Source organism: Argopecten irradians, chromosome 2 (genome assembly GCF_041381155.1).
Source record: "Argopecten irradians isolate NY chromosome 2, Ai_NY, whole genome shotgun sequence".
Taxonomy (NCBI): Eukaryota; Metazoa; Mollusca; class Bivalvia; order Pectinida; family Pectinidae; genus Argopecten; species Argopecten irradians.
The window spans coordinates 36,009,543-36,237,908 of record NC_091135.1 but is presented as its reverse complement, the minus strand read 5'-3'; the positions used below and the strand labels follow the sequence as shown (position 1 = coordinate 36,237,908).

At 36.3% G+C, this 228,366-nt stretch overlaps 7 protein-coding genes and 1 non-coding gene across 34 annotated transcripts; 3 read left to right on the top strand and 5 right to left on the bottom strand.

The window, feature by feature from the left end:
- The first annotated feature begins 12,194 nt into the window (after positions 1-12,194).
- On the top strand, positions 12,195-22,682 carry LOC138315326 (GEL complex subunit OPTI-like). The gene is made up of 4 exons (XM_069256260.1): positions 12,195-12,468; positions 17,473-17,576; positions 19,228-19,357; positions 21,336-22,682. The coding sequence occupies exons 1-4, from the start codon at positions 12,346-12,348 to the stop codon at positions 21,378-21,380; spliced, it is 402 nt and encodes a 133-aa protein (XP_069112361.1). The 5' UTR covers positions 12,195-12,345; the 3' UTR covers positions 21,381-22,682.
- An 8,845-nt stretch (positions 22,683-31,527) lies between these two features.
- Positions 31,528-54,509, top strand: LOC138315325 (AKT-interacting protein-like). Of its 6 annotated transcripts, XM_069256257.1 has the most exons (11): positions 31,528-31,654; positions 41,158-41,244; positions 42,959-43,152; positions 45,649-45,713; positions 46,242-46,342; positions 46,624-46,712; positions 47,213-47,311; positions 48,001-48,108; positions 48,632-48,705; positions 50,437-50,486; positions 51,621-54,509. In XM_069256257.1, the coding sequence occupies exons 2-11, from the start codon at positions 41,227-41,229 to the stop codon at positions 51,735-51,737; spliced, it is 915 nt and encodes a 304-aa protein (XP_069112358.1). In that variant the 5' UTR covers positions 31,528-31,654; positions 41,158-41,226; the 3' UTR covers positions 51,738-54,509. The 6 variants fall into 6 exon arrangements, with proteins under 6 accessions (XP_069112358.1, XP_069112359.1, XP_069112360.1 ...); XM_069256258.1 differs by lacking the exon at positions 50,437-50,486 and having other exon boundaries at positions 48,632-48,692; XM_069256259.1 differs by lacking the exon at positions 50,437-50,486.
- Positions 33,397-33,469, bottom strand: Trnai-aau (transfer RNA isoleucine (anticodon AAU)). Its single transcript has one exon. It is a non-coding gene; the product is annotated as a tRNA-Ile (tRNA).
- A 12,494-nt stretch (positions 54,510-67,003) lies between the features above and the next one.
- Positions 67,004-70,957, bottom strand: LOC138315342 (uncharacterized Nudix hydrolase NudL-like). The gene is made up of 2 exons (XM_069256299.1): positions 70,821-70,957; positions 67,004-67,870 (listed from the first exon to the last, which is right to left on the bottom strand). The coding sequence occupies exon 2, from the start codon at positions 67,864-67,866 to the stop codon at positions 67,156-67,158; it is 711 nt and encodes a 236-aa protein (XP_069112400.1). The 5' UTR covers positions 67,867-67,870; positions 70,821-70,957; the 3' UTR covers positions 67,004-67,155.
- On the bottom strand, positions 69,156-102,897 carry LOC138315337 (peroxisomal coenzyme A diphosphatase NUDT7-like). Of its 17 annotated transcripts, none has more exons than XM_069256281.1 (4): positions 102,740-102,897; positions 90,775-90,916; positions 87,075-87,163; positions 69,156-71,130 (listed from the first exon to the last, which is right to left on the bottom strand). In XM_069256281.1, the coding sequence occupies exons 3-4, from the start codon at positions 87,101-87,103 to the stop codon at positions 70,410-70,412; spliced, it is 750 nt and encodes a 249-aa protein (XP_069112382.1). In that variant the 5' UTR covers positions 87,104-87,163; positions 90,775-90,916; positions 102,740-102,897; the 3' UTR covers positions 69,156-70,409. The 17 variants fall into 17 exon arrangements, with proteins under 17 accessions (XP_069112382.1, XP_069112381.1, XP_069112380.1 ...); XM_069256280.1 differs by having other exon boundaries at positions 90,818-90,916; XM_069256291.1 differs by lacking the exon at positions 69,156-71,130 and adding an exon at positions 78,916-79,623 and having other exon boundaries at positions 90,818-90,916.
- Positions 95,290-144,310, top strand: LOC138315333 (nuclear factor of activated T-cells 5-like). 6 transcript variants are annotated; one of them, XM_069256270.1, is made up of 14 exons: positions 95,290-95,372; positions 105,475-105,582; positions 108,538-108,591; positions 114,609-115,731; positions 116,210-116,444; positions 116,701-116,894; positions 117,885-118,057; positions 121,652-121,842; positions 122,520-122,643; positions 131,592-131,681; positions 131,993-133,099; positions 133,487-133,597; positions 134,041-134,349; positions 134,802-144,310. In XM_069256270.1, exons 1-14 carry the CDS (start codon positions 95,297-95,299, stop codon positions 134,873-134,875), a joined length of 3,969 nt encoding a protein of 1,322 aa, XP_069112371.1. In that variant the 5' UTR covers positions 95,290-95,296; the 3' UTR covers positions 134,876-144,310. The 6 variants fall into 6 exon arrangements, with proteins under 6 accessions (XP_069112371.1, XP_069112373.1, XP_069112375.1 ...); XM_069256271.1 differs by lacking the exon at positions 95,290-95,372 and adding an exon at positions 102,431-102,642; XM_069256272.1 differs by lacking the exon at positions 108,538-108,591.
- A 277-nt stretch (positions 144,311-144,587) lies between these two features.
- LOC138315336 (DENN domain-containing protein 11-like) lies at positions 144,588-166,483 on the bottom strand. Its single transcript, XM_069256277.1, has 9 exons — positions 166,254-166,483; positions 162,896-162,995; positions 162,385-162,543; positions 160,958-161,108; positions 160,143-160,281; positions 151,623-151,745; positions 149,654-149,804; positions 148,912-148,980; positions 144,588-148,394 (listed from the first exon to the last, which is right to left on the bottom strand). Exons 1-9 carry the CDS (start codon positions 166,459-166,461, stop codon positions 148,196-148,198), a joined length of 1,299 nt encoding a protein of 432 aa, XP_069112378.1. The 5' UTR covers positions 166,462-166,483; the 3' UTR covers positions 144,588-148,195.
- A 47,227-nt stretch (positions 166,484-213,710) lies between these two features.
- LOC138315324 (zinc finger protein SNAI2-like) lies at positions 213,711-220,809 on the bottom strand. Its single transcript, XM_069256252.1, has 2 exons — positions 220,534-220,809; positions 213,711-218,009 (listed from the first exon to the last, which is right to left on the bottom strand). Exons 1-2 carry the CDS (start codon positions 220,655-220,657, stop codon positions 217,129-217,131), a joined length of 1,005 nt encoding a protein of 334 aa, XP_069112353.1. The 5' UTR covers positions 220,658-220,809; the 3' UTR covers positions 213,711-217,128.
- Between the last annotated feature and the right edge of the window lie 7,557 nt (positions 220,810-228,366).

Genomic DNA, 228,366 nt, shown 5'->3' with positions numbered 1-228,366 from the left:
TCATTCTGTAAAAGACAAATTATTTCCTACAGTCATGGATGTATGCTTAATTACATTTGTATGACCAAACTAATCTATGGCAATGACAATATGAAGACATTGTTGTCAGTGGTGATTTACAGCTAAATCCTTCTTAGTGTTGTTGATATGTGTGTTTGAAAGATGGGTTTGTGTGCCTGAAGGGACAGAGTAAATGTCAATGAGCCATTTGATTCAAACATTTGTGTGACAGGGAAATGGTGATTTTAAAAATTAAATTGCAAAATTTGTCAAAGTTATAATTGCATTCTTTTGCATGAGATGAGTAGAAAGTGACAAAACAAACCAAGAGAAAAAGGAATTAAATTAAATTTATTTTTCAAATCATTTGGTGTGATTAAGCATGCAGTCACAACTACAACTTCTATTATCACACATATAATTAGATTCTTTGCAATCTATTTTTTGCAAATTTTGTTATAAATTGAATTGAAGTTTTATTTAGAATCAAGAAGTAAGCATGTACAACTGCAGACCATGCAAGATTATAATGCACCAAGATTCCTGCACACACTTCGACAAATTAAGTAGTTGACAGATATGGAATACAAGGGCAATTTTTAAAATGTTACACTGCACACGGCAAAAAGCTTTAACTCCTGTATCATGAATGTCACATTTGATTACCCCCAGCTAAGCAGCATTTTGGACCTTAGATAGCAACTAATTAAATTACATGTTGTTTTTGAAAAAAGAAACAAGTATGCTCACCAATGACCTATGCACAATATTTGTTTATGTTTATTTTGTTAACCATTGTATTTGTCATATAATAACGTTTTTTTGTTTTGTTTTTTTTTAAATCTAATAAAGAAATTTTCAGTTTAATTGATCAATATCTCAATTTCTACCAATTTGGACTAATATTGACTCCATTTTGTTTCCATAGTAACTGTTATACCTAATGTGTGAAATATTAGACATCTACATGTACAGTGGAACTTCCCTAAACCGATCATGGTCGGTACATATAATTTCGGCTGGTTTAGAGAGGGTTCGGTTTGGAGAAGTGAACCGAATATCGATGATTACGATCCAGATTTTATTGATCGGAAGTCGTTTTCTACACTACACTATACTGCCGAGTGTTCGTTATAACCAACCGATATTAATTGTCAATGTAAACGTTATCACAAACGAAAAAATCATGATCATATCGCTTATAAACGTAGTTAGTTGTGTGAATGTTCTTGGGGTGTTCTCGTTGGAACTAATCTACATACAGCCGATCGTTTCTGGTTACGTCTCGTCAAGAATCAAATTAAATATGTTCTAATTACACGAAGATCAGTCGATGCTGGGTATTATATGACAAAACAATACATGGCTTTGGTTTCTTCATACAAATAATTTACGTTATCCGACTACTACATAATTAAATAAATAACATGTGTGAGACTCTAAAAATTGAATACGAAACTTTCTGTTTATTTCTAGCTCTGCTTGTTTTCCTATAGTAAACAAACCGCCAGACCAGTGCACGTGGTAGACCTTCGTTGAGTATCTAAACACTAGATATGATTAAATATTTACACCACCATCTCTCGTATAATTACCATGTGCATATACCTATAGCCATCACACCTGTATACATGCCCCCGGACATGGCATGTGACAACTATGGATACAGGTACACTGTGGGTGTGTATTTCACGGTCGGTTGATCAGATCTCAATGCAAACTATCGGTGTCGCTCAGGTAAAGCTGGTTTTCAGAAGTGTATATAAGTTACATTTGATTATTCTAATCTCAAATCGGTCCGGTATTCGGAATTGGGAGGGATCAGTTTTGGGAAGTTTTATTTACTATTAATAAAGAGGAATTCATTCCGTACATGACATCCATGTTCGGTTTCTAGAGGTGATCGGTTTTGAGAAGGTTCGGTTTCGGGAAGTTACACTGTATATATATTACATCAGTTGACCAAAGTTTGAGCAAAATTGATTCAAGGGTTGATGAGATATTAAGCCATGCATTTCACCTGTGTATAGAGACCTTAAAGTTACCATGTCAACCATAATTTTCAAACAAAAGAGCCTTCTTACACATTCACACATTATTGTGAAGTTTCATTCAAATTGGTCCAGTAGCTTAGGAGGAGTTAATGTTAAATAAAAGATGGCTGGTGTCCTTAATTGACCAACAGCATGTAGCAATTGATAAAGAATCCAGAATTAGGCCAAAAAATACAAGCCATGGCACCACGAGAGGAGTGGGCGATAAATAATTATGTGTTTACAGTGAAGGTCTGTCAATATCAATTAATAGTAAATAAACAATTTGTTCATTGATAAGGAGGTGTGATTGAACGTATTACCATTGTAGCTTGTTATCTTTATCAGCCAGATTTGACTGATCGACCTTCAGACCAATCACTACGATACATAGATTTGGCCAGTAATAACAGGGGCGAAGCAGAGCACACAAAACGTTGTATCAATACAACATATGATGGCAATAACCCCAATGCAATCAATATAGCAGATTTGTCATTTACTATCGATACAGCGCAACGCTGGGATTTACAGAAAAAGAATGGTCACACGATCGGTCATTTTTTTTTTTTTTGTGAAATAATAAACCGTCCCTGGAGTAATTATGAATGGTAAACTCCTTGTGAGATTCAAGAGAACACCAGTTAGCCGAGACATAGAAGGTCTGTGTCACTCTGGGGGAGTACTGGCTAGGTATTAGGACCACCACAGCTGAGGCTGTAGAACACTTAACGTCTAGGTGATGAAGAGGGAGCAATGGTACTGGTACTATAACGCTGGTTCAATCTAAGCTTACAGAACTCTACTGATAGTGTCACTGCTATCAAACATTACACAAGTTCTTTCAAATAATCCCAATGACTCAAAGGACTAAAAGTTTTTAGATATATTTATGTGCTATATTTCCTGTAAAATCACTGCTTTGGAATCATTCAAAGTTCTGGCCACTTGTAAATATGTCTCTCTGGACACAAAGTCATTGAAAGGACAACTAGGTTTACACAAGAGTACAATGAAAGAGACTACTAACAAAGAAAATGATGTCTGGGTCTGGATTCAATTCATGTGTAATCTGGAATCACATTAACATGACTTAATTGTCAGGTAAGATTTTTGATTTACTTCTTCAATTATTTTTTGCATCAAAAATAATTTTACATGCATCATGAATAAAGAAAATAATGTTTTTGTCTGATAATTCCAAATTTATTTAGTTCCTGTCTAATTTGAAATGTTTTATTGTTTGTGACAATTTTTTTCTTTAATTTTGACCAATAATTTGAAGTGTTAACGAATTACATCAAACTTCAAATTTTAAATAAAGTTTGACTGTACATCATATATGTATACCATTAGGAGTTTACAATGGGTTTTTTATTATGTACAACTAATTAATATTGAAATAGTATATATGATATCAGCAAAATATCTAGTACACAAAAACACAAGGCTTCCTCAGTTTTAAAAACATATGTAGTTAATTAAAAATGACAAATTTCTTGACATGAAAGAAATGAATAATAATGCCCTGTTAATATATTTCATACTGGGATATATGGGGTATCAGTTTGCACATACCTCTACAGACTTACGCATGCATGTATGCCATATTTTTTTAACATTAAAAAACAAGGTGGTCTAGAAGCATTGATTGCTTAAAGAAGACCGAAGATCAAATATATAAGGTATTAAATTCAACAAATGTTTTCCTTATTAGATCATGACCAGAAAGCTTAAATCAACCTGATCATCTATAACAAAGGGTTATGGAATAAATGACAGATGTTTTCCTAGTAGCTATATAGCCCCCACTTGTGACGGTAAGTCTCCAATGACAAAACTGCATGTGCACAATTTGTTCTTGATACTGGTTTTCCTAGTGCCCAGCTAGCCAAGGCATGAAAAATACTTAGGCCTTAAACGATCCTCTGACAACCATGGCAACAGTTGTATAGGAAATTAATTGGATATGGTGTCATGGTGGCCATTTTCGATTTGGAATTAACCCAAAAATGAAACGATGTAATGTCATAGAGATCATTTCAGGCCAGTTTCAGCCAATCGCACCAGTATTAATTGAGAAGGTCAAAATGTGTTTTCAAGATGGCAGCTGTGGTGGCCATCTTTGATTTCGGATTAACACGAAAAATAACAACACTTTGTCGGGACCATGTCAGGATCAATGCAGGCAAGTTTCAGCTAAATATTGTACTAGTAAGTAGAACTGGAGGAGTTCAAAATGTGAAAAGTTCTAGACCTAAAGGTGATATCCACTGTTTGGAATGGGGCCTGTGGCTTTGTATTAGATTTTATGTGCAACAAAACCAAGATTTGGGAAAAATGATAAAATATGAAATAATGCATAATGAATAGGATTATTTATTTCCAGTGCAGTTTAAGTACTTTTTCTGAAGTAAAGTTCGTCCAATTTTTTAAAAAAGTTTTCAACTATATATATATTGTATAACTTTATTTTGGGGAATGGGGCCGAAATTCTTGCTGAAAGCACTTGAAAGCCTGAATGTTGCGTATCAGTCAATGATTCATACTGCATGTGTATAATATCCGATAAAAATACAAACGTGGAGAAACATCAAAACAACATGAATATTTGGTGATCCAGATGAGTGGATTTGGCTGTCCGACAAGTGAATGTTGACCGCACGCTTGTTGGTTGGACAAGTAAACAAGAGACCCAGAGGGCCTGTATCGCTCACCTGGTTTGTAATGCCAAATAATTTTCTGAATACAGGTTCATTGTTTCTTTTCTGAAGGAATTTTAATATTAACCTCTAAATCCCCTATTGGGTCCAACCCCTCCTGCCCCCTGGGGGTCAGAGCCAAAATTTATACAAGTTCTGTTCCCCTTATAAGCTTCCACAAAGGAAGTTTGTGGCCAAATTTGGTTACAATCCATGCAGAACTCTATGAGAAGTAGCGATTGATAGAATTTACCTCTATTTCCCCTATTGGGCCCCGCCCCTCCTGCCCCCTGAGGGTCAGAGCCAAAATTTATACAAGTTCTGTTCTCCTACCCCGAAGGATGTTTGTGGCCAAATTTAGTTACAATCCATACAAAACTCTAGGACAATTAAGTAGCAATTTATAGAATTTACCTATAATTCCCCTATTGGGCCCCGCCCCTCCTGCCCCGGGGACCAGAGCCAAAATTTATACAAACTCAGTTCTTATTCTCCCAAGGATATTTCTGGCCAAATTTGGTTACATTCCATGTAGAACTCTATGACTAGTAGCGAATTAAAGGATTTACCTCTATTTCCCCTATTGGGCCCCAACCCTCCAGCCCCCGGGGGGCCAGAGCCAAAATTTATACAGGTTCTGTTCCCCTTCCCCCAAGGATGTTTCTGGCCAAATTTGGTTACAATCCATGCAGAACTCTACGACTAGTAGCAATTTATAGGATTTACCTCTATTTCCCCTATTGGGCCCCACCTCTCCTACCCCCAGGGGATCAGAGCCAAAATTTATACAAGTTCTGTTCCTCTTCCCCCAAGGATGTTTGTGGCCAAATTTGGTTACAATCCATGCAGAACTCTAGGACAAGTAGCGATTGATAGAATTTACCTCTATTTCCCCTATTGGGCCCCGCCCCTCCTGCCCCCTGAGGGTCAGAGCCAAAATTTATACAAGTTCTGTTCTCCTACCCCGAAGGATGTTTGTGGCCAAATTTAGTTACAATCCATACAAAACTCTAGGACAATTAAGAAGCAATTTAATAGAATTTACCTATAATTCCCCTATTGGGCCCCGCCCCTCCTGCCCCGGGGACCAGAGCCAAAATTTATACAAACTCAGTTCTTATTCTCCCAAGGATATTTCTGGCCAAATTTGGTTACATTCCATGCAGAACTCTATGACTAGTAGCGAATTAAAGGATTTACCTCTATTTCCCCTATTGGGCCCCGCCCCTCCTGCCCCCGGGGGGTCAGAGCCAAAATTTATACAATTTGTTCCCCCCCCCCAAGATGGATTTTTGGCCAAATTAAATTTGGTTACAATCCATGTAGAACTCTATGACAAGTAGTGATTTAAAGGATTTACCTCTATTTCCCCTCTTGTGCCCCGCCCCTCCTGCCCCCGGGGGGTCAGAGCCAAAATTTTATACAAGTTTTGTTCCCCTTCCCCCAAGGATGTTTGTGGCAAAATTTGGTTACAATCCATGCAGAACTCTATGACTAGTAGCGATTTAAAGGATTTACCTCTATTTCCCCTATTGGGCCCCGCCCCTCCTGCCCCCGGGGGGTCAGAGCCAAAATTTATACAAGTTCTGTTCCCCTTCCCCCAAGGATGTTTGTGGCCAAATTTTGTTACATTCCATTCAGAACTCTATGACAAGTAGCGATTTAAAGGATTTACCTATATTTCCCCTATTGGGCCCCGCCCCTCCTGACCCCGGAGTGTCAGAGCCAAAATTTATACAAGTTCTGTTCCACTTCCCCCAAGGATGTTTGTGGCAAAATTTGGTTACAATCCATGCAGAACTCTATGACTAGTAGCGATTTAAAGGAAATGTTGACGGACAGACGGACGGACGGACGACAGACGGACGACGGACGCCGAGCCATGACATAAGCTCACCGGCCCTTCGGGCCAGGTGAGCTAAAAATTCTGACGCTGATTATGACCTAGACCTTGCATTATATCATACAATGTATGTCTCCTTTATCACTCAATATATAGGTGATAGTCAACTGAATACAGCTAAAACAACACATAATATATACAGTCACATATATGCTGATTTATCTGGAAAATATTGATCGCAAGTGAAAATGCCAATCGGACAAGTAAATTTTAGAGAAACACTTGTCCGGCAGACAAGTACATTTCAAAATTTTTCCACAGACCTGGAACTGCATGTTCGGGGGCAAACAGACTTTGGGGCGAAACGTCACTTGTAGAGTGGGGGTACGTAATTTCGCACACTTTTGGCATTGATTTTAATGAATTTCAAATACTTTCATTCCGAACCAAAAAGGCTGGACTTACATCGGCAGATGTACAAGTGCTTCACAACACACGAGTATGTAACCGGATATGCGCAGACGTATCACTGCGCACGGGAGCTGTTATTAACTTGAGGTTAATATGTAGTTGAACGGGTTTGGGGGACGTAATTTCGCACACCCCTCAAACTTTCTTGTTTTTGGAGAAAATAATCATTTTCAAACATTTCATGGACCAACAACATCATAAACAAAGATTAAGTACAGTTCCAATCTTGAAATGACATCAAAACACAATTATATTTCTAAATGAAAAAGTGACATTTCGCCGCCATTTTCGTTACGAAAAACGACCGCTCCCCATAGTAAACAATGTAAACGAGGTCAAGAAAGTCATAGCGTGTCCGCAGAAAATATCTGTTTTCCGCTTATATTTGATGGATTTTCATACAGGTTTCGATATATTCTAAAAAAGGATAGTTTCTCTACATATTTGTACGTGAATCAGTTATTTATCACCCAGAATTATTTTATGTCAAGTGGTTTATTTTCTATAAATTTCTTTACTGAGATAGGCTGTATTGTTTCGATTTCGTTTTTTCAAAACAAATTTATCCTGAAAAGTTTAACTAAATATGACAAAATCACAGTGAGAGGCCTCCTTTAGTCACAACATAAACAACAGAGCAAATCGTTCTGACTTTAAAGGAAGATCGCGAAAAATCGTCAGGTGTGCGAAATTACGTACTGTGCGAAATTACGTACCCTCACTCTACCAGTTGTGGAAAATATTTTATCCCATCAACTTGGTCAACTCAGCAAGAATCGTGTATATTTTGCCCTTTTCTTAACTGAGATTGCATCAGTGTAGATGAATAGACAAGTAGTTAAACTAACACCAAAACAACCAAAATAACACCATAGAGGCATTGAATGAGAGGTCATCTACCTTTGGATCTCTCTGTAAACAATCCAATATAGCAAAATTATTTTTCATTGATTTCCGGCTACAGTGAGAAAGGACGTCAGCACCGCATTCTTCAGTTTCTGCTAATTTAAATGCTCTCTTAAGAGGTTTAGGAATCTTTCCTTCCATAGCAGGTGATTTAAAAAGTGGTTTCTCATGTCGCTTCAAAGCATCTTGTTTTGGAAAAGCTTTCTGCGGCATAGGATTCCCTTGCCCCATCGGTGGTTGCACAGCCTGTGGATTACCGAATTTCCCGTCAGGTACGGCTTGATTAAAACCATCGTTAAGAACAGATTTGCGTTTGAACCTCTCCAAAACGACTTCACTCGCATCTTTCTTCACTACGACTTCTTCTCCATTTATGACATAGAAAGATATTAAAACACTCAAGAAAAGTACACGTCGGCTACAGGCAGCCATTTTGACCGAACAACATCTAATGTCACATATACGAGTCCGAATAAAATAATTCTCTTTGTTTTCAAACAGTATCATCAATTAAGGAGTTTATTTCTAATTTGAGTAGAAATTTGTGTGCATATTACAAAATAAAAACACATAAATTCGTAAATAAATTTATCTTTTTTTTCATTAAAAATAAATGAGGACTACTTTTCAAGTCTTCTTCCGCGTGGAGATTCTAAGTTTAAAATGGGATAAAAGTATATCCGAATTCACCAAATTTTCTTTGGCATTTTCTGGGCATTATTTTTAAACATAACAGAAACATAGATAATTTAATTATATACTATCTAAATCTTTGAATAGTATTACATATTGTAAGAACTAACTTGAATCGAGCACTGTACATACCCCCTCCCCACGCCACTGAGCCGTATCACCTCGCCTATAATTGTCACTATTGACGGATGGCGATAAACTAAAGAAGAAGAAGATATAAAGCTAAAACTGATTTTTCTTTTAGTGAATCCTAAACTGCAAATTATGATAAAAGTACACTCATGTGTATTAATGTGTCATATTTACAACACACAACATAAAAAATATATTCAAATTAACTGTAGCGAAAAACTGCGAGCTGATCCCACCTCTGCCACCAATTGTACCGAAAAACCGCGAGACGTTACGTTTATACGTTTTCCCAGCCCGCAGCCCTCGATAGATGCCTTCTAGCGTAGCGTCAGGCACCCGCCACAATACCCGAGTTTTGATTAAGTAGAGTGGGTCGTCGAGTAAAACACAATTCAACGCCGTAATAAAGTTCCAACAATAGCATTTTCAGGATACAGTTACAGTTCACAGGATAACCACTCCGCTCTCTCTAGCATAGAAACGTGCACTTAAACAATAGTCCAAACCAGCCAACTCCTGAACTCCCTTATTTAACCCAGCTAACACCTGAACTCCCCGAGCTTCAGTTTCATGCCCCCTTTTATACCAAACGCTGCAGGAAGGAGCGTAGTCCGCTAAACCTGCCTATATTATTAGGCTTTTTTATTTATTTATTTTTTTGCCTAATATATTAGGCAAAAAAAAAATAATTAAAAAAGCTTAATAATATAGGCAGGTTTAGCGGACTAGAAGGAGCGCTGCAGGAGCAGCCCTTTTTGCAGGATCGGTGGCCTCTGGTTACCAAAAATGACAATAATACTAATACATAACACTTAGAAAAACGATTAGCCACAAGTAAATGTTGACCGTGTGTGATATAGATGTGAACACTGGCAGATTTTCCAGACCGATGTAGCCATTTGTTATAGATAATGGGGATGGGATGCGATTAATACCTCTCAAATAGGGGGGGGGGGGGCAATAAATTTGAGGGAGCCCTGCAGACGATTAGTGCTACGGCCGTAGATAATTCATTACTTCGCGGATTAAGGGTCCAGCGTGTCTCCAATCTAATTACCAGCTGTCAACAGATAGATGCGCTTTAGAAAAGCACTATATAATGATGTATAGACAAATACTCCAGAATATAGAAAAACACAATAGAAAATATAGAAAAATAGTTCACTTCCCCCTCCTTTGAAACACTGAACTTTCACTGTTTAGCTAAACGCCTTCCTTATCCCTTTAAAGACGTTAATGTGATTATGAGCATGGATACAAAAATAAAACATTATTTACAACACATACCAAAACTAAACTAAATCTAAATAGCATCTAACAACATCTCACATCTATTCAGCATGATAATCACCGATGTCCAAAAACTACTGATACATTACCTCGTCCATACTAAACGAACATTACACTTGTTACGTATTCCAGTAAAATCAAATGTTAACTACAATCATTTGTTCAGTGTACACTACTGTAGCAATACCAATACTATACTGGAATTATCCGTCTACGTTAACAATATCTTACTCATGATCATCTAATTGAGAGGCCTGAGTAAACCGGTAGTTATCACCTTAACTTGTAACAACTCATGACAAGTAACAACTCATGAAACAAATAGTAACTCATGAAACAAATAGTAACTCATCGACCGGAAGTCCAATATTACATGATCAATCCAAATTTCAATATTTCAGAAATTCCTAGCACAAAACTCGAATGATGAGTCATACGTGTACTAGTCCGCTAAACCTGCCGATATTATTAGGCTATTTTTTTATTTATTTTTTTTTGCCTATATATTAGGCAAAAAAAAAATTTAAAAAAGCCTAATAATATAGGCAGGTTTAGCCGACTAACATGTACATAACGATACTCACACACTTTCAGTCACATAATTATATATCGTAAAGGTAACTTGTACTCATCATTAATCGATAGAAGGAAACTTAAAGATGCTCCATCGCCGACAGAATACAATGTGATTTCTTCCTCTTCTTTATGATTTCGCTTTCCGTCAATAGTGACGATTATTAGCGACAAGGCACAGTGGCGTAGGGAGGGGGTTTGAAATAAACAGTGCATTTTTTTCTGATGCTGGAATAGATGAAAGTAGATATGGTAAAAACATTATGAAAATTGAGTGTTTATTTGTGGGTGGGGGCTTCAATGGCTACGTTGTTTATGTTTGCCTTGAAGCCCTCCAGTGTAGTGTTTTGTACTGTTGCCACAGGGAGGAGATTCCAGTGTGTGATGGTGTATGGGAAGAAGGAATACTTGAATGTATCCTTTGTGGCTGCGATGTGTCTGTATGCATGGGGATGTGTGTGTCTAGTGCGGGTGTCGACATGTGTTAGGTATTGTTAAGGGTTGATGGAAACGAGGTGGTGTGTGATTTCATATAAGAGGATGAGTCGTGATTGTAGACGGCGTATTTGTAGTGTTGGCTATTGGAGTGTGTATAACATTTCTGGGACTGAGGAAGTGTTATGATATTTGTTGTGTACATATCGTGCTGCTCTGCGTTGAATGTTTTCTATTTGTTGAATTTGGCCAGCATTGTGTGGGTCCCAGATAGAGGAGCAGTACTCTAGTTTGGGTCTGATGAGTGCTTTATATTTGTGTTCTTTGATGTGTAGTGAATTAATTGTGATGTTACGTTTAAGGAAACCTAGTGTTCTGTTTGCATTTGCGGTGATGTTGTTAATGTGTTTGTCATTTTCACTGATTTATTTCGTAATCTTCATTGCCTCAAAATTTGTCATCGGTGCGTGAGATGCTTTCATATGTCGCGTATTAGTCATAAAAAATGAATCCTTTATCAGAAAAGCATTCAATATTCATATCAGTTATTTATTTTCAATCGCCTTTTTCGCAGCGCCCCCCCCCCTGCATGTGACTATGAGTTCCTATCTATTCCTCAATAAATGTATGACGCTGGGGGTTGACAGATTGCATACGGACGCGATATATAATAAGCTTGAACTGGACAATAGTTGATTTATTACATTAAAACTGTGAAAATATTGCAAAATTTACCCTTGTTGTGACAGGCCACGCCTCGTCGATACCAATATCCGGTGTACGAGTACCCACAGCACTGCAGCAGTGATGCTGTACTTATATATAATTATGTGCTTAATACAATGTTTACAGTACATTACGAGTGCTTACAATTAATTATAACTGTATACGAGTAGGATTAATTTTCCAGCATGTTTACAATTTTTACTTCTCTTAAATTACAACAAACTGTTTTGTATGCTTATAATTTACGAAAGCCGGATTTAGATAATTTCACCGTGATCGTTTTACTTTACCCTCTAGTCGGAGTCTGTCGAATGTATTCGAATCCTACTGCAGTCAATCGTTTTACTTTACCCTCTAGTCGGAGTCTGTCGAATGTATTCGAATATATCCTACTGCAGTCAAACATTTTCCAACCGCGTGCATCAAAGTTACGTAGATGCTTTGAAATTACATCAACGTGGAAATTCTATTCCAGCTGAAGTTTCTATTTGTATGATGTTTTAGACATTTATCGAACTATCTATTTCCAGCAAATTTCACCATGTCATCTTCTCCAAAAAAGCGAAATATGGATGGAAAAATTCCGAATGGATCGGCTGCAAACGGCAGTGTGATGGCGACGTTTTCTAAAGCGTTTGTCGCCGAAGCCGCCTGGACCGACAAGGTTGTTGCAAACTTAAATCATAAACTATAGATATTTCTCTACTTAAAAACAACATGTAGGTTCAATATAGTGGTACATATTGTATGCCATTGTCTTTAATTGAACCCAACATGTATCAGGTCGGGGAAAACAACCAATGCAACTTGCGTATTAAACTAGCCTAGCCTATCATAGCCCATTTGGAGTATGGATTTGTACCTTGAAATAGCCAAAATCGCTGACTTCTCAAGCTTTACCAGAACATATTATTTTATCAAATAGCATTAATATCTGCCAAGATAAAGTACAATTTACTTGAAATTATGCAGCAGAAATGTTTCTTCAAGGACGTAGATCCGAAAGATATAATTCGCACAGGGTTTTGGACGAATACGTCGCGAGTGCTTTTGTGTTTGTGCACTGACCGTGACCTTGGGCGATGACTGATTTTCCTTTGGTATCCACCGGCGCAATGTTTGATGTAGCTTGCGGATGAAAAGTTAATTTTAAAGCAATTTTATCTATTTTTAGTAACAAATCCATACTCCAGTGGGAATAATTCACATACCACATGATACCAGAAAACGTTTGTGTGGGAATAATGTCTCCAGTGCTGATTAAAAGTAACTATTTGTAAATTTACCACTGAAATAGCGTAAGCGGGATATCATCATTTGATGTCAATTCATCATAAATAGAAACAATAGTCCCGCACAAACGTTATCGGGTATCATGTGGTAGGTGGATTATTCTCATTGGAGTTAGTTTGCATATAATATGCAAGTCAATGGTTTTTCTTACCTGTGTACTGTGTATAGTCCTATGGATTAAGATGTGACCACAAGAGTTGACGTTCTGTCAATAATATAGCATAAATATATAATAAATACCCCCTATATAAAAACTTAATATACCCTGTAGTATATCATTAGTAAGTCATCATTTTAATGACTTTCTATCACTCGTTATATCCACCTCTAGAATATATCATGACATAGCAAAACTGAAGGCTTTGTGTGCGACAACAGGTTAGCAGATATAGTTTGGTTCTTTGATATTCATAATGTACGTTAAAAGTATGAATAACTGTGGTTGACTGTATGGCTTTGAATTTGACTCCAGCTGTCTGTGTAAATTGTAATCTTCAAAGGAAATCTCTGCATGCCTGTGATCATGATCTGTCAGGTTTTGTTCTCCTGATTGACTGCCTCCAGTTTTACTCTGGGATGGATATTACGACAGTGATAGTAACTCCTGGAATATTGAGGATGGTGGTAAAACAGTGAATTATAGAATTAGTATAATACTGATTATGATGTAAATTATAATTTACAATTTGAATATTAATACTGAAATAAAATAGTACAGATTCAAAGGATCAGTATTATCTAAAAAGATCAAGTTTTATCATCTGCCATCTACAGACAATATTAATGGAATATAATTAATATATATTTATAAATTGTTACTTTATTTGTGATTGATAAAGAACAAATTAAAATTTCATGACTGTTCGTTTGATTTGATTGAAAGTCCTATAGCTACATAACAGCCATGATCATTTAAGGACATGTCGGGGGTTAAAAATAGAGTATCCAAAGGAAAACCACTGAACAGTGTTTAGTACTAAAGTTCAATATTTGTGTTCAAGTACAAGTATGAAATTATGTGAGCATCTATAATTACATGTATCAGTGATTTTTCTCCTTATATAACTGGGGTCAGTAAACGACCCCATTCCCAATGCCAACCCCCCCTATCTTTTTCCCAACAACAATGAAAAATTCCCAAATCGAATTGCTGAGAAAATAAAAAGCTGTCCGTCAACATTTTCTTTAAATCAATACTAGTCATAGAGTTCTCGATGGATACTGACCAAATTTGCCCAGGAACATCCTTGGGGGAAGGAGAACAGAGTTTGTATAAGTTTTGGCTCTGGCCCCCTGGGGGCAGGAGGGGTGGTGTCCAAAAGAGGAAATAGAGGTTGGTCCTTTAAATCGCTACTAGTCATAGAATTCTGCATGGATTGTAACTGATTTTGGCTAGAAACATTGTTTGGGGAAGGGAACAGAGCTTGTATAAGTTTTGGCTCTTACCCCCTGGGGGCAGGAGGGGCGGGGCCCAATAAGGGAAATAGTGGTAAATCCTTTAAATCGCTACTTGTCCTAGATTTCTGCATGGATTGTAACCAAATTTGGCCAGAAGCATCCTTGACTGAAGGGGAACAGAGTTTGTATAAATTTTGGCTTTGACCCCCAGGGGCAGGAGGGGCAGGGCCCAATAGGGGAAACAGGTAAATCCTTTAAATTGCTACTAGTCATAGAGTTCTTCATGGATTGTAACCAAATTTGGCCAGAAATATCCTTTCGGGAAGGGGAAAAGAGCTTGTATAAGTTTTGGCTCTGACCCCTTTGGGAGCAGGAGGGGCAGGGCCCAATAGGGGAAATAGAGGTAAATCCTTTAAATTGTTACTAGTCCTAGAGTTTTGCATGGATTATAACCAAATTTGGCCAGAAGCATCATTGGGTAAAGGGGAACAGAGTGTGTATAAATTTTGGCTCTGTCCCCCAGGGGTAGGAGGGGCAGGGCCCAATAGGGGAAACAGCCTACAGGTAAATCCTTTAAATTGCTACTTGTCATAGAGTTCTACATGGAATGTAACCAAATTTGGCCAGAAAGATACTTGGAGGAAGGGGAAGAGAACTTGTATAAAATTTGGCTCTGACCCCCCCAGGGGCAGGAGGGGCAAGGCCCAATAGGGGAAATGGAGATAATCCTTTAAATTGCTACTAGTCATAGAGTTCTACATGGATTGTAACCGATTTTGGCCAGAAACATTGTTTGGAGAAGGGGAACAGAGCTTGTATAAGTTTTGGCTCTGACCCCTTGGGGGCAGGAGGGGCGGGGCCTAATAAGGGAAATAGAGGTAAATCCTTTAAATCGCTACTTGTCCTAGATTTCTGCATGGATTGTAACCAAATTTGGCCAGAAGCATCCTTGACTGAAGGGGAACAGAGTTTGTATAAATTTTGGCTCTGACCCCCCAGGGGCAGGAGGGGCAGGGCCCAATAGGGGAAACAGGTAAATCCTTTAAATTGCTACTAGTCATAGAGTTCTTCATGGATTGTAACCAAATTTGCCAGAAATATCCTTTGGGGAAGGGGAAAAGAGCTTGTATAAGTTTTGGCTCTGACCCCTTTGGGAGCAGGAGGGGCAGGGCCCAATAGGGGAAATAGAGGTAAATCCTTTAAATTGTTACTAGTCCTAGAGTTTTGCATGGATTATAACCAAATTTGGCCAGAAGCATCATTGGGTAAAGGGGAACAGAGTTTGTATAAATTTTGGCTCTGTCCCCCAGGGGTAGGAGGGGCAGGGCCCAATAGGGGAAACAGCCTACAGGTAAATCCTTTAAATTGCTACTAGTCATAGAGTTCTACATGGAATGTAACCAAATTTGGCCAGAAAGATACTTGGAGGAAGGGGAAGAGAACTTGTATAAAATTTGGCTCTGACCCCCCCAGGGGCAGGAGGGGCAAGGCCCAATAGGGGAAATGGAGATAATCCTTTAAATTGCTACTAGTCATAGAGTTCTACATGGATTGTAACCGATTTTGGCCAGAAACATTGTTTGGAGAAGGGGAACAGAGCTTGTATAAGTTTTGGCTCTGACCCCTTGGGGGCAGGAGGGGCGGGGCCTAATAAGGGAAATAGAGGTAAATCCTTTAAATCGCTACTTGTCCTAGATTTCTGCATGGATTGTAACCAAATTTGGCCAGAAGCATCCTTGAGTGAAGGGGAACAGAGCCTGTATAAAATTTGGCTCTGACCCCCCGGGGGCAGGAGGAGTGGTGTCCAAAAGAGGAAATAGAGGTTGATCCTTTAAATCGCTACTAGTCATAGAATTCTGCGTGAATTGTTACCAAATTTGACCAGAAACATCTTTTGGGGAAGAAGCAAAGAACTGTATAAGTTTTGGCTCTAACCCCCTGGGGGCAGGAGGGGCGGGGCCCAATAAGGGAAATAGAGGTAAATCCTTTAAATTGTTACTAGTCCTAGAGTTTTGCATGGATTGTAACCAAATTTGACCAGAAGCATCATTGGATGAAGGGGAACAGAGTTTGTATTAATTTTGGCTCTGACCCCCCCGGGGGCAGGAGGGGCGGGGTCCAATAGGGGAAATATAGGTAAGTCCTTTAAATTGCTACTAGTAATAGAGTTCTACATGGAATGTAACCAAATTTGGCCAGAAAGATACTTGGAGGAAGGGTAACCAAATTTGGCTAGAAAGATACTTGGAGGAAGGGGAACAGAGCTTGTATAAATTTTTTGCTCTGACCCCCCAGGGGCAGGAGGGGCAAGTCCCAATAGGGGAAATAGAGATAATCCTTTAAATTGCTACTAGTCATAGAGTTCTACATGGATTGTAACCGATTTCTGCCAGAAACATTGTTTGGGGAAGGGGAACAGAGCTTGTATAAATTTTGGCTCTGACCCCTTTGGGGGCAGGAGGGGTGGCGCCCGATAAGGGAAATAGAGGTAATCCTTTAGATTGCTACTTGTCCTAGAGTTCTGCAGGAGGGGTGGTGTAACCAAATTTGGCCAGAAGCATCCTTTGGGAAAGGGGATTAGAGCTTGTATAAATTTTGGCCCTGACCCCGAGGAAATAGAGGTTAATTTGTTACCAAATTTGACCAGAAACATCTTTGGGGGAAGGGAAAAAGAGTTTGTATAAATTTTTGCTCTGATCCCCTTGGGGGAAGGATGTGTGGGCCTTGATAGGGAAAACATTTAAACTCCTTTAGAAAAGAAACAATGAATCTGTATTCAGAACATAACTTGGCATTACATACCAGGTGAGCGATACAGGCCCTCTGGGCCTCTTGTTTAAAAATATTTGAAAAAAAAGAAACAAAAAACCTGATTTCGTTTTATGTAATGGATTCAGCTTATTAATCATAACACGATATAGAAACTTTATGAAAGTGATTTTACCGGGTACCGATAATATTTTTTCTGTTGTTTCAGGATGAGTTCCTTGATGTGATTTACTGGATGAGACAGATTATTGGAGTAATCTTAGGTCTAATATGGGGCCTTCTACCACTCAAAGGATTGATAGGTTTGGTTATGTAAGTAACTAGTCAAGTATGTTTATATTCTCTTCTAACATTTATTAATTATCTTTAGGGGTATTTCTCAAAAAAAGAAAAATGATTCCTAGATGCATGCTTTGAAAACTAAAAGAGCAAGAACAAAAAAGCCACCATAATAAATATTGAACCTGGGGGATGGATGCTTTAATTTATAAATTAGATTTTAAATGGATGTCAAAAGTTAGATCAATTATTTCCTGATGAAGCTATATACAAATGAACATATATATATTTTGTGTTGTTCTTTATTCAATCTCTGCCAGAGTTGCCAAAACAGCGGTTTTCTCTGGCTGATACCAGAATTATGCATTTTGACAATTGACTTATTTGACAGATTCAAGTATAGGTCTGGTGCTACATGCAGCCACATACGGAACGACTTGGGATTTGTGTACAATATTGAGGATTAAAATGGACGCAATTCAAGTGTGCTTTTCTTTGTGGCATTAAAATAGATACACAAGAGAAATGATACATTGATTCATTTGTACATTCTCTGGAATAATATATGGTCTCCTAATCTGAAAAGCAAAGACAACCCCATGGTTTTTGTATCAAACTAATAGTATAGTTACATGATTGAGGATTTTTAGCCCACCATCATCAGATGGTGGGCTATTCAAATCGCTTTTTGTCCGTCGTCCGTCCGTCCATCCGTCCATTCGTCCGTTAACAATTCTTGTTATCGCTATTTCTCAGAAAGTACTGAAGGGATCTTTCTCAAATTTCATATTTAGGTTCCCCTAGGGCCCTAGTTGTGCATATTGCATTTTGGGACCAATCGGTCAACAAGATGGCCGCCAGGCAGCCATCTTGGATTTGATAGTTAAAGTTTGTTATCGCTATTTCTCAGAAAGTACTTAAGGGATCTGTCTCAAATTTCATATGTAGGTTCCCCTAGGGCCCTAGTTGTGCATATTGCGTTTTGGGACCGATCGGTCAACAAGATGGCCGCCAGGCAGCCATCTTGGATTTTGATAGTTTAAGTTTGTTATCGCTATTTCTCAGAAAGTACTGAAGGGATCTTTCTCAAATTTCATATGTAGGTTCCCCTAGGGCCCTAGTTGTGCATATTGCGTTTTGGACCGATCGGTCAACAAGAATGGCCGCCAGTCTGCCATCTTGGATTTTGATTGTTAAAGATTGTTATCACTATTTCTCAGAAAGTATTAAATGAATCTGTCTCAAATTTCTTATATAGGTTCCCCTAGGGCCCTAGTTGTGCATATTTCGATTTTGGACCGATCGATCAACAAGATGGCCGCCAAGGAGCCATCTTGGATTTTGATAGTTGAAGTTTGTTACTGCTGTGTCTCAGAAAGTACTGAAGCGAACTGTCTCAAATTTTATATGTAGTATGTTTGCAAAAGTTTTAAAGCAGAGAAAAGATCCCTCTTTCCATTGTCAGACATAGATTATTCATTGGTGGGCGCCAAGATCCCTCTGGGATCTCTTGTTACATTTTACATTAAGAAAAATGATTATACAAAATCTACCAAACATAATTACATATAAGGTATCATTTATATATACACCCTTACAATTTATGGAATATCAATTTAATGCCATGAGGTTGTTGAAGTCTTTACATACCTCAACTATTAACAAACCTATTTTTTATTTGCAGATTTTTTGCAATAAACTGTGGAGTTATTTATCTATATTATGGAAGTTTCCAAAAAGTTGATGATGAAGAGTATGGTGGACCAACTGAAATACTAAAGGAAGGACTGATGACTTCTTTCTCCACATTTTTAGTAAGTTTGTCCATAGTGAAACAAGGTTTTTAGCCCACCATCATCAGATGGTGGGCTATTCAAATCGCCCTGCGTCCATGGTCCGTCGTCCGTCCATAAACAATGCTTGTTATCACTATTTCTTAAAAACTGCAGCAAAGATTTGGTTCAAACTTCACATGGAGGGTCCCCTTGGTCCATATTTGTGCCATACAGATTTTGTGGCTGATCGGAAAAACAAGATGGCCGCCAGGCAGCCATCTTTGATTTTGGCAGTTGAAGTTTGTTATCGATATTTCTTGAAAACTACTGAAGGGATTTTGTTCAAACTTCACATGGAGGTTACCCTTGGTCCCTTGTTGTGCCATACAGATTTTGAGGCTGATAGGAAAAACAAGATGGCCACCAGGCGGCCATCTTGGATTTTGATAGTTAAGGTTTGATATCCATATTTCTCAAAAAGTGCTGAAGGGATCTTTCTCAAATATAATATGTAGGTTCCCCTAGGGTCCTAGTTGTGCATATTGTGATTTGGGACCAATTGATCAACAAGATGGCCGCCAAGGAGTCATCTTGGATTTTGATAGTTGAAGTTTGTTACCGCTATTTCTCAAAAGGTACTGAAGCGATCTGTCTCAAATTTTATATGTAGTATGTTTGAAAAAGTTTAAAAAGTAGAGAAAAGATCCATCTTTCCATTGTCAGATATAGATCATTCTTTGGTGGGCGCCAAGATCCCTCTCTGATCTCTTGTTGCTAATGCAGGTTGTCAAATGATTGATTGGGTTCCCACGGACTTCAGTTAAAATGCATGGAAATTGGGAAAAAAACCATGCAAATCAAATGGGTTGAGCAAATATCTTGATAAAAATTACGGTATGACAAATGTTTCAAAGTGAAATAAAATCATTGCATTATAAAATAAACTTAGTCATACAAAATCTACAGAATATTTCGTTGAAGTGAAATCCAATTTTTAAAGTCAGATTTGAGTTAAACCTTATTTACCCTTTTAATAAGATCTTGTAAAGGTATACATTAGACTTCTAATTCAAAGACGAAAAAAATATATTGTAAAACTATAGGGGTGATACATGTAGCGCAAATCATGAATTTGATTTTACAAAAATGTAAATTTTGTATTTAATGTTATTAATATTGTCTAGGTATATTGTCTCTTGTCTCTTCATTTTATGTTAGGAGAAGGCTTTTATAAGTTGTAATAATTTTTGCATGATCCCTTTGTCTTTTGTTTTGACAATAAAATATGTTTAACAAAAAAAATCATGAATGGAACCTTCACAATACTCTCTGTGTAGGAAAGACTTTGTTAGCACAGTCATTATTCAGTTGAATGCTTTCAGCTCATAATTGGCAAAATAAATTACCTACTAAAATATATATAGACCTTTACTGTACTTCCTCTCTGAATACCTGTACAGACTACAGTACCACCATATAGTTTATCTACTCACATGTCCAGTTAATTATTGCATTCCATAATTCAATTAAAATCCAAATACATCCAGATTCTTTGAGAAGTATCTTTTTTGTCTTTTCAATAAAAATGTATGTTCTTGCCATTGTTACTGTTACCTGTAAAAGATTCATTATTTCTTTTCAACTTTTAAATTAACATTTTGTAGTGTTGATTATCAATTACAGAATTATTGAAAATTGATCAATTAATAACAATATTGATTGATTGGGTTTTGAAACTGGCACCTCAAGTGGTTGAGGGCTGGTGGTAGTTTTAGTGAAACACCATAATGGCTCTTGCAGTAAAAAAAATTTTTGCAGTGAAAAAACGAATTCATATAAATGTGTTTTTAAGGGTGCATATTTAACGTTCAAAAATGTTCTTCAATCTTTTTATGTGTACCCAGGTAACCATGAAAGAAATGAAAAGAAAACCTCAGTTGAAATTAAAAAGTTAATGAATAAATTAGGTAATAATGATAATCCTTAAAGCTAATTAATATTGCTCTATTTATTCCAGGTCACATGGATTATTCTGTATTCTTCACTACATTCAGACTTATAGCTGTAAACAATTTGGAGATCATCTATGTACCAGTAGATAATGTATTTGTCACCAGATGTGTCATTGATCTTAGCTGTAACTATTCAAGGATTTGGCTATCAATTCACGGATTATATGCAGCCCCTCTAATATGTATTTGTATATTACAGAGTTATTTGCCCTTGCAAATAGGTAACAAATTTTAAGTCATATTTTTGTGTGTAAAATGTCATATTTTTCAGTAAAAACAAGATATTTCTCGTCCACAAAATATTGTACCGTTATATACCATTATACACTGTTTATATATATAATAATATATAATTAATATACTGGTACCTTTCCACAAGGGAGATAACTCTGTAGTATCCAAAGACCAAATAGCTGAGAATGTTGTGGACCAAGGACTCAGCTATAGATATGTGCATTCAACATTGTACATGAAATAGTATTATAATGTATAGACTCAGCTATAGGTATAAGAATTGCATTCAACAAATGATGACATATAGTAAACGTTGATCAGTAAAGTGTCCATGGATCTCTGAATGGTATGACAATGTTATGAACGGATAATTATGTGGATTTTATTCAACATTTCTATGTCATTGTTGACCTGACACTCAAAAAGATATATAATGTATCTAGATTGTATAAAGTAGATATTGTATTCATTTTACTCAGATCTATATATATAAGGACGATTAGTGGCAGCCATGAATTTGTATACTGATTATGCTTTTGACAGAATTGGTATTGCACATATGTACACAACATATTTATTTCAACCCCTATAACGTTGTAAAGGGGAAGTAACGGTGTTTTGTTATCTTGTCTGTCTGTAAAGCCATATCATGCTGTCTATATGTGCAAAGCTTGTGTTTACAATCTTGTTGTACCAAAAAATCACACACCAAGCTACCGGTAGATTAGACTTTGTGATTTATATGATTTATATAGGCATTTCATATTGATGTTGAACTTCTGTGCCAGTTTCACATTGTATTATTTATATAATACACCCATATAATTAACTCAGTACTGTGCTTTGTAGTAGATTGAGTGCAATGGTTTGTATTTGCTCATTAATTATTGTATTTATGAGATCTAAAAATAGTCAAATTTTTCCAATCATGATGCATCATTACGAAGGAAATGGGTCTTTTCCTTTAAAATTTCATTATTGAACCCTATCCCGTTTTATTTTCGCCACTGGTTTTGTGTTACCACCGCGTTATCATTATAACTACTCCACTTCTTTATGAACTGTGTAAACCTTATTACCAGTATGTCTTTTTGTCAGAGTAAAACAGTTGTCAAATATGTCTTGAATTGGTTTTTCATGATTTCTCTGTACTGCCAAAAAGTTAAAATAATGAATGGGAGTTTTTGTAACAAAATGGGCTAGTTCAAATTACAAGCAGTATCGGCCAAATGTTGCACTAGCTAGGTTAAAATAGGTAGAATGACAGCAGATTGCTAACAGTATTGTTAGCTCATGTGGTCAGAAGAGGGAGGGGGGCAAAGTTTGTATAAATTTAGGCTCCGATTCCTCTGGTTCAGGATCTAGGCTCAATAGAAGAAAAGTAGAACTAATCCTTAAAAATTCTTGAGATAATAAACACTTAACCTGTACATTGTTTGGCTTCACAAGCTGGGTGAACAATACAGGCCCTCTGCAATTTATCAGACCATTTTGTTACAATATTGAATTTGATGTTTGCTTCAAATTGTGTATGGCAATGTTACACTGGATATTCATACCATCACCTTGCATCATTAATAACAATGTCCTGGTCAATATAATACCACATCAGCCATATCTGTCGTTGATATAATGCTTGTTTGTTTGTTTGATTACTTTAACGTCCTATTAACAGCCAGGGTCATGTAAGGACGGCCTCCCATGTTTGCGGTGTGTAGCGAGTGTGACGTGCGAGGTGCGTGTTTTGGGAGACTGCAGTATGTTCGTGTTGTGTCTTCTTGTATAGTGGAACTGTTGCCGTTTTTATAGTGCTATATCACTGCAGCATGCCGCGGAGGACACCAAGCAACACACCTCATCTGGTCACATCATACTGACAACAGGCGAACCAGGCGTCCCACTCCATGTTTGCTGAGCACTAAGCAGGAGCAAAAACTACCACTATTATAGACTTTAATGTATCTTGGCCAGGGGACAGAACCCAGAGCCTTCCTCACAGGGGCAAAAGTTCAACTCAAGGCCAATGGTGAGGCGGTGCCAAGGGAGGCATTAGGAAACATAAAGTCAATTAGGATGAAGAGAAAAGATAGGAACCTAAATGCAGTCACCTTTTACGATCATGCAATAGGGGCAGCAGGTACAATTCTAATGCCCTACCTGCAGGGTCAGTGATATAATGCCAATATTGGAGAAACCTGAGGAGGATATATTATACAATTATCGACCTGTATTCAGGTGGATACAGTGATGTATCAACCCTAGTAGTGTTTTATTATATGAAAAAAATGTTTTTACCCCTTTAAAATATTTTCCTTCTTCCGTTCATGCCTGTTATTTTGGATAGAAAACATGCTCGAGCATTGGTATTTTGTTCTATTTCCCTGTCTAGCTTCCACATAAAACTTTGACAGTACACGCTGTGTAACTCTGTCTTCGACAATTTCTCCAATTTGCAGTTTAAATTCTTCTGCAATAAATAATCTCGGAACATCTTCACCACAGATGCTGTTGCTCTTTTTGTACCTTTGGCCTCGTTCGCTGCTAGCAGGTCTAACAATTTGGTTTCATCTATTGTGGCAAAGCAACTGTGACTTGTTGTCGTCCACCATCTCATTGACTAGACGTTATCTAATGACGTCAAATTATATTAAATTTAAAATATAAACTTTATTTATTTTACATCGATTACGAAACAAGTTATACAACTTATGGAAATCACTGTCGATGGCCCGGATGTAAGCGCGCGAGGGATCTTAGTGTGGGAGGAAACCGGAGTGATGTGATCAGGCAGCTGAATCCTAACCTTTTCACGTCCGTGCCGGGGATCGAACCCTGACCGACTTGGTGAAAGGCGAGTGGCTTAACCACTACACCACCCGATCTCCCTATTATTATATTAAATTAACGTCATAAAGTAAGAAAACTCCCGTTATGATTATTGGGGTATGAATCCAAGTCAAACGTGATTATGACGCCACATCTAAAGGGAGTTTCCCTCAATCTATTTTTGACAGAGGTTACTGGATTTGTGAGAGGTATCTGAACTGAGTCCAGTAACCTATTGTGCTTTTCGCCGCTGTTTTCGGGGTTGATATACAGTTGATGAAAATACTTCTGAGAAACATATCGGCCAACTAGAATACAACGAAAAACCAGTCAAATTATCAGATAAAGGAAAAACATGAGTACAATGAATTAACTGGTTTAAGAAAAAAAAAATTCATCAAAGTTGATTCTCAAACAAGGATTCTTAAACTGGAACGAGGAACAGCAAAGCGTGGCATTATCCCCCGCCCCATGCAATTGGTATAAAAACCCAAATACGTCAAAGTAGCTGCTAAGCATTTATTCAGGTATAACTTTTAATGTATGCGAGTATTGGAAAACTGAAGAAAAAAATAACTGCAGGTAACAACAAGAAACTGTAAACTGCAAACACGTTTGCGTGTACAAAAAAATTGTCACACTTAAAGACTCGCACTCCTGTTGAGATTCTTTAAAAGATTTAATTAGAAATTCATTACCATAAATATATAGTCAAATAAAAACGTTCCCTATTTTTTTTTTTTTTTTTTTTTCATTCTATTTGCTGCTCTGGCCTTATGTTTTGCCCAATCAACACACCTGTCCTATCAGTTTGATGGCAAACATGCACACTGGCCAGCTGCTCCGACCACACATGCTGCACTGGCAAGCCAACATGATCTGCTAAACCTATTATATAATTAGGCTCAATGGAAGTGTTCCTGGACTAGCCATGGCCACGCTCTCTGACCAGTGTAACAGACTGGCAGTCCACCCAATGTGTCCAACATGCCAGACAGCCAGATTATTTTACTAACAACTAGATAAACTGGTAGTCTACCTGGCTTCACCAGAGTGGTTTGCCCATTCAGTATCTTGACTGGTTTAGGAATATCCTGGTAAGTTCCTTGGATGACTTCTCAAGTCCTGATCACCTATTGGCAGCCCAGCCCATTGTCTTCAAGGGAACTGGTGGGCTGCTCAGGCCAACCAGATCCACTTGCAACTCTTGAATGAATATTCTAATTAACCAAAATAAAAAAGATGCCAGACTTATCCGAGTGGTCCGATATCCCAGGCCATCTAACAGTCGGTATGGCTTGGCAATGTGCATTCCAGCTTGGCCATCCAGGTTTACTTTTAACCTTAGAAGTGTTTTTTTTCAGGGTGGGGCAAATTTTCCAACCGACACCTGTATCTCAGCATGCCTAGTTGTCAGACACCTGATCGCCTGATCTGCTCTGATAAGCTGAACGGTAACCATTTATGGCACCATCATCAGGTCAGTTTCTTGCACTTCTTCCTCACCAGACCAGACTCCGTGTAGTCAGATTTGACAGTAACACCTCTTTCAAAAGCCATTCTCACAGGGTTTTTTCGTTCACAATAAACAAATCTTTTTAGCAAAGACTCGAGCATTCCTTAGTTACGATCTTATCTTACGAGGGTTATATTCTTGATAATATGTGGTTAGTGTACAAATTATCAAACGTCTTTTTTTCAGGATTAACAGCATGGAAAATGTCATTTAAATAAAGAAATCCTTACACATGTACATAATAATTATGGAGAATTGTCTCCCAAATCAGCACAATCTGCAAAACCCGTGCACAATAATGGAGAATGAGATGTATTGTAGTAAGCGACAACGACGAGTTTATATACAATCTACACCACTACAATCACAGTCACCACAGAAATGTTAAAAGACGGTGAGTCTGTAGATACTTGGGGATATACTGCTACAGTAGCCATGAGGGTTGTCATGGTGGTTTTAGATACTTGGGGATATACTGCTACAGTAGCCATGAGGGTTGTCATGGTGGTTTTAGACTCTGACGCCAGATGCGAGTTGAAGGAAGGATTTTTCATCACATTTAGGACCGAAGTTAAGCTTTGATAAAAATCATATACGGTAGATAGAAATATTGGTTTCATAAACTTTATAACACTGAAATGCATCACAAAAATAAATGTCACTTTCTTGAAGTTATGAACGCCAACGTAATTTAAGATAATCTCTCTAATTCTTCATTGTTCATACAAATGCATCTTTATGGGTTTTTTGTGTGTGTGTTTTTAATACTTATTCACACTGCCAGATAGACTTGCACTAATATCTGTCAATGCGAAAATGTTTTCCGTCAAAAAGATTCACGAAATTTTGTTCTTGGCTCATTGCAAAGATATTTACAGTACAACGCGTTATAACGCAACCCTTACACTGGTTATAACGTATAGCATATATGTGCATAAAAAACTATTCATATTCAAAGTGATTTCGTAACATAACTAAGCAATAACAACTTGCCATATATTAGAAAATGTAATGGGGCGTGTGTTGCTTGCAACACTTACTGTAAGCTTGTTGTATTATAAACCATTCATTGTCGGGGAGAAATAATGTTTATGTTATGCTTCAAAATGTTGTTCAAGCGACATTTTGGAATCGGATAGAAAGAAAAATCTATAACTAATTTCCAGTGGTAATTATACTTTCATGCAGGTTCAGCAAACGAATATTGTCAGAGAAGAAAGGGTCGATAGAATTATTATTATCATCATTTTTTTTAATGTCGTGTATAAGAAAAAGTTGGGAAGGTTAACATAACAATGGTAGGCATCTTACAATACAAGGCTTTAATTATGATGATGGACATACAGGGGCGTAGGAAGCGGGGGGGGGGGGGGGGAATGGGGGGGGCAAACATGTCTTTTTTTCCAGTGGTAATTATACTTTCAAAAAATTTCCCGGGGGAGACCCCGGACCCCAAAACACCAAAATCTCGCGCCTTCGGCGCTCGAAAAAGCATCACCATTGAGGCGTTGCGTTGATATTGCTGTAAATCTGATGAAAATACATATGTTTACAGCGAGTTAACAAAAGAATATAAAACCACATTTAAGAACGAAAAAAGACTTTATTTTGACTAACAAAACAAAATCAAACGTGACAGTAAATTAACAAAATGAAGAATATCCGGATCTCAAACAGATCATCCGGAGCATCAAGCTCGGGGGAAATAAGTCAGTGTAAACCTGTGTCGTGTATGGATCACAGACATGGAAAACGAATAAGATGGAAGGAACTAAACATAGAATTTCATATTCATAAAAAGATCAGTTTAAATTGCAAAGTTATAATAGCATCGTGGAAGTACTAGAGAGAGCCAAATAAGACAGGCTGGCTGATGACAAAGGTCACAGAATGTGGCGGTGCATGATGGTGAGTCGGCATTGGTATGATTCCCAAATGGCAAGCCAAAGACGTGGAGACAAAGAATGACAGCAAGGTGGAAGTCACGGAGAGTGAAGCAAGGAAGGACATCAGAAAACAACAGGAAAGTATGAAGGATAGTTGAGGTCTTCCGTGCCACGAAGCGGATAGATAACTGATCATGGTTATGAGCCAACAGTCTGTTGCGTTCAAACACCCGAACTTTTCTCTATTTCTTAGCATCTGCCTTTGATTTCACAACTTTTGCAGAACCACTTTTGCGATTTTTGATGACCTTTGGTCTTGATCTGCTGTTGGTATTGGCATCCTGAACCTCCTTTTCAGCTTTTTGTATCTGAACCCTGCGCATTTCTTCAGAAGCAAGACAATACTGACTTGCTTGCTTCATCATGTTTTCTGCGGATTCTTTCAGCTGCTTGGCCTCTTCTCTCAGGAGCCTTGCTTCCTTGCCGACCAGTAAGTTGGACTCCCACATCATTGCTTGAGCTTCGTCCATCACCGCTTGTGCTCTACGGTGTATCTGATCAGCCCGTTTGGATTCTTCGCTGACTTTTGGGGCGGGAGGCAGACGGACTTTGTCTCTAGATGGGACTTCGTTCTGTGATTTTGTTCCATGTTTTGGCTTCTCAAGCATATTTTTCTTGGAAGTCTTTTCTCTCTGTGCGTCTGGTGTTGTTTTCTTTTCGGCTTTATTCCATAACTCGCCAATTATCTTTAGCATAGCCTTTGCATCTGCTTTGATTTGTCTTGCCTCAAGTCTGAGTTCCTCGGTTTCGCTCCGAGACATCCGTCTGGCTTCTCTTTCCATCTTCTCAGCCTGGTGTATCAGTTCAGTTGCTTTGATATTCGCCTCACAATATTTCTTTGCTTCCATGTTAGGTGGTTTGTAGTTAAGTAGGTGATGGGGGCACTTTGGTGGACGTCCCTGCCACAACATGAAATTCCGAATATACAATGGCGGGTGATAGCGCAGGAAAGCAGAACTGTTAATGCCCATCGTGTAAATCTTCACAGACAACGTCTTTACAGACAAGTTGCTATGAAGTACTGTATTACGTCATGGGCAATCTGTATTATGACGTAACAAAGAATCAAGACTAGTCGCAATGGGTTATTATGACGTCACGACGACATTGTTTTGCTACTAACATACATTTTGGTATAATTATTTTTTCTTTGTTTTCATACCAAATCTGGCTTTCTGATTGGCCAATTCACACAGTTTGCAAACTTTTTTTTTCATACCCCGATAAAATTTTAAAAAAATAGTGACATTAATGCTTAAAAGCACTTCTTTATTGGATTCCAAAACAGCTGTACTAATTCCTTATGGCATATTCTAATGAAACGCGTTTAGATTTTTTCGAATAATAAAACTAAATATTTCCCTTCTTAAATATAAAAACAACAACATCTAGGTAGTTTCGAAATACATAATCTCTATGATGTCATCGAATATGCCCCTGTCTTGTTTTCAACAACGAAAACAATGACAAATTAAAAAAAATCTCGGTTCCGTTCTCTTGAATCCAGATGTTACTCATGATGAACGCTTCAAAACATGAAATGGACCATTTGTGCTGGTTCGGCTGACCAGTACGGCGCGCTCCGTTTCACACGAACGTGTTCATTGAGCGAACATTCTCGATCAACCTCGCTAGTCAAGGGTATTTACGTAGAGTATCGTACTAAATACCCTTGGCTAGCGAAGTTGATCCTCGATTCTCCAGAGGTTACTTTCACTATCGCTATACATCCCTTGACAATCTCATAGTAAAACTAGAAGCAGTTCATGAGAACAAAATTGACCAATTACAGGCCTTGAGAGATTTTCTTCCAGAGACGTCCGTCTTCAAAGCAACACAGTCATGTACGGCTTTGAAAATTATTAAAGGCCCACTACCTTTCCGAAACGATTTTTGATTTTTGAAATAGGATATAAAACGAGATTGATAATTTTATGGAGTCGCAAAACGTATCAATTTATCGTAAATACTATACATATCATCAACTTCAATTCAAATAAATAAAATTTTGATTTTCACAACGCAGGTCGTCTTATGTTTCCCGCCGTCGTCCTAAATACAGCGCGGTTGTTGACTATCACTGAGTCATAAGGCAAAACAGCAAAATGAATCTTCACTGTTGTATATTACGCAGGAAATCTTTCATAATTATGTTTCGTTTTGTAACCTCATCTAAGGCCATCTACATAAATTTTCTTATGTTATAAATGTTTTTTTAGAAACTTTTAAATTTTGCTCCGGAAAGGTAGTGGCCCGGTCCTTTAGGTACGCGTAGCTTGCATTTTTTTTTATCATACATGTATTGGAGAGTTCCTACCAAATAACAGTACCAAATGCACACAATCTAAACACGAACAAAAACAATCCCAGAGCAATATATTTTCAATGCTTTGTATGAACAATCATACACAGCAAATATCGACATAAAATACAGAGAAATAGAATACTCCTCCAAGACAGGTGGCAAACAATAGTACTTAAAGAGCGATGTTTAACTTGCGATGTATTAAACCAAGGACGTATATGATATCTAATTTATAAATCCTTGATTAAAACAAGTATATACTTGTCTTGTTTTTTATGCTTTATGTGTGTTTATATGAAAACATTTCGAAGAAGTCACTTCATAGTAATTAATGTCACTGTAAACATGTGAAATGAATAACTCTTTGTTTGACTGTGTGTTCTCTCTTTACTGTGTTGTGACTGTAGATATAAATATTATTTTCGGCAATACTGCAAACATTAATTTAGAACTATTCATTGTAAGTATTGTAATTCTCAAAATGTCAATATAATAATAACTTTGTTGGTGAATAAGCTCTTCTTGATTCGTAAGTAAGAAAACTACGGCACATATAATATACATGTATAATATCATTTTTACTCACAATGGTAATATTGCTAAAGATGCTCCACCGCCGACAAATGGTATTTTTTTCACTATAAAAAACAGCAGCAGACGATTTAGTATTTTTCTTTAGTTACAGAAGTTACTAACTTTACACCATTACCATTGAAAAGTTTGAGCTTCTAATTTTATTTCAAGTTAAAAATATGAAAAATAATTAATTGCATCCCGAAAAAATTCCGTGGCACTATATTCTATATGGAATGAAGTACTGATTGCGCATGCACCAAAGGCAAAATGAATTATTTTACATTGTATATTATTTTTTTTTTGGGGTTAATTAGACATATATATATATATATATATATATATATATATATACACGATAAAACACCAATTATTGTTCAAATAATGAATATCATTTATGCTCTGTCCGCGGTGGAGCATCTTTAACCCATATGATGGGCTTTTCAAGTACATGTACATGTAGTCTGTCCGTGTTCCGTTCGGCCTTCCTCCCGTCCTAAAAATCATGTTTAAAAATACCACGAGACATGTACACTTTTTAGTGGGAAAATTGGAGAAAGGACAATCGTGCTGATATAGGACTTCCTATTTATTTATTTATTCATTCTGCCGCTAAAAGCAGAAACATATAATAATACTGTATATGTTTCTGCTAAAAGTCACGAAAAGACCACAAGTGGTTGGAATCATAATTCATTATAATATGATATAACATGAAAATCAATATATTAATTACTTCATTAATTTTGATTAAACTAACTTTCATAATAATATTTATGTGTATTGGCTCCGGGAGGTTTCGACTATTTTCCGGATATTCATCCTAAGCATGATTTGTATTTTACTTTTACATATACCGGAAGTAAAGAAGATCTGTGGAAATAAAAAATTGTAAGGTGTTGGAATGTGAAAAATCTAGCGAAGGTTGGTATTTAATGACGACAGAGCATATCTAACGGAGGTGGTAATGGCTTTGTACGTGTCCAATTATACAATATGTATGTCTGCAATGATAATTGAATTGTATTACTTTTGATACACCGGAAAGACACCCTCCTCTCCTTTCAGTTTCGCATCTAAAAGTTGCATGATACATGTATTTCTAGACTAGGCTAATATGCATTCATGCATATATACCGGCGCTACCTTTGATATAGTTTGCCGTCATTACACGGGTGTCTTAATTTTTAAAAATGAAAATTTACGACATCTAAATCTTTTGTCTTTAAAATAAGGATAGGACATTGTGAAATTTATATTGGTGTTTCATTTGACTCGATAAGACAAGTATTTGCGGAGAAAAAAGATTTTAGTCCCGGTTCCAAAGTGTCTTCTATCTCTACATCTATATTGTACTGACCACCTCCATCAAGCTGAAGTTTATGTCAATTGGAGTGAGTGTAAAAAAAAAATTAATTGGCAGAAAGGATTGCTGATTTGAATGCTGTAGTTGAAGGGTTTGAGAAAATTTGTGGTTGTAAGGAATTCCAATGTGTCATGGTTCTAGGAAAAAATGAATATTTACGTGTTTGTGTTCTGCATGAGGGAGTCTGATATGTGAACAGATGTGCATGTCTTGTGTTGCGTACTGGAGTACTCCCATAACATGAGAGTCGACTGGTCAGCCGTTTTTTATCCGACGTTATTTTGCTGACTGTCAACTCTCATTTCCGAAGGGTCATTTCTTTGATGCCGCTTCCGACGTCAGATGAAGGAGGAATGAAAAGTGCAATAATATCAATATTTATAGCTCAATCAGTGATAACATTGATGTGTACTTACAGTTTAGGTATTAATTATCCCATTTATATAGGAAAACCATAACTTGAGGCCTCATAAAATAGTATTTTAGCGGATTAGATATGATGAATCCTTTCCGTAACATTTTGACCTAGTTTTAAATATGGCGGCTGGTTACTACAAAAAAAACGAAATGTGAATTCAAGCGGACAGAATGCAAGTAAAAGTAAAGGCAGATCAAGCGTTTTGGGGACTTTGCAATTCGTTTTTTCTATTTACCGGGCGGATCACTTTCATCATGAAGTTTTGTCTGGGTCATGAAAGTTTACGTTAGGAGTTGTAAATATTTTTTTTAGATGGATATTACAGCTGATTTTGTCAAAAAACTTGTTGATTTTTGAAAAAGAGGTAGGTATTTGACCTTGATGACGATTTAAATATGATTTAAACGTGTTATATTGTCATAATCCAAACTTTGAAAATGTTACCCTCAGCATCGGGAAAATGGCCTATCGGAAGTTAGAGGTTAGACACGACGTAATGTTCCAAAAGTGTCTCATCGTGCTATACCTCTAACATTGTTGGAGTATGTACTGGAGGAATCGAACGAGTAAGTCTTTCTAATTTTTATTTTATTATGTGTTATTTTATGAAGCATGGTTAGTCGCATGTCTTTCCTACGGTGTTCTAGAGTGCGCCAGTTTAGATGTTGTATCATGTCACCAACACTGGAGGTGTTTCTGTGTTTGTTGGTGACAAATCTTGCTGCTCTTCTTTGTACCATTTCAATTTTGCGTGGTGTTTAGTAGTGTAAAGAGATAGTGACAAATCTTCCATGAGATGGGACCTTTTAGTCTCTTCCTCGCTCGAAGACTAGTCAAACAAGTTTTGGATATACATGTGTAACAGGAGAGGAGAAAATGTAGCGGCCAGACCGGGATTTGAACCCAGGACCCTCCGAACATTAGCCGAGTGCTCTACCGACTGAGCTACCTGGTCAACGATGATCGACCCAGTCCAATCCCGCTGCACTCCTCCCTCCTTTCTCGAAGTCTTCGCCCTCAAAGACATACGAGACCCTTTCCAAACACCACCACCGTGGGTTATTTAGTTGGGTGCCAATTCTGTAACAGGAAAGGAGAAAATGTAGCGGCCATACTAGGATTCGAACCCGGGTCCCTCCAAACAATATGCAGAGTGCTCTATACGGACTGAGCTACCAGCTGGTCACTGATGATCAACCTAGTCCAATCCCACTACACATGTGTAACAGGAGAGGAGAAAATGTAGCGGCCAGACCGGGATTCAAACCTGTGACCCTCAGAACACTAGCCGAGTGCGCCGCTCTACCGACTGAGCTACCTGGTCACCGATGATTGACCCAGTCCAATCCCGCTACACTTCTCCCTCCTTTCTTGAAGTCTTCGCCCTCGAAGACATACGAGCCTCTTCCAAACACCACTACCGTGGGTTATTTAGTTGGGCACCAATTTTGTAACAGGAGAGAAAAAAATGTAGCGGTCAGACCGGGATTCAAACCCGGACCCTCAGAATACTAGCCGAGTGCTCTACCGACTGAGCACTGAATATGAAGAAACTCAAGATACCAATTAAGCCTTATCAGTAATAGATCAGAGTTCTAATGCTAAACATAAAATCTAAAGCTGTGGAAAATTGTAGTAATAATTTTTATTTCCAGGATGCTTGACCATTCTAAATGTTAGGTTGATCACCATATGTGACATATAGTTCTGGAACTCCTGATCGAAAGTGTCATTTCTTTATATGTGTTAGCAATCTGATATAAACCAACCTATTTCAGAGCATTTAAAAATAAACCCATTGACATTGGTATATGTATAATTAAAGTAATGTATTATCTGTAAATTAAGATGCAAAAGCTTATTTATCTAATTACCAGTATACTGTACTTGCATATGCTGCAGATATGCATATTCTAATAGTAATCATATTTAAGCACTTTTCTGCTACATATTTTGTCCTAAAATTTGATTGCACTAATATATTTTCTACATTAACATCAGTATAGCAATTATTATGAATGCATGAAATCGTCTTGAATTCATCACTGTGCCAGTTATCTGTTTAAAATCAGTTTTGCGCTAAAATTTTAACTTCAGCACCAAAATTTTGAACATTTGTACTAGTTAATTGCTGTATGTTTAGTTTAATTTGCTGTTGATCTGAAATGTTCAGATAAAAGGCAGAGTACCCAGAGAAAACCTACCAACCTACAATCAGTACCAGTAACATTGCAACTAGCTATATACCATGTACAGTGTATATATGTATATATATGTAGCTACTGGGGTGTTACATATAATTATATAACTTCCAAACTCAAAACCAGAGATAAAAAACTAGTGGAAATGTGGGAACACATATATTTATAGCTTAAATTATGGGCTTACAAACTAACAAAGGGATCCTGTTTTATATACTGGGTACAAATTTAATTTTCTGGGGGAAAGTTTGGTTACAATAATTGGAAACAATCAAAATTAATTAAAAGTTTACCCATCTGCTGTTGAATCCCATTATATAATTGGAACTTGCAATTGTATAGTTTAATTGTGTGGTAGCTAAAAAAACCTTGTCACTAGTGGAAACTAATGAGTCACCACTCTTATCACTTGTAACCAACAATAGGGTGATGATCATGATGACTTGTAGGTTTCTGAAGATGTAATGTTTTTTGATACAATGTAATTAGTTGGTCCTGATCATGAGTAAACTGAAGCCAAGCATACTTGAGTTCTACAATTGGATCAAAAGACTTCAACATTTAATAATTATAAGGGCTATTGCAGCTGGCTGTATATACCATATGTGCAATTATAAGTTCAGTTTAAACATATTTTATTGAAAACAAATTTACAAAGGGATCGGGCACAAGTTATTACAACTTGTTAAAGGCTTTTTTTAAGCCCATTCCCAAATTAAAAATATAGCAAATCCAATAGTTTTGGTTAGTGAAAATTCCATTTGTAAATCTTTATATGGTAAGTGCAGATGTAGATGTTTTGTTTGGATGATGTGTACTTACTTTGTTTCATTTAGTGATACATAAGGGTAGGTGTGTTTATTAGGTTTGCTACTGTATCTGAGTGAAGGATGATGATGGTAGACCTGGGTATATACGCTATAAAGCCATGCCTGGTGACTTTGTGTCTTCCTGCTGAACCCTTAATATTGACCTGTCTATCACTTACAGTCGGGGGTATGTTATAAGGGTAGGTGTGTTTGTTAGGTTTACTACTGTATCTGAGTGAAGGATGATGATGGTAGACCTGGGTATATACGCTATAAAGCCATGCCTGGTGACTTTGTGTCTTCCTGCTGAACCCTTAATATTGACCTGTCTATCACTTACAGTCGGGGGTATGTTATAAGGGTAGGTGTGTTTGTTAGGTTTACTACTGTATTGGAGTGAAGGATGATGATGGTAGACCTACTGGCTAATTTATATATACACTATAAAGCCATGCCTAGTGACTTTGTCTCTTCCTGCTGAACCCTTTATACTGACCTGTTTACCCACAGATGTAGGAGGTAAACATGGGCTAGTCGTGATTGACCAATGATTTACCTGCCGATAAATTAAGTGGCCGTGATCAGGCACAGGTGTCCCGGGGCTGTATACAGACTGGACATCACACTGGACAATGGTGTTAGACTGATCAGAAGTTTTAAGTGTGCTGGTTGACAGCATTAATGTTCAATATCTATATACCTATGTGTAATATTGGGAACCTTGCTTGATGTAATAGTTACGTATATTATATACACATACATGATTACATGTGTGCAGGTATGAAAGCCAGACATAGCAAATTGTGCACAAGTATATTGTATTAGATATTCATAGCTGCACACTGAAGTATATACATTGTATGTGCATTAATATTATAGGTCATGTAATTGAATTTAAGATCAAAGTCAACTCAAATTAAGATGGATTTACAATGAAGGATGACTCATATTTCAGGTAATATGTGATTTTATATCTATATTCTATATAGTAGTTACTTATTTACTGATTATTCGATCACTTCTGTTTTTGATTTACAAAAATCTATAAATATGACATCGTTTTTTACCATGTCATTGTGAAAACTATAAGGATAGCTTAAGAGTATTTCTAAATATAGAAATCTAATCATGATTTTAAGGTCCCTGTGTTAGATCATAGCTTGCTCCATTTAGGGTCTCATGCTAGACTTTTTTTTTATGTACACATATAAAACTGTGTAAAAGTGGAATATATAAGTTACTTGTAAATGTTTAGAGTGAACACACAGGTACATATAGATACTTATAAATGAACTTAAATATGGCTTTATTGGATATATTGCGTATAGTGTAAGAAAAAAATACTTGGGAAACTTAACGTCTCATGATCAATGTAGGCCTAGGAATTGGTTTTTGTTTCTTTCTTTTCTATTACGGTACATTGGAATTGAATTATAAATCTTAAATAGGAGAGAAAAACAGACAATCACAGACAACATATCTCTCCTCCAGTGCTGTGATAGTTTTTGTTTGCTCTCATTTGTGTATATTCTGAGTGGAATTGAATCCATGTAGATCGTTTATTAATTTTCACAAGGAGAAAACTGTGTGAACAACCATTATCTAAGGTATGAAAATAGCAATGAATGACTTGAGAATTGCCTTAGTATAGGAGTAAATTGGTTAAGGTATTTACACACTGAATGCTATCTGTATTGCATGGTAGCTATATAAGTGGTCTTGTCGTATTTAAACCAATTCACTATATACCACTGTAAAGTGTAGACAAGAGATTATCTATACTCATTGTTGGGACTTCTCCAGGTGTATTATCCAATTCTTTCCATTTACCAGTTGCCACAGGTGAAAATTATAAGTACAATACCTTGCCACTTGTAGACCGATTTACTCAGATTTTCCTCTATATCGGGCAGAAAACAGATGTTCAGAACATAAAACTGAGTGATATGACATATATCGATGTCCTTCACATACACAGCATGATATGATACATATATAACCTTTTGATATATAGAATCCTGTGCTGTATTTTAATTGTGTTAATACCTGTTTGTGTTAGTATGTAAGGGAACTGAGCAATGGCTAAATGTTGGTGTCCAGCTGGTATATATACAATATGTCAGGTTGATAATGATCAAATGATCACATGTAGTGTCCGTTTAGATCGAGTTAAAACTCCCTGGTTTAATTTCTAAGTCATCGCAATTCCGTTACAGTGGCCAATCCAGAGAATAATCTAAATATAAAGGGGGTTTCAGAATTGTTGGTGAGGTTTCCATGATTGTAAAAATTGAGGAAAATGGTTAAAATACCAAAATTTCAATGAAAATTAATGAGGACAGATTTTCTGAAGCCCAAAAAACACTTTGTTATCGTATTAAAGTCTAACTCACCGAAATAATCACCGAAACACATTAAGGTCTTATATTTCATATCATGAAAACATGTTTTGTTTATGAACCTAAATAAACAGTTTTGTTATAAATATTAGTTGAGTGATATATATGCTCTGTGGGCCTTTTGTCATATGAAGGAGGGGCAAACATCAGGTTTGGACAGGTCTCACTAAAACTGTCATCAGTACATGACCAGGTACTGATTCTGTTATAGCATTTGTCTAAAGATTATAGGGCGGTTAACGTTCTGTTAATTTCCTCTTTTTTGTTTTACTGATACATACTTCTTCTCAAGTTCTACCGGTGCGATTTGGCTGAAACTTGCATGAAATGATCCTGACATGGTCCCGACAAAGTGTTGTTATTTTTCGGGTCGATCCGAAATCCAAGATGGCCGCCACAGCCGCCATCTTGAAAACACATTTTGAACTTCTTCTCAAGTTCTACCGGTGCGATTTGGCTGAAACTTGCATGAAATGATCCTGACATGGTCCCGACAAAGTGTTGTTATTTTTCGGGTCGATCCGAAATCCAAGATGGCCGCCACAGCCGCCATCTTGAAAACACATTTTAAAACTTCTTCTCAAGTTCTACCTGTGCGATTTGGCTGAAACTTTGCATGAAATGATCCTGACATGGTCCCGACAAAGTGTTGTTATTTTTCGGGTCGATCCGAAATCCAAGATGGCCGCCACAGCCGCCATCTTGAAAACACATTTTGAACTTCTTCTCAAGTTCTACCGGTGCGATTTGGCTGAAACTTGCATGAAATGATCCTGACATGGTCCCGGCAAAGTGTTGTTATTTTTCGGGTCGATCCGAAATCCAAGATGGCCGCCACAGCCACCATCTTGAAAACACATTTTAAACTTCTTCTCAATTTCTACTGGTGCGATTTGGCTGAAACTTGCATGAAATGATCCTGACATGGTCCCGACAAAGTGTTGTTATTATTCGGGTCGATCCGAAATCCAAGATGGCCGCCACAGCCGCCATCTTGAAAACACATTTTGAACTTTCTCAAGTTCTACTGGTGCGATTTGGCTGAAACTTGCATGAAATGATCCTGACATAGTCCCGACAAAGTGTTGTTATTTTTCGGGTCGATCCGAAATCCAAGATGGCCGCCACAGCCGCCATCTTGAAAACACATTTTGAACTTCTTCTCAAGTTCTACCGGTGCGATTTGGCTGAAACTTGCATGAAATGATCCTGACATGGTCCCGACAAAGTGTTGTTATTTTTCGGGTCGATCCGAAATCCAAGATGGCCGCCACAGCCGCCATCTTGAAAACACATTTTGAAATTATTCTCAAGTTCAACTCGTGCGATTTGGCTGAAACTTGCATGAAATGATCCTGACATGGTCCCGACAAAGTGTTGTTATTTTTCGGGTCAATCCGAAATCCAAGATGACCGGCACATCTGCCATATTGAAAACACATTTTGAACTTCTTCTCAAGTTTTACTGGTTCGATTTGGCTGAAACTTGCATGAAATGATCCTGACATGGTCCCGACAAAGTGTTGTTATTTTTCGGGTCGATCCGAAATCCAAGATGGCTGCCACAGCCGCCATCTTGAAAACACATTTTGAACTTCTTTTCAAGTTCTGCCTATGTGATTTGGCTGAAACTTGCCTGAGATGATCCTGACATGGATCGACAAAGTATTGTTACATCTCTGGTTGATCCCAAATTGAAGAAGGCTACTATGACACTATATCTAATTAATTTCCTACATGTTAAGGCCCTTGGGCCTCTTGTTTGAAATAAAATTTGTTGAAGGAAATGGAAAATGATCCTGACATGGTCCTGACAAAGTGACACCATATGAAATTAATTTTACTATTGCCAAGGTAGTCAGATGACCGTTAAGGCCCTTTGGGCCTCTTGTTTGTTTTACTGATACGTATTATTAATTTGTGATTTTGATGCCAGGAAACTCACCTGTAGATGTCTATACATGTATATATATATATATATATATATATATATGGAGATCTCTAGAGGCGACAGATTATATAAATATGCCAAATAAAAATGATTAATTAATCAGCAGTGACTTATCTGTCTCTACCTGCTTCAGATTGATGGACTAAAATTTGTCAGTGGTGTGGTCCTGTATAGAGTGTCTCCTTCCATGTCCTCATACCATCAGTATCTGGAGTATTAAAGTCATGTACATGTATCATTTTCAACTTGATGATTCAATTGAACCATGACATGTCATAACCAATTTGTTTGGAGTGGTATGCACAGCACTTGCTAGGACATAACCATGATATAACATTTGAATTGATTACCGAACATAAAAATAATTTTGCGATCTGACTTTCAATCATTTCTCAATATTTTGTTGATTAAGTTGCCCCGCAAAATTATGAAAATATCCCTCGAAAATAACCGCCTATAGTACAGTATATCTAGGTACCATATCCAGCTTTTAGCTTGTAACCCTGTTTTGATGAATTTTATTCAGAGTTCACAAGTCCTGGACCATATAACTTAACAGATTTTTTTGGAGTTGATCAGTCCATAACTTTGTAACCAGGCATGCAGGATAGCACTAAAAGTGACTGCGTATCATCACTTTGATGTGGCAGTATACATACTTATTAACCTACTATAAAAGGCACTTTAACCTATTTCCTGAGGATGCACCAATTTGGTTCTTAACCTCATCTACAAATCAGACTGGTTATGGGCAGGAAATGTGGGTAGCTTTTCAGTGCATACTTCACCAAACTATACCATTCTAATAAGTGTGCGCATCGATTGTTCCTTGCTTCGACAATTTTTTTGGTTCAGTCTGAACACTTTTTGTGATACAATACAACAAACTTGTAATTGTAGCTGTGTAAGTAACAATGTACTGCTACATTGTACATCAGATGCAGTAACACTTATCGGCGAACGGGAAAAGATTTCCGTGCAATAATTATGAATTTAGTATTTATTGTCTGATTTCATTCAAATTTGGGATACTGCTTTATATCAATGGATTTCGAAAGGAGATCGATAATGGTCAAAATCTGTAAATATTTGCAGGAGCTAGTTAATTACTGGACTTTAAAATCGACATAACAGATAAATACATGGTTTATGACCTGCTTTTTCACTTTCTAATTTCAGTTGATAGCTGTCTACTGTTTTTCACTTTTTTGTTACAGCCAGTAGCTATACGTTGTGTAGGTAATACTGATAGCCATGACATTGATGTTTGCTTTACTCTACAGGTAAGATGATGTAGTGGCGCCTGACAGCTGTGAATATGTAGTACTGATGAGGGACGCATCCAAGCTGTTATGTCACAAAGTCCCCAGGTGAGTCATCTCTCAGGACAGATACATGTAGTATAGGGTCAAAGGGGTCTGGTGCCAAAAACTTCTGTTATAAATAATATATGTAGTAAGAAGGGGTAGGGGTTGGGGAGGGAGGGGGATACTGATTGGTGACAAGATTAAGGCCAGGTATATATGTTATTGTCACACACATACATGGTGTGCGGGGAATGAAGTCATTTTTCAGGACAAATATGTGTAGGATCAGAGGAGCCTGGTGTCAAAAATTGCTGTTGTTATATGTATATATATGAAAATTGGGAGGGTGGGGGGAGGAGTGATGTAGGATACTGATTGGTGACAAGGCTAGGGTTAATGTTATTGTATTGTCTCTCTCACACACACACACACACACATGCGCACCCTCACACATACACACACACACCCTCACACACACACATACTGTATAGTTGCTAAATATTCGAGGGGGTTTTTAATTTCACTAAATTCACAGATCCATCCTAAATCGCGAAATTTAATGCCTCGCAAAAATTATCAAAGTCATGGCTTCTTTCACTATAGCCTGTTGTAAAAATGAGGCTTTAAAAGGCTAGAAAGATAATATGTGAAAATTGCTTTTATAATATGTGAAAGATTGAAAGATGGGGTAGGGGGTTAGGATATACTGATAGCAGACAAGGCTGTGGCTTATATGTTATTGCGATACACACGTTGGACGATCGATGGGAAATGGAGTCTTTTCTTGTGACAAACACATGGATTGTCATTGATCAGAGTGGTCTGGTGCCAAACTTCAACTTAAATATATTAATGTAGTTGGAGTTTTGTAGTGTCTTTCGGGGAAATACAATATAGGGCTGAGGGTTATAAATTATCAACAGACACCTACCATGGATGGGAGAATGGAGTGGGGGAATGACTGTTAGGTGATAGGTAGATGTATGTTAAGTAGATACCGATTAGATTGATGAGCCCAGCAGTCAATCTTATAATTACACCTGTAGCATTGAGAAGGCTATGGCTATATATATACAGGACAGATATATTTTTTTAACTAAAACACACAATCTATAATTTGTAGGGAGTAATTTCTCACTTCATATATAAATTACTATTAACAAACAATGTAAAAAGGTATCCTGTACACATTGTTTAGCTTCCCTCTATATATAATCATGCTGAGTTATTAATGTTTTAGAGTTACTATTGTCTGATTATGATAAATAGCATTACCTATAAAAGTACATTATGGTCTCCTCCTAAGACATATACAGGTATGCTTGTATTTAGTTTCTATGGGCCCTTCAAAGTAACTGTTTGCTATCAGTATAAATTAAGCAGCAAAGTTCTAAGACTGTATAAGATTCCAAAATCACATGTTGATGTAAAATTAATCTTACTGTGATTTTGGAATCTTATACAGTGTAAATCGATGTGCATAATCAAAATAAGAACAAGATATCTTCAACTAAATAAGAGTTATTCACCCATTTGTTACAAAACAATTTTAAAACAGCTACTCGGTCTTAAACTACTAGAGAGATTTAAATGAAACTTGATGGCAATACTTATACAGTGAAGCTGTGTGTAATTTGTATTGGAATAAGTGCCCCCTTAGAGTTATGCCCCTTTATTTCAAAAAGATCAATATAAGTTGGCCTCCTGGATGACAGTTCTAGGGTTACCAGTATATATTTGTATACATAAAGACCATTTATTATCATTATAATTCCAGGCGGCATCCAGTACTCCCACAGAACCAATGGTAAAGGAAACGAGCAAGGAATGCAGGAAACTCCCATCTATCCCTGATTCACAGACTCCGACAACTATGGCAGCCCGCCCTAAACAGACACATGGCTCTAATGTCAAGGCAAACACCAACAGTTATGGACCATTCATGTTGGAGTATTCCCTAATGGCTGAATAGTTAGTATATAGTGTTAAGACAGTTTGAACACTTCTGCAGAGTACTGAATAGCTGCTTATATTCACTGGGGTTTTAATTTTGCTAAAAAAGCGGATCAAATTTTTCAAAATTAGGGTTTTAAATGTGATCTAGCCTGTGACGTTTTCAAAGACTACAAAGATAATTTGTGAAAATAAACCCCGGCGAATAAGTTACAAACAATAAATTGTAAAATTTTACAACTATATGTATCATGTGAGTTTGAACATGCTGTAGTGCATGTGGCATTATTATTCCATTATCTAACTAGGTATAGTCAAGGTCAACCTGTATGTTTGTTCAAGAACTTAGAAAAAGGTCAAAACAACTAGTTCTAAATGAAAAAGAAAGTTCTAGAAAGTCAAACCTGATATTCGTTGTATAACCAATTGTGTGAAGAACTACCAATTCTTTAAAATGTTCTGTAGCCAGTTTTAATTTTGTGAAGAACTACTAATTCCTTAGGAATTAGATACCTTATATATTTGTTTACATTAATGTCCTAGCATGATATTCTATAAACTGTGTAATTTGGCGTATTTTGCGGGTCAAATAAAAATCACGAACGTTAATCACTGCAGTATCAAGCATAACTAGGTTCAGTAGAACAGTATAACTGTAAATCATGAAATTAAATCAACAGGATTAGATTGCAAAAAATTCAGTCACTGCAAAACATGTGATCATAACCAATAGGATTATAGATTGGCTAGCATGTTGGGATTGTTGGCTTTCAATGTATTTTAGAGTGAAAACCTCCAAGGTTACAGCAAAATAAATTACCGTATTCGATCCAATAAGCGCACAGGGCATTTGAAAAATCGACAAAAATGAAAAAGTGCTTAATAAGACAAAATTATTGCAAACCTATACAGTTTTGGTCTTGAGCAATTGAAATGGAGGCCTCAAGGGGGGGAAGGGGGCTTATAGGGACATGGGCATTTTTTTGGTTGAATATGGTAAAATATTACATATAAAATATTATGATTTATTATTTTTCTGGATTTTTTGTCACTCTTCATTGGTCAAAAACACGCCACGTGCTCACCGATAAAAAACTATATTGCACGATTTTTCCGGAAGTAGTTTATAGAAAAAGTATATTGCACGGTTATTTTTAGATAACGTTTGCATCTACGTTACCAAAACGCTTCGAGTTCCTTGCGCTTTGAAACAAACGCTTTGATGACCTGAGTTTGAAGCGTAACCACAAAATGTGACAGACGACGTTGATTGTTACGGTTTCTATCAAAGATGATAATGACTTCCAGCTGATGACTACAGTTTAAACTTTCAAATTTTCAACATAAACACGGTAGGAGAGTAGGAAATAATCGAGTAACATTCATTAAGCATCTGGAGCCATTGAATAGTGAATACGTTTGATATTTATTTGAAAATTTCCACCTAGACTAGTAACAACATTAGGCCGAATTAAGCTAATCGTACAGTATGTATACGATTTTTATTTTACGAAATGGAGTACTAAGCATAATAGAATGTATGTTCATGTCAATCTGAATCTTTTAATATATGTTTGGCGTCGAAGTGGATTATTTCAACGGAGAACAAACTACACATTTAATTGACTGTGTCCGACATGGAACTACAGGTATATTCGAGTACATGTACATGTATGCAATTGACAAGAACGCATGTACCGGGTGCATGTAATAAAAGCGTGAAGTGCATCAATTGATACTGTTTTCGTATGTTGTTCTTAAATTAAACATGTTACAAAATCATAAGATTGTAACTGTCATAGCAAAGCAGAATTTACAATGCGACGTTTATTTAGATTTGCACTCATTTCAAAATGTAAAAAAATCCAGAAAAATAATAAAACAAATATAGCATTTTGATTTCGGTCAATACATGGTTATATCGACTACAGAAAAAATATCGACCTCGGACTACGTCCTCGGTCAATATTTTTTCTTTGGTCGATATAACCATGTATCGACCTCATCAAAATGCTATATTTGTATAATACGGGTAATACTTAAATTAGGTATCTCATTAAATATCATATTGGAGTTATCTCCCTTCATTTGAATTTAGATGACTATTTTATTTTTTGCATTTTTCCATTAATGAATATTTGTACCATGGCCACTGTGTTGTTTAGTAGGGAGATGACTTATACCGGTACTTATCTTACATCAATGTCTGATGTCTAATTTCTTTGATAATTGTGTCTTTGTTGATATTTTTTTTACTAAAATCTTAAAATGACTTCTTTTAAATGATTCTATACATTGTAGAATGGCATGCTTAAAATGCTGGTCCCTTGCATCTAGCTTTGTGTTTAGATATCTGGTAGTTGTTGTATTTTGTGAAAATAGAGTTCAACATACATGTTTCAGAATTTGCTTTTGAAATGAAAGTTATCAATTTCAAAGAATATCAGAAAATTAGGGTTTTGAAATGTTGATTGACGTCAAATTAAATGGGAGTTTTTCGTTTTTATTTTCCAGTAATTTATTAATGCAGCAGAAAATTCCAGGATGTTATGCAATTCCCTCTGCGATGTCCTCTCTTGGTAATTTTTTTTTTTTTAAACCACTATACCGTGTACATTTACTCAAATATATAACTTTGAGGTCATTTGGCCTTGGGGACATTGTGTAATGAAGGTGGTTTATTAGTGAATCAATTTGTATGCTGTGGAAGTAAAATGTCAACCATATTTTAACTGTTTCCCCTACTCATGGCACATTAATCTGTTTACTACAGTAAACATGCATATGCCTTTTATCCATTGAGATGCATTATTATGTTTTGATTCACATGTAAAAGTTCATCCTATATGAGATAAAATGCTGATGCTAGAAACGTATGTTGTAAAACATTGTTCAACCCATGGGATGGGGTCATTTAAATACAACTTTAACTCCTTCTCCAGGAAAGGGAAGGCCGCTAATAGGGGGAGGGGCACTAGTTACGATGAATATGGTATGATGGTTTTGAGTGTTTTCTCAATATTTACAATAGGGCATGTACTGTTTATTTCTCTGTATTTACAGTGTGGTATATGGTATACTAGGTATGGTTTTCTCTGTATTTACAGTATGGTACGGTGTATTGTTCATCAGACAAGGCCTATACCAGGAAGGGGCATTCAAGTTTACCATTATCATTCCAGACAACTTTCCTAATGGCGAATGCCCTGTAAGTGCTCTTACTACAGAAAGCTTATTTAATCTGTATACTGATATATTTTCAAAGTTCACATCATTTTACTTTATGACATGTTTTCACATAATTTGATTTAAAAATCGATTTGTAATTGAAAATTAATCATTTTTGTACTTCGATCAATCTTTTTTGAAGATTACCACCAAATTCTGCAATAGTTAAGGTAAAAAATAATTAATGTATGTTTGATTAAATTGGATGTTTGATTAAATTGGATGATTAAATTGGATGTTTGATTAAATTGGATGTTTCAGAGTCTAGTCTTTGATTTACCAGTCTTTCATCCTCTGGTTGACCCATTAACAGGACAACTAGATGTCAAGCGTGCATTCCAGAAATGGAGGTGGGTAAAATAGATCAACAGAGCCTCATATGATAATTTCCAACACAAAAAAAGCTCCAAGGATTGTTAACAAAAATGTACTGCATGTGAATTCAAGTAATTTAACTTGATAAGCTTCAAAATAAGTGTAAGCTTTCAGACCGGCCATAAGCTTTGAGGATGAGATCATTTATCCATACTACTGTACATCATCATGTATTAAATTTTTAATGTAAAAACAGCAAAGATTGAATTCTCTTGGTTTTATATAATGTCTATAGTGCATGCAGTGTATGATATCCATCATTCTGGTATTCATGTATTGGTCTGTCATCTCAAATTACTTTTGGTCAGAGCCATCCTTTTGCTGAGGGAACGTACGTTGAATGTTGTCTCTGGACTAGCACATAGAACAAGATTCAATAAAAAACATTTGTTTTGTGTAACTTATGTTGTCAGGAAGCGCCGTCTGTATTTGTCGCCAGTGTTTATGATTGAAATGTTTGATGTGTTTGTTGCAGGAGGAATGTCAACCATGTGTGGCAGGTCCTCTTGTATGCACGACGAGTTTTCTACAAAATCGACAGCAAATCTCCGCTCAACAAGGAGGCTGCTGAACTGTAAGTAAGAAATAGTAAATTCAGAATTATTGAATTTGGACAATTATCAAAATGTTTCTGTTGACATATTCTAATGTATGATACAATACAGTGTATTAATTTAAAGTACAGAATTACAGGAATTGTGTTTTTCTATATGATTGTGTTTTGATTCCAATGTCTAGTTAATTTCTGGCAAAAGTTCTATTACATATTCTAAAATTTCATGAAATTTATTTCTAAAAGATACTCACCAAAAAACAATTTACATACTTATGAACTTAATGTATTACTTGTATAAATGCAAATGTAACACAACTTTTGGAGGACAAAAATAACACTAACACCAAATGTTTATTCTTACAAAATGAAAAAACAAGCTCTCACAAAAATGTCCACGTTTACGGTAACTATAATAGAGGCACCATAGAATTAACTTCTTCCTTCAAATGTTATTTATTATTCCATTTAAGCTATGCCATGCATTTAACAATAAACACTATAAATTGCTTTATCTTTGAGAGAAGAGACCTCTAAAGCGAATTCAAATCCTTCGCAAATAATTGTATCAAATGTATGGTATGTCCCTTGATCATGAATTTATGTAGCCAGTATTTGTGAATGTATTGAAAATAACGAAGACGAAAAATATTGCATACACGAAAAATGAATAGGTTTACAGTAACTGAGTCTGAATGTGATGATTTTAGATACGAAGCTGACCTGGATTGTTTCAAAACGCAAGTCAGTATATCGGTGCAGAAAAGTAAGGAACAACTAAATGATCCTGTGAAGTCAGATGATCCACATTGCCTTAGGTAAGTGTGTGTCCACCCCTGCTAAGGTACAAGGAGGTGACACATATCTTAGTGACCATCACATATTTCCTTAAGATTATTACAAGCAGAGATTCTGGCATATACCAAAGAAGGGTTCGGGCCATTTTGGAAGATATAAGCTAAGCCACTTCAACGATCCCAAATTAAGTCTCATATCATCTGGCTTGAAAATTTCTTTCTTTGATGAATGCATTATACTACAAAGGAAACTCATATAGCTGGAAGTAGAATCCTTATCTTTATCTGAATTTTGTCTTGACAAAAGGTACAAAAAGGTATATAAAAAAAATAAAAAATTGAAGAAAAATATAAAATGATTGGTAGTAAGTTACGAACTGGCATGGAATGCACGTGTTGTTCAATAAATGTAATGAATCATAGAAATTCTCTGTTAAAGATTTATCTGCATGTATGTATTCTTAAATCAAAGTCTATATGTGGAAATGGAAAATTGAAAATTAAATGTGATGTTAATATGCTTGTCTGCCGATATACTGATTAGGTTTAGTCCATTGGATCCCTCGGTCCATGATGACACCCGACAACAAATGCTGAAGATGAAGGTAATAGGGTCAGGTAAATGCTTGGTGTGGTGTAGGTTAACACCTTTCTTACAAATTTTCTATTGATCATGATTTTAACAATTTGCATGTTTGAAATTTGTCTTTAGTCATCTGCTTCAGGTCATTGAATTCCAGCTGTTTTCAAAAACCTGAATGTTGTCTTATACATGTGTCACAGATTGCTATCTCTGTGCATGCAAATTTAATTTAACTTCAATATAAGACGTTTTTTGTAATTTCAAAGACATGGATATTGGATGTCGGCAAACAATAACTTCAAATAACAGCATTGTCCAACATTTAACAGTAATCTGCCAAAACGTGTTGAAGAAAGAACTAATGTTGTGTATACATATAGTAAACCCATCGTCATTCAATTAAAATTTTTGTTCAGATGTCGCATGATAATCTATCTTGAGAAACTGATATAACTCAAATGGATCTTGGTTTTTTTTTCAAAATCTTGTCAATTTTTCTCAGCGTCCATTGTTGTGCATGTATAACTTTGAGTCTGATTGGTAAGCAAATATATAAACCAAATTCCACTCTAGCCCATTTTTAAGGTTCATGTAAAGGCTTTAACCAGTGATATTTTGCAAGCCTATAACTCACTACTGTGCTGCAATTGAACAAAATTAACTTCATTAATTGTTGGTATGTACCCTGGCTAACTGTCAGCTTACTGTTGATATGTAATTTGTGAAGCTGTTTGTAAAATTCAGTAAAATATGAGAAAAATGTATATTTCTGGAGAAGAAATTAGTTCTGTTCAATTGCAGCACAGTAATGAGTTTTAGGCTTGCAAAATATCACTGTTTAAAGCCTTTACATGAACCTTGAAGAATTTTTATAAGTGATCACTTACATAGATCCCAAATGAGTTATCGTATGCGTATTAATGGAAAAAACCATGTATGATTCTATCAGTTAAAAAAATGTGTTTTTCTCATAAGTATGTAGTATATGTGTAATATGGTGAAAGAAAACAGTTTTTGGTGGTAGATGGTGTAAATCAGGGAGATCATTGTTATCGTAGGGGAAGTGCATGTAATCCATGGTATTTTTGTCTTTTAAAATTTCTATTAAAAAACATCCTATTTAGTGGACATTAGTGTACAACCGTTATATTTATATACCGTAACACATATATCACATTAGCTAGTAATTTTACATTGTGTCAGTAACACAATTAGATCCACTTAGTATGTACCTGTTGTTGTACATATGTCCGTATATATTGTTTAAACTCTGTCTCACATAAATACTTCTTGTATTTTATATAATTCCTACAAAAAGTAGTATTGTAGACCATTAATATTTATTTAACATCTCAATCATCCATTTTACTGTAAATTTTACATTACATTGTATATAATACAGTGCAAACCTATCTAAATTGACCACCTAAGGGACAAGAGGAAAATGGTCTTTGTAGCCAGGTGGTCTTTATGCAAAGGTCAAATTTTGTTATAAGTGATCCATTTGGGACCCTAAAAAGTGGTCTTAATAAGTAGCTCTTGAAAAGCAGGTGGCTTTAATTCAGAAGTGGTCGCTAAGGCAGGTTTCACTGTATATATATATACCTAATACAAGTAACAAGTTATAATATGTATGTGTGTCCCTTATAGATTAACCTATTGTAAGCTGTATCTATAATAATATGATGTGTAGTTAGATGTAACCTGTATTAACATATTTAAGCTGTATTCACACAATGTATATAGTATGGTTTGTTGAATTGTAGATGTAATAAGTGAAGAAAACAATTCTTCTTTTGACGCTGTTAAGTTAAAAGTAGGTAACATATCCTTACAAATGGTTGCACTTTACCTCATCACATTGTTAATGTCCCAACACATCAACCTACTGCCTTTCAACAGTAAAACTAGGTACACATGTAAGGTGTTAATACCTCACCCTGCTGCATACCTAATGGAGTCCAGATGCATTACCACTAGGGTTTCACTTCTGTTTAGGGAGTTCCAAACCCCATGGGGCAGTCAATTGCCAGGTATTGACTGTAGGTCAGTGGTTTTTCTTCAGCTATGTACACTGCAATTATAATTCTCATCCTTAACCTGACACTTGCTTAAATGACCACAGCTGATTATAGTGGGTAAAATAAAATAAAAAAGCAACATACCAACAGTGTTGCCAATTATCTCTCTTTGCTGTGCCTCCAACCTTGATCTTTCCCAGTAATGTTATTGCCATTATTTGTGAAATATTGATACACTTAACATTTAATTAAGCAAACTGCAACCTTCAATGAAAATTGTACAAATTCTTTTGAAAGCAAGTTAGACTGTTATGTAAAAAAACTGTAGCATTCAGAATAACAGACAGTTAATATAAAAGAGTCGTATTGAGAAAAATAATATTGTCTTATACGTCTAAAGTTCAACATGACTTATCTTACACAAAGTGCATGTCTAACAGTTGAATCAAAGGGGTCTTACTGATAATAGGATAATATAGTTAGGGACACTGTATATAACTCCGAGGTTCACCATCCAACAGTCTTATTCGCTATGGCTGTACAGTCTAATACTACCATCTATCATATGTATGTTCAGATTAAAACTAGACACAATGATCTGAAAATGAACCAAATTTTATAAAAGTTGTATAAAGATTTTAAAATGAATCCAATTTTAATAATATCAAATGCTTTTATTTCTTCTTTGAAATAATTTTGTAATCTTTATAGAATTCTTACTCAGATTTATTAATATTAGATGTCGGAAAAAAAAGACATTTTACCCTAGTACAAATAGCTGAAATAAAGGAAATGTAAGCTTCTTTAACGATATTGAATGATGATCCTGGCTATACTTTAGTCTTTTTGCTGTATATCTACCTTGACATTATATTAGTTTCATTTTCTCATAAATGATGTCAACTTTTCTCTCCAATGTTTTATAATAGGAAAACGAAAGTGATATCACAACCAGAAATGGGGCCCCTCCTCCAGTCTCCACTAAAGGTCTCTCGTGGATGAAGCCAGGAAGTGTAAAGATTTTCTCCAGAGATTATCCAGCGTAATGTTGTCTGGCAGGAGAATCCAGTGTAATGACATCAGGGACATTCCAGCGTAAATATTCTTGTGTGACTATGCAGCGTAATGGCATCGTATGGTAACTGATTGTGTTAATCAAACTTTACTAGCCTACTTAAACAAGTTTAAGTCTATTGGAATAGACAGACTCCGATCCTGCTAGTTTGGGATACACTTTACCTGTATTTAGCAGGAAATGTTTACACTATATCTTAAATTCTACTATGATCTGTGGATGTGATGGTGATTGTTATGAAATTCTTCAATACTCAGCTTGGTTAGATAAATCATTACGGGTATATGCTAGCCAGCTACCCAGAGTCTATGGATAGGTGATGGAGGAAGAAACGCCCAGGTTAATTTCTGAGTTGTTTTACATTGACCTGTTACAGATCGGTGCCAATATAGTTGCTTGGTGTGTCTGTCAATATGACTCGCTGTTCATAAGGAATCTATTGGCATAACCTGGTATTAAAATGTGCCGCTGTGGAAATGAAGAATGTTTATTCACAGGAAACCTAAAGCTGCAATATTTCACAGGGAAACCATTGCTGGAAATATATGTGTAGCAGATTATATGAAAACAATATGTACTAGATTGTGATGTATTTCAGATGTTCTTGTTGGCATCACTGCATGAGTCCAGAATTTATTTTCTGTTTTTTTATTGCCTGAGAATCTAATGTCTGTGGCCCATTACAATTGCCTTTACCCGTGATACATTATATCATCAGCATCCCTTCATAAACATTTATGAGACTTACCCAAATCAATTTATTTTTTGTGGAATCCTGCATGCTGTTTTAATAACTACCATTGGCAAACATCAGCTGAAATTTACTTAAATGGCGAAAATAGCCATAAGTACAAAGTAACATAATAAAATCAAGTTACTATAGTAAAAACAATATTTGTTTTCAAAAGTTAAAAAAAGTTTATAATGGTTTTGTCTTTGTAATATGAAAACAAACTTCTTTTTGAGAATGAAGAAAAGCTGTCCTATTTTCATATTTTGTTGTAAAACTACCAGAATATGGAAAAGTCTGTAAGAAATTTTGTTGTTATAATTTAACAGAATGCACATTTTACATGCACTATTTACATTCTAATTTTGAGAAACAGTATTCATGGAATCATTTTTATACAGGATGAATTTTGTTTTCAACTTAGTATCTTTTTAATAACGGTATGTTAAATAATGAAATTGTATGAACAATGCCATGGCATTGAAAAATGTTTCAGAGGAAGTTTTGTAACTAATTACCATTATTGAATTAGAGTGTTATAAAAACAGAAATTGCTTTAAAACGGAATTCATAGTATTGTTATAAAAACGGAACTTGTATTTATAACCATTTTTTTTAACTGTATAAAAGTTACTGATCAGATGAAACAAAGGGAGGTAAATCTGAAAGATTAGAATGTGGTTGATGAATACTGTGACATATGATGAAGATCGTCAACAGAAACTTGTGAGACTCATCATGAGACACGAGTCTTTGATGTCACAACTAATTCTGTGTTGTTTGTTGTCTATCCCTGGCTGTGATGATCGGCACTTTTACAGTACCTTATTTTACTTATCTCTCAGGCAATCTGGTGATCGCATGGAGACACGTTCCTGTGCATTTTATAAGCCAATTGATATATAAATGTTATCAGCCAGTAGGAGTTGTGACAGTATTTATACCATTATATTGGATGTGTACACATGTGTTATAAATGTTATAGATATCTACATACATATGTGTGTAAGGGATAATAGTGCTGTTATTACACTACTGCAATATTTGTCTCATCAACTGCCTTGTTTACCTGTGTTTAGATCTGTCATTTAAAGTTCTGTATTTAAAATCATTCATCTGTCATTGAGAGTTAAACTGAGGTCTCAAAAAATGGGGAGGGGTGCATTTATTATGTTGAAAAAGGTAGGTCTATTATGGAAAAAATAGTAAAAAAAATCTATGCATTATTTGAGTTCTATAAAGTTTTATTTGGATTATTCTAATAATCCATATCAGTGATCGGTTTTGTTCTGGAATTAGTTTTACTTGTTCAGTATGTTTTTTACATTTTCTCAACCCAAATATCTTTGCTCTGCCATTTAAGGTTATTAACAGTGTTTTTTAGTAACGTTCTTTTTTTGTGGCTTTCCTGTATCTTGTATTATGATTATGAGTGTAATGTAGTTAATTCTTTTTAAAACTTTAAGTAAACCATACAAAGATACATTTTAATCTATACATCACAGTAATCAATACATTGCAGTACCAGTTAATAAATTGTATATCCATTTTTTTTTTACAGATACATCTTACTTCAATTCTATACAAATCTCTTTCCCTTAGAAACCCTTTGTCACAGACACTGAGTAGTTAAGTGTGATGCTGAAAGTTTTAAGGGTACACATGGATCAATCTGATCTACCAGAGTTACTTCCCTTCATTTCGAATCAAGGGAAGTAATTCTGGTAGATCAGAATGACATTGTCTAGTTTATGAGATGATGATGACTTTATGAAATGTAGATATTTATTTGAGATTTTGTCATTCTGAATGTGTTGTGATAAATGAATATTTAATACATACATATTGGCCATATCAATGGTTGTTGGGTTTCTAAACATATGCAATACACACTCTATATGGCTCCAATATATGTAATACATGTACCGCATATAGAATATCACTTATACATGTATGTACTACTTGGATACAAGTGTCAACAAGTTTGAATGTTATTAAAAATTCTTAAATCAATGAACTGTTATGTTATTTTCAATACAACATAAATCTTTGTACAAGATGTGAGGTTCTGATATGTACAATCCTCATCATCGAAAACACATGTGAAAGTTTAGTGCAGTGCAGTTTATATGTTTCTGTTTCATATGTCAAGTATATCGTCAGTCCCGAAGCTGGTCCTTGATGTGTATTTATACTGTTGAACTTCTTGGAACATTGTGTATAGCCTTGAAAAATATGGCCCGGATGAAAAGGTTATCATTTCAATTAACATGAACTCATTTTATATTTTAACATATTCACAATTGTAATCCAGTTTATTTAAAGTCACCTGTATTTGCTCTTTAAGTTTAGAAATAATTTGAATTGAGATGCGGTTTAACTAGTGAATTATCAGCAAAATGGACCAAGGGAGCTAACTACAGCTGTGTAATCTATTTCAATGAGGGGGAATAACTCTTACGACCTTGTTACTTGCACCTTCATCAGCACATCCCGACACATTAGTCCGCTAAAACCTAATAATTACCTGGTATATACGTAGGTTTAGTGGACTACTGCTTACTATGCATCTCTTTAGAACACTCATCGCCCTTCATGTTCTTGTTCCCTTCATGCCATCCATTGACTGCATATCCCATTTTGCGAAAACATCATGGAAAATAGGCACCTATCGTAAAATGTGGCAACTAAAGTTTTCTTGAATAGAATGAAACATGGCCATTGGGCGGCCATCTTGATTTTTTAACAAATAAGCTCTTACGGTTTTCATTCTACAGCTGATTGGAAAAGAATGTCAGACATAAAGCCTTTCAAAGAATAGAATGTGTTGCTGCGTGTTACAAAATGTTTATTGACACTAGGAAATAAGTGTAAAGTGTTCAAAGATAGAGTTTCCGTTTGACTTCTTGTTAGAATCCCTTCTGGAGATTCTTTACGTTTGCTCTGTCAAACTTTAATTCATTCGAATGCAAAAAATGTATTTCAATTTGTTCTGATGCTTCTGATCGGCAGAATTGTAGATTTCCTATGGGTTTTATTTTTCATGTTGGCACCTTGACGAAAGATATTTCTGTATACTGTATATAGATTATGTTTTAATGCTATAATGACCTTATTAAATGAAAAAGCAAGCTAAACGATGTTTGAGTAATATCTTGGATTTTAAATCTTCCAAAATGTTTTTGTCATTTGTACATGTAATTTATGCACGATGCTTACCTTGCGTTTTAATTGTCGTTGTTTTGTCCATGACAGAAATAGCAATTCCCGAGCCAAGTCGACTTTGTAAAACAATTCTGTGTATTCATGGCTACCCTAAATGTATGCAATGTAATTCGTGATGTGTTAAAACAGCCTTACAAATTCGGTTTAAATGTGAATGTATACTGAAATCGGATGTACACAAGGTAAAACTCATCTGTTTACTGTTGAAAGAACATAAATCACCGTTTTGTATTTGACAGAAAACCATTTCAGTGGCGTAATTGACCTTCGGGTCGGTGTTTTTGTCAGTCTTTTATATTTCGTGTAATAGGTATTCAAGATATGACCATGAAATGTTCGTATTTAAAAGACATAATATGTATTCGAGAATTTTTCGACGCTCCAACTTGTGTGTTCACTGTTGCTCGGAGACTTGTAAACCTGTACTGGCGTAGGTCCATACAAATCTGGCTTAACTACTGTATATAGAAATGTATTTTACATGTGGGCTGTACAAAACAGCCGCTTATACAGAAGGACCCATACATATTCTGACTTTGAACTTTGAAGTTTTAATGAAACCTGAGGTATTTCAGTCTCTCTAAATTAATTTAAATATCTATTTCTTTTCAATCTTAAAGCGTCCTGTTTTCGTCTATATCACAGGGACCTGACAAAAATTTCCAATATATACTATTAGTACTCGATAAAAAAATATATAATAGGTTGGAAATTCGTATCAGGCCCCTGGGGTTCATATAGACTCCGTTTCATATGTAAACTGTTTTTGATATCGTGATTTTATTGTTGTCTATACTGTATTGTTCTTGGTTATTCATATTTTGTGCTGTTTTTAGTGTTGCCCTGATGAGCTTTTTGTTCTTGACATCATCAATAGTGTTTGTTGTTGACATGTCACTCATATTCAATGTCGTTGTTAAAGTATTTTATATATATTTTGTAATGTTTTCACCATGTTGCTATGATAAGATGAAGCTCTGGACAACGTTTTTAAAGTATGGACAGTTATTTTTAACTTTGAATTGAGTATGTGGGCATCTATGAGTGTGACTCGACGATGTATGCGCAACAAGTGAAAATCAAGTGACTCAAGTCTAAATTGAGGAGGTCAAGAGGTATTGTTGCCTATATAGACCGAAGATCAGGTAATCAGGTAAACGGACAGGCACATTTTTTGACCGATGGTCGATTGCCAGAATCTGGAATGATATGTAAGCCCTCATAATGAAGAACATTTGCTTGCGACTAACAGATAATCGAGATTTTCTTTCAGATCGACCGAGTAAAATAATATAAACTCGTTAAAATTGGACAACCGTTTTTATATTGCATTCATATAAAATATACACTACAGAAAGCAAATACTATGAAAAAATATAAAAAGACTGTTATAGATAATGTGTATTGTATTTGTGTTATTGCTTAAATTATCATTTTTGTAGCGATATTTAATGTTAAATATAGAGTTTCTTTGTCTAATCAGCGATAAAACTACCGTTATTTACCGTGACACAATGCTATCTCCAGGATTTATATACGAGAAACCCTATAGTATAGACTGAATACCACCGTATCATATGTTCTTGTGTACCAGGGTGTTATGTACTGACACAGGTAAACGCACTAAGTACAGGTAAAATCGGTCGGATTTTAAAACATGAATGAGCGTAGTTTTTATAACTACCGTGACCTGAAGATTTGCCTAGCAGGCTCTTGACGGGGGAGGCGTGCGTCGTTATTTACACCAATTTTATGATATTTTTTCTCAACGCGTTGCTACTTCAAAAACACTTTAAACGAAGGAGAGGTCGAGCATAAATATGCAAAGACCTTAATTAAAACAAAGAGCAAACCAGACCTTTTTATCACCCCTATCCACTGGAGCCAGATACAGGGCCAGACAGGTCACAAAGGGACGGCGACCGCTTATACAAACACTTCGTATTGGAATTACAGAAGTCGGTTTTATTCTGCTATTCTGATAAACGGAGAGAAGTGCTTTTATCCCTGCCGTCTGTTCATGTATAGATTATATATATATGTTTATACAAAGAAACCAAACACACTTCGGTCAATTTGTCAATTGATGACATATATATATTGTATCTATAATCTAGGTAGATGGCATATGTATGTATATCTAATTATACACTAAACGATATATAAAGGCTGAGATAGACACACGTCTTCGGTATTTAGCATGCTAAATACCTATGTACATACCCTCAGAGTGACGCACTGTTTGGCCTGAAATTCATTAAAGGTACAGTAATAAAATGGTGGATAATTGGTAAGAAAAAAACCCACGTTAAATAAATAAACAATGTTTTTTTAGAAAGAATAAACAGAAGATCCAGGCCATAATGGTATATCGTCATATGCATTGATGCCAAAATTTGATTTGCTAATTGATCTATTTCTCGCTCTGAAGTGGCTACCCTGTACAAAACATTTTTCCCCCTCTTATACTATCCACATGCATTCTTCCCCCAGTTAATGCTTCGACATCTGATCTATTTTCATGTTTTTTGGCAAATGCTTTTTCTGTACTACAGATCACAGGCCTTTGGTTCTCTAGCTTAACAGATAACTCTCTCTCTATATGTAATATTTATCGCACCTCGGACAGAAATGACCCCAAATGATTGGCGGAGAGCCGTCACGTGGTGACCCCCTATCACTTTATAGGGGGTCAGTAAATTTTATTATGGTGCAATATGGCGGCTATCGCCCTCGCTTCAAAATTTAAACACATTATCTTCAACTAAATATACCACTTCATTACCGTAAAACTATATATTAATGATTAATTTTTGTGTAAAAATAACTTAAATCGTTTTAATACTTCAAATTACATGAAATACATTTTTTAAATACGAGTTGCTTCCCCTACGCTAGTTTGAAAGTTGATGACGCGGCGAAAGTCAAACGTAACAATTGAAGCGTTTTCTAGACTGTGATTATAAACAAATGAAGGTGTTCGTACCTACAGATCAATCTTCACTCTACAATCAATTTATCGGCATAACCTTTAAGTGATTATCTCAGCGAAAATGCACAGATGATCAAGGAGATTGTGCTTAAAATGTTAGATGGATGTTTGTGTCACTCTTGTTTGTGATGCTTTCAATATAAAGACGGTCTGGTGTCGTATTGAGGTGAGGCCTACTGTAGGAAGGCCGAAATTATTGTTGATTTATGAATTATTCATTATTCTTCTGCAGGTTCCTTATACAGTATATTTGAAAATTCTTGAAAGAAATACACAGATAAATATGTAACCTAGGCCAATTATTTTAAAAGTGGCGATTGTTTGTTATCATTCGCGCCAGTATGATTTAAGTTTGATTTCAGATTCTTGACCAAACAGATAAGAAACAAAGAATTAATGAATCAAATAAATGGTCCTCGATGCGATAAATTCGTTATATAGTCAGTTACTGACCCCCTATAAAGGTATAGAGGGTCAGTAAGAAGTATAGGAGGCTCGGGCTACGCCCTCGCCCCCTATAAATCTTACTGACCCTCTATGCCTTTATAGGGGGTCAGTAACTGACTATATATTCATAGTGCCAAAGGCCTGTGCTACAGATACCGGTCTATTAAGAAATTTTCCTTAAAAAATACTACTTGTCTCAAGTGGCTGAGTAGATTTTAACCATTTTTTTCATTTGCCTTTTTAGCTTAACATATATCTGTGTATAATATACAACTTCCCATCATTATGAGACTTCGGTTGTTTTCTATGACATCTTTAGGTAGGAGTATTTCGCAAAACATGACCTTTTGGTATGTTTTTTTTTTTTTTTTAATTTTGTTATGAACGAGCGCTGGTGGTGCAATGTATAATTTTAGAATTACATATTTATATAAACTCATTATCTAAATGCCCAATCGTGCACCTGTTGTTGTTAGAATGAGGTACGGATAGTAAAAAACAACACGTGTTAATGCACAGTACATAAATGTGTCAGATGTAGCACACGATTTGTAAAGATATCGTACATATTTATTTATAATTTTTTATCTCGCATATAAATTCCGGAAATTTTACTATTTAAGTGAACTATCTAAGTTTTGATGTCTATATCGCGTTTTCTGTAGGAATTTTAATATGTTGGATTTTTTTTGTTATTTTTTTTTCAAAACCATTTATAACCACCAAAAAGCTGTTGGAAAATAACAAAAATAACCACAATATAAAATAGATTAAAATAAACAACATGGTATACTTCATCATACCTTAACATATCCGGCTTTTTACAAGCGAGATGCTATTCAGAGCTTTGCATCAGGACGATCTTTATTATTTTCTTTGTAGCGAAATGATATCCGTTGTAGGATAACACTTAAAAAACACAATTTCTATGTTCCTACATAACACATTTCAAAACTTGATAGAGAAGTGCGACACTTTTTTTTCAACTGGCCTGTGGTATTCTAACTCGAGGCTCTGTGATGAAAGACTGCTGGCGGTTGAATAAGACAGACTTTGAGTATAGAACTCGTGGTACAAAGTGCCGAAAAACTTCAGCATACATTTGTATGTACAAGTGTATTATGAACCATTTGAGAGAACTGAATAGGTAAAGTCACGTAGATATCGTCCTCATTATTTCTTTGGGAATGTATGTGGGTAATACAGCAATGTAACAATAGTTACACAGATGAGAACCTGTATAGGCATTACTTGGTGTTCAGTCCTATTTCACTTTATAATTGAAATAAAATTCTGCTGGGAAATTAAAATGAAACCAATAACGTGTTTAAACACACTCAATCCGAAAGAAGTTGTAAAACAAACAAACAAACAAACAAAGAGTCGGCCGATAATAGCTTCTAATTGGAAATCAAATTTTTCACTAAAATCAGGAAGGATTTTTCCGTCTGACAAAATATGGGTAGTATTCACACAGAACTTAAAATCAGACTGCAGCTTTAAGCACTAGTTCGATGCCCATGACTAGTAATTTTACAGCTGGACTAGTGCCAATTCTAATTACCTTGTCCGATTGGACTAAATGGCTCCCCATTCGATTAATATTGTACATGTAGCAACTTATGTTGAGTGCATTCTTTATGCGATTATTTCAGCCCGGATGCATCATTTTTTGAGAAATTGTGTTCACGAAAACATCCAGATTGCAAATTTTGGTACAAAATTGTAAACTGACCATGACTGAATTTGAAGTACTGAAGCAAAACGGATGTATAAATTTGAGCTAGTGATTAAATAGTCGGACTAGTATAATTAGGGGGTTTACTAGCAGCGAAAAAATTAGTGCCACAGCCTGTAAAATGAAGGAAAATATGACAAAATATGACATAGAAACGTATAAGGTTTCTTCCAGAAACGTATAAGGTTTCTTCCAACAGAATCAATTTATTTACATAGAATATAAACAGTAATGAATATATTATACCTCACTGATAACACCCAAACATCCGGGGTATAGATGGGGTGTATATATGTTGATGGTGGTAGCACGTAACCAACACATAACTGCCAAGATACACATCGGGGAATTCCCTTTCCAACCCAGTATGTATGTCCATTCATCCGTAGCGCGGTTACATTCAATCGCACAAAGCAATTGTAAATAGTCATGCACTATTTTTATTCGGGATTCCCCATTCATACCAGGTACACGTACATAGAAAACTACTGATTAATCGGCCTTACAATACTCATTCACAGACAATGTATTGTTCACAATAATTAATCTAGTACAGGTATGTAGTGCATTGTACATTATCGATAACGAAGAAATATATGCGTTGATGACTAACAATACTATATACAATGTATATAACACAGTGGAACACGTTTGTATCAAACCTCTGGGGATAAACGAAATAATTTCGTTAAGACATATTATGGTAACTTTGTACGGGAATGAAAATTACGGTGTTACCACGAATTCGTTGTAAACATGTTGGTTATAAGTGAGGTTTACTAATATTGAGAGTTCGATCACCTGGGGATTTATTATCTATAGTCAAGTAAGACACGAAAGACAATTAAATTTTAAAGTACATGTATGTCAGTTAGTCATCGCACATATAACTCAATATCGCCAATAAACCATGTTAATACACTGTATATTAACTTTCGGTACAAAGTCCTTTATGATAGACACTTTCATGCCTACACAGATATAATCCATTGTCTTGATGATAAAGACTAATGCCTTTTTGAATTGCTGCTGAGACACAAATTAACAGTAATTTACGACCATCCTTATTAATCAACGGGCAACACGCTCCGTTAAACATGTAACCAAATTAGGACAACCTCACCCAGTGAACAGCCAAAATAACAATAACGAAATTGTTCCTCAAATAGCTCGGGATATAATATAATGACATGAAGGATAGGCCCTTACGTCGACTGTAGACATGCAATATCACCCATTGTATATCTGACACGACCCCCGTGATGTACTTTTGTATATATACCATCACAAAGGTTGTCTCGATGGTCCTCATGACAAGTTGGAAGGTATACAGGTTTGAAGCGACAATGATGGCTATCAACACGTAATGGAGTAAAGACGTCATCATAGTCAATTTACCACGATAGGGTAATTTTTGGCAATGTTTGCAACTAACATACTTGTTCACTTGGAACTTATCCTGTTGGGTATATCTGGCTTTTCTCATATCTTTTGATGTGTAGGATAGGCCTCTCCAAGGCTAAAATCATATCTGTACATGCCCATGCATTTCATGACATATCTTCCCATGTAGTAGTGTAGTAATAGTACATTGTCAAAAATGCCTGTCCAACGCAATACACCTCAGCACAATACATGTGTATTGCAGAAGTTTCCGAGTAAGAAAGCCGAATTGTGATTTTACACTAAGCACGTGGTGTTATGGTGTATGATGCATCGTGCATATGACGTCTTTTAAAAATGGTGTCCCCAAAGGCCGTGATCGAAACATCTCGAAGACATTTCCGACAATCATCGGAAATAAAACCGAATTCCGAAGATTGCTCCGAGATATTGCGATTGCAAAGGTCGACCGCAGCAATCTCCCGGAGTTCATTATCGTCCCAACATTCAGGAAGATTCCTAATTTTATATAAATATGCGTCAAAGAGTTTTCATGGTGTTTGTTTCTGAAAAAATAAAAACCATATGGTAAATCAAACTTAAAACCCAACCGGTAAACTCGGGATGCACGTTCATAAACCCGTGGCGACCGGTCCCCACGTAGCCAGAGGGTTGACATTGAGGAATAGGTACCGTTAACTTGTATTAGAGAAGGCATTCAACGCGCTATTAATCGTTGGTACTTTTTTCGAATCAAAAGTATTTCCTTCTCTTTTATGAACAATTGGATCAAGCAAGTTATCGCAACTTAGTAATGCCTTCTCCACCAATCCTAGCCTTCCAGGTATGTACTCTACCACTAGTCGTTTGGCCTTTACTACGGAGCCAGGAGCAGCCATATGTAAAATCAGCATGGAGTAACCGTATGTAAACACATTAAAACTAATCTAAACTCTATCAACATGAACAGCTTTAAACATGTTATTTTTTGCCATAACTGCGAGAAAAGAATGCAGTTGGCAATATTACTTACCATGCGTTCTATAGTTCGTACCAGAATATTTGTATCGGAATGAGTCGTACTTTCATTTATACTCGATAAAATTGACATGTATAGATACTGTATTTCAGGGTATTGTATCAGTTTAATTGTAACGGCAGGAATACAGTTTTAATGCGTGGATATTCAAAACATATCTTTCACATGGATGCTGCCATTTTGAAAAAAAAATAAATAAAAAAAATCTAAACGTATTTTATTAGCTGATGCCGTACCGAAGCAGTTCACATGGTGCGAATCCAATAAAGGAAACTAGTCTAGATACATTATTACGTCATAAGTATGCCGGAGTCAAATTATCAAGGAAGTAATACCGTACTTTATAGTAACTTCACGACCCAGCTGTAAAGACGTTGTCTGTGAGGATCCACATGATGGGCATTAACAGTTCTGCTTTCCTGCGCTATCACCCGCCATTGTATATTCGGAATTTCATGTTATGGCAGGGACGTCCACCAAAATGCCCCCAACACCTACTTAACTACAAACCACCTAACATGGAAGCAAAGAAATATTGTGAGGCGTATATCAAAGCAACTGATATGATCCACCAGGCTGAGAAGATGGAAAGAGAAGCCAGACGGATGTCTAGGAGCGAAGCCGAAGAACTCAGACTTGAGACAAGACAAATCAAAGCAGATGCAAAGGCTATGTTAAAGATAATTGGCGAGTTATGGGACAAAGCCGAAAATTAGACAACAGAAACACAAAGAGGAAAGACTTCCAAGAAAATCATGCTTGAGAAGCCAAAACATAAATCAAAATTACAAAATAAAGCCCCATCTAGAGACAAAGTCCGTCTGCCTCCCGCCCCAAAAGTCAGCGAACAGTCCAAGCGGGCTGATCGTAGAGCCGTAGCGGTGATGGACGAAGCTCAAACAATGATGTGGGAGTCCAACTTACTAGTCGACAAGGAAACAATGCTCTTGAGAGAAAAGGCCTAGCAGCTGAAAGAATCTGCAGAAAACATTATGAAACAGGCAAGTCAGTATTGTCTTGCTTCTGAGGAAATTCTGCGGGCTCATATACAAAAAACTGGAAAGGAGGTTCAGGATGCCAATACCAACAGCAGATCAAGACCAAAGGTCATCAAGAAGCGCAACAGTTGTGAAATGAAAGGCACATGCTAAGAAATAGAAAAAAAACTCATGTGTTTGAACGCAATCGACAGTTGGCTCATAACCATGATCAGTTATCTATCCGCTTCGTTGCACACAAGAAATCATTCTAACAACTATAATTCTTCATACTTCCCTGCTGTTTTCTGATGTCCATCCTTGCTTCACTCTCCATGTGCTCCATTTGTTCTTCCTCTCATTTGGAAACCATATTAATGCTGACTCACTATCAAGTAACTCTATATTCTGTGACAAATATCGCCATTCTCTCGTATTCCGCTTTTTTCAGTTCTTCCACATTGCTATTATAACTTTGCCATTTAAACTTGCTTTTGTATAATTATGATATACATGTACATGTCTGTTTACTTTCTCCGATTCGTTTTCTATGTCTGTGAACCCTACATAACAGAGTTCTTACTAACGTTTACTTTCCATGATCTTGGTGTTCAAGTTGATTTTGCTTATGTTCTGCTGTTAATTTTATTTTACACTTATTTTTTATATTTGTCAAACATGATTGAGATTTTGTCAATAAATGTGTATCTCTTTCAATAAGTCGCAAAAAATATAGTATTGTAATATTTACAGCAATATTAACGTATTAACGCAACGTCTATTGTGCAATTCGGCAGGTTTCAGGGAAACATGAATACAACTCTAAAATAAATGATAATTATCTCCCAATAGAAGGTCTATTTCGGAGCAAGACACTGCTCATTTCGACTTTCCATGTCCAGTATCACAATTAGCCGTCTGTTGTAAGATTCTTACCATTGTTCTGTTATTCATGTAGCCATTTTCTTGTAAACGACATTCAAAATGAAATTTTATTGATACTTTTCTGTCGAACAATGTTCGTTTACTGAACCTGGATGAAAGTATAACTACACTGAGCCATTGAAAAATAGTTATTATTTTTTTCCTATATGCAATTCGGAAATGTCGCTTCAACAAGTTTTGAAACATCTAGCAAACTCAATTGATTCCCGGTAAAGAATCGTTTAGAATACAGTAAAACATGGTTATAACGAACCTACGGGGATCAAGGAAATCACTTTCTTACACGAGTAGTTCGTTTTACACATAATTTAAACATATTTGAGGAACATTGACGGGGAAAGATAATTCCTACGTTATAACCATTACTTCATTGTAAACATGCTCGTTATAACGTGTTGTACTGTATAATATATTTGCAATGAGCCAAAATATAAATGACTTCGGCGATGAATCAGTTGACATTCGGGTCCCGTGAAAACAAATTTTCGTGAATCGTTATTGACCGATAAACCATTTCGTAATGACAGACTAGCAGAAGTTTTTCCTTCAGTATGAGTAACATTTGCATGGTACTATCGGACAATCATGGTTCAATTAAACTGGTAAATATTGCTACATATCAACATGCATTTGTAGCTACAGTATAAACACAAGCTGTGAGTTTTGGCAATATTTGCAACTAACATACTTCTTATCTTGGAACTGATCTTGTTGGGTAGATCGGGAGTTTCTCCTATCTTTTGATGTGTCGGATAGGTGTGTCCAAGAGTACAACCATATCTGTTACTATACAAGCATCTCATATCTTACCAATCTTACTATGTAGTAGCAGTAGTACTAGTAGTGATAAAAACGCCTGTCCAATGCAATAAACCACTGCACAATGCATGGTGTATTGCACCATCGCCTGAGTAAGAAAGCCAAATTATGACTTCACAATAAGGACTTGGTTTTATAGTGTATGATGCATTGTAAATGTGACGTGTTTTATATGTGGTGTCCCCAAAGATTGCCGGAAATTTCTCCGAGATTTTGGAATTGCAAAGGTCGACCGCAGCAATCTTCCATAATTCATAACCGTTCCAAATTCAGGAAGGATTCTAATTGCATGTAAATGTAATGTCCAGCATCACATTAAGCCGTGTATTGTTAGTTGCTTACCATTGTTATATTTATCCTGCAACAATTTTCTTATAGACGACACTCAAAATGAAATTTTATTGGGCCTTTTCTGTCGGAAAATATGCGCTAGCTGAACCTGCATGATAGAATAGTTACCATTGGAAATTAGTTATAGATTTTTTTCTATCCAATTTAGAAAATTTGCTTCAGTGTACTTTCAAGCATAACACAAAGATGATTTATTCCCGACAATGACTGATTTAGAATACAGTAAAACACGGTTGGAACGAACCTCTGGGAATCAACAAAATCACTGTTGTAATATGAAAAGTTAATTGTACACTTAGTAGACATTGACGGTGGATTACTGCGTTATAACCATTACTTCATTGTAAGCATGTTCGTTATAACGTGTTGTACTGTATATACATTTGCAATAAGCCAAAATATAAATGACTTCGGGGCCCCGTCAGAACAATTTTTCGTGGATCGTGTAGACGGATAAGTGCAAGTTCAGTATGAGTGACATTTGCATGATTATATGGCACCATAACAGTTTAATCTAGAAGTAAATACATTGTACTGTAAGTAATAGGTAAAAAAACGCATGTGTAACTATAAACACAAACCATGAAGAAATAGAGATATGATCTTATGAATTATATTGGCGTTCAAAGGTACAGTAATTGCTTGCATTTTTTCATTATATTCGTTCACGAAACTAACATTTCTATACGATATCTATATAACAAATCAGTAGCGATATTTACTGCTTCTATCTTAATCATTTATCAAAGTTTGCTTGATGGGTCCTGGGTGTTGGTTAGCCGCTTCAACGTATCTGATTGGGACAAAGAAGACAGCGAATTTTCCTTTGTGATGAAAAATCCTTCCCTTAATTCGCGTCTGGCGTCAGAGTCTAAAACCACCATGGCAACCCTCATGGCTACTGTAGCAGTATATCCCCACGTATCAACAGACTCACCGTCAATGCTTTCTTTAAAATGATACAAACAAATGTAGTCACTCTGTCGCGCCATCTTCGTCATCGTGAAATCGTCACTTACAAATCTAGACAGTGGCAAATCGAAGACCTTGCGAACTTCGTCTTGGTTTACCTTAGGTACGAAGTCGTGAGGAATAACGGAGGCTACTGGCGTTACTAACATGTTAGAAGTTGTAAACGATGGCGGTAATACGGCCAACACCCGAACATCGTCCGGCTTTAGTCCGACTTCTTCTTGCGATTCTCGAAGCGCTGTGTCAACTTCGTCTTTGTCGTCACTGTCCTGTTTGCCTCCTGGGAATGCGACTGACCCCGAGTGGGTCCGAAGGCTAGAGGCCCGGATTGTCAGTAAAACGCGCCATTCACCGTTTTTCCAAAAGAGAGGGATGAGTACGCTTGCCCTGGAGAGGTGTGGCGGGATTTTAATAGGAAGTGGGTTTATGCGTGTATCGAAGGGTCGGAAAATGCTCTCCAGTGACCTTCCGTTCCCTGCCATGTTACTGAAACATAAATATATATTTTCACTATAGAATTACAATGTGTAAGTAATATACATGAATATCCTTGCATTTAGTAAAGTCGTTATGTCACTTGGACGAGTGTTAGTTCCTGATATATGATAGTAATGAAAAGATTTGGCTAGAAAATTACACATGGCTAAAGTGTTACTCATTAATTCGATTTTCACGACCAAAACGAACGTCCCTTGAAATCTCGAAAGTATCTTCCCGGCACAAAATATGAACCATTTCAGTAAATTAATAATCTTTTTATCATTATTAAAATCTGAAATTATATTTTCAATTCCTTTACTGTATATCATTAATTATTTGTGGGTACTTTCCTTCGTGGTTTGGAACTAACAAATTATTTCGTGGGTAGAAATTTTCGTGGTTCACATTTTGTAACAATGATTTCACAATTTCTACACAACAAAAAGTTTGATGTTATACAGTATGGACTTCGTAATAAATTTATGTATCCATTTACCGATAAATACATTGTACCCGATTGCAATTTAATTTAATGGTATATTATATACCCTATAGAATATGAGTTTTACCGAGGTTTTATCTAGACCCCTAAGACATCTAAAACGTTCTGTGGACACAATGGTAGGTCCAAAATAATATAAACTGTAACAAATTCAAACCATCAAAAGTCAGTCCCAAAATGCAAAGCAACAGGGATAAAGATTTTCCCCTTCATATGGAATCTGAGAATGATTACTTCATTACTAAATGAGAAATAGCGGTACCACAAGCTATGCACCTAGTGACCAAAGGGAATCTACCATGGAATTTGATCCCTTCTATACTGAAATACCGGTAACAAATACTCGTTATCTGACATAAAGCCAAAGGAGGTTTGGATTTCAACATTACTGAGTCTATTATGCAACTGAAAGTCCATAGTTCGCGTACAATATCAAATTGTTTGAAGAAATGGTAACCCATCTTCATTACCAACGAAGCGAATACTGTCGAAAGGCGATTTGAAAAGCCCGCCATTTGATATGGCGAGCTTAGCATGTACAATGAGATAGCATTGTTATACATGTTTATCTGGTAAAGTGCAGCGTACCTGTAAGGTGAAGGACACTGACAGGTATTTCCTTTTATTGTCGGTGGTTTCACAGACAGTCACCGATATCCGGTCGATATTGATCGCTCGGATTACATAACCGAGTAACGGAGGTGACATCCGAGATAAAACACAGATAACGCTTTTTGTCTTATGAGGGTTATTTATTATGTATCGTGTTTGTAAAACCAAGTACGCGTGTTCAGACTATAGAGTGTTTTATTGAGTGACGGGCACAACGTAGACTTTATACTACTTCATTCATGCGAATTGGTTTCCGTGAAGAATACTTGAGTACAAAAAAGTCATTCTATAAGGAAATAATAAATGTACAAATGAAAAGCGTACTGCTTAAACGAATATCTAAAGCAACGTAAAAATCATAGAATAATTTTTGTTTAGCTCTAATAAAAAGGATATCTTTCCCTGCAAGAGAAAATATCTATAGAAAGAAGCAAGACAATGTATTATTATTTCAATGCCTTATGTCATATAAAAACAACTGTTAAAGCTATTACAGGCTTCAGAATGTTAATGTTAAAATTATTACTGATTAAAATTACTGAGATTAAAAAAAAACCTGTAAAAATGGAAAACAGATTCTCATTTCTGATTCATCCAAAGACATTCGTGACATCATTGATTCTGATTAATTATTAGGTGTAAGCTCTCGCCCATAGACACATGTTAAATGAAACCATATTAAATCAACTTATTTTCGTGTGCGGTCAAATTTCGCGTTTTTTCGCCGACAAAAAGGAAATCAAGAAAAGTAAAAACCGCGAAAAACCCAACCACAGGTAAATTAATCGCGAAAATAAACCGATGCGAAAACGTAGTTAGGTGTGATGACGCAAAGTTTTGTTGTCGCGAAAATAGGTCGGTTTACAGTGCCCTAAACTAATGTGTACATTGTCACCAAATTGATATACATGTACACTATACTTGATATGGGTTGGTTCATGGTCACATTGAACTGCTTGATGTTTTGTTTTGTTTAGATAATTTACAACGAAATTGCTGTACGAATATAGAGTGTTTCCGGTCACATGCCCAAAATGAAGCGTATACGTCAACTAAGATAAAAATTAATAAAATAGCTACAGAAATAAATAAATAAATTAATTAATTAATTTGGAGATCATTGCATTCATCATAACTAAGGACATATCGACATCGATCGGCACAAATTCGATGTCTGTCTATAGTAGGCACAGTGTTTGACAACATACAATGAACGTACCCGTGTTGTGTTTAGACATATAAGTAAACATTATATCTTTATATTCCGATCAAATAATCCATTCATATATCCACATGTTTGCATATATCATAACTGAACTATGAAATAATACATTATCCCCAGCGTTGCTGGCAATCACATATGCACAACCCGAAATCAATTTGGTGTATGATGGAAAGACATGTCCATATTTATATTTAATCAGAACGATATCAAAGTTTGGAGCCTTTCCCCAATGTCTGTAAGCGTTCAACCAAGTCGCTCTCCCCGAAAGTGGCCAGTGCAGTATGCTTAGTGATACGGGCACCGTTAGTGAACTCGCGTTCCTGGTCAGATTCCAGTACAACCAAAGCAATCCTCATGATCACCTGAGCCGTGTATCCCCACGTCTCGATGGACTCTCCGTCCACATCGTCCGTAAAGTAGTGAGCTATCACAACAGTGTCATATACAGGGAACTTCTTCGTGACGTAATCGTCCATCAAAAACCTGGAAAGTGGAAGGGTGAACACCCGCTCCACCTCTTCCACATTTCTTTTAGGCACGAAGTCGTTGGGAATGATAGCCACAACGGGTGTAACTAAATTATTTGGCCGCACGAAAGAAGGGAGAAATACACTAACAATATCTACATCCTGTGGTTTAAGACCTATTTCTTCCTCTGCCTCCCTGAGAGCTGTCGCTATCATGTTCTCGTCCTCTGGGTCTTTTTTCCCACCCGGAAATGCCACCAAACCCGAATGACTGCGCAGATGTTTTGATCGAACAGTGAGCATAACGTTCCATTCCCCGTTTTTCCAGAAGAGTGGTACAAGGACGCTAGCTTTGTTGAACTGCGGTGGTATGTCGAGAACGTTTGATGGGTGAGATCGGTTATCATACTGACGCAGGAGGTCCACCAAATGGGACCTTGCCTCTTCCTCCGTCCGCATCCTGACCAACAGAAACACAAGTTGTTTACTAGGAAAAATACATTAATTGATTATGTGAATATGTTTTGTATAGCGTGTCTTATATGTATCTTAAGTATGAAGTGGGTAAAACATTTTATATACATGTAATTGCTTGATAATTTTTACATTATTGAGTTTTAAATTATAGTGTATTATATGTATTCTGTATGTGAGTATGGCAGTGTAATTATGTTTATGTTATTTTGTGTGATTGTGTATATTTAGTATGTATATGTTTTTTATATAACTGCTTTGCATGGTTGCGTTTTGTTTTTAATGGTTGTCTATAAGATTGTGTTTTAACTTAAACGATTACGTTTTGTATGCAATTATACCGAAAACGCAACAATAAAAAAACAACCATTAATAGACGAATTAAAGCTATGATACTGTACTTTATGAGGATTCAAATGTTTTGTTTGTATTACTGTGTTTTTATGATAGTTTCTGGATTGTTTTGTATAACTTATTGTGTTTTATTGATTGTAGATACAACTACGTGGTGCATGATTGTGTTCCATATGTTCAGAAGTCTATACTGGTTGTTAGATTGTGCTTTGTATTAAAACTATAGAAGCAAATTGAGCATGATATTGACATAGGCTTTGTTCTAATCCGAAGCATGGGACATATTTGTTACTTAATAGAAGAAAGAGGACATCCAGTAGATTTATTATGCAGATGTAGAGTGCCTATAACTACACAGATGAAAGGAAGATGGCTGACACGAGCCATCCTATCTCGTTCTAAAGATCACTGCGTCGGGTTGAGTAGCTATATCACTATACATATGGTTTCGTCGTTAGATAACCTATAACTTAAAGTATATCGCGCTGTTATTGCATTTCTTAGATTCCCTTCAGATACATCACTAGACAAAATGTTATTTACATAACTTGGATTGCCATCAGACATATAGAACGTCTGTATTACCAACGTCTGGGCCTACATCGTGTGTAAATCTTTCAGGCAGTATATAACGATCAAACATTGTTTATACCACACAAATCACGAATGGCTTCCCCAGAAACACCATGGTAACTGATCAGATTTAGAAAATCTATCATCCCCTGATGCCAAGCACTTTCCATCCCTATATGTTTGTAAATACTCAGCTGTGTTGTGTACACAGATGTTTTGTTGGTGAACTAACTCTTGGTCCAAGAATAAACTTATGGGTTAATAGCGAGACACAGTGACAATTCGACAACAACAGGAACAATGTAGATACCAATTTACGTAATTAAGGAATTCACATGTTTTGATATCATAGATAAAGGAGAGAACGCATTCTGTTCGGGAGCACCTGGTTCTGTTACATTTGCACCTTTTGAAGGATCCTTATAAAACGTATTGACCATTTTTATATTTGCGTACGTTGAATAAATGTTTGACCAGTGATTCTATTGCTACATATTAACGTGTCATTTCATAATTAACTGCTTATTTAGAAGAGCATAACGTGGCATGCTTTCGATAGTACTATTGTCATGTATCCATGCTGTTTCCCGGATTATTATTTACTGTTTTTGAGGTTAGTCGTCCTGCAAGCTGTCAAATTTTATCAATTTGTGATGAAAAAGCTATGTTGTTTTCATTTCATAATCTCAAATATCGATAGTACCACCGTGTTCCTATTCGATTTGCAACACTAAACTCTTGCTTCATATTTCAATCTCTAGCATTGTTGAAAGTATTCCAAACAAGATAAGGAATATAACTTATTGGAAGGTCAAGTGCATTTGCTTACTTGCTACTAGATTTCATATTTGACACGTGTTTGAGAAACAAAATGAAAGAAACGACTGGTTTATATCCGATACGCATGTTATGATCATACGTAATACACAATATATAGAGACTGAATATGGAGGGTTCTTAAACAATGCATGATGAGAGATGTAGAATTTAGAGGGTTTCTTAAACATTGCAAGGTGAGAGATGTAGAATAAGGAGGGTTCTTACACAATGCATGGTGAGAGATGTAGAAAATGGAGGGTTCTTAAACAATGCATGGCGAGAGATGTAGAATATGGAGGGTTCTTACACAATGCATGGTGAGAGATGTAAAATATAGAGGGTTCTTACACAATGCAAGGTGAGAGATGTTGAAAATTGAGTTTTTTTACACAATGCACGGTGAGAGATGTAGAAAATGGAGGGTTCTTCAACAATGCATGGCGAGAAATGTAGAATATAGAGGGTTCTTACACAATACAAGGTGAGAGATGTAGAAAATGGAGGGTTCTTCAACAATGCAAGGTGAGAGATGTAGAAAATGGAGGGTTCTTGAACAATGTAAGGTAGGAGATGTAGAATATGGAGGGTTCTTCAACAATGCAAGGTGAGAAATGTAGAAAATTGAAGGTTCTTAAACAATTAATGGTGAGAGATGTAGAATATGGAGGGTTCTTAAGCAATGCCTGGTTAGAGATGTAGAATATGGAGGGTTCTTAAACAATGCAAGGTGAGAGATGTAGAAAATGGAGGGTTCTTGAACAATGTAAGGTAGGAGATGTAGAATATGGAGGGTTCTTCAACAATGCAAGGTGAGAAATGTAGAAAATTGAAGGTTCTTAAACAATTAATGGTGAGAGATGTAGAATATGGAGGGTTCTTAACAATGCAAGGTGAGAGATGTAGAATATGGAGGGTTCTTAAACAATGCAAGGTGAGAGATGTAGAATATGGAGGGTTCTTAAACAATGCAAGGTGAGAGATGTAGAATATGGAGGGTTCTTAAACAATGCAAGGTGAGAGATGTAGAATATGGAGGGTTCTTAAGCAATGCCTGGTTAGAGATGTAGAATATGGAGGGTTCTTAAACAATGCAAGATGAGAGATGTAGAAAATGGAGGGTTCTTAAACAATGCAAGGTGATGATGTAGAATATGGAGGGTTCTTAAATAATGCAAGGTGAGAGATGTAGAATATAGTGGGTTCTTAAACAATGAAAGGTGAGAGATGTAGAATATGGAGGGTTCTTAAACAATGCAAGGTGAGAGATGTAGAATATGGAGGGTTCTTAAACAATGCAAGGTGAGAGATGTAGAATATAGAGGGTTCTTAAACAATGCAAGGTGAGAGATGTAGAAAATGGAGGGTTCTTAAACAATGCAAGGTGAGAGATGTAGAATATAGAGGGTTCTTAAACAATGCAAGGTGAGAGATGTAGAATATGGAGGGTTCTTAAACAATGCAAGGTGAGAGATGTAGAATATGGAGGGTTCTTAAACAATGCAAGGTGAGAGATGTAGAATATAGAGGTTTCTTAAACAATGCAAGGTGAGAGATGTAGAAAATGGAGCTTTCTTAAACAATGCTAGGTGAGAGATGTAGGATATGGAGGTTTCTTAAACAATGCAAGGTGAGAGATGTAGAAAATGGAGAGTTCTTAAACAATGCAAGGTGAGAGATGTAGAATATGGAGGGTTCTTGAACAATGCAAGGTGAGAGAAGTAGAATATGGAGGGTTCTTGAACAATGCTAGGTGAAAGATGTAGAAAATGGAGGGTTCTTAAACAATGCAAGGTGAAAGATGTAGAAAATGGAGGGTTCTTAAACAATGCTAGGTGAAAGATGTAGAAAATGGAGGGTTTTTAAACAATGCAAGGTGAGAGATGTAGGAAATGGAGGTTTCTTATGCAATGCAATGAAAAAGAGGCTGAATATGGACGTTTCTTTTAAGCAAGAAATAGAGAGAAGAATATAAATGTTCCTTCAACAAGGCAATGCGAGGGAGGCAGTTAGGCTAAACCTAGGTCCATGATATTGTTACAGAGAGAAAGTATATCGTGTGCTTGGGACCAGACGTGTGGCCATGGGACGGTTTATGTCAGTTTTGTATTCGGAACATCCATGGCCGTGCCAAATACGCGATGTCAGTGACCGTGTCATAGTTTGTCTGTCTGTAGCCGACATCTGGCTTGCAGAAGCAGATCATCATGTCTCAATCTGCCAGTTTAGGATATAGTATACCTAAATACAATTTACTTACTCTTTTATAAATGTTTCTATTTTGGACTGGTGGATCCAAAAGTAATAGTTCGTGGCAGCATTATCAGGAAAATTCACCTATAATTCCTTGTGTATTAAGAAATATTGTACTCCGACACAAACCATAATCATCATTTGAACTGAGTGGGTGGCTGTGTCCCGACTAAATCAGGCACCACGCTGTTCTGTTTTCAGTCTTTTATTGGCACCAGGTAACAGCTGCAACAACCCTGCCTATGGTTTGTGTTCTCAAATGTTTTTCTCATTTATCTGTTGTTTCTAAATACTGGTACAATGTATTCCCAATTTTTGTGTGTCCAAATATTTGCATTATTATTTTAATATATATTTAGTATTACTTTTTACAATTTTTGGTGTTCTCAAAGTTCTGTTACTTTACAATTAAGATGTTTTAAACTCTTGTTCGCTCAGATGTATGGTGTTTCTCAAATTTTGATTTCAAATTTTGGGTATTCACAATGTTCTCAAATAATTGGTGTTAACAAACTATGATGTTTTCAAGATTTTGTTTTTCATTATCTATATACATAATTCCGGTGTTCTCTCAAATTTGTGATATTATCAAATATTGCTTGTTCTCAAATTTTCAGTGTTTCTAAATCTTTAGCATTCACGCTTTTCTATATTTCAGCGCTCTTAAATATCATCGCTTGGTTATATGTTACCTACTGATTTGCATTAACTGGATTTGTATTCGATGTAGGAGTAGTTTGTATGATTATATTGCCATAGGCACGCAGAATTCAACATTGTCGTCCAATTGCAATTATCCCGAGTCTCATATCCAATATATCTACTTTCAATCAATACCGTTTACCACAAAAATAGATGACATGAATAAAATGTGAAACAAGTTACTATAAAATACAGCAATACGCCCTCTAAATAACATATTGCAACTGTCATAGAGGCATTCTCGCCCATTCTAATTTGCAAGTTCAAACAGCTATCAACGTTCACGGTTTACGTATAAATATAACTTGATACCTATGGAGACCAATGATCATCAAACGAAATACCACTGGGTCATCATCGATTTGTCGATAAACAATACCAAACTGACACATTGTTTCATTGCGGATTGCAATGTCTTGGCGACAAGGTGGAGCAGGTCTATTCGTTCCATCATCTGCTTGGTTTAGCGTCTGAAGCAGGAATTGATCGTGTAACCATGCCGGATTTAACATCGGCTTACTGATAGTTCTGATCGGTGATGGGGTACACGTGCGATTAGTTCAATATCATCTCCAATTCTTTCTGATGGAGTGATTGTCCATTATAGCGAAATAGATCCGTTTAGTCATTCTGAGACGCCTCAGTATTGACTAAGGTCAAAATGACAGTGATAGAGGCTGATGACATCAACCTATACTGATGAACGGAATTACATACACATGTATATGAAATATTAATGAAAAATGTAAAATACAAAAAGATTTTTTTTTTTTTTTTTTTAAATAACGGCATGTGAGTATAATTGGAATCGTGTCACTTAACGAGTGCGTCAAAGTGTGATAAACAAATTAAACAAAACCGGGAAGAATCCACCAACACTTCGTATAAGACCTGTAATCTCAAGACCTGTAATCTCATAGCCGATGGAACCATTCACATCTGCCCTGCAGCTAGGGCGTTGAAATTGTACCTGCTGTCCTATCGCATGATCGTAAAAGATTACTAAATTTGGGATATTATCTTTTCGCTTCTTCCTAAATGACTTTCCTCTTCCTAACGTCTCCCTTGACACCGCATCACTCTCGGCCTTGATTTGAGCATTCACCCCTGTGACAAGATTCTGGCTTCTGTCACCTGGTCAAGACATATACACGCCATATACTTATTATTACTCAATACAAATGATAGTTTGAGCGTAAAGGGAGTGGGGCGTCCGGTTTAAATGTGTTCGGGTGGGATGTATTTGCTCTGTGTCTCCTGCTGCAGTGAGATAGCACTATAAAAAGTACAGGCTTCCATTATTACTATCAGTCACAACTCGAACATACTGCAGTCTCCCATAACACGCACGCGCATGGAAGGCTGTTCTTAAATGACCCTGGCTGTTAACATGACGTTAGTAACATCCTACAATACATACTTAATTTTACCTCAATATCAATTCGTTATTTGTCGGAAAAGACACCAAAAAGTCACCTATAGCTTCAAATATTTCTAAAAGTGGTATAACTGTTTATTAATCATAATTTACAGTATTACATCCATAGACACACGGCTATCTACTGCCTTTGGGGGTAAACATTTCAGAATCTACTGTTTTTATCCCAACGAACGTGCGGATATTGGTGGCAAGGAGAGAGTCTTTAACAAGTACAGCTTGAAAGGAATATTGATTTTGCTTTGTCGAGATTTAACTGATGTTAGTCAGACTGATCCGTCCCCGTCTGTTGCCCGTCTGGTGGCCACCAGACATAGATAGCTGTAAGTGATGGATAACATGGTAGCCTACGAGCACTCCCAGTAAATCACGGCACAAGCAGCCTACTTACACCGTATAGATTCTGTTGTGCCATTTACTCATCTAGTTTCCTTTGGAACAAAACACTGCTCTTGTTAAACATGCAATTTACGTGTGCATGCTTCGTGTTAAGCCTGATCGATAGCGATATGTCGTAAAAGCTCTAATTGGCGCCGACAGCCAAAATCTGCAGTCTACTGATCCATCGGGTTTTAGGCTTACTACTTTTAGCTCTTACTCGAGTGGTTATGGAAACTTTGGTTATGGATTTTAATATTCTTTGGATGAATCAAAACAAACTTTATTTGGTAGGTCATATATCATAACAAGAGGCCCAAAGGGCCTTAACGGTTATCTGACTACCTTGGCAATAGTAAAATTAAATTTTTATGGTGTCACTTTGTCAGGACCATGTCAGAATCATTTTCAATTTCTTTCAACAAATTTTTATTTCAAAAAAGAGGCCCAAGAGCCTTTTCATGTAGGAAATTTATTAGATATAGTGTCATGGTAGCCATCTTCGATTTGGTATCAACCAGAGCTGTAACAATACTTTGTCGGGACCATGTCAGAATCATTTCATGCAAGTTTCAGCCAAATAGAATCTTGAGAAGAAGTTCAAATGCCAAGATGGCGGCATGGGTGGCCATATCGACTCAATAATAACTTTGAGACCATGTCAAGTTTTCATGCAAAGCCAAATCGCATGGGTAGAACTGAGAAGAAGTTCAAAAGGTTTTTCAAGATGGCGGCTGTGGCGACCATCTTGGATTTCGGATCGACCCGAAAAATAACAACACTTTGTCGGGACCATGTCAAGATAATTTAATGCAAGTTTCAGCCAAATCACAACGGTAGAACTTGAGAAGAAGTTCAAAATGTGTTTTCAAGATGGCGGCTGTGGCGGCCATCTTGGATTTCGGATCGACCCGAAAAATAACAGCACTTTGTCGGGACCATGTCAGGATCATTTCATGCAAGTTTTCAGCCAAATCGCACTGGTAGACCTTAAGAAGAAGTTCAAAATGTGAAAAGTTTACGCACGGCGGACGCGGCGCACGACGACGGACGAAACATGACGACTATAGGTCATCCTGATTCTTCGGGTCAGATGAAAATACAGTATTGCGTTTTGTTGATGATACGTGTATGACTGAACTGCCGATGCTACAGCGGCGATACATTCTAAGAATAATAAACGATAAGATGAAATCGTCATTGGTCCAAGCCCAAAGAGTTTAACGCCAGTTACGAAATAAAAAGCAAAACTACGGCAAATTTCGATCATAAATTGGAGGATCTTTTATCCTCAAGAAAGACATTAAGGAAATTTCCCCGCGCGTAAAAAGCATCATCCTTTGTGGTCCATATACCTTCTATAAACTGCATACGAGTGTCTGCCTGGTAGGCCACCACAGCCACTCTCATACAGTACATCGCCGTGTACCCAAACGTTATAAAAGTATCACCGTTGCATTCATCTGCAAATGAATGGACGCACGCAATTTTACCGTGAAATGGTATCTTATATATCGTGAAGTCCGTTTCTAAGAATCTACGAAGTGGCAAGTCAAATGTCTTTTCTACTTCTTCGGTGTTGATATTTGGTACGAAATCTGAAGGAATCAAGCCCAGAACCGCAGTAACGACGATATTTTTGGTCACATACGAAGGCAAGAAGACGGCTACTATTCGTACATCCTCGGGGTTTAACCCTATTTCCTCTTCTGCTTCTCGAAGCGCTGCTGCCACTTCGTCTGTGTCCCCGTCATCCTGTTTTCCTCCCGGAAAGGCGACTTCCCCGGAATGGACACGGAGATGGGACGCTCGCTTGGTTAGGAGTACCCGCCATTCGCCGTCTCTCTGGAACAATGGTACCAACACACCCGCCTTTCTCAGTTCTGGGAGCAATTTGAATGGAGATGTGAAAAGACGAATGTCGAATCTTCTGAACCGGGCTCTCAGGTCGCTCTCGCTTATCATCTAAAAGTCAAACAAACCGTCTTATGTGTCAGTAAAACATTATACTTTAATAGATTCTTTAATATTTTGGAAAATAGTTTTAGTTTATTTGCTTTTGAGTGTATCGCGTTATAACATATCCTGATCTCAACGTCATTCCGTAAGATCCTCTTTGTTATACCGGGTATATGTTTAGTTCTAATGTTTGATATTGTAAATGTTTCTCTACACGCTGTATTTAAAAGTTAAGTTTTAATACGAACAGAGAGAGAGAGAGAGTTTTATGAAATGGCGTACATGGAGATCAAAATATGATTTTAATCGATTACATAAAATAGCTTAAGAAACTTGTGCAAGTTCCATGCTTAAGCATAACTGTATATTGGTTCAGCAAGACTTTTAGCCGGAGCTTTGAATGTTAAGTTGGGTTAACTATATGCCCTAGTTAACAACTGAATGTCTAACGAGCTATTTCACTTTGTATATATTGAATAATATTTCAAAAGAAAGCTATTAAAACTGTATTAAAGAAAAAAAAGTGAAATACTAAAGTGTATTGTCTGGTTTGTACATGTACTGACATAACTATCTGTGGATATTGTGTGATTTCGTTCAATCGTCTGGATATAATGTTTATTGATTGGCGCCAATGGAATTATTTCCGATGAAAATTTGACACCATCGATACAGCTGAGACATATATAGCTCTATTAGAATCACAATGGAATAAAACACAAAGTTCACCCGCTCAGTAGGGGATGTGGATATCTTATAATTCAAACTTTTATACAATAATACAATAATCGCCATTTTAATCCGTACAAAGTGGAACTCATCAAATACTCACATCTATTTCACGGTATTTTTCAAGTCAGTGTCAAACTTTTCTTTACATAATGAAAAATACGACCTCACGTCATTAGAAAATATCAATAGCACCTGATTGTCGTTCTAGATAAGGACTGCTTGTCAATATTACAATTATTTTTCATCTTTTTGAGTTGCCGTCATGTTACACTGTCCTTGTTTATGTATAAATCGAACATGGAGTGGAACTGGTCCTTAGAACATACGACAGCACTGGATGGTATAATGAACGGTAGGTATTAATGTCATTGATAATTGCGTCACAGATCTTTTTATATGCGTCACAAATAAATCCTTACTTCCGGCGTTGCGGTTTCTGCATAATATATCAACAACTGATGTATTTTTATATACGGACAGACTCTTCTACATGCAATGTGAATGCGTGTTGTGTGCGCGTGCATATTTTCTGGTAGCCTGCGGTATGTTGGTGTTGTGTCTCCTTGTGATAGCGGTCATCATGTCTACTTTCCAGTGCTTCCCCACTAAAATGTTAACTACAAGACACTGAACATCACTACTAGAAGGCCACAATTAATAGCAACGGGGAAAATGGCTGTAAACTCTTTAGATGCCAAATAGGAAGGGGCAGCATACATAGTATTATACTAATGTCAAAGGCTAACAATGTGACAGTGTCAATGAAAACACTAGAACGACAGTCTTCCAGAACATTCAGATTTACTCATGTCTTTGAAGAACAAAACAAATCAATATTATGCCCTACGTGTCACCGACAGTTTTCCCGATACGCCAATTAATAAGCTTCTTTATCAGTTTGGTCCCAACAGCTTACTCTTGCGACCAAAGAATAATAATTCTTACATCCGATAGGTGATTAGTTCAGAATTGTAAATATGACCAGGAATCTGCATCAGTAACGTGTAGTTAAACACAGATTTCTATAATTCGTTGATTTTCACTTGTTAATACAGGGATTCATTTAATATTGTTAGAATCATTAATACATATTATTTCAGGACGTGCCCAAGTCTGGGTATTAGGAGGAAATCCGACATACCCGTTGATCTACGTGATCTGTCAGTCTAGCTCGTGTCGAGACGACGAGACGACTTAGACTTTAGATACTGGTCTTTGCAGAGAGACTGTTCTACACATGTTAAGACTGCAAACCAACCACATAAATGTCCGTTCCATCATAATTTATTCAGTATTTTCTTTGTCTCGAAAAGTTGTCTGGTGTATTCGGCATGATGAGCAAAAGCAGTATCTTTATCTAGGAAGTTCTTTGGTGTGAGAGACACTAACTTCGTAGATTGTAGTACAACTAGAGCTATCAACATACAGAACGAGGATACAGAACCGGAAGTTGACATTTTCTCCCCATCAATGATGTCAGTAAACGTGTGCGAATACACCTCCTCGTTTTCGAAAGTCCAGGTTTTTCTTACAGAGTCGTCACGAAGAAATCTGCTCAGAGGCAAATAGAATACTTTGAGCACTTCCTGTGTATTCAGTACTGGCCGGAAGTCAGAAGGAATCGCTGCTAGAACTGGCGTTAAACAGATATCGCCTTCTACCATTGTTGGGGGTAGTATAGCAATTATATCAACATCGTCTGGTTTCAATCCAATTTCCTCTTCTGATTCACGAAGTGCGGTATCAACGCCATCTACATCCGCTTTTTCTTGGAAACCTCCCGGAAATACAACAACACCAGCGAACTTCCGGAGTGACTTTGCCCTAACGGTGACAAGCACGTGCCATTCCCCGTCTACCAGTAATAATGGTATTAGGACACTTGCCTTTCGGATTTTCTCTGGTATAACGACTTGTATATCGTCATACCTCACATCGAACTTTTGGAAGTAAGATTTCAGTTCCAGAACGGTAGCCATTTGTAGTTGTCTCTGTGAATGAAAATGAATATACTGCTTGAGCAGTGTTGACGATGACGTATCTTCTTTCTCGTACAAATACTGAGGACACTTTCAACATTCGTTTTACGTATATAATGCATTTTCTCTACAGATTTTAATATAAGGAGATTTCAATAAAACGCATTTATTTTTCACGGTTCTTGAAATAATTGATGGTGTTGCAAACGGATTCAACAGCATTCATTTTGGAAGGCACACAACATTATCGGAAACGATGAACTTGTGTTACAGGGAAGACGGAACACTCGTGAAAATAATTGTCTTCGAGTGACAAACGGGTACAACAGTGATGGCATTAGAAGACACAGCATTGTCATTGGAAACAGTGATAAGCATAAAATGCTCTGACGGTTTGCTTATAAGAAGTATTGTCTTAGAGTTGACAAACGGAATGAAGAAAATCCCATTACTAGTTTTGAAAGATCTGGAAAACAACAATAACTTTAATCTACTTAGAATCGAAATTATACTACTTATGGAAATTGATGTAACCAGTTAAACATTGAGTACATTCAGTTGGCAACTATCGGAAATGATTGTCAACTAGCCAATACAGTGGTTATATTAAATATCATGTTAATAATATAATATGTAAATATATAATATTCCCAATTACCATCATATAAGATTGTGTTTTCTTTTTCGGGGATATTTCGTGCAAGGTAAAGTTCGTACATTCGCGATGACATGCTGTATGACACGTGTATCCACGTCAGCATTAGAGGCAATACAATTCAATAACTCAATTCGCTCACGATTGTCATTAAATCATGGACTTGTGTATGAAATTAAACTGTAAGGATTTCTTATAAGGAAGTATATGTGAAGATGACAAGTGTGCGGGGAAATGTTGAATGCTGGGTCTGTCCATGTGTATGTCGATGGGAGACACGAGTGAAGAATGTAAATGGGTCGAATTAAACCTACTTTGGAAAACTGGTTATACATGTATGTATCGTTGATAAATCCAGACCAGATTCAAATGATGTAGAATTGGTGGTTCAAACATAACAATGTATGGCTGGTATGCTTAAGAATTGAAATTGAAAATCTGAGAAGAATTTTTTTTTAAAATTAACACTCATTTGATTTGTTATTTATTACAAAGTATTTTTAACACCTCTTTCACTTGCTTACATATTACAAAGTAATAAATGTTACATAAAAACCATGTCTGGTTCTGTACCAGGTAGGTAAAAGGTTAAGGTATATGACATCTACCAATAGCCCCCAATCTCGAGTTCAAAGATGTGGTGAGCGAGTTCATATGCTTAAAGGACAAAAAGCTAAACATAATTAAAGTTTTAATTACCACATTACGTGACTTGCGTGTGTTATCCCCAACGACTTCTAAACAGGAAGATGAATAGGGGAAATTGTAAACACACTTCCTGCTTCGTTTTAAATTCTCTTCGACATGGGCTTGTTTACGTGGCTCCAAACTGGCGTCATTAATACATGTACATGCACGAAGCTTGACCTGCATACATGCATTTTGTTTGGTATAAGACAGCCATGTTTTATATAAATTTGTCGTCATATTCTATTGTCTCTTGTTAAAATAATGACTAGCGTGATGTCCATTTCACATCATCGCGTGTTGTACTATAACATAACAGTATGTATACAATGACAGTCAACGAGGGGATATAACGGTTTCATCGCCTGACTTAGGTTTTCAATTAATTACAAAGGTGACCTCAAGTTCAAGTTTTTCTTTACTTTGAGTCTGCTGACTCATCAGATAAAAATCCCTGCAAATGACACCACGAGATAAAGAATTATCTAATATCTGGCAATACAGAAGCTTTACTAAACATCTGCACACAAAAATACCAAGTACTACCGCAAAAATGAAACTATAGTTGAAACTTTAAATTGATTACACGATACCAAATGAAACAAGATAGAGAAACGTAAGAAGTACAAACAGATTAGAACCACATGCTCCGGAAGAGTAAGGGCGACATGTTTCCTTGACGACATTCTTCATACAAATCGTAATGAATTCGATAAAGAATCTTCACAACGACAACTGTATTATATTGATTTGAAATCTAAAGAACACCACCAATTTCAGAGAAAGTGAAATAAAGGATTTTGTCCTCCCAAAATTGAATTGGACCACATCATATTCCGATGACTAAAGCTGTAAAAGCATCGATATGACTCCACGAAGATGAGAGTAGACATATGGATACAGACAGAAGCATTAACCAGAGGTCGTGAACTTGGACGATCTGAGTGCTATAGCTTTCTTTCGCGGGATTTAAGGACGATGAGAAATATAGCCATGCGATATCGATCTCTTACCTACAGACAAGAAGTCATCAATGTCACACTGCAGACATGGACTTGTCGACATCAAACTGTGACCATATAATTGTCTTCTATTTCTTCGAAAATGATTCCCAATTCCAAGATTGACTAGCTATATGTTGTGTCGCCATACAAGTGGAAACAAGGTTTCTTAAACACGAAATCATATCTGGGAGACAGCGAGAGACGTTGTCAATGGGCATGGAATGTCGGCCATATTGATGTTCAATATCAAAGCTGACAATCACATAGTTAATGGTTATCCAATAGAATCAAAGATGTCATCGTCATAAATGTTGACAATGCAGATTGTTATCAATTATGATTCGGGTAAACAGTGTTGTTTCAGTAAACGTGCAGTATGCTTGCAAATGATTCGAAGCCTTTAAACAAGCACGGTGTTTTTTCTTGGCTAGATCACAGGCTTTTGAATATCGATATATGGACACTTTTATTCTATATATATATAATAATAATGGGTCCCATTAATACACATTATAATTGTGTCCGTATATATATAGTCAAAACCTGTGGACTAGATATTTGGGATTTACGTAGCTGATGATATTAAATACACTGCCATTTGTTTATGTCCTTTCAATGTTACGTTACCAATGTAAGACTTGAAGTATTAATAGTATTCATCGCTCAATCGCCACACAATAAGAAATAATCTCAAAGATTATTCCAGCAAGCGTCATCGCAAAGACCAGTTTATTATTAAAAAAGCACCAACACATAGTCAAGTATGTTAAGCGATAATTGAAGTAGGCGTCAATATTTAGATGAAATTATCGGCACCAAAAAAGTCTAACATTGAAGGATCGTTGCAGCAAGCGTCAACAGAAAGGCAAACCTTCTCAAAGATCATCAAGACACAGATCAATGTAATCAGAAGCTATCAACGCCACACATCAAATCATGCACATACCAAATATTTGTAAACAACATCCTTTCCTATCTAGTCTAGTAATAAATGCGTACATTACATGTATGTTGTACTCTCTTAGTTTCATTTTTGTACCCGAACTAAAGTGTATATTTGTAATATGTATCGAGTTTGATGTCCGGGTTGTCTATGAAGTACAGGCCAACACAGTACTTGTAAAGAAAGATACCAACTCACTAGTTTTACTAATAGGTACAAGCACACAGATTTGTTTTGCTGTGGTGCATTGTATGTGTACAACCCATGTAGACTATACATAAAGGTATAACAGCTTAGTGATGGATGGGAAGGGACAGATGGTGTAGGTGTGGGGGTGGAGAAGAGGCAGGTGAGAATAGGGGTCGGGGCAGGTGCATGGTGTAGAGAGGGTTAGGGGAAGAGGCAGGTGGTGTAAGAAGAGAAATATGGGAAGGGGTAGGTGATGAAGGGGTAACGATGTGGGGAGAGGGAGGGGTACATGTGCTCATTCTGTGCTTGTTATATACACACGGTTTGTTTATTTTTGTTAAGTTTAACGTCCTTTTAGCAGCAGGGTCATCTAAGGACGAGCCAGGTTTGTTGGTAAAGGAAATCCGGAGAAAAACCACCGACCAGCAGTCAGTACCTGGCAATTGTCCGACAAGGGATTCGAACTCGCAACCCAGAGTTAGAGTGTTAACTGTATGTCGGGATATTAACCTTTCGGCCACCGCGGCTCCAAAGTACTAAGAATATATGTCTGCATATTGCAATGCCAAGCCTGTTTGGCTTCCCTTTGCTGAATACCCCTAACCTCATACATCCCATTTTACCGAACAACGGTTTATTACATTATAACTCAATATCAAGTCCCTGTGTTCCACATACTGTACATTTATTACTAAATACCAAGTCCCTATGTTGAATAGAGGTACTATAGATTCCGCGTTTTCAGTAATTTCCACGGGGTCAAAAACTTTGCGAATTTGATTTAATAATTTGAAACACTTTAATTTTCATTGATCGATTTTTTATAATAACAGTACGTGTATCTTACAAAATGAGTATTACTCAAGAACTTAATTTTTCGCTCCTTTCAATAACATTCCGTGTGAAATCGGGAAGATTTCCTTCTTGGAAAAATAACCGGCAATAGAGTAGCTCAATTATGTACATGAATGAGTTAAATCCGGTCTATACTATATCATATTACAAAGATGCACGTACATTTGTTTAGGTCACGTGATATCAATTATTGACGTGCACGTGTGCACGTTCCATAATGATGACGTAAACCATGTGCATTTTTCTGTTCTAATGGTAATCAAAATTGCTTTCAGTAACGCATGATCGAAGAGATATACGTGTTCGTAGAATTTAGCAGAGAATCTTAACCTCTAAATCGACTGCTTAGGATTTTTATTACAGATATGAAACATTACGCGGCATTAGAGTAAAAACCAGTTAAGAATTCTTACTGTATCTGTTGGCTGAGAGCCCTGATCATTCCAGCGCTATCTCGGTGATCTTTTTTCCTTCAATCCAGCCGTCAGAAAATACACACAGTCTACAACACAAATAAAAAGGTATTTGATGAGTATTTTTGTTTACATCTTGTGTGTTGACAGCTTGGCAGACGTGTAATTTGTACGTTAACACTTGGCACACTGTTCTGATTGATAGACATGTATACCTCTGACCCGGCCCCGGGGCTGGCCTAAACCGAGAATCCGTCCCTCAAACAGCATATTTAATCATACCTCTCACAAATAAAGGCAAAACTACAGTTATCGTGTTATTCGCTCCCAACCTATCCCACCCTCGATACTCCAGGGATTACTATCACTGACATTGGTTATAATGTTAGTGATAGTAACCCTTGGATCATCGAGGGTGAACCTACCCCCACAACCCCTACACCGTCCCTCCCCATCCTCAACCTAATTAATCATAAGATCTTTTACATACACTTTTTCCTAAATCATTTTAAGTGCTTTACATAAACCATTACATTTAAACCATTCTAAAGGCTTTATAAACCCTTTTTAAGGTTTTACGTACAGTCTTTCCAAACCAAATTAGAGGCTTTACATTTAGTCTTTCTAAACTATATATCTATTCACATGACTACAGTTTGTACATGTATATGAATGCACGCATACTAACTTACTATAATTAATTCCAAAATGTTAAAGCTTGAACACATATTCTTATACATGTACATGCATAAATCCAGCTATGCATATAATATCACGTTAAAGATACTCCACCGCCGACTGAGCATAAATGATATTCTTCATTTGAACAATAATTGGTGTTTAATCATGTATATATGCCTAATTAAAATTAAAAAAACATATAAAATAATTTATTTCGCCATTGGTGTATGCGCAATCAGTACTTCATTCCATGTAGGATATAGTGCCACGGAATTTTTTCGGGATGCAATCATTTTTCATATTTCTAACTTGAATCAAAATTAGAAATATGAAAAACTTTTTACCGGTGGTAATGGTGTAAAGTATGTAACTTTTGTAACTGAAGAAAAATACTAAATCGTCTCCTCCTGTTTTTGATTGTGAAAAAATACCATTTGTCAGCGGTGAAGCATCTTTAAATGTTATAATAGAATTTCAAGACCACTATATACAAATGCAAAACCAAATGTACGGGACTGGGAAAAGTCATAGAAAATAAAAAGTTTCGCACGCAATTGCATTGCGTTCACACGCAGTTGCATTGCGTTGACACGCAAAAGGTATTGCGTTCGCGCGCAAAAGTACTGCGTTCGCACGCAATACCTTCTATTTTTCATGTTCTTTCCCAGCCACCGTACAGATGTCTGTTGGATAAATTGGAAACGATAACCTTTGAGAGCAAAATTCTAAATCGATGTACAAAGGAATGAAGTTCAATGAAAAAACGTGTATACATACACGTATGAGCACATTTTCTATCACATTAACAATTTACATGACAAATGTTATCAATCTCTGATGAGGCAAACACGTAATACGGTGTTGTACCGATAATGTAGATTCAAATTGTGATCTAGGGCAAAGTACGAGGTCAATGAAACAAATTAAACATCCTTAACTTTATGATACGAGATTTTTTTTTTTTTTTAAATACATGTATTCATTATTCAATTTAGAATGTTCGTTGTAAGACATTATGTCTGAAGACATCACCCTGGTGAACACAGTTGGGGCATTATAATATTACGTAACAAATCTCTTGATCTCACGAGTAAAGATAGTCTCAAATCCGAGCAAAGACATATAGATTCAAATTTATTTGAAATAGGACTTGAATTATTCATTGGTCCGAAATCTAATTACAGGTATTGTCGCTCGATAAGGTGAAATAATGAATAAGTAAGTAAAATTACTTTCTCGAGTGCACGTAGTAACGGATAAAGAGGACCGTGTAGTTGTAACGTCACCAAACATGACGGTCCACCTATCAGTCTCCATGCGTATTTACCTAGTATCTGTCCTCCATAGCTACAAAGGAGTGTAGCATTGTCTGTACGAAATCAGTCTTCCGGACGCTGACAACCCACTGGTGATTTTCTATGGAGTTAGCCACTATTTCAGTCACCCGATTGATCTATTGCTATGTGTAACAGTACTGCTTAGCTACCACGGGCCAGGCCACACAAGTGCGTTGTGACACCGACGTATGGTCAATTCAGTTTGTTCATTTGAACGAACGTAATAACATTTATCATCGGATACAAGGCCGTTTACAATGATAATGATAACAATTGTGAATATATATACTAACTCATCCTCGATACTCCAGGGCTTCCGATCACTTACGATCTCTACACCCCTGGACTATCTCATAGTGAAATTGAAGGCAGCTCAGCGGAAAACATTTGACCAATCACAGGCTAGCAAATATTTCATATGAAGACTACAGAGAGAGCGACGCCTAACATCAAAGCCACAGAGTCAACCACAGTGTACCGTTATACGGCTCTTTTGATGTACATCAAATGACTAAGTTACCTGTTCTATTCTGTTGCCTCCAGTTTTACTATGAGATAGTCCAGGGGTGTAGAGATCGTAAGTGATCGGAACCCCTGGAATATCGAGGATATACTAACTACTACAGCGCCGAAACAAAGAAGTCTCAATACGTCCATTAGCGAGACGGTTCACAAGCATTCAGTAATTGTTATTGTGTCATTTGCACGTAACCGATGGTTTTCGCAAATCCCTTGAGGAGCTGCCATTCCGGTCATGATAGTCCGCTTTCTCATGACATAGCAGTTAATTTAGAGCCAAGTCAATCGTGACATATTGCGTTGAATGTGGCTTTGTTTGCCATTAGAACTTCGATCTCTAGATTTTTCTCTCATCCGTATACCACTTTGCTTCAAGTTTTAGCGACAATGTATAACGCCGACTAAACTTAACATCACGTATTCATGAAAGTAGGTCATTTAAGGACTTGGTCGGCCTCTCCTACATGTTGTGTGTGAAATGTCTGTATGTTTTAGGAACGGTATGGTCGTGTTGTGTCTCCTTGACATAGTGGAAACTCTTCTCCAATGTATACAGCATGCAGCATGTCTGTCATTAGAGTGGCGCGATAGTTATCTGTAGAGCAAGTACTTTGGTTACCAACTTATCGAATCGTAAAAGTTATCGATTGGACACTTTTTCGTGATTTTCATCTTTGCTATTTGTAATGTTTGTGTTTAAGAAATGTCTTTGAAGCTGCTTAAATAAAAGCTGACTGGTAGAACAGTTTACAACCACGTAAATAGCTATAAGATATACATTGTCTATTTCTACAGAAGCTCGTACAAACCATCCCAAATCTGTAGAAGTGGTGTGAGATCAGAATTACTTTTAAGCCGATTCATATGGTGATCAATAAGATTACAGATGTTTTTGAGGCATTGGAGCATTGTGCTGACAAATGAAAAGGCCTAGGAACATCGGGAAAGCGAAAGAGTTTGCGCCATTGCCAGAAAAGACATTCTGACTACAACTAGAGCACGTTGATCTAAACAGACGCTAGTAACAACGCGACATTTACGTCTGGTCCCTATGCCAATAACGATGATTTCTTTCTTTAGAGGGATGACGGCTTCCTAGAGATACACAGCCACCGATGAGACCCCCCAGCCCTCCACCCCTTTGCCAACGTACTGTACTTTACCTCATACTCTCGGGACCGTTCTCACAGATGTGTATGTACATACCGTTACCTAACCCCACTTCACCGATACAGCCTGTGGAATGTGTTGTTGCCACTTGGCAGTCTCTGCAATGTCTACCCACGCATTATTGGACAGCGATACCTGTAGCACATACCTGGGTCACAGGTGCCATTATGGAAACATCAACAATGTGGTCGGCCGTGCAGCAAAACAAGACAAACCTGAGTATCTATCCTGGCTGCAATGCGTTCAGCAAAACCATCACCGCGAGACAATTTTAGTTCTGTCTCGACAATTCCGTCATTGGACACGACGTGTGTTCATGTACTAAAGCTAACTAATACTTGCAGTAGGCTGCCCCTGCACATCCAACAATAAGTTTGCATGATATAGATTTGATTATCACTAAAATGGTTAAAAGTCGCTTTGAATTTCTATTGTAAAGAATATTTCCGTTCCTTTGATAATTTTTTGATCATGTAAAGGAGCCATTTCGTTTGTTTTGAACCCGTGTTCACCGTACAAAAGTTGTTTTGTTCATAATTTGATCATATAAATGATACTTCAGACTTTAACTAATTTAATCATTTCTTGATCGTGCCAAAAAATGTGATTGCTTCGAATTTTGGGCAATCACGCAAAGATAACTTTGATTGTTTTGAACATTGGGGGATCGTGTAAATAATAAATCTTAATTGGCTTAATAATTTGTTGGTCGTGTAAAGCAAACGTTGATTGATTTTAATCGTTATTGATCAAACGAAAACGTTTGTTGTTGCGTTTACTAAACTTTTTGGATAGTCACAGCGTAAAGACGATTTTGGTTGTTTTGGACTTTGGGAGATAATGTAACGAAGATCCATATGTTGGTTGTTTTGGACTTTGTGAGATCATGTAACGAAGATATATTAGTTGTTTTGATAATTCAAATGCCGTTTTACGCTGATTTGAGCTTTTGACAATCACAATAAGTTCGTAGTTGCTTTGAACAAAGGCTGAAAATCTTTGTTGATTGTGCTAATACGACATTGGTTGTATTGGTCATAAATTGGTCGTACAAGCAAAATTTTAATTGATCAAATACTATCTTGTTCTTTTCTTTTCACAGTGTAACGTTTGATCGTACAAAAATATATGTGAACCTTTGTAGATCGTGTGAAAGAGAATCGTTGTTGTCCTTCTGATGATTGTGCAAACTCTTTGGTTGTTTGAACTTCGATAATCAACTAATGATGATAACGAATGCTACATATACCATCAAGAAACTCAATTGGTAATTGGACTAGATATGACCATTCAATATAGAGTTATCAATGGAAGATCTTATACATTTGCCACATTTAGACAATTTGGTCTTCAGTCTTCACCAGATCATTATACAACTCATGATATACGTCGCAAACAAATATTTCACACATTAGTACGTTCCGTATAAAATAAAAATCCTCCTATTATTTATTTACCTACTGTGTAAAGCGGACTGTGTGTGATGAATGCTTCCATTGTATTAGCGAAATGACAGGAAGTGGCGTTGAAAGCTTATTTTTGTTCCTCGAGTTTTTGCGTAACAATTGATGAGGTCATGTTGATCTTCCCAAATTATGATATAGGACATTGTATTACAACGTCTAATGTCAAGGACGCACGCTACCGACAGGTCATGGCACCGACGTCATCATTAGTTACCACCTGCGGCGCGAGCAGCATTCCAGTCTCAAACGCCAAACTGAACTTTTAATGAAATTAAATGTATATTGAAAACCAATCTATACATAGTAACAGAGGGTAGTTTAACCAATAAAGGCATATCAGTAATAAATCTTCAATTGTTATTCAGTTGAGATCACAGACCATTGCTCAAATCTGCTCTTTTTATCGGTTTTAAGTTCTATTCTATACAGCTCAAAAGCATGGAAGTCCTGGGGAAAATTCTGTCTTTCAGTAACAGCCACAAGGAGAATCAAGAATCAAAGTGACACTTTTTCTTTATAGCATTTTGATCAAGGCCTGGTATGGTGTGGCTTCTATTTCATGAAATGGAGAAAGTTCATTGTATGGATTTTATGTTAATGGTCGGTTGTTCTTCTTGATGTTGTTTAAGTTTCAACTTATATTAGACGTTAAAAGTTATAAAATAATGGTCAGTATTAAAGGTTAGTAATTATGTAATTTAGTTATGTACAGTAATGGTTCATTTATGGATTTTATGTTAATGGTCGGTTGTTCTTCTTGATGTTGTTAAGTTTCAACTTATATTAGACGGTTCAGTTTATGGTAAATGGTTCAGTTTATGGTAAAAGGTTAAGTTTATGGTAAATGGTTCAGTTAATGGTAAATGGTTCAGTTAATTGTAAAGGGTTCAGTTAATGGTAAATGGTTCAGTTAATGGTAAATGGTTCAGTTAATGGTAAATGGTTCAGTTTATGGTAAATGTTTCGCTTTATGGTAAACGGTTCAGATTATGGTAAATGGTTCAGTTTATGGTAAATGGTTCAGTTTATGGTAAATGTTTCAGTGTATGGTAAATGTTTCGCTTTATGGTAAACGGTTCAGATTATGGTAAATGGTTCAGTTTATGGTAAATGGTTCAGTTTATGGTAAATGTTTCAGTGTATGGTAAATGTTTCGCTTTATGGTAAACGGTTCAGATTATGGTAAATGGTTCAGTTTATGGTAAATGGTTCAGTTTATGGTAAATGTTTCAGTGTATGGTAAATGTTTCAGTTTATGGTAAATGGTTCAGTTAATGGTAAATGGTTCAGTTTATGGTAAATGGTTCAGTTTATGGTAAATGGTTCAGTTTATGGTAAATGGTTCAGTTTATGGTAAATGTTTCAGTGTATGGTAAATGTTTCAGTTTATGGTAAATGGTTCAGTGTATGGTAAATGGTTCAGTTTATGGTAAATGTTTCAGTGTATGGTAAATGTTTCAGTTTATGGTAAATGGTTCAGTTTATGGTAAATGGTTCAGTTTGTGGTAAATGTTTCAGTGTATGGTAAATGTTTCAGTGTATGGTAAATGTTTCAGTGTATGGTAAATGTTTCAGTGTATGGTAAATGTTTCAGTGTATGGTAAATGTTTCGCTTTATGGTAAATGGTAAATGTTTCAGTGTATGGTAAATGTTTCAGTGTATGGTAAATGGTTCAGTTTATGGTAAATGTTTCGCTTTATGGTAAACGGTTCAGATTATGGTAAATGGTTCAGTTTATGGTAAATGGTTCAGTTTATGGTAAATGTTTCAGTGTATGGTAAATGTTTCGCTTTATGGTAAACGGTTCAGATTATGGTAAATGGTTCAGTTTATGGTAAATGGTTCAGTTTGTGGTAAATGTTTCAGTGTATGGTAAATGTTTCAGTGTATGGTAAATGTTTCAGTGTATGGTAAATGTTTCAGTGTATGGTAAATGTTTCAGTGTATGGTAAATGTTTCAGTGTATGGTAAATGTTTCAGTGTATGGTAAATGTTTCGCTTTATGGTAAACGGTTCAATTTATGGTTACATTGAGTAATTTATAGTGAGAGTCGCGATAGAGAATATGATGTGTGAATCGTGAATTGATTAACTACTTGAACAAACAAATATTTGTTTTACATCAGTTATAATATTTAGACAAATTATTCTATACCACAAAACTTGCTCATTCGAGACATGTCCTGTTACCTGGTGTGGCATACAACATTCTATTGTGATATACCAGGTCACAGGAAATTTCCATTCCGTTCTTATTCAGACACATATACTGTAGACTCGGTATATTGAATGGTGGATAAAAATATTTTTGGCTTTGTTCGATTACCAATCACAATGGAAGGAACATTATCATTAATATTAATACACATTCCTTTTAAAACTTTATTTCCACTGGAAAAGTGGTAGCACTCATGATCTAAGTGCGCGTTCATTCGTCCGCGTTCATTCATGTATGAGCTGTATCATTCTGGTCCATAACTGGTGAAATACACCCGCGTATCACCCATGGTCCGTAACTTGTGACAAACGTGTCTTTGTATCACTGGTCATTTCATTATTACCACGCACGTGTTGCATCACCCGTCACAGCCATGGTCCGTTACTTGCGCGATAACCGTAGCTTGTGACACACATGCACGCGCTGTATCACCAAGGTCCGTGACTTGTGACAAACATGCACGTGCTGTATCAATCAGGTATGAGCCATCACTTGTGCTAAACATACACGTGCAGTAAAGCTCTGGTCCGTTTCTTATGCCAAACACTTGTGACAAACACGCACGTGCATCAACAATGGTCCATAACTTGTGACATACATGCACGTGTTTACTCGAGGCTAGTAGCTAGTGTTCAACAGTGTCGCCTACGAGTACGAAAACTTTGTGTAGAAGGAACATGATATGTGCTGTGTTGTACTGATATGCATGAATTGAGCGGAAGTAAGCAGTGTTCTATTTTAAAACATATCGAGTCATTTAAAAATCCCCAGTCACTATTGAACGTTTTTAAAGCTTCCTGTTTGCATTCTCATTACATTACAGATTACGTATGTACATGGACGGAATTAAGTATCAAGTACATTTTCAGCATGCAAATTGGTCCACGCTATCGCTGACTGTAAGAGGTACGTGTAAAATCTCATTCATGGGCTACAGGCCTTCCATCAATAATTCATCACCATCAATCAGCAGCATCATCATCACCACCACCACCACCATCAAGAGCTTCATCATCATCAACATGATCATCATCATCAGTAAGAGACAGCAGACATTTGTTGGAATGTCCTGACAAGTTCTACTCATAGTTAATTTACACAAAACTGTTAATTATGAAAGATATAATAGGTCCTCAAGACGTAGTCCCATTCCTACCACATTCTGGTGGCTATAAAACATGACGTAAAGAAGTCCATTTAGGACACAGTATAGTGTCATTACGTAGTCTCAGGAAAACGATGTATGTCCCTAAACATGATTTAATCCCTTGGGGGAGTGTGTGTCTATGTGAGACGGTTTGTGTCTGAAGTCATGCATAATCATTGTAAGACAGACAGCGTGTGTCTATAAACATTTCATAATAATTGTAAAACGGCGTGTGCCTACAGACATGACATGGTCATTATGAAACGGCGTGTGCCTACAGACATGACATGATCATTGTGAAACGGCGTGTGCCTACAGACATGACATGATCATTGTGAAACGGCGTGTGCCTACAGACATGACATGATCATTGTGAAACGGCGTGTGCCTACAGACATGGCATGATCATTGTGAAACGGCGTGTGCCTACAGACATGGTATGATCATTGTGAAACAACGTGTGCCTACAGACATGACATGATCATTGTGAAACGGCGTGTGCCTACAGACATGACATGATCATTTTGAAACGGCGCATGTCTACAGACATGACATGATCATTGTGAAACGGCGTGTGCCTACAGACATGACATGATCATTGTGAAACGGCGTGTGTCTACAGACATGACATGATCATTGTGAAACGGCGTGTGCCTACAGACATGGCATGATCATTGTGAAACGGCGTGTGCCTACAGACATGACATGATCATTGTGAAACGGCGTGTGTCTACAGACATGACATGATCATTGTGAAACGGCGTGTGCCTACAGACATGGCATGATCATTGTGAAACGGCGTGTGCCTACAGACATGACATGATCATTGTGAAACAACGTGTGCCTACAGACATGACATGATCATTGTGAAACGGCGTGTGCCTACAGACATGACATGATCATTGTGAAACGGCGTGTGCCTACAGACATGACATGATCATTGTGAAACGGCGTGTGTCTACAGACATGGCATGATCATTGTGAAACGGCGTGTGCCTACAGACATGACATGATCATTGTGAAACAACGTGTGCCTACAGACATGGCATGATCATTGTGAAACGGCGTGTGCCTACAGACATGACATGATTATTGAGAAACGGCGTGTGCCTACAGACATGACATGATCATTGTGAAACGGCGTGTGCCTACAGACATGTATGATCATTGAGAAACGGCGTGTGCCTACAGACATGGCATGATCATTGTGAAACGGCGTGTGCCTACAGACATGACATGATCATTGTGAAACGGCGTGTGCCTACAGACATGACATGATCATTGTGAAACGGCGTGTGCCTACAGACATGACATGATCATTGTGAAACGGCGTGTGCCTACAGACATGGCATGATCATTGTGAAACGGCGTGTGCCTACAGATTGTGAAACGGCGTGTGCCTACAGACATGACATGATCATTGTGAAACGGCGTGTGCCTACAGACATGGCATGATCATTGTGAAACGGCGTGTGCCTGCAGACATGGTATGATCATTGAGAAACAACGTGTGCCTACAGACATGGCATGATCATTGAGAAATGGAGTGTGTCTACAGACATGGCATGATCATTGTGAAACGGCGTGTGCCTACAAACATGACATGATCATTGTGAAACAACGTGTGTCTACAGACATGGCAAGTCATTGTGAAACAACGTGTGCCTACAGACATGACATGATCATTGTGAAACGGCGTGTGCCTACAGACATGACATGATCATTGTGAAACGGCGTGTGCCTACAGACATGACATGATCATTGTGAAACAACGTGTGCCTACAGACATGACATGATCATTGTGAAACAACGTGTGCCTACAGACATGACATGATCATGGTGAAACGGCGTGTGCCTACAGACATGATATGATCATTTTGAAACGGCGCATGTCTACAGACATGACATGATCATTGTGAAACGGCGTGTGCCTACAGACATGACATGATCATTGTGAAACGGCGTGTGCCTACAGACATGACATGATCATTGTGAAACAACGTGTGCCTACAGACATGACATGATCATTGTGAAACGGCGTGTGTCTACAGACATGACATGATCATTGTGAAACGGCGTGTGCCTACAGACATGACATGATCATTGTGAAACAACGTGTGCCTACAGACATGACATGATCATTGTGAAACGGCGTGTGTCTACAGACATGACATGATCATTGTGAAACAACGTGTGTCTACAGACATGACATGATCATTGTGAAACGGCGTGTGCCTACAGACATGACATGATCATTGTGAAACGGCGTGTGCCTACAGACATGACATGATCATTGTGAAACAACGTGTGCCTACAGACATGACATGATCATTGTGAAACGGCGTGTGCCTACAGACATGACATGATCATTGTGAAACGGCGTGTGCCTACAGACATGACATGATCATTGTGAAACGGCGTGTGCCTACAGACATGACATGATCATTGAGAAACGGCGTGTGCCTACAGACATGACATGATCATTGTGAAACGGCGTGTGCCTACAGACATGACATGATCATTGTGAAACGGCGTGTGTCTACAGACATGACATGATCATTGTGAAACGGCGTGTGCCTACAGACATGGCATAATCATTGTGAAATGGCGTGTGCCTACAGACATGACATGATCATTGTGAAACAACGTGTGTCTACAGACATGGCATGATCATTGTGAAACGGGGTGTGTCTACAGACATGGCATGATCATTGTGAAACGGGGTGTGTCTACAGACATGGCATGATCATTGTGAAACGGCGTGTGCCTACAGACATGACATGATCATTGTGAAACAACGTGTGCCTACAGACATGACATGATCATTGTGAAACGGCGTGTGTCTACAGACATGGCATGATCATTGTGAAACGGCGTGTGCCTACAGACATGACATGATCATTGTGAAACGGCGTGTGTCTACAGATATGACATGATCATTGTGAAACAACGTGCGCCTACAGACATGGCATGATCATTGTGAAACGGTGTGTGCCCTCAGACATGACATAATCATTTTGAAACGGCGTGTGCCTACAGACATGGCATGATCATTGAGAAACGGCGGCGAGTGGCGTAGAATGAACCTTTTTCAGTCTAATTTGGATGATCCCGGACATGTGTATTAGCAAAGTTTATGACATCTTGTATTATTTATCTTCGCGATATAATATCACTGGAGCTGATCTCCAGGCTGTATATTAGGACATGGAGGATCTTAAAGCATATCCGCCAACCAATTGTCTCCGTTATTGATATCTACCTGCCATTGTATCAGTAATTAAAAAGATTAGTTATTACACACAAGACAATTACATGTTGTAAACAATATCAGACACCATGCTGTTAAAAACGGAATGTTTTGTCTCTTCCTTTTGTATAAACGTAACTTGATTGTCTATGTTTTCACAATCTGTTACATCCCACCTGTATGCATTGTATACACTTTTTAATGGATTCTATGCTATTTCATTTTTAACAATAAAAATATACACTGTATCTTAAATTAAATGACAAAGACGTTTTATCCCTCTTGATATTTCACATGTTTATGTTGTCAATGAAGTATAATCTTCTAAACGAAAACAAAAATGGCAACAAAATGAACGTAAAACTGAAAAAAATCTTCTTTAAGTGGACAAAATTCGGCTGGTTTTGCTTATAAATGGTACTGAAATCATCATATGCATGTGTATATACATGTATGTATTCAACTATTGAAACGTCGCTAATATCACTTTACGCGCATTTTATATCAAGTTTACTATTGTATAAAAATATGTAATCTTCGTACGTCACGCGTGGTTGGTTTACTATTTTGCACAACACGAAAACGTGACATGTCACGTCTGTCCGTTAAAATACATGTAACCAGAAAACGACAACAAATTAAATGGTACACGTGAAAATGTGACATTTTAAGAAGTGCACAACGGTACCAGTTCTTATTTTTGACCATTCTTTCGCGGGTTTGGATGGAATCTAAAGGTCTCTGGTAATAAATAATGCGAAAAGCCGGATAAGTGTAGAAAATTAGCTACGAGAGTTCTATGTTCTTATTTACTGATGTAACTTTAATTTACTTTATTACTATCAATTGATTGTTTCTCGATGTCTCGACATTTCAGCAATGTTAATGAAACATATTTCATTTTGATCCGGAAATATAATTTTGAATGAACAGTAAAAATTTGCCACCGGGGAAAAATGGTGGGAAAAATAACAAGAGGCCCATGGGCCTTAACGGTCATCTGACTCATTGCACAAAACAACAAAGTCACAGTATAAAGTATTGGTTAACGATTAATATAAACAATACAAGGAACTCCTTAGTTGAATATGTAAGTTTCTGAAATAGGTAAATTTCATTCGTTGAATAAACTTGGTAGCCCTTCATCCATATATAGTTGTAACCCATTTACGGATTTTAAAGTCAAATTTCAGCAAAGCTTCCATTTTGGACATCCGCCATACTATCCCCATGGGTCTTAGCTCGGTCCTTTATAAAATATGATTGTCCTCACCTAAAGTTCCCCTTCAGAATCAATTAAAACCCCTATAGACCAATTTTCCTTGAGATCGGAGACTGAAACCTGAAAACAGGAAGTGGGCCAGCGGCCATCTTGGAAAACCAAAGTCTTAATGAAAATGTTTGCATGTTGTTCGGCATTAATTTAAACCCCTATAGACCAATTTTCATTGAGATTGGAGACCGAAATCTGAAAACAGGAAGTGGGCCAGCTAACATTAAGAAAATTTGCCCTTTTGGGGCCCCACACCTCAGCCCCTAGGGGTCGGACCAGACTCATATATATAAAATACGATTGTCCTTCCCCAATGATGTTTCACACCAAATATGGATGAAATCCATCCAAGGATGAAGGACAAGTAGGATTTTAAAGCTTAAATTAAGAATATTTCCCCTTTTTAGGCCCCGTCCCTCTGCCCCTAGGGGTCGGACCAGGCTCATTTATATAAAATATGATTGTCCATCCCCAATGATGTTTCACACCAAATATGGATGAAATCCATCCAAGGATGAAGGAGGAGTAGGATTTTAAAGCTAAAATTAAGAAAATTTGCCCTTTTGGGGCCCCACCCCTCAGCCCCTAGGGGTCGGACCAGGCTCATTTATGTAAAATATGATTGTCCTTCCCCAATGATGTTTCATACCAAATATGGATGAAATCCATCCAAGGATGAAGGAGGAGTAGGATTTTAAAGCTTAAATTAAGAAAATTTGCCCTTTTGGGGCCCCACCCCTCAGCCCCTAGGGGTCGGACCAGGCTCATTTATATAAAATATGATTGTCCTTCCCCAATGATGTTTCACACCAAATATGGATGAAATCCATCCAAGGATGAAGGAGGAGTAGGATTTTAAAGCTAAAATTAAGAAAATTTGCCCTTTTGGGGCCCCACCCCTCAGCCCCAAGGGGTCGGACCAGGCTCATTTATATAGAATATGATTGTCCTTCCCCAATGATGTTTCACACCAAATATGGATGTAATCCGCTCAAGGGTTAAGGAGGAGTAGGCTTTTGTATAAATAGTCTTACGCACGACGCACGGCGGACGGCGGACGGCGCACGACGACGGACGAAACACGATGACAATAGGTCATCCTGACCTTCGGTCAGAAAAATAAAAACTTGGTTTATCAAATTACGTTGTCGTGATAACATTAGGCAATTAAAATAGGTCCAATCATATACCGACTTTAAATACCTACCAATTACATTATTGGTTAATGAGTTCTATATAATCTATATTTGAGTGCGTTTCATTAATATGTACATGTACACGTCTGCTCGGTTGGATTAGGCTAACACAGCAAAGTAACCTGTAACCTGTATTAATTATTTAATAGGGGATTATGATTGTGTACTGTTCTATATGCCATTGTTCAAAGAGGTCCCCTTAAATATACGTTGTATATTATAAATTACGCTGTCTCTTCTTATTTCCACATAAAAAAACATAGAATATATATATAGTTGATAAATGATTTCATTGTGTCTAGTAAGAACATAAATTGACAATTTACAAATGTATTTTTTTTTGTTAAATATTGAAAATTAGGCCTATAGTAGTCCCAGGTTTCGATTGGTAATGGCATGGATTTGATATATAGTTTTACCGCAGATCAAGAAGGTACAATTAATGTATGCGCAATTACGTGGAATTACATGTATTACGGGGATTTCGATCTAAAGCCCTGCGTTATTAACTTATAACACTTATTATACTTGTAAGTATGAAAATAACTTGGGTCGATTTTCAGTCCTGTAGGCTGTTCAACTGTTTTTATACAATGTGTAGAGCAAATGTAGGCTACATCAATTTCATTAGACAATATAGTTTAGCTGGTCTATAAGACACATTATAATAAATATCTGTATAATATATACATGAAGCTACATTAAAAAACAGTGAATTGTCCGTGTTTAGGCCTCTAGTGTCTTATTTTTTATTTGAATTTTTAACTGGTCCGAGTCCGATTATTTAATTTGAAAGGATCATATACACATTCAGAGAGTTCTATATCTCTTATTATTTCTAGAAATCTTTTTTTGACAGTTTTATATAGAATCACTTATCGTAACCCATAATAACAATAGGTTTATTAACTGTCTCTATTTATAAAGTCCGCGTATATTTTGTGTATTGTAACTTTAGCATCAAAAGTTATGAATAGATAAAACGACCTTCACCGTTCATTAAGGAGTCTGGTCGTTGATTGGTCAGTATCTGGGCCAAGTGCGTAATGACATGCTAGCAAGGGACCAATCAAAATGGAGGACTGGGCCATATCCCACAAAGAATGGTTAATGTATTCAGAAGCTAGTACGGGTTGTTCGGAAATGGGATTGAGGCCACTGTTGACAAGTAAAAGAACATTCGCCACCCCCTGTCAGCCATGGTATTTACAAATTGAATCGAAAACATCATTAAGTTATGCCATCTGAGTCACATCAAGAAACTGTCTTACGAGAAACAAGAGAAAAAGTGTTAAAATTCATAAAACAAGGTACGTACAGAATACTAAAAACCAATATGGCGCCCATTTAGCTGTATTCGTGTTTTGGCAGCTCGCCATAGCATTGGCGAATTTTAGTTTAACCTACCTGTCTGCAGGAACGAAACTGGCTCTGTGAATTAGTGTGTGCTTGTTATTTTTGCCAATAATGATGCAGTGACGGCGGTCGGGGCACAGTTCATCCCGGGTATCGAAATCACGCGGTCACCGTTATTTCATGTGACTTGGACGATGTGACCCAGACAGACGGTACCGTAGTCTTTCTAGTAAACAAACCACCTCGGGCATTGTTTACATTTTGTTTGAACGACTTTCTTAGTCCGAGTACAAAGCTAGAGTTAACTTAAGTTAAGCATGTAAACAATATTAAACATTCATTAATTAAGTTTGACATTTTTTTTTTCATTTTAGAAGATATTTTGATACAAAACAAAGTTAGAATATTGTAGCTAACATGGGTTAGTCTAATATTTCGACAGTTTAGCTTTGGCTTTTTTAGTATAATTGATTAAGTTTTATTTTATCTTAGTGACTAGATGAAAAGATAGAGACATCAATTAATTGTTTCTCTATTCTATAAAAGGGGTAAAATCCAGCTCGGAGTTGGATGTGATATGAGCATATGTCTCCATCTCCCAAGACAATCAGGTGTTATAATCACCTGTGACGTCATAATTAATTACCTGTGGTGTCATAATTACATGTGAGGTGTCATTAGTTCCTGAGGTTATCATAATTACCTGAGGTCATCAACTCATCATATTACTTGTGAAGTTAGAAATTGGAATAACAATTTATTGGATTTGATCCAGGCAACAGAAAAAAAAAAATGAAAATTCTCATTAAGCTGCAGTAGTATATCATACTCATATATTTGTCATTTGTTATGAAGTATATCGGAATTATCCTCCGCCATCTTGAAACATAACAATGATTATTGTATTATGTATTTGTAAAACCTATATGCTGTATTCACTATTGCATTTGGAAAATTAAAAAACTTGAAAACTTGGAAATTTATAATAACTTGTGACATCATGAATTAATTACCCATGAACATCATAATTACTTGTGACATCATAATTACTTGTGATGTCATAATAATTTGTGACCCGCATCGAGATGCGGGTGCCCTATAGTAATCAGATTGTCCGTCCGTCTGTCTGTCTGTCCGTCCGTCCGTCTGTCCGTTTTTTTTCTTTTGCACATTAATGATGGAAGGGAGTGGAGTATTTTCCCCATATTTTACATGATGATTCCCCATCCATCCTAGATCTGCTTGGTAATTTTTCAGGCTGAAATTAAATTAAAAAATCGGCCATCTTGGATTTTAACATTTAAAAAAATCACAATGTTGTTGCTCTTAACTGATAAACATTTTGTTATAACATTATGATGCAAAGTTGTTCAGAATTAAACAAGGAGTTGACTGTCCAAAGGTAAGGTCATGGGCCAAGGTTACTAAGTCAAAGGTCAAGGTCAAATTTATTTGAGTTAATTGTATGCTCTTAATGTAATGTTAGCTTGGAATCAAGATTCAAGTTAAATACTTGGAAGACTTTTTCCAAAGAATTATAATAATGTACCATCATCGGTTTCCCAATTAATGTTGACATTAATTATTTATTAGCAACATATAGCTAACAGGGAAGAATTCGTTGTCAAAATAACTTCACTAACTCACATACTTTTCCACTTAAGCACGTCAGACACATAATGTCAAAAATAACTGTGGACATAATTTTCTGTTGATGTCACAGAATATTACACATGTGTCTTATAATATTTATGACATGCATATGGCTGAAAGGGTCAGTTTAATATGTGGGCAAATGTGCATTGTTTTATATTCATTTTATAAAATTTCATTTTATTTATTCACAGAATAAAATCTGATAACTATATAAAGCAGAAAAAGATGGATTTTACAGTACCATCAATAATTAGATGTGGATTGATTTCAATGAATCAGATTTCTAAAATAAAATTAATAAAACAATATTCCAAATGTAATTGTAAGCAAATCAATGTAAGATTCATGCATACATGCCTTTAAGATCGAAACAAAACTGTGAGTGTTCTCTTGAAAGTAATGATCATGACTGAACTACGTACATGTTGAGCTTGATAATCATAAATTTTATGCAAGCACACAATTACTTGGCTAGGCTAACTAAATGTAACAACTGAGATGTATTGCCAGGACATGCTGCTCTATACAGCTCTGTACATTTATAAGCATATAAAACTTGAAGCCAACAAAATAGGTCATTAGTGGGTGGATTAAGAAATAACTTGAAAAAATGGTTAATTTAAACCTAGACGACACACAATTCATTTCCAGAATTTCTGCATGATTTAAAGACCAATTAAATGTTAGTGTGGTCTTTGAATTGTAAAATTCTTCATTTTAATTTTTTCTCCATTCTAACCTTAATTCATTTTTCATCAAATGAGGAAAATATACTACACTACGTTGTCTTTAAATGATGTTCTGCTTGCAAGTAAGGTACAGATTTAGCCACGGTATCAAATTATATACACTGCCCTCAAAAAGCTCATATGTTAAAATTGACTGGCAATTTATCTCTTAGAAAACTCTTGAAAAAATAATTAATGGGTTAGAGAAGATAAATACTTTGAGAAATAATTTATATGCTGATGTCTGTATTAAAAAAGTTTACATATTTCTGTACTTTAAGTATATTTGTAAAACTGCATGTTTAACAGAACTTTTGGAGGATAAGTGTATATAATGAAACACTTAAAAAGTTATGTATGAATGTAAGTTTATATAAAGCCGATTACAATCTGTTATGACAGGTGGAATCAACATGGAATCGGGAATGAGTCATGATTTGCTGAAGATGATAAACCAGTATGATTCTAACAACGGTACTGTACAGCCTGCCTCCAGTCTTAACAATGGAGGTTTGTAGCTTCAAATAAATATGATTAAGTCACTAATTTAGTTAGTTGATTATATATATAATAAGTACTGAGTCGGGATAGCTAAAAGACTGCACTGACTGAGATATCTTTGACCTATAAGCTTAGAATCAGGAATGAACCTGTTGCTGCCCCTTAACTTGATCCAAAGGGGTGGCTTGTAATAATCATCTTTCTTCAATAAGACATATATACTTTCCTTTGGTTTGTCACTCAGTTGGGTCTCTCTAAGTTAAGGCATCTTCTTCTTTGTTAGGAATTAAAGAATCTGTCATTTAATTGGTTTGTGCAGTGGAATGACATTGTGGCCAAAATACCAGAGGTCAAAGTGTTAGTCCATATGGGTTAAAGATTGAAGAGTTAGCTTGGTTCAAATATAAGTTATAACAAAAGGCCTCTTTGTCCTGAGAAATTTCTTCTATCTTGTATTTTCTATTTTTCTATACCGTGAGTTACTTTAAGACATACGTTAATATGTGACATAATCAGTAATTGTCAGTTCACCAACTGGCATAAAAATCTTTTAAGAATAAACGACTGAATTGAATGTTTAACACGACTAGTGCACCTGCATGCAAAATCACTGTATTTTCCAAATGAAAAAGGGATGAGGCCTCAGTGCAAGGTTAGAAAATCACTGACCCTTTCCCCACCTGCTTATTCACTAGATATATAGTCTCAAGTGTTGGCAGTGGAGTATATATTTACTGGTAGATGATCTACTGTATATAAGAATGCATCAGTTAGAATATTGGCACACACAAACTCCTCTAATGGTCTCGGCCATACACAAACTCCAGATCAGCTTTGTATGGTTTTCAGATGAAAGATAATGAGGGCACTTAACTGTATCTGTTGAATGTCTAATGTTCAAATACAGTTGGATCATGGCTGATTTTGAAAGAACAAAAAAGATATGCTAAGAATTTGTAAGATATTGAATTTTAAAAAAAATGGTCACATACAATGAAATATTAAATGTGATTGTAAGTTATGTCCGATATTTATTGTTCTCTCTTCTAGCAATTGAAAAATATAGGTGTTTAATGCTAATTCATCAAAATATCTGAAAGGAATTAAATTAATTTTATGTATGTGTGCATGTGTGAAGGTTCATGTAATGTACATGACATTATAACCTCCAGTTCTTTTTCACTCGATCCTCCTTTTTCTCAAAGTCCTAATTAATGATATAAATTGCCCTGATTTGGAGGTCATTAACAAGTTCCAAGTTTTACTCTGAATTGTTGAGCATTAAACTAAGTGTAATGTATGATCAGATGCACCAAGTAGAAGTTTGTGTGAAAGCTCTTCAGTTCTGCGATACATGTATATTAGTATTAGACATGTGTGAAGTGAGATAAAAATTCAGCTTGAGCTATGGTTTCCATCAAGTTTGGTGAAACAAATATCCCATTAACCCTGAGGTCACTTGAGTAAGGATGGCCTAATCTCTAATACCTATGTACAATATCTTTACATATAAATGCACACTGTAGTCCAGTATGTAATTAAGGGTATTTTACTTATTAATGTGCTGTGCGTGTATGTCCTTGATCAGTCTAGATCTAATTAACAGACTTTGATACACAATATATCATTTTCTGCTATAGTTCAAAGTCAATCAGATTTATTGCTAGCAGTTTCTACTTTCAATAATTAACAACTTATTTGATGTAAGTAATGCATTACATGCATTGCATTTTCACACAGAAGGTACCACACATGCTATAGATTTATGAAAGTACAAGGTTTTCATTCTTTAGTATACCATATTTGACCCAATAAGCCCCCCTGTCCTCCTTTTGGATCCTCAATTTCACATAAAGATTTAAATACAGGCTTAAACTATTAAATACAGATACTAGACTTAAACTACGTAAAAAGCTATTAGATACAGATACTAGACTTAAACTACGTAAAAAGCTATTAAATACAGATATTAGACTTAAACTATGTAAAATATGCAAGCTTTTAATTCTCTATTTGTTTTCTTTTGCAAATTAAGTAATGACTTATAATTACTCTATGCAATAATTTTGTGAAAGGTTTATATAGCCCTAAAGCATCTCTTCATCTTTAAAATTTTTTATGTGCCCTGGACACTGATTTGTTCAGATACGGTATATACTGCACACAGATTTACTTTACGAATTTATTGATGTTTATAAGCAATCTCAGTGTGTTGGACAAGGGACAACAACAATAGTAGAAATGTACTACAATTGTATACATTTTCAGATAAATCAACATTGTTGTAGAATATATATTAATACAATGTACATGCCAATATCAGACATATGCATTTAGTTGAACAGGATGCAAAAGTTGAGGAAGAAATATTGAACTGAAAATTCTTCCCCTTAGGGCGAGATAAATAGAATCTTTGGCTTCCTTGTAAATGAGATAAACCAGGATATCTATCATTAGGAGATCCATATACCCGTACCTTAATTTTGTAAAACAAAATTACTATAATTCAGCCATACTTTACATTTCTTGTGGTGTATATCATTATACATTTACCAGGTGTCATAGTCATGATATGATGTTATTTTACACATCATTTTACACGTCATTTTGTTGGGAATATGTAAATCTAGTGTCTCTTGTCTTTACCTATGTTGATCATGAAATATGATAAATGGCTCTGGCTGTGACTGACGAATCATTAGAAAACAACCCTAACTGCCAGTACCTACGGTACTACCAATAGTGTTGTAAAATGGATATTTGAAATTTGGTGTTGAAGTCCAGTACCTTAATTCAAATATCCGTTATCCATCTGAAGTCAAACAACCTATCCCTGGTATAATTTATATGAAGGCCCAGTAGTACTTTCAGTACTTTGATTGTAAGCCTGTTTGTATGGTGTATGTGTGTTAAGTCTATTATAGGATTAATTATATATAATTAGTCATGGTTCTGTCTCCCCAGATCACTGTAGCAGCAATCTACCAGTGGAAGCCCAACATAACACCATCAATACAGGTATGTACATAAATACTCCAACCACCACCTTCCTTCGAGTTCCCCCCCTAACACCCCCAAACCCACCCCACCTCACATTTTACCCAATACACCCTACCGCTAAATATATTCCTTTCACTGCACTACTTTGATTTCACTTACGATTTACAAGAAAAAAAAAACATCCTGTAATGTCCAGACCCTGTATCCAGAAGACACCCTCAAGCAATCACAAACCAACCATCTGAACAGAACTCTTCTAATACATTCACTCCTGAAAACACATTTGAACTCTTTAAATTCAAACGCTAAAATAATAGAAGGACTTGATCATTATGGATCACCATGCTGGGGTCAAGTAGTTAAGGTAGCTCCATACTTTTAAGAAAACCCATGTCATTTTTTTCTATTAGGTCCTATTTCTTGCATTTTTCATGCAGATTTCAAATCTGTAAAGAAAAACGGTGTTCTCGAACTACTTTATGAGATATATGAAATATTACCATCCGTGCAAATTTGCTGGCCAAAAATAGAAATATTCATAAAATTAAGTTTTCAGTAATATTAGGGTGAATGTAGTCTCAATCCTGTTGATTGTTTGTCCAAAATTTTTAACGATAGAACAATATACAAAGCAATTGTATTTTTGTAATTGTATTTTTACAATTGTTAACTAATTTTCTCTATTTCCTAAGACTGTTTCTATATGTAAATATCGTGTTTTGCCGTATTTTCACCCCTAAAATTGCTTTTATTTGATTTATGTAATGATTTAACATAGACAATTTTCACCTAATAAAAAAAATTCCCAAGTGGAATGTCGGAGCTTATTGAAAGCCATTCTGGAAATTCAAAACAACCACTGCAGTTTCTGGTTTAGCATCATATGAATTGTCGCAGTTTTCAAAAGTATGGAACTACCTTAAGATCTACCCTCTCTGTAATGTGCCATATATCCCCCCCTCTAACATACACACAATATTTTCTGGCACCCTCACCCCCCTTCCCCACATACACACAATATTCCGACCCCTCTCTCAGAGATATTGACCTGCACTATTCTCATTTCTCTTGTGATTCCAATGAAACCATCCATCTTATAATGTACAAACCCTCTATCCAGAAGACCCAGAATATCTAAACCAAACCATTTAATTACAACAACGCCATCTAAACACAACTCATTTAACACAATATTACCCCCCTTCCATACACAAAATATCCCAACCCCTTACAATAGTACAGCTGTATTATACACATGACCAGCTGTAACACACACATATAGCTAGTGATTTTTAGTCCATTAGTATGTATGCTGGAATGTACATTAATATGGTATAAAAAGACACCTTTGCCATACAAGCTCATTAACATTCCTGGTCAGGTGTCGGTGTACAGATGTAAGATGTTGTTGATATAATTAAAAAAAAAAATCTTGTGGTACATGCTCTGTTGTTTGTATGTGGAAATTAAATGTTTCTTTGACTGTTTAATGTCCTTTAAAGTATGAGTTTAATGCGCATTAAGGCATACATATCCTTCACTGATCAATCGGTGAAGTCACATACTTAATGTAACTTGAAACTAAACATCTCCTTATGGTATGATCAGGTCAGGAGGGTTACTGGTAATATAATAAACCATCTGATCGTCCCATGGCTAGCTATATATACACCGTATTCAATCCAATAAGTGCCCAGGGCGTTTAAAAAATTGAAAAAAATAAAAAGGTTCTGATAAGACGAAATTATTGCAAATCTAGACAGCTTTGTGTAGTTTTGGTCTTTATTTATGTGTGGACAATTGAAATTGAGGCCTCAAAAAGGGGGACGGCGCTTATTTGGTGGAATACGGTAATGTTTATACGCAGGAGTGGAGCTTGATTTAAATATATTTTGTTTGATATATTATACAGTGGGATTGGGCACAAGATTTCCAACTTAAATGAAGCCCTCTCTAACTTCTCATGTTTATAGATTTTAACGCCATATTTTTCATAGAAAACAAAATTTATAACATAACCAGGAACACAAAATGGCATATATATACATTTAGAGACATTAAGGATATTATCCCTGGAATGGCAATTAACATCTCTACGGGTCAGGACAGTGATATAAGTGTAATGATTAGATTGATTACCGTAAATGTGGAAAAATTCAAACATTGAATCGAAAAATTCAAACAATGAATCAACGTATCTTGTAATGTACAAATACTTGTCAAAGCTAAATGATGTATATTCAATCATGATTTTAGTACATTAATTATAAGGAGCTGGCCATACAAATTTAGATTGTCATGTTAAACATTAAGTCTTTTATTATAAACATTTTTCATGTAGATTTACAATATACAAAATTGCATAAAGAAATTCATATGACTCATTTATTAAGATGCTCCACCGCCGACAGAGCATAAATGATATTCTTCATTTGAACAATAATTGGTGTTTAATCGTGTATATATATGCCTAATTGAAACAAAAAATAATATGTAATAATTTATATTGCCATTGGTCATGTGCAATCAGTACTTCATTCCATATAGGATATAGTGCCACAGAATTTTTTCGGGATGCAATTAATTATTTTTCATAGTTTTAACTTGAATCAAAATTAGAAGCTCAAACTTTTTAACGGTGGTAATGGTGTAAAGTATGTAACTTTTGTAACTGGAGAAAAATACTAAATCGTCTCCTCCTGTTTTTGATATTGAAAATATACCATTTGTACGCGGTGGAGCATCTTTAAAAAGGCTATTTAATTTCATTTCTTTTCATTTAATTTATGTATAGATCTTCTGTATTTTCATAACCTTATTTAAGATACAGTGTAAAATGTTTGCTTAATAAATGAGAAAAGTAAAAATTGACACTGAATTGCGATTTTCATTTTGTAAACATGCCATAGAAAAGAGATCTAGAGCTAATTTAGAGTGATTTTAAGGCTATTTTTACATTCAACAGATCAGAATTAAGATAAGTGTTTATGGTTCGTGTACATGTGCTTTTGTGTTTATACGTTTTATGCACGATAACTCTGAAATGTTCCCATCAAATTTTGTTTTTTTCTAGAACCATTAAAAATGTATTGAAAAGGAATTTTATGGAATTAACATAGGAAATGTGAATTAAGTTGATTTACATTTAAAGACTGTTATGAAATTAGATAATACATATATACACTAGCTTGTGCTTTAGGTATAAGCTTGGCCTTACCTGTTTATGTATGATATTGCCAAAAATTAAAGCAGAGCTACAATACAAACTCTTAAACATTATGTCACTGTAAAATTGATAATAGCATACTCAACAATATAAATTATGGGACTATAGTGCTCTGAAGGAGTGATACCTTGTCGTTTTTGGCTAGGCATAATACCATCAGGCATATAGAATCAAATCTGTCTATAAAGACCACACAAGGGACAGAGAAAATTATCTTACAGGCAGGTAGAATTGAAATTGATCATTTTGGACCGTAGAAAAATGGTCTACTTATGGAGGTGGTCGCTAAAGCTTAAGTTTTACTGTATTAGTGAAATGTCTCAACTTCCTAATTGTAAGGTTAAGACAGTTTTCGTTAATGTACATGTGAATTGTGCAATGTGTGATTAACAAAATAGAATGATCTGGTACATCTAGGTACATATAAACTGTAGTATAAAAGTTCTTTCAAGTGCTGGTCCGGAAGTGGCCAACCTGTACGTTTGTACAATGTTCCCACAGTTATTGATATTTTTGTTTTGTATGTTGATACAGAAATGACAGCCGGCTAGACAATAAAACAAAAGTACAACAGGTTACGAGGTACACAAATGTAATACATGTAAATGGACAAAAACATTCACTTTGCTTTATGCACATAATATAATGCATATTCAACACCTAAGCAAATTTACATTCAGAACTTGATGTCATTTTGGGGAGAAAATTTCTGATGAGTTTATGAAGGTTTCAGAAGTACGCCTTCTTTTAGGAGACATATACCATATTTGACCCAATAAAAAATATGAAGGAGAGCTTGAGAGGACTGAATAAGGACTAACCTTTCAGAAAATCATTGCAGGAAGTAAGCTGTAAATTAATTTTCAAAAGATTACAAATAGAGAAATTTATATGTTTTACAAAGTTTTAATCTGCATTTAATTTGAGGTAAGTGAAAGTGTCTTAAATGTACAGATCTTTACATATACACATCTTTGTGTGCATATTAATATGCCTAAATGTGCAGCTGTCTGCCTGTAGACATTGATCCCAACTGATAATATTGCAGCCTATACAAATCAAGTATACAGGTGTAGCTATCCAGTAGAAACCATTTAAGGGCTGTGTAGGCCAAGTGGTGAAGGTGTGTGACGTTTTCCCTCTAGTCTTTCACTGCTGGAGTTTGAAACCCATATGTGAGCAGTAGTGAAAAGGCAATGATTCAATCGTGCATGGGTCAGTGATTTTTCGTTGTGTACTCTGGCATTTTGTCACTTCTAAAACCTGACATATGTTGAAGGGCATCGGGCCGTTACAATAAAAAATTAAATGTAAAACGTATGCATCATTTCATGGGTATACACCTGATATAATTTGCAGCGGTTGACCTACCCTGAACAACATAATTTGGTCTCTAACAAGTTATATCGTTAAGACTAGAAACAAACGATTATCAATAAATACATATACAGGTCAATGTGATATATTGTATGTCCAGTTAACAAATCCTGCACCCACATCTGGGAACACTGACCTTATGTTTAGTGTTGACCTAGTTTAAGGACAATCCTCATACCTTAGTGCTGGACTGGTCATTGGTTACCTGGTTTTATAAATATATCGGCCTGAGTGAAGAGTACAGATGACCCGAGCCTTGTTACTGACCTGGAATTGAACCAGAGTTAATCAGAGACTTTATAAATAGATGCTTGGCTATCAGTATACACATAAATCAACTTTGTTTGATACTATTGTATGGTACTTGGTGCAAGGCAAACAATTTTACTGCTTTTTCGATTTTAGGAAATTATAAACCAGTGATGTTTTATTTGTCATTGTCGTGATCATGAATCAGTATATGTACCCAGTACAGGACCGGCTGATAATAACATTTTACTATACTGGCATGTAAAATTGACAAATCATGTCAATATAAATGTAGCAAAACTTTTATACCCATGATAATTTCCATTTCCCTTCTCTTAGGATACCTTAAACCTTTTGATTTTCTATTGATAAGAACTAATTTATAAAGTTCCTTAGACATCTGTAACTGTGCGGACAGTCCCACTGCCTGACCACTATATTGCAGTTACATGCAAATGTACATGTACATATGGAACATATGGCAGTCTTTGTGGAAAAAAAATGAGTTAAAATGAGTTTGATTTTGTTCGAGTCCAATAGTAATTGATTTGTTAAATCTATGTTTATTTAAAATTCTATTTTTTTAAATTTCATATAATGTACCATTTTTGACCCAATAAGTACTCGATCAAGGCACTTTTTTGAAGGAGCCAAATATGGGCTACCTTTTCAATAAAATATTGCACAAAGTAAGCCATCAATCAAGTTGCAAAAGAAATCAAATAGAGAAAGCTACACAGTGTTCATAGTTTTAGTCTGTATTTAATTAAAAGTACTGTATTCGACCCAATAAGCTCTCAGGACATTTAAAAAAATTGAAGAAAACAATAAATGAAAAGACGCTTATATAAGACGAAACAATGCAAACCTATGCAGTTTAAACAGTTTTGGCCCTATGAGCTGGCATTATTGCAATGAGGTCTCAAAAAGGGGAGAGGTGCTTATAGGTTCAAGGATGCTTATTGGGTTGAATTTGACGGTATGTATGTAGATTATGAATATATTCAAGGTTTTAAACTACTGCTTGATAAATTAGATTAAGAACAGAATATTTATCTTATTTTTATTCCATCCCTTCTTGAATTGGGAGAAGGTTTTTTGTAATATTAGAATAATGGATTTACTGGTATAAGTATTGATTTGATATTGAAATGTATTGAGATAGTGTGCATTTGTTTTGTAGTATCATCTTCGGATCAGGACACACTGAGAAACGGCCTATCCAGTAATGGGATAATTCCTATGGATCTCCAGACTGTGAAGCTTGACCTGTTCCAGCAGTTATCTAACAACAACCCACAAACGGAGATAGAATCTGTGTATAACCCTCCATCTCCTGTCAACCCACTACCGACTTCAGGTGATATCACATGTTCTCCGGTGAGAACTCTCGCCAACACAAGTACTGTCCAGTCTCCTGTATCTCCCTCATTTACACATTCATCCCCCTCCAAGATGGAGGTCACATTGACTCCACCCCATCTCCCTGCCAGCATGAACATGGACATTTCTCAGCAGCAGCTGGGACAGAACGTTTCCTCTACCAGTATTCCTGTGTCTGTCTATACAAGTCCAACAAGTGATAAACCTTTTAGCATTCAAAGTCAGACGGAGAATTTCACTAGCCCTAATGCTTCATTCAATGTTCATAATTCTGTGGAGTCCTCATTTAGTGTTGTGACTTCTCCGGCGGAAAGTTTTTGCACGGATAATGTGGAACATGGAAACCCATTATTGTCCATGTCTGATGTGCCACAACAGGAGAAATCCTTCGCCTATCCACATTCGGAAGTTCCCACGTTTGGTACTTTGAGTAGTGATGAGATTAAAAAACAAACAGAACCCCGGACTTCAGGGTCTGTTCTTCATCAGTTGCTCACACAAACTAATCAACCAGATTACTTTGATTTGACAAACACCAGTAGTCCAGATACAAATATATCAAGTCCCGATTACCCCAATGTTGACTCACCTTCATCTTTGTCGTCCCCAAACCCAGACCCAAACACACAAGCCACCCTGATCAATCAGACTAATCGCGTGAGGATAGACTCTGATCACGAGCTGCCTTTACATCCCTTTAAGGACATAGTTTGGAATATCAGTGATGAACCAAAAGGGTTGACAATGGGTGCTGATACAGAAATAGGTGTGACTACAATAGACCAAAGTGATGCTTCTAAAGTGTTTGATGCAGATGCTGCTAATCCAAAGTTTGTGTTTCAAAAATTCGGAAAGCAAGAAAGTGATACAGATTTATTTAATGTTGGGAGTATAAAAAACGACAGTCCTCAGTCAATCATACAGTAAGTATATTGGTGCTGGTACATCAGATACAATATCATTGAAATCAAATCAAAGAAAAATATTGTCACAATTTACAAGGAAAATGAAATAACTCTATTAAAATATTGGCAGTACAGCTACAATACATATGACAGACATCTTAAGTATTTTATGGATTGATATTGTTTGGTGGAAATTAACAATTAATTAAAAATTTTAAATCGTTTTGAAAAAGAATTGACATTTATAAATTTATTCCATCTTTGCATATTACAGAGTTGCCTTTCATGTGGGTAGGTATCTCTGGAAAGTGTGACGTTATGCTCGCAAACACATGCCATCAGAATCAATACCTATCTGCAAGGACAGATAACTCTGTAACATGCAAATACAAAATACTAATATATGTCATTTATTGTTTTTGTTTTTATTTGCTTATTGAGCATGAAGGAATTTTGTGATGATGTGTACATGTCAAGAATGTTTGTATATTTTTAGTTCACCAGAAGATGCAGATATGCCCCCACCTAAGGGTGTGGTTGTTACCCGCTCACAGACTCACAGTAAACGAGTAAAGGAACCGAGCCTGAACCAAAACTTCCCCGCCAGATCTAGTGGCTACGAACTTCAGATTCTCCACCAGCCGGAAGAACAACACCGAGCTCGCTACCTTACTGAGGGTAGCCGGGGAGCAGTCAAAAATCGCTCTCAGGACGGGCACCCAATGGTCAAGGTATACATATGTAGTTATATTACCACTTGCTTTAAGTTACAAAAACAAAAAAAAACAAAAAATTGTAATTTCTATTCAAAATAACTAATGGTTTATGAATTATGTTGGAAACTCAAGCTCTCAAAATATCTGTCCCATACTGTACTGTACTTTTTCCCATCCTGTCCCATCACAATTTGGTTTACGTTGGAAGAGGTATTTATGTATTGTAAACAAATCTTATTGAAAATACATTTTCATGGGTCTTATTTTTCAGCTTTATGGAAATACAGACTCTGCAGTGTTACAAGTGTTCATTGGGAATGATGCAGGGAAAACTATCCGCCCCCATGGATTTTACCAGGCTTGTCGTGTATGTGGGAAAAATTCAACACCAGCACGAGAAAGGGATATAGACGGAACAACTGTTATAGAAATGGACCTCACTCCAGCTAATGATATGACGGCCATGTAGGTATCTGTGGTGCCAAGCCTACGGCACATAAAGCTTAATATCTCCCTCACAATGAAGGCATAAGTCACCATACAATAAATCAATGTGATAATGTGCAGATAGCTAGCCATGGACTATGCTGGTCTGCCCAGATTCTAATATGTACAATTGAATCAGATGGACTGAGCACGCATATATATCAAAATTAATCAAGGAGTCACGAGACCATGGCCATGTATCAATATTTTTTAGTCACCTGGCCCAAAGGGCCAGTGACCTTATGTAATGGTGCGGCGTCCGTTGTCCGGCGTCCTTCATCTTTTCACAAAAATACCTACTAGTCATTCTTACTAGCTTCCTTGGGGTGAAGGGGAATCAATCGTGTGTAAACAGTGACCCTAGCCCCCAGGGGTCTGAGGGGCAGGGCCCAAAAGGGGAAATATAGCAATTTCTTTCAAATCCTTCTTCTTCTGTAGGAATGAAGGGATTTTGCTCAAATTTAGTCTGAAGCTTCAATGGATAAAGGGGAACCAATTTAGTAGATACAGTGGGTCTGGCCTCCCAGGGGCCTGAGGCGCGGGGCCCAATAAGGAAAATATAGCAAATTCTTTAAAATACGTCTTGTTCTGTAGGAATGAAGAGATTTTGTTCTAATTTAGTCTGACGCTTACTTGGGTTATGTGAAACCAGTTTTGTATAAATAGTGGAGCTGTTCCCTCAGGGGCCAGAGGGGCGGGGGCCCCATGGGGAATTATAGCAAATTCTTTAAAATTTGTCGGTAGAATTAAATATATTAAGTTCAATTCTAAAGCCTTCAAATTGGTAGCTTGTGTTCTTAGCCTGAAACAGGTGAGTGATACAGGCCCAATGGACCTCTTGTTATTCTATACACTCGTATTTAACTCGGTTACCCCTAAAGACACATTAAGGATTTTCTTAATAAAAGGCTAGATTTGGCCATAATCAAATTACAGGGATGAATTAGTTAAACATGCTTTTATTTCCAGGATCGACAATGTTGGGATATTGAAGTTGAGAAATGCGGATGTCGAACAAAGAATAGGACTTACCAAAGCAAAGAAGAAGAGCACTAAAGCTCGAATGATTTTCCGTGCTGTGTTTAAGAAGGCTGATGGAAACTCGCAGACCTTACAGATATCATCCAGTACAATATTGTGTAGTAAGTACAGTGCGACTGTTTATCAAGTTTAAATATTTATCCAGAAATAAGATATTATTTGTACAGGTTTGTTCAGAAAAATACGTTTATCTACCTTGAGCAAAGTCTCTAGCTTTTGTCCATTGATAGAGAAACATCAGTCTGTATTGATACCCTGAAGTCCTGCTCTTCCTTAACATTCAAGCATATACAGGAAGTCATTTATAGGACGTAAGACAACTAGTTCGACCGAACAAGTTGAGAATGATTGAGGGGTGGGGGGGAGAGGAGGATTTCTTGCCAGTGTTTTCAACATGCTTCTGTGAGGTAGCACTGTAAATAATTTAAAGTTCAATCTACTATTGAGTAAAACAACATGGATATAACACAGTCTTCTAAATCACACATTAACTCATCTTAGACTCCTACAAGATGCATATTTTCGTGGCTGTCCTGAGATTAGCTCTTAAAGCCTTAATTCCTAAATCATATTAAAGGAAAGGTGGTAAACTTAAGCCAGCACATGCCAAAATAAAGGAAAAAATTTATTTCATTTGTTTGTCTATAATGTATGTAAAACTTAATAAAAATGCCCTTGTAATGGCTCAATGCATCCATGCTTTCAAAGTTATTCGTAGATATGAAAGCAGTCTTAAAAATTTCAGTTTTTAGCTCACCTGGCCCAGTGTGTACACATTACTACAAATGTCATTTTTAGCTCACCTGGCCCGAAGGGCCGGTGAGCTTATGTCATGGCGCGGCGTCCGTCGTCCGTCCGTCGTCCGTCCGTCAACATTTCCTTTAAATCGCTACTAGTCATAGAGTTCTGCATGGATTGTAACCAAATTTGGCCACAAACATCCTTGGGGGAGGGGGAACAGAACTTGTATAAATTTTGGCTCTGGTCCCCCGGGGGCAGGAGGGGCGGGGCCCAATAGGGGAAATAGAGGTAAATCCTTTAAATCGCTACTTGTCCTAGAGTTCTGCATGGATTGTAACCAAAATTTGCCACAAACATCCTTGGGGGAAGGGGAACAGAACTTGTATAAATTTTGGCTCTGATCCCCTGGGGGCAGGAGGGGCGGAGCCCAATAGGAGAAATAGAGGTAAATCCTTTAAATCGCTACATGTCATAGAGTTCTGAATGGAATGTAACCAAATTTGGCCACAAACATCCTTTGGGGAAGGGGAACAGAACTTGTATAAATTTTGGCTCTGATCCCCCTGGGGCAGGAGGGGCGGGGCCCAATAGGGGAAATATAGGTAAATCCTTTAAATCCCTACTTGTCGTAGAGTTCTCAATGGAATGTAACTAAATTTGGCCACAAACATCCTTGGGGGAAGGGGAACAGAACTTGTATAAATTTTGGCTCTGACCCCCCGGGGGCAGGAGGGGCGGGGCCCAATAGGGGTAATAGAGGTAAATCCTTTAAATCGCTTCTTGTCATAGAGCTCTGAATGGAATGTAACCAAATTTGGCCACAAACATCCTTTGGGGAAGGGGAACAGAACTTGTATAAATTTTGGCTCTGGTCCCCCGGGGGCAGGAGGGGCGGGGCCCAATAGGGGAAATAGAGGTAAATCCTTTAAATCGCTACTTGTAATAGAGTTCTACATGAATTGTAACCAAATTCTGCCACAAACATCCTTGGGGGAAGGGGAACAGAACTTGTGTAAATTTTGACTCTGGTCCCCAGGGGGCAGGAGGGGCGGGGCCCAATAGGGGAAATAGAGGTAAATCCTTTAAATCGCTACTAGTCATAGAGTTCTGAATGGAATGTAACCAAATTTGGCCACAAACATCCTTGGGGGAAGGGGAACAGAACTTGTATAAATTTTGGCTCTGGTCCCCCGGGGGCAGGAGGGGCGGGGCCCAATAGGGGAAATAGAGGTAAATCCTTTAAATCGCTACTTGTCATAGAGTTCTGAATGGAATGTAACCAAATTTGGCCACAAACATCCTTGGGGGAGGGGGAACAGACCTTGTATAAATTTTGGCTCTGATCCCCAGGGGGCAGGAGGGGCGGGGCCCAATAGGGGAAATAGAGGTAAATCCTTTAAATCTCTACTTGTCCTAGAGCTCTACATGAATTGTAACCAAATTTGGCCACAAACATCCTTGGGGGAAGGGGAACAGAACTTGTATAAATTTTGACTCTGGCCCCCCGAGGGCAGGACGGGTGGGGCCCAATAGGGGAAATAGAGGTAAATCCTATAAATCACTTCTTGTCCTAGAGTTTTGTTTGGATTGTGACCAAATTTGGCCATAAACATCCTTGGAAGAAGGGGAACAGAACTTGTATAAATTTTGGCTCTGACCCCCTGGGGGCGGGAGGGGTGGGGCCCAATAGGGGATTTAGAGGTTAATATTAAAATTCCTTCAGAAAAGAAACAATGAACCTGTATTCAGAACATTACTTGGCATTACAAACCAGGTGAGCGATACAGGCCCTCTGGGCCTCTTGTTTTGTAACTGAATTAATTATCCTCTACAGCAGACTACCTGGTACATCTCATTATTTATGCAAATGTATGCCTAATGGGTGATGAGCTACACCCTTTTGGCATCTTGTTATTTCTTCGCAAATTAGCGAGTTTTGTTAAAGTAAAAAAAGAAAAAAAATGCGGTAAGGCTTGTTTGTCTGCCAAAATAAGATGTGGTGTTGTGTATATTGTCGAGTTGTCATAATACAGAATAGAACAAAGTGTTACATAACATGCTTTTGTTGGCATACAACTATCTATCAACCTCGGTAAGTGTATGAATGGCTGCCTAGCTGAGCAGGTAATTAACGCTGGCAGGGATTAATGTGTGATTTTGTGTGGAGCCAGACCTACTATTGAGCTGTCTGTGTGTATATGTCGTAGACCTCGGTATGTTGTGGTTTTGAGGTGGGAGGGGATCTTTTTATAGATACGTTCGTGTGTGTAATGACTTGTTGTGTTCTATCAGAAATTCTCTATTAGTAGGGAGCACCTGTAATTAATAGTGTTACTGGGAATCCTAACTACAGCTAAATCTCCTTCATTCCTGATACAAAATATATTAGTAACACTTATACCGTATTCAACCCTATAAGTGCCCCTCCCTCTTTTTAGACATCCAAAATTTCATTTTCCTTAAAACAGTTTTGTTTCATTTATTTCTGTTGCAAATTGATTTATGGTTTTCTTTGTGCAATTATTTGATGAAAGTTTTGTCAAAATTTGGTTCTATTAAGTGCCCCCTTATTTGTTTCATTTTTTAAGTGCCTACTTGGGCACTAATTGGGTCAAATACGTTAGTAACAAATATTTACAGATCTTGAAATTAAGATCTTAGTGATGAAGCAATTGAATAATTTTACAGACCTGTACCGGTTACAAGATATGAACTAGGGGTTTCAAAATTACATAATATGGTACGTACATATTGCTGACCATTCAGAAGCTAAGAAGGAAGTAAGGTAAAAATGGGCAATTAGTTTATTTTTAAATTAATTAAGATATTCCCAAGATGGAGCTTTTATAAAATCATGTTATTATAGTTTGTAATATACCCAGATAAGAAAAGTATGCTCTTGGAGTTTGTGTTCCAACTGATGAGGTACTGATATTGAATTTTTGCTACTCCAGCCCAGCCAGTTGGTCAGCCAGAGATTTGCAAGATGAGTCACCATGAATGGTCAGTTGAGGGCAAAGACGAGCTTTTCCTTATCGGGAAGAATTTCATCAAGGGGACGAGGGTAGTGTTCCGTGAGATGCAGGATGATATTCAAGTCCTTTGGGAGAAGGAAGCTGAGATCGATAAAGATTACTTCCAGCCTGTGCGTATTTTCTGAATAATTCTCTGTTCTTAGTAGCTTAAAACTCAATGAGTAGGCGAAGGCCTGTTTGTTTATGTGAGATAACTGGTTTGACTGTTAAAAGTAATTTTCAAGCATGAAATCTGAATTCTGACTGACCTCTAGATTTTAATGCATGTTTTGTAAACTTTATCAAGGGTTTTCTTTAAAATATTCAACATAAAATCACTAGGTCTATTATAATTTCTTACATGAAATTGAATGACAATTGTCCAGCCAGTCTAACCATATAAACAAACGGGGAGATAACTCTGTAACTAGCCCATGTCTAGTATTTATGTGTATGATTCAAATACTCGACCCAGAATCTAACAATTTGATTTTGGGCAACAAATCAAAGTGGATTTTTTTTCATGGAAACTTCATCAATATTTATAGAATACAAAAAGAAAGCGGAGAGTCTTAAAAGAATGAAGGATTTACTTTTAATTAATGCAAGTAAAATTTTTGTGTCTACTAGCTAGGCCTGGGCTAGTCGCTAAACTAATGAAACTGCAATCATTATTCAGCAAAAAGTAGAAATGAGAATTCTTGTATTCTTCAGTTTCAAACCTCTAACTTCTCTGTTTTAGCATAAATTTTGTTTTTTTAAAGATTCTGGTGCATTCTTGATAATTGAATTTCTTTTTGATGAACAGACCCATTTGATTTGTACAATACCACCGTACAAAGATGCAAGTGTGACCAAACCAGTACATGTACAGATTGTTGTGCAGAGCGCAGGCAAACAGAGTGACCCCCAGAAGTTTGTGTATACCCCTGGTATGTTTTTGTCCATCTCACCATTTCACTATGATTCGGGACGACCATTGACCAATCTCAAAGTTCCTTGATACTGTGAGTGGGTTAGGACCAGTAATTGTAATATGTGGTAACTGATTTCTCTTGTTTCTTAGCTGTCAGCAACTGTGCTGTGTCGGTAACTCAAACGAGATCTTCAGTAAAGATAATATCTGGAGAAAAAGAAACAAAACATATTTCAGTGAATGTTAAAAGAGAAACTTCTCTTATGATATCAGATTTTTACCACAGCATCTCATTATAGAAATGTGCTTCTGTTATTCGTGTATCTAAAACCATCTATACAGGGATAACTTGTAATGAGTAAAGAACTATGCAATACATGATTTTAATGATTTTTGCCATGTTTTCATGTTGGTATGTGTGCTAAATTAGTCCAGGGATGCTGCATATGGTTAGATCTACCTGTCTTGTGAAGATTTTGTGCCAGCAAGCTTTTTTTTTTATTATTTTCAATGTGTGAGTTTATTTTTCTACAACATAAACCAAGGTATCGTGAACTATTAAACGTGTCTTCCCAGCTTTTCTTAATCAGTGCATGTTGTGTGAGAAAAAAAATAAACAAAAATCATTCAACACTGTTTCTCCATATGCAGCTTAAGTAGTGCCAATTATTGGGATCAATGCTTCCCAAAATTTGTCCTTTCACTCGTGCCAACATGAAAGCGAGAATCCTTTTTTGTGATTGATCGTGTAGATATGAGTGTGGCCCTCACAGTATCAAGGAGATTTATTGTTGACCGTCTGCCAGTAATGGAGTATACTTACACATACTTCGCAAAGTCACATAGTTCAGAAATTCTACAAATTCTCTTCATATTGGAAGAGAAATATCTAAAAATAAGCATCTGTTTCCAGGATGTGGTTTGGTTTCGTGTTTGGTTGCCAGGTAGGTGGCAGCGGTGAACAGGATTGGTTCAATGTCAAAGATACCTCAAATTGCACATTGCTTAAAAGTATTTTTTTGAAGATTTTTAGAATTATCTTTCTTTATATTGACTATGAAAAGATTTTTTTTTTCAAAATTATTTATTGCTTATTTCAATAGAAATAAATATATTTCCTTTTGCTAAAAATCAAAAGTTTTTATACTTTTGAATCAAGGAATTTTAAATACACATGCATCTGTACATGTGTATCGTTTCAAGAAAGAAAAGGAGAAAATTATAAATAAATTTTAAAGTATACTATTATTCTACCTGATTTAGGTAAAACAACATGTAATCATGAGGTGTGTCTGACATTTACTCAGTAACTGTGAAATTTTCTTGGTTTTTCAAGGCATCCCTGCTCAGGCACATATTGTGTTACCATGTTGATAATCCTACTTAATTTCAGCGTTTTCCTGCCAATTTTTCATAATAATTCCACAAATAATAATAATAAAACAGTTACCTGGTAAACATATATGCGATTAAAAACATTAAAGTGACGCAAAATAAAATAAAAGAGTGGATGTTAAAATAATATTGCCAGTACCAACATCATGGCATTTTTCCTGGCATGATATACATTCTAGTTGTAATGATTTTAATAATTAATTGTCAATATTAATACGCCCTCGTGATAAAATGGGGGCAATAAAATGTTCCTGATGACAGTTGTATCCTATTATTATGGTTGATACTTAAAGGAATTCTAAAATTATTCCTTTTAAAGAATTCTTAAATGCAAGAATTCTAAAGTAAAAGATTCTCCAAACATGTTTGTCCAGTTTTTATAGACAAACTGAAACAAACAAATAATGATTTCAAAAATACCAAACTAGAACAATCAAAAATTCTTCCTGATAGATAATGTTTAGACAAAAACCTATACTTGTGAAATCGCTGGGAATATGTTGACATAATGCTTTTGTAAAAAAGGGGAAAACCATTCTTGATTCCTAATTTAACATTTAAGTGTCACCAAGATTATATTACGGGGAAAATACTAAAAAATTCTTAAATTACTGATTCTGTCTTTAGAAGTTTTAAGAGTCATCGATTCTAACTAAGATGAAATGCTTATAAATATAAAAATTGCAAGACAGTTATAGAGATATTTTTCTTTAGAGTTACGTTCATTAAAAAGGCATTTGGCCTAACCAAATTGTAGGGAAAGTTAAGATGATTAATTCTAAGCGTGGTTAAAACCTGTTAGGACAAAACATGAATACAAAGAAAATGATAAAAAAAGAATGTGTGCCACCTTCTACAGATTAGGGTGCTGCAATATATAAGTTCAACGGCGCATTGACCAATGTAACCTAGAATATCTGATATTTGTGGTCGGTCACCCCTATGCCATGACAGATAATGCATCCTTGGAATGACTTGTGCTTTTGTGATTAAAAATTACTAATTACTTGAATTAGATGAGATAGTTACCTGCTAACGATCAACTCTGTTAGATTTAAAAAAAAAAAAAAAAAAGACTCTAATGTCGTTATCTGTTTCTAAAAAACAAAAATCATATTTTGAAAATATATAATAATAAAAAATTAAAAAACTTGGAAAAATTGGCAGGAAAAAATGTTTTATGTGCATATGAACACGGATGCCGTCATAAACATTGAATTTGTCATGATTGGGCGGAGCTTGACATGTTTACTACGTATACGTCAAGTACAGTTCAGGATGTGAATGACGGAGGTAAATAAACCAGGCCATTTTTGTTCTTAACTCTTACACAATGCATACTGGCCCGGGCAGGCTGTGAGGAACTGTGTGTTAGTAAGCTCAAATTCTATCCCTCTGTTCGTGTACTCTGATAGCTGTCGTTTTCAATAGTATAATTTAATTGTTAATTTTGATATTGATGCAAAATGTTTTTTGAAAGTGTGAAGAATATGAAATAGTGAGGTGTGAAATGGATAATTTGATTATCTTTAAATGATGTGCTAATGGATATCATTAATTTTTTAGGCAATGTGAGTTTGGACGTTAGAAATCACCTGTGGGTACAGCACCATTGTCTGTATAAGGTGTCTATCAGAGTACAACAAAAATCATTCGGCCAGAGACAAGGATAATACTAATTAGTACATCTCCTCATGATAGGGACTGGCTTGATAGGCCGACACTGGAACCTTGCTTGTGGCTGGTCACACCATACATACACATACACATTAATTATGTCACATCATTACAATCATTGTCATTTATCATAGATTTATATTTATTAAACCAATGTTAAACATTTGCATTTGTAATATCATCATAGTGATCATTATGTGGGTTGGAAAGTTTTCTATCGGTTGGACAAGGCAAGGACAATTTCTCTGGCTTGTTGGTAAAGGTAAACTTCAGAATCAGACGCTTCCCTGTTTTTGCACCCTATAGTGTCTATATAGCGAAGACTTATATCTGTGTATGCAGCAAACCCTCTATATTTGACTGAAGCCACTTCTGCTACCTGTCAATGGCCGCAGATGAGATTGTTAATGCCTGTCCAACAGTCTCAGCCACAAGCAAGCTTATATACCTGTAATCGCCCTACATGTTCAGGGAAACTGCACTACTGAGATACAAGACTTCTTAAACCAATAGCCCACACTTAAAACACAGGTGAAGTGCAGACAGTGTCGCGCTGCCGATACCCCTCCCCGTTCTGAGCCAGACAGCTATTGTCTGAGTTAGTAGGTAGGACATTATCTCAGTGCGGAGTTTCCCTGAGGCCATGTTTTAGTGAACCAGTTCCTGCGGTCTTGCTCGATGTACGTCCTAAACCAATGGGAAGAATTTGTAACAAGATTTGAATGGGATCTGGGGTGGTTAATGTGCTAACATGTTGTGAATGTGATCTTCCCATAGACATTCTTCTCCGGAAACATGGCTGAATGAATTGTATGCAGTTGTCCTGTCAGTGACCTTGAACGACCTTTCTAGGTCATGACCTTGAGGGCATTTGTTGACTGTCTCCAGTCAGTCCAATTCAACAGGTTGTTTGCACATTTAGTTAACTGGTTATCTTGACTGTGCTGGGGTACTACTACAAAGCTAGCAAGGGGATCTTAGATCTAAAGCAACTTTGATATGTTGTATTAGTCATACAGTAAAACCCACTTACCTCGAATGGCAAAACAGGTATATATAGTTACCATGGTGATTTGGGACATAATCTAGTGATAGCAGGGTATACAATCCGATTTGATACTATGACAAAAATTGATTATGTAAGTTTCTTGTGCGGTTGTGGTGGTTGATCGGTGCTATGTTATAAAAACTTGTGAAATAAGACGAGGAAAACATTACCTGTATTGGATATCTTAATAATATTTATCATGACTTGAAAGAGATTAGAATCAGGATAAGGTTTTTGTGTTGGATAGTTCAAACAAGAAAAGAGAAGTCTATCTTGTATCATCAAGGTTGAAATTGATTTAAGAATCTTAAGAATTTAGTATGATTGATAAATAAATTACAGTTCATGAATAGTGAAGGTGAATGGAGGCGTTAAAAGATTTTGTTTAAAATAGGTATCATTATTGAGATTAATGGATATAGATAGAAATAGTTCTAATATGACGTTACAAAGGATTGATTTTGCCATTAAAGTGGGTTTTACTGTGTTAAAGTAAGTATGAGCAGGAAGTCGCATTTTAGAGAGAAATTGCACAACCCTTCCCTATTTACCATAATGGAGTCAGCTAATAGTAAGTGTTAAATAACTTCACACCGAGAACAACTGAAAATCCCTTCCCTTCCTTCCAGTGTGTTTCTCCATAATCTGCCCCTAGTTAATGTTCAGTTGTATCAACATCAGTCTGTCATGGGGTGGGGGCGGGACTCGCATATCATCATATATAACATGATAATGTTAGTCTGTCACAGGGGAAGGGGTGGGGTTTGATAACCACATGTTTGACATCAAATGTCTGTATAAATTATGAATATAATCATGTTATGAGATGTTTTCACAATTTTTCTGTTGATTTGATTTAGTTTGTAAATTTTGTTTGATTTTATGACCATAAACAACAATTTTATACACAAAGTCCAACACATTACATATGTTACAAGGAAGGTTTGTCTTTTCCACAGGTAGGCACACATTCAATTTATTTCCCTGCATCAGGTTAAATTAAATTTCCCCTAACCATTATTTCTTATTAACTGATATAAGAATATTTTGAGGGTTTGGAAAAAAATTAATTGAATTTAAAAATTGAAATGAATGAATCGGTGGTTGATTTGAAAGAGTTATCTCCCCTTTCACTCAATTGAATCATGGGAAATGAGTATATTGAAGACTTCCTCTGATTTCCTGGTTTTAGTGAACAGGAGAACAAGGGATACCACTACTAAATGCTCTCCTTTAATGGAGACCTAACATCGGGGCCAAGTGGAAGGGGAGGTAACTTGTCATAAAACCTCCAATCTTATTTTGTTTGTTATTCTCAAGTGACCATGAACAGGTTATTAAAATAGGAAAGGAGACAAAAACAATTTGAATGGAGACAAAAATTGTTTATCTTGCGGGAAAGGCAAAGCTTATTCATTATCCAGCTCCATGCAGAAATAAACACATACATGTAAATATACAAACAAGAACAGCATGAAAATGTATAGACTATATATATATATTATATGTATGATACAGTGATAAGTGTGTAAGTACTGCTTTACTGCTTCTGTCCATATTGGTAGACATATCAAGAGTCCCTCTGGTATAGGTTTTGGCATGCAAAATAATTTTGTATTAGACAAATATTCAAAAGGGGTCATCAGAACATATCTATACCGGGAAATTTTATTGGCGAAGAGATTTTTCTATAAAATGTAATGTTAAAAGTTTTAAGTTTTAAATTGTTTTACAACAAAAAGACAAATTTTTGCAGTACTGATTTTTTTACTTGGAGGTGCATTAACATTTGTCTATATTAGGATATTGATCTAATAAAATTTGCCTTATTAAAGAGAACTGTTTGGGTTCAGAATGTTAGAGGATAAAGTTTGTACTTTCTTTAAAATGTATGAAATGAATGTTGTGTTAACCATCTTGATGTTGTGTGCCGTCTGATGTCTTGGTGTGATTTATGACATAACTCCCAGCTTTAGATAGAAATGTGTCGAGAATAAGTAGGGGAAAACTGATGTAAGATGAATAGGAATTTAGCACACATATTCATTCAAGATATACCTATCAAATAGCATTCAAAACATAGAATTGATATGAAAAACATTTTAGAATTTGTTTTCTTTTAGCTTATTTTGCAAGTTTTTTCTTATGTTCCTGGTGATAAATTTCTTTAATAATTCACACTGAAAACAATTTCTAACAGTCGTCTTTTTAATTAGATTCTGAAAATTTGCTGATTGAGTGTCTGTTTTCTGCTGACTGACACATTGTCTGCTTGTCTGTGTTGTGTATGGATATCTAATATTAATAATGATCAGTTTCTCCTTCTCAAAGTCAATCCTAATTACATGTATGGGAGTGTCCAGGGAAATTGTAGATCCTTATTGTCAGTCTGTCACCAAAGTACATCCCATTAGGGGTCAGCTTCCTTAGAACTTTTGTTTTGGCCAATCAAATAAGAAGTCTAGAAAACTCGCAATCCAAATGAAAATATCCAGAAACAAATTTGCTTATTATCTAATACAGAATTTGCAATTGGTAGTCTGAAAGATTTAAAATCTGGATGATATGGGTTTTTCGATGGTTCACAGTTATTTAAATAAGAACCTCTTGCCGGATGTTACAAATTGTTGTATAAAAATTGTTGTATCCTTTGTACATATTATAGGATGGAAAATAAGGATCTGCATTTGAACCAGTTGTGTGTTATACAATGATAAGAGTAAAGAGTTATATGAGTGTAATAAAGATATGTAATATATACATGTATATGAGTTTAACAGAGCTTTGTGCATGTGTTCATGACCAAATTGAATCTTTGCATAAATGCTGTTAAAAATCATTCTATTTTAATTGTTTGAGAGAATTTTTTATTTTGCTGAATCCAGAAATGGTTGAAGAGAGAGATTTGTAGAATAACTATGAAGCATTATCTTATTCTATTTTAATAATAAGTTTTAATGAAAAGGTTTTAGTAGTTATGCATTTAAGTAATCTTGAAATTTTTTCTTAATTGATCTCCTTTCCTTTATTTTGACCTTGACCTATTTAAAAGTCAATGTTGATGCGACCTACTTTAGATCGTGTGACATTTTGTTTTTATTTAACTATACCCTTTACCCACCTAATAGTCTTACACCTGGCTTGTTTAAAGCTAGCTTGATACAACAGTCAAACCTGTCTATAAAGACTGGCCAAGGAACAAAGAAAAAATGGTTTATAATCTAGTGGTCTGTATATGCACAATTCAAATTGTGTTATTACTAGCCATTTGGAAACCTTAGAAAGTGGTCTTATTGAGCAGGTGGTCTTTATACAGGGGTGGTCTGCTAAGACAGGTTTTACTGTACTAGAAAAGTGTTGATATAAAGCAGGTGGTCTTTATACAGGGATGGTCTGCTAAAGCAGGTTTTACTGTACTAGAAAAGTGTTGATATAAAGCAGACAGTCTGTATACATGGATGGTCTGCTAAAGCAGGTTTTACTGTACTAGAAAAGTGTTGATATAAAGCAGACAGTCTGTATACATGGATGGTCTGCTAAGGCAGGTTTTACTGTACTAGAAAAGTGTTGTTATAAAGCAGGTGGTCTTTATACAGAGGTGGTTGCTAAGGCAGGTTTTACTGTACTAGAAAAGTGTTGATATAAAGCAGGTGGTCTTTATACAGGGGTGGTCTGCTAAGGCAGGTTTTACTGTACTAGAAAAGTGTTGTTATAAAGCAGGTGGTCTTTATACAGAGGTGGATGCTAAGACAGGTTTTATAAAGCAGGTGGTCTTTATACAGAGGTGGTTGCTAAGACAGGTTTTACTGTACTAGAAAAGTGTTTATATAAAACAGGTGGTCTTTATACAGGGGTGGTCTGCTAAAGCAGGTTTTACTGTACTAGAAAAGTGTTGATATAAAGCAGGTGGTCTTTATACAGGGATGGTCTGCTAAAGCAGGTTTTACTGTACTAGAAAAGTGTTGATATAAAGCAGACAGTCTGTATACATGGATGGTCTGCTAAAGCAGGTTTTACTGTACTAGAAAAATGTTGTTATAAAGCAGGTGGTCTTTATACAGAGGTGGTTGCTAAGGCAGGTTTTACTGTACTGATCAGTTTGGTTTGTTTGTGGTTTTACTACCCAGCAATTTGACACTCATACCACAGAACTGCCCTTCATGTGCTGCAACTTCTCCATGCAAACGTTGAAGGCTAGAGAAGCTTTAAAAGAGTAACTTGGTCAGGTGACTTCCTACACATTTACATCTGATTCATGATCCAAACCTTGAGCATCTAGCTATCAAGGTGATTAAACCCAGAATTAATGTTCACAAATAATGAAGATTCCTTATGGGACCTTTTGGACAAGTATTTGTACAGAATATCATTACCGGTAGTTTGGTGATCCTTCACTGACTTGGCCAGTTAATAAATTATGAAAGAGTGGTAGTGTTTTAAATGGAGAGTGCGAGGTCAGTGTACAGACTTCTATCATTCAAGACACATATCCTATTTTTGCTAAATTTTAATTCAGCATGCTGTCTTTGTTTTGATTTTTTATTGCAAATTTTTGAATTTTTTGTGTTTTTAGTTTGCACTTGATAGTGCAAAATGCATTATTAAGGATTTCTTTTCTTTGAATGGCGTTTGTTTGAAAGATTCCCTTTTCTGTCTTTTACGTACATGCATCAATATATCTACAATCCAATCCAAAGCTGTTACAATTTCTGCATGGATGCTGACACTCAGACACCCAAATACTATGAACTTACCACAAACACAAACCCAAGATGTTAACATGTTAAAACAGCTCCGAACGCTCCACAACTTGATAACATGTGTTTCCTGTGTTTTTTTGCTAGAAGCCTCCAAGTCACCTGTCGACACACCCATGACTATGGAGGAATGTGAGACTCCTCACAAACGGAAACTGTCTTTCACAGTGTCGCCTGGTAAGTAGATTTGATTTACCATGTATTACTTTATAGTTCTTTTATTGTTTATATTGTAGACTGAAGATTAATATCAAGCAATTGCAATGCAACTGATATTAATTTGACATCATAGAAACGTTACTTTAAAGTATATGTATATTTTGAATTATTTTATAAGAATAAATTTGTCAAAATTTCTAAAAGCATGAGGGGATTGTTGAGATTGAAAACAGCTATTTTTAGAGTTATACAAACTCACTCGACTTGTGTGATAGGCAACCATATATCAAACAGGCATTCATGATGTAGTGATTTTGTTTGTTGAACAGAGGCCATCGAGCTGCAGCAACAGATTCAGCAGACGTCTTCAGGAATGTTTCAGCTGCCGCCTGGAACTCTTCCACCAATTGGTAGTGGAGAGATCAGCATGCAGGTTGACCCGGAGACTAGCTCCCAGAACACCAGCCCTGTGGAGAAGAAATCGGACATGTTTGTTGGGATCCCAATGTCCACAGCTCCTATGGACCAGCAACAAACTGCTTCAACCATTCAATCTCTCCTTGCCAGTGATCAGGACCACAGCTCTAATGCTGGCAGTAACGAATTTGTTAAACTGGCACTAGAGGAGATGAAAAGTCTGCAACAGCAAACTGCATCACAGCAATCACCTCAGCAACAGCAGCAGCAGCAGCAACAACAACAACAACAACAGCTACAACATCAACAGCAGCAGCAACAGCAGCAGCAATTGCAACAGTTGCAACAATTGCAGCAACAACAGCAACAGTCACCAGACCAGAAGCCATTGATGCAGCAACAATTACATCAGCTGCAGCAACATCTGCAACAGCAGCAGCAACATTCCTCAGATCAAAAACCGGTGATGATGCAACAGTTGTCTGCATTATTTTCCACAACAGGTCCTGACTTAAGCAATGTACAGTTAACTAACTTACCATTCTTTAATCAAATCCAGCCTACCAGTCCTGTATCTCCTCAGCATGCTGCTCCAGAACAGCAGACACTGATGCCAATGACACCACAGATGTCCATCGCATCACAATCAATGACTGCTGGTTCTGTGGAGCCCGTAGTTCAGAATGTGATGCAACTGCATCATCCAGCTGTGCAGACAACATGGGGACAGCAGCAACAACATTGTTATGGTGACAGTCAGAACTCCATGTCGACCCAGCTCCTGGGAAACATCAGTATACGTAACAGCCTTCCTACCATAGAGTCGTCCCCAGTGTATGTGGGTTCACACTCCCTGTCAGTTCAGTCAGCCGTGGCAGATTCTACGTTCCCTTACATCTCCACTTCTAGCAATAACAGCTTAGCTAAGGTGTCCAGTCCTGAGCTGGTTGTGGATGTCAAACCGCCCATTCCATCACTGACAGCGAGTTTCCAAAACAACCAACATGTGTCTGCACCAGGTAAGTAGTTACCAGGAAGCTTGAATTGACAAATTGAAATTTGGGGGATGCAAAGTGGAACATCATGTAGACCATAATGAAAATTGTATGGCACACATATATACAGTTATAAGCCAAAGATCAACTTTTAAAAAAATAAGATAGATAATATGGTATTCATACAGTATTTTCAGTCTGCACTCAAACCCTTAATTTCTGGCTCACAAGTTCGAATCCCATGTGGGGCAGTTGCCAGGTAGCTGGTCAGTGCTTTTTCTTCTGGTACCCTGCTTTTATCCTCCTTCTAAACTTGGTTCGTCCTTAATCAAACCAACTGTTTTAAAGTGTATGTAGGAAAATTCTTCTTGAATTTCTGTATCGACAACGTGAATGTTGTCTTTGTATTAGGCTTGGTATCAACAGTTAGTGGACTTCAGCAGTCGATACAACAAGTTTGGAGCCAGCAGCAACAGCAGCCACAAGCTTGTGTTGACGATACAAAGCCTATTGTTAGTGTGGGTGAGTTGTTTGTTTATGTTAGTGGGAATCTGATCCTATCATTGGTGCTGCTTTTGTTGTTCTTTTATATGGGAACATGATGCAAAGGCTACTGTTCACATCCTGTATGAAGCATTTATAGGGCTGAAGCAAGTGATAATATCAGTTGTAACAATGCAAAGAATATACCAGTATTAAGATAAAATTGGTACACCAAGAAAATGTGATATACAGAAAGTGACATTAACCAACATGACATTAGTGGATTCAACTGTGATTTGTTTCATAAATTCTGAAGGAACCTGATCGTCTAAATCAATGATGTTGTCTTGAGAAACTTACACAAACTATATAATAAGTCTCAAGGAGAAAGTTTTATTTGTAATTTTAGTTACAAACCTAACACCTTAAGATATTACCGTTTAATTATTCAGATTTACAGAGAGACCAATTGACTTTTTCAGCACCGAGTACATCCCAGCCGGGCCAGATTTCTTCTCCCCAGATCATCATTTGTGGGTCTAACCCTACCAACGGTTTCTCAACAAACATAGGCGGTCTAGTAGAACAACAAACACAACTCGCCCAACAACAAACACTGGCTCCTCAGCAGACTGTACAACAACAACAAGCTCCTCAACAACAACCAACACAACAACAGGTCCCTCAACAACAGGTGACACAACAAACCCAGCAGGCACCAGCACAGCCTAATCTAGGGCCCATTGTGATCCTGCCTGGGGGGGTCAGTGGCTGCGGGAACAACCAACAATGTAAGTATTGGTGTTTAGTTGGATAGTTATAGGGCCAGCAATATCAGGCTCTACAAATATTTTTTCTCCTGACAAAAGACACGGGCGGTAAATATACTGAAGACTTCCAACAACTTCACATAAGACCATATACTCGGATAATCTATATCTAGTATACAAGACTGATTGGCTTTTGAATTTGTTTAAGCCTGTTACCTTCAACTACTGTGTAGAGGTCACTTGGATCAAATGTTCTAAAATGAATCAAATTAATAGATCAAATATGCTAAAAAATATCAAATATTTTAAAATGAATCAAATATGCTAAAATGGATCACATAATTATGCTTAAATAGATCAAATACTTTAAAATAGATCAAATATGCTGAAATGTATCAAGTAATTATGCTAAAATGGATAAAATATGCTAAAATAAAGTGTAATTGAGGTAAATAAGATGTTTGTTTTGACAGTGGAGAATATCATACGGTCCATTATGAGCAGCCTGTCCCAGCAACAACAGCAGCCCCAGCCTCCACAGTCCTGATCAGGCTAGCTACAGACAGAACATGAAACCGGGGCTCCCAAGGCCGACGACTCGGCTAAGTGTGAAGTTAAGGGCAGCAAACTGGTGCTGGGTGAAGGAAATCGGTGGTTTAAATCCATACACTGGGTATGATGCAAGTCGTTAGAGACTTTGTAATCACTATTCCTACCAAGATGTCATCCAGTCGCTCAAGGGAAGCATTCCCTGTCTCCATATCATGCTAAACACAAAGTTATATGACTCTGTTATTGTGTGGCATCGTGTTTTAACTACATAGCAAGAGAGTGTGGTTTCTTCAAGATAGTTTACTGCTAAACTTTGAAACACTGTTAGCAAAAAGATATCTTGCTGTCGAGACACTGTAAACTATAAGGGTTAATTACTGTATAGATTAACCGTAGGATTTTGATTAATCTTTAAGTGAATAGTCGGGCAAAGGAAACCAGTCGAAATGCGGTCTTTGGCCTTCCAAAAGTCAATGCATATCATAATGATAGTCAAATTCTGCTTACAGTATCCAGTTTTGACCATTGAAGTTATGAGGAAGCCCCATGTAAATTTAGCACAGTTCTAAATATAAATTCGCCTAACTCTTTGAAAACGAGGCTGCATGGAAATGTCGTTAAGAGTGAACTGCACTGATAGCCGGTCGGGAAGACGTATTAGGATACACATAATATATATTAATTTCTTCGCATACAGAGCGATTTTAATGGGAGATTTTATTTTTCTATTTCATAAGAAATTATACTGGATATATTAACACCATTTTTACCGACTTTAGCCTTTGTTTGTCCGACTATTCACTTTAACAAATGCACATTGTAGGTATATGCTGTGTGGGTATCTAGTAGATACATTGTGAGAACTGAGTGTACCTAACTGATACACTGTGAGGGTATCTAGCAGTTACTTTGTGAGAACTGAGTGTATCTAACTGATGCACTGTGAGGGTATCTAGCAGATGCACTGACAGAAGGGGGTATCTAATGGATACAAGCTGTGAGGATATCTTATGGACACACTTTAAGCTGTGAGGGTGTCTAAAGAATACACTTTAAGCTGTGTGGGTATCTAATGGATACACTTTAAGCTGTGAAGTTGTCTAATGGATACACTTCTCAGCTGTGACGGTATCTAATGGATACACTTTAAGCTGTGAGGTTTTCTAATGGATACACTTTAAGCTGTGAGGGTATCTAATGGATACCTTATAAGCTGTGAGAGTATCTGTCCGATATACTGTAATCCGTGTTTGTATATATAAAACATATACTACACTTTATGATAATTCTCAATAAACGTTCATTTTTGTGTGCAATTTTCACAAGCTTCAAACATACAAAAAAGCTTTTCAATGCTTCTTACATAAACGATAGTTTTCCTTAGCATCTATATATGTGATAAGAGCATATTTGTTTTTATTTTTACTGATGATGAAGCTTTGTTGAAGAGACAGCCTGTCTTAGGCTGAACTATATTTAATTGTTATCTATTGCATCTTTATAGTCATTAAATATAAAGCCAACTTTCACAACATTTCAAGTATACTAACAATTCAAAAGTTTCATTGATGACTTGTGGATTGTTTCCACTATATCTTCAGTAATGCATTTTATAGATAGTTGCAAAACAAAAGAAGAAAAGTTGTGCTTTTCCCCTCTATATTCTAGAACATATTTGTATCCTAACTGGATTTAGGTCTTGAACAACAATATCTAGAGTAGGAAGTGCTGGTACAAACCAATTGATCTCAAGGATATAGCGTGACTGCTTTTGGTCAATTTTTGTCATGCTTGTAGAAATCTCATAGCCATAAAAATAGCCATAAAAGTTTTAAACATGTTGCAAAAATAAATCATGAATATAGATGTTTTAATTGTATTGTAAAGCAGTTGTAGACTGTTTGTACACCATCTTGTATAAACACTGTTACACAAGTATTGGTCATAACGCTGTAATTCTATACAACATGTTCTCGATAAATAAGAACAATATTATGTATTATTAACCTAATGAATGCGTGATGACGATAAAGTCCTGTTTATTTTACTGATGATCGTGATGTATTTGATATATTTATATGTAAACTGCAGAGTTAGCCTCTGCTCTATGTGATATGTAAGACCTAGTCTTGACAGTCTACTATTGTAGCTTTCTGTAAACATGGGGATATTCAGCAAGGACTTTTGACTTATTAACAAAAAAAATTTGAACATATTAAAACAGAAAACAAAGTTGATAACTAACTTACTCCAATCACTCTGGCATCAGTTTTTATTAAAGTTATAATATTCAATGTACATGGGGCCCAGGTGCCCTACCTGACAATGCACCTGTATTATTTGCTTCTGAGCACATCTTGAAGGCTACAATACATAGGACCATGGTCAGATAGAAACTATCCATTACAGCTTTTTGACAATAAAAATAGCTTCTATCAAAACCTAGACTTTTTAACTCATTCAGCCTTGAAATTTCATGATAGACTATGTTTAAGTGTGTTGTCTTTGATTAGAAGAGTCTTTAGGAAGCAGGAGTTAATCACTACATAGAGAACACATTCCCATTAGATGTGATCGTATGACTCTGATTTTAAAGAGATTTTATTTTGTGGATTTATGTGGTGCTCAGGATGAACTTACCTTGTAAGTGTCCCTTTAAGATCAAACTGATATAGGAACAGTAGTAACTGCTTGTTATTCAACTGTTACATGAAATTCACATTTAGTAGCTAGCATCATTTAAAACTAAGTATCTCTAACTTGAAAGAATTGTTTGTTCATTATTAATTTGAAGCTGTAATTTATTCATTTGCATGTCACAAATTTGAAAATGTAAGTTTGTTAAATCGTATAATTACACCAACAGTCTGTTGTAAATATGATCAAGATATTTTAATCAACCAGAAGTATTAGTTACTTCAGATTCGGAGTAGTCTTTTCATATCATAGCATTAAAAAGTGAAATGCATTCAAACATAAATCTATTTGTAATATGTGCAAGTATTATCATATTATTACAAAACAATGAAATTGATCAACTTGATACAACCTTTAGATAGAGTGTGATTCTCGCATTATTTAAGCTATCATTTATCATATTTGTATTTATTTCAAAATTCAAATTAAGATTTTCATTCAGAAATGACATCGATTAGTTATAAAATGGAAAATGGAAATAAATAGCCCTACAGATATGCGAAATATATTTCTATCCTAAACTGATGTTTCCATGGTTACAGAAATGTGTGGTATGTGTGCCACACAACTTGTTAAAGGCAGCTGTGTTGAGGAGTACATTGGAAGTTTACACACATTTTGTTGTATTATGTTACATACATTCATATATATGTAAATGGTAATCGACAATATGTATGTTCATTATATATTAACATGTCAAAATATTGTAAAGAAATTCACAATGTCATCATTGTCTTGTGTGCTTTAATACATATACAAATACCGGTAGACTTATTTGTTCTGGTGAACAATGATCCAGTATTTTTTTTTTAATTTATGTTTTGTTTTTGTTTTGATTTCTTTTTATAATATATATTTTTTCTTTGATGTCTTTTTATTTCCATCATACCATAATTGGTGAAAGGGGGCAATTTATGCTGCTCTTTTGTAGATGGTGGGAGGGGATGGGGGCGTAAACTGATTTGTATGGACCAAATTTTGATCAATGCGGAACAGTTTTCAAGAGAAAATTATTTAGAATCTAATAGGGAAAACAATGGAAATGGATCTAAAGTAGGGCGAGTCTTAATATCCATCTATTTTGTGACTGAACCATTTACAATCATAAACAATGTGTTTGTGAATCAAAATATTTCTCATTGAGTCATTATTTTTGTTGTTTTGCTTACATGTAAATTTTATAAATATATGTAAATATGTGTTTAATATGTAAAATAGTGTATATATATACATGTGCTAAATACTCAGCTGTCAATCTGTGTCTATAAATGTGTATCTGTTACCATTACCAGTCCCCAGCCAGCAGACACACTGGCAATTGTACAAATCTCAGTTTAGATTACTTAATGGAAATTAAAAACAAAAATAATCCCAAATTATGATAATGTTGGGGTTTTTTTAAAATAAAAATTCTAACTGTCTGAAAAGTTTTGATAGCCTTTTGAAAGTAAATTTTAGGATTTTTTTTTATTTTCTGCTTGCAACTTAACAATAAAAAAAAGAAAAACAACAAAATTTAAATTCAAGACTTTGAATTCTTTTGAGTTCAATACTAGCCTCGTGTATTACTTATCCATAGTTTCCTGATGTGTATATATGTAAATCTGTACATATGGTGTATAGTATTGTGTCAAAGTAAACAATATTCAATGCAACTATTGAACTGATTGCTTTTTATAGATTTTTGATTCCATTCAGAAAGTTTTATTATGTTATTATGTCAGAAGGCTGTGCTTTGCTAATTGTCCTGTTTGTAATTTGAATGATGCGATGTTCCCCTCAAAACTTTTAGACACAAGTAGTGATATCTTTGACTGTACACATTTTTCACTTTTTAAAGGTCAAATCCTCTACCTTCTGTTTTCTCAGATATGTGCACAAATTTAGCTTAAGATTTACAGAAATTTTGAACATTTTATTGATAAATTTAACGGAAGTTGTCTCCTCTGGTGTCCTTCCTTTTTCTTTAAAAATGCATTATACACAAAAATCTAATCTTAAAAAAAGAAGAATTTTTTTTATTTAGAAACTGTTTCAAGTTCCAACTGATAAATAAGTTGTTCATCCAGGAAAAAAACTTTTATAATATATAGGCCTATATCTTTTTGGTACAATTTTAAGGTAGAGTTTTCTTTCCTTTTCAGTGATAAATATTGGTTGTATGTATTTAAAAATCATGGACAATCAAGAATCATTGTCAGTACAAATATCTGTGTTGCCCCTTTCATCACAAACATGTCCTCTCTCACAATCTATAATTAGGGACCATGTCCTGCTCATCTCGGTATCACTGACCATGTCTGGTTGTATATATGTTATGTATAGGAATATATATATATATATATTAGATTTGATATAAATATGGCTGTGTATTTTATGTAAGATATTCTGTGTTTGATGTGTAGATGTGATTTTGATACATTAAGGTCAGATGTTTTTTTATATACCCATATATGAAGTAGGTTCCTGTGAATGTCACTCCGGCTGTTCTTACTGGGCAGTTAAAAGATAATCATGATTAGTGGGGTCATCTGCCTGATAAATACCTATAAAACCTGTTTTTGAAAATAAATTAAAAAAGAAACGTAGCCTCCTTTTCACAATAAACAAATATTTTGATGCCCATCATTGAAACATTTGAAAGCTATACATTTTCAGAAAATAAGATGCAATCATTTTCATTGATAATTATTAATTTTAAAAGAATGTGACCTTATGAGTAGAAAATGTACTTGGGTATTTAAAAGTGCAAATCTTGGCCAGTACTTACAATTTAGCATTCTCAATATTTGTACTGCCATACATACTTGCATTTAGACCTGCCATCATATGAAAAGATGGACTGTATAGATAACTTGTTGTCTGCCGACTAATTCACCCCTGGAGACACATTTAAATTCTTCTAATTCAATGACTGGAACAGTCTATGATGAATATAAGGGGTGATAGTGTTAAAGCTACAACTACATTGATCTCTCCTTATGTAGAGTCCACTTTAGTCCCTGTAATTACACTACTACTCTTGGATTAATCCTCCTCCTATTTTATGTGTAGATTCTTGTTTGGAAGCTGCCCAAAGTTTGGTTAGTCCAAATACCTTGTACGATTTTTAAATTGAGAAAATGCAGCATTGATTTTGAGATAGTAAAGTAATATTCTTGGATATATTTTTTTTTATTTGAGGTTCAATTCAGACTATATATTTATCTTCATTCTTAATGAAATGGTTAAAAGAACGAAGAAGAAAAAATAAAGGAAAAAGAAAGATAGTATCTTAAAAAATTACGAAAAGAAAGTGAATATCAATGATGGGTGCCATATCTCAATAGGGGTGTTCCTTTGAATGCTGATGACCCATAGGAGCCTCAAACTGTACATAGCCTATTTTCATGTAAAACATGTGCACTGTTATAAACCGTTAAGGGCATGAATGCTGCAACATAAAAATAGTTTGTGGCAATGATTATAATAGTGCTGGTACTATATTTTGTTAAAGAGTACAAAATTTGTGAAATTTTGTAATATTGTTAAAAATTGACTTTTGAGTGCTATGTAATAGCTAGGGATGTTTGTTTCTCTCTACAAGCCTTACAAATATTTTGTATGTGTGATGTGATTTTGTCCTGTATCATATGTATCTATAAACATGTGCTTGATTCAGATTATGATGAATGATATATGTGCTCCTCTTGCATTACATTGCGCGTGATTCATATCAACATCGGGTATATATACTTACCAGCATTACTCGTGTCCGTTATACTGTCAGACCAACATGCTCTACTCAAAGCTTGTGAATGATAGTGATATGATTTCAAAACAACAAGTATTTAAAAAAAAAAGGAAACTCATGAAGTTGAAATCAATACAACTTTTTTTAAATGAACAGTCTTCAATTCAATATAGTAATAATTGTTGAACCTAATCTAAATTGTATTTGGTATGGATAAATTCTTACTCTTTTATCAAATTTTGAAGAAGAAAAAATTCGAAGTCGGATTTAGTGTGCACCCCAACCCACTCACCTTTAGCTTGCTTTTCATTTTAATTCATCTCTGATGTTCTATGATCTTCAGTTCATCTTGATTTTAGTCATTTAAGAAAATAATTACAGAACTTTCTTCTGTATGGTCAAAACCAAATAGCACTATTGTAAATCAATTATTTTTGAGATAGGTTTCTCCCCTCTAACAAGTTGATGCCTGCACTGGTCTATGTAAGGCGATTCTGATCACATTTGTCTCCCTTGATGGTTGATGAATGGTCTTGATTATCTCCCTTGAATATTTATGGAATCAGTTTCTTGAGGAATTTTAAAGAATTTATTGAGGAAAGCATCCGTTCACAAGTTGTTTCTGCTGAAAGTGGGAGGTGATCCCAGTTATCTCCCTTGAATGTAGTGATAAGTTATTTCCCTTGAACGTTAGGGTAATCTCCCTTGATGTAGGTGATTAGAGGAATTGTTTAAATGTCCAAGTGTGGAAACATTCCTATAGAATTACTGGTATTTAAGTGGTTTGTGAATCTCGAGCCAAAACTTTGCCTTGCAACATACCGGTTCAGTGATTTTTTCCTGTTTTGTTAAATGTGTTTATTTATACTTTATATTAGATACATATGGCGGAGATGTTATTTAAGGCATATAGTCTTTGACTTACAATTTGAGTGATATAGATTCTAGTAAATGTCAAGCATTTATGAGATTATGAACGGTTGGCTTTTATGATATAGGATAGAAAATAAGCACATTTTGTAAACCCTGCTGATTTTGATGATGGCTGCTTACAGTGCCTCTGGATTTTTATGTCACAATTAATGTTTTACTAAAACGAAATTGTTTTTGATTAAGCATTTGTTTTTAGCGCTTGTCAAGTTTTTATTTCATGATCAATTGCTATGAAATAATTAAAACAAATATTTTTGGATATAGAATATGAAATTTAGAAAAATCAAGATGTTTAATAAGATCCATTTTAAAGGGTACTTTGTATAAAAGTGATGGTGAAATCTACACGATATATGCATTGTATTATGTACAACTGAGGTACAATCAGAATTGTTATGTATTTATTTGATGCTGTTATCAGCTGCTCAAGTGTGATGAGATTGGTGCTGGTCTGTGTGTGTTAGTAGTCCTATTATAGCGTCTGCCATACACAGAAAGTTTTTGTTGTTTACATTCAGTTACCCATGTTGTCATAGCTGACGTTTTGGCTTTTTGTCGTTAGACTTTTATGTTACGACTGGTGGATTACACTATAACTACAACATGTGTTAAACAACGCCTGTTCAGCACATGTGTAAATTATGAAGCAGATCATGTTCGGTACAAACAATCCTGAGTAATTGGGTGCTTGTGTACCTTTGTCTGAACATTTATGGCATGTTTAGAGTTGTGAAAACCATCAGTTGTGAACTCAGCAGTTATATGTTGTATGGTCCAGTTGTACAACTAAACAACGAGTGTGTCAAGCTAACCTGTGCATCATCGTGTTCTACTGTGATCCTTTGTACATGGACCAGTGTCTGTTTTTGTTAGACACTAGGTCGACTGTCAAACCGACTGACCATAGAAATTAAGATTTGAAACTGCTGTTTATTTGAAATTTTCTGTCCCCAAAATTACTGTTTGATTACAAAACAAAATTAGGATTTAATCAAAGGTGATGGCAGTTGTTTTGGTGTTAATGTAGAGTATGTTTTGTTACTGAATCAGTCGATTGATAACATATCAATAATGTTCTGTGTAGGTTAAGATGTGTCTTCAATGTCTCTGTATGTTGTCAGATAGATCTGACTATTACACAAGTTCAAACAGTATTGAAAATTTTCCTTTGTATACTTTCACATGATATCATTTCTGTGTATTCTGTATGTCTACAAGATGACAACTGAGACCAATGGAATGAGCAGGTGGAAACCCTGTATATAGGACGATCCAGTTTGTCACTGCTAACTTGCATGTCTGATCCTCCCGACCTTGGGTCTGGCAGATTTGGTGATTTTACAGGTCTACTTTGTAAAAGGTTTGATGATCGTTCATCCTAAAGCATGGCATATTATCTGACAGGGGTGTATTGGACCAAACCATCAATTGTTGGTCATGTCCGACGATCATTACTAGGCCAATTGTTGGTCAAGTATGATGAACGTTAATAGGGCAGTTGTTGGTCATGTCCGATGAACACAAATGTTGGTCATGTCCGATGATCATTACTAGGCCAGTTGTTGGTCAAGTCCGATGAACGTTATAAATAGGGCAGTTGTTGGTCATGTCCGATGAAGGCAAATCGAGCCAACTGATGGTCATGTCTGACGTCATTACTATGCAGTTATCGACCAATATTATTCAGCCAGGAGTTTTGCCATGTACTGGTATGATGATCACTAATTGGACAAGTTGCTGGTAGTCATTCCAAATGATCCAGCTAATGGTCAATAACCAGGTTTGAGGTTCAAGTTAGAGCACCTCAACAGGCCAGACATAAGAAATGTCTTACTTGATCATCACCAGACAGATTAAAGGTCTAGGAAGATCCTATCAGGCCATTTATTGGCTAGGACAAAATCGTAATCTTTTACCCAGATCTCCTATTAACACGGTTTTATACCTGTAGTTCTCGGTTGTCCTCTTGCAGGGCAGCATTTTTGTTGTAAACATTGATCAGTGATGACTTTGTCAATGACATCATTATTGAGATTTTTACAGAGAAATAAAGTTAATATTCCAATACATCCTTTTGACTTGTTATTCTACATTATTTTGTTGAATATGCCTTTAAATCCCATTGGAAAGATTCAGAGGGTGTGGAAAGTTCCTGGAGAAATGCCACTGACCAATAGTGAATACCTGGCAACTGCCCCATGTGGAATTAAAATCACAACCAAGAGAAGCTAGTTGAATTGTGCCTGGACACTTGCATTTGTAAACTTAACCACGTAACAACCATGGTTCCTTACACTGCTACTTATATATATGGAGAAAAACTCAATACTTTGATTACAAAACAGAAATATTCAGAATGTACTTTATTTCATGTATTTGAAATGAACAGAGACTGTAAGCAAAATAGAAAGGGAGAATCTTTTTGACAGATTATGTAATAACGAAACTGAATTTCTGATGTTGTAACAAAAGAAAACATTGTACAAAACAAATGGCTCATAAGTCGTATATTGCACAAATCCGTATCATCTTTCTGCCATTTAAGTAATCTTAAAAGTTTATCATGTAACAAAAGTATAGCCACAAACACAAGAATGCTATTTTCTCAGAAAAAGGAGTATCCAGAAATGTATAAGAAAAACAATTGTATATAATGCAACAAATCAACCTTCATTTCAGTAACGTTTTGTTAGTGTTTGGCTGTGAAATATGTTTATCACCTCATCATGGAATATAAAGGGAGATAACTCCTAATGAACATAAATAATGATTCATTGTACATGGAATCAGACATGTTAATGGTATACTGCTTAACCAACTTTCTTTCACAGCTATTCAATTTCGCGATTTCAAAACAAGTTCGCAAAGATCTAATATTCACCAGTTTCAAAACTGAATGGAAATTTCTTTTGACATAAATAGTGTAGATATTAATCTGCAGAGATAAACTTGCACAAGTATATTTGGATAAAAAAAATCACAAAAGTAAATTGAACAGGAAAGAAAGTTGAAGAAAGTTTACTCTTGTCAGTATATAACAAATTGATAATCATAATTCATTTAACGATGAGATGTGATAATATACCGTAAGGAGTTCATGGTTATAATCAAGACACTACATGCACATTTAGCCAATATTGCATGTATGTACACTTGCTTGTATTTATAAAACAACATTTAAATCAATGATAATTTGATTATTGTACAGTAGTATATTTTTCTGACCAAATCTAAACAGAACATTTTTTTACCAACCCCAGTCCTAGAATGAATCAGTTTATAGGTGTACAAGTATACGCATATTGATTCACAAATCATGTATGATTCCGATGTTTTCAAGAGACATATCACTGTGTCAATATTGTTCATATAAGAATGGCTAAATGATGATAATGAAAAGTATTTACCTTAAAAATTGAGTCAACAGCTCATCTATAATTTTGTATTGTACACATACATATGAACTACAGCACAATTATAGTCACATAAAAAATATGCAAGGATAAAATAAGGAAATTGATCGTGTAATTTGACACCATAAACAGACTTACGTGATAACAACTATTAACTTTGTTCTTTTTGTTAAGTACACTTTGTAATAGACCGTAAAGATGGATATTTTATTTGCATTATTAATCATGTTATGTACTTTTTCTCAAATCAAGTCATCAAATCAATCATTCTAAATAAATTAAATCCAATTGAATTTCCCATTCTGATGGAATATAGATAATTTTAAAATTCTTTTTTTAATTTTTTCTGCGTCTCAATCTATTCTATTTACAAACAAAACTTCAATATTTCTTAATAATAAAATTTGTCCGAATACGAAATGTTTATGATATTGAATGAAAGATAACAGCTGGGACATGGATTTCATTAATGACGTTTATAAACCTATGAATAACAGTATATATGATTATTTATACTGCAATGTAACAAAACTAAAGATTTGAATTCTGAGTAAACATTGACAGCTACATTAATATATACACATACAAAGTAAGAATTTGTAGAATAGGAAGATCCTTAACAACTATAGACACACACACATATAATCATATACATTTGTATACATATTTGTATACAACTTTTATACATATAACCCTCATAGAAAATGTATATTATCAATAACAAAGGAAAATGAAGAGAAAAAGAAAACAGCAACAGTTACATTGGCTTGTATATGGAAGACATAAGTGAATGAAAAAAAGACCTATGTGAAAAAAAAAGAAAAAAAGAAAAAAAAGGAGAATTGGAGGCTTATTTCAGAGAGAAACTATTAAACAACAAATATTCATTTAAGAATGAAACATTAAAAGATAAATTTGAACAACATGTGATACTAAGTAGTTGTCAATAAAACTATAAATTTCAAAGCATTGTGATTACACAAATAGATATTTCAATCAAGAAAAATTTCTCAAAACAGTCATGGAAAAAATTATAATAAACAAAACACAGCAGCCTACATTTGTAATTACTTGAGGTACCATCTGGGTATTTACTTGGCAGTTTGTATAGGAATATTATGACTAGTTTTGATTAAACATGAAGTTGACTCCAGCATGTACTAGAAAGTCAAGGTTATTTTTAAATATTTTAAACCTTTAAGTATAAGAAATGTTCCCTGACAGAACTTAATTAAGATTGCACTTGTAAGCTTGTCCATTTATAATCCCATTTCGACTGGTCACCAATCTCTGAAACATTTAAACAATGACCTTATTGTCAGCTGAGATTGATTCTCACCACAGACATGAAAAGGTCAGGGGATCACCTGTCCATTTATGGATTTTCTCCACGTACTTTGGTTTCTTCCAACTCTAAGACCCCTTGAGCGCTTACATCTAGGCCATTGAAAGTGATCTGTATAAAATGCAATTATATTTTATTTATAAGTTTGGCAATCAATGTGAAATAAGTACCGGTAAAGCTTAGAGTTTGATACGACAACATAGAAGTCAACCAATCAAATGCTGATGCCTGCATGGAAATTAATCATAACTTGTTTGTTATATATCCAATGAACAGCCAAGGTCATTCAAGAACATGTAATTTAAGGAGGTGGAGGAAACTCAGAGTACCTGGAGCAAAATCATCGACCTACGGTCAGAAGCTAGCACTTTTTTTGTTACTATTCCAACATTGGTTTTGAACTCGCAACCAAAAGGAGGAGGGCTAATGGTAATATGCTGGACCAGCTGAGTATTCGGCCACCACTTCCCCTGTGGTCATGGGAATTGATTAGGTGTAGGAGTAAATAGTCAACATATATTTCATTAATGATCACATTTGAACAACAAACAAGAGAGAAGTTCTATTTACACAATGTCATGTATTTGTTAGGTTATAGTTCCATATCAACATATATTAACGTCAATAATTTGACAAAACCTCAGTAAATGTGTGACGATATGAGTTAACACATAAATAGTTGAAACCATTATCAAAGAAGAAGCACTTCTGACAATTTCACAGAGAAGAACAATACAACATTAGAATAGGAATGTAAAAATTACTTAATTATCCCAACAGCACAGATACAGAGAACTACAAACCTTAACACCTCTCTCAACCTTTCAGCAAGATTTAATTAAAGATCTTGACCGCGAGATCATTTAACGATAAGTTCCGCTGACCAAAAGATCATTCAACACTAAGTTTTAATCATCAATCACAGCTAGCATCCTAGAAAGTGGTTGTGAAAAAAGGTTCCATATTTTGTAATGGAGGAACAAAAACTTTTTATTGTAATAAGTTTATACTTGTTCCATTATCCCAAAGCCTGGAATTTGTAGAAACCTCACAATATACCATATCAACACCAGCCACTTCCGCCATCTGCATGGATACATCAGCCTCTGCCATCCAGGTTTGAAGAATAGTCAAGCTCTCTGCCATACCAACAGCACACTTTCCTTTAGAACACTGAGGGTTAAAAGCACCTATTCACTTCGGACAACACGGATTGTCCACCATCAATACCACATCAATTCCATAGTGTTCCACAAGTTCCATCAGGAAAGAACGATCTCCGTAAGGGTCAAGGCCCATACTCTTCATGTGCTCCGACGTTAATTGTCGGTCTTGTGACATGGAAACATCTAATAATGTCTGGAACAGTCGGTTGTTCAGCTCCGTGAAAAACCTGCAACACAAAACATGTTAATGTGTTAAATCCACAGGTTCCATATTTCAAGTTTTCGTAAACAGAACCTGTTCACAGGAGTTAAATTTCAATGTCACCAATTTCTCTACATCCAATATTCACAGAAAAATAAGTTTAATTGTGTCAATATTTTCTTTGCGATTAATTTTGAGTATGGATAGGGTATACAGTAAACAATGTTAAAGTTGGTCCGATAATGTGGCAATTATTTCGCTGGTGTTTTCAATTTGTGGATTTCAGTAAAACTGTGAAAATAAATCACAAAGAAAATTTACCTGATTGACAGTAGATCAACGACTCAAATGAAGAACATTCAATTGTCTTCAAATTTTGAAACTTCAACACTATTAAAGATATTAATTGTTAATTCTATATGATTATTAGAACAGTAAACTTTATTTATCCCAACTCTGGCAAATCTATGACCGAATAATCACAATATATTTCCATATCACCCCTGTAGAACATTTTATAAAGAATGATATATTGTACCTACATAGTAAATAGTTCTTCCTCGTTGCAAGCTTCCTCCCCAAGCTCTTCGTAGGAAAATTGGTGAGCAGACCTAATTGACAGAGGAAGAAAAAGGTTACATACACAAGCAAATGTATGTACTATCATGTGAGACAAAGTGAGCGAACACAACCAGTCAAAGTTAAAAAATATGAATAAACATCTTCAGGTATTAGACAGAACACACAGAAAATATAACATCACCATAGCAACAAATGATTGTTCCCATTGTGTTTTTCTGCAATCATACAAAAAAGTAATTCCAAGGCATTAAACTAGCCTGATTCATATGTAATATGATGGTGCTCCCCTAGACCCTAATGGTGTGTCACTCTTTATTTACTTGTAAACATTTAAGCAGAAATAAAAATAAAGTTTAAAGCAAAAATTCAGCAAAGTTCTCCTTCCAACCCTCTGACCCAAAAAGTTCAATGAGCCTAATTATTTTTTTAAAACAATATGACTGCCCTCCTTAATAATTCTTCACATCAAAATTAGTTGAAATTCTTTTTGGGGTTTGGAAGAAGTAGTCTTTTGTATTGTATTTATTTCAATTTTAACCCAAACAAACAAGATTATCGTAAAAAAAATTACCTCAAAACAGCTGGAATCTGAAAGAATTCAATGAAAACAAACTACCATCAACAAAGTTTGTAAGGGTACCATTTGAGTAATAACCTTTGGAGAAATCCTTTCTCTATCAATGCCTTCTTGTCTTTCCTTACCTTTGATTATTGAGTTTTGCGTACTTGTCGCGGTCGGCATCGCTGACCTTGAGCATGTCCTTGAGGATAGGAGAATGTGTCTTAATCACCTGGTTATCTATATACACATCGTATAGACATGTCTTCATCTCAAATATCTTCTCTGTTGTACCTAGCATGGTTTTCCAAACAAAAACACATGTTAAGAATTGTAACCTAGAGCTTCATAATTAATGTTTCACTTTAAAAAGATTGAATCCAATGTAATTCCTTACAGCTTTGATAAGTGATATACATGTATACAATATAAAAACATTTCTTTTATTTTCCCATAACTTAGATACTGTTTTTGTGCCAAATATTATCATTATTGTTGGTTATAATAGCAGAGAAAACATTTAGAGTTAGTTAGTTTAATGTCCTAGCAACAGCCAGGTTTGTTGGTGGAGGAAAGCCGGAGTACCCACAGAAAAACTGTTCAGCAGTCAGTACCTAGCAACTGCCCCACTTGGGATTCGATCTCGCGACCCAGAGGTGGAGAGCTTGTGGTCATATGTTGAGACATTTAAACCATTCAGCCACCGTGGCCCCCATTAAAACATTTGGAAACATTTTCCCTGAAATTCACTATATATACTATACAGTTTGCATGTAGAGGTTTTGAACTGTGGGTTTGATCCAATTAAGACACTGTAAATGAATTTATTTTGGCATAATCAAATTTTAGCACAAAAGCAACCTTGAACAGAATTGTGCAATGATAACCTTGCAAAATCACCATAATGGCTAATTTTGAACAACATTGCAAATAAATAAGTGCAGTCATAATTAAGGATGTACACCTCTGAGAAGTCAAAATTTTCTTGTATTAAACTTTTTTTCTCATATAGATATTTGGAAATAGGAGTTCATACCATACAAGAAAATAGAAGATAAAACATATGTCGGTGTGCTTGTTTTTGAGCTATTGTCACTCAAAGATATCAAGTTGACAAAATCTTAAGAATTTAAATTTTGTGATTTTTGCCGTTTTGACCATATACACAAAAGTTTAAAGCCATAATTTCCTAATGAGATGTTTGATATGTATGGAAGTTTGAAGAATTTATTTTCCTGTAGTCTTCTTTAAAAATATACAAGTTTTGATTAATAAGACTCATATTTTTTCTCAGAATAACAACATATGCTACCCCTAACCCTTAATTTTGAACTACAAAATACACCATTTTCAGCCATTTTTGCCAAATTTAACCCTTTATAGAAACAGTTGTGGTATTAAACTTTTGTTGATATTTTGCATATCAATAGGGAATGGGTTGTTCTTTCTAAATTAGGCAGAAAAATGGGGGGTCAGTGTGCTTACTTTTTTGCCCCATTTGAATATGTTATTTTTCAGTATTTTAGAGTAAAAAATTAAAGTGCTCAAATTACCATTAAATGTAAAAATAAAGTGACAAAAGCGTTTCACTTTACGCAATAATGCTCAATATTGTAATAACCACAAACCTAGTAAAGATTAACAGCAAAATTAGCTCGATACAGCTAAAAATGCTGGTGCAGTGATGATATAAGTGAAAACAATTTTAGTAAAAAATGGTTAAACTATGGCTCTACTCAAAGAGGAAAAAGACACAATTTCAAAATGGCCGCCAAATGGGCCATTTCTTAAAATCCCTGTATAAAAAAATCTACTGAAAATAGAAATGTAATTTTTTGACAAAGTTTGCATCTGGCAACTTGCTACAGATATTGATAAAACATATTTGAAAATCTCATAACTTCTTTGATCTTTGTCGAAACGAGACTTCAACGGGACTGAAACCTCAGAAGAATACATCCTTAAGTGCATGTATTCTGGTGTGAAAAGCACTAAAATACGATTACTGTTAAAATATGGAAGCTTACAGTAAATAAGAATAGAACCAAGGCGAGTCTGCTGATTAAGTGACAATAAGACATGAATTCAGTTCCTTCATCCTTTGATACCTACATGCTATGTATGTAACTTCTGATTCCAATGTCTCTATGTCTGCTATGTTGACATAGAAATGAGGCTTCATGTCATGTCCAAGGCCTGGGATATCACGGTTGGCAAGACAACACGCACAATACACTGAAATATAAAATGTTATTTAATTGCTAGAATGTGTCTGAACAATTTTTTAATTTAACATACATTATGTAGGTTAAAATTACTGCTATCTTTGTAATATAAACAACAGGCCAAGAGGGCATGTATCACTCATCACGAAGGAAAGTTTTATCTCTAATTTCTCTATTGGACTCAACTATTTCTGTTCCAGGGGGTCAGAGCCAAACTCAGTTCCAATGTTTCTGGCCAAAGGTTACAATCCATTTGAACTCTATGACTAGCAGCAATTCAAAGAAATGATGATGGACAGTCTATGAACACCACGCCATGACATAAGCTCAATGATATACAGTATAACTTGTCTAAACTGGACCAGAATATTTGGCTGGGATAATCAGGTTTCCAAATTATACAGGTGTTAATTACTATAAAGTAAAATGCATACAAGTTTGTCAGAATACACAGGGATCTGGATTACACAAAGACTGGTTTTGACAAACTATACAGTATTCTCAGACAAAGACTGGTTTTGACAAGCTATACAGTATTCTCAGACAAAGACCGGTTTTGACAAGCTGTACAGTATTCTCAGACAAAGACCAGTTTTGACAAGCTATACAGTATTCTCAAGCATTTTTAGTGAGCTTTATGGCTGCTTCCATGTTTACTTGAAAAAAGAATATTTAGGTCAATACCTGTGAAGAATCACTAGTGATGTACCAATATATATACACAAAAAAAGTAGAAAAAATGATACAGTACTTCATGTGAATAAAATCAAAATTCAAATAAATTTTGTAATATCTGCACAAACTGATATTACATACTTTTGATTTAAACATATTTTATTTGCATATACAAATGGGTTTGGATACAAGTTATTAACTTTCAACCATCTTCTCCCATGAACTTACCGTGAATAATCCTTTTACCTGTACATCTACATATATCAATGTACTCGTCTACAATTAGATACAATATGGGAGGCGGAGACAAAGACAGCAGACTTACCTCTGTAACAGATGACACTAATGGGAGGCGGAGACAAAAGACCGCAGACTTACCTCTGTAACAGACGACACCAATGGGAGGCGGAGACAAAGACAGCAGACTTACCTCTGTAACAGATGACACCAATGGGAGGCGGAGACAAAGACAGCAGACTTACCTCTGTAACAGACGACACCAATGGGAGGCGGAGACAAAGACAGCAGACTTACCTCTGTAACAGACGACACCAATGGGAGGCCGAGACAAAGACAGCAGACTTACCTCTGTAACAGATGACACCAATGGGAGGCGGAGACAAAGACAGCAGACTTACCTCTGTAACAGACGACACCAATGGGAGGCGGAGACAAAGACAGCAGACTTACCTCTGTAACAGATGACACCAATGGGAGGCGGAGACAAAGACAGCAGACTTACCTCTGTAACAGATTACACCAATGGGAGGCGGAGACAAAGACAGCAGACTTACCTCTGTAACAGACGACACCAATGGGAGGCGGAGACAAAGACAGCAGACTTACCTCTGTAACAGACACACCAATGGGAGGCGGAGACAAAGACAGCAGACTTACCTCTGTAACAGACGACACCAATGGGAGGCGGAGACAAAGACAGCAGACTTACCTCTGTAACAGACGACACCAATGGGAGGCGGAGACAAAGACAGCAGACTTACCTCTGTAACAGATACACCAATGGGAGGCGGAGACAAAGACAGCAGACTTACCTCTGTAACAGATGACACCAATGGAGGCGGAGACAAAGACAGCAGACTTACCTCTGTAACAGATGTACACCAAATGGGAGGCGGAGACAAAGACAGCAGACTTACCTCTGTAACAGATGACACCAATGGGAGGCGGAGACAAAGACAGCAGACTTACCTCTGTAACAGATTACACCAATGGGAGGCGGAGACAAAGACAGCAGACTTACCTCTGTAACAGACGACACCAATGGGAGGCGGAGACAAAGACAGCAGACTTACCTCTGTAACAGACGACACCAATGGGAGGCGGAGACAAAGACCGCAGACTTACCTCTGTAACAGATTACACCAATGGGAGGCGGAGACAAAGACAGCAGACTTACCTCTGTAACAGATGACACCAATGGGAGGCGGAGACAAAGACAGCAGACTTACCTCTGTAACAGATACACCAATGGGAGGCGGAGACAAAGACAGCAGACTTACCTCTGTAACAGACGACACCAATGGGAGGCGGAGACAAAGACAGCAGACTTACCTCTGTAACAGACACACACCAATGGGAGGCGGAGACAAAGACAGCAGACTTACCTCTGTAACAGAGACACCAATGGGAGGCGGAGACAAAGACAGCAGACTTACCTCTGTAACAGACGACACCAATGGGAGGCGGAGACAAAGACAGCAGACTTACCTCTGTAACAGACGACACCAATGGGAGGCGGAGACAAAGACAGCAGACTTACCTCTGTAACAGACGACACCAATGGGAGGCGGAGACAAAGACAGCAGACTTACCTCTGTAACAGACGACACACAATGGGAGGCGGAGACAAAGACAGCAGACTTACCTCTGTAACAGACGACACCAATGGGAGGCGGAGACAAAGACAGCAGACTTACCTCTGTAACAGACGACACCAATGGGAGGCGGAGACAAAGACAGCAGACTTACCTCTGTAACAGACGACACCAATGGGAGGCGGAGACAAAGACAGCAGACTTACCTCTGTAACAGATTACACCAATGGGAGGCGGAGACAAAGACAGCAGACTTACCTCTGTAACAGACGACACCAATGGGAGGCGGAGACAAAGACAGCAGACTTACCTCTGTAACAGACGACACCAATGGGAGGCGGAGACAAAGACAGCAGACTTACCTCTGTAACAGACGACACCAATGGGAGGCGGAGACAAAGACCGCAGACTTACCTCTGTAACAGATGACACCAATGGGAGGCGGAGACAAAAGACCGCAGACTTACCTCTGTAACAGACGACACCAATGGGAGGCGGAGACAAAGACAGCAGACTTACCTCTGTAACAGATGACACCAATGGGAGGCGGAGACAAAGACAGCAGACTTACCTCTGTAACAGACGACACCAATGGGAGGCGGAGACAAAGACAGCAGACTTACCTCTGTAACAGATGACACCAATGGGAGGCGGAGACAAAGACAGCAGACTTACCTCTGTAACAGATGACACCAATGGGAGGCGGAGACAAAGACAGCAGACTTACCTCTGTAACAGATACCCAATGGGAGGCGGAGACAAAGACAGCAGACTTACCTCTGTAACAGACAGGAGCGAGACAAGACAGCAGACTTACCTCTGTAACAGATACACCAATGGGAGGCGGAGACAAAGACAGCAGACTTACCTCTGTAACAGACGACACCAATGGGAGGCGGAGACAAAGACAGCAGACTTACCTCTGTAACAGAGACACCAATGGGAGGCGGAGACAAAGACAGCAGACTTACCTCTGTAACAGATGACACCAATGGGAGGCGGAGACAAAGACAGCAGACTTACCTCTGTAACAGATTACACCAATGGGAGGCGGAGACAAAGACAGCAGACTTACCTCTGTAACAGATACACCAATGGGAGGCGGAGACAAAGACAGCAGACTTACCTCTGTAACAGACGACACCAATGGGAGGCGGAGACAAAGACAGCAGACTTACCTCTGTAACAGACGACACCAATGGGAGGCGGAGACAAAGACAGCAGACTTACCTCTGTAACAGATGACACCAATGGGAGGCGGAGACAAAGACAGCAGCACTTACCTCTGTAACAGACGACACCAATGGGAGGCGGAGACAAAGACAGCAGACTTACCTCTGTAACAGACGACACCAATGGGAGGCGGAGACAAAGACAGCAGACTTACCTCTGTAACAGACGACACCAATGGGAGGCGGAGACAAAGACAGCAGACTTACCTCTGTAACAGACGACACCAATGGGAGGCGGAGACAAAGACAGCAGACTTACCTCTGTAACAGACGACACCAATGGGAGGCGGAGACAAAGACAGCAGACTTACCTCTGTAACAGACACACCAATGGGAGGCGGAGACAAAGACAGCAGACTTACCTCTGTAACAGACGACACCAATGGGAGGCGGAGACAAAGACAGCAGACTTACCTCTGTAACAGACGACACCAATGGGAGGCGGAGACAAAGACAGCAGACTTACCTCTGTAACAGATGACACCAATGGGAGGCGGAGACAAAGACAGCAGACTTACCTCTGTAACAGACGACACCAATGGGAGGCGGAGACAAAGACAGCAGACTTACCTCTGTAACAGACGACACCAATGGGAGGCGGAGACAAAGACAGCAGACTTACCTCTGTAACAGATGACACCAATGGGAGGCGGAGACAAAGACAGCAGACTTACCTCTGTAACAGATGACACCAATGGGAGGCGGAGACAAAGACAGCAGACTTACCTCTGTAACAGACGACACCAATGGGAGGCGGAGACAAAGACAGCAGACTTACCTCTGTAACAGACGACACCAATGGGAGGCGGAGACAAAGACAGCAGACTTACCTCTGTAACAGACGACACCAATGGGAGGCGGAGACAAAGACAGCAGACTTACCTCTGTAACAGACGACACCAATGGGAGGCGGAGACAAAGACAGCAGACTTACCTCTGTAACAGACGACACCAATGGGAGGCGGAGACAAAGACAGCAGACTTACCTCTGTAACAGACGACACCAATGGGAGGCGGAGACAAAGACAGCAGACTTACCTCTGTAACAGACGACACCAATGGGAGGCGGAGACAAAGACAGCAGACTTACCTCTGTAACAGACGACACCAATGGGAGGCGGAGACAAAGACAGCAGACTTACCTCTGTAACAGATACACCAATGGGAGGCGGAGACAAAGACAGCAGACTTACCTCTGTAACAGACACACCAATGGGAGGCGGAGACAAAGACAGCAGACTTACCTCTGTAACAGACGACACCAATGGGAGGCGGAGACAAAGACAGCAGACTTACCTCTGTAACAGATTACACCAATGGGAGGCGGAGACAAAGACAGCAGACTTACCTCTGTAACAGACGACACCAATGGGAGGCGGAGACAAAGACAGCAGACTTACCTCTGTAACAGAGACACCAATGGGAGGCGGAGACAAAGACAGCAGACTTACCTCTGTAACAGATGACACCAATGGGAGGCGGAGACAAAGACAGCAGACTTACCTCTGTAACAGACGACACCAATGGGAGGCGGAGACAAAGACAGCAGACTTACCTCTGTAACAGAGACACCAATGGGAGGCGGAGACAAAGACAGCAGACTTACCTCTGTAACAGACGACACCAATGGGAGGCGGAGACAAAGACAGCAGACTTACCTCTGTAACAGAGACACCAATGGGAGGCGGAGACAAAGACAGCAGACTTACCTCTGTAACAGATGACACCAATGGGAGGCGGAGACAAAGACAGCAGACTTACCTCTGTAACAGATACACCAATGGGAGGCGGAGACAAAAGACAGCAGACTTACCTCTGTAACAGATACACCAATGGGAGGCGGAGACAAAGACAGCAGACTTACCTCTGTAACAGACGACACCAATGGGAGGCGGAGACAAAGACAGCAGACTTACCTCTGTAACAGACGACACCAATGGGAGGCGGAGACAAAGACAGCAGACTTACCTCTGTAACAGACGACACCAATGGGAGGCGGAGACAAAGACAGCAGACTTACCTCTGTAACAGACGACACCAATGGGAGGCGGAGACAAAGACAGCAGACTTACCTCTGTAACAGACGACACCAATGGGAGGCGGAGACAAAGACAGCAGACTTACCTCTGTAACAGACGACACCAATGGGAGGCGGAGACAAAGACAGCAGACTTACCTCTGTAACAGATTACACCAATGGGAGGCGGAGACAAAGACAGCAGACTTACCTCTGTAACAGATTACACCAATGGGAGGCGGAGACAAAGACAGCAGACTTACCTCTGTAACAGATGACACCAATGGGAGGCGGAGACAAAGACAGCAGACTTACCTCTGTAACAGACGACACCAATGGGAGGCGGAGACAAAGACAGCAGACTTACCTCTGTAACAGATTACACCAATGGGAGGCGGAGACAAAGACAGCAGACTTACCTCTGTAACAGACGACACCAATGGGAGGCGGAGACAAAGACAGCAGACTTACCTCTGTAACAGACACACCAATGGGAGGCGGAGACAAAGACAGCAGACTTACCTCTGTAACAGACGACACCAATGGGAGGCGGAGACAAAGACAGCAGACTTACCTCTGTAACAGACGACACCAATGGGAGGCGGAGACAAAGACAGCAGACTTACCTCTGTAACAGACGACACCAATGGGAGGCGGAGACAAAGACAGCAGACTTACCTCTGTAACAGACGACACCAATGGGAGGCGGAGACAAAGACAGCAGACTTACCTCTGTAACAGACGACACCAATGGGAGGCGGAGACAAAGACAGCAGACTTACCTCTGTAACAGACGACACCAATGGGAGGCGGAGACAAAGACAGCAGACTTACCTCTGTAACAGATTACACCAATGGGAGGCGGAGACAAAGACAGCAGACTTACCTCTGTAACAGACGACACCAATGGGAGGCGGAGACAAAGACAGCAGACTTACCTCTGTAACAGACGACACCAATGGGAGGCGGAGACAAAGACAGCAGACTTACCTCTGTAACAGACGACACCAATGGGAGGCGGAGACAAAGACAGCAGACTTACCTCTGTAACAGACGACACCAATGGGAGGCGGAGACAAAGACAGCAGACTTACCTCTGTAACAGACGACACCAATGGGAGGCAGACAAAAGACAGCAGACTTACCTCTGTAACAGACGACACCAATGGGAGGCAGGAGACAAAGACAGCAGACTTACCTCTGTAACAGACGACACCAATGGGAGGCGGAGACAAAGACAGCAGACTTACCTCTGTAACAGATGACACCAATGGGAGGCGGAGACAAAGACAGCAGACTTACCTCTGTAACAGACGACACCAATGGGAGGCGGAGACAAAGACAGCAGACTTACCTCTGTAACAGATTACACCAATGGGAGGCGGAGACAAAGACAGCAGACTTACCTCTGTAACAGATTACACCAATGGGAGGCGGAGACAAAGACAGCAGACTTACCTCTGTAACAGATGACACCAATGGGAGGCGGAGACAAAGACAGCAGACTTACCTCTGTAACAGACGACACCCAATGGGAGGCGGAGACAAAGACAGCAGACTTACCTCTGTAACAGACGACACCAATGGGAGGCGGAGACAAAGACAGCAGACTTACCTCTGTAACAGACGACACCAATGGGAGGCGGAGACAAAGACAGCAGACTTACCTCTGTAACAGACGACACCAATGGGAGGCGGAGACAAAGACAGCAGACTTACCTCTGTAACAGACGACACCAATGGGAGGCGGAGACAAAGACAGCAGACTTACCTCTGTAACAGACGACACCAATGGGAGGCGGAGACAAAGACAGCAGACTTACCTCTGTAACAGACACACCAATGGGAGGCGGAGACAAAGACAGCAGACTTACCTCTGTAACAGACGACACCAATGGGAGGCGGAGACAAAGACAGCAGACTTACCTCTGTAACAGACGACACCAATGGGAGACGAGACAAAGACAGCAGACTTACCTCTGTAACAGATGACAACAATGGGAGGCGGAGACAAAGACAGCAGACTACCTCTATAACAGATTACACCAATGGGAGGCGAGACAAAGACAGCAGACTTACCTCTGTAACAGACGACACCAATGGGAGGCGGAGACAAAGACAGCAGACTTACCTCTGTAACAGATGACACAATGGGAGGCGGAGACAAAGACAGCAGACTTACCTCTGTAACAGATTACACCAATGGGAGGCGAGACAAAGACAGCAGACTTACCTCTGTAACAGACGACACCAATGGAGGCGGAGACAAAGACAGCAGACTTACCTCTGTAACAGATGACACCAATGGGAGGCAGAGACAAAGACATCAGACTTACCTCTGTAACAGACGACACCAATGGGAGGCGGAGACAAAGACAGCAGACTTACCTCTGTAACAGACGACACCAATGGGAGGCGGAGACAAAGACAGCAGACTTACCTCTGTAACAGACGACACCAATGGGAGGCGGAGACAAAGACAGCAGACTTACCTCTGTAACAGACGACACCAATGGGAGGCGGAGACAAAGACAGCAGACTTACCTCTGTAACAGATGACACCAATGGGAGGCAGAGACAAAGACAGCAGACTTACCTCTGTAACAGATTACACCAATGGGAGGCAGAGACAAAGACAGCAGACTTACCTCTGTAACAGACGACACCAATGGGAGGCGGAGAAAAAAACAGCAGTCTTCGTTGTAGTAGAGCAAACTTCCATAGAACAAATATACTTTCTCCAAAAAATTTGATGAACTGTGAAAAACAGCCGGCTGGGTGGGTAATCTGATGGGAAACAAAAAACAAATTGTTTACAATGATTCCTATCGTAAGGCCCTGACAACACCTGAGGTATAGGTTGAAGTGTCACTGACTCGCTTTTCCTCATCTTCCCCACCCCTTCCCCCTTCTTCAGAGGTCTGTGATACTAGTGTGAAATAATTAATTATGTAGGGACTGACAATTCATGGAAATGTGTACATGCCAGCTAAAGTCAGACAATAAAAAGAAACTGACTGGTATATACAAAGGAATAACAGTGTCATGGTATCAGTAAACCTACAGTACTTAAGACAATACATCTCAAAAGGCACAACACCATATTTCTTGATCATTTCGGGTCCTCAGTGCTAAAAGATCAGCCAGCAGCATACAAGATATTTTGACACTATCCGAACAAATATTTATAACCAACTCATGTCTGATTTAACTCCTTCACCCCTGAAGACACATTTAGGCTCTTTTTAAATCAAAGACTAGACCAGTCCATTATGAAATTTCAGGGGTAAATGAGTTATATACCTGTGGCTGGTTATAAGATCATCACTGACCTTTCTGAAGATCTGCTTCAGGACATTATTTTGCATAGATAATAACAATACATTCACTCAGGCTGTTTTAAATAAAAGACTAGCTCAGTCCATTATGAAATTTCAGAGGTAAATGAGTTAATATCACCCACCTTCATTTCTGGGAGGTCTCTACTAGGTGTGGAAGGGGAGGAGTTGGGGGAGGACATCCCACTGATGGCACTATCGCTTGTTAGGGTTCCCTTCTTATCCTGGTAAAACGCATGGAGCTGTGAGTAGTTCCCTGGTGTCTCCAGTTGGTGTCTGTTCAAAACAATACATACAATTAATGTATTCTGTATTTGCATATATTAGAATTATCAGCCCTTATGGGTAGGCATTGATTGTGACGTCATGTGTTTGCAAGTGTAACATCATACTTTTTGTAGAAAACAACGTTAATTGTACCCACAAGATAATAACAACACAATGTATACCTACCTGAAAGGGCGCTAACTCTGTAATATGCAAAGATTGAATAAATCAGGGTTTGATACTAGTGGTAGTGCTTTTGCCTGAAACAATCAAAATATTAGAAGGGCCACCAAGATTGTGTAGGCTACCGGTCCAGTAAGCCATCAAACATCAAATTATAGCTAGGTACTAATTCTATTCCAATGAGATGTAGAGTTTGGGCCCCGAGATGTTTACAGTTTACAGGAATACAGAAACAGTTAAAATCACTTTGAAATAGTAGAGGATATTACATAATATAAAAATATATTTTTATTTCAAAATTTTTATTGCTATACTTTTCTAAAATTAAAAATTTCTTAAAATCAAGTTATTATCATGCAACCCCTATAAATGAAGTTCAAACTACATGTACAATAATGTACATAGAAATGATTCTGACATGGTCCCAACCAAGTGTTGTTATTTTGTCAGGTTAATTTGAAATCCATTATTGCCGTCATGGCCCTGTTTAAATGAATCGGACATGGTCCCGGACTAATCCAATTATATTAGATAAGATGTACGACAATAAGAAACTTCTGATGGAACACAAAATAATAATTCAAAAGAGTCTTGTTGTGCTATATATGTAACATTGTTGGAGTAGATCCCATCCAAGTGTTGTCGTCATTTTTTCGGTCAATCCAACATGGCCGTAAATAGCTGTGTATATATACATACCAGTAAATCAATGTATTAATGAAGTTCAAACAATGCATACCGACAAATCAATATAATCTGTCTTTGTAAATTATAGAGATGTCTGGCACACTTTATAGTAGGTATATTTACTGTGATGTTGTACTCACAAAAAATGTAACATTTTACAATGAATCAATACCTTCATGTACCTAAAAGGGTAGATAACTCTGTAACATGTAAATACAGAATAGGTGTGGTACAGGTATACACAAGTTAACAAACAATAGATACACCCACTTTGGTTTCAGCAACACAAGATGTTATTTAAAGCAGATACATCAAAAACAAAATCATGGGAAATTCATATTGTGACACATTGAACATCTCCCGAGTGATATCTCATGACTGTTTCTCCTGAGTGATATCTTCGACTAAAACTTACCTGACTTGTGTTTCCAGGAACTGCATGTGTCTGTACAACAAGGTGTAGGATGTAGCCAGAATTCCAACAGATTTCATCCTGGCTCCTCGCTCTATCTCGCTTTCTACTCTCATATTCTCAAAGCAGGCTAGGCCATAAAGGTTGTCCATTCGGAAGTACCTATACGCACATTACATAATCTCAGTGACAATTGTCTCTGTCATAATTGTTATAATACCATGTTTTACCGAAAATAAGACCCCCAATCCAGAGAGAAGAAATAAAGGTCACAAGTTGGGGGGGGGGGGGGGGGCTTATTTGCAGCAAGATGTTTCTGACATTGATAATAATAATAGAGACACATGAATAAAATTCAATCAAATCAATAATACATGTATGTATTAATGTTTGATTATATCAGATCAAAATCTCAAAAGTCAAGCATGATTATGGTCTACATTCATGACTGATATAAAAAACAGAAGAAAGTCATTAGCTTTGAGTCTATAATAAGGATGCTGTCTATACTCACACAAAGTCTTTTGTCATGGTATGTGACCCACTGACCATGGCCTTGAACTCAACCCCATCAAGGTCAAAGTCCTCTGGCATGCACCATTCAATCATGTTTCCTACAATACAATGTGAAATTGAGTTAAGAGTCTATTCTACCTTATATCATTTTACCAAGAACCTGTTGCAAGATTTTTAGTTACTTTTCTTAGTACTATGGTAATCTAAACTTAAAGGTTTTCAGTTGAAGGTCAAATGTACGTCTCAATCATCTACGAATAAATCAAATATTGTTTGTTTGTTTGCACAACCATTTTTCTTCACTGGGTGCACCTTGGATAAGAAATGTTTTATTTTACCTAATTAAGAGGTCATTCTTTTTTATTTTATTATTTGCAGAAGAATATCTCTATATATATACTGTATTATAATGTATATATATACATGTATTAAAGTATCAACCCTAATAGCCACATTTTAGTAAACAGTTTATAAAATGAAAATTAATTTTGGACAAAAAGCAACCTGTAATCTCACAATGTATAGGCCTACAGTAGAGTCAATTAATATTTTTCTGTTTTTACCATGTTAACTTTATATGACCGTCAATCTCCCTTAATCAAACTTGATAACCCTACATCCCAGCATGCTACTCGCACATTATCAGGTCTAGCCCTTTTAGTTATTGACAAATATCAATTAAATATTTAAGTTCATTTGACCCTTGTCCTTGAATGTAGGTCAAGGTAGTTCAGTTGAACAATCTTGTTAGCCTTATAGTTCATCAAAATATGCTACAGGACCAATATCTGAACTCTATAGACTTCTTAGTTCTTTACTTATTTACATGAACTTATTTGATAACTTGAACCTACTTGTTCCCTCTGATCTTGAATGTAGGTCAAACAATTTGCAGTCCTTAAGCATCTAAGCATGCTGCAGGCCCTACATAAGCTAGGACTTTATAAGCGTAAGATCTCTTAGTTTAATATTGACAAGAATTCATTTAAAGACTCCAGCCTATTGACATTTGTAAACCTTAAATAAAGGTCAATGTGACTCATTTGAACAAACTTTGTCGTCCTTCTTCTAAGGATGCTATATACACAATTTTATAAAGAAGAGTCATTTAAAGGAAAACATGACGGCCGCACATACAAATGAACAGGTAATTGACTCTCTTCTACTTTATCTGTCTATTTGTCAACACTAAACTAAGCCGCCAATTAGCAATAATTTATGGTCATTTAGTGTGGAGGAGGGCCGGGGGGAAGTAGGGGGGAGAACATTGGCATGAGATCTGATGGTTATTTACAGCAAGATTTTTTGTTTGCACCATGACCTAAAAATATCTAATAATGACGGTTTCATCAAAGCTAAGTGTTATTGCTATTTATCAATACGCAGTGAATCGACCCAATAAGTGCCCAGCCCACTTAAAAAAAAAAAGAAACAAATAGGGGGGCGCTTAATAGAAACAAATTTGGACCAGCCTTTCATAAAATTATTCTACAAAGTAGGCCATACAGTTTTCATATTTTAAGTCTAATCTCTAATTCAAAGTAAGTGAAATGGAAGCCTTAAAGGCCCACTACCTTTCCGAAACGGCTTTTAATTTTTAAAATAGAAATGTAAAAAGAGATTGATAATTTTGTAGAGTCGCAAAAGTTATCAACTTACTGGTAATGCTACACTTATCATCACCTTCTGAACATTTTAATTTAAATAAATAAAATGTTAATTTTCATAACGCGGGTCGTCTTATGTTTCCACCGTCGTCCTAAATGCCGCGCGGTAGTTGACTATCACTGCCCCAGAAGGCAAACAGTGAAATGAAACTCAACTGTCATCATATATAGGAAAACTTGCATAAGCTTCATGTTATAACCTCATCTTAGGCCATCGATATATATTTTCTTATGTTATCTATGATTTTTAGAAACCTTTAAATTTTGCTGCGGAAAGGTAGTGGGCCTTTAAAAGAGAGGAGGGGCCTTTATAGAGACGGGGGTACTTATTAGGTAGAATATGATACATGCAATTATAATACATCCATATTTACATGTGTATATATATATTTATCAATGGCATAAGATGAATTTAATCCCAACATCTAACAAATTTTATGAAAACATATATAAATCTATGTTAACAGTTTGGCAGTGTGATGCAGTAATACTATGTCAACTCATGAGTTGCCAAGACCTGGAATTATCAGATATATTAATAATTTATCAAGTTGATAAATGGGGAACAGCTTTAATGTTGTCTTAATTTGCATCTGCTAGTTATCAATATCTTTAGACTGGAACAAACTCTCTTCTGACACGGCCACAACTACCACCTAAGAAAAATTCAAAAACCACCTAAATCAAATTAAACATTCATATAAAAACACCCCCTGTACATAGCACACATACACTTCCATATGGAGGTTGATAACCTGGTAGATGTAGATTTATCACATAACTGGCCCTTTCAGCCATTTCATACGGCCATGTCACAAATATCGTAAGACACATGTGTAATAACAATATTATGACGTCACATATAGATTTGATGTCATAAAATCTGTATGACGTCACATGATTGTTTCAGTAGACGGAAACGTCACATCTGAGCCGGATTTCTACTGTTTTATATAGAGATGAAATTTAAAGTTTTGCTTATATTTCTATAATAAAAGTATTGTGATATATAGAATCTTACTGTACATTTGTGACTATGTGATATGAAATTTATCAAACTTGTTAAATAATTTGATATACCACTCACCTAAAGGCTCGTGGCATATCAAATTATTGAACTCGTTTGATAAATTCCATATCACATAGTCAGTATAGTCACTCATGTAAGATCCTCTATATCTGTATTTGCAGGTTGGTATCAATTACATTTTTATTTTGTGACCAATAATTACATAATTTTGCCTGAAAATATGAAAATAAGAGCATACAAACAATAGGTAGCAATCAGCACCCTAACTGTATATATTTATATTTTAACTATGTAACATGAAAATTCCGAATAGGGAAGAGAAAATACTAAATTTAGTTGCACTGTACAATCATGCAATGACATGGCAGATGTACATTTAAATTGTACACGTGGATTTGTCAGTCTGGCCGTTAGCGCTACACAACAAAAGCATAGGTAAATTAATATGAATATGTGCACTGTACTTTGTAGGCCCTAGTTTGTATTTAACTACATAGCCTAGCTAGTAAATTATACAGCTGTACATTTGGATACACAAGTACTGATAAGCCTATCGGTAATAAGACAAATATTGTTATCGATTATTTATTAGTTACGACCAGTTGACCCATCAGTTTGATGACCCATCACATATTGTTTCACAATAAGTAAATATTTACCTGACCGTGTGTCGAACGTCACAACAAAAACACACACAATGTGATCGCTCTCCGACAGTGAAAGAGGGAGAATAAAATCCTCCGTCCCGTCCCCGAGTCCCGGGAACTGAGACGGGAGGCGATAATTTGCCTTTCTGTTCCGTGGGCCGTCATAATCGTCTTCCTCCGAGAACTTTAGCAGCGGGGCTCTCTCATCCGCCGCCATCATCAAATTTATTATCGATTTGACGTTTCACTAGGAAGTTAAAAATAGTTAGAGTTATCCCCCTTCCCCCAATAGACATCAAGCACCTGCTGTACAAGAGGTCCAGGTGGCCTGTATCTTTCAATATACATGTAGAGCTGTCACGGGTTATAGATTTTGTTTCCAGGTACACGAATTTTAGAACCCGACCCATACCCGGCCGCGGGTACTCGACACATCCATATACAGTACAGGTACAGTGAACGGACCAACTTCGTGAGTTCATGGTACATTCAAATGGAGAAAAAAATCAATGTAATCATGATATATATGTGAGAGAAGTATTCTTCAATATTATAAACAATATTAATTTTTTGTATCCATTTTTTAGTATCGTGCCATATTGTAGGCACATATGTATCTAAAAAATCTTAATTTCAACCATAACTACATGAAATTAATAAAAAGAAATACAATACAATTTTCATCTGTACATGTGTACCATGCATCACTGGCTCGCCATACATGTATGTACAGTGTATATGCACAACTTTCCCTGGAAGTTGTACTTGTTGTGGTGCTAGGCACAGGGAATGGTACTTAAAAATTTTAAAGCTACATTGTACATGCATGTAAAGCAATATTTTTAATCGATGTAAAAAACCCACAAAAATAAGTTTATGTTTATTGCAAAAATTCGCACATTTCTTGAATAGCAATCACATTCTTGATAAAGACAATAAAATACCTAACAGTGATTATGATAAACAATAGATTCTTAATATTGAAGAAATCAAAGATGTTCACAAAGTGCACACGTGTATTATCGGCAAGGAATCTTGTCATTTACAACGAAAGTATATTTGATAATATGACTACGTGAATTATTAACACCATCCGTGAGATACATTGTACATGTGTGTAAAGTTAATTGCGCATCTAACACTTATGGATGATATATTGTGGCCACACGTTACCCGGTACGTATGTACATATTGATTATTCATGTGATTTTCCACAGATGTTCATAATGTAATAAATGCATATTAAAGGCCCACTACCTTTCCGAAACGGCTTTTAATTTTTAAAATGGGAATGTAAAACAAGATCGATAATTTTGTAGAGTCTTAAGAATTATTAACTTACCGTTAATACTACATTTACCATCACCTTCTGAACGATTTGATTAAAATAAATAAAATGTTTATTTTCATAACGCGGGTCTTATTATGTTTCCCGACGTCGTCCTAAATACCGCGCGGTAGTTGACTATCACTGTGCCAGACGGCAAAACAGCGAATGGTCTTTTCACTGTTTTCAGATATTACGCAGGAAATCTTGCATATGTTTGGTGTCATAACCTTATTTTAGGTCATCGGTATGCATTTTCTGATGTTATTAATGTTTTTAAGAAACCTTTGTATTTTGCTCCGAAAAGGTAATGGGCCTTTAAACTGGAAATAAAGCAGGCAAGATATATTTTATTTCATATACCATATGGTCAATATACAGTAACAGGATAAATTAAAATATTATGATAATGAAAAATAAAAGTTTTTATTTCTAATTCTGCTAAATGAAACCCGGTTACTTTCTAACGGGAAACATACCTCCTTAAATTAGTGTTGCTTCTCACAAGGTCATCAAGATGTGTTCGAAGTTTCCGAAGAAATTATGGAGACTTCTGCAAATTATACGAAATAATTGCAAGGTTTAATATGCATATCGAAGAGAGCAAAACCCAGTTTCACGAACATTCCTTAACTTGAAGTAATTCTTAACTTTAAATTCTCCATAGGAAAGCACTATGAATTTTAAGAAAGGCTCCTTCACTTAAGATTCTCCCCTTTACTTATGTAATGTTTTCTTATGTGGAACTTTAAGTTAATGAATTCCTAAAGTTAAGGATTGACGGTGAACCTGGGCCAAGAAGGGATATTTGTTCCCCAATGAAAATAATTCCATGGACATCAACCAATTCAGGAATATTTACTCCGGAAGTTTGGAAGTAGAGAACCTCTTGCCTTTCAATACCCCACCCATTGATCCAAGACGTGCTTCAGCACTACGGATTACATCAAAGATATTATCGTAAGCATTTGGTCAATTAACGTTCATTGCATTCAAGGTTTCAAGTTCTACTTTACGTGTCTCTGCCAACGATACTCATTCTAAAGAGGAAAGTTAGTACTGGATTGTAGCTCTTACTACGTGAAGATGGATAAGCACTGGAGAAGGGGATCGTCATCGTAAACACGAAATCGGTGATGTTCTTTGTGTTTGGAACTTGATCGTCGAGGTTGCAAAAGCATTAACGAGAGACCATGGTAGACCAGTATTTCAATGCAAGTATATCATACAACTTCGGTGACAAGAAGAACTTTTTGATTATGTTCATGATCGAGAAAGAATACATTTGATGTATACAACATGATAAAGGATCAGGGAAACTAGTTTGAAACAAGCCTAAATGATTCCAACATCACAAGGATAATACAGATCCAAGACTTTGGACTTTCGAAGAGTTTCAAAGCATGATGTATATCTTACCAACAGGTAAAACCATCAGCACGTCCATACAATGTCGTGAAGAAGAATTCACAACTCACGGCCATACAGGTAATGCAGAGATCACAAATTTCCTAACCGCATCATAACGGCACCACAAGTTAAAAGTATCAAGGGCAAGATAGGTGAGGACCTTAAGGGATGAGAAAATCAAACACGTGGTTCTGAAACTACAACAGATAGGAGATAACCTATTAGTAACCCAACTTAGACATTAATGCATCGTTGGTACGCGTTGGTACGGGGGTGCTCCAAAAGTAATGACACTCGCCTTATTTCTCAAAACAACTGTGAGTGTTTTGATCATTTTATTTTCCCCTGTCCTACAAAATACTCGCCAGTACACCCTTTTATATGGGCAATTCAATTTTGAAAGCATTGATCCTAGTCTTCAATGGGCACACCAATAAGAAACTGATACACAGCAGACACAAGGGCATTTCTTGACTTATGTGTCTTTTCTGACAGTTGAGATTTTAATTTAGGAAACAGAAAGTAATCGCAGGGGGCCAAGTCGGGGAAATGAGGAGGACAGTAACTTTTTCAGACTCTTAAATCTCGGTCACAAGGCGTTCCGTATGAGCAGGGGCATTATCAAGGAAAAGCTGGAGATACTTGAGCTGTTTTTTGGGACGGCGACTCTAAAAGCAAGCCTTCATTTTTTTAAATCAACATTTTTGAAGAATGTTAATGTGACCGTTCTGCCCTGTAGTAAAAAAAACCTACAAGACTTTCTTGAAGGTGCGTTGTCGATTGGCAATTCTTGGGCGTCTTGCATTTTTGGTTGACCATATTTTGTTGGAACATTTCCGTTTTGGTTCAAAATAGTAAACTCATGTTTCATCACCAGTAACTAAACTAAAGCTTTTTTGTTATATTTTGGATACATTTTGCAAAAGGTTTTGTTTGCGTTTGCGACACGGGATCTGTTTACAATGGGGTATCCATCTAGCATTCTAAGTTTAAGATTTTTCTTTAAAATACCATCAAATGGCGCTAGAGACAAGTTCGTCATTCGTGCTAAATCCCTCACAGTGTATTGTATACCTTTTTCAGCATATTACTGATTTTTTCAATGTTGTTCTTTCTTTGTTGTAGTTGTTACAGGACGACCTGGACAAGCAGTATCTCTAAGCTGCTGTTACCCAGTCTTAAATTTAACCCCCCATCTACAAATAGACCTATGAGACTTAATAACTTCCCCATGAATGCGACACACTTAACCTTGGATATCTATCGGTTTTACGCTGATTAGCAACCTGCCTTATATGTAGGCCCAAATTTCAATCGCATATTAAAGCTCTGCTCTCAGTCATATTGCGTATAGTGTAATGAATGCGTTATAGAGCAATGTGTATTGCAGCAAGGTCAATCAGGTTATGAAGAAAATGTTTGACCTGTGTTATGCCCCATTGATCATTCTATTAGCCAGAGACGGTCTTGAGTACATAGGGCATGATGTTTACAAAATAGAAGCCATACATTATTTTTGGAACACCCCTCGAATAATGCAATGCCACATATTTGCTTGGGCGGCGAAATGGAATAAAATGACATCAGGAAGATGGAAGAAGAATTCAAGAAGAATGGGTAGTGGTGATAGCAAACCGCGGAAGTTAGTGGATATGACAGTTCAATGGGGCGGTATGACAAGAAGAGGCAATGGGGAGAATACAAAAAAAAAACCACAAAGGTTTTAAAAGGATGGAGTGATTCGAATTGTGTCATCAAGTAAAGACAGCTTACTGCACATCCAATTTAGATGACGATTGCTGCATTGTAAGAAACAACAGAGAAGTCATCCAGTTCACAGTGGCGGAAGTGACAAGACGTGATCTGGAAACGATCTACAGATGGTCACTGACGATTTGATATCATGATCACTTTCAGTGAGTCAAAGCAAATGTCCATTGAGAGACGAACCTAGCAAAGGAAGACTGTGAATTTTGTATATGGCTACGGATGTATATGGATGCTTTAGTTAATTTCCCCTGTGTAGTAAATGTGATTAGCAATACAATCCAACATGGCACTTAGGCAATTTAACTACGATCTCATAAAAACAAACAATAAACAACAATGCAATCGGATACGTGTTACGTATTTTTCTTTGTATGACTTGGTCTGCCTTTCATTAGAAAATTGCTTGGTATGGGTGTAGGTTAGTTAACTTTATTGAAGTGAGCACCAGCTTGCGTTTTATCGAAGAAATTGGCGGGAAAAGTTTCGCATGGTGAAGTTAATACCAATTTGGGATAATGATATGACACATCGAAGAATTTAGTACACAACATATAATTGAATAGCAATCAAGGCATTGATACGTTTCCATTCACATTTATAAAATAGGCGTAGAATATAGCATAGATATATCTTTTGAACAAAAACAGATCGCACCTTAAACGTTACCAGAATGCATTAATCAAAATGGCCGAACGTGATGTCATGGTGTGGAGGATACAAAAAGTGTATCAAAGTGAACCAACATTAATGTCAACAAAATGAAAACCAGATCACTTTAATTTCAATTAAGAAAGAATTAGCCTACGTTTGGCCTGACATATTAATTCCTAACACGAGTCTATGTACACCAACCCCCGCACCCCACCGCAAAAAAAGTATAGTGGGGATTAAAAATGGCACGTGTTGAAATCATGTGGGACAGTGGTAGAGGTCTTTTATTAAAACCAAAATTTTACACCAGATATTGCACACTGGGAGCAATCCGACATTGAGTGGGGTCGGAACCCAAACAGGTTTCAACACCACAAGGAGGCTTAACATATGGTAACACCTGGAACGACAGCGGGACTATTAGATCCGGATACGTGCTGCTATCGGGTTTTAAGTTCTTGAAAGTAATTTTATAAACAGATGTCAACTTCTAATGGAGTTATACATGTATGTAGGTTAGTATACAGATTTGTGGGCTGGCTGAGGTCGAGCTGGAAGGGAGTGTTACCGTGCTGAAAATGTTAGACCGGGACTATAACCGGGAATGGAAAGGATGGAAAATTACTTCTAATATGAAAAGAATTCCGGTGATATCAAAGTCGATAAAATATGACCTTGACAAAAATACGACTATTTTCTAACGTAATATATTTGCAATTGTACATACTTCGTGTCACTAAATACCAGACAAAGAAATAATAGGGCTACATAATGTAAAATTACTCCCCGATAGTAAAATGATAAGTTGGTTATCGAAATATTTCAAAATGTTGACAAGTCTTAAGGTAGTCTTTTGTAGCCAGCTTGGTCATAATGCTTGGTCTGTTGTTTGCTTTATTAAGGTTCATTATTAACTGGTCTAAAATTGTATTATAATTTACTAAAGAGTTTCTCAGAGGTCTCTGTGGTTTTGTCGTTGCAGTGCCATCAACTTATACACGAAATGTAATATCAGCAGTGATTGATATCTCGGTCTTGCGCGTCCTTCACTCAGCGTGGCATCAGCTGAAGCTAGTCCTATATCACATCGGCATTACGTAAGCTAATTATGACGAACAACACGACGTCATTAGCGCGAGACTAGCACGTGCCGCCTGATTGACGACTGCAGCGAAACGCAGTCTACGAACATAAAGGAGGTCATGCAACAAAACCACGCTGCGCGTGCTATAAATCATTGTAATGTACATTTCGTTATAGTTTACAGTGCAACACCGGAATTGCAACAATCTGGTTAGAGACCGAAAGAGGGATTTTGGTCACTTTTGTGTCTGTATGCTGGGTCTGAGTGAATGGTTGTCAGGTCAAGCTGCTTGGTCCGTTTCCCGAGAACAAATCATACATGCTCTACAGCAACTTATTTTCGCTGTGACTCATCCTCGATACTCCAGTGGTTACAGTCACTGATGTTATATCCACCCCTGGACTCTCTCAGGAACATTGAGGCAGTTCAAGAGAACAAAAACTGGCCAATCACAGGCCTGCAAAAAAGACATCCTTTGAAGATTACATAGAGTGTGAGATAATCCAGGGGTAGATATAACGTCAGTGAAAGTAACCACTGGAGTATCGAGGATCGCGTTTTCATGTCTAAACTATTTGGCGATGGGACGATGGGGCAGGGGTGCTCTGTACGCTCTCGCCTTAATTAATATCTTATTGACTACAAACCACTTTTACACATGCGAAAATAATTTGGTTTACGTAGGCCCTGCATTTAAACTTGTACTTGTACTTCAATGTAGCAACTTGTTCTAAGAACATCTACAGATGTATGAGCAAAATGTGTTTTGTTGAATTCCTTTAGGAAGTTTGATGCGATGAAATTGGATGATGATGGATCCTGCAATTGATTAGGTATCTGATAAAAGTATGGCATGACTTAAAATTTTGAGCCACGACATAGCTCTACCGAATTTAGGTCCCCAATACATTTTTCAATCTATACCAAATATACATGTGACAGAATAACATGTTCAATTTTTGAACGACGATAATATTGAAGCAATTGGATGAATTTTGCTATTTTCAAAACATAATGTCATGGCCCTGTTCATTACAGATTGAGGGATCACCGATGGAGGGGTTTCTTTCTAGCAGTGACGATTTGAAAGACGAATATCGGCAACATTTACTATCAAAACACTGATTTTTTCCTTTACATATATGTTTGTCGATGTCAACGATTACGATAAAAGCAGAAAAAAACCATTATGATTTTAAGTGTTGGTTTATATAGAAAGACAAGTATTTTGCATTGTACTTCTGAAAAGCACGTGCTTCTGTTAGTAAGAATGGCGTCCTTAAGTCTTACGACACACTCTTGAGAAAGCGCATACGTCTGTAGCTAAAAGATGGTCGCATGGAGCAGAGTGAAGACAATGCATGTTCTATATAGATAATGACCTCGATGATACTTGCTGGAATAAATAGATACATTAACAACTAGTTTAAAGAATCGATAGCTAATTATGACCTAGGTTGTGTACATGTACATACTATGTTTGACTGGATGGGTGACTCAGCTGAATTATTATCTCCGTGTCAAACAACGCGCAGTATGCACGTTGGTTATCAATATGAATGTTTATAAAAAGATCTAAACGTATATAATTTTCATCACCATTACAAGCGTTTCTATGAATCAGAGTGATGATAATCTTGACGCATGCGTACCAAGCAACATATGGACCCTGTTTGATTTTCGAAAGTTGATAAATAAGATAAACGTGAACACATCATTGAAAACGATTATTGTTATTATATAACAGTTACATGAAATGTACACGCATGTTTTAGATTTCAGCTGAAGTACTAGTCATCAATATGGCTCTGACAGCACTTGGCCATTTTGCAAGTTTACAAGGGGTTTGTTCTCATTCCAAATATAGAAACACGATAGACACGTTTTGAGTTAATATAAAAGTGACAAATATCCCGATAGAGGTCACTTCACACTCGTTTACTTAATTGGTAATCAGCTGGAGGTCAAGCTAATACCATAACATTGGAAACGAACTACAGTTGTAATCGCCATAGTTACTTTGGTAAAAAAATGATTTTCATGTCTATCTTCGCTACCTTGGAAACGAACTAGAGTTATAATCACCATCAAGCTGGTTTTCATAAATAGTTAAAATAGCTTTTAAACCATCAACGTTACCTGGACTTGCTAAACTTCGCGAAATATTCGTTAGCTAGGTAACTTTCTGGTAATCACGAAATCCTGATAACTTGACAACAAGTTAGAATTCTCTTATCCTCCCTAAATTTTTTCAACAAATAAGAACTTCACGAAAAACTCGTTACATTGACAGACTGAATGTAGGCCATCCTTTTTTCTTTCTCGTTAACTTCTGAGCAGAATTCTTACCTAAGTTTTGGTAATTTTTGCGAGGATAATATTTTCGTAATTTCGTGGGATAATGAAGTGATTGCGAAAAAATAGCTTTATATGATTATACTGGCGTTATGTAAAGACAAACACATATTAGCGTTTTCCAGGGTATGACAACATTATACTGCCATATTTGTTTTTTTTGTAGATAATATTATCACCCTGCATGATCTGACGTTTTTGGTTTTTTTTTTAGGTAAAATAACAAATAGTTGAAATTTTAGTTAAAAATAAAAATATATAGAAAACTCTTGTGCATAAATTTTGCATTCTACAACCGGGTACGTGAAACACCACATTATGTTGGACCTTATACACGAAATAAGAAAATTTTTGTTCAGTAATTAAAACTTTAAGTGGTAATATGAAACAAGTGCTTGGAATTAATGTCTTAACAATATATCACACAAAAAACATATGTACTAATAGAGATTTGGTAGATTTTGGGATATTACTTTATTCCACATATGTAAATAATTCGGATGTAAGATTTTTATTTCTGAATGAGCCGACATAAAACATCCTAGTCAAGTATCTTGTAACGAAATCATTTCTTTAAATTATTACCAATACCATCGGGATAACGACTTCATTTAAATGAAAATTGCACACTTTTCCAAATTGCCAGCAGATGTACCATAAATGCCATTGGGCCACTGTATGTAACCGTTTTACGAAACGGCCCCAGCACGGGCTCGGTATACAATTTCACAAATTATAAACATGAGTGTAATGTGCAAAAAATCATAAATGGCTTTAATCAAAGCAAAACTACAGCGTCCGTTGAAATTCTACTTTTACAATTGCCGCAAAACCTCGGTTTGATGAGTTTTTACATGTTTTTTGCCTCGAGAGTAAAAGCGATCTACGTTACCGTATTCCGCTGATAAAATGTTGAAATTTATAATGAAAACGAAAGACCTCCATGTAAATATTAAACAAGAACTCATATCCCCGATTCCTCATAATTCCTGTGGATGTGAGCATGCCTATAAGTCTTTTTGAAGTCCAGCAAACATAAAAAGGATTGCCAATTGTTATGGGGGTCGCAATACACTCCACTTTCCAGTTTTCAAAGTGTGCATGTGCTTTCCATCATCGATAACGACATACATTTCGATGCCGTGTTCCCGGCGTAAAAAAGAGTAGTTGTGTCCATCTTCTGAAACTAAATACTGTACAGTTTAAAGTGAAATCGGACAAAGGAAACATCTACGGTCTTGGCTTCTAAAGTCATTGCATACCATAATGACAATCTGCTTACAGTGTCCACCTGATTGTATGTTGAAAACGAGGCACCGTTGTCGTTAAGATGAACGCACTAATGGGAGAGACGCACATGTGACACATTCGCTTAACACACATTTGACCACATGTGACACACATTGACGTACACATTTGACACACATGTGACACACATGTGACACACATTTGACGTACACATTTGACACACATGTGACACACATTTGACGTACACATTTGACACACTTGTGACACACATTTGACGTACACATCGCAAACATTCCGTACATTCTTCTGACTGTGCACATTTACCAGGGACACACGAATAAAAATATTTACGCCGATTTTGCTCTTACTCTTTTGAAGTATCTATATTGCTTTAAAAGGCTGAAAACCTAGCGCCTTTAGCAGGTGATTTGTTGATTTGATTTATTTCGGCTTCTTAGTTTGAATAATATTCTAAGTAACATTTAACAACACAATGCATAAATGTATGGGATCGGAATATAAGTTTAAAGCTAATAGTAATTCGTGTCCCAGCTTCATGTACTCTATATAAATTGCTAAACTGGTTTACTGCATGTATACAACTAGTAATAACTTAAACAACAGACGTTAATCTTTTTAGAGATCAATATTAACTAATATGCACACTATCCTCAAGATCCCTTGTGAACTATCGCTTTCATCACATTGGGGAAAACATCAAACCTGTACGAGGCAATGAAAGTCGGATAGGAGAGGAGTCTCAAGACGTAAGGCCACACAATATGTCTTTGATGTGGGACAGGCAACATTGTTAGGGAGATTCGAGACCTCGGAGGATGTGGTAACACATTTCAAATCATCAGACCATCGTCACTGGAATGTGGTCGAAATACCACTGTACATTAAATCTCGTAAGACTCGAGGAAGCGACTCTTCCCTCGCATTCTACACACAATAGCTATTGTTTTCGGAAACAATGCTGGATCAATTAATAAAACAAGAGACCCATGGTCCTTAACGGTCATCTGACTGGCTGTATCTCCATTTGCCCACTTTTTATAATCTGATAATTAGCAGAATGTTATGACAATGATTATAGTCTATTTCAGAGAAGTAAACCTGGATTTACCTGTGTTTTACCTGTGAATTTCACCTGTGCTATTGTAACTTATTCCATAAGGGTATCATTTATGCATAACATGTACATGCATGAAAATTTTATTACATGGAAACATCTATTAATATGTTACTCTTTTTGTAATCTCAGTTATGTTCTTGATATTTTTATGTTAATTGAACACATCAAACATAGAATTAATATTTGGTACTAACTTCAAAATTTCTTTCTATCATTTTGACAAACATATAATATATACATACATACAACTACATTAAACTTCATCTAGTTCATGGTAATATGTTATCATACATTTTATAATATATATAAAGCCTCTTTTCATTAGAAATCACTTTTTTGACAATTTTACTGAAATACTCTGCAATATATTGTCATTTTAGGGCAACATTGTGCCGATTTGCCGACAAAAGTCTTACTTTTATGTTCATCATTGGACAGGTGCAAACTATCCGAAGAAGAATATATTATAAAAAGCCATCACTAGCTATAAAATTACTGTTTTTCTTGGAAAATTGCGTGTTCAAACTATCCGGAGGTTTACTGTATATAAGTTAATGAAATTTCAAAATCAGCAAAACTTTGAACAATTTCTCATTGTTCTTCAGTTATAGTATAACATTCGCATTCTCTCAAACAATTTGCAGTTTTCAGAAGTCTATCTTCTGTAGAAATGCTTAGGTTTTTTATAATGTGATAAAAGTGATGCGCATTGATATATATAATACATGTATTATCAAATTATGCAAATTTACTAAGTTATGCAGGTTACTGTAAACAAAAGATATCTCAATTAATCCAAATATTAAATTCTGAATAAAAAGTATATTTAATTTATTAATATCTCATACTTAGTAATTATTTCATGTAGGATATTTCATGTTTCCAAAAAATTGCGAAAATATCTTCCTTGATGAAAAATAGCTTGATTTTGTCAATGTCTAACATACAAATATACAGTACATGTATGTTTGACTTTCTTGTTACTGTAAAATTGGAATGTCGGGACATCAGTAAAGTATGATATACAAGATATATGGAATTCAAAGTCTGTATATGATATAATTAATTAGATAATATGCATATTTTATATGTGTATTGTTACATGTATCATCCTATAGAATTGAACAGTTTCTTGTGATATATTCTCTATATAGCTACATATATGATAAGTACACATGCCAACATTACAAACATTATTGTCTTGATTGGGTTCTCCTAATAACGACAGATGTAGATGTTTTTGTGAGTTTAACTAATTCTTGAAATTGAAATAGTTGGTAAAAAACAATTTGCTCTTCCTATGACACTTTGCCTAAAACTTGGATGCAAATTGTTCTTTATTCTTATCTTAATGTTGAAATTTACAAAGATGTAACATATAAAATATATATATAGTACTGTACTGTCTATATTGATATCTCTATTTCCCCACTTTTGACAAACTATAGGTAGCTCAGGTAAATGAATACAGGTAAGCACAGGTAAAAATTATTATGAAACTGACTATAATTGGTTTTCCATTGTTCTCCTATACCAACACTTTTCTTTGTTCTCTAAAAAGTGGGCAAATGGAGAACACACCATCTGGGCTGATCTGACTGTTGGCACAATACAACACCTCAAAGAATAAAGTAGTAGCAAACAATTAAGGCAATACAAAATAATTCATTACATAGAAGTTCATGTGATAATATATTTGATGAATTAGACCATGAATGAAGGTTCCTTGATCCCCACCATGCTACAAGTCCAATATCCGATTGCCATACTACGAACCAGACGACTTCATTTACCGACCATCATTCATATATTCCAAAATGCCATTTTGAATTTTTACAAAAGACAATGTCTAAGTGAATTAGGGGGTCGCTATTTTCCTAATCGTCGCCATGTGTTTTACGCGTGAGGGCTGTGTTCCAGATTGGCCTTTGCGTGTATATTACAAGTTGGAACGCGACATTTACTTTGTAAAAAACAGTACAAGTCACGCTCTTTGACACTCGTTCATAATTCCATCGAACTCGACTCCTAACCGAAAGCAGGTTTTTATGAAACCCAAGTCGTCTTTGTCAGCTGGGTTAGCATTGGTAACATAAACAATGGCTACTGGTATCAACACGTCCCGAGCACGTGTTCCCCCGGCGTATAAATATTTTTGCTGTGCATAATTTTGACACCGTATTCCATACATGATGATTTTAACACGCGAGGATTGGACGGATCACTGAAAGCTGCAACGCAAGAGCCCTCTTCTTGTGCAATACTGCACTTCTAGGGTCTCGCTTGACGAAAACCCGCCACGCTTTGGATTACGCATGCGCAATAACTGCAGAACGACACTGATGTGGTCTACTCTTGCTAAGGGTCATGTGGCTTGGTTATCAGTAAATCATGACTAAAACATTAAATATAAAGTATAAGATACGTATATCCGTTTGTTTTAATAAGAATATGGATTGTAAAACTACATTATTTGGTATGACATCGATTGATTCACTTGCATTTTACACGACCAAATTGTCAAAGTCCCACAAGTAATGAACCACAAATATAATATGCAATGTAATTCAGACGAAACATGCATTCATTATTTTCCTTTAGCAAATGACACATGACATAATGATATTGGTTTGTTTGTTTGCTTGATTAATTAACGTCCTATTAAAAGCTATGGTCATGTAAGGACGGCCTCCAATGAATGCGGTGTGTTGCGTGCATTTTGTGCAAGGTGCTTGTTTCCTCACTGGGGCGAACGCTCAACCAAAGGCCAAAAGTGAGGTGGTGGCAAGGGAGACGTTAGGAAAGTAATTTAGGAAGAAAGAAAAGATAATATCCTTAATTTAGTCGCCTTTTACGATCATGCAATAGGGGCAGCAAGTACAATTCTAACGCCCTACCAGCAGGGCAAACAATGATATTGGTATTGTATGGATGATATTGGTATTGTATGGATGATATTGGTATTGTATGGCAGTTGTGTATTGTTTCTACCTTTGTAAAATGGTCGCATGTGTTCAGACAATCACGTCTTTTGGATGTGTTGTCATGTCTTTTGGCTTTGTGTCATTTATTTAGGATTTGAGTAATGTATTTTTGATGTGTTGTCATGTCTTTTGGATTTGTTTTGTGTCTTTTTGATGGGTGTTCATGTGACATTTGCATGAGTCATGTCTTCAGATGTGTATCGTTTACCTTTGGGATTCGTGCCATGTGTCTTTAAGATAGATGCTGCAATGTGATTTTATGGAATATTGCTACCACGGCGGGTTGAAATTCGATCAGCATTATTATATGGAAACTATGATAGAATCTATGTTTATCAGTTAAAATCTTTGAAATGACCATATATTTCATTAATTATTCAATGTGGCATCAACCATCAACGAATAGGTTATGGCATCATTGACATTCATAACTCCTTAGTCCGTGTCATTGAGTCAAGAGTTTCTCTATAGGATACACCAGGCGAGGACTTATCCCCAACCATATATCTCGTAGAGAGGTCAAGTGGGGTTAACTAATCTCGCGGCGAAGCCTCTTAGCCCTCACTCGCGTGCAGTACACGTGCTGGACGTGGCTATGCGGCCACCGCCGACAGGTGTTTTGAATAAGAAACAGGCGTGTCATTCCCTCAACGTCACATTCCCCACCCATTTCACCGTGCGGCGTGGCTGGACGCCATAGTGACGTCAGATAGAGATGTCAAACATTTTCAATAGGCCATGACATGAGCTGTCATTGCGAGTTATCAGTAAATGAACATTATGACACATTATTAAGACGCCTTCTGGCCAAGCATCAGACTGACGCTTCGTCCGTATACCGAAAAGGAGGAGGGGGTTATTAGTTTATTTATTACCCCTACTGGAGATAGAGTGTAAAGCATGATATCGGTGGTAACATCCTAATAATGAGTTAGACTGGACCAGTGGCCAGCCCACATAGATCATCCGCTGTCCAGTCAAATTTGCTTGTCTTGGATTGTCCCTTGCAAACGCCAAACTGGACTCGTGAAAATTAATTTTCTTGTCTAAATGTTACATTATAATCGTTCTTAGTTTAGCATATCCCGTGTCTAAGGTTCAGCTGGAAACATTCACGGATTGGTTCATCACCTGCCCACCGACAATCGACAATGGTTTGGTTCATCTCTATCTAAAGTTATCTCCCATGGCTTGTTCAAAACATCTAAATGATCACACAATTTTGATTAAAAGTATTGAAAAGATTCTTTTGATTTCTTCTTCAACAATCATGAATACCGATTTTCGATTTTTTTTTTCAAAACGAAATAAAAACAAAAATGCAGATCATACAAACATATTTGTAATTTGTATTGCCTAAAAACTGTCAACATATTTTTTTATTAATATACGGCTCAACTGTCTATCATGCAGGAGCTGCAGGGATGGCAATAGGATTGTGCCTGCTGGTCCCATTGCACGATATCGTAAAAGGCGAATAAAATTGGTACCCCATTTTCTTTATTTTTCTTTTCTTCCTTAATTGTTTATCTTCTTCCTAACGTCTCCGTTGACACTGTCCCCTGGTTGAGACACACTGTAGTGTATACAATTGGTAGGTTTCTGCTCAGCGCGTACCATAAAATGTAGTCGGTCGATTCAATGAGACCTGGTAAGGGTGCAGTCCTGTGTCTCCGGTAGCATGGTTCAGCGAGATAGTACTATAAAATGGACAGGAGTTTCTCCTACTGCAAAGGGACTTTGGTCTGGTTTGGTTATTAGATTAAGTCCTATTAATAGACCTATTAATAGACTGCCTCCTTTTTAGACTTCCTTTTTGTGTCAAGAGAGACGCTAGGGAGATTAGAAAAAATAACATCATAAATTTAACCGCCTTTTAAGAGACCATGCAATAGGGACAGCAGCTGCAAGTCAGGAGACACAGCACAATCATACCACAGCCTCCCAAAATATTCAGACATTCACACACAACACATCAGTACAGAAAACTTAGAAAAAGGCCTCCTTTAAAGTGTTGGACGTAAATAAACAGACAACCAAACAACGGCTATTTCCCCCTCGTTAATATTGTGTAAATGTGAGGGCATGTGTCTTTGATATGCTGTATCTTTTTGTAAAGATAAAATACTTTTACAATATAATTTCAGTTCAACATACTGCCAAAGACATTTGACCAGCAACTTGATCAACTGATATTGACAAGATGTAAGTCAGTCGTCCCACCTCACTGCCTTTATGCTGAGTACTAAGCAGAAGCTGAAACCACCACTTTTATAGACTACATACAGTCATCATGGCAAATTGTCCTAGAAACAGAAATATCTTTATCGTAAAAACAAAGTCAGTCCTTCACATTCGCATTAATACTGACAGTTTGTCCCTTGTTCTATCTAACAATACGGGTAATCATACAATAGGTACGACAGGGCTTATAAATGTGTCCAGAAAAGTGTGTTGTCTCGTTGAACAATCAGTTTGTGTGGCCCTATCTCAGGCTTTGATTTAACTCATGATGCTCCTTTAACGTTCGTCACATATAATGATGATAACTCGCGTCGACAATACCCAGTCGATAGCATCTGCCTAAGTCCAGTGCACACTTTCCTCAGATAGTGTTTTTTCTATAGACATCCTTTGCGGTAAACCACACAGAAAGTTCACGCCTTCACGCCCTGTCCCGTCCGATTACTATCGGATGTGTTATCCACGTCTGGATGATAACGACCGTTTTTAAGGATCCTTGTTCCTTTGACTTTCCAGACAAACTTGCCCAGCTCCAATTAGGCAGATAAGTGATGAGTTGAGGTTCTGCTCTGTTGAACATGGCGGTGGGGGCGAGACCACGACATGATTAAAATGACAGACACTGCAGCAATAATATTAGCTAACCGAACGGTAGCCATCTTGGCGTGAACGCCTCTCCGATTTTACTAATGAAGCCTTCGTTATAACATTCGGTTATTTTCGTCCCCACTGACATAGACATTATGACGACCAAGACCAACAGAAAATTGTCTCATTAATGAACGCCCTCGGTGATACCCGCCTGCTCCATGTTTGAATTCTCTTTTACAAGAGGCGCTAAATGGACGTATTTCTCTCTGTCATTTAGTTCGAGTACTGGGCGGAGTGACACTTATTACGGGGAGGTGATACGGTGTTCCATCGACTGTATCAAAGACAGCCGTCAAAGACCAACCACAGATCAAGTATCTCGTGAGACTCGTTCATTAAGTTCTACATTCACGACATTAAAGTCTGAAACGGGTTTAAATTTTCAATTGATGTTTGAGAGTGGAGATTTCAAAACAACGTTACTGAAGAAGACGGATATATCTTAATATTTACATTTCCGTTTTCTCTTTGCTATATAACCTTAGCAACTGCGAAATCGTTTACACTTGCGTAAACGCAGTGGTAACCGCGCAAGAATACACACACCGGAAAACTGACTTCCGCAGTAGTGTGAATGCGCATCTGGAAGGCCCAGGCCTATTGTATCTGTATGACAAATCTCCAATAAATTGCATGTTTGAATGTAATGTAAATCTTAAATTATATATTAGCTTATAAAATATTTAACAAATATTTTATAAACGGGATGAAAAACATAAAGTTAACGTGGAACTATATTTTGTGTACTCTCTGAATTTGACAACATTTCCGCCAAATTGAGCCAGCTGTTCCGGGATTCCATCAATTGACCGACTGTTCCAAACATTGTATAAAATTGAAAAAAACAAGCTTTTATTTCTTTTGAACACTTAATTTAAATGGTCGTTCGAAATGTAAATATAAGGAATGATTTTTATTGTTTGTTGTTTACGTGTGTATACACTGCATTTTTTGTACATATTTTTACGCGCGTCATTAAAAATACATGTATCTGTACAAAAAATGCAGTTTACACACCAGTAAACAACAAACAATAAAAATCATTCCTTAATTAACCTTGGTTTCGTCTTCTAGCACATACTTCGTAAGTGAAGAAAGGTTTTAAAACGAAATCGCGATTCAGATTTTAATACGTTCAGATCTCAAGAAATAATACAAGCAAAAAGTTCTTGAGAAGCTGTCAAGAATATCAACCATTTGTAGAAATGTGTGAGAAATCTGAATGAAAATCACGTTCTCTATTTGAGAACAATGGCACTGCTAATGTAACCACTCGATCATCAAATTGTAGTTTTCCCCATGATATAGTCATATCGATCATAAAACTTCCCCATGCTCTTCCCGGATCGACAACAGTTCTCCTATAATATGAATAGGATACATAACAATTGGATATGTTGGAATGACTTAGTTATATGCTGTACCTGGTGGTTTTGATGGATCGAAGAAGAGGCTGAGTTCAAAAAGATGGATCCAATCAATACAGGATCAATAACTTCATTAAGGCAGCACTATAAATTAACCAGTGCGTTTCTATCACAAGAAGACATAACACAAACGTATCCACAGTACTTTTAGACGACAATTTAAGATAATTTTTGGCCTTGAATGTTCTCAGCCGAGCTAAACGGAAATTAATAGTTTTTTTATTATCCATAAATTAATCACGTGCGATAAAACATGCTTGGAATTATACTATCATGCTATTATGAAGCTAGCGTTTTCAATATAAACTTGTCTGGAGCTCAGCATACACCTATGGCAAGTGAACATCTTTATTAAAAAAATCTCCAGACTTCAATCTGATATTACTGTTAGATTGGACAGCAAATATGCACGTGGATAGTCATCACGGGTGAAGAAAAATGCTTATCAAGAGGTAGCGAGAATACCCCCTCTCACTTCGCAGGGAGTGCTCAGCAGGGGATATACAGTGAGAGCATTCGTCCTTCACCGCACAACCCGGTCAGCTTTTCTTTACGCGGATGAAGCGACCTATTCAAATATGTTTAAGTGCCTCCATAAACAAAACAGAGGATATCGTCGGCAATATATCAGCTGATAAGTCCCTACGAAATGTTTATACTTCGTATGAGATCGTAGCAGATCAACATAATAAATGAAAGCATCCCATAGTATGCACATTTGCTGACAAGAGACTCAACAACATAGAACACAAGTGGTTTCTAAACGAGTGAATCAGCAAAGGCTATATCCGGAATTCTGCCGTGGGAAACGCTACAGTATAGACATGGAAACAGATTATTACCATTATATATATGTAATAACAGCTGTAGCGAACTTGTACTTACGGAATGGAAATTATTAGCTAACTATTAAGAAGAATGTTTCGGTTGTACTTTATGTTTTACAGGTAGGATTTAGGAGATACCACATGCATTTAAGTAGGATTGCATGTATCTCACATAGACAGTAATAATACATTAAATGCGTGACGAAAAATGCAGAAATATTTTGGAATTAAGTGGAACGTTTTAGCGTCTAATGTTCATACAAAACAAACAACGTACTTCATATATGTATGTAAGTAATAACTGGTCCATTTTGGGACGAATTTATTTGTTGCGGTGGAACTTAAATTAGTCGTTTCCTTTATCGCGATTGATGTTTGCGATATAGTATAGAGAGTAACTAAAGATTTTTCTCTATTTTCTGAACAGATCAGATATAGTAGGCAGTGACGAAACCAAACGAACTAAGCCGATGCTGCGCACACTTTACAAATAGTGATAAACTCCCGTCTGTTTGATGGCAATAGCACGTGCTGCGTGAGAACGAACGGTATCGTCTGGACCATTTCAAGGTCACGTGTAAAGCCGTTCTCTGTTATCGTAGAGTTATTATGTTCTTGTAGCAATTACCAACGCGTATTAATACGTAAACCATGGTAGGGTGTAAATCGTCTACTACCTCCGACCGTGCACACTGTACCGTTCCGCTTGTGCACACACGGCCGCGTTACAGCAGATAATTTGGTTGATGATTAGTCATACGTGACTTTGTCAATGACGTCAGCTAAGGATCGATAATAGATTTGACATATATATGGACATTAATAATTGTGAAGACTATATTAATATTTCAGTTGAACAATAAAAGAAAATGTAAAATGTAATTGATTTAATTTCAGATCTCAACAAAAGTATGTAATTCGTTTTACCATTGGGTTGAACGAGTTCTAAAATTTTTATGTAAGTGTTTTGCTCATGACAATTGACATTTTATCTCGACCCAATGATCTTTTCGTATTTTGTTTAATTATGCAATTTTTTTATGTATGTTAATGTATATCATAAAACATCATCATATTTGGAGGCAGAAATCAAAATTGAGCTCGAAACTCTGATAAAAATGTCAGGAAGTGCTATGTTGAGTAAAAAAGACATGTCTTGAAACAGTTACATACAAAAGACAGACCGTTCTAAAGGCTTTGTCTACACAATATGGTGAAGGGAATGGCAATGTTATCATAATTACATTCTGTATAAAAGACATAGTCTGCAGGTAGGGCGTTATAATTGTCCTAGTTGACCCCATTGTAATCATAAAAGGCGACTAAATATGGGATCCTATTTTTTCTATTTCTCCAAAATGACTTTCTTCTTCAAAACACCATTCTTGATACCGCACAACTTTTTACCACGAGCTGTGAGGAAGGCTCTAGGTCTTGTTACCAGGCAGAGATACACCAAAGTCTATAAAAGTAGTAGTCTCTGCTCCTGCATATTGCTCAGCAAAAGGGAGTGGGACGACTGGTTCGCCCACTATTAGTATTGTGATTGGATGTGTTAGCTTGGTCTGTGTCTCTGGCACCATGCTTTAGTGATATAACACTATACAAAGGACAAAAAGACCCATTATTACAATGAGAAGCACACAACACACCGCATACATGGGAGGCCGTCCTATATTACTCTCGCTGTAAATAAGACATTATTCGAAATGGCGCTTGCTGCGTACAGTGGCAAATTCCACGAGTTAAAGTTTCTGGCTTCAAATTAAGTGACATATTCAGATGGTAAACTCGTTTCATGCTTTGAACATTTTTTTTAGACTGACCTGTTACCGTTTGGTAAATTCAATGACAAAATCAATTACGAGGAATGCGTTAGTTTTGTGATGTGAAATCAAACTTGAATATGATATCTCCGTATCTTTATTGTCAATTTCCAAGTACAGATGCCGTTATTCCTTAGAGTGGCTGACGAGACACTTCTGGACAAGGACCTCTTCAAAACGCAAAAGTTTTACTAGTGTTTTCTGTATTTTAACATACTCGGCAAAGACGTCAGGTCCTCAGAACTCATCTTAGGTAACCTTCAGATCTAGTGCCGTCTATCAAATATCAACGTGCGTACAACTTTACTTAATGAAGGGCATGCTTCTCCAATTTCGTGACACTGTCACAAAAATGTCACTTCGCTATCCAGAGAAGTTGCAATTCCTTCTGGGCAAATCGACGTTGTAGTGATGCCGGAAAATTATGAATGCGTTCCAGACATGAATGATTTTAGTGAAATATAAAACTAAATTACGAGGAATTTCAGTTAAAAACACGCACTATTTCCATTCATAAGAAACAGTTCTTTGTAGACTGAAGTGCTCTTGTAGACGTCAAACATGATATGGTCGAAAGAATGGATATCTGTTTATATAATAACTCAACAACAATGAAAACCAAGTCCGTCATCTCGATTTTATAATCTATAAGTTAATACCCAGTTATTAAAAAAGTGATTAGGCTAATCACACTTTAAAGACAATTTTCAAATCAAGATAAAATAATTTCTGGTGACACTGGTATTACAAAAAAAAAACAAAAAAAAAACAAAAAAACTCTATTCTATACAAACTTGCTGATTTTAGTGAAAATATAATTACAATTTTGCAGCAAATGAAAATTAAGAAAGATCACTAAATCTTGTGATTAAGCAAACCATCCTTGAACAACCGGGCCTACATTGTTGTATAAAAGGATATATAAATTGATAAGTAGCGTAGTATTTCTCAATATTAGGAAAATTAAATCTTCAGGTCAAGATAGAAGATTATTATGGCAAAGGTAAGAAGGAGAGGAAAATACCTAAGACCATGTCAAGAAAAAGCAGAAGTTGCGACAAATCTTTATTAATAAATTTTGTACAAAACAATTTAATGTTTTGCAGCCAATCAAACGAACTTGAGTTCATAATAATGGTCGGTTAAACAATAACAACATGTAAAACTGGTATTTTGTGTCATCGTGCGGTGCGGAAGTTACCTCGTCGGACATATCAGTAACGAAACGGAGTAAATCTGTTTTCACCTGCCATTTGTGAAGATAATGACTGGATCTGACACCGCCAACAGGTGGTAGCACAATGTACCGGTCAGATAGCCACTTAACTCTATCAGAAAAAGTGAGGGGGATTCGGCCGACAGGCTAATTAACCCCCAACCGCTACCGATAAGTGACCAATCACAGCTGTCGGCAGAGTGGCACTACTTCATATATCACTACACTCAGATAAAGTCTGTCCATTATCTTTGGTCAGTCTCGGAACCGCTGCCTCATCAGTCGGTTATCATATGGCAGGGGTTCATACAATAACTGTGCATACTTGTAAGAGAAATATTATCAAGAGATTGACATTTGTTAAAGTTCGCCACGGATCACATTATATGTATTGACGCTGGATATATCATGAACGGTAACAGACGCCACAACAGCACTTAATGCAAGGGCGAATTACTTTTCTGGACCTCTCCATCTTTGTTCAACCATATTATAGCCATTATATCTTATAAGGAAATCCCATAACTACGGAAGTTCAATGGTCATAAGTGCCAAATAGGATATTAATAATTTCGTTTCGTGTTTATTTATTCGCAAACGTTTATAGATTTTCCCAAATCTACTACCGACATTTTTCAAAATGACTACGTTTTCTTGCCTATTATATTTTGGATCTTCAGTTGATTTATAAACCATTTGTATAACACCTGAAGTTTAGAAGCCCAGTATTAGTCACAGCTCTCTGAACTCCACATGCACTAGTGCTATCTCCTACAGACGCTAACAAGACTCATTTGTTTACACTAATGCAGATTGTGTCTCGTTCAATGCCATCGGCGAATTGATGAATAGTTGTGGTAAGTCGGAAACAAACTTTAAATTTCATTTGTAAAATCCGTATCTACTATCAAGGTCGATTCGAGATTAAGGCAAATCATCTTAATACGACAGCCGCTATTCATATGTTTTACATTCTGTATGTATTATATAGACACATATCCCCATATATTGGAAATCAACATAAACATCGTCATAACTTAAAAAATTATAATTTGGAATATTGAGAATATCTACATAATATCTACAACATACGACACTGTAATAGGTGAGGACTAAAATCCCCTACTGCTATTTTATCAGAGACAGCTTCCGTTAAAAAATGCGGAACGCAATCTTTTTTTAAAATCTTAAAGGTTCATGTTCGCTCAACATTCCGCAGGGACGCGTGCACCAGTCCGTCGGGTGACCGACCACGCACACGGCAGCTTCATATTTCCTGGCGACAAATATGAAGATTACAATCGGCTTTCATCACATAGTATCCGATCCCAGGGCTGGCGTTATTTATGTTCTAAAAGAGATACGCGCTCCACCAGTTGCATATTATATAATACAATTAATACTCTTTCAGACACAAAGAGAATTTTAATAGAGGGCATCTCAGATAAAAAAAATCTCAAATGCACACACTTATGAGATAAAATGGGGGTTCAGTTTCGAGATAGATTTTGTGTGGTTTAGTTGTGGTGCTTGAGAATGGATGCAGAAGGAGGGGAGACAGGGGGAGGGGGATACTTCAGAAACAAGTGAATAGTTGAACTCAACAATTATGAAAAATATGTTTTTGTTATTTTTAACTATTCATATGGCATAGCATCATTGTATTTCGCATAATCATGATTTTGATTGAAGAACAGATCATTTTGAGGTTTTTAAGAACACAAATTTAATTCTCGTCAACGAAAAAAAACGTGTAGTAAAAGAACGTTGAATAATGTTTCTTTCCAAATGTGCCATACGGGCACCTGTCATGTCTGAGACAACTTCCGTTATGTGTAAGATCTAAGAGAGAAATGATCCGACGCCTGGTTTTAAAACTTTCGTCATTAGGTATAAAGTTTCGTGTATTCATTTGTTTATGATGGAAGTTTATAGACTGAAGTTTTAGGTAAGAAGTAATAGAGGACATTCATACCCACGTGTAAACGACATACCGTTCACTTATTCTCCATAAATACAGCGCGTGGCGACGGCCGGCTACGTGATATTGACAGTATCCTGTTGATCGTCTATGCATGTTAAGAAAAAGTTTAAAAAAGAAGTCGAGTTGAAGGACGCGTCATACTTAAAATCATTCAAGAATTTAAGATATTCTCGAAATAATGATCAAAATATCCAGGAAACACAAGAAGCATTTAATTGCAACAATGTTTATGTAATTCTTTCTGAACTCTCTGATTGCTTTTTCTCTAGGAATGTCTGACATGTTCAGAAAATATGGTCTACATTGTAAGCAGTCTTGAATTCAAAACAAAATATTGCAGGTTTATAATGAAAAATGATAGGCTAGCAAGAGAACCATAAGAGGCCCCCTTAACCTCCATTACTAAACCTGGGTCGAGAAAATGAACCTTTGTGAGGTAGTTGCGAGGTTCTGACCACATTCCCAGTTGACGTAGACTTTTTTTCAATACGCATGCCTAGCGTCTACAGCTTCCAATCACATTATAATGTCATATCATATTTCATGATGATAACGTTTTTATCCATGACATGTTCTCTCGACTTGACGAACTTAAACCTGCAGGTATCATTGTCTGTACTTTCTTCTCTGTACAGAGAAAGTGCCCGTTGTCAGTTCTATGTCTCTGACAGCACAAGCTTCGGTGATACAATACAACAGAGAGTGACAACACGAACATACTGTAGTACACCTAAATACCACATACACGAGAGGCCGTCACTTATTAACCCTATATTGATAAATTAATTTACTCTTAATCAACCATCCGACCATGATAGGGGGAGTGCAACATTAGAAAAATTGACAAATGAAATGAAAATCATAAACATATTATATTAAAAATGATGATAACGAAGCCTTATTTCTATTTTTTATTTTCAACGTAAATACATGTATAATGTTACAGGGAATCACGGTTGTGTTTACTTTACCATGCCCTTAATAGATTTTAATTGCAGAAGACAATTAAGGACTTGATAAGCTCGTGAACGTTTTAACACTAACTAGCGTGAACGTATGGGCATACTGTCGACGGTAATGCGTTATTTATGAAGCACATAAATGGACCATAGTGGTATTATTGTATGGCTGATATACCCGGACTTGACAAGACGTTCATATTTTATGTTTTTCGCTAGAGATCAAAGTCAATCTATCAAAGACGTCGGGGTCAGTGGTCATCTCGTGCGAAGATTACAGACGAGGAAAGTCAAAGAGGTCAGTTTCTGCCATACTTAGGAACGCGACTCCGACACTGACCACCAGAAGATAAAACTTCAAACGTTCAGTTTATTGGTACTGTTAGTTAAAAACACGTGACAAATACAACAACACAGATCCAATCAGAGTGGCATCTCTTATAGAGTGGCTGATGTTTGACACAAAGATTCAAAATAAAACGGCAGCCACCAATTTTAACATGCCGCATAAACTTCTATGGTAAAATTGTTAATACGCCAAAGAAATCAATCATATAGGTGTAAAGGCTTTTCCCTCCAAATAAACCAAATCAAAACACAGTGTAATAACACGTATTCTTCCGTTAAAATAACCCTACATTTCTGCCAAATCAAAATACTTTTACGATCCCAATACAGATGCTCCACGATGCTCATCATTTGAACAATAGTTGAAGTTTAATGTGTATATTATTATATATAATATGTCTAAATAACACAAAGATAATGTAAAATAATTAACTTTGCTTTTGGTACATGTGCACGCTTCATTCCACATAATTCTTTTTTATTATTTTAATCTTGAAATAAATAATTAGAATCTCAAACTTTACTATGGTGCATGGTAATGGTGTAAAGTAGGTAACTTTTGAAACTGAAGAAAGATACTATTCGTCTGCTCCTGTTTTTGATAGAGAAAAGTTACCATTTGTCAGCAGTGGAGCATCTAATTTAAATTCAAATAATTGTAAACACCATTGCAATCCTAAGGAACGGATGCAGGTAAATTCAACCATTTGAAAAACTGTTTTTAATCCCATACAACTACACGAAATATGATTATCAGTTTATGGTATATACATGTTGTGTTAATTGCTGACTACTGATCAGAGCCCAGCATCCCACATGCTGACCAGAACTACGTCATCTGACCTTCTCGTCTTCATCAATCTTGTGGCATTTGGTCCGATTGGAATGAGTGCTATTTCGGGATAAGCTGGGTCCCACGGGTAAGAAGGTTAGCAGGCATTAGCCATTGTGGACAAGTTTGGGGTTCGCTGATAAGGACAAGAATATTTCACACACTGGCACATTCCATCCTCCGGATTCAATTTAGTGAGATATTTGAAAACTTTTCACACCAAGTCTGATAAAAAACCGACCATAATACAATACCATTATAGTGATTCAGCGGCATCAAGCTATATATATCATTTCTGATAATATGTTTTTTTACAACCCTAAATATTCTGATAACTGCTTCGTTAAATTTTCATTTAATTACTGATAACAAAAGCTGCAGCTCAACCGCATTGAAAGATATAAGCTTATTACCAATACTCGGCAGTGGATTACTATAGGATGGAATGTATCTGGTGACTATATAGCAAATGGTAAGAGATCTAGAATTTTGAGTGTCAATCTACTTACTCTTACAATGTTATTACATATGTGTGAAAGGGCTGTCGTTTATAATGTTTTATGAATCTAATTATATCCATTAAAATTGTTCAAAAAATCAAAATAAGTACCTGTTTAAATAAGCAAATTGTTAGAATTCTAAGTAATATCAATTTTAATTCTTTATAGCGTTGTTTTAAAAATATTTATCGTTTAATCAATACTACTATCGAATATTCGCCAACTTTCACTCAGGACGAAACAGTTGTTTCATGTATTCTTATCTTTAAATGTTAAATATATAAAGTGCTAAATGTAGTTTCCCGTAAATGCATACTCCTTAAAAAGGTTATTAAATAGCACCATGTCAATATGAATTAAAGAAATATCATCATACAGCACACACGAAAAGTAAAGAATATATTCATAAATAAAAATCAGGTTATATGACTTTAATAATAACAGACATCTCATTAGAAGGTTTCCTTAGAATATACTCAGCCTGGACGGTTATGACATTTTGCTAATTGGCTTTAATTTGTCTAAATGCACAAACCGTGGAGGGACTCGGAGAACAACATGCTGTTGCACGAGGACACACTTCTTCAATCTAAAACCTAGATACGATTTCACTTATAATAGACTACACATGTACCAAGGTCTAGAACTCGTTTATATCCATATTTTCGTTATATGGATTTGCTAATCGGAAAAGACAGCGGACCTTCGCCAACCAGATTTCGGAATAATTAAGCCATACCACACACCTCTGTTACTTAGGGAAGTTGTCTCAGCTTCAGGATTCCATGTCATGACTGGAAGTATCTGTTACGGATTCCAGTAAGTCACATGTCAAAATGTTTGTGAATGTCCAGTTTGACATATCAATATAAACACGTTCCGCGTCTTTAGATCACCGAATTACTAGTATACTGCTGTAATATCTCTTGTAATAATCCATGGACTATTGACTATGGCGATGTAAGCATAATTACATACTAAGTACATCGCCATTAACAGTTAAGAAAACGAAGGCGAATTACATTGAAATGAAAGTGTTGTTGTTGTTGTTTTTTTTGCATAGAAACTATGATTTATATTTTTGGTTGGCGTCTGGTTACTATCTAATGTCATACGAGGACGGTCTCTATGAATACGTCTCGCACGAGACTGTTTTCCTTTTGTAACGAGAACCCTCGATCACTTTATTTATTGAAATACCTCATTGAAACATACAAAGCAAATGACCATCACATCCCGCCTAACCATTGCTATGGACATTGTATGATTGTAAAAGGCGAATAAATTTGGGATATTTTTTTCCTCTTTACTTACGGAGTTTTTTCTTCGTAACGTCTGCATTAACACCACTTTCAAATTTTATATCTAATAATTATAAGATATTTATACTGTTATATAATATAAACAACACTGTATATCTTATGTATTTTGCTGTACTTATTGTTACTAATGGAGAGAACTAATATAGTCTATGCCTATTGTTCAATTCTTTTTAATATAAAATTGAAATAAATTTTGTTTAAATCAACACCGCTGTGCGTCATTGCGAGGAAGGCCTTGGGTTATGTTCCTGACTGGGACACACCAAAGTGGTAGTTGCTTCCCCTGCTTAGCGCACAACATAAAAGGAGTGACGAAAGGTTTGCCCGTTGTCGGTATAATGTAACTGGATAGGGGTTTTCTGTCTGATGTTTTTGAAGGCAGTTTCGGTGCGATAGTACTATAGAGGTCCAAATTCCTTTGTATTACAAAGAGACAAAACACAAATATACCATTACCACCAAACAAAAACAGACATTCATATACGCAACACATTGTTTACAAGGGACGCAATGGTTAAAATATCTTAGCTCTTAGTAGAACGATAAAACGAGCCCAGACAGCCTTCTCAAAGCCTTCATCACAAATAAACACCACACAAGGTTGGAAAACTTACAAAGAAATGATACATCACAATCGATATTATTGTTGCTCTTACGTGTTGGTCATCATTCTCCTGTTTGGGAAGTCTTTTTGTTCTTGAAAAACGATGACATTTTTTCTCCTCAAACGTAGTGTGACTTAGTGGGGAATACCGAATAAGTGTTGGCAGCTGCTTCAGTGATGTAGCAAAACGATAAAGGCAGTCACCACATATGCGCAAGTGACATTTTTGAATACAAATGTTGGTAGATTGACATATAGCAAGCGCTCTTGCCAATTTTACTGAAACGTGCTTTTAAAACATCGAACAGCATGTCCCCCATTCTTCCAGTCCTATTTTAGGGACAACAGTTCCACCAGTTGTCCCAAACCTTCAATGCTGATCGCTAAGCAAGAGCAGACTAATTTTGGTGGATTGTGTTGTGTTTCGATCAGGAGGCAGAACCCAGCGTCTTCCCCATAGGGACAAAGGGCTTATGACTAAAAGTGAAGCGGAAACTCGTATTGGAAAAATACAGAAAACAAAATTCCAAATTTAGACGCCTTTTACGATTATTTAATAGGATATTCAATATACTGACAATATAAACAACCAGTCGTTGAATAGCATGTACCAAATTCACATATGCCCGAGACGGGTAGAAGTGTCAAGGTTATGATTAGAATTAAGGTAGAAAAGAAACGTTCTTAAATTAAATGAAGTCACTGAAGTGCATTTTTGGTCTGTCTGTTTGAATGTCCGAGACAATATCTGTCTAGTCTGTGTCTGTCTGGTAAGTGTCTTTGTCAGCATAAATTGTATAGGTTTAGTCAATGTAAAAAGTCGGTAATACACTCACCGATATTATTGCTTATTTGAGAAAGTCATAAACTTTCTGTTAAGGCACTTAAAACATTTTTTCTTCGTGTTGGATAGTGGCACGCGACTATTCTAGCAATAAATTAGACTTACCAGCGGATTCCACGAGCCGTTACCCGGCACCATGTGTTGTTATGTGCTCGGGAGTTACGTAAATGCATGCAGTGTTCCTAACTGACGCGGGCCGCACATTACTCTCGACGTTTAATCTACTCATTACAGGAAACCGGAGGCTGAGCAAATTTTTATTTGGTTACAGTTGTATTGTGTTCATGTTTTCAGTGGCTGTAAATTTTAATAATCAAATAAATAAGCTGCACTAATATGTCTAACTCTTTACGTGTTTTTAAAGTTCGAAATTTTGGAAAATTAGATAATAATATTAAAAATTATTTGATTAACGGTCATGTTGGGATGATATTTTTGTTGCAGATTTAGTCGCCATTAATCAGCTTTTTTATCCAGCAGCATTACTGATGACTCATACAAAGACGGATAAGATGTCTGAAACAAAGGTCCATCTTCAATTTATTTAATGTTTTGTATATCTTTTGAACAATGCGCTCAAATAAAGTGGTATACAATGCTGGTGGATTGTAAAGGCCCCGAGGTTTGGCATGACCTCCTTTGGAGGTTTTCCTTTAATTTCGTAAAAGCAGTTTATTGGTGTAATATTGGTATTGTTGAATTCTGAAGTTTTTTCTATACCTTTATCTTTAGTCCCCTGTCTTTTATTCATAAGTTCGTAGCCAATGTAAGTAGATCAGTTAGCGACTTCATAAAATGTGTGTGATATCTATAGCTAACCAATCAAAACAAAGCATACCCTTTGTGGTCGTGTTTTACACATGTGTGATATCTATAGCTAACCAATCAAAACAAAGCATACCCTTTGTGGTCGTGTTTTACACATGTGTGATATCTATAGCTAACCAATCAAAACAAAGCATACCCTTTGTGGTCGTGTTTTACACATGTGTGATATCTATAGCTAACCAATCAAAACAAAGCATACCCTTTGTGGTCGTGTTTTACACACGTGTGATATCTATAGATAACCAATCAAAACAAAGCATACCCTTTGTGGTCGTGTTTTACACATGTGTGTATCTATAGCTAACCAATCAAAACAAAGCATACCCTTTGTGGTCGTGTTTTACACATGTGTGATATCTATAGCTAACCAATCAAAACAAAGCATACCCTTTGTGGCCGTGTTTTACACATGTGTGATATCTATAGATAACCAATCAAAACAAAGCATACCCTTTGTGGTCGTGTTTTACACATGTGTGATATCTATAGATAACCAATCAAAACAAAGCATACCCTTTGTAGTCGTGTTTTACACACGTGTGATATCTATAGATAACCAATCAAAACAAAGCATACCCTTTGTGGTCGTGTTTTACACATGTGTGATATCTATAGATAACCAATCAAAACAAAGCATACCCTTTGTGGTCGTGTTTTACACATGTGTGATATCTATAGATAACCAATCAAAACAAAGCATACCCTTTGTGGTCGTGTTTAACACATGTGTGATATCTATAGATAACCAATCAAAACAAAGCATACCCTTTGTGGTCGTGTTTTACACATGTGTGATATCTATAGATAACCATTCAAAACAAAGCATACCCTTTGTGGTCGTGTTTTACACATGTGTGATATCTATAGATAACCAATCAAAACAAAGCATACCCTTTGTGGTCGTGTTTTACACATGTGTGATATCTATAGATAACCAATCAAAACAAAGCATACCCTTTGTGGTCGTGTTTTACACATGTGTGATATCTATAGATAACCAATCAAAACAAAGCATACCCTTTGTGGTCGTGTTTTACATATGTGTGATATCTATAGATAACCAATCAAAACAAAGCATACCCTTTGTGGTCGTGTTTTACACATGTGTGATATCTATAGATAACCAATCAAAACAAAGCATACCCTTTGTGGTCGTGTTTTACACATGTGTGATATCTATAGAGATAACCAATCAAAACAAAGCATACCCTTTGTGGTCGTGTTTTACACATGTGTGATATCTATAGCTAACCAATCAAAACAAAGCATACCCTTTGTGGTCGTGTTTTACACATGTGTGATATCTATAGATAACCAATCAAAACAAAGCATACCCTTTGTGGTCGTGTTTTACACATGTGTGATATCTATAGATAACCAATCAAAACAAAGCATACCCTTTGTGGTCGTGTTTTACACATGTGTGATATCTAAAGATAACCAATCAAAACAAAGCATACCCTTTGTGGTCGTGTTTTACACATGTGTGATATCTATAGATAACCAATCAAAACAAAGCATACCCTTTGTGGTCGTGTTTTACACATGTGTGATATCTATAGATAACCAATCAAAACAAAGCATACCCTTTGTGGTCGTGTTTTACACATGTGTGATATCTATAGATAACCAATCAAAACAAAGCATACCCTTTGTGGTCGTGTTTTACACATGTGTGATATCTATAGATAACCAATCAAAACAAAGCATACCCTTTGTGGTCGTGTTTTACACATGTGTGAAATCGGAATGAAATCTTATCTTACCTTTTTCATATATCGTACCACCACGGGCTGCCAACTTTACGTATGCACGAGATTAATAATTAACTTTGATTGGTCAACATTTCCAGCTCAGCACATTGCAGAACCAATAAAATGACCATTTGAGTAAAAAATTATTCAAAATACTGCAGCAAATGTTGCCGTGTTCCTATTCCATCTTTTTATGGTTGTGCTAAGTTGGCTCGAAATTCGACATACGACACTAAAATTTTTCATATATCGTTGGCCATGGAGCGGGATTTTGCATGTTGCGCAGCTCAATATACATCATTCATTAGTCAAAACGTATAACTGGCCAACCAGGACGGACATTTTTTAATGTTTCATCTTTATATTACCTTGAGAGCAGGTATCCATTGTGAGGTCATTATTTTGTTAGTGAAACTTACATCGTTTTCTCTTTATGACGTTACGCTCGCAATCAAATGACACCACAATCAATACTTTCCTACAAGGGCAGATGACTCTGTAGTATGCACATACGAAATACTAGGGATAAATGAAGGACAGAGCTCCTTGCATGTAGGGCCGATGACATTATAGTTTATCTTGTCAATGTATGTCTCATTTGTACAATTCATGAATAAATTAGTCGAAATCCAACATTGAAAATTAAATATCTGCAATTTACTAAATTCTTGAAAATGATTTCCATAGCTCTTTTTGATGATATTTTAGCATGTCCATTCATGTTGAAAGTTTAATATCTTTGACTTTGGTATCACTTACAAAGCTTAGAAGGACGAAACAGTTATATGGTTCCATCTCAGAATCATTATCTGGTATGTCTTCAGTACCACTTTCATATTCCTTTGTAGCCAAAAACCATAGCATTTAACGGACTAACTGCAGAATGTTTTGGTGCTATCATCATACAAATTTGAACACAGTATTGCAATCTAATTTGAGGTCTTACAAACGATCCATCCTTCTTTTTCTTTTGATATCATACAAAGGATCTCGACTTTGTTGTTTCCAAGTATTTATACCTTTTCCTGATCCGCTTTCAAATCCATTGTCTCTTCAACTTTCAAAAGATGTTTTTAATCACGATAACATGCCAGAGAACCGTCCATCCTTTTACTGCTGTATAGAGGGATAATTGATACCATAACAATAAATACGTGTAATGTTGAGGTAGACGATATGAGGAAGTGAATGATTAAGTGAATACACAAAGGAATCCAAAGTTCAAAGAATACACAAATATATAAACATCAATGATAGAGCAACGACTTCAGGTTTTCTAGTACACCCCCGAGGGATAAAAATTTGTGTTATAAACCTAAACATTTTAATGCCCGCTTCATACAGGTCAGCTTATATTATTTTGCAAAATCGACCTACACACAAACAGTTTCATGAAAACAAATGTGTATCAAGTTAGGAGGAATTAACATTTGAATCGAAATTAACGTTTACGGTATATTAAATTTGAATTAAACTTACAACGGTAACTCTCAATGATTTAGATTTATTGGATAATGATTAATTACAAAACATGAAAAAGTTTGTTTTCACTTAGATTTTATTGCTTTGTAGTTAATTAATTAATATATATTCAACATTTTTATAGCGAACAATTTCTTTGCAGTTTTAGTTTTAAATTGATATGTTGTTAAATTCGTGTTAATTAATCAACGGTGTAAACAATTTTGTCCCATATAAATGTCATTGCAGACTTTATTTTCAACAGAATGGTCTATGAATTATTTAAGCACTTAAACTGTGACGTGTTAATTATCTGACGATTACAACTTTTCAAATATTCCTTATTAACACCTTAATGTAGAAAACAATAGATCTCTGTACAGATGTACGTCAATGGAACGCAACGCTGGTAGAACTGACTACAACAAGGTATGATGATAAGGATTACACCAATAAATTACCAGACATGCAACAGGTAATAACTAACCATGATATAAATACCATCGTTTACCGACAGGTAACTCCTGATCGCGGAATATGCACGTGCGAATGCTCATGTGGAAAGTATGAGTAGTTATACCTAGGTATATCTATTTCTGGAGATATGCTGTTAATTCGTACAAGGCTAGGTGATAGTGCTCCCAGACTTTTTTTCTTGGTGGCGGAATGTCACAAATATTCACCTTTTTGGTAAGCAGATTGTGTGAGGTGGTATTCCTCCGCGGTCAGAGCAGGTGGCGGTCGTCAGCAACCTTTTGGAGTTGGGGATTGTTGTGTGTTTCCTCAGCGGGCCCGTCTGTGTTGCACATCGTTACCGGATGTGCAACACGTGAGAAAACTATACCATGATCATTTCAACTAAGGACTTATATCAAAAGCAAAAATAGGAAATGTGAATAAACTTAATTATTTTTTCAGATGGTGGCTATTCAGAGTGAAGAACTTGAAGAAAGGTTAAATTTGATAGACAACACCATATAATAGTATGTCTATGAGATGTCTATCCGTTTTATGGGTGCTATACATTCCACTTTCCTCCTTTTTAAGTTTTAACTGTTCATGTTGAAGCTAATGAGGTTGCAACAGCTTGTTTACATTATTTACAGCTCACTGTAACGTTTTCTTTATCTACATCAACCAATTAAGAGAAGTTGATGTTTGCTCTCAAGTAATTAGGTTTTATAACTATGAAGCGTGCATTAGATCCATTCTAACGTGAAAACTGCTTGAACTAACAATGGAAATCTCTGTGATAACTGAATCTAACCGCTCTGTCATGTGACCGCGCATCTACTTACGCATATACTATAAAGCAATCTGATTATTCAACTTTTTATGATTAATTCACAACACAGTTAAAAATAAATAAACCATTAATCAAAGTGAATCAAAAGAATTTGCATATGCCCAAATTTCTCACATGCTAAAAATAAAACGTAGTCTTTCGAATCTAGATAACTCTGCAAGAAATGCTAAATTCTTTGAGTGTGATATTGATTTTTTTAATAAAAACAAATTTATTGTTTATGAGCTGATTTGAGGGAAGCAATAATCATTTAAATATATGTATTATACGATGATGTCGATTTACAAAATGATACTGTAATAATATTATCTTTTGATATTTTCAAAATAAGAAATTTTAGTTTTGTCCGTGTCAAAATTATTTGTTCAAATGAATTCAAGATTAACAATATTATAAAAGGAAATGAGTGTCCACCATACACTAGATGTGTTTAAATTGAGGCGATTATTTTAGCACTGTGACGCTTACATTTCACGGAAATGGCTTTTGTTAGCATTGTGACGCGTATGTTTTCCGGATTTTCACACGGTAGTGGTTTGTGAATGGACTGTAAAATTAATGAAGCAAAAGCTATAAGCTAATGTGATAATCGCTATGACATAATTGTCTTGTTGTGGATAACCAGTTCGGTATGTCGGAAGGGGAAGTACCAATTATATCACACGCGTTACGTATAATGTCCTTTTGTCTTTGGGAAAAGTCTTCGACAGTAATTGTTAAATGTTATTAAAACCAGGAAAACAATCCTGTCGTGGGAATCTCTGATTAACTCGCCCTTAATTCGGACAGGGGATGTTTGAAAAAGTTTCAGCTTGTTCATTTCGTTTCTTTTATGAGCCGTTTAATATGTTTTACTGAATGAGACATTCAGAACGAGGACAGACTGAAATAAATTTTGTGGGATAATTTTTAATTATTATGAGTGTAGAGACGAGGAAATAGTAACCATCTGTTTGATAATCAGGCTTATAGACATGGAAACTTTATGTGGTTGTAAGGGCCCCTGAGACAAATTATGACTTTGTAATCTTGCCAATCTAGCATACTATATGTATACGCTGTAGTAAGGGAGACGGTGCCAATTTGGAACTTTGCCTTGTGGAGCACCCAAATATAGGGAGCTTGAACAATTACTCCACTGTGTGTGTATTATACAAATATATAAATATATTAGCCTCATTCCCATGACTCCGGAGAGATATTCCATTCATTGACAAAACAAGGCGGCTCTGCGCAGTAAAACCGGAAGTTAACATTCTTCAATCAGCAGTTAAGTGTTATTCCTGGTTTTATTGGATGTCATGTTGTAGGTTAACGTAACGGACAGTACTGCGGTTGTAGTCTGGCGTAGATATGGTCGGAGGCAGTTAACAGTTTTAATGTGTCTGTCAATGTTAAAATACCTACCACCTGTGAATTTAAAATATGAACCAGTTATTTACAATGTTATTGAAATTTAACACCCACGCATTACTTGGTTTCAAATGACACAAAACATTAATATTTTGTCACTTGTCAGTTGATGTTTTTATTTTATTCAAATATAGAAAAAGATTAAGAGTAAGACAAACATAAATAAAGAAATCAAATGAAAGACATTTTTAAATCCAATCATTGTAGTGGTTGTAATCTCATTTTATTTAGGATTGGAACAATGATAATATTTATACAATACTATATGTTTAAATAAATCGAATCTTGGAAAACATTTAGCTGTATGGAACGCCATAGCTGTCTCGTATGGTTCAAATATACTATATGAATTTGGTGTTTTCTTTATATTGTATGGTTTTATCATAACATTATCTGATCTTATCAATAAATGCTATCATTTTATCAATATTTGATTTGATTTGACTAATATATCATTTGCATCTATCATTATTTTATTTCCCTTTGTCTTGGTATTGTGTTCTTTTCTCATTATATCAATCCATTTTATCATTATTTCATTTGGTGACATATATATTTTATTAACATCTACCATTGTTTTATTTGTGTTATCATTATATCATTTTCATCCATCGTTAAATTATTAGATTCCATCGTTATTTGATTCCCTTTTACCAACTTATCATTCTACTTTACGCTATTCTCAAACGTCATTATTTTATTCCATTGATACGTTATATGGTGATACTTTTCCATTGTATGGTTATACTTTTCCATTGTATGGTTATACTTTTCCATTGTATGATTATACTTTTCCATTATATGGTTATACTTTTCCATTGTATGATTATACTTTTCCATTATATGGTTATACTTTTCCATTGTATGGTTATACTTTTCCATTATATGGTTATACTTTTCCATTGTATGGTTATACTTTTCCATTATATGGTTATACTTTTCCATTGTATGGTTATACTTTTCCATTGTATGGTTATACTTTTCCATTATATGCTTATACTTTTTTTTCTATTATATGGTTATACTTCAAATAAAAATGAAATCAAGTCAAATAAAGATGAAATCAAATGATATAACGATAAATGAAAATAATACAATAATAACACCCAATAAAACAATAATAGATGTAAATCAAATATATGTGTCACCAAAACAAATAATGATAACATCGATTGATATAATGATAAAGGAAAATAATACCACGACAAATGAAAATAAATTAGGGATGGAAGCAAATGATTTATTGGTCAAATCAAATCAAATATTGATAAAATGATACCATATATTGATAAGATCAAATAATATAATGATAAAACCATACAATATAATGAGAACACAAATTCATATAGTATATTTGAACCATATGAGACAGCTATGGCGTTCCATATAGCTGACTTATAATCTGCTTACTGATGGGGCTAAATTGACAGTTTACTTTTTTCATTGACTGATTTCGTGGCACAATCACTTCATAAGAAACAAGTAACATGTCAAATGGCGTCGACCTTTGCAGCGTCGAAATCATTACGTCCTGATTATATCGCTGAGTGCTTTGTCCACCCAAAAGAGACTTGCTAAAGCAATGTGTGCAATTAATTGGTTTATATAGTAACATCATATCTGGTTACGTCACATAGCAATGATACACACCACCTCTGTATACTCTGACCGATTCACTCCATTTTTGAGGTACATCGTTATACATTCAATACCATTTCCAACAATAACGCAAATACATTTGCACATTGAACTTTTGAACCTAGTATCAGACGCATTTGGAATGATCACCCTTTTTAGCAAGCCTATTCGAAGAAGAGCTAATGTTGTTACCCCGGCGTCGGCGTCGGCGTCGGCGTCGGCGTCAGCGTTGGCGTCCCATTTCACGTTAATGTTTTTGAGCAAGTTTCTGTTTCGTCAATTGTTTAAGCTTAACTCATCATAAATGTTTATGATTTTATTTTCCTAATGTGTATGGATGCTGAATGTGATAATACAACAAATTTGGGGCCCTTTAGGTTTTTTTTTGAGTCTGTTAATTTGTCATATTTCCATGTTAAAGTTTTTGAGCAAGTTTCTATTTTGTCTATTGTTTAAGCTTAAGTCATCATAAATGTTTATGATTTTATTTTCCTAATGTGTATGGATGCTGAACGTGATAATACAACCAATTTGGGGCCCTTTAGGGGATTTTAAGTCTGTTAATTTGTCATATTTCCATGTTAAAGTTTTTGAGCAAGTTTCTATTTTGTCAATTGTTTAAGCATAAGTCATCATAAATGTTATGATTTTATTTTCCTAATGTGTATGGATGCTGAACGTGATAATACAACCAATTTGGGGCCCTTTAGGTTTTTTTGAGTCTGTTAATTTGTCATATTTCCATGTTTAAATAGTAAATACTTGAACATCAACTTCTTCTGAATAGGCGAACTTTGCTGTTCTTCAACAGCTCTTGTTTAGTACTACAGGAATAGATTTATCTTAGTTTTTAAACTCATTTACTCGCAATTGAGGTACGAAAGTGCATATAATTCGTGATACAATTGTATATTCGTAATTTCATAAATGGTTTCCTGATTTATGACATTGGTTTAATATACAGAGTGCTATGAGTGTTAAATGTCAAAATTTGCAGTACTGTGATGTAGAGTAGAACTAAAATTCGCTAAATATTTCATCCATTACACATTCACACAATCAGTCCTCCCTTATTTTCAGCCAAATATAATGTTTTATTTTATTTACATAAACCTCCATTTTAGTGCCAATGTGTTTTCAAAGTCTTTCATTTATATTTTTTAAAGTTACATGCAACCTTGGGTATAACGATTTTTCTCCTGTTTAATTTCATCAAACAATAACTTATCTGAAAAAAATATATAATATGATGAAATCTCGTGACCGATTATGTAGAAATATACTAGACCTTCCTTGGCAAACATGTTTAATTACTAAGCTCAAAGAAAACAATGGAATTATTGTAAGAGGATAAAAAGACAATCTGTGTAGAAAGACAATTGGAAAATAAATCCAGAAAAATGAAAAAAAATTCATTGTCTTTTAATTACTTGTGCATTGTATAACACTAATTGATACATTTTGTCTGAGACTGCTATAGTGCTTATCTGATGGATATTAGTAACTTGACTTTTTCTGTCCAGAGTACTATATTCGCCAACGGGAACAACGCGTTTGACAAAGAATCATTTCAATAAAACATACAATGTATAATACTAATGAAGTGATGAATAATAGAAAATGTTGTTAGGAATTGGCTAAAAGTTCCTCCTTAACATCAAAAGAATCGCTACATTAATTTGTAATAAACCCCCGTCTCCTGTCATTTTAATATCAGAATTTTGCCAACTGTATAAAATGGGTGGCTACCTTATGTGATCAAATTAATGGTTTTTGTAATTAATTTGGTGGATGGAAAATAAAATAAGTAATTATATTTACTGTAATGGTGCTGTAATTAAAACCGTAATTACCTAGGATGTCATTATCAGTGGTTTGGGGGTAAGCCAGTGCCTAGTGCCAGAACAATTTATATTATCGTCCATATCAGTAATGGAAAGTGTCCCGGGAGTGATCCCATGTGTTCATTTCATACCGCTTGTCGTCAACGTTGATAAGTTGGCAGTCTCGTTTATAATTTATAAAGTACACTCATGCTTTAGAAATGTACAAAAGAAACTAAGAAATAAATCTAACTATCAACCAAACTTTTTACTGACCATTTAGGGACACTCACATGCCGGAAATTGCATATCGAGAAATTAAAAAGATATACAGCTCATTAAGTGCTCCTGTTTTTAGAATCCCCAACTTTTCATAGTATTTGCAACGCTTCTCGCGAAATTATTATCATGTGATTAAATGATTATTTTTATCCATGAATTCAAGTTTACACGGTCTTGATCAATAGTATTTTATCGAAGAAACCATGCAAAAAAAAAAAAAAAAAAAAAATTTAAAAAAAAAAAAAATAACACGAAAAGTACAGTTTAAATGCGCATATATGATATATATATATATACTAATTTGGGATAGGAAATTTTGAAATTGAAATATATTATCACTAAAACGTATTTAAACGTACATCTGTATGTTAGGTCTTGGTCTACCAGTAATTGATCAACGGGTATAAACTTTACCACATCTCCTGGCAGTGATTTATTAAAGAAGAGCCATGACTTACATTTGTAAATTCATCTGATCTCGCGAGATTTCGATATGAAAGTAACACATGATGTAAATCATTAGTTATCAAACTATTAAAAAGATTACGTGATAATGATTTATTTTATAAACTATTTTTGATGAGACGTAGGTTCGTAGATGACCTTGACATTTGATTAGCTGTAGAGAAACACTTTAAGACTCATTACATTAGCGTGCATTAACGTGCACGTTCCCTCGCTGCTGTATCAGAAATGACAGTTGCCTCGTGTAATGTTATATCATGAGGAGGGGTAGGCAGAGGGGAGGGATGATGGTAGGTAGTATGCAGTTTAGCAGGATTTTGCTGGTTTCAAAGGAATAACGGGCAAAGGACTACAAAAATGCGAGAAATGAGTGTATATAAAGAAGGGGTAACAGAGGGAAAAGAAAATATAGAGGAAGAGAATGTAAGAAGGCTGGAATATTGGTGATTTTGAAATGAATCAATAAAATGTTGACAACGTAAGTTTCTTTCTTTCTTTCTTTCAAACTATGTTTCATTTCCAAATTTCATGTGATGTCCTTTTGGATGAAAATCATGATGTTAAGTTGGAATAAACATCCAGCAAGTTTCCAGAGACTATAGGGAGGGAAATACATGTGTTAAATTAGATCAAACTCAGATGTGGTGTAAGAAAATACCCACTTACAAAACACAAATGTTCAGGGATATGCATCTGCTGCACACAACTCAGACTGTCTCGAGCATATACCAACGTCTAACGAAAAATAATTATGCACATGCATTACATGTACAAATGGGGCGATGCCTCGCCACGTGAGGCAGTTAACCCGTATCTCTGCAATCGTTTGCTGAGCAAAAACAAAACAACTGACAAACCGACATTGGTGAGATAAGTTTAGGGCAACGTTTATGACGGGCCCCGGCCACGCGAGTTCTCCAGTGGTCGGGGTGCGTCTGCAGTTTTACCCAAGGCATCTGATGCGATGGCGGCCTGTCGCACACACAGAAGTGGAATCCAGATTTTACGAAATTTCTTCTGTTTGTTTTGTTAAATGACGCTTTGGTCAAGGAAATTAAATAATATAGTATTGGTTTGTTGTCTTTTGTTGATAAAGTTGGTCATAAACTGGTATGTGATGAAAATTAAATATGATGAAGTGATCGGCATATTATGTCAGGAATAAAATAAATAATAATAATAATGTTTTTGTTATATTCATTGGTACCTATTTGCCGTGTTCTTTGTTTTATCTCTACTTTTGCTGTTTGTTTGATTTCTGGTAAAAAGAACCTTAACGTTTCGTCAATTTCTCAAGTTATAAGAAATTTCTGTAATGTTAAATATGTGCATACAAATCTTATCATTAAAGTGGATGCATACCAGTATATAGATAGAACTGACTTTGATAACTAAGCCTTTATGTTCCCGTATATATTGTCGAACGTAGACAAGTTTGTCGAAAAATTCTTTAAATCGTCTTCAGCTATAAAAAATGCTAAGAATGTTTAAGAAAAATCTAAACATCAACGGACTTTTGATAAGGAATAATACCGTATTCAAATAATTCCTGACAAACATCACTTTATCAACACTTAGCTCTGTTAGACACTAGCTAATGTCAGAATTAAAAGTTATTCGTTAAGGTTTTTTTCTTTAAGTTTTCATCAAATGTACCATTACTTTCCTGATAGGATATTTTCAGTTTGAGTTTGTGTGTGAGAATAATGATAAAGATATGTGCATGATTCACCGACAAAATGAAGATAAACAAGAATTGAAAGTGAAAATAATGGATGATATCTTTTAGCAGCATCACACACTGTTTTCTCCCAGCATAGACAACTTACCTCATCTTATTCTTACCGACCACAGTTAAAGAGTGGTGCCACTATAACCACAGATGTGTGAAGCAATGTGTTTATGGAGAGGGGGCGTGGTGGTAAGCTGACAAGTGTAAAACAAACGCTGATAATCTCCACAAAACCTTGATATGTCCTGGATATCTCCGAGTAAATAATAGTAAAAAATCCACTTCACACTGTAAGCAGTGGCCATAACAACAAAACAGAAAAAAAACATGTTCTTATCGTAGATTGCAGATTTATCGGATTGATGTTTTCTTATTTAATGGTTGTAATAATTGTTTGAATTTGTAATTGATAATTTTACTAAGACATTGACCGCCTATTAAATAAAAAGTCTTATCTGGATTAATCTGATCATTTAGAAAGAAAAAGAAAATGATAACATAATGACATCATAGAAATATGTAATGTCGTTGGTGAGTCATGCTTAGATACTATCGAAAACACATCTTTACATGTACAGTATACGAAAGAGAAATTTGGGAAAGACGAATTGACAGTGACATAACCATGAAGTGAACATGACGTCAAAGTGTCGATTTAATTAAGTCGTGATAATTATTTGACTCTACAGTTCTCGAAACCAAATGCAATTAATTGATTTATCACAAGATTGTTTAAGTTATCATTCAAAAGAAATTCACCTTGGGGTAATTATTTCATAGTTTCATATGAGTGTATCAAGGTTTTAACTTTTTGAAGATTTTGAAGTACATTTTTAACTGATCATTAAGGTTTAATGTTTAACATTTCCATTCGTACTTCATAACAGTAATAGGTGAATAGAGTCAATTCACTTTTATCATGTTCTAAAATTATCGTAACAATCAAATAGTCTTTCTCATAAGTACTGTTTTTAATTAGATGGTACACAATTTAAGTAAAGTGGTAGTATTACCTTCATTTTATATTTTATATAAGAAATAATTATATTAAACTTAAAAAGCATCTGATAGCTTTAATACAGGATATAGTGGCGTTCCTCTCGATGTATTATATATGTCGTAAAAAGTTTCATGATGCTGACTGATTTAATATTTCTACAACTTCCTTGCTTGCTTACTTGCTCGCTTGCTTGCTTGCTTTGCTTGCTTCTTTCCTATCTCAGTAATTTCTTTCTATTCTTTCTTTGTTTGTTTCTATCTCAGTTCATGCAAAAGTATCAATTCCCATTCCTTGATTCTCAGTTCATTCAATAGTTTCAATTTTCGACATTAGACTTCTATTCAAGTTTGTACCTTGGCATGCGTTTACGTTCCCGAAGGAGCTGGCAGCACAGTTGGACACACTTGTGGCAGATTAATGGAAGCTCGGCTAATTGCAGAACTTGGAACCCCATTGCTAGTGGCATTAACTATGTGATTCAAACTTAACGTAAACCATTTTGGTTATCGGGCATAAGAAGTCAAATAATTCTACGAACTTTTACTTCTGAGAACTATGCCTCTTATATCGTCGAGGATAACAAGAAGGCGTATGCAGATGTGAAGTGTTTCATTGAATAAAATACCATTCCAGACCATATGATGACAGCAATTCAATCTTTCTAACTTCCTAAGTGACAGTTGCATTCTGCGTATTTATATTCACTGTTAAAATGACTTACTTTTGCTGTCCAAATTCAAACCAGAACTGAATATGAATAAGGACAAGATCTGGGTAAATAGGGGTAGTAAGAACTTCAGACATCACTACCAATCATAATTGACAGAAATAAATAAAATAGGGACCCCGCCGTGTAGAGGAGTGCAAGAGCTGCACCAAACTGCATTTGACTGCGAGTAAACCTCTTAACGTGTCCCCTACCGAGCGGAGAGAAAGTTAAAATTTAATTGGTTTTGGGGCGTTATATTAAGTGAAGATGATTCTAGGTAGACAAGAAGATGACTTTGGATTTTAAAACGAGTCTTTAAGTAAAACCATATGATGTTGCTGAGTTAAATTTCACATACTTGACCTGCTGATGACATTGCTGTTTACATTTAAAATTAAAAGTGATAAAATAGCTTTAACTTCAATAAAAGACATCTTTAGTATTTGAAAGCCAGACAATATGACTACTCTTCCTTCAAAGTGTAAGATTGACATTCATGATCTGTCCATCAATTTTAAAATATTAGACGCAGTATCATGTCATTTCTTTTCAATATAGAGACCGATATTAAAGATTAAAGTCGCCCTCTTACTTAGTATGTCATCAGATAAATTTTGTTTTAATAATTGAAAACACTGATATGTTGCCAGATTTTGTGAAATATTAGGTTTTAATATTTATATGTAATATATAGAGAATTAAGCGTCGCTTTTTCTGATTTCGTTTTAGTGAGGTTTCCAATATTTAAAATTGAATTGTTTGCCGCTCTCTCTCTCCCAGCCCTTGTTTTGAGAATATTTTACTTTATTTCAATAGTTGATTGGTCTTCTTTTCCATTTGTTCCTGATGTTACTGTTACTTAAGTAGATGGTTGATAGTGCGTTTAACTAGCTACTTGAAATTCCATTACTGCTGTCTGGGTAGATTGTCATAGTTTTACTGATGTCTCATGATCGCTTCTACAATGCATACTTTTGTCCATAATTGGTTTGGGTATGTTGGTATAATATAGTTTACTAGCTCACTGTCATTTTATATTCGATTGTTGTTGATTTACAGATGTTTTGCTTTTAATTTTCTCAATTTCCGTTGTCATTCTTGTTACAATGAACACTAATTACGCAAGGGGACAATTTACACTTAATACAAGAAAGGACAAATCACACGAATTACGCGAAGGGACAATTTACACTAATTACGCAATGGGACAATTTACACCAATTACGCGAAGGGACAATTTACAATAATAACGCAAAGGGACAATTCACACTAATTACGCAATGAGACAATTTACACCAATTACGCAAAGGGACAATTTACACTAATTACGCGAAGGGACAATTTACACCAATAACGCGAAGGGACAATTTACACTAATTACGCGATGGGACAATTTATACCAATTACACGAAGGAATAATTTACACTATTTACGCGATGGGAAAATTTACTCCATTTACGCGAAGGGACAATTTACACCAATAACGCGAAGGGACAATTTACACTTATTACGCGATGGGACAATTTACACCAATTACGCGAAGGGACAATTTACACCAATTACGCGAAGGAACAATTTACAATAATTACGCGATGGGACAATTTACATTAATAACGCGAAGGGACAATTTACACCAATAACGCGAGGGGACAATTTACACTTATTACGCGATGGGACAATTTATACCAATGACGCGAAGGGACAATTTACACCATTAAGCGAAGGAACAATTTACACCAATTACGCGAAGGGACACTTTACACTAATTACGCGATGGGACAATTTACACCAATAACGTGTAGGGATAATTAACATTAATAACGCGAAGGGACAATTTACACTAATTACGCGAAGGGACGTTTTACACCAATTACGCAAAGGGACAATTTACACTAATTACGCGAAGGGACAATTTACACCAATTACGCGAAGGGACAATTTACACTAATTACGCGAAGGGACAATTTACACTAATTACGCGAAGGGACAATTTACACCAATAACGCGAAGGGACAATTTACACTAATTACGCGAAGGGACAATTTACACCAATTACGCGAAGGGACAATTTACACCAATTACGCAAAGGGACAATTTACACTAATTACGCGAAGGGACAATTTACAATTACCGAGGACAATTTACACCAATTACGCGAGGGAACAATTTACACTAATTACGCGATGGGACAATTTACATTAATAACGCGAAGGGACAATTTACACCAATAACTCGAAGGGACAATTTACACTTATTACGCGAAAGGACAATTTATACCAATTACACGAAGGGGCAATTTACACCAATTACGCAAAGGGACAATTTACACTTATTACGCGATATGACAATTTACACCAATAACGTGTAGGGACAATTAACACTAAAAACGCGAAGGGACAATTTACACTAATTACGCGATGGAACAATTTACACTAATTACGCGATGGGACAATTTACACTAATTACGGGAAGGGACAATTTACACCATTAAGCGATGGGACAATTTACACCAATAACGTGTAGGGACAATTAACACTAAAACCGCGAAGGGACAATTTACACTAATTACGCGATGGAACAATTTACACCAATTACGCGATGGGACAGTTTACACCAATTACGCAAGGGGACAATTTACACTTAATACAAGAAAGGACAAATCACACTAATTACGCAAAGGGACAATTTACACTAATTACGCAATGGGACAATTTACACCAATTACGCAAAGGGACAATTAACACTAATTACGCAAAGGGACAATTTACACCAATAACGCGAAGGGACAATTTACACTAATTACGCAGTGGGACAATTTACACCAATTACGCGAAGGGACAATTTACACTAATTACGCGAAGGGACAATTTACACTTATTACGCGAAGGGACAATTTACACCAATTAGGCAAAGGGACAATTTACACTTATTACGCGATGTGACAATTTACACCAATAACGTGTAGGGACAATTAACACTAAAAACGCGTAGGGACAATTTACACCAATAACGCGAAGCGACAATTTACACTAATTATGCGATGGGACAATTTATATCAATTACGCGAAGGACAATTTAGCGCGAAACCCCTCTAAGTAATATTTGTTCTATAGATATATGAAACTATGTTGCAAAAGTTATCAGGTGTTTCTATTGAAAATAATAATATCGTGAAATGTTTATTTGAGCAAATCGCAAAATTAAAGACTCCTAGATATAATCATCAGCGTCTTTTAATGTTTGCAGCTTTTTCAGTATTTTGCTCCTGGATAACAACAGTCATGATAAAGATATATTGAAGGGAATTCGCAGAGACATTATTCAAGAAGAAATAGGCGAAATCATATAATTATTCGTAGACAGCCTAAATAGAAACTGAAGGCAGTTTCGAAACTCGATACATCGTAAACATATCATGTTAAACAGAAATGCAATCGAAGTTAAGTATGTAGTAAGTGATCGTAAAAGGCGCAAACATTTTTAAAAACAATATGAAGACAATTGTTGTATAAAAACAAAGTGTTTTATTTCTCACTCTTCCAAATATAATAGAAATGTATTTCACGTCTATTGCATAGTAAAAAAAACTTTGGCGACACCTTTGCAAGGTTGCAGTTGTCAAAATGGCACTCAAGCTTAATAACAAAAGTAAAAAAAAAAAGAATTCCATATACACAGTTGTGATGATTCGTGAATCAGTTGAAAAAGACGAAGGATGGGGATGAAAAGAATGAGATAGATCTAAAATCTTTGTGTTTGTCAATGATGGTAACGGACTGTTTTATTAAATTGGAATGAGTTTTTAAGTTATAGTCAACCCGCCATAGCGACCACCTCTGTAGAAAGACCAACTGCTTACACTTTCTCGGGGTACCAAAGGGCCAATTTGAACACGATATTTGTATAAAGATCACATAAATATAAAAACCATTTTTAATTGGTCCCTTTAGTGGTCTTTATCGACATATTTGACTGTTCATATATTTGCATCCTTACTCCCTTAATGTGATGCATTTTAAAATGATTCAGAACTAGTATAAATGCTACATGTCCCTACCTCTAAATATTATAAAAATATATAAATTGTTTCCTTAATTATAAATCACGTCTCATATCTGCTCATTAAAGTTGAACAGAACTACAAGTCATGTTGACCGATGATTGTTCATGAGATAAGAGTTGACAATATCACGAATCGTCATTTGAATATTTTATATTATATAAAGCATTAAAAATTTAATGCAAACTCGTAGAAAAATAAATAAGTATTAAAAATTTCAAAAAATGTTGTCCTATTCTTTTGTAATAAATATTGAATAAATACAGATAAATAGAGTTGAGGACACACAACACGGCACACAAACACACATATAATAAATATATAGGGACGGGTATTTACAGTAAAACTAAATAATTCATCCAACCACGTCTATCTAGACAGTTCATAATGATGGCATTTTTCAATGTAAAAATAAAAAAAAAATATGTTTGTTTTACAAATACATCAACATTTGTTTGATTGTCAAATACGATTATTGATAAGTTTAAAAAAAATTCTAAATACTTCATTCGAAAGTTATTATGGCTTAACTGAAAACCGACTACAACTCTTTTTAAATAATTTCATTTATCTTGTAGAATCTGTTTTAAGCCAGTGATAAATGACACCATTTATCTGCTTTTAAACCAAATTATAATTGACATAATTGTAGGATTTTAATCCGGTTAAAATTGACTGATTTTACTCTCTGTAAGACACATTAACCATAAAATAATACCTAACTTTATTAGTCTCGGATTAGATTGGTTTCAAATTCTTTACTTTTAAATAACAAAATTATATCTTAAAAGAAATTTGTCAGTTTATGCTACAATATACTAGTATATTTACAATATATGTATTCTAATAAATAAAATGTACAATATAGTAAGATAAATGATTTATCTTAGTCTACAATAGGTCTAAAAATAATTAGCCAGCAACAAAATATATAATATTGATAAATTATATAAATTAAAAACCCGCAATAAGTTATCAACCTGCTATGCATTATAAACACAATATTTTCAATTTAAATAAGCACTATCTTTAAAACAATATATTAAATATATTGAGCACTAGTTGTTGACAAATTCAACTGAAACTATAATAGACGTTTTCGTTTGTAATAATTCAAGACACATTGCATGCATACAAATTCTGGACTAAAATTCGGATACAATTATGCCAATATCGACTTCCTTGGATTTGGTGGTAAGAAGCCATCCTTCCTTCTGATGTTGTCAGATATTCAAATAATAAACAATATAAATAAGATTAATAACAAATAAATAATTACATTTCAATTAAAATAAATATACACTGTAAAACACGTATTTAATTTCTTTTTTAAAAGATGCATGTCCTTAAATGTATGTTTATGTTAATTTATAAACATTTGCGATGATGGATATTTCGATTCATTATCATTGAGAGCAAGGAATAAAGATAATTTAATTCCCAAATGAAAATTTATGATTTATAAGAGCATTTTGATGAAGTCTTAAACAAATAAAATGGTTTCAACACATCTTCATAAAGACAAAGCAATCATTCAAAAGCTTAAATAACACAAAACCGTCCTTATTAGCAAACCGTTCACAACGGAAATAATTTACAGAGGTAAACAAAAACTGATACATACAGGGGAAAACATCAATGAAAAGATCACTCGTTTTCTTCTTCTTAAAAACTGAAGGTGTGTTCAATACAGTAATTTTGATTGGGTATTCTAGCATCCTCACAAATGACGTCATGACTGCTGTGACTCAGACAGCTATTATGATAATGTGTATATAGAGACAAGTAAGTCGATAGGCTTGAATGTTGCCCAAAGTGAAACAACAGAACAAACATTGACGATGCTCCATCATTCTGAGTCACCAGTCAATCAGCGAATCATGTCTGAGGGGGTCAAGTTTAATGGGTATCGTCATAAGTAAATCAATAAATCATGCTGCCATTTGTTTTTCCATATGATGTCTTTAAGAATACATTTCCACGGGAAAAGTAGCCAAAGTATTACTTAATAGTAGATATTCAAATTATGAACCACTGACAGACGACTGGTAAAAGGTTATTGGGAATGCGCATGAGTTATGCGAAATCATAAAAAGTACACATAAATTAATGACGTTTATATTAATGAGAAAAAAATAATAAAAGAAAATAGGTCATTGTTATTTTTTAAAAGTGATGGTGAAGCCATTAAACCTTTTGAAAGGTTTTGGATAATAAAAAGAATATCATGTTTTCGCTCCTGAATGTAAAATTGCCCTCTTTGATTTGAACTCGAATATATTCCACAGAGTCAGAAATGTACACATTTGTAAAAAAGAACTGATGACGTCATATCATTAACGTTATCGCCATTTACTGTAAATATTATCTTTTTTTTTATCAAAACTGAAAAGATAAATGCCTATATTCTGGATGGTTGTTTGTAAAATAAAATACGATAACAGACAAGAAATGAACCTTTATGACATAAAACAATGGTGGAGTTAACATAAATCAATAGAATTTACTGTGCCCTTTGGAATATACTACCTAAATTAATGATTGATGAAATTCGCTATATAGTATCGAAGTAATGTCTGGAATGCTTACAGTTAAAATATGTTTTGAAATCTCCATGTTGTGTTTAAGGGAATAGTTAGAAGCAGAAGTGTCGGAAATGTCGGAGTATCTATAAAAGGATACCGAATGAAAGGTTACTGTTAAAGTGTAGAAACATTACAAACATTTGCAAAAAAGTGACGTATTCATAAAAAAATTCTTATTGGTCCTCTGATTTCTTTGTACGTTACTTGGTCAGCATAAAACTCTTCCATATAAAAGGTTAAGGTCACGGTGGTTTTGAACGTCCAATGACAGCGTTCATAGTTACCAAACAGGCATTACGTTTGCGTCGTTCGTTGGTGGACTTTGCACTTCCGGTTCAATGTCACCAATATCTGCAGATTTTTTATTTCGCTGACCTCTCATGCAGGATGACTCCTCGTGCTTGTACAGGTAGCTCTTTAGAGCAAAAGCCTTGCCACACCTTCCGCAGACGTACGGTTTGTCAGGCGAGTGGGTCTGGATATGTGCTCGCAAGTTGGATTTGTCTGCGAAGCATTTGCCGCATTTTGGACAGGAAAATGGCTTCTCGCCCGTGTGCGTTCGAATATGTCCCTGTAGTAGCCATGGTCGACTGAAGCGTTTCCCACAATACATACATTCACACCCTTGGCTATGGGTTCGAACGTGCATGCTGTATGCTGGCATGGACACATATACTTTGTCACAATGTGGACATTTTCTTGCTTTTTTGTCGCTGACGCTGCGGTGAGTTTGTCGATGGCGGGCCAGATTACTAGACGTACTATATCGCTTGCCACACTCCAAACATATGTGGGAGTCCGTCAATCCGGACCCATCCGATGGTACACGTCCAAACGGCTGGTGCACAAGCTCTTGTAAGGGCGACAACACTTTTGTGCAAGAGGAATAATCTGGTTCGTCAAAATTCAGCGCACGCACCGCATCAGACTCGTGTTCGTAAAAGTCCTTGCACGCCGTTTTCCTTGGACTTTGGTTGATGAAATCGAATAAAAGTGAAATGTGGTCGGAGCAATCGAAACGACAGTCCATTTTGGGTGAGAGGTCCGGTCTGGTCTCATGGCGGGGCGAGGATGTGTAACTGCTGTAGTCGCTATCCGCATCGTCTGAGTGTAAGTGTGGAGGGGTAGTAAGGGGTTGGGGTGACGAGACAGGCGAAATATCTGGAAAAAACACACCAAAAATTAGATATAAGATATCAATAACGACATGCGGAAATTTTGAAAAACTATAAACTAATATCATATACAATTTCAAAACCTTTTAACACACAATATGATGACACACAAAGAAATGAGGCATTTTGTTCACCCCTTTCTGATATAACCTAGACTCTTAAAATATGAGAATATGTACAGTATAATGTTAACAACAATTTAAGTAATTGTTTGAAAATGTATTTTAATGTGCTTTAAGATATATGGAAGAAACTGGCATGGAATGTTTGTGTAATTTTTCGTGTAGTCTTCCTAGTTGATATTCACTTAATGTTTTCTTATGTGCATCCTCCCTTGTAGTATTATTATCTTATCTATGATGGCCTCCACCATTAATTCTATCTGATGTAATAGTTGGCTCAAAATTTCTTTTAAAGCATGCTTGTATTGGGAAGAGTGCAATCTTATCTATATAATGTCTATACAGTTATTAATCTGTCTAGTGGGAATCAGTTTGTTTGTGGTGGAGAATAATTAACTTGACCAAGGTCAATTATCTATTACCATAACGATGTAATGTGCACCATGGTATAGTGGGCTGGAACAGAACGTAATCTACCGATGTTTATAAACAATTATGTCAGTAATTAGCGAGTTAATCTCAAAGTTTCGCCGGCTCCTTTTTGCAGTGAGCCGGGAGGCCGTTAACGGCCCTAATAGTGGTACCGCTAGCAATAGCAGTGCAGCCTCATGCTTGCTCGTGACAAATGAAAACAAATTATGAATGGCAGATTATGTGTCACGTGACTTCTATTGAAATGCCATTACCGAGCGAAAGGCACTGTTAGCATGGTAAGTAGAGAAACTGTCCTGACAAACAAAGAGAGTCGGCTGCTGGTTCTGTACGGCTGGAGGGGAGGGGTGGCCAGGGGGAGGGGGCTAGATGGGAGGGGTGGCCAAGGGGAGGGGGCTTGATGGGAGGGTTTATCAGGAGATGAGGGATCTAGCTGGCAAGAGGGATGGCAGTAAAGGAACCTGCATTGGTTAGGCAATGGGGATGGAAGATAGCTGGGGGAATAGGGTAGATATGATGGTATGAAAAGAGGAAAAGATTTATTGTCTTGAAAGTTATCATATAGACGGTGAATAGTAGGATAGGAATGAGGGTACAATTTGTCCGATTTCTTAATCTTATCAATATGCAGAAGCCTGATGTCACTGATTAATATTTCAATTTCGATTAAACTTTTATTTTCTAAAATATTTATTTGCAAAGTCAAAATAAAAAATAATATTTCGCATGATAATATATTTCGAATGTCAAATAGAACAATTAAAATTGGTGACGAATTTATCGTTTTCGTGTTTGAGACAGTACTTTGTAAAACAAAGAGGCAGAGTTTTGAAGTGGTTCTAGTGCTAATGTTGCTTCCAAAGCAATAAACGCTGTAATTAATACAGCATCATTGTATTACGTAATTTGATATTCCTGAACTGTATGACTCATTAGAATGTCAATATGAACTAATAACCTATTAGTTAGGGTTATACATCTGTAATGATATAAACATACTCAGTGTCCTACAAAGACACCACTATCCACGGTCAAAGAATCCACAAGTCAGTGGCCAAATTCACTGCTGGCAGCATTTTTGCTCCCTTTTAGTCAAGTGCCAGGATTGTAGTATTTGATTATGGTAAAGTAACAAAGTCTGAGACTTTATGTCAGGGGAAACAAACAGAAGACTAAGGGTGTTGGTTTCACGAGCACTTTGGTTACAGAGGAATAGGTCGCATTTGATATTATTGTCAAGTCGGTGTGCAGTTTTTATCATGTCTTGTACGACGAATTCTGTAATTTTAGACTTTAGATAAATACAAACACATCCTTAATAATTCAAGGGAAAATTGGTTATCTGAAAATATGCATAAGTGTTTTTAAAATGGGAAATAAGCACAAATTAATGTTAGTAATAAAGTTATGTTCACCATATTAAAATCACTAGATTACATATGTACACAGAAGGATAATAATAAAATGCAATTCGTTGAAAATAAATGACATTGTTCAAAGTTGCAAAAAAGAACAGAAGGAACACACAATATTATAAATAGTTTTCTTTATAAAAATCCTTTTCATAGCATATTTTGGTAACATAATTAATGATTATTTCGTAAACATGGGATAGAAACTTTTTGCGAAAAAAAGAATGCAAATGATAATGACTTTAGCAGCATAAACTGAAATCTAGATCCGACAGCAATTACGAGAGGCGTTATAACACGAGATTCATAATGTTCAAACTATTTGTGTCAAATAAAACCACACTAAAATAATCCTTAAATCCAATGATAATATCAACATTTGAAATATAATGCTATATCTAACTACATAAATCATCAATATGCGATCTTTAGGACAACACAGGTTGACATCTTTAAAACACCAAAGAGCACAAGCAAAGTAGAAGAAATCCATAGGAAACATAGACATGTTTCATAGAATTATGAAATAAGTAGAAACACTTACCTATAGTTTTTGGGTAGATGACATTAAATTGAGCATTAGGTAATGATTTGTCTGTTTGATGAGTTGATGTGGAATGTCGCCTTGAGATATATCGCCGATTTGTGATGAGAAATGCCCTCGGCATGGTTACTGCTTTACTACACACAACACGAGTTTGGTAAAGTTCCAAGTAGTTTACTACGGTTCTCGTGCGCACGCGGGTTAGCCTCGAGACCGGCAGTCCCCTCTGCACTCAACAAGTGGCAAATGAACAGCTCGCTTTCTTGGCGATGTTTTGTTTATCTGAGCGTGTGTGCGTCTGCTCCGCGGAGTTACGAGTGGCTGGGAGGAGAAGGAGGAGGAGAAAGAGGGGGTGACCAAAGGGCTACTCAGATTTCTACCAGCCACCGGCGTGTAAGTGCCGTAGACTTGAGATAGGTTTTGAATGAATTGCCTTGACAGCGCACGCGAGGGTGTTTACTTGAGCGGCTTGGGTCACCGTGAACACCAGATTTCTTATCACCGTGGATTTATGCCTGTTGTGAGAAAGTATTGGGGAAAATTCCCATCCATTGCTCTCCCTGTTGTAGCTAGAAAGTCTCTTGCAAAGGACAAAATATCTGGTCTGGATATTATTAAAATGATAAAGTAGCATCATATTCGCATGTGCATGTGTCTGTGTTTAATAAAATTACATTTCATCAGCTATGTAACGGGTTTATACATACTGATTGCGGGAACCTCTCGCGTATGGCATGACAACAGTTAAGATATACTCATTTGAATTCATCTGTTATTTTCTCAGATAGATATACAATGAATGGCACATTAAAGTTTTATGAAAATTAGCACTATATCGCATTTGGCTATTCATCATAATAATTTCCGTATAACTATAACCTTACGCATTTTTTACTCGTCCAGTCCAAAGCATCTCGCCTCTTCTGACTCTAGCTTCTCTTGAAAATTCCTTTAGGATGACTGGTTTATGGTGTGTAAACATGGAAACATACGAAACATACTTCATTATTTAGTTTATAAAGTTGTCATAACAGTCTTACGCTAATTTACAAGAGGTCAAATAAAGGTTTCACGGTATCATAACGGACGAAACACACGATATCACGTAAAGTGTCCTGGTAGCTGGGCAGGGTATAGATCTGGGACACTCACTGAACTAAAGCGGTGGGATTAAGTTTGTAAGTCTGTAAAACCGATAAAAGTCCGTGGTAGAAAGAAAAAAATGTAGTACAAATGAGAAAATATCTTTAGTAAACGCGCAAGAATATATTTTACCTCAGTGTGAGAAAAAGATTAAGTACTAATACACGTTTGACAAAGCTGTGTTTTCGTGAGAATCAGAAATGAAAATTAAAATGAACTCTGTCACTTTCAGAAGTATTATTGCTTGCACTACGTAAAATATTTCGATAGCATAGCATCATTTCATGTGGTTTGAATTTGATGTTTAGTAACTTTCAAGATGTGTAAATCACATTTAGTCGAAATAACATCATTAAGATAAAATTATGGTGGTATATTTAGCACTCCTGAGTTCAAATCGCGAAGTAGGATTGCCGGGTGCTGACCGCTGGTCAATGGGTTTTTTTCTCTGGGTACTCCGGCTTTCCTCAACTAACAAATCTGGCACGTCCTTATATGATCGTATCTGTTAATAGGGCGTTAAACTAATTACACACAAACCCAAAATCCATTAAGATAAAATGTATGGTGGCATATTTCTGCCTGCGTATTGTTTAGGTCGCGTGACAGTAACGACTACACGATGAAATCCACGTAAAGATGACCATGAAGACGCTTATGTCGACAAGTCTTGTAATAATTAGATATTCTGAAATAAAGATTTCGACTGGTCAGTACAATTATCTCAACAAAAAGTTACAATAACATAACCTAAAATAACTGGATGACAGAAATATGCCACCACAAAAATGATAGTAGACACTGGCTTACTGTTATGCAAATATTTCTTTTACGGTCGAATAATAGTTGCTTCATTTCTGCATTGCGTTCCTGTGTGGGCGACATCGTACAATGATGGCTTATCGACAACCGTCTACATTGAGAGTATATCTTAGCCTTCTGTGACTGATCGGTATTTATTACGTACGTCCTCAGATGATAAAAGTCGGTGGCTGACTGGTACACATCCTCATTTTATCATAAGTTCTGTTGGTGTCTCTTTAAAGATACTCCACCGCTGACAAATAGAATTTTTCTCAAAAAAAAAAATAAAATAAAAAAACCAGGACCAGACGAATTAGTATTTTTCTTTTAAAAGTTATTTACTTCACACCATTATCACCATTAAAAAGTTTGAGCGTCTAATTTTACTTCAAGATAAAAATATTAAAAACAATTAATTGCGTCCCAAATCAATCCGTGGTACAATGTTCTATACGAAATATACTGATTGCGCATGCACCAAAAGAAAATTAAACAATTTCATATATATATTTTTGTGTTAATTAGATATATATATATTTAAATGATTAAACACCGATTGTTTTTCAAATGGTGAGTATAGTTTATGCTCTGAAGGCAGTGGAGCAACTTTAACATATGTACATGTATTTGAATTAACTGCTTGTCTGTCTGCTTCATTTTAAATGACCTATTTCAATGTCTACTTATCATCTACACGTACTAAAACATTTTGTTTTTGTCATTTCGACACCATCCTCAGATGAATTGTATGCTGACGTTTTTGTGACACAACTGTTTTGAGATTAACCCAAGCGTTGTGTCCTTGGCACATCCCACTCTGTCATGTTATGTCGCTTTATATATTTCATAAGGCAACACTTGTTAATGTCTTTCTTATTCTTCTATGACCCTGACTGTTTATATATCATTTTAATTTAATCACCACTAACTATAACTTGCTATCTACTTATAATCCTTTCCATCTAAGGTTTGACTTTTCGCATCTTTTCTTTTTTGTTGTTTTTTATAGATTTTAACGTAATGCAACATCTTCTTAAAATCAAGCATGTTATTATTGTAAACACACAAGAAAATGATATATTGGGACTCTAATTTATGGTCAATTAGAGTTGAGGTGACTGGCTGATCGAGAATCACACAATATATATAAACACTGCACTATTCAAGGTGAATTTGATATGGTCAAAACATAGGTCTCGGGACTATAAATTGGCCTATTCTTTGATCAAAGTCTTTCATTTTATAAAAAGAGTATCCTTTTATACGAATGTTCATTATTTTCTTTCATTCGAAATATATATTTCTTTTTAAGATATCAACTTTACATGCTACTTTATTTCTTTTCACTAAATTTAATGATAAATCGTATCCCTATCCGAAAACCAATGATTATGACTCACAGATCGGCGATACGCTCAGAGCCTTGGGGAGTTCCTAAACAGTAATGTCCCTATACTGCCATGTCTTATCTCTGTCTGATATAAAATATTAAATTATGTTCATATTTTCATTATATAGAATGTGAAATAATATTTCAAATGTCATCATACTGGGGTCGACTAAACGGGTTTGGACATCTTGCTTTATATTTATGGATCCTTTTCCTAAAAAAAAAGACTCGAACACAATTTAAATCTTGTGTTATCAAATTGATTGTCATATGGATTTAACATTCTTTGTTCATCCTTTGACTTGTCGTATTATGGTAAAATTAACTGTAAATAATTGTAAAATTTCGAATGGGTCTTAATTGTAACATTGAACTGTTATTATCATATGTTATGTTGAAATGTTCTTAAATATGATGTTGAAATGAAATTCAAATGTAATTTTGAAACGTTTTTTTTTAAATTTTATTTTAAAATGTTGTTAGAAATATAATGTAGGAACGTTATCAGAATGACAGCAAAAAGATGATGTTAAATGCCTTTAATCGTAATTTTGAAAACTTACAAAATACAAAAATATCAACTTGAAAAATGTCAGTTGATGTGTAACTGCAAATTAAATGAGGTCATATGTAGAAATGAATGCAATATCTCATGAAAGGTTGTAATGATAGAAATGGAGAAAAAATCTATTATTTGTCTCATTTTCCCTATGTGTGTATGTTTCAACACTATTTTATCAGTTTCTTAGGTTTTAGTTTCATCTCTAATAAAGAACGTTTCTTCATTTCTACGTCCTCATAAAAGCAGAGAAAAGTGTGTAAAGGCTATCTCGTCAAAAGTTCATATTCTTATCAAATTCTTTCTTTTTTATGTCAAAAGTCAGATAACACTTTTTATCGTTACTCATTTTATGGCCGCACATTAACTTTTACGTTGTCATATGTGAAATATGAATTACGACTTTGTTTAACAATAATGTCAACAACACTATCAAGCACGGGATATATAATACGTTTGGAAGCCGCCCTAAGTCTAAAACAGTCCCCGAATTAGGGTTACTGGGACTTTCACCACGACTAAGTAAGCATTCCACGGGATTTTAAAGCGACTTTATATATATTGCAAAGATAATTATATATAAGGTTCTCATGACGAATGTCTTAAGCTATTTCTTAATGGCGGTTCTTCAAAGGAAGTGTTTGGAAACACAAACCAAAATATGATTCCTGGATTTAACTGAATATAATCACATCGCCATTACGTGGATGTAACATTCCACTAGACTTTCCATCAGCGACTGGTAATGTGATGAGCTTTGCATTTTAGAGACAGGGTTAAAGCAATAAACTTTAATTAAAAGCATGTTAATGAAACTAATTTCGATTTAACACTTAGCTCATAAAGTTTATTTCGCAATAAATGAAGAAATAAAACCAAAGAGTTAGTCTACACGTTTTATATATCATTATGAATGGAATACTCTAAAATTATGTTTATAAACCAATAAAATGTGGCTGACACGAGCAAGAGTGACTTACTGGGGTGGTAGCGGCACGTGCACAGATTGTAGAGCGATACGTAGCAACAGTGACACAGTGCCGTCGTATGGCGGAGGGATCGGTTGCTATGGAGACGAGAGACAAGAGATTGGGTCTGGTGAACATGTGTTGGTTTGGATCATTAGGGTCCTGCTAGGGAACCAGATACAACCAATATAGCTAAAACAGAATCTCACATTTTTTTCGGTGAATATAGATATATATTCTGTGTTTTTTTCTAACTGTTCCATAATGGTCGAAAAAACATTTTGGATATACAGATTTTATAGTCCACTGAATTCAAGATAGAGGGAAATAGGGGAGATACAATCTATAAGTGAAACTATAAGTTTAGGCTGACAGTGGTAAAGACAGGGACAGAGAGTAAGTTTGAGCTTTAGAATACTTTATCAGACACAAAGTATAAATATATCTGAATACCATAAACGTGGACATGTACGCGAAAGGGTAGCTCTAATTACGCGAAGGACATTTTTGTCCCTCACCTCGTGTTATATTTGTTCTTTATATAAGACCTTTTTCCAAAATGGTTTGCAGGCGTATAAATATCACGAAAATAATTACATCGCGAAATGTTTACTCCAGCAAACCGCGAAATTATATATCCGCGAATACATCCACGTTTACAGTAGACTAAAGGTTGAAATCAGACAGAGACTGAGAAGAGACGGACTGAAACAAAGTCAGGGGTGAGAATTGGGTGACTGGAGCCGAACGAGAGAAGACTGTAATAAAGTGTAGACATATTTAGACGCAATGTTATAGACTCAACTTATGTTGAAGCAGAGGCTGAGGCTAAGATTAGAGACTGAGACAAAGTCCGTCCAAAGTAAAAGTCTTAGACAAAAATATAAACAAAGATATATGGGCAGCGTGAGAGACCGAAACACGAGACAGAAATATAGACAGATACAAACACTGAGGCATCGACTGAGTTGTAGACAAAAACTGAGACAAAGAAAGGACGAAAGAGTGACATTGAGCTGAATACTATGAAAAGTAACAAAGACTAAGACACCGAAAGATTGCCCCTATTGCATGATCGTAAAAGGCGACTAAATTTAGGATCTTATCTTTTCTCTTCTTCCTAACTGACTTTATCCTTCCTAATGCCTCCCTTGGCACTGCCTCACTTTTGGCCTTGAGTTGAGCGTTCGCCCCTGTGAGGAAGGCTCTGGGTTCTGTCCCCTGGCCGAGAAACACCAAAGCGCTCCTGCTTAGCGCTCATTATAATTGGAGTGGTATGACTGATTCGCCCGTTGTCAGTATAATGTGACCGGGTGGGGTGTGTTGCTTTGTGTCTTCGGCGGCATGCTTCAGTGATATAGCACTATAAAAAGGGCAACAGTTTCACTATACAAGAAGACACTACATGAATATACCGCAGTCTCCCAAAACACGCACCTCTCACAACATACACGCAACACACAGCATACATGGGAGGCCGTCCTTACATGACCATAGCTGTTAATAGGACGTTAATTAATCAAACAAACAAACCGAAAGATTAAAGCAGAAAATTAGGGAATGAGGCAGAGAAAAGGAACAAGATTGAAGCTGAAACAGGAAAAAATCTATTTACAAAAATAGATACCATCATGGTAGAAGGCACAGATAGATCGACGACATGTTTTGAGCATAAGAATTACTTGCATATGCTCTATAGTTCTTTGAAATATCATGGTGTTACAATTTTAAAACAATGGATACATTTGACAGGACGTCAATTTCATCAATACTAGGATGCAATTACTCATTACTTACTTTTGTAAATCGATACCACGATATTGTTTTCATTTCTGAAGCCGTTATCGGTCTTATACAACAATTTTCAGACTACCAGGTAATTTTCGGACTATAAGGAAAATAAACGCTCTAGAATGCCATTCCATCACCCCAAGCTTATGTAGGTTATATAATGAGATGAGAGCTAAGTTTGTAGTTTCAAGCTGGTTTGGGTAAAGTGAGGTAGACTTTTGCGTTTAATTCGCGGAGACCATTCAGCAACGGAAACTCAAGCCTACATCTCTTATCCTTTATCAATATTGCAGTGTGTTTAACCTCCAAATTTTTGTATCCTCGAATTTGATTGGCTGTTCTTGTGGAGACAGATCAAGGTCCAGATGATGCTTGACTTAAAAAAGTTAAATATTTTCATTTCTAAACGCGCTGTCGTCAGTGACCGGCGACACATCAGGGTAGATAAAGTGCTTACCATATGGGTGTGCTGCAAACATCGATAGGACTCAGATCTGAGATAAATGCGATGCCAGCGGGTAAGATAACGCTGGTATCACGGGACATGGTGATATAAGATTTCCCTTTATAATGTGTGAAATTAAACAGCTTCACCAGATAGTTTAGCTGTAATCTTACTTATTGAAATATTTTTACTCGCGAGCGGCGACCTGTGTGACGCATGCACGAAATTGATCTCCAGAGGCTGGACATGTATGTTTCCTATTTGTTTCCTAATATTACACAAACCTCGCCTTTTAATTTTTCTTTTTTTTTCTTTTTCTTTTATAATAAATGGATATCATACAATAACAATAATTTACTATATTGGTTTCATATTATATAGATATAAACATAGTTCAATATCGATTGACCAGGTTAATGTCCAATTTATATTTATAAGGTTTATCAAAAGTGTACTATAATTTCTGAGTATTTTAATCACTTTGAACATTTTCTGATAAATTGTTAATCTCTTAATATCTACTATGCACAATCCTGTGAAAATTCTTTTTTCTTGGATATTATTTATCCTTTAAATTAACCAATCCAAAGCAACGTTACTATCGGTGACATAATTCTATATCAAGGGCTAAATAAAATAGGCTAAATATTTTTTTATCTTATCAGAAAAGAAATGTTTTGGTGACGAGCACAGTTAGACCAAGATGTAGATTTCACCATACCCTTCCCTGCTC

Bases quoted from the DNA above. Each gene is read 5' to 3' on its own strand.
- LOC138315326 (XM_069256260.1), top strand. From the start codon at position 12,346: ATGTCATCTTCTCCAAAAAAGCGAAATATGGATGGAAAAATTCCGAAT. The intron at 17,577-19,227 runs GTAAGTAACTAG...TTTTATTTGCAG, and splicing joins GGATTGATAGGTTTGGTTAT to ATTTTTTGCAATAAACTGTG. The intron at 19,358-21,335 runs GTAAGTTTGTCC...TATTTATTCCAG, and splicing joins CTTCTTTCTCCACATTTTTA to GTCACATGGATTATTCTGTA.
- LOC138315325 (XM_069256253.1), top strand. The intron at 45,714-46,241 runs GTAATTTTTTTT...CTGTATTTACAG, and splicing joins CTCTGCGATGTCCTCTCTTG to TATGGTACGGTGTATTGTTC. The intron at 46,343-46,623 runs GTAAGTGCTCTT...TGGATGTTTCAG, and splicing joins TTCCTAATGGCGAATGCCCT to AGTCTAGTCTTTGATTTACC.
- LOC138315342 (XM_069256299.1), bottom strand. From the start codon at position 67,866: ATGGCAGGGAACGGAAGGTCACTGGAGAGCATTTTCCGACCCTTCGAT.
- LOC138315337 (XM_069256278.1), bottom strand. From the start codon at position 83,856: ATGCAGGTCAAGCTTCGTGCATGTACATGTATTAATGACGCCAGTTTG. The intron at 82,341-83,682 runs GTAATTAAAACT...TTTCATTCACAG, and splicing joins CACGCAAGTCACGTAATGTG to AGACAACTACAAATGGCTAC.
- LOC138315333 (XM_069256270.1), top strand. From the start codon at position 95,297: ATGTACATGGACGGAATTAAGTATCAAGTACATTTTCAGCATGCAAAT. The intron at 116,445-116,700 runs GTATACATATGT...CTTATTTTTCAG, and splicing joins ACGGGCACCCAATGGTCAAG to CTTTATGGAAATACAGACTC. The intron at 131,682-131,992 runs GTAAGTAGATTT...TTTGTTGAACAG, and splicing joins GTCTTTCACAGTGTCGCCTG to AGGCCATCGAGCTGCAGCAA.
- LOC138315336 (XM_069256277.1), bottom strand. From the start codon at position 166,461: ATGATGGCGGCGGATGAGAGAGCCCCGCTGCTAAAGTTCTCGGAGGAA. The intron at 151,746-160,142 runs GTAAGTCTGCTG...TTTATATTTCAG, and splicing joins TGGTGTCGTCTGTTACAGAG to TGTATTGTGCGTGTTGTCTT. The intron at 148,395-148,911 runs GTAGGTACAATA...TTTGTGTTGCAG, and splicing joins GAGGAAGAACTATTTACTAT to GTTTTTCACGGAGCTGAACA.
- LOC138315324 (XM_069256252.1), bottom strand. From the start codon at position 220,657: ATGCCGAGGGCATTTCTCATCACAAATCGGCGATATATCTCAAGGCGA. The intron at 218,010-220,533 runs GTAAGTGTTTCT...TGTTTTTTCCAG, and splicing joins CATCTACCCAAAAACTATAG to ATATTTCGCCTGTCTCGTCA.